At 39.6% G+C, this 288,358-nt stretch overlaps 5 protein-coding genes and 1 pseudogene across 19 annotated transcripts; 1 reads left to right on the top strand and 5 right to left on the bottom strand.

The window, feature by feature from the left end:
• Positions 1–35,685: 35,685 nt before the first annotated feature.
• On the top strand, positions 35,686–79,336 carry HPS3 (HPS3 biogenesis of lysosomal organelles complex 2 subunit 1). Of its 10 annotated transcripts, none has more exons than XR_008624906.2 (18): positions 35,723–36,027; positions 46,406–46,900; positions 47,419–47,590; positions 47,696–47,781; positions 51,733–51,925; positions 56,981–57,062; positions 59,862–60,016; positions 61,475–61,577; positions 63,714–63,895; positions 65,030–65,210; positions 66,412–66,645; positions 68,527–68,712; positions 69,064–69,252; positions 70,216–70,323; positions 73,409–73,615; positions 74,266–74,360; positions 76,856–76,958; positions 78,475–78,590. XR_008624906.2 is itself a non-coding variant. In XM_003826485.6 (17 exons), the coding sequence occupies exons 1-17, from the start codon at positions 35,811–35,813 to the stop codon at positions 78,600–78,602; spliced, it is 3,009 nt and encodes a 1,002-aa protein (XP_003826533.2). In that variant the 5' UTR covers positions 35,686–35,810; the 3' UTR covers positions 78,603–79,336. The 10 variants fall into 10 exon arrangements, 3 of the variants coding, with proteins under 3 accessions (XP_003826533.2, XP_034813473.2, XP_003826534.2); XR_004670766.3 differs by having other exon boundaries at positions 35,731–36,027; positions 74,270–74,360; XM_003826485.6 differs by lacking the exon at positions 76,856–76,958 and having other exon boundaries at positions 35,686–36,027; positions 74,270–74,360; positions 78,475–79,336.
• Positions 68,809–128,320, bottom strand: CP (ceruloplasmin). Of its 4 annotated transcripts, XM_034957579.3 has the most exons (20): positions 128,020–128,320; positions 118,826–119,073; positions 116,555–116,767; positions 115,603–115,776; positions 113,753–114,007; positions 112,559–112,730; positions 108,491–108,630; positions 106,085–106,237; positions 104,739–104,950; positions 94,447–94,597; positions 92,915–93,127; positions 91,627–91,834; positions 89,848–89,987; positions 88,367–88,495; positions 85,928–86,034; positions 84,789–85,005; positions 84,214–84,353; positions 82,623–82,785; positions 72,320–72,424; positions 68,809–69,249 (listed from the first exon to the last, which is right to left on the bottom strand). In XM_034957579.3, exons 1-19 carry the CDS (start codon positions 128,163–128,165, stop codon positions 72,333–72,335), a joined length of 3,273 nt encoding a protein of 1,090 aa, XP_034813470.1. In that variant the 5' UTR covers positions 128,166–128,320; the 3' UTR covers positions 68,809–69,249; positions 72,320–72,332. The 4 variants fall into 4 exon arrangements, with proteins under 4 accessions (XP_034813470.1, XP_008950127.1, XP_003826532.1 ...); XM_008951879.4 differs by lacking the exons at positions 68,809–69,249; positions 72,320–72,424 and adding an exon at positions 79,481–80,105 and having other exon boundaries at positions 82,611–82,785; XM_003826484.5 differs by lacking the exons at positions 68,809–69,249; positions 72,320–72,424 and adding an exon at positions 79,481–80,105 and having other exon boundaries at positions 128,020–128,317.
• Positions 128,321–135,851: 7,531 nt separating this feature from the next.
• Positions 135,852–184,907, bottom strand: LOC100990106 (ceruloplasmin-like). Its single transcript, XM_055110873.1, is given in 22 exon segments — positions 135,852–135,904; positions 137,162–137,324; positions 147,134–147,273; positions 152,269–152,470; positions 153,700–153,806; positions 155,405–155,533; positions 157,072–157,211; positions 158,009–158,216; positions 160,869–161,081; positions 162,146–162,296; positions 163,953–164,164; positions 164,420–164,560; positions 165,490–165,571; positions 165,573–165,621; positions 174,924–174,948; positions 174,951–175,094; positions 178,061–178,303; positions 178,991–179,161; positions 181,747–181,959; positions 183,706–183,874; positions 183,876–183,945; positions 184,753–184,907. Coding segments are annotated over 22 exon segments (3,180 nt in total).
• Positions 184,908–225,436: 40,529 nt separating this feature from the next.
• TM4SF18 (transmembrane 4 L six family member 18) lies at positions 225,437–241,962 on the bottom strand. Of its 2 annotated transcripts, XM_003826483.4 has the most exons (6): positions 241,658–241,958; positions 241,358–241,551; positions 238,486–238,575; positions 233,037–233,179; positions 230,317–230,497; positions 225,437–229,553 (listed from the first exon to the last, which is right to left on the bottom strand). In XM_003826483.4, exons 2-6 carry the CDS (start codon positions 241,532–241,534, stop codon positions 229,539–229,541), a joined length of 606 nt encoding a protein of 201 aa, XP_003826531.1. In that variant the 5' UTR covers positions 241,535–241,551; positions 241,658–241,958; the 3' UTR covers positions 225,437–229,538. The 2 variants fall into 2 exon arrangements, with proteins under 2 accessions (XP_003826531.1, XP_034813477.1); XM_034957586.3 differs by having other exon boundaries at positions 241,358–241,962.
• Positions 241,963–260,561: 18,599 nt separating this feature from the next.
• Positions 260,562–265,512, bottom strand: LOC100977077 (small ribosomal subunit protein eS25-like; annotated as a pseudogene).
• An 11,402-nt stretch (positions 265,513–276,914) lies between these two features.
• On the bottom strand, positions 276,915–285,680 carry TM4SF1 (transmembrane 4 L six family member 1). 2 transcript variants are annotated; one of them, XM_008951874.6, is made up of 5 exons: positions 285,286–285,680; positions 283,599–283,688; positions 283,362–283,507; positions 279,602–279,782; positions 276,915–277,773 (listed from the first exon to the last, which is right to left on the bottom strand). In XM_008951874.6, the coding sequence occupies exons 1-5, from the start codon at positions 285,460–285,462 to the stop codon at positions 277,759–277,761; spliced, it is 609 nt and encodes a 202-aa protein (XP_008950122.1). In that variant the 5' UTR covers positions 285,463–285,680; the 3' UTR covers positions 276,915–277,758. The 2 variants fall into 2 exon arrangements, with proteins under 2 accessions (XP_008950122.1, XP_008950123.1); XM_008951875.6 differs by having other exon boundaries at positions 279,582–279,782; positions 285,286–285,608.
• Positions 285,681–288,358: the final 2,678 nt, after the last annotated feature.

A 288,358-nucleotide genomic window follows, 5' to 3' on the forward strand; every position in this document is an offset into this window, starting at 1 on the left:
CACGTAATAGGGCCTTATACTAAAGGAGCTCCACGGTTTACGAGACCTGGAGCTACCGGCGAGATACTTTACTTCATTCCCTGTGGTGAACCGTGGGGACTTTCGCTCCAAATTTTCATGTTAAGCCTCAGCGTATGCATGAGACACAACGAGTTTGGAAAATCTTAAATGGAACTTAGAGTCCCCTCCCCACCTCTTTTTGTTATTTTTAAGGAAAATTTTCCTTTCTTGGTGCAGGAAACCCATCACATGTTTATTACAGCTATGGGGGCGTATGCCTGAAATGGTGGACGGGACCATTTTCCCCGTGGGCACTTGGCTGCTCCAGCCAAGAAGGGGAGGCCCTTGTTTTCCTCAAGGAACTGCAGAGGGGCGCTCTGAGGCCCTCCATGGCTCTCTTTCCAGAGTCTGAGGTGACTGGAAGGAGAATGCGGCCCTGGGACCGTCAACCTTGGACCAGCTGCAGCCGACGCCTGGCAGGGCTGGTCGCTTTGCGTGGAGGAGGCTGCTGTCCCCGAAGCTGGCCTTTTAATCGCACAGGGCAGGAAGCTGGTGGTGGCGCCAAGCTGCACAGGCGGCACCATGTAACTGCCAGATAATACTTGCGCGTCACAGAGAGGTCCATGTTACACGCCTGTCAGCACAATAATATTAGGTGGTCAGCTTTTCTTTTCTTTTTTCTTTTTTTTGTTTTTTTTTTCTTTTTTATTGAGATGGAGTCTCGCTCTGTCCCCCAGGCTGGAGTGCAATGGGGTGATCTTGGCTCACTGCAACCTCCGCCTCCCGGGTTCAAGCGATTCTCCTGCCTCAGCCTCCGGAGTAGCCGGGATTGCAGGAGCCCGCCACCACGCCCAGCTAATTTTTGTATTTTTAGTAGAGACGGGGTTTCACCATATTGGCCAGGCTGGTCTTGAACTCCTGACCTCAGGTGATCCGCCCGCCTCGGCCTCCCAGAGTGCTGGGATTACAGGCATGAGCCACCGTGCCAGGCCGGTAGTCAGCTTTTCAAGACACATTTGTTCATTATCGTAAATAAACTGTAGTGATCTCTAATCATGAACCATGGATGAGCAATAGAATTTGAAACAATGTATTATTTCATTTCACCAAAGTTGATGAGGAAGATAAAGACAATGGCATTTCAAATTATTTTAATTGTTGTATGTTCTTCTTGAAGTGTGTTGAGGCAAATGGCAATACAGTTCAGCTTTTAGTATGCCAGATTTTAAATAAATTCTTGGAAAATATGCCAGAAATTGCTCAAATTGATGTTTTGTAAGAGTAAGAAAGTCATGCTCACTAGACAAAAAATTCCAAATATGAGAACATAGCTCTTTCAGACTTAAGACTGGCCAGGCGCAATGGCTCACACCTATAATCCCAGCACTTTGGGAGGCCGAGTTGGGTGGATCACCTGAGGTCAGGAGTTCAAGACCAGCCTGGCCAACATGGTGAAAGCCTGACTCTACTAAGAAAATACAAAAATTAAGCAGACGTGGTGGCACACACCTGTAGTCCCAGCTACTTGGGAGGCTGAGGCAGGAGAATCGCTTGAACCAGGGAGACATGGGTTGCAGTGAGCCGAGATCAAGCCACTGCACTCCAGCCTGAGCAACAGAGCGAGACTCCATCTCAAAAAAATAAAAAGACTTAAGATCTATGAATAATGACTGTCCCATGGTTAAAGAATGTGCTTTGAATGAACTAAAATTTGCTATTTAAAGGAATGGTATGGAAAGGAAAGGAATCCAAAATTTCTCCATCCAGCCACTTCCCAGTCACAAACACACTTCTGATCTGCACCCCCAGCCACACACACACATGCCCACACACACACACACACACACACAGAACCTTTATGCAAATTAATCATGTCATGTCACTCCCCTGTTTGATTCAGTGAGCCTGAAATCCAAGAATGGCATATGTGGCTCTTCCTCCCACAGTATGTTTTCTCTATGTTATCAATATTTCACATCCCAGAACCAGGAGTAAAACATTCTTTCCCTTAATCATTCTTTGTTTTATATTTAAAGATCAAGTACAATTTGTACTAGTTTGATTAAAATGTTACAGCAATTACAATTTCAAAACTATTATACTAAATAATGTTTTCTGAAAAATTAACTTCTTTGGTTTTTTCTTGATTTATTCTGATAACAGCATCACAAGTAGATATGAAAAATGAACACTTGTAACTGGAAAATGAACTGTAGGGTGGCTTGTGGGGTTTGGCTGGTGAGTAAGGAGGAAAGTGGCACTAAAAGGACGGTGGGGAAGATAAGGGCCAGATTACATAGGAACTGAAGAGTCTCCAGTAAAATTTGTGTTTTAACTGCAATGGAAAGCCATTGAATGTTTCAAGCAGGAGGATAACGACTTGATTTAGGCTTTTAAAAATGCTGGCAGCTCTGTGGAGAATTACAGGAAACAAGGATAGAAGCAACTGATAGAAAATTATTGTGTTCAGATAAGAGATGGTGGTGGCTTGGAAAGGGAAGGTGATGAAGCCAAGAGAACCAAAATGTTCACTGATAAATTTAGGTAGGAATGGTATGGAAAGGAAAGGAATCCAAAATTTCTCCAGCCAGCCACTTCCCAGTCACAAACACACTTCTCATCTGCACCCCTAGCCACACACACACATGCCCGCACGTGCGCGCGCGCACACACACACACACACACAGGACCTTTATGCAAATTAATCATGTCATGTCACTCCCGTTTGATTCAGTGAGCCTGAAATCCAAGAATGGCATATGTGGCTCTTCCTCCCACAGTAGCTTCATTTCTCGGGTCACTTCCCAATCCACCCTGCCTATAATGGCCTTCACTAATTTCTCTAAAAACCATGGACCTGGCAAAATTAATAACAAATCACTTCTTAGTATCTTCTAATAACTAGTTCATAATCAAATGTTCACAATTGTCTCAAAAAAAAATTTTTTTTTTTTTCTTGAGACAGGGTCTCACTCCAGTAGCCCAGGCTGGAGTGCAGTGGCGTGATTCGACCTCCTGGGCTCAAGCGATTCTCCAGCCTCAGCCCCCAAGTAGCTGCGATTACAGGCATGGCACCACCACCCCCAGGCTAATTTTTGTATTTCTTGTAGAGAGGGGGTTTTGCCACATTGGCCAGGCTGGTCTCGAACTCCTGAGCTCAAGCAATCTGCCCGCCTTGGCCTCCCAAAGTGCTGGGATTACAGGCGTGAGCCACTTTTTCTAGGCCTTTTCTAGGCTGGGTGTGGTGGCTTACGCCTGTAACCCTGGTATTTTGGGAGGCCAAGGTGGGAAGATCACTTGAGGCCAGGAGTTCAAGACCAGCCTGGCCAACATTGTGAAACCCTGTCTCTACTACAAATACAGAAATTAGCAGGGGGTGATGGTGCCATACCTGTAGTCCCAGCTACTTGGGAGGCTGAGGCAGGAGAACCACTTGAACCCAAGAGGCGGAGATGGCAGCGAGCCGAGATCGTTCCACTGCACTCCAGCCTGGGTGACACAGCGAGACTCCCTCTCAAAAAAAAAATGTTTTTTACACTTTGCAAAATAGAATTTTAAAGCCATTGGTGTGGGGGCAGGGACCAGGCAGCAGGGAGGGGCTTTAAGAGAAGAATCTGAATATCTAGAAATCTGGCTTCAATACAGAAACTTTTAAGCTTATATCATAACTCATAGACTGAAGAAAGTAGGATGATGTAAGAGCTTGCTTGTTTGTTCGCTTCTTTCACTCCAAAGGAGATAAAAGTTCAATTGAGGAGAATTTTCAAGAATGTCAGGCAGGAGGGTTTGCAGAGTAAATCCCTTAAGTGGGTCTTAGAGAGAAGACCTGGAATACCATCACACTGGGCCAATCTGCACAAAGGGAGAATGCTAGAAAGTCTAGCAAAGTTTCTGTAGGTTACACAAGAAAAGGAAGCTATGCCACATTTCCCAGAGAGTGGCCTCAGTATTCTGCAGATCTCAGAGAGAACCTCAGAGACTAGAAATGTGCCAAGGCAGTAAAGGAGTAAAGGTGACTGAGGTGGCTCTGTTAAGGGGACCCGGGGCAGCCTTGTGAGCCTCTAGCCCTGTGAAGGCTGGAGGGCATCATCAGGATTATGGTTCTAGCAAACAAAAGCAGGATGCTGGTCCCCAACGGTGAGGTGAGATGAGTTACATCTGCAATGGGTGACTGCATTAGATGAATGGAGTCCAAATATAACCTCCCTGGTGGGTAAGACGAAGGGAACTAAATCTGAAAGCTGAATTTAAATGACTTTAAATCTTAAAATGACTGAACTATTCAGAAGTGACTAAATTAGGTTACCTGCCATTAGGCAGAATGAAGGTTTAACAAAAATTAAGTTCAATAAAGAAATATAAAGTTTTACATTTGCAAATATAGTCAGTGATTGAAATTCATACATGCTATATGTCCATATGCACACATCTTGATGAAGATATACCTAGATATTTATAGTAAATACCTCTAGCTGGTTAAATTAGGGAATTTTCATTTTCTTCTTTTTACTTATATGTATATAAAATATTTGCTACATTAAACATGTATTTCTTTTTGCCATAATAAAATAAAATGAGTAATTTATTAAAGAAATGATGAACTATTATTCAGCTTTATTTTTATCTAATTGTAGACTTACAGAAAATTACAAATTTAGTACAAATTGTTGCCTCATATCCTTTATGCCACTTATTTTAATACCGTACATAACTATAGTACAATGACCAAAATGAGGACATGAACATTGGTACAATACTATTTCTGAACCATTTTTTAAAATAACCAAGACAATGCAGTGGAAAAGAAAATATAATATTTTGTGACTTATTAAATTTTCTTACAGTTAATCAGGTTTCTCTAGATTTTGGACAAAATCCTGAGTAAAACCACAGCTGACAGGGCCAAAGTGATATTAAATTAATGCCAAGTAAAAATCTTCTTAATTAAATAATACGATGAATATGAAGTGCTGCCCTGGAGTAAGCACTCAGTAAGTGCTCTTATTGTTGTAATAGAGTTATTGTCTAACGAGTCCTCTAGCACTTAAGAAATATGGTTGATTGAGGCCTATTTTCCTTATTGAGGCTCAATCAGCAGGGTTGTTCCTAAATAGCAGAATAACACTGTTTCCAGAAGCCAGTCATTTTTCCAGGTGCATGTCCTTGAAGTAGACTGAATTGTTTCATCAAGCGGTAGGAGACACTCTAATCTCAACTCCGCGTCTGAGAAATCTGTGGTGTTCCAGATTATATAGCCCTTTCCCAGGAGATAATTGTTCCCTCCTCCTTTAGGCCTTGACTCACTAAATGCTCTTATGTGGCTCAAGCCCAAGGTTGCAAGGCATCAGGCCAGCCAGGGATCTGCCCCCTCCTTTGCTTTCTGCCCAGGGTCCTTTCCCCAGCTTCAGGGAAGTACCACTCTAGGCCCTGGAATGATTTAGGGTTTCTGTCATGGCCATACCAAAGTAATCTTTTTATTTTAATGAAAACTGCAAGGATTAATAAACATTTTTTCTGCCTCCTTTTTTTTTTTTCCTCTTTTAAGACAGGGTCTTGCTCTGATGCCCAGGCTGGAGTGCAGTGGCACAAACAAGCTCACTGCAGCCTCAACTTCTGGGCTCAATTGATCCTCCTACCTGTGTCCCAAGTAGCTGGGCCTACAGGCATAAACCACCATGCCCAGCTAATTTTGTTTGTTCGTTTTTTTTTTGGAGAGACAGGTTGCCCAGGCTGGTCTTGAACTCCTGGGCTCAAGTGATCCTCCTACGCTCCTACCTCGGCCTCCCAAAGTGCTAGGATTACAGGCATGAGCCACACGCCCAGCCTTTCTGCCTCCTTTATGGCTAGAACATTAAAACTTCAACTCTAAATGCCCTTTTGATATAATAAAGAAATACTACCTTTTTTTTTTTGACAAGAGTCTTGCTCTGTTGCCCAGACTGGAGTGCAGTGGCGCGTTTAGCTCACTACAACCTCCGCCTCCTGGGTTCAAGCAATTCTCGTGCCTCAGCCTCCCGAGTAGCTGGGACTACAGGTGCACGCCACTACACCTGGCTAACTTTTGTATTTTTTGTAGAGATGGGGTTTTGCCATGTTGCCCAGGCTGTTCTCAAACTCGTGCACTCAAGCAGTCTGCCTGCCTCAGCTTCCCAAAGTGCTGGGGTTACGGGCATGAGCCACTGCACCCAGCCTAGAAAGTGAGCAATTACATCGTAGTAGTAATTCACTGGTTTTCTTTTTTCTTAGAAAATAGGTTTCACTATGTTGCCCAAACTAGACTCAACTCAGGCTGCCCTACCAACTCAGCCTCCCAAGGAGCTGGGACTACAGGCATGGGCCATCTCACCTGGCTGTAAATGACTTTTTAAAATTATTATCACAATTCACCAAACTATTGCATTGTATAGCAATACTTATGCTAACCCTAAAATTAAGGTTTAACTTGCTAACTTGCTATTTCAAATAGCCTTTTAGAAAGTTAAGAAAAAAACCTCACAAAAAAACACATTTCTCAAATTTGAAGAAGAAAAGTAGGGTGCTGTGGCTCAAACTTGTAATCCAAGCATTTTGGGAGGCCAAGGTGGGAGGATCATTTGAGCCCAGGAGTTTGAGACCAGCCTGGGTAACACTGCAAGACCCCATCTCTATAAAAAAAACACAAAAATTAGCCAGGCGTGGTGGCACACACCTGAAATCCCAGCCACTTGGGAGGCTAGGGAGAAAGGATGGCCTGAGCTCAGGAGGTAGAGGCTGCAGTGAACTGTGTTTATGCCACTGCACTCAGCCTGGATAACAGAGTGAGGCCCTGTCTCAAAAAATAAAAAAAATAAAGCATTCCAATAGATTTTTAGAGGAACTTAATCTGATCCAATAGAATTAGAAATTCTAAGAGACTCAAATTAATGAACTGATGAAGTTTTAGGGTTAGACTATATTGATATACTATGCTATAATTAATATATATATTAAATTAGCAAATACATGTTAATTATCTCAATTAATATTGAATTGCTAACTTTGTAACATTTACAAGTAAAATTTCTAGCCGGGTGTGGTGGCTCATACCTGTAATCCTAGCACTTTGGGAAGCTAAGGTGGGAGAATCGCTTCAGGCCAGGAGTTCAAGGCTGCAGGGAGCTATGACCACTGCACTCCAGCCAGGGCAATGGAGAGACTCTATTGCCAATAAATAAATAAATAAAATTTCCATTTCTCAAACATTTTTAGCTAAAGCATTGGGTTAAAGAGGAATAAAGTGGGATGCCCCCCAAGAGAAACATTAAAGCACCGATGACCTAGGTTAATGTATTGAAGTCTGTACAGCTGGCCGTAAATATTCGGAAAATTCAGCTTATCAGGAAACATCAATAGTTGGCTAAATTAGCAATCTATGAAAAAGAAGGATAATCAAAAAAGGACAAGACATATTTTTACTCATAAAATTAGTTCAGATTTTTTTTAATTGCTGCAGTGAGAAGGGGGGAAAGAGTAGAACAAGGAGTTCGATCTGTAACTGACTGTAAACAATCAATTGAGATAACTCACTAACTTCGGACCAGCCAACTTTAGATTTTTTAAAAGAATTAGAAACACAGCTAGCCTGATATTTTAAGAAGACTTCTTCAAGATGTTTCTGGTAGAAAAGAAATGACTATGCACTTGTTTAAAATTTGCTATTTATTTGAACAAAAATTTGGATTTAGAAAAGAAACGGCAAAATTGGGATACAGGCCAGGTGTGATGGCTCATGCCTGAAATCCTAGCACTTTGGGAGGTGAGGCAGGAGGATCACTTGAGCCCAGGAGCTTGAGACCAGCCTTGGCAACATGGCCAAACCCTGTATCTATTTTTAAAAAAATAGAATATTTAGCTGGGTGTGGTGGCATGCACCTATAGTGTAGTCCCAGCAACTCATGAGGCTGAGGTGGGAAGATCGCTTGAGCCTGGCAGGTCAAGGCTGCAGTGACCTGTGATCATGTGATTTTACTACAGCCTGGGCAACAGAGCAAGATCCTGTCTAAAAAACAAACCCTGGTACCTATATTTTTTTTAACTAGATACCAAATATAATTGTTCCCAATCTTTTCACCAAGTACCCCTTTATTGTAGAAAGATCATTTGATCAGTTTGTTCGGTTTTTAATCAAGAAATTTTAAAAGCCAATCAAAGCTTCTAATTAGCACTAACAAACTTGAAATAATTTGAGTAAAAACAATTTTAAAGGCTTTGTTTAACCTATACATTCTAATTAATGAGGTATAGTTAATCATATTTAACATCAAAAATAGGTAATGAATATTTTGCCAGGGGTTCCTGGCCTTAGGCTGGGAATTACAGATGATGCTATATATACACACAAACAAAGATACATGGCCATTAAGTATAAAAGGTAAGTAATGAGGCCCAGCATGGTGGCTCATGCCTGTAATCCCAGCAATTTGGGAGGCTGAGTGGATCCCTTGAGGTCAGGAGATCGAGACCAGCCTGGCCAACATGGTGAAATCCCATCTCTACTAAAAATACAAAAATTAGCCAGGCATGGTGAGACACGCCTATAATTCCAGTTACTTGGGAGACTGAGGCAGGAGAATCGCTTGAACCTGGGAGACGGTGGTTACAGTGAGCCAAACTCGTGCCACTGCACTCCAGCTTGGGCGACAGGCTGGATAAATAAATAAATAAATAAATAAATGGTAAGTAATGAATCATCCCTAAATACACAAAGGGAAGTAATGCTTGTCTTTCATGAGCTTACAAAACAGAAAGGGGAACAAAAAGAGACAAAAATTACTAAACTACAAGGGAGATTAACAAAGTACAGTAATAAAGATAAAAAATATTGTGCTCTGGGAACAAGGCTTTGCCTTGGGTATTCTGAGCTTCAAGGACTAGGTGACAGCCAAGGGGAACCAGGAATGATGAGTGGATTTCAATCTTGTGTTGCAAATGGGTCTTCAAAGCCAAGTCACAGAGCCCACAGAAAAAATGATGGGTGGATGGAGTGTTTGTTTTGAGTTGAAGGACGTCTAATGAGAAACTATATAAAACAGTGAAATGAAAACTCCATCCAACTAAAGCCAGAAATAGTGCAGTTTTGTATTCCTCAATATCAATTCAGAATAGGATCTGAGGTGGCTAATGAAAATAAAAAGGGTAAATATTTTCCTAAGCAGTAAGGCTTAACATGCTTTTTCGTGTGGTTAATTTGCTGAGTGGCCGTCCTGATGGCCACCACCCACCCCAGCAGCCCCTTCGAATCAATATTGCCTATTAGCAAAAATCTTCCTTAATGAAAATTTATTTCAGAAACAAAATAAAACAAAAACAAAACAAATGGAGAGACTATAAGGAGTTAAAACAAACTTTAACTCCTTATAATTGGCCTATGTCCCCAACATATTTCCTCTCTTACCATCCCCCAAATCATTAAACATCACCAAAAGAATAAAATAAAGGTCCACATAAATCTAAGGATCCTACTGTAATACTACTACATAATTAGGATCTTGTTATCCTCCTTCTACCTATTTACAAAATATCCTCATTTGGAGAGCTAGGGAATCATTACAAATACTGCTGCTTTAGGGCCGGGTGTGGTGGCTCATGCCTGTAATCCCAAGCTGAGATGGGCGAATCACGAGGTCAAGAGATTGAGACCATCCTGGCCAACATGGTGAAACCCTGCCTCTACTAAAAATACAAAAATTAGCTGGGCATGGTGGCACGCGCCTGTAGTCCCAGCGACTCAGGAGGCTGAGACAGGAGAATTGCCTGAACCCGGGAGGTGGAGGTTGCAGTGAGCCGAGATCACGCCACTGCACTCCAGCCTGGAGATAGAGCCAGACTCCGTCTCAAAAATAAATAAATAAATAAAAATTGTTGCTTTAGATTTCTATATTTGAGATAGTTCAAAGTCCTGAAATAAACACAGCAAAATAACATATTTTTCTATACCACTGTGTCCGGAATTGGTGGGTTCTTGGTCTCGCTGACTTCAAGAATGAAGCCGCGGACCCTTGCTGTGAGTGTTACAGTTCTTAAAGGCGGCGTGTCCACAGTTTGTTCCTTCTGATGTTCAGATGTGTTCGGAGTTTCTTCCTTCTCGTGGGGTTCATGGTCTCGCTGGCTCAGGAGTGAAGCTGCGGACCTTCACGGTGAGTGTTACAGCTCTTAAGGTGGCGCGTCTGGAGTTGTTTGTTCCTCCCGGTGGGTTCGTGGTCTCGCTGGCTTCAGGAGTGAAGCTGCAGACCTTCGCTGGTGAGTGTTACAGCTCATAAAGGCAGTGTGGACCCAAAGAGTGAGCAGCAGCGAGATTTATTGCAAAGAGCAAAAGAACAAAGCTTCCACAGTGTGGAAGGGGACCTGAGCGGGTTGCCACTGCTGGCTCGGGCAGCCTGCTTTTATTCTCTTATCTGGCCCCACCCACATCCTGCTGATTGGTAGAGCCCAGTGGTCTGTTTTGACAGGGTGCTGATTGGTGCATTTACAATCCCTGAGCTAGACACAAAGGTTCTCCACATCCCCACTAGATTAGCTAGATACAGAGTGCAGACACAAAGGTTCTCCAAGTCCTCACCAGAGTAGCTAGATACAGAGTGTCTATTGGTGCATTCACAAACCCTGAGCTAGACACAGGGTGCTGATTGGTGTGTTTACAAACCTTGAGCTAGATACAGAGTGCCGATTGGTGTATTTATAATCCCTTAGCTAGACATAAAAATTCTCCAAGTCCCCACCAGACTCAGGAGCCCAGCTGGCTTCACCCAGTGGATCCTGCACCCGAGCTGCAGGTGCAGCTGCCTGCCAGTCCCCTGCCATGCACCTGCACTCCTCAGCCCTTGGGTGGTCAATGGGACTGCGCGCCCTGGAGCAGGGGCGGCGCTTGTTGGGGAGGCTCCAGCAGCACAGGATGGGGGGGTGGGGGGAGAGGTGGGGGGAGGGGGGAGAGGTGGGGGAGGGGGAGAGGTGGGGGGAGGGGAGAGGTGGGGAGGGGGAGAGGTGGGGAGGGGGAGAGGTGGGGAGGGGGAGAGGTGGGGGAGGGGGAGAGGTGGGGGGAGGGGAGAGGTGGGGGGAGGGGAGAGGTGGGGGAGGGGAGAGGTGGGGGAGGGGAGAGGTGGGGGGAGGGGAGAGGTGGGGGAGGGGAGAGGTGGGGGAGGGGGGAGAGGTGGGGGGAGGGAGGGGAGGAGGGGGAGGGAGGAGGGGGAGGGGGGGTGCTCATGCATGGCTGGCTGCAGGTCCTGAGCCCTGCCCCACAGGAAGGCAGCTAAGGCCGGCGAGAAATTGAGCACAGCAGCTGCTGGCCCAGGTGCTAAGCCCCTCACTGCCCGGGGTTGGTGGGGCCAACCAGCTGCTCCAAGTGCAGGGTCTGCCGAGCCCATGCCCACCCGGAACTCGCGCTGGCCCGCAAGCACCACGCACAGCCCCGGTTCCCACCCGCACCTCTCCCTCCACCCTCCTCACAAGCTGAGGGAGCTGGCTCCGGCCTTGGCCAGCCCAGAAAGGGGCTCCCACAGTGCAGCGGCGGGCTGAAGGGCTCCTCAAGTGCTGCCAAAGTGGGAGCCCAGGCAGAGGAGGTGCCGAGAGCGAGCAAGGGCTGTGAGGACTGCCAGCACGCTGTCACCTCTCACCACCACTGAAGAGTAATTATCCCCAAAGGCCTACCACCAAAGTCCTCATTTCCTCACACCGAGGCCAGTAGAATGCTTTTCCTCCAGTCATGCAATTTAATCTATCAACTGAATATATACACAGAGATTAAAAGTTACACAAAAATCACAAGTTAAATAAAAAGCAAAAAAAAAAATTCCACAAAAAAAATCTGTAAGTGGCACCATATTAACAGACTAACAAAAGATCCAAAACTTACCTTTTTTTTTTTGAGACGGAGTCTTGCTCTGTCACCCAGGCTGGAGTGCAGTAGCAGGATCTCGGCTCACTGCAAGCTCTGCCTCCCACGTTCATGCTACTCTCCTGCCTCAGCCTCCCAAGTAGCTAGGACTACAGGTGCCCACCACCAGGCTCAGCTAATTTTTTTTGTATTTTTAGTAGAGACAGGGTTTCACTGTGTTAGCCAGGATGGTCTCAATCTCCTGATCTCATAATCTGCCCGCCTTGGCCTCCCAAAGTGCTAGGATTACAGGCGTGAGCCACCACGCCCAGCCACTTACCTTTTTTTTAAACTAAAGCTATAGTATTTTAGAAAGTACTTGATAAATTAAGTTTATAAAAATAGGGTAAGGCTGGGCACGGTGGCTCACACCTATAATCCCAGCACTTTGGGAGTCCAAGGCGGGCGGATCACCTGAGGTTAGGAGTTCGAGACCAGCCTGGCCAACATGGTGAAAACCTGTCTCTACTAAAAATACAAAAATTAGATGGGCATGGTGATGGGCGCCTGTAATCCCAGCTATTCAGGAGGCTGAGGCAGGAGAATCGCTTGAACCCAGGAGCCAGAGGTTGCAGTGAGCTGAGATTGTGCCACTGCACTCCAGCCTGGGCAATAGAGACTCCGTCTCAAAAAACAAACAAAAGAAAAATAGGGTAAAAATGTGCTGAAAACTAAAACTGTCTCACACTTTGGTAGAGTCTTCCTGCAAAATGTTTAGTCTGCAAAAATTAATGTCTTATGAAACTCTCTTCTTAGGCTGAATCACACACAACATAATTTTCAAGCCAATTCACTTTGTATTTTTCTTCATGCTTGCTTCACAGGTGCAGGGATATTAGCAGAAGCCTTTTCCAAGTACATCAAGTTCTCTTGAGGAATTTCTGAAGGCTTTTGTGCTCCCTGTTGATGTTGTCTAGCACCTACCTTTGTTTTATCAAATGTTTCTTGACCAGAGCATCTTTCCATTATAATTTATTCCTTATTGCCAACATATCCTTTTGGATGCCTTGCTCTGGTTTTCTGAAAGATAACTGCAATATTTTTGGTAGGAAAATAAGTTCTGTCTTGCAATACCCAGAAACTTCTGGATACACTTCTCAACACCAGTTTGAATTTCTCCCTAATTAGTGCCATTAACAGTCATAAAAAATTAGTCCAAGACAAGTGATATCATCTTAAGCAAATGACAGGGAAGTTGCACACCTCACTGATGTTTCATATTCCATTGAAAAAAGTTTAGTCAGTGGAGTAGCCACTCCTGCAGCAAGGGAGGCTAGGTAGTGATGTGCCTAGCTAGAAGTTTATTATCATGGAAGAGAGAACAGATTTAGGGGTACAACTAGTGATCTTCTATAAATCCTAATGTTCAATAACATAACTTTTGACAAGTATACAAGATGAAATGCAAAAGTTTTTTATGGTAAAATGCCTATGTTACTGAATCAAAGTAAAAGAAAAGATGCAAAATTAGAATCAGGAGTAGAGACTTTCTCTCTCTCTCTCTCTCCTCTTCTGCACATACAGCAGAAAGTCTATGTGAGCACACAGCAAGGTAGCTAGCTGCACACCAGGAGGAGAACCCTCACAGAACCCAACCATGGTACCCTGATCTCAGACTTCCAGCCTCCAGAATAGTGAGAAAGTACATTTATGTTGTTTCAGCCACCCAGTGTATTTTGTTATACAGCCAAACCTGACAAATATGGGTTTGTCTCTATATTTTCTTCTGTAGATTTTAACTACCATTTTTAAAAGCAGAAGTGTATTAGTAGAAGCTAGATAGTATTTACCATGTAGAAGAGATATTATGCAGAAAAACTTCATACAAACATATTTGAAAGTCTTAATGCTGTTATATAAAACAAATTAAATTTCTACACAAATACAAGAAATCAAAAGAAATGTAATTCCACATTAACTGTTATCCAAATATCTAGAACAGCATTGTCCAAAAGAACTTTCTACAATTATAGACATATTCTGTATCTATGCTTTCAATAGGGTAGTCACAAACTATGTGTGGTGGCTGAGTTCTTGCAATGTGGTTAGTGCAGCTATAGAACGAATTTTTTTTGAGAGTCTGGCTCTGTTGCTCAGGCTGGAGTGCAGTGGTGTGATTTCAGCTCACTGCAACCACTGCCTCCCAGGCTCATGTGATCCTCTCACCTCAGCCTCCCAAGTAGCTGGGACCACAGGTGCACACCACTACACCCAGCTAATTTGTTGTAGTTTTGGTAGAGATGGGGCTTCACCATGTTGCCCAGGCTGGTCTCAAACTCCTGACCTCAAGCAATCTGACCATTTTGGTCCCCCCCCAAGCGCTGGGATTACAGGCGTGAGCCACCACACCCAGCTGAAACCGATTTTTAAATTTAAGTTTAAATATAATTAAACACATGTAGCTAGTGACTACCACATTGGATGGCACAGATATAGAAGATACAACTTTGTACAATTTTTTCCAGCACCAGATCCAGTCAAAAATTCGCAAGTTTTACTGCAGTATATCAGCTCATCCGTTCAATGATCTTTAGGAAAAATGGAGGAGGGAATATATAACCCACTGAAACTTCAGCAGTACATGTCCATGTTTCTCTAACATAAAACATCCATACCCTTCATGAGGATTTCCCAAACTGGACACTATTGAAGTTTTATTTATTTATTTATTTATTTATTTATTTATTATTTTTTAGAGATAGGGTTTTTCTTTGTTACCCAGGCAGGAGTGCAGTGGGGCAATCACGCATCTCAACTCCTGCAGCCTTAAACTCCTAGGCTCGAGGGATCTTCCCACCTCAGCCTCCCAAGTAGCTGGGACTATAGGTGCACACCACCATGCCCAGCTAATTTTTAAAAATATTATGTAGAGACAACGTCATCACATTGCCCAGGCTGGTCTCGAACTCCTGAGCTCAAGCAATCCTCCTGCCTTGACCTCCCAAAGTGCTGGGACAGGCATAAGCCACAACACTCTGCCACTATTGAAATTTTAGACTGGATCATTCTTTGTTGTGAAGGGGAAATATCTGTCCTGTGCATTGTTGAGGGTTTAGCAGTATCCCTGGCCTCTATACGCTAGATACTAGTAGCACTCCTCCTGACCACTTGACAGTCAAAAATGTTTTTGGACATTGTCAAATGACCCGGTAAGAGGGGAGAAAAATCACTCTCCATTAAGAAACACTGCCTTACATGATCTCACTCACACATGACTTCCTTTTTTATTTAAAATAACACCACCTTCCAAACCTAACACGATTGTAAATACCATCTATATGCTGATCACTCCCAAATATATATCTCTCCAACCCTGACTTTTTTTTTTCTTTTTTCTTTTTTTTTTAAACTTTTAAGTTCAGGGGTACATGTGCAGGATTTGCAGATTTGTTATATAGGTAAACATGTGTCATGGGGTTTCATTGTACAGATTATTTCATCACCCAGGTATTAAGCCTAGTATCCATTAGTTCTGTTGTTCCTGATCCTCTGCCTCTTCCCACCTTCCTCTCTCCATTAGGCCCCAGTGTACGCTGTTCCCCTCTATGTGTCCATGTATTCTCATCATTTAACTCTCACTTAGGAGGACATGCCGTATTTGGTTTTCTGTTCCTGTGTTAGTTTGCTAAGGATAACAGCCTCCAGCTCCATCTGTTTCCCTGCAAAGGACATGATCTCATTCTTTTTTATGGTTGCATAGTATTCTATGGTTTATATGTACCACATTTTTTTTATCCAGTCTATTAGGTTGATTCCATGTCTTTGCTATTGTGAATAGTGCTGCAATGAACATACGCGTGCATGTGTCTTTATGATAGAATGATTTATATTCCTTTGGTTATATATCCAGTAATGGGATTGCTGCATCAAACGGTATTTCTGTCTTTAGGTCTTTGAGGAATCACCACAGTCTTCCACAATGATTGAACTAATTTATACTCCAACCAGCAGTGTATAAGCATTCCTTTTTCTCTACAACCTTGCCAGCCACCTGTTTCCTTCTCCTAGATAAACTCCACCAAAGCAAGAACTTATATTGTTCACAGCTGATCCTATAGCACCTAGAAGAGGATCTAGTAAATATTAAATATTTGTTGATTAAATAAAGTAAATCACTTTTCCTTGCATCTAAGCATAATTTAGGAAAGTAATAACTTAAAAAATCAAATTCTATCCTACCATGAAACATGCTTTCTCCTGTAGATTCTTCTGTTATTATAGAAGTTTAGTATTCCTTACCCAAAATCTTAGGACAAGAAGTGTTTCAGGTTTTGGATTTATTTTTTTTATTTTTTTTATTTTGGTATATCTGTGGCCAGGTGCAGTGGTTCACGCCTGTAATCCCACCACTTGCGGAGGCCAAGGAGGGAGGATCGCTTGAGCCCAGGAGTTTGATACCAGCCTGGGCAAGATGGTGAGACCCTGTAATTCCAGCTACTCAGGAGGCTGAGGTGGAAGGATCACTTGAGCCTAGGAGTTCGAGGCAGCAGTGAACTATGATCAACTCTACTGTAATCCAGCCTAGGTGACAGAAAGAGACCCTGTCTCTATTTTTTTAAAGGAATATTTGCATATACATAATGATATATTTTGAGGATGGGCTCCAAGTCTATATGTGAAATACATTTATGTTTCTTATATACTTGATACACATAGCCTGAAGGTAACTTCATACAATATTTAAAAGTATTTTGTGCATGAAACAAAATCTGTGTACACTAAACTATCAGAAAGCAAAGATGTCATTCTATCAGTCACCCATGTGGACAATCTGTTTTTGATTGGCATCACTGTCATTCCTGATTCTGAATTTATATGCTACTGATAAGCAACCATTTTCTTACACTTATTTGCACGTAAGTACTTAACAGTAAAAAAAAAAAAAAAAAAAAAAAAAAAAGGACATATCATTAAGATACTGAAAAAGGCCGGGTGTGGTGGCTCACGCCTGTAATTCCAGCACTTTGGGAGGCCGAGGTGGGCAGATCACAAGGTCAGGAGATCGAAACCATCCTGGCTAACACAGTGAAACCCCATCTCTACTAAAAAAAAAATACAAAAAAATTAGCCGGCTGTGGTGGCGGGCGCCTGTAGTCCCAGCTACTCAGGAGGCTTCTGGAGGCTGAGGCAGGAGAATGGTGTGAATCCTGGAGGCGGAGCTTGCAGTGAGCCGAGATCGCGCCATTGCACTCCAGACTGGGAGAGACAGTGAGACTCCGTCTCAAAAAAAAAAAGACACTGAAAAAAACAATGTGTTGGAGGTAAGTAAGCAGCACAGTAGCATCACCAGAATGCCTATATCATCCATTAAACAACAACATCAACAAACAATGGCAGGCTTTCAGTCTCCACTTACAATGCTGTACAGGTGAGCCTTGAAAAAAAAACACAGATTTAAACTGTGCGGGTCCACTTATATGCAGATTTTCTTCTTTATTTATGCCACCCCTGAGATAGCAAGAACAATCTTTCCTCTTCCTCTTCCTCATTCTTTGCCCACTTAATATGAAGATGACAAGGATGAAGACCTTAATGATGATCCACTTTCACTTAATAAGTAGTAAATATATTTTCTCTTCCTTATGATTTTCTTTATAAAATTTTCTTCGCTCTAGCTTACTTTATTGTAAGAACACAGCATATAATACATATGACATGTAAAATATATGTTAATCGACTGTTTTTGTTATTGGCAGTGGTTCCAGTCAACGGTAGGCTATTAGTATATAAATTCTGGGGGAGTCAGTTATATGTGGATTTTTTTTTTAATTGTGTAGGAGGTCAGTGCCCCAACCCCTGCGTTGCTCAAGAGTCAACTCTATTTTGATTAAAAGGTTGCTGTACACTGTATTTTATATTTTTAGATGGGAAGAAACATCAGAAACTGCTGAGGGACCAGGAAATGAGTTCTCAAGGGATAAGAAGGCATTCTGCTGGATGACTTTTTAAAATATTTCCTCCGGAGTCATCTGACTCATTAACAATAGTTTTTGTCTTAAAAGTCTCTGATTTTATAAACTGATATGATTATTGTTCTGTGATGAATGCATGCTACTCTAGTCCTTTTTTGTTTGTTTATTTGTTTTGTTGTTGTTTGTTTTGAGACACAGTCTTGCTCTCTTGCCCAGGCTGGAGTGCAGTGGTGCGAGTTTGGCTCACTGCAACCACTGTCTCCCAAGTTTAAGTGATTCTCCTGCCTTAGCCTCCCAAGTAACTGGAATTACAAGCGTGTGCCATCATGCCCAGATAATTTTTGTATTTTTAGTGGAGACGGAGTTTCACCATGTTGGCCAGGCTGGTCTTGAACTCCTGACCTAAATGATTCACCCACCTCTGCCTCCCAAAGTGCTAGGACTACAGACGTAAGCCACCATGCCCAGCCTTGCTCTAGTCTTTTGATAAGTCCATCACACATTTTCACCATGTTATCTATAGGCAGTTTTTCTGCAGTATAACAACGTCATCTTCATTGTCATGTTGGAGCTCAAAAAGATTTGGATTTTGGAGCATTTTGGAATTCAGATTTTTTGATTAGGGATTTTCTGATTAGGGATGCTCAATCTGTAATTGAAAAAAGACAACTGATAATCCCTCAAAACTTCTCAGAAAGCAATTTCTTATCCAACATTTTATTTTAGATATTTTAGACATTTTATCCAAATCACTGCTGTTTCCAGTGAGAACTTTTGCTGTAAATTACACAGAATACATCTAACATGTTTACTTTTAAGTAGAATAAAGTCATACAAATCTGACTATCTTGATAAAAATTACAAACCTAGAGGAGGTCCCCTTCACTGGAATACATACAAAATGAATCATATTGTTACCAAAACACCATGGGTTCAGTCTAGGTCCTGCTGTTCACCACACAGAAAGCCAATCGCTGAGACAACAATTATTGCCAAGGAAGAAAGCTTTCATCCAGTGCTGCAGTGGAAGAGATGGGAGATCAGTCTCAAATCCATCTCCCTTACCAATACAATTAGGAGTTTATATAGCAGTAAATAAATGTAACAGTGTGTTAGAAAACAGAAACTAGAAAGGGGTAAAGATACAAAATGAAGGGTCTGGCTTCTCACTGTCTGCATGTGGGGATCTGGTTTCAGTTCTTCGATACTTTTTGAGAGACCTGGGGGTCTTTCCTGAGGAAGGAACTCAGAGAAAAACAAATACATGTTTCAAGCTTTAAGACCAGAAGGACCAGTTTCTACATTTATCCAAAAAAAAAATCTATTGGGCTATTGGATTGGTCTCAATCCCTGCATTCTATTTATCAGTTCCTTTATTATGGGGAATCTGGTCATTGATCTTTCTAGCTGCTGAGGAGGGGAACTGTGGCTCCATATCTTGGGTGACCACATGGCCAGCTAGGAATCCAAGGTTAATCTAATACTATAGTTTTTTTCTGAAACACAATCTTTCTCTCTCCAGTTCCCCACTTCCACCAAAAACAAGTCACAGCAATACCAACCTACTTGCAAAATAAGCTTCTGTTACTATACTTGGCCTGATTACCCCCAAAAATACAGCGAGAATCATTGTCCATATAGGGCCTCCTAAACTGGCTTTGCTGGAACCTCTCACAAGGCCATTTCAGTCAAAATTCTGGGAAAATAACAAGTTCCTCCACCTGTGCGTCATTAGAAAAGAAAACAGGTTCTTATTAACCACATGCAAACAACCACATTGCCATGAATTAAGAATATTCACAAACAGTTTACAAATTCTGGAGAAATTAGGCAGAAAGAGAAATATGCCTCAAAGTCTGTTTACAAAAGTATATTCTACTCAGTATATTTAGGCTATAAATAGCTCAAAAGAAAAAAACTTCTCCAGACTCTGAAAAAAACAAAAAGAATCAGCAATATTTCAAACAAAAAAAGCCATAAAAATTATTTCAGTCCTCCATTAGTTCAGTCCATACAATTAACTCTTGCTCTGCTTCATAATGGGTTAGCAATCTTTATGAACATACCAGCCTTTCAATTAGTGCCCTGGAAGTTTTCTTTCTAATGTAATGGCACAATCTCCAAAGTTATCAGAAACCTGCACTCAGAGTCCTTTCATTAACTCCCCCAAAGAAGCAAGCCCTGGACTGTAGCTAATTATAAGTCACTTTTTGAGAAGGATCAAAGGTTTAATTGGACTTACAGTTTCACATGGTTGGGGAGGCCTCACAATCACGGCAGGAGGCAAAAAGCACTTCTTACATGGCAGTGGCAAGAGAAAATGAGGCAGATGCAGAAACGGAAAGCCCCGATAAAACCATCAGATCTCATGAGACTTATTCACTATCATGAGCACAGTATGGGGGAAACTGCCCCCATGATTCAAATTATCTCCCACCAGGTCCCTCACACAACATGTGGGAATTATGGGAGTAAAATTCAAGATGAGATTTGGGTGGGGACACAGCGAAGCCATGTCATCCAGTGAACACTGTGAACCAAAATTTTGGGTAAAGCAGTTTCCATGGCAGTTTGATTTTTAAAGGCCAAAACTCCCAGACTCCAAGGAACACTGAGGCCAAACAGCAGCACCACAGGACAACACCACATACTAACCAGGCCAGACCCGGCTTAGAACAGCAGCACAAAAACCTGAATATATGGAACTCCATTTCACTTGCCCATTCAACAGCAAACTCCAGATTCCAAACAATATTAGGGCCAAACAATATTATAAAAGGATATTAGTTTATCAAATTCAAAATTCCCATGACTATATTGACACACACACAAAAGAATCAACAAAACACAATCCAACCGCTGCAGCCACAAACTAGCTCCAACAGTGTCGTCTCTCAATAGGATGGGTTTGGTCAACCTGCAAATAAAAATTCCTTTGGAATTTCTCAAATTAAGAGGAGCCAGTCCCTCTGTCTCACATCCACAAAAGACACTCACACAACAATTGTGACATACACAACAGTTACAAACAAGCCTGGACGCACACACAACAATTACAAAAAAGCCCCCTAGAGGGTCCAAACTGAAACAAGGTGCTTCACTCTCTTACGCAATTGGGCTTCTTCAACCTGCAAATGGAAATTCCTTTAAAAATTTCCCAAATTGAGAGGAGCAGATCCTGCTGTCTGGGCCCACAAAGGACACTCACCTATTCATATGCATATGTCAAATTTCAAAGACTGTTCTTTGTAGGCAATCAGGCACATACTTGGGGCTGGCAGCCACAAGGCCATAGACAGACCAGAACTTAAACTCCAGCCAAAATTGGGCGGTCAGCTGATTAGGAGGTTTTCCAAGACTTCCTGGCCCCATAGCAGCTGAGCAATGCATTCCAGGTCAGGGAATGAAATCTGTTATTGGACAGGGGTTCAATCTAGGTCCTGATGCTCACCTCACAGAAAGCCAGTCACTGAGATGATTATTGCCAAGGTTCAAGAAGGCTTTCCCAAGGAAGAAAGCTTTCAGCAGTCACTGTCCAGGGAGATGGGAGATCAGTCTCAAATCTATATTCCTGACCCACTAAAATTAGGGCTTTATATAGCAGGGAAGAAATGTAACAATGTGTTGGAAAACAGAAACTAGGGAGGGGTAATGAAACAAAATGAGGGGTCTGGATTCTAATCGCCTGCATGAGGTGATCTGGTGAGTTTCATTTCTTTGATACTTTTTAAGTGGCCTGGAGATCTTCTCGGGAGGAAGGAACTCAGACAAACGAAATATAACTTTCAAGTTTTAAGACCAGAGGGTCAGTTTCTATGTTTATCCAAAAGAACTATTTATGGCAGAAGTCCCCAGCCCTGGAGTGGCAGGCTGGTACTGGTCCGTGGCCTCTTAGGAATTGGGCCTATGCACAGCAGGAGGTGAGCTGCAAGCAAGTGAGCATTATTACCACCTGAGCTCCGTCTCCTGTCAGATCTGTGGCAGCACTGGATTCTCACAGGAGCCCGATCCCTATTGTGAACTGTGCATGTGAGGGATCTAGGTTGCGTGCTCCTTATGAGAATGTAACAGTGCAATGCCTGATGATCTGAGGTGGAACAGTTTCATCCCAAAACCATGCCCCTCCCCAGCCTCCTGCCCTAGTCTGTGGAAAAACTGTTTTCCACGAAGCCGGTCCCTGGTGCCAAAAAGGTTGGAGACCGCTGGTCTATGGGACTACTGGATCAGTTTCAATATCCCCCTCTCATCCCACCTCCATTTGCTCTCCCAATTTGTGTCCCTTCTTTTCTTACCTTCTTTGTGCCATTCCTTAGGCTTTTCCACTTAGAATTTGTGCTTTTACAAGAAACATAAAAATATCATTAGCACCCATTGTGGGTATTTTTAGACCTCCTTAAAATATTTCTGGAATTAAACCACTTAAATAACTTTTTTTTTTTTTTTTTAAACAGAGTCTCACTCTGTTGCCCAGGCTGGAGTGCAGTGGCATGATCTTGGCTCACTGCAACCTCCACCGCCTCCTGGGCTCAAGTGATCCTCCCACCTCAGCCTCCCGAGTAGCTGGCACTGCTGGTACGTACCACCACACCTGGCTAATTTTTTGTATTTTTAAAAGAGACGGGGTTTCACTATGTTGGCCAGGCTTGTCTCGAACTCCTGACTTCAAGTGATCCACCTGCCTCGGCCTCCCAAAGTGCTGGGATTACAGGCGTGATCCACCGTGCCTGGCTAAAAATATTTGTTATTTAGATAACAAATATTTTGAAAAGAAGATCACTGTAATTAGTATTTCACTGTAATAAGTTTTCATATCTTTTGGCTAAAGGAAGTTGTGAGGTGTTTTTTGGAATTTAAATCTAAAATTTTTTCTACTTGCCTTCCAATTCAAAATTTATTCATCTCTGAAAATGAACCCTAAATAATACTGTAATGTATTCTCTGAAGCTGGAGGTGGGAAAACCCAAGAATACCAGCTAAAGGACGAACTAATAAAAAATGAGGCCTATACTTGGCCTATCTAAAAAAGATTAAGCCAGAGGCATGATAAATGGTTAAAGTAAGACCCTCTAGGACTTAGCAAAATTAGGGAGTTCTTTTCTCTCCAGGGTAGACCACCCTTACATTTTTTTCCACCAAGACTATTTTATTGCAATATCTAAGATAGTACTGAATTTTTTGTATTCAATTTTTCATTTAGTTATTTGAAAAGTATTTATTGGTCAGCTCCTATGTGACACAGCCTTTTCTACTAAACACTGGAGTTACAGAGGTGACAAGTAGCTGACAATCTAGCTTATTTGGGTAGGTCTTAGTACAGACTGATTCAGTTCCAGGCTGTCATTGGAAAATAGATTGGACTACCCCATTGAGAGTCACCTGGAAGAATACTTCAGAAGAATAAATGTTCTGGAGCTATAAGGTTCTCTCAAGGGTTAGTTGCATAGGAGAGTTCTGCTGAGTGGTAGCCTCCTTTCCTCCACTGCCCAATGCACGTCTATCTGTCTTTCCCCCTGACACCCCTGATACTTGTAAGGAAACAGCTTGGACCTCCAAGATATCTCTGGGAACGTACTGCAGTAACAGAGACCTTTTCTATTTAGAAAGGTTTCCTCCATGTGTGGATATTCCTCAGGGACCCAAAGCCTCATACAATCCCCAGAGAAAACCATTCCTGAGATTTATTGTGCTATAGGCCCCCCTAGAATTACCACATACCTAGGAGCTGGCCCAGAAGGAGTTGTGTTACTGAAGACTTAAGTTGCTTCTAAAAGGAAGGTCACCTCTTCTCTGCTCCATCTGGGGTCTCCTCTATACTCTTCTCCACTTTTGATTGTAATAAAACCATTGGTACAGTTGTGCCAATTATTAGTTTTTTCCTGGAGGTACTTCCCCATCACCCAGAAAGGAGAGAGCCTGATTTTTACTTCTCTCTCCCTGTGGGGATCCCAGGGAGATCCAGGACATCTAACCTCCTATCAAGGATGTGTGCTACAGACCCCGTGGAGCCTCTCATCAGCTTGGCCAACGAGAATCTGGCATTTACTGGGGAAGAAACCTACCTTCCTTTGCTCAGCCTGGCATTGGTTATGGCCTACTTCTGCCTCTGGGTCAGCCCCAGAAGAAAACAGGTTTTTGGTTTCTCTGCCATTTCCCAGTCCACCCTTCAGCAACATGAGTATGTATGTTGACAGTTCTATGGTCAGAAGGAGGCTGTGAATGCTTGTTAATTTTTACACCATAATCTCCATTTCGACAGATGTTCCCGAAGTTCCATGTTTGCATTTTTAAAGCCTGGAAGATATATTTATTTCAACCCTTCTTTTTGCTTGCCTTTGTACAGTCATCCTGGGTTCCTCTTTTGTAAGTGGGCATCTCTTCTACAGATGCCATTATCAATAAACACAGTAGGATTCCTTTAGTACTTAAGGCTCATTCTTAAATTCCACATGCTCATAACAATTGACTGGTCCATTTGTAAGGAGTTGCCTTTTAGAAATTAAGCCAAAAGAGGCTAAGCAGCTTGCACAAGAGCTCACCATGAAGAGGAACGGACCCTGAGGTGTATAAAGGGAGGAGTGAGGGGGCAAGGACCTAGTCTGTCATTCCAAGTCTAACACAACCTCTGCATTTATGTCTATCAGTGCATTGCATATTATGTGTGTTCACATGCATATGTTGTGCAAATGGCTAGAAATCTCCTTCAATTTATTTATTCAAACGAGATAGTTTATAAATAAGGGCATTCTGTGTAAGAAAAATGGGCAACACGTGTGTGAATTTCTCTATCCAATGAGTGGCACCCACCCTACCCCCAGGGAGGCCCAAAGTAATCTACCATCCCCCACCCAATCGATGACCATTTTTTTCCCCGGCCTATCTCCTAAATACATCTCGTTACCATAATATCGTCTCCTCTCCATCTCCACTGGTTCTACTCTAGCCAAGATCACTATCATTTCTTCCCAAGAATTCCTGACCCCAATGTCAGTCATTCCAATCTACCCTCCGCAATGGAAATGGATTGTTTTAAAATCCAATTTTGAGTAGGTAAGACCTCTGCCTAGAGTTCTAATGTCTCCATACTGTCCTAGGCACACAGTCCAAGTTGCTCAATCTGGCTTTGGGTGGCCCTTCTCCCTACTCCCACCTCTCTCCCTGTTATCCCTTTACTCTCCCCCACAAAGGTTTGTTCTGTTAACTCCTCTCTGGTCCCTCGGCCTGTGATACCTCTCCCAGAGGCCTTGGGCCTGCTTGTACGCCTTGCCAGCTTCCACCTTACAGGTGCCCCAGATTTCTGCTCGAACTTCAGTGCCTCTGGACAACTTTCCCACCCATGTGCTTCTGCCCAAGGCAGCAATTGTAACATGATGTGTTGTTGGTTTGCCTGTTAGCCCTTTCCAGATTGTGAGCTCTGGATACACTAAGTCCCATGCCACAGTAAAGCCTTAACGACCCTCGACAGAGAGGCAAACGGAAGGGTAACAGTCGCACCCACCCCACCCCTGGTGGCACCAGGCCAGCCTTGGGGGATGGCCACATGTGCCCACGTGGCACAAGATCAGGCCCCAGCCTTGAGCACAGTGCAGATGCCAAGCAGGTCATGCGCATCCGGAGCATAAAAACTACTATTTCCAGGGAGCTTCCAAAATGCACCCTCTTCATTCGGGACTACACTTCCCTGAAAGCTCCACAGGGCTTTGCTCTGGGTTTCAAAGCTTTTCTTTCATCCAGACTACAGAGGCCAGAATTAATCCATATCTTTCCCTTTGCCGAGGGAACCAAGGCAGCCCCCGCCGGCTTTCTCCTGGCAAGGTTGTCTGCGAAGCCTCTCTTAGACTTGACAGTTTGGCACCTCATGGTGTCAATAAAGTTCCAAGAAATTGAGACTTTGGATGGAGTGGAAAAGGTAGGACTCTCCACTGCTGCTGCTGGATTCTCCTGTGTCAAGCAGAGGCAGGTGAATAGAAAGGGATAGGAGACCCTACCTATCCCCCAGGTCTTTGCCTGCTCACAGTGGCTTGAAAGGTCTCTTGTTCTTTAGGGGTCCCAGTGCCCTGGGAGCCACACCTTAGGCACCTGCTACACCAAATAAGGTAGGAGCAGTGCAGCCACTGGCTATTCTCTGTCTCTAGGGAGAACACCTATATAGGGCCCCAGCCTTCCCTTTTCTCTTGCTCCTGGATCTTCAGTCCTCAAATTCCACTCAGTTCCTGCTTCAGGAACTGTTTCTCCCAGTCTAGGTTCAAAGATCCCTTCCCACCAGCCTGAATCTTCAGCCTCTGCCCTCCAACTCTGATACCCTAGCTTCTTTCAGACTACTTTTCCTTTGGACTCTGGCATCATCCATTGTTACTTCATATTGAGAATGTCACACCTCTGGTGTCCCATTAGTGTTAGTGCTACAAGTCAGCCAGGGGCTTTCAGAAGCCTACCTGGAAAGCATAGTTCTGTACTTGGGTCTCAGTTTCCCCACTTGGTATGAAGGCCCTTGGATTCAGGACAGAGAGAAAGAATGTGTGGAGATAAATGGTCTTGGCAATTACCTTCATTGAGCCTTAGTCCTCAAATTCGTTAAATGGGAACCATTATCCTTAACCAGAAAAATCAGCCTATATTTTGTCCCCATCCATCAGATTTTCCTACCTAACAGTGCAACTTTTTCCTTCTACCAGGGGGGAAATCAAAATCCTAGGGTATATAGGAGAGGAACCACCATTACTATCCAGATACTCTGGCTAAGGTTAGTCATGCAGCTGTGTTTGGCAGTTGCAGGTATCAACCAGGGTCATGCTTGGGAGCTAGAAAAAAAACCCTGGAAGCTATTAGTGAATGGTGGTGTTCCTTATAATGGGAAGATGTGAAGATGAGGCCACTCTGGGGGAGGATGCCCTTGAGAGGAAGTGGAGGTAGGTGGACCAGTCAGGTTCCAGTTCCACAGCTATCAATTACTCTCTGGGTCTCCGTTTCGCCTTCTGTATGATATGTGTATGTAGGGGAGGGGTGTTTTGGGGAGGGGAGTGGTCATTGGCACCTTTTTCCTGCGTTAAGAGTGGTCCTACACCAAGAAAATTAGATTATTTGTTTAGGTTCTCATCAGACCGCCAGATGTCGCTATTGACTAACGGTACTCGTCTGAAGAGCTATTTAGTCTGTTTAGAACTTGAGGACGTACTTACATAGTTTTATACACATGAGTTAGAAAAGTGAAACAGCATCTTAGAGTAAGGGCTTCGATTTAGTCAGTGCTCTAAGCACAGAAAAAAGGGGTCTATAAACTCAGTGGTTCCTAAACTTTGTTGCAAATTGGAATCTTTAAAAAATACTGACTTCTGTGTCTAGAAATTCTGAGAGGGGTTCTGTGTCAAGGATGCAATGAAAGATAGTGGTAGGAAAGCTTGGTTGGAGGTTGGAGAGAGACACAGGCCAGATAACACAGGGCCTCACAGGTCAACCTAAGAAATTTTACCTTTAATCTCAGTATCATGGGAAGCCACTGGGATGTTCTGAGTAGGCAAGTGGCACTATCTCTTTCTCCTGCTCTCTCACATTTTAAATTCTTGAACAAATATTTATTAACTATCTACTATGTAGTTAGGTACATATAGTGAGCTTTACCTTTAAGTAGCAGTATAACTTGGAATAATTTTCTTAGTCATATGTCTTGTGGTCTTTTAAAAAAATTCCACATATTTTAAGTATATAAATTTATCCTTATAGGTATATGCATGTAATGTTCAACATATGCGTATACCTATAAACCCATCACCGAAATCAAGATACTGAACATATCCATCACTCCCAAAAGTTTATTTGTGCTCTTTTGTAATCTCTCCCCCTCTCTCACACCTCTGTCCCCCATTCGGACCCAGGCAGACTACTGCTTTCTGTTACTATAGATTAGTTTATATTTTCTAGAATTTCATATAAATGGAATTATATGGGATGAACTATTTTTTGTCTGGCTTCTTTCACTCAGCATAATTATTTTGGGATCCATTTATGTTGTTGTGTATATCAATAGTTCATTCCTTTTTATTGCTGAGTAGTATTTCATCATATGGATAAAACACAATTTGTTTATCCATTCATCTGTTGATGAACATTTGGGTTGTTTCTGGTTTTTTACTATTACACATAAAGCTCCTATGAATATGTGTTCACAAGTCTTCTTAAAGACAAATGTTTTTACTTCTCTTGGGTAAATACCTAGGAGATGGAATGGTTGGATCATGTGGTAGGTGTATGGTATGTTTAATGTTGTAATAAACTACCAAATAGTTTTTACAAGTTGTTGTACCTTTTGGATACCTACCAGTAGTGTATGAGAGCTCCAGTTGCTCCCCATACTCATCTACACTTATGATAGTTAGTCCTTTTCATTTTAGTCATTATAAGTTTGTAGTGGTTTCTAATGGTGGTGTTGACTTGCATTTCTTAAATAATTAATGATGCTGAGCATCCATCCTTTCATGTACTGATTTGCCACTATGTATCTTCTTTAGTGAAATATGTTTAAATCCTTTGCCCATTAAAAATTTTTTTTTCCATTGTAGTGTTTCAAGACAGTTCTATGTATTTCTGGAAACAAGCAAATATTTTCTTCTGGTCTTGTCTTTTCATTCCCTTAGCAGTGTCTTTCAAGAAACAGAAATGTTCAATTTTAATGAAATCCAATACATATTATCCCATATATATATATATATATATATATATATATATATATATATATATTTGGAGACGGAGTCTTGCTCTGTCACCCAGGTTGGAGTGCAGTGGCATGATCTCGGCTCACTGCAACCTTCACCTCCCAGGTTCAGGCAATTCTCCTGCCTCAGCCTCCCAAGTAGCTGGCATTACAGGCGCACACCGCCACGCCTGGGTAATTTTTTGTATTTTAGTAGAGACAAGGTTTCACCGTGTTGCCCATATTGGTCTTGGAACTTCTGAGCTCAGGCAATCCCCCTGCCTCGGCCTCCCAAAATGCTAGGATTACAGGCATGAGCCACCGCGCCTGGCCTATAATATGTATCAATTTTTTTCTTCTCTGCATTGTATTTTTGGTGTTGTATCTAAGAAATTTTTGTCTTACTCAAAGTCACAAAGATTTTCTTTTATGTTTTCTTCTAAGAAGTTTTAGGTTTTACACTGTCTACTACCTATTTTGAGTTAATCTTTATATGGTGCAAAGTTTCAAAGTTTACTTTTTGCATATTGATTTTTAATTGTTTTCATGAACTACATGAAAAGACTATCCTTATTACACTGAATTGCCTTTGTACCTTTGTCAAAAATAATGTCAATATATTTTTTATTAAATATAGTGAATTATATTGATTGATTTTTTCCAGATGTTAAGCTAACCTTGCATTTCTGGGGTAAACTCTTCTTTGTTAATATATTATTCTTCCTATATATTGTTAGATTCAATTTGATAACATTTATTTAGAATTTTTGCATCTGTTGAGGTACATTGGTTTATAGTTCTCTTTTCTTGTGATGACTTTGTTTGGCTTAGTCATCAGAGTAATGCTGGCCTCACAGAATAAGTTGGGAAGTATTTTCTTTTTTAACATTTCCTGAAAGATTCAGTAGAATTGGTATTTTTTTTCTTCCTTAAATATTTGGTAAATGGATACATGAAATCGTCTGTAGGTATTAGTTTTCTTTTTGAGAAGGTTCTTAGCTACAAATACAATTTTTTAAATAGATACAGCTATTCAGATTATTTCTTTCTGAGTGAGCTTTGGTAGCTTGTGCTTTCAAGAGTTTTTGTCCATTTCATCTACTTTGTTCACTATATTAGCATAAAATTATTTATAATATTCCCTTATTATTGTTTTAATATCTGAAGAATCTTTAATGATGTCACCCTTCTCATTCCTGATACTTGTAATATGTATTTTTATTCTCTCTTTTTTTCCCTGATAAGTCTAGCTAGAGTTGTACCAATTTTATTGATCTTTTCAAAGAAACAGCTTTTGGTTTTATTGATTTTCTCCAATGTTTTTCTGTATTTGGTTTCGCTGAACTCTGCTCTGAACTTTATTTCCTTTCTTTTGATTACATTGGGTTTAATTTAGTCTTCTTTATTCTAGTTTCTGGTTTTTAAATTTTTTCTTTTTAAAAATCATCTTCCCCCATTCTGAGATCAGTTTCTTAAGGTAGAAGCTGAGGTAATTAATTTGAAGTCATTCATCTTTTCTAACGTAGGTGTTATGTTTTTTTGTTTTAATTTTCATTCAGTTCAAAATATTTTCTAATTTTCCATTTGGTTAATTCTTTGACCTATGGCTTCTTTAGAAGTATGCTATTTAGTTCTTACAGATTTGGAGATTTTCCAGACATCTTTCTGTCATTAATTTGTAATTTCATTCATCATAGCATCTTCCTCAAATTGCATTGGTCTGGCCAGGTGCGGTGGCTCATGCCTGTAATCCCAGCACTTTGGGAGGCCGAGGCGGGTGGATCACCTGAGGTCAGGAGTTTGAGACCAGCCTGACCAACATGGAGAAACCCCGTCTCTACTAAAAATACAAAACAGGGTGTGGTGGCGCATGCCTGTAATCCCAGCTACTCGGGAGCCTGAGGCAGGAGAATTGCTTGAACCCAGGAGATGGAGATTGCGGTGAGCTGAGATTGTGCCATTGCACTCCATCCTGGACAACAAGAGCAAAACTCTGTCTCAAACAAACAAACAAAAAAATTGCATTGGTCTGATGTTTTCCTCATTATTAAATTCAGTTTATGCAATTTTAATAAAAGTATCTCAGAAATGATGCTGTATTCTTATTCCTTCCCATCACATGATACACAATTTCACTTTTTCCTATTGACTAATTCTGATTTTCTCCTTTTGGTAATTATACTGTCCTTTCCTTTGCCGGCAGTGAGAAACTTGCCTTCCACTCTTCTTAATATACTGTATTTACTGAACAGATCAACCCTCCATGCCAGGCTGCCCCTCTCACATGAACACCCTCCTCACCCTGCGCTGGCTCTGACATTCCATCCTGGGCCACTCCTTCCCCCTGCAGGGACACTCTCTGCACCCTGCTCAGGCTCTAACACCTCAAACCAGCCCACCCCACGTATGGATGCCCTCCTCGTCCTGCATGAGTGCTCTCCTCACTAATCAGGCTCTGACACACCATAGCAATACCCTCTTCACCCACTGTGGCCTCTGACTCCCCACACTAGGCCATACCACCCCATCATGGATGCCCTTTTCATTACATTTGGCTCTGCCTCTTCACTTGCATGGCTTCCTCCTCCCCCAACTATGGTGATCTTACTTTACTCCACCTATTAGTTTTAAGATGAATTTTTTGGGTGATAGAGAAAAGAAGGAGACGGAAGAGAAGGTGCAGTACTTTTTAAAAAGGTCTCTGGCTATTCTATGGAGAATAGACTAGAGGGGGGCAAAGAGTACAGCAGAGAAACCAGTTAGAAGGCATTTGCTTAGGTAAGAAACGATGGTGACAGGGACTGGGATGGTAGTGGTGATAAGGTGAAAAGTGGTCAGATTCTAAAGGCAGAACAGACAGGACTTGCTGATGGATTGGATGTAGGGTGTGAGAGAAAAAGATGGGTCAGCCAGGCACGGTGGCTCACGCCTGTAATCCCAGCACTTTGGGAGGCTGAGGTGGGCAGATCACCTGAGGTCAGGAGTTTTGAGACTAGCCTGGCCAACATGGTGAAACCCCGTCTCTACTAAAAATACAAAAATTAGCTGGGCGTGATGGCAGATGCCTATAATCTCAGCTACTCGAGAGGCTGAGGCAGGAGAATTGCTTGAACCCAGGAGGCGGAGGTTGCAGTGAACCAAGATCGCACCATTGCACTCCAGCCTGGGGGACAAGAGTAAGACTGTCTCAAAAAAAAAAAAAAAAAAAAACAAAAGTAAACAGGAAAAGGTGGGCCAATGACATTCCTGGGCTTTTGGCCTAAGTGACTGGTGCTAGTTACCTAGTTAGGGAAGATAAGAGGTGGATGCAGGGCATGAAGGAATCAGAAGTTTAGTTTTGGACATCTTAAGTCTGAAAATGACAGAGAATAGAGATGTTAAATTGGTGACATAGTATGGATGTGTGCCCCCACCTAAATCTCATCTTGAATTGCAATCTTCAATGTTAGAGGTGGAGTCTGGTAGGAGATGATTGGACCACGGGGATGGATTTCTCATGCATGGTTTAGTACCCTCCCCTTGGTACTGTCCTCGTGATAGGGAGTGACTTCTTGAGAGATCTGGCTGTTTAAAAGTGTGTGGCACCTCTCTCCTCTCTCTCTTTTTTTCTGCTTGGGCCATGTGATGTGCCTGCTCCCCCTTCACCTTCTACAATGATTGTAAGTTTCTTGAGACTTCCCCAGAAGCTGAGCAGATGCCAGCATCATGCTTCCCACGCAGCCTGCAAAATCGTGAGCCAATTAAACTTATTTTCTTTATAAATTACCCAGTCTTGGGTGTTTCTTTATAGCAATGTGAGAACAGCCTAACACAACTGGATATTCCAGGTCAGAGCTCAAGGAAGCTGAGAGCTAGAGATATAAATTCAGGGGTTCTTAGTATTTAGATAATTTTTAAAGTGATGGGATTGGTTGATTTCACTGAAAGAGTGAGTATAGATGGAGAGAACATATTCATCTAATTTTAGAGTTCAGAGAAAGGAGGGATAGGATCCAGTAAAGGAGACAGAGAAGGAAAATCCAAAGCGGACTATCAGAAGCCCAGTGAAGAGAATGATTTAAGAAGAGAGAGTGATACAATGCTGCTGACGGGTCAAGATGAGAGCATTAGTTTTGGCAATGTGGGAGATCTTAAAGGCAAGGATACCCTCTAAATGCAGCAAGCCAGGAAAACTATAGAAGTGGCCTGCCTGTGCCACTTTGGCAAAGAAAACTAGGGACGAGAGGGGAGAGAAGAGGAGGCTAGGGAAGAGAGAAAGAGGGCCATTTGGAGCTGTCGTTTCCACCTCCTTACACCCCACCAACTGCTCTATCTGAAGGCTGAGGGCTGGACACCTCAATGCTGGCGCTTGATTTCCCCAAGTGCCTTGGGCTTCTCTGACAGTAGTGATGGTGTTGTTTAGGGATGCAGAAACCAATTCATCCACTGCTCTGAGAGAGTCACGTTCTATTCTTCAGGAAGCATGCTTACAACACCAACCTAATTTTTAACAAATCTTTCAGAGGCCCCTTTTTTAAGATGCAAAAATAATGGAGCCACCTATGCAAATAGTGGTCAGCTACCTTTTGGGAATTCCTATACACTTTCCTTGTTTGATTTTTGTGACTTTTCCAGAAAGAACTCTGAGGAAATATAGAAATAAAAAATGAGAAGTAAATGGTATTTTGTGAGTGACTTTCTCAACACATTCTCTAAGACCAATGCAGATATCCCGAGGTACCTCACAGATGGGATAGGGAATCAGTGCTCCAGAGATCCAGAATCCTTCTTTTCTAGGCTGGTTGAGTAGAGCTCTTTGTCCATGTTGTTGCAGAACCATTTTTGTAGCCATCCCCAGTGGTGTTGTCACCTAGAAGAAACTTGGGGGAGCTTTTTACCCACATAGTACCCTCAATCTCCCCAGCAAATACAGCTTAAAGAAGTTCTAGGGCCAGGTGCAGTGGCTCATGCCTGTAATCCTAGCACTTTGGGAGGCTGAGGTGAGAGTATCGCTTGAGTCCAGGAGTTCAAGATCAGCCTGGGCAATATAGTGAGACCCTATCTCTACAAAAAATTTTAAAAATTAGCCAGGCATGGTGGTATGTGCCTATAGTTCCTGCTAATCTGGAGGCTGGGATGGGAGGATTGCTCGGGCTCAGGTGGTCAAGGGTACAGTGAGCCATGATCACACCGCTGCACTCCAGCCTGGGTGACACAGCGAAACCCCATCTCTTTAAATAAGAAAGAAAAGAAAGAAAGAGAGAGAAAGGAGGGAAGGAAGGAAGAAAGTTCTCAAGACAACCCTTTTCAACAGAGTGCTACCCTAAGTGCGTGTGCTATGGGCTAAATTGTGTCTTCCCCCGAAATTCATATGTTGAATCTGTAACCTCCAATACCTCAGAATGTGACTGTATATAGAGATAGGGCCTTTAAGAAATAATTAAGGTTAAATAAGATCATAAGGGTGGGTCCTAATCTAATATGGCTGGTATCTTTATAAGATGAGGGAGGGACACCAGGGATGCAGGCACACGGAGGAAAGACCACAGGAACACATAATAAAAAGGTAGTCATCTTCAAGCCAAGGAGAAGGGGCTTCAGGAGAAACCATACCTGCTGACATCTTATCTTGGACTTCTAGCCTCCAGACCTGTGAAAATGAAATATCTATTGTGTAAGCCACCCAGTCTGTGGTGTTTTGTTATGGCAGCCCTTGCAAACAAATGCAACCTCCCGCAAGGAATTGATGGTGTGCCATTGCTGCCCCTGCATTCGTAACAGGAATACAAGTGGGCAGCTCCTGCTCACAGCTCCTGACAAACGTGGAAACCAGACACATGCCCCACCTTCCCTTGGGTAGCATGTCTCTTCCCAAAGAATCTTAGATGAGTCAGGTGCAGTGACTACAGCAAGGAAGAAGACACTATCTCTAGGAAGGAATGGGGTTCCAGGTTTTGAGCAAATCTCACTTCTTTCTCCAAAACAGACATTCTTTTTATGCAGGTGAAATTACACTAAAGTTAATATCAGTCTTCATTAGGAGAAAATTGAATTAGGATAATTAAGTCTTGAAGAAGAAAATTAAGCCAAAAAGAATAATATGGCAGATACTTGTGGAAAGGAATCTTTTTTACTATTGATTTTGATATTTGCTCTTAAGTTTTGTATCTACAACAAATAACTTGTGGACTATTAGTCTGGTTGTTTTCCATAGGAGTCTTCTGTGATTTTTTGCAGCCCTAGTTCCTGACCTGAGCTACCTCCATGTTTACTTCTGACTCACTGAGTTTGACGAACCTGTTGTTTCCCATTACTTAGAGGTACTTTATTCATCTGAAGGGCCTAGGAAAGGGAGGCAAGTTTAACTTCAATCCAATTGCATCTAATTTACAAATTCTGAACTGGAAACTGACTGAAGAAAATGTTGCACTTTCATTTATGTCCCTGTGTGCCTAAATAAAACAGCATCCCTCAATCCATGCTAACACATATATTTTCTAGGTGAACTGGACAAAGTTATACTACTTGTTTTATCTAAATCTGATTTTTTTAGAAAAGGGAAAGTGTTGCGATCGTGAACTCCACGTTGAGATGTCAGGAATAGATAATTTACTGCATAGTTTTAGGAGCACTGGACTGAAAGCCAGGGGATTTCCCTCCTAGTTCTTCTATCCTCTGGGGTTCAAACTAGTCTTCTGTCAAATGCCTACAAGATGAAGTCCATGGATTCTTTCATTCAACAAATATCTTTTTGCCAAGCACGTTCAAGGCTTTGCTCTTTCCAGCTGAACTATTCTAGAATTTCCATTATTTTAAAGCAACTCTTCAGAGTGTTTAGCCCCGAATTGCACCCCATTTCAGTTTTTGCAACCCCATCCTCCAGAAGCTCAGGGACTACTGAAGAGACATGAATAACGCTCCTCAAAGTAAGTACAAAATGTTACAAGATAGATGATGAATTGTCAGAACGTACTCAAAAGCCAAAACATACCGCCTGGTCCGAAGCAGTAAAAGACGAAAGGCAGGGACCCAGCGGTCCCCGCACCCACCGGCCACTGAGCGTAGAGCAGTGGCAAGCTCGCGCGGCGGAGTGGGAGGCGCAGAAACCGAAAGCACTGCAGCGCGAGAGCGCGGGCTGACCAGGCTGGCGTGACCGCTTTCCCGACGCCTGCCACGCCCCGCGGCGGCCTCTTTAAGTAGCGGAGCCGCGGGCGGGGCCGGCTGGCGTTCACGTGACCCGGCGTCACTGGCTCGCTCGCGGAAGTAGTCCTACATTCGCGGTCAGCGAGGGGTCTCCGGGCGCCCTGCAGGGCGGGCAGGCTGTGCCATCCCGCAGCCGGACGTCGGGATGGTGCAGCTGTACAACCTGCACCCGTTCGGGTCGCAGCAGGTGGTGCCCTGCAAGCTGGAGCCGGACCGGTTCTGTGGCGGGGGGCGTGACGCGCTTTTCGTGGCGGCGGGCTGCAAGGTGGAGGCGTTCGCGGTGGCCGGCCAGGAGCTGTGCCAGCCGCGGTGCGCCTTCTCCACGCTGGGCCGGGTGTTGCGCCTGGCCTACAGCGAGGCTGGTGAGTAATCTGGAGAGCCAGGGGCCGCCTGGGGTCCAGCTTGAGGCCTCCTAGCTAGCAGACCGAACGTCTGGGCTGTAGCTCTAGCTAGGGATGGGACTTCTTGCTTCCCGGAATTTGCCGGATGGTCTCCCTGGGTCTGGCCGCTGATTGCTTGAAGTCGCATTGAGCTATGCGGTTGTCGCGGCAAGCATAGGTATGAGCTTGCTTCTGTCGGGGCGGAGACGCTGACATCTCTTCGTCTTGGTTTTCTGCAGAAAGGCCTCTGGCTGGATTCCACTCATCTCGGATACTTAAGCAAACAACAACAAAAAACTCTTTAGTGCCTCAGATTTCAAAGACTTACCAAAAAAACAAGTAGGAATAAGGAGACTAGTACTGTATCCTGGAACCTCCAAGTACTCCCAGCTTTAACAATTATTCCAACTCTTGGCAGTTCTTTCACATCTGTACCTCCATCCACTTCCGGTCGGTTTTTGAAAGTTCACATTATGTGTTGATTTTTATATGTGTGTAAGTAGAACTCAGACTGCCCCCCTCCCTTCTCTTAAACATCTGTGGCCGGGCGCAGTGGCTCACGCCTGTAATCCCAACACTTTGGGAGGCTGAGGCAGGCGGATCACGAGGTTAGGAGTTCGAGACCAGTCCGGTCATTTTATTGAAACCCCGTCTGTACTGAAAATACAAAAATTAGCCGGACGTGGTGGTGGGCGCCTGTAGTCTCAGCTACTTGGGAGGCTGAGGCAGGAGAATCGCTTGAACCGGGGAGGCGGAGATTGCCCCATTGCACTCCAGTTTAGGCGACAGAGTGAGACTCCGTCCCAAAACAAACAAAAACAAACAGTTGTAAGAGCAGCCGTTACTCTTTCACACCAGAAATGTGAAGCAATACCAAGGAAATACTGTGTGGGTGAATCCTATTTTAGAAAAATCCAACATTTAAAACTAGATCCCTTTTAGATTACAGAAGAATTTACCATATAATTCCTTTAATACACTTACCTTCGATTCATACTTTACAAGATGGGTGTAAAGTTCAGTATTTACGGTGCAAAAGCTGGTGGCTATGGTATTAATGAAGTGGAGAACTTGAACCTGGAAGATTGGAGATCTGTCTATAATCCCTACCCCGCAGCTGGTTCGGTGTGAGTTTATAGAAACCTTGGGGTCTGAGTTTATGTTAAAAAAAAAAAAAAAAGTTGAATAAATAGATCAGTGATATCCAGACCCTGGGGTTTCGTGGCTCAATTAAAAACTGTGGGGTTACCATACATAGTATCTGACTGCTTATTTTGTCAAGTAAAGACATATACAGGCATACCTTGTTTTTTTTGCATTTCACTTTGTTGTACTTTGCCGATACTGCGTGGTTTTTTTTCCCCAATTGAAAGTTTGTGGCAACTCTGTGTGGAGCAAATCTACCGGTTCCATTTTTCACACTGCATGTGCTCACTACATGTCTCTTGAGTCACATTTTGATAGTTCTTGGCAATATTTCAAACTTTATCATAATTATTTGTTATGGTGATCAGCAATCTTTGATGTTACTATTGTAGTAGTTTTGGGGTGCCATGAACTGTGCCCATGTGAGATGGTGAACTTAATTGATGTGTGTCGTGTGTGTTCTGATTACTGCTCTGATCGTCTCTGCCTCCTCAGGCTGCCCTAGGCCCTGAGACACAATAATATTGAAATCAGGCCAATTAATAACCCTACAATGTCTTCTAAATGTTCAAGTGACACTTGAATGTCTCTCACTTTAAATCAAAAGCTAGAAATGATTAAGCTTAGTGAGGAAGGCAGGCGTGTCAGAAGCTGAGATAGGCTGCACGGTAGGCCTCTTGGACCAAACACTTAGCCAAGTTGTGACTGCAAAGGAAAAGTTCTTGAAATTAAGTGTTACTCCAGTGAACACAAATGATTAGAAAGCCTTATTGCTGATAGGAAAAAAACTTTGCTCTAGGTAGAAGATCAAGCCAGCCAAAATACTCCCTTAAGCCCGGGCTTAATACAGAGCAAGGCCCTCTGTTCAACTCTGTGAATGCTGAGAGAGGTGAGGAAGCAGCAGAAGAAAAGTTTAAAGCTAGCAGAGTTCAGCTCATGAGGTTTAAGGGAAGAAGCTGTCTCCATAATATAAAAGTGCGAGGTGAAGCAGCAAGTGATGATGTAGAATCTGCAGCAAGTTATCCAGAAGTCCAGAAGATATAGCTAAGATGAGTTTATGGAGGCAGCTGTGCTAAACAACAGATTTTTTCAGTGTAGACAAAACAGTCTTAAATTGGAAGAAGATGCCATCTAGGACTTTCTTGGCTAGAGAGGAGAAGATAATGCCTGGCTTCAAAGAACAGGCTGACTCTTGTTAGGGGGTGATGCAGCTGGTGACTAAATTGAGGCCAGTTCTCATTTACCATTCTGAAAATCACAGGGCCCTTTTAAAAATTATGCTAAATCTACTCTGCCTGTGCTTTAGAATGAAAAAAGCCTGGGTGACAGCACAGCTGTTACAACATTGTTTACTGAATATTTTAAGCCCACTGTTTTGATCTACTGCTGAGAAAACAATATTCTTTTCAAAAGATTACTGCACATTGACAATGCACCTAGTCCTCAAGACCTCTGATGGAGATGTAGAAGGAGATTGATGTTGTTTTTATGCCTGCTAACACAGCATCCATTCTGCAGCCCATGGATCAAGTAGTAATTTTGACTTTCAAGTCTCATTATTAAAGAAATACATTTGGTAAGGCTATAACTGCCACAGATAGTGATTCTTCTGATGGATCTGGGCAAAATAAATTGAAAATCATCTGGAAAGAATTCACCCTTTCTAGATGCCATTAAAAACATTCAGGATTCATGGAAGGATATCAGATACCAACATTAACAGGAGTTTGGAAGTAGTTGATTCCAACCCTCATGGATGACTTGGAGGGGTTCAAGACTTAGGTGGATGAAATAACAGTAGATGTAGTGGAAATAGCAAGAAAGCTAGAATTAGAAGTGGAGCCTGAAGATGTGTTGGAATTCCTGCAATCTTATGATCAAACTTGAATGGATGAGGAGTTGCTCCTCATGGATGAACAAAGAAAGTGGTTTCTTGAGATGGAATCTGTTTCTATTGAAGATGCTGGGAACATTGTTCAAAAGACAACGAAGATTTAGAATAATTCATAAACTTAGTTGATAAAGCAATGACAAGGTTTGAAAAGATTAACTCCAATTTTGAAGTTCTGCTGTGGGTAAAATGCTATCAAATAGCATTGCATGCTCCAGAGAAATCTTTTGTGAAAGGAAGAGTCAATTGATGGAGCAAACTTAATTGTTTTATTTTTTATTTTATTTTATTTTATTTTTTTGAGACAGAGCTTCACTCTTGTTGGCCAGGCTGGAGTGCAGTGGCATGAACTCGGCTCACCACAACCTCCACCTCCCAGGTTTAAGCAATTCCCAGCCTCAGCCTCCCAAGTAGCCGGGATTACAGGCATGCGCTACCACTTGTGGCGAATTTTGTATTTTTAGTAGAGATGGGGTTTCTCCATGGTTGGTCAGGCTGGTCTCAAACTCCCGACCTCAGGTGATCCACCTGCCTTGGCCTCGCAAAGTGCTGGCATTACAGGTGTGAGCCACTGCGCCTGGCCCATTGTTGTCTTATTTTAAGGATTTGCCACAGCCACCCCAGCCTCCAGTGACCACCACCGTGATCAGTCAGCAGCCATCAGCATCGGGGCAAGACCCTTCACCAGTGAAAAGATATGTCTCGTTAAAGGCTTGGATGATCGTTAGCATTTTTTTTAGCAATAAAATATTTTTAGTTAAGGTATGTACATTGCTTTGTTTTTTTGTTTGTTTTTTAGGTATAATGCAATTTCACACCTAATAGACTATAATCTAGTACAAACATAACTTTTTTATGCACTGGGAAACCAAAAAATTTATGTGACTCTTTTTATTGCATTATTTGCTTTATTGCGGTGGTCTGGAAGCAAACCTCCAATATCTCTGGGATATGCCTGTGTTTTTTTTAAAAAAAAATGAAAAGCCTTACTATTTACTGTCATTATTTATAAAAGAAAAAACACTTAGCATCAAACATTGGATATCTTTAGCTTTGTGAACAACTTACTCTGCTGTCATTGGTTTTTTGTTTTTGTTTTTGCCTAATGACAACATTAGCAGGGGCCTGCACTGGGCCACGGACCTGTTTGAAAAACCTCTCATTAACTCTTTAAGTTCCCTTTCAGCAGGAATATTCCAATTTTGGTATTTCTTATAAAATCTGTCTTTAATGGTCATACCTGTTACAATATTGGTAGTTTTCTCTACGTCACTCCTTTTAAGGCATAAGAGTTCTCACTTTCAAGAGTTCTACTGAGTAACAAACTCACCTCTTTCAACTTTTATATGTGTGTGTGTGTGAGAGAGAGAAAGAAAGACAGGGACAGACAGGCATACACACAGACAAATAATATGTTTACATGATTTACTTCATTCTTCCAAGTGGATGTTTATTTTAGAATTTGGAGTGGCAGTCATTATGTAAACTTCTAGCTTTCTTACCTGTGGGATCCTTGGATGGCCACTACCTATGCATACGAATCACTTGGGGAGTTTTTAAAAATCTCTATGCCTGGGCCAAACCCTCAGAGATACAGTAGTAGTTTCCCTGGAGTGAGGACAGCATTGGGGTGAGTCAGATATTTAATCAGGATTGAGAACCACTGATCTAGAGCAGTACTGGCTGCAGGAGGCCATGAGTAGCATTGTAACCTTATTAATGAGGCCTTGAACAATAAAGATGTTTTTATAATCCAGTTGGCTGCCTTAAAGCAGGTTCAAGAGTCATGTGGGATGGAATTAGCATCACGGGTCATGTAGCTCAAGGGTAAGTTTCAGTCCACAGCTTGAACTTCAACCCCTGGGTACAGCTCCTATTAATCCACCCATAAATGAACATAAATAGAGCTGACTCTGGCTATGATGGTATCCAGATAACTTGTTTTCCACTTCACAGCTTTTCCCTTTTGGCCCCTTCCTTCCATTCACAATAACTGGGACATGAGGATTCCGGCTCAATGCCCAGTGTCCTCCTCTGTAGCAAGTCTCCTCATCAAAAATGGAAAGAATCTTACATCAGCCATCTATGTTTACTAAAAATGCTTTTCAGGTCTCTACTCAAGCAGAAAACATTTTCAGGTTAAAAAAAATCTCAAATTAGCTGAAAGTTTTTAAAATAAAATTTGGGGGTATTAGGGAGAAAGTAGGTAGAAATTTTGAAGGATGGGGACCTCTGACATCGTCATCAGTAAGGGAAAATAAATTTAGGCTTTGTGTGTGATAGGGTTTGGCTGTGTCCTCACCTAAAATCTCATCTTGAATTGTAGTCCCCATAACCCCCACGTGTCAAGGGCGGGACCAGGTGGAGGTAATTGGATCATGGGGACAGTTTCCCCCATGCTGTTTCTCATGATAGTGAATTCTCATGAGATCTGATGGTTTTTAAGTGTCTGGCATTTCCCCTACCCACACTTATTTTCTGTCCTGCCGCCCTGTGAAGAGGTGCCTTCCACCATGATTATAAGTTTTCTGAGGTCCCCCCAGCCATGCGGAACTGTGAGTCAATTAAACCTTTTTTCTTTATTACCCAGTCTCAGGTATTTGCTTGTAGCAGTAATGTGAAAATGGACTAATACAGTGTGTAAAGCAAAGAAGAGGGGAGACCTGAGAACTCCCCACTCCTGAAAGAGAAAGACCTGGTGGCCAGGGTCGAGTGCTGTGTGGGGACCTTTGGTGGTAGACACTTGTTTATGGGGTGTCTAGGGGTGGTGGGGCATGGAGGATGCAGACCACAAGGCTGTAATTTCCTAGCCATTAGCACAAGTGTACTAAACCAGCCCCAGCCCATCTACCCCTCCCACAAGCCCTACTTTCTCTCAGTTTTCCTGAAGTCATAAAACATATTTAGATGCCTTATAAATTATTTCTGCCTTGTGATTCAATTTTGTCATAGGAGTACAGCCTTTGATCTGGTATTACTGTTAGCCATGTTTGTGATCTTGCTACATAAAAGGGAAAGTTTACTTATTTTTAAAAGTCAGTAACTCTAAGCTCAAGAGTAAAAATGAGAATGATTTTTCAATGTACTTAATAAAGACAGAAGCTGAGCCTGGGCTACATAGTGAAACCCTGTTTCTACATATGTGTGTGTGTGTATATATATATACACACACACATTATATATATAATATATGTATATGCATATATATACACACACACACAAATTAGCCAAGTGTGGTGGCTCACACCTGTAGTTCCAGCTACTTGAGAGGCTGAGGTGGAAGGATCACTTGAGTCCGGGAGATGGAGATTGCAGTGAGCCAAGACAACTTGGGCAACAGAGCAAGACACTTAAATTTAAAAAAGGTAAAATGAGGCACTGCACACATAAAGCTTAAAAAATTTAGTTCCCTTCTCTTGTAAAGGGTTATAGCCTCCACAGACTCCTGTAGACTTGTATTTCCCTTCTATCAGTTGGGGAAACAGCATTATTGGGCAAAGAACATAAACTTTTGAGCTAACCAGATCTAGGTTTGAGTCCCAGTTTCCTAATTTGTTCGTTGTGTTGCCTTGGACAAGTTACTTTGCTTGTCTGTGCTTCAGATTCCTGATGTATAAAATGAGGAGGGAGATTTATATCTTGAAGGGCTGTTGTGAGAGTTAATTGAAGGAACTCTAAAGCTCTGATCATAAGGATTGTCAGGCAGGCACATTTAGCAAGTGCTGGATCATCATTTAAAGACCAGGTCATTAATCTGAAAGCACACAATATAACATGGACACTATCTACAATTTGCATACTATAAACATTAGTTAATATATGAATTTTATAGATGAAATGGGCATGTATTTATAGGTATATGAATAAAAAGGTTTTATTGTAATTAAATATTCTTAGTTTTAAAATTTACTTACTACATTATGATACCAAAAGTATAGGCAACAGAAGAAAAATAGATAAACTGGATTTTATCAAAATTAATGACTGTTGTATATCAAAAGACTCATCAACAGATTGAAAAGACAACATGGAATGGGAGAAAATATTTCCAAATCATATATCTCATAAGGGATTAATATCTAGAATATATACAATAAAGAACCCTTACAACTCAACAACAACCAAAAAAACTTGATTAAAAAATGGGCTAAGGACTTGAATAGACATTTCTACAAAGAAGAAAATACATAAACAGCAAAAAACATAAGAAAAGATGCTCAAAATCACTGATAATTAGGGAAATGCAAATCCAAACCACAGTGAGATAGCACCTCACACCCATTAGTATGCCTGTTATTAAAAATACAGAAATTAACATGTTGGGGAGAATGTGGAGAAATTGGAACCCTTAAACGTTGCTGGTAGGAATGTAAAATAACACAGCCTATGTGGAAAACAATATGGCAGTTTCTCAAAACATTAAACATAGAATTACCATATGATCCAACAATTCCACTTCTGGGTGTATACCCAAAATAATTGAAAGCAGGGACTTGAATACATGCACACCAATGTTTGTAGCAAAATTATTCACAAGAGCCAAAAGGTAGAAACAGTCCAAGGATCCATTGACAAGTAAATAAGTAAATAAAATATATTGTATGAACATACAATAGAGTATTATTTGGCCTTAATGAAATTCTGATGCATGCCACAACCTGGATAAATCTTGGAGAAGTTACGCTAAGTGATACAAGCCTGATACAAAAGGAAAAATACTATATGGTTCAACTTACATGAGGTACCTAGAGTAGTCAAATTCATAGAGATAGTATAATGGTGGTCTCACCCTGGGGAGAGGGAGGAATAGGGAATTATTGTTTAATCAGTGCAGAGTTTTTTGGTAGATGAAAAAGTTAGTTATAGAGATGGTTGGTAGTGATGGTTGCATAGCAATGAGAAGATACCAGTGCCACTGATCTGTAGACTTAAAAATGGTGAAAATGTACATTTTATGTTGTGTGTATTGTACTACAATAAAAAAAATTTATTTATTTACTGGGGGAATTTTAGGAAGATGGAGGCCTCAACTTCATCCCAACTCTGTCCAAACTGCTTCCCTGGAAAAGTGAACAAACTTAGGGCACCTGCAGGATCTCTTTAGGCATTCTACGATCTCCAGGGAAAGAACAGGTTCAGGCTCCATCTCTGTGGCATAAAAAGAACCATCATCAGGACAAAGCTTGCTACCTGTAGAAGTCAGGATCATTTTGGAGGAGGGAGCCTGGTCAGCCCAGTGAATGTCTGCAGAAAGGGGCAGCACCTGCTTGCTTGCCTCATAAGTACATGGGAAGTCAATGTAATGGCAGCATTTCAATTTCAATTCATCGGAAAAGGGCCACTTTGCTTAATAGTGTTAATATAATAGAGTCTACATTTGGAAGAAGTGACATTAGATCCTCTGACTTATCTCCTTCTTTACCCGCAAAATTCTAAAGATTAAAAATGTATATTTTCTAAACCTCCACTAAAATAGAAGAAAATATGGGAGCATATTTATGTAATTTGGAGGACATGGATGGGAACTCAGAAGGCAAGGAGGAAAAGATACATATAGTATACTCTAAATAAAAAGGGTATGGTAAAAGATGCCATCAGCAAAGTCAAAATCAGAAAATAGACTCTAAAACCATTTACTATTTATAGACGACAAAAGGTTTATATCCCTTTTAAGTAGAGAGCTGCAGTGTCATGATAAGAAAAACAAATGAACAACTTAATAAAAATTGGACATCATGCAGAAGAGAAACTATACATGGCTGATAAACATAGGAAAAGATGGCCAGCTTTATAAAAAGGTCTAGGAAATGTAAATTTTAATAGCCATGAGAGTCCATGTTTCTCTCATTGTGTAGAGTCAGTGCTAGTGAGGATGTGGGGAAACAGGTGTGTTTAAGCACTGCTGCTGGTAACATGAATTTCTATTATCTAATTGATAGTAATTGGGCAATATTGAAATTTAAAATGCCCATGCCCTTTGGCCCAACATATCTCACTTTTGGGAATCTGTACCGTTAAAATAAATCCCCCAGTAAATAAAGATATAGATATAAGCCTATGTATTACTATGAAACATAGTGGCAAAAAACCCTGGAAATATATTTGAATGCTTATCAGGGAATTATTGAATAAATTATGCATATGTATGTACATATGGGATGTTGAACATATTGAAAAGGATGTTAGATATCCATGTATCAGCCTGGAGGGAGAGATTTATTAATAATTTTTAAAAGTTGCAGATTGTTAAATATATTTAATATGATTACATTTTAGTTTTTGTTTGTTTTTTTTGTTTTTTTTTTTTGTTGTTGTTTTGTTTTTGAGACGGAGTCTCGCTCTGTTGCCCAGGCTGGAGTGCAGTGGCGCGATCTCGGCTCACTGCAAGCTCCGCCTCCCGGGTTCACGCCATTCTCCTGCCTCAGCCTCCCGAGTAGCTGGGACTACAGGCGCCCGCTACCACGCCCGGCTAATTTTTTGTATTTTTTTTTTAGTAGAGACGAGGTTTCACCGTGTTAGCCAGGATGGTCTCGATCTCCTGACCTCGTGATCCGCCCGCCTCGGCCTCCCAAAGTGCTGGGATTACAGGCGTGAGCCACTGCGCCCGGCCTAGTTTTTGTTTGTTTTTAAAAAAGACAGAATACCGCTCTGTGATCTCTGTTTGTATGAGAGAAAGGTGTTGAAAGGCACATACCAGGCTGTGTGTTAACATTGGGTCCTCAAGGGGGAGATCATTATGCTTTTCATTTTGCATCTCTTTACCACGTTACCATTTTGACTTCCCACAACCAATATATGTTTATAAGTTAAAACTTATACAATCAACAATTTAGAGAAAATTAACTTGGATCTGTATTTTCTTTGCTATTTCCGACTTTATCCTGTTTCTCAGACTTGTGACTTGTGGGAAGGAGAGGGTTTGACATGTAAGTTCTGCTAGTCTGAGAATTCCTTAATGTATACCTAATTTTGGTGTCACCCTAATAGTGAATTCTGTGTCAGTAGAGCTTTGTTAGAACTGCAGATTTAGAGCTACAGTAAACACTTAATTTTACATTTTATTCCTTATATGAACTTTCTGTATGTTACATGGGCAATTAATAGGTTGTCTTAAGACACTCAGATGGGAGAGATTGCATTTCAGAACCTCAAAGCCTAATGTCAGTCAAAAATACACCTAAGATTTTGTTACTTAGGGTTTTATTCTATTCAGTCTTTAATTCGACCATTTGTGTTAGAATTCATTAATAGTACTCATGTCAGCAAGGGAGGTGGTTGTATTTCTAATTACAAATTCTCAGTATAATCTTCATTCCTTCTCAGGAGATTATTTGGTAGCAATTGAAGAGAAAAACAAAGCTACATTTCTACGTGCTTATGTGAACTGGAGAAATAAAAGGACTGAAAACTCTCGTGTGTGTATCCGAATGATTGGGCATAATGTGGAGGGACCATTCAGCAAAGCCTTCAGAGACCAGATGTACATTATTGAAATGCCGCTTTCGGAGGCCCCCTTGTGCATTTCCTGTTGCCCTGTGAAAGGAGACCTTCTCGTTGGCTGCACAAATAAATTAGTCTTATTTAGTTTGAAGTACCAGATCATTAATGAGGAATTCTCACTATTGGACTTTGAACGTTCTTTAATTATACACATAGATAATATCACTCCTGTTGAGATTTCTTTTTGTGTTGGATATGTTGCTGTCATGTCAGACTTAGAAGTCTTAATCGTAAAACTGGAGTCAGGCCCTAAAAATGGAGAGAGAGTTCACCACCATTCACATAAGACCAACAATCGAATAAGACGGACAGAAGAAGGTAAATAATGAATTTGACTTGCTTTCTTGTTTTAGGAATATAGAAAACCTTCATCTTTGGCAGTCTGAAGGTCTGTGGTATATATGGTGCCCGGCCATGTTATTTATAGATTTAGTTATTCCTATTTCATGGGATTTGGTTTTATGATCTGGCTGTCCATAGCTTACTCTGTAGCATGTGAATATATTTATCAGTAGAAGTAATGGAACAACCACTGCTAGATGAGAGGCTTCTAGTCCTAGTCCTCATAGTTACTAGTTGAATGACCTTGGGTTAATAATACCATCTCTGAGTTTCAATATCCTCATGTGTAAAATGGGGATGATAATACCTACCCTGTTGTACTTTATCAGTTGTGGAGATTAAATGAGCAAGCGCTAAGTCTTTTCACAACCACAGTGCCTTGTAAATGTGTGCATATTATAAATAAATAAAATTACTATATGTCTAATTGGTGAGAGGATGTTGTAAAATCTAATTTTCATTCAAGTAGGACTGTTACATTTTATTTTTTTAAGGCATCAGTAATGACATTTCACAGCTTGAGTCAGATGATTTTGTCATCTGCCAGAAGCCCCTGGAACTTCTTGGTGAAAAAAGTGAACAGTCTGGATTATCTGTTACACTGGAGTCTACGGGATTAGCTGATGAAAAAAGAAAATATTCCCACTTTCAGCACCTGCTCTATAGGTATTATAGTGCTTTTTTTTTTTTACCGGCATTTTATGTATATATGCCTGCTTAAAGTACATGGAAGTTATATTTTTCCCTTTCTCTGTCTTTTTAAACCCACAGACGTTTTGCTCCTGATATTTCGTCCTATGTCTTGTCTGATGACATCAAGCTACATTCCCTCCAGCTGCTACCCATTTACCAGACCGGTAAGCATGACAGTGCAGAAGTGTGACAGTGCAGCAAGGTGAAAATGCTCTGTCTGGGCTGGAAGTGAAGACCCATGTGGGTAATAGGTTTGGTGGTTTGGTTCTTCCACTGGAGTCTTCTTGTGGCCCTTTAACAAAGTTTTTTTTTTTTTGAGACTGAGTCTTGCTTTATTGCCAGTCTGGAGTGCAGTGGTGCGATCTCGGCTCACTGCAACTTCTACTTCCTGGGTTCAAGTGATTCTCCTGCCTCAGCCTCCCGAGTAGCTGGGACTACAGGCGCCTGCCACCAAGCCCGGCTAAATTTTTTCGTATTTTTAGCAGAGACGGGGTTTCACCATGTTGGGCAGGATGGTCTCGATCTCCTGACTTTGTGATCTGCCTGTGTTGGAGTCCCAAAGTGCTAGGATTACAGGCATGAGCCACCGCACCCGACCTTTATTTTATTATTATTTTTTATTTTTTTTCTTGAGACAGAGTTTTGCTCTTGTTGTCCAGGCTGGAGTGCAATGGTATGATCTTGGCTCACTGCAACCTCCACCTCCTGGGTTCAAGTGATTCTCCTGCCTCAGCCTCCCGAGTAGCTGGAATTACAGGCATGCCCCACCACGCCCAGCTAATTTTGTATTTTTAGTGGAGATGGGGTTTCTCCATGTTGGTCAGGCTGGTCTCGAACTCCCGACCTCATTGATCCGCCCACCTCGGCCTCCCAAAGTGCTGGGATTACAGGTGTGAGCCACCACACCCGGCCCAAAATCCTTAGCAAATACCTGTGAGTACTAGAAAGGGAAGTCATACCTGCTAGGAGAAGCCATGGAGAAGGCATGACAGACTGAACTCATTTCCCTTTTTGAAATGGCCTCTAGGCCCAAAAAGGAAATTGGAGACCTGTCAGAGCCAAGGTATGTCTGGGTTCTAGCTAGGTATTTGGCCAAGCTTCTTATGATTGGCTTGTGAATTAGGTGTAAAAATGTGGACTGAATGGAAAATAATTTAGAGCAGTGGTTTTCAACCCTGCCACACAATGGGCTTACCTGAATGCTTTTTAAGATATTGATACTCAGGCTCTACATGCAAGATTATCAGTTACAGGGCCTGGGCATTAGTATTTTTTAAAAGCTCCCCAAGAGTCTAATGGGCACCATGATTGAGAATCACTAATAGGCCCTGCACTCAGTTCTGGCCTGATTAACATCTTTAGATGTTATCTAGAGAAAGATACAAATATTATTCCGATTAAATGTGTTTCTAACCTTCATTTTTTTTTTCTTTCTTTTAGTAACTATTTATTGAGTACCTACTATGTTGAGCATTGTGCTGAATACTAGGGAACTAACAGTGAGTGAAGTGCTTGCTCTTACGGAGCTAATTGTCTAGTGGGGGAAGGGAGACGTTCGAATAACGGCAGATTCACAGTTGTACCCTGAAATGAGTGATCTGTGGTAAACCTCCCTGTGAGAGCCTATAACAAAAGACCCTGACCTCATCTTGAGGTCAGAGAAGGCTTCCTGAGAAAGAGGATCTGAAGGGCGAATTGGACTCACTTGGGAATAGGGTTGGGTTGGTGCAGGGGAGGGGAAGAGAGCCTTCCAGGCAGAAGCAGCAGCAAAGGCTCTGTCGCAGAGGGAGGATCACATTTGAGAAACTGAGAGAAGCAAAACTAAGGGGGCGGCAGTGAGACAGGGCTGGAGACCAGACAGGGTCAATAGCCATATTAGAGGGTCAGCTAAAGATCCAGTGAGCTTCCCATAGCACTTGGAATAAAAACTCCAAATCCATTCCATGGCGTATATGACCTTAACTCTAAGCCCATCTTGTTCCACTCTCACCCTGCTTACTATTCTTCATCCATAGTGGCCTTTCCCTCTTCCTTAGAGACGCCACAGGCACGCTTATCTAAGACCTATTATTTGCTCTTCTTGTGCGTAGTGTACTCCTCTCAGCCTTGTGTGACTGGTGCATTTAAGTCATTCAGTTCGCAGCTGAAGTGTAACTTCATCACAGAGGACTTCTCTGACCTCTCAATTTAAAATATCCCTTCTCCACTCACACTGGAGTTTACTTGTTTACTCTCCATCCCAATCCCCATCACTAGAATGAAGGCTCTGTGAAAGCAGTTACGTTGTTCTGAACACTGTTGTATCCCTAGAATCTGGAACAGCAGCACTTAGTAGGTACCTGATGAATACTGACTGAATAGACGAATGGATGGGTCATATGTATTTGAGCTGGGCCGTAATGGATGATAGAGATTTTGGTAAGATATTACATAATGGGAACCAACATTATATGAGGTGTAAAATTATGTGTATTTGGAGATTCGTGAGCAGTTCTCTTTGGCCAGAGCACAGATGTATGTTAAAAAAGAATAGGGAGAAAAATACTGGACAGTTGACTTTCAGCCAAATATGGAGAGTACAGAATTGGATTTCTGCTATTAATTGGTGTCCTTCAAGGGTGTCAGTCAGGGTACTTGTTAAACAACTTTGGTTATGAAAAATTACAGCCACATGTAGATAGAAAATAGTGCAGTGAACCCCCACGTACCCATCAAACAGCTTCAACAGTGTTGCTCCATGCTACGTTATTTTGATGCACATCCTGGAGTTCATACCATTGCATTCATAAATATTTCAACATATGTCTCTAAAAGTATTCTTTTACTTAAACCCAAAATGCTATTTCACATTATAAAAAATTTGTTGCCGGGTGCGGTGGTTCACGCCTGTAATCCCAGCACTTTGGGAGGCTGAGGCAGGTGGATCACAAGGTTGGGAGTTCGAGACCAGCCTGGCCAATATGGTGAAACCCCGTCTCTACTAGAAAAAAAAAATTAGCCAGGCATGGTGGTGGGTGCCTGTAGTCCCAGCTACTTGGGAGGCCGAGGCAGGAGAATCGTTTGAACCCGGGAGGTGGAGGTTGCAGTGAGCCGAGATCGTGCCACTGCACTCCAGCCTGGGTGACAGAGTGAGACTCCATCTCAAAAAATAAAAATAAAAAAAAATTTTGTTGATACCACCAGATATCCAGTAAGTGTTCACATTTCTCTAATTGACTAAAAAACTTCTGTAATTCATTTGTTTGAATCATATTCCAAATAAAGTTCATACATTGCAATTGATTGCTATGTCTTTTAAGGCTCTTTTAATATCTAGGCTTTCCTTCCTCTCTTTTCTTTGCATCTTATTTAACAAGAAATTAGACTCTTTACTGTAAAATTTCCAACAATCTGAATTTTGCTAATTGAATCCTTACATGTCATTTAACATGTTTCTCTGTCCACTGTATTTCCATGTGAGTTGGTAGATGGAAATCTATGCTGTTTAGTATGGTAGCCATTAGTCACATGCTGCTATTAAGCACTTGAAATATGACTAGTCTGAATTGAGATATGGCATAAGTATAAAATACACACTAGATTTTGAAGACTAAGTACAAAAATGTATATAATATTAATTTTTGTGTTTATTGCTTCTTGAAATGGTAATATTTTTGATATGTTGGGTTAATACAATATTATTAAAATTTTACTTGTTTCTTTTTACTTTTTAAAATGTGATTACTAGAAATCTAGTAATTGCAGATGTGGCTCACATATTTCTATCAACATTGCTGGTCTATACTCAGGCTTGCTCAGATTATTTATTATTCTTTTTATTATTTTGAAACACAAGTAGTGTTGAGCTCTGCCAGTGGACTCTTTTTGTGATGTTAACAGCCATTGATGATCATTACTTACATCTGTTAATTTAGTAGGAGTTGTACAATGCCGATATTCTAATTATATTACTCCTTTTTTATTTCTTACCAACATTCTTCTATAAAGAGCAACTTCCCCTTTGCAACTCTTTGGTTACCCGCTGATACAGTTTGCACAGCAAAGTCAATATATGATTATTTCCCCCTTTATTTACTGGTTTCATGGTGTTTTATTTCTTTCATTTTTGCATGCAGGTTCTCTTACGTCTGATGGAAAAAATTTGCCTCAGGAAAAAGAATTGCTGAGTCTCTTTTGCTTTTTCTCCTTACCTCATGTGGGCTATCTCTACATGGTTGTCAAATCTGTTGAATTGATGTCAGTCTACCAGTATCCTGAAAAGTCTCAGCAGGCAGTACTCACGCCACAATTTTTGCACGTCATTACAAGGTACTGTTAGAGGGTCACTTGCTGGCCTGTGAGTCACTTGTTTGTAAATTTTTGAGGTACTGCCTAAATCTGTGAGAATTGTGTGAACTAGCATAGAGTACTATAAATGCATGAGTTACATGTCATTGTAAGTCTGTCTTTTGATGACCCATACCTGCCTTTTCAATGTCAAAGATTTAGACTCTGGTTTTGTCTTTGTTTGTTTCCCTAGACTGGATAGGGGTCCCTGTAAGGAAGTATAAGGTTCTTCATAAAGGAAGACTTTCATAGGGAGTTTTAATGAAAAGTCAATGCAGCCAGTCAGAGCGTCTCTTTAAGTTTCTTTTTAGATTTCCTAAATTTTTTTTCTCACTGCTACCATATTTTTCTAGTATAAATTGAGTTATTTATAATAGTTTAGAACTGTGAAGGGGCCAGAGAGATGATCTGATTCTCTCCCTGATTGGCACAGATAGGGAAGTAGTTACAGAGAGGTTAGAATTGGCCAAAGTCATGTGCTAATTGGTGGCAGATGTGTTGAGTTGCCTTCCCCTATTATGCTGGCATGTAAACTGGGTTCACAAGCAGTAGCTTGATTTCATTTCCTTTTAATCTCAGCAGCATATGATGGTTTTGGTTCTATTTCCTGTTTTTTGAGCTTAGATTATGTTCAGGGCACTTCCTTGTGCCATCTGACCATGCAACTGTGAATAAGATACACCAACCACTTTCTAAAGCAACAATAGAAGAGAAGGTTAGAGAGACACACAAGAGTCACAGACACTAGGAGATTTGCAAAAAATGTCTTAAGACCTCATGAAAGTGCCATTGACATTGGGAGGAGGGAAGTTACTTCTGGCTAAGTTGTATGGGGAAGTTGTGGATAGCTGATTGTGTTTGAAGTGAAGCATGAAAGCTAGCTAGAATTTTGGTAGATGAAGATTGAAAGAGATGTGCATTATAGATTGAAGGAAGACTATAAACAAAAACTGTATCAAGTTTTTAGGAACATCCAAAAATTAATTGCCCAGGACAGAGATCCCCCCACCACTGAGTGGTAGTATCACAATCTCTAGCAGGTGCTGGAGATTCCAAACTGCATAGAACCAATCTGGAGATTCTGATATCCACTCTTAGTGGTTGCACTCCCTTCTCCACCTGATTTCTGGCTTAAGGAGAAATGCTGCTGATGGCAGTGTGTTTCTTAAGTGAACAATGTGGAGGTAGCTACTCTTTCCAGTGTCCAAAGTGTTGTGTAGTGATGTTCTTTAAATATGAAGAAGCTGAAAAGTAGACAGGTGGTGAAAACAGTGCTTGAAAGAGAGCTCAAGGATTTGAAAATTAAACTAAGGACTTTTTTTTAAAGTTTTAACCAGAGAAAGTAATATGATCAGAACATTGTTTTAGGAAAATTAATGGTGGCTGTTGTGGAAGATGGATTGAACATAGATAAATAAGCTATTGGAATAGTTCAGGCAAGGATATTAAGGGGCAGTATTCAGGCAGGGTAGTGTTAATGAAAGGAGAAGGGAGGATGGATGGGAGAGGCTTCAGTGGGAAAGTTAAAAGACTTGTCTGATGGGATAATGGGGATGTAGGAGGCATGAAAAATCCCACCAAGGTTTTGCCTGCTTTTATGAAACAATGGAGGCTGGTGAAATGTGGGGCAAAAGAGATGTTTGGTTTAGACATTTGAGTTTGAGATGCTTATAGATTATCAAGACATAATGCTAAGTAGGCTTTTGGACACATAGAACTGTAGATTAGGGTAAAGAGGAAAGCTTAGAAGTTTTACTACCGCCAAAAAAAAAGTTGATTATTAAAGTAGTGAGAGTATGTAGATAGTGAAAAGTTATTAAAGAATTAAACTCTGGTGAAGGTCTTGCTTAGTAAGCAAGAGGAGAAAGACAAAGATTTTTAAGGATGCAGAAGAATCTAGGAAACTATACCATCTCAGAAACAATGGAAAAAGGGAAAAGGAAGGAATATACTAATTTCTGTCCCATCATATAGATGTAAAAGACTATCCATCTTTTTCCCATCTGATTGCATATACTTGAAGTACACTGAGAATTTAGTGAGTGGACCCACTAAATCTATTGCCCCATCTCTCTTATTTATAAGTTATGTACATATTTGGAGTGTAGAGTCCTGAAAGCATCATATTATGGGTTTGAATGGACTTGTAATGCGTGGGTTTTGACTGCCTCCAGATAGGACATTTTTGAGCTTTTCTTATTATCAGCACTAAAGGAGACTGACATCATTAACTTCACTGTGAAACCATTAGACATTAGAATAGCAGTTGTTTTATGTAAATTCAGATTCTTAATAAGAATCTCCACTCCTGTTTTTCAAATCAAATCGGAGTTTCTCTTTTGTTGCCCAGGCTGGAGTGCAATGGCGCGGTCTCAGCTCACTGCAACCTCTGCCTCCCAGGTTTAAGCAATTCTCCTGCCTCAGCCTCCCAAGTCGCTGGGATTATAGGCACCTGCCGCCATGCCCGACTAATTTTTTTGTATTTTTAGTAGAGATGGGGTTTCACCGTGTTGGCCAAGCTGGTCTCCAACTCCTAACCTCAGATGATCCACCCGCCACGGCCTCCCAAAGTGCTGGGATTACAGATGTGAGCTACTGCGCCCAGCCCTTCTTTTTTATTTTACCCAATAGATAAATGTTTCAAAATCTCTTGTCCCATAAGGTGGTCTTGAAAAGTTTCTGGAAGATAGGTATATGCCTAAAGAAAGCAATACAGATTTTTTTAAGAAGCAAAGAACAAAATAAAATCATGTACAATGCCAACTTTATAGAAACGTATAAGTAGGAAAGCCCTCCATGAAATCCTATTCTCCCAGAGTTAAGCATATCAAGACTTTTTTTTTTTTTTTTTTGAGATGGAGTGTCTCTCTGTCACCCAGGTTGGAGTGCAGTGGCGTGATCTCAGCTCACTGCAACCTCCACCTCCCTGGTTCAAGCAATTCCCCTGCCTCAGCCTCCTGAGTAGCTGGGGTTACAGGTGCCCGTCACCATGCCCGGCTAATTTTTTTGTATTTTTAGTAGAGGCGGGGTTTCATCATGTTGGCCAGACTGGTCTGGAACTCCTGACCTCAGGCAATTCGCCCACCTCAGCCTCCCAAAGTGCTGGGATTACAGGCATGAGCCACCATGCCCGGCCATTTTTTTTGTTTTATTTTGTTTTTACAATGCATGTACTACTATGCCTTATTTATTACAGAAATTGATCATGCTCTGTCCACTGTTCAGCATCTTGCTATTTTACATAGCAGCATATCTTGGACATCTTTCAATGCCAGCACATTTCAGTTTATTCTTTCTCTAGTATACATTTCTGCTTAGAATTCCAACAGTAGCCAATAGACTGGATTCCTATAGGTGGAGGTAAGTCAGGGAACCCTGCCTTTCTTTTTTTTTTTTTTTTTTTTTTTTGAGACAGAATCTCACTCTGTCACCCAGGCTGGAGTGCAGTGGCACGATCTTGGCTCACTGCAAGCTCCGCCTCCTGGCTTCATGCCATTCTCCTGCCTCAGCCTCCCGAGTAGCTGAGACTACAGGTGCCCACCACCACGCCCAGCTAATTTTTTTTTTTTTTTTTTTGTATTTTTAGTAGAGATGGGGTTTCACCGTGTTAGCCAGGGTGGTCTCGATCTCCTGATCTCATGATCCGCCTGTCTCGGCCTCCCCAAATGCTGGGATTACAGGCTTGAGCCACCACGCCTGGCCGAAACCCTGCCTTTTTATCTCTAGAATCTAAAGTTTATTTGTTTTTGCGGTCATAGCTATTCTTATCTGTCCTTCCGGTCCCACTGCAGGTGCTTTTTTGCTTCCCTCTCTCTCAGTTTACTTCCCAAGGTTGCTAACTCTACTCCAGATTTGTAAGTGGTAGTGCTACTGTCCTAGTTATTGTCATGACTCCAGAGGTCATTTCCTAGAACGTTGCAGAGATAGACAGAGATGGCTGAGGCTGAAGTGGAAGCACCAGCAGATGGAGAGAGGCCTGACTACCTCTTAAATTGTGCTAAGCCTCCTAACTGAAAATATCAGAATGCCTTTTTTTATGAGAACATTTTTTTAATTTAATATTACTGTTAGGTTTGCTTTAGTCCTTTTTTTTATTTTAAAGAGTTGGTTTTTACTTCTCCCACTTTCTAGTTTTTTTAAAAAGGGAGGGAGAAGGAAGGAATAAAAATATCAATTTCTGTCCCGTCACATAATGGAACAGAAATATACATCATTGTGTAGCAATTTCTAAGTTAATTAACTGTTTTTCATGTCAATATTCGAGGGTTGACCTAGATAACAACCACAGATGACAACCAGGCATCTATTGTGCACTTACAGTGGAGTCCCTAGGTCCTTTTTGTATGCAGAAGCAGCCTGGAGTTGTGGAAAGAGGTAGAGGAGTGTGAGGGGTCAGGAGACCTGGGATCTAATTGGCTCTACTCTCCAGAGAGACGGTGGACCAGTCACGAACCTTTCATGCCCCAATCTTTAAAACAAGCTGCTGGACTAGGTAATTCTGAAGATGCCTTCAGATGGTCTCTCATTTTCAATTCGACCATTGGATTTGAGTTTGCATAGTCTGTGTTGTCCAGCATAATCCAGGATGGATTTCATCATGAGGTGGTTGAGGAAGAACAACAGTTAAGAAGTGGGTTTTAATCTTGGTTTTGATAGACACCCATCTGTACCTTGGGCAGGTACTGGGGGCATCATTTGTCTGTAAAATGAAGATACTGGCCCAGATCCATGGTTCCTAACTAGGGATGCACATCAGAGTCACATATGGAGTTTTGTAGAAATATACACGTCCAGATTCAGCCCCTAGAGATTGCGATTCACTAGGGGTGTTATGGGGACCAGTTGTATATTTTTAAAAACACACCACAGGGATTCTGAGGCATTCCTCTTATTGAGAAGCAGTTTAACTTGGCAATATTTGACAAATACTTGACTGTCACCCCTGCCATTGCCCTGTTTGCCTGTGAAACCCTCCCTGCTGTGGGTATGTTGGTTCTTGGCCTCACTTTGCTCAGCAGCCTGTGTCTTCCTCCTCAGTAACAACCTGCAGTGTTTCACTGTGCGGTGCAGTGCGGCGGCAGCTCGTGAGGAGGACCCGTACATGGACACCACCCTGAAGGTAAGAACTGGCTTATGAAGATAGTGAAACCTTAAGATCACAAAGGAGCACATGAATACTCGTAGATTTGCTCTCAGACCTAAGCTAGGCAAGAACAAAAGAGCTTAAGGTTGTCTAATGTATTGAATTAGAACTTTTGGATGTAAAATAGTGAGGATTTTGTGATTCATGGCTTAGTTGACAGTTTTTAAGATTGCTTTGCAAACATTTCACTCCAAATTGATTTAGTGCATAGTTTTTAAAGTTTGGTAAAGAATATAAAAAGTGTGAACTGAGAGCAGTTCACAACTACTGTATGCTACAATTTTATTTTTTATTTTTTTAATTTTAACTTTTAATTTTTTCGAGGCAGGGTCTTGCTCTGTCACCCAGGCTGGAGGGCAGTGGCAAAGTCATAGATCACTGCAGCCTCGAACTCCTGGACTCAAGTGATCCTGCCACCTCAGCCCCTCAAGTAGCTGGGACTACAGGTGTGCACCACCATGCCCTGCTGATTCTTTTTGTATTATTATTATTATTTTTTTTTTTTTTTTGAAGAGACAGGTTTTGCCGTGTCGCCCAGGCTGGTCTTGAACTTCTGGGCCCAAGTGATCTGCCTGCCTCAGCCTCCCAAAATGGTGGGATTACAGGCATGAACCACCATGCCTTGCCCAGTTGTATTTTTCTAAATGGAAATACTGGTGGAAGTTTTACAGAGCTGTTAACAAAACAGTCCAGAAATCAATATACTTAAGAGCACAAAATTGAATACAATGCATTAAAATGATTTATTTATACTATTATCAGCTATGCCTGTAAGTCTGTATTTTATAAGCCTTTGATAACCTTCTATACTTAATCTAAGAGTTAATGGTTATGGTAGATCAATAATCTCATTTTTAGTGAGAAGTAAAGTGCTTGGTTTCTTAAAAAAAAAAAAAAAAAAAAAGCCTCTTGACCACAGAATAAATGTAGGCATTATTATGTTGAGATTCGGTGTTTTCTTTGAATTTCTGTTCTCAGAAATACACTGATCATTGACATTATATTGATCTATGTTATTTTACTTCTGAAGTATAAGCTATTTGAATTGGATATTTGTTAGGAATATACATGCTGCAAGAAGCTCCCAAATTATCATGCTCTGTGTTTCAAAAATTGGTTTATATCTGTCTGGAAACTGGAATACCTTTTTCCAGAAAGATAAGCCTTCAATAATGGTGGTTATCTTAACAAGCCAGCCCCGACTTAGTGCCTAATGTGTCTGAGATACTCTTTCACAGTCACTGTCACCCAAACTGTGTCATATGATAGTGTTTTATGGAAAGCATGGTCTCTGAGTTCCTAGTGACCCTTTTTAATGGCCTGCCTATGGTTTTCTGTTGCTGACCAGGCTTACTCCCTGCTGTCAGCCTCTTGGGAAACCAGAACCACAGATTTCCTGTGCCTTTGTTTGTATAAGATACACACATGGCCTTTTTGAGAGATTACTTTAAAATCAGGATTATTTCCTTTGTAAAAATAGAAAAGTAACAGATTAAAAAAATAAAACTTCCATTCTTTGTCCTCTTCTTTCCCCTCCTTGCGTGCAAACCTCAGAAAGACATAGGCTTATATAGGGGTGATGGTGTAATTTAAAGTACCTAATAGATTGAAGTAGGATCAATGTACCTTTGGAAAAAAAATAATTCCATGTATTTTCAGAGTCTTATAAAAGGCAGAATGAAGGAACAAGGAAGAGACAAAGGGGAGGGATAAGGAGAGGTGGGCATCTGGTGGAGGTATGCTGCCCTTGAGGCCAGTGGAGGTAGGAGGGGGAAGGCATAATCACACCTCACGGTTCCTCCTTTCCTGGGACTCCACCAGTTCTGAAGCCCTAGGTGCCAGTTAAACAAGCACACGTTTAGCCCACCTGCTGACTCAGGCTTTGGAGCTGTGATGTCTGAAAAAAGTTTCACAACCTCAAGAGTCTGGTTGAAAGTGCTTGTGGTCTGTCTCCTTTTCCTCTGAGATTCTGACTCCTCAGCACTAACCAAGCCACCTTAACTATTTTTACATGGAGGTAACAATGAAGATGACCTCAGAATCAAAACAGCATGCATGGACAAGAAGGCAGGGTCCTGGCAGCATCATTTTGTGAGCTCCCAGAATAGAGCTCTTCCATTAGTTTTCTTATTCATTCTACTTGAATTAATGGTCCTTTACAAGAGCAAAAGGCTGGCTCCTCTAGTTTACCTGACATGTCCCAGCCTGTCAGCCATTCCAGGCACTATTCGTACCTAACAGACTAACAGTCAGGGGCCATCGGAACATACAAGCATTTCTTTCACACACACATCCGCAAAGAAACCATTTTATGTACTCTACAAGCAGTAGAATGTCCTTTCATAGTGTCTGGTTTTTCCTAAAAACCCCATTTGGGCGTACCCCCAACCATCCTGCTAGTTGTGGGGGTTTCCCTGGGTGGCAGAGTACCAGCTTCATCTCCTGGAGGTATCTGTGGAGCCACTCTGTGGGGCACACACACAAGTTCCTGCAGCTGTGGGACCCTCTTTCCGCATTTATTCAAGCAATCAATAACTGAGTTTGTTGGCTGAGTAGCTCTATGGAATACACTATTGGTTACATAGGTTTAGATAACCTCTTCTGTTAAGAATAGGAATTTGGGTTGGTCTTTTTTTTGTTTGTTTGTTTTTTGGTGGTGGTGGGTATGGGATGGTGGCAGCAGAAGAGATTTGATCAAATAAACTGACTGATTTTTGAAGATTGAAGTGCATGTACCTTTATTTCTTGCTTAAATATGTGATTTTCCTTTACTAGGCTTGCCCACCTGTCAGTATGGATGTCTGTGCTTTAAGAATACAGCTTTTCATAGGCTTGAAAGCCATCTGTCACTTTAAAAACCACATCATACTTTTGACTAAAGCAGAACCTGAAGCCATTCCAGAGAGAAGACAGTCACCCAAGAGGCTTCTGTAAGCATCCCCTTGCCCCAGGCATTCCTGCCAGTTTCTGGAATGAGTTGTAACTGGTATATTTTGTGTTTATCTTTTTTCAAGTCATAACTTGGAATGATCAAATGGCTTTTTTATGGTGGTCTTTTTCCAGAGAAAGAAAAGAAGGTTCTAACAATCTCTGTAATACACTTTATAACTGACCTGGAAACTTTTAGGAGAAAATGGATTATAAAATAGTTTCAGTAAAAATCAAAGGTGTTTTAGATTAGTTAAAGGCCATGCTTTTCTGTGTAATTAATCAGAAAGACTGAGCCTATAATGCTAATTGAAACTATAGGACTTTTTACTGTCTTTCTTCTTTGACCCTTTCAGTTGTTACATTTTTATCTAAAATTATTTTCTGATATTATGAAAGAAATTAATAATGTATGTCTTACCTTAAAGCACATTTGTGATCTATAGATATGTGCTCATCTATCTGAAAATAAAGTTGTATTTTGATAACATTCATCTCTTGTTATTTATTAGGTTTCTGCTTTCCCATTGTTTAGAATAGAATGCTTAATTCCAGACTAGTTATGCTTCTATTTGACGTTTTCCTACTTAGTGGTAGAGAATGCAATCTAATTTCTCTAAGGAAAATTTAATCAAGAAAGAAATCTCTTCAGGGAGTGAAGCATATAGTGTATTTCATATCAAACATAGGTTATTTTTAACATAGATTTTTACTTTTTCAAATTGTTAGTGGCTGTGCTTTGTTGCATCAACAGGAATCAGAGGTTGACTTTGGTAACTGATCACTTTGAGTGTACACAGAGTGGTCTGGGGCTGACTGATCCTAAAAGCTTTCTGGCGAGAGGAAAAGCAGTTTGTAGTCTTGCACATTTGACATTCTAATAGTATAATTTTTTAAATGATCTTTTAAAAATTCTAATTCATTTGAAAATTCATTTGATAAACAATTTTAAAAGATTGTACACTAAAGAAAATGTATCACATAGTGAAAGCAAGAGATAAGATAGTGCTTTAAGCAGACTTAACAGTTTTATGTGTCTTCATCATATTCTCAGCAGCCATGATGTTGCTTCTGGTTAGATTTGTGGCTCAGGGCATGCTAGACTCATGAAAGTCAAATGCAGAAAAGAGCCTGGGTATAGGGACTTCCGCAGTCAAGGATCTTTTCCTCTTGATGGGACTTGCCTGTTCTTTGAACTTACTGCTCATTAGAGAATACTTGCAGAGTGAATTGGAAGCAGTTGGTTTATCATTACATGAAAATTACAGAATATTAAATGCAGTTAGCCTATGTAGTATTGTGAACTAATATTCCACAGAAATAGAGTGTACAGTTAATCACTGAGGAAAATAGTAAATGAAAATGATTTTATTGTTATTTTATATCCAATATTTACCATTTACAACTACCATTTATTAATAATGTGATTTTAAAATTCTTGTCCTTTGTTTTGCTTTTAGTTCGAGAAAAGATACCAGTGTTAAAATACCTCCTGTAGCTGAGGCTGGGTGGAATTTGTATATTGTGAATACGATCTCACCAATGCAACTGTACAAAGAGATGGTACTCTTTTCAAACTTCTGATTCTTGTTTGTAGATATTTAGAGTGAAATTAATGATCAGAAATTGATTCTAATTATCATACATTCAGGATGCCACAGCCATTCAGCTTCCTGGCTCTGTCTGACAGTGGAACGTATATCTCTCTCTGCCTCCTCATTGTTACAGCTTCTGACATCCGAGGAACCAGTAGAAATTCCCTTCACTAGCATAAGACTCCCTTATTCATACCCACTCTCCTAAGAAGATCGATTGGCCAATCTGAACATAGTCTTTGACCTTAATTTGAACTCTAGCAAAGATAGCTAAGAAATGGAGCAAATAAATAAATAAATAAATAAATCTAGGATTATGTATCCCTGTCCCACTCTTCTTATTTAGACATGTTAGCAGATTGTCCCAGGGCACCACAGCTACTGCAGCATTGTCCTCGGGGGAGGGACCCAGAGGGAGCATCCTTACTGATCTAAGAGTGACAGCTTCCTACTCATCCCTGGCAATTATTTTAACTCTTTATTTTGAAACAATTTCAAACTTACAGAAAAGTTGCAAGAATAAGTATATTCTTCCCAACCCTTTGGGAGGCTAAGGCAGGTGGGTTGCTTGAGGCCAGGAGTTCGAGACTAGCCTGGGTAACATAGTGAGATCCCATCTGTACAAAAAATAAAAAAATTAGCCAGTTGTGGCGGCACATACCTGTAGTCCTAGCTACTTGGGAAGCTAAGATGGGAAGATCACTTGAGCCCAGGAGTTCAAGGCCACAATGAGCTATGGTCGTACCACTGCACTCCAGCTTGGGTGACACGGCAAGACCCTGACTCTTTTGAGTCTTTTTTAAAAAAGAAGAATATTCTATATATTCCCATTCCCCACACAGATTTCTCCATAGTCAACATTTTACCCTATTTGCTTCTCTCTCTCTTTTATGCACTCTGTGCTTTCTGTGCACACAGATATACATACACTGTTTTCTGATTCTTCTTCGGGAGGTAAACTGCATACATCAGTCTTTTGCCCCTAAGTACTTCAGCGTATATTTTCTAAGAATAAGGATACTCTCTTGCATACCAGAATACAGTAGTATGCTTTAATAAATTTAACATTGACACAGTGCTTTATCTGGTTTATGGTTCGTAGTCTAATTTTGTCAACTGACCCAGTGGCTTGATAGCATTTCCCCTTCTCCAGTTCAAGACCCAGTCTAGGATCAGGTAGTGTGTTTAACTATGATGTCTCTTTAGCCTCCTTTGAATCTGGAATATTTCTATAGCCTTTCATTATATTTTATGACATGAGCATTTTTGAAAAATATAATTTTCCCCTCTACTTTTTTTTTTAGAGTATTCCTTATTTAGGGTTTGCTTTTTTTTTTTTTTAATGGTTAGATTCAGATTATGCATTTTCAGCCAGAATATTGCATAGGTGATTTTTGTGTTAAGGGTATCACATCTGGAGGCACATGCTGTTCATCTACCCCTCTTTGGTGATGTTAATTTTTGGTCATCAGGTCAAGGTGTTGCCTGATTTGTCCCTGCCAATAATTTAATGCCAATTATTATATTAGCTGTGCCCTGTCTTTTCAGTCTTGCTTAATTGAAAGTCTTCATTTAGGTGATTTGACTGCTAGAGTCTGAATATATTGATTGAGTCAGATTAGCTAGTGATAATTTTTATGAGCCCTCTATGAGTTATGGAAATAGATGTAGTAGAGCCTAAACTTACCAATCAAAACTAAAATAAGGGAAGAATACTCAGTCTAAATTTGAGAACGAATTAAATCACAATTTTTTTAAGTTTATTTCAAATATTAACATGTTCACTAGTCTTACTGAGATCAAATTGTTGCTAAGTTTACAGTATTATTAGTATTACAGTATTATTTGGACCTCTGTAATGATTAGAGCTGTTTAACACGGTATTATTTATAATCATGTATGTATTAAACTGGCTCGTAGATGGTGGGAAAAAAGCCCTACAGCTAAGCCCTTGTCAGAATGGTGAATAACCATTTTGTTTACTTTTAGGGTTTAATATGTCCAAATGTTAACTTTACTAACAAAATATATAAATGTTTTTAAGAACTCAGGAACTTTTGAGAGTCTCTCTTCAGCAACATTAGTGTTTGTCTTTTTTGTTTAGATAGACTATAGCAATACCTATAAGACTGTCAAAACCCAGAGCTGCATTCACCTTCTCAGTGAGGCTCATCTGTTAGTGCGAGCTGCCCTGATGGATGCCAGTCAGCTGGAACCTGGAGAGAAGGCAGAGCTTTTGGAAGCATTTAAGGAAAGCTGTGGGCACCTTGGGGACTGTTACAGCAGGTGGGTGACACCTCTTGGAACCTTGTTACAGAAGTCATCTTGAACTTTGGGTGCACTTGTTAGCTTTTCCATCTCTGGTAATTACCTGATAAATGGGAAGGTGGTTCATTTATTCCCTTCTTCCACAAGCATTTGTTGAGCACATACTGTGTTAGGTACTGTGCTAGGCTTAAACATACAAAAATGAATGTGACCCATTTCCTGCTCTCAAGGAGTCACAGTTTAGAAGATGAGCAGTAAGTCTCAAGTTTGTGATTTTCCCACCATTTAACTTAGGACTTTGACATTTTTCTCAAGCTTTGAAAATCCCTGACATTAAAAACATATATTTTGTTAGTAAAGTTAACACTTGGACATATTAAACCCTAAAAGTAAACAAAGTGGTTGTTTTCCATTCTGACAAGGGCTCAGCTGAAGGGCTTTTTTCCCACCATCTATGAGCCAGTTTAATACATACATGATTATAAATAATACCTTGTTAAACAGCTCTAATCATTAGAGAGGTATGACTAGTTTATCGTCTGCTACCTTAAGGGAGAGCTGCCAGTTGGACAGTCTGTGATTTTGATCTTAGTAGTCAGTGCTTTTATGATGTCAGAAAGGGACACTGGTATGAATAATGTTTTTATTTTTGAGAGTAATGTTTACAAATTTTTTTGCATATGATTGTTTTCAGACTTACTTGATCCACATGAATGGTTAAAAATTAATAAAACAGACTTTTCCTCCTATAAACACCATTATTTTAGAGTCCGATCATGAATATTAGAATTAACTTAAGTTGTTGTTTTTGTTTCTATTATGAGCAGGCAAAAAGAAACTGCATTAATTAGAAGTTTGTAAGATAAAACTTAGGAGTTTGTTTCAGTTACTAATGGCAGTAGAAAAGCATTTTGGAATTTCTGTCTTCTGGAAAGCATGATATATTCTGTTATAGAATGTGTTAGATATCCAGGTTTAAAAATTCCAAATTTGACTAGGCATGGTGGCTTACACCTGGAATCCCAGCACTTTGGGAGGCTGAGGTAGGATAATCACTTGAGGTCAGGAGTTTGAAATCAGTCTGGGCAACATAGTGAGACCCCGTCTTTAAAAAAGTGACAAATTTGAGGTTTTTCATTTCCTTCCCTTTAGGCTTGACTCCCAGCATTCTCATCTCACCTTGCCATACTATAAGATGTCTGGTTTGTCTATGGCTGAAGTTCTGGCCCGCACGGACTGGACAGTAGAGGATGGATTACAGAAATACGAGAGAGGATTAATCTTTTACATTAATCATTCACTTTATGAAAACCTGGATGAAGAATTAAATGAAGTGATTATAGTTTTCTGTTTTCTATCTAATATTTTTAACATTTCATTTTAATGGTTTATTTTATGTAGTACTGTTTAGAAATCAGATTCCAAATATTTTTCTTCTTTGATACTCTTTTTCTAAAAAAGTAATGTGAACTTTTCTTCATTAATGAAGATAGAATTATAGCTTGGAAAAGAACTTATGGGTAATCTTCTCATACTTTCTCATTATACAGACAGGGACATGTGGTCTGTTGTAGTCTCAACACCTGCCCAGTGACAGTAGCATGTCCTCAGTAGAGCTACACAGAATGCGGGCCTTGCCTTCCATCTTCTCATCTGCAGTCCTTCCCGCAACCCTAATTGTCCCTTACTCCTTGTGTCCTAAACTTCACTTATAAAACTCTGACCTTAGGCCAGTGACCTAAAGACATTATTAAGGATTATTTTTAGGGCTGGGCACAGTGGCTAGTATCTGTAATTCCAACACTTCGGGAGGTTGAGGTGGGAGGATCACTTGAAGCCAGAAGTTTGAGACCAGCCTAGGCAATATAGCAAGATCCCATCTCTACAGAAAATTAAAAAATTAGCTAGGCTTGGTGGCATACACCTGTAGTTCCAGCTACTCAGGAGGCTGAGGCAGGAGGATCGCTTGAGCCCAGGAGTTTGAGGCTACAGTGAGCCACAATTACACCACTGCATTCCAGGCTGGGCAATACAGAAAAACCCTGTCTTAGAGAGAGAGAAAAAAGAAAAGATAACCCCTCATGTATTTTATACATAGTTGGATGCAAATACGCCACATTAGAAATTGTGGTATCAAATGTTTTAAGGTTTTGAAATGAAATTTTCTCATACAAATTACTTAATTGGGTATATTTTGAACTAAATAGTAGTTTTTATGATGGATTTTTATTGTCATTCAGTCAAATGTTTATTTTCTTCTTCTGAAGTGTTAAAATTAGAAACGCTGGTCATAACCTGGTACATATTTTCATTGCTTTTTCTTCCTTATAATCAGCAAAGATCACTTCAGGTTATCTCAGGCCTCCCATGTATTAGTATCAGTTTTTGTCTTTTTAAAATTAAAACATAATACTATAATTTTATCTTACTTGGAATGTTTATGTCTTGGCTTTTTGCACATATGTTTGCTGATTTTGTTGCTTTCTTCTGGCTGACTGACTTTTATTCCTTTTATTCCTTCGTGCTCACCAAAGGAATTAGCAGCAAAAGTGGTTCAGATGTTTTATGTGGCTGAGCCAAAGCAAGTGCCCCATATTCTCTGTAGTCCTTCTATGAAGAATATTAATCCTTTAACTGCCATGAGCTATCTAAGGAAGCTGGATACTTCTGGGTTTTCATCGATCTTAGTGACATTGACCAAGGCAGCAGTGGCTCTGAAAATGGGAGATCTTGACATGCACAGAAATGAAATGAAAAGCCATTCAGAGGTATGGAGCCCTGCCCGGTGCTAACATAAGGCTGAAATAGGACCTGGTAATCCTGAAGTGCTTAGCTGTCTTCTGGCTTCTTTCTAGCTTATATGTTCTTGGTTGTAATGGAAAACAGACAATATTAGAAACAAAGTGATCCAAATGGGACTTCAGATCTGGCAAATGAAAAATAAATAAGACTGATAAATGACAGCAGTGGATATACAAAGACTTCAACTTAGTGTCAAGTGCGTTCAGAGCACTGAGCTTGGTACTAAAGAACAGGCTCTGCTCCGAGGGGACGATGTGATCTGGCATGAGGGATATGGTGTGTGCACTGGAAAAGCACAGAGTAATATGTATTTAAGAACAGCAAAGAGGATATTAGCCATGAGCTTTAGGAGTCTAGTAGTTGCAGAAATAGCCCCCACTTGGGAAAATCACAGATTAAGAGGATTGGACATTTGAATGGTATACCAAGAAACACAGGCTTTCCCTTGGAAAAGAGGTCATTTAGGGACACTACCAAAGGTGTTAATCATTTAAGGGAAGAAAATAAGAGGTAGTGTAATTGAACACTTATTATTTACCAGGCCTATTCTAAGCTCCTTGCATATATCATTTAATTCTTAATAATGCTATAGGGTAGGAGTATTATACAAATGAGGAAATTAAGACACAGAGAGGTTAAGTGACTCATCAGGATCACACAGCAGTTAAGTTGTAGAGCCAGAATTGAATCGGGCAGCCTGATTTCAGAATCTGTGCTCCTGCACTGTTTTCTTGCCAGACTGGCCAAAGCCCACAGTGTGACTTGGGTTGCTAAAAAAGGAAGAACGTAAGTGCTTTATCACTATACAAATGACATGCTTTGTTATGATGAGGAGAGCAAGTCAACATCGGAATGTCTTCTGTTTTGAAGAGTAGAATTCTAGAAAAATGAATTTTATCTTCATAATTTTGAAAAAACTTAAGATATATTAGTCATCACTTGGTATTTATGGGAGATTGGTTTCAGAACCTTCTACAGTTACCAACATCCACAGAAGCTAAAGTTGCTTATATAAAGTGGCATAGTATTTGCATATAACATATCTACTTTCTCCAATATACTTCAAATCATCTCTATATTACTTATAATACCTAATATAATGTCAACTGCTATGCACATAGTTGTTAATACTGCATTGTTTAGGGAATAATAATAAAAAAAAATCTGTACATATTCAGAACAGAGGCAGTTCCCCCACACCCTTTTTTTTTTTTTTTTTTTTTTTTTTGAGAGCCTCATTCTGTGGCCCAGGCTGGAGTGCAGTGGTGCAATCTCAGCTTACTGCAACCTCCACCTCCCAGGTTCAAGTGATTCTCCTGCCTCAGCCTCCCAAGTAGCTGGGATTACAGGTGTGTACCACCATGCTTGGCTAATTTTTGTATTTTTAGTAGAGATGGGGTTTTACCATGTTGGCCAGGCTGGTCTCGAACTCCTGACCTCAAGTGATCTGCCCTCCTCGGCCTTCCAAAGTGCTGGGATTACAGGTGTGAGCTACTGCACTCAGCCATCCCGAATATTTTTGATCTGTGGTTGGTTGAATCCATGGGTGTGGAACCCACGAATACAGAAAATTGACTGCATTTTCAAATCAAGTAGACCTAAATATAAAGCTCTCTACAAAAAATAGGACACCTTGATTCTTAGCTAAATGTTAGTAACTTCTGTAAAACAGTCAGTGGTGTCCTTCTTTGGGTAAGAACTAGCCTTTATAGTCAAAGAAAAAATTGTGATTAAATTATTAATAACTTAACCATGCATTGTGAATGCACTAGCATGTTTAGTATTTCTAAGATGGACAATCTAAATACAATGTACCTTTTGTTCCTAAATTTCTTTCTTATCTGAAGATGAAGTTGGTATGTGGCTTCATTCTGGAACCTCGGCTGTTGATTCAACAGAGAAAGGGACAGATTGTTCCAACCGAGCTTGCACTTCACTTGAAGGAGACTCAGCCTGGATTGCTTGTGGCTTCAGTTCTGGGCTTGCAGAAGAACAACAAAATTGGAATTGAAGAAGCAGATTCCTTTTTTAAGGTTTGTCACTTTGAAAATGTGATTTTTCTGGATGGCCTCATTAAATTGGTGGTGGGGAGGGACAGAATAAGAGAAGTGAGTTTTTCATTTGTTTGTTTATTGAAAAAACAGACATACATAATCAGTTTATAAAAGTACTAATTAAAAGACTGTATCTGTAGAAACTTTATTTGTACATCCTAGAATCTGTTTCCTTTTAAAAATGTCTAAATTTACTTTTGCCATGGCGCTAATGCTGATGGTAACTTATTAATTGCATGGCCTATGTGATGCTGTGATATTCAGCCCAGCTGTCGCTTTATCAGTGCTATATTTATCTGGAATATAGAGGCTTCTTTTACTGTTTTCAAGGTGCTTTGTGCTAAGGATGAAGATACAATTCCTCAGCTCTTGGTAGACTTTTGGGAAGCTCAGCTAGTGGCATGTCTTCCAGATGTGGTACTTCAGGAACTCTTTTTCAAACTCACATCACAGTACATCTGGAGATTGTCTAAGAGGCAGCCTCCTGACACCACACCATTGCGAACATCGGAGGATCTGGTAAGATAATGGAATAATACCTTAAATTTAACTCATGCATTGCCCATTACAAAAACATACCTTATTTTTAATAACTTATTATAAAATCTAACCTAGTTTTCTATTACCAGGTATCTTATTTATGCAGGAGTTAAAAATACACTTAAAATTTGTCTTTAACTGAAGTGGCCTACATTTTAAATAATTTTGTACTCTAAAGAATGTCCTCTACTTATTAATGTCCCTCACTTAATTGCAGTGGTAGCTCAGTTGCCAAAGCATGGAGAAAGGGACTTCTTCCAGAACATCACCTCATCTGTCCTTCCTCAGCAGAGGATCATTAAGTGGAACATAAGAGAGAATACATCTGCAGACCTCCTTGGTGGGAGAGGAACTGCAGAAGGCTGTGGGAGGGAGACTTCCTTAGTGGGCCCCCATTTCCTGTCTGTTGCACATACAGGAGCTGTTCTGTGGCACTTGAGGCAGCCAGTAACAACTCTTTCTACCCTTCTTGCTACCGTTCTTGCTCCTAGCCCATTTCTGTCCCAGCTCATTAGCCATGGCTAATGGAGGGTTAAGTGGAAAAGTTACCAGCTTCTTGAATAAGCAGGGCTTCTTGGGCATTGTCTTGAGAATTTATGAAAGATATTTTGCCTTCTAAAGAAAGTAGTATTAATAAAAATTATTTCCAATATTCTTTTTAGGTATAATTGGCTTAAATGCAGTATTGCTCTTTTTGCTAGAAAGTGCCTCTTTGGAGTATTTACATTTTAAAATATAAGGAAATATTTAGTGTAGAAGCAAGCAAGACTGAAATATTTTCCAGGGAAAAAATTCTTAAAAACTTTCCTTCCCATTCCCAGGAAAGTGTATACCTAATTCTGTGACATGGCAGAGAATTAATTATTGCTTTGCTCTTTGTGGAATGGATAAGCAAGCTTTTGTTGTTATATTTTGTTTATGAGAAATTCTTTTGTGTTTTAGATAAATGCCTGTAGTCATTATGGCTTAATTTATCCATGGGTTCACGTCGTAATATCATCTGATTCTTTAGCTGATAAAAATTATACAGAAGATCTTTCAAAATTACAGGTAAGTAAAAATACCTCCTTTTCTTATGAAAATGCATATTACAATATAGTGTAAGATTAAATTTGCTGAGACCCCAGGTGTCCTGTTAATCTAGAATGTAGAATTTTGAGGGACAAAATCCATAGTTAGGCATACTCAGGAGACTTGGAGGGAACGCCTGCCTCTGCCTGAAACTGATGATGGATGGAACACCTGTGCTGAGCGGCTAGTTTTGTTGTAGGTGGATGAACGAACTTCACCAAGTCTCCTGGCTGATTTCCTCATTTTCAGGATGGGCTTGAAAACACTTTGTGAAATGAAAGTGTGGCAAATGTTTAGTGGTGTTTTTATCGATGTAGTTTGTTTTTGTTAGTGTTGACTTACACATTTTAGGTCTCTAACCCAAGCCAGGCACTGCTATTTCTCTTATAAGAAACAGGTCAAAGTAGTTAGTTTATCCAGCTCCTGACAAGGATTTTTCAGAAATGAGGGGGATGATTAGAGAATGTGGATCATCCTTTAATAATTCTGACTGCAACAGTTTTGGCTGGCAGTGAGAATTAAAGTCCACATTTGACTTGGTGGATCAGGCTGGGCCACATGAGCATATGATTTTATTTAATGTAGTTCAGTGGCCCAAAGAACGAATATAATTCCCACATCTGTTTTCTTTGGCCTTCCCAGTGTAGGTGCTAACATACAAAACTTAAGATTTCCTATTAAGAATTCTGAGTTTCAAGTCACTCTTGAAAAATTTAGCAGCTCCGTTAACCCAAGGCCCTCATTGCTTCTGACCTGAGGGTTGGGGCTGACCCGCAGCCCCTCCTTGGGCAGTGCTCACACTGTCCTCCCGCACAGTTATCATCTTTGTGGCATCCTGACCCAAATGCTGAGTGTCTGTTTTCCTTATCCTAGCTGCCCTCATGCATCTTCATCATTTGATTGGCCTCTTTAGGCTTTTGAATTTGCAATACCTCATTTACACTATGGGAACTACACTATAAGTGTAGTTGTTACTTAGTGTCAAATTGGGAATGGGGCTTAGAGGAGGGAAGCTGAAGAGGCCATATTGCTTAGACTCAGCCTTCAGGTGGGGCTGTGGTGTTCCCAGAGATGGCATTATTTATGTGCTTCTTTAAAAAATAACCAAAGAAGATTCTTCTTGTCTCTTGTCTCTAGTACTATTGTGATACAAAGGCTTCTGAGGGGCTAGCCTCAGATTTTGTTCATTTCACGAATATTGCTTGAGCATGTGCTGTAGATGTATGGAGAGCATTGGACAAGACAGATGGAGCTTTGCCTTCCTAGATCATACACACTAATTACATATTTAAAATTGTAATTGGAATAAGTGCTATTAAATTTTTCCTGATAAAGCTTTAAAGCATATTTATAATCATTGCTTGAAAAAGTATAATTCAGTGATCTTTTAAAATTTGTTTTAAAATATTTTAAAAGGAAAATCTTTGCTATCAAAGGAGGAAAATCTTTGCTATTAAAGGAGCAAAATCTTTGCTGTTGAAGGAGAAACATAGTCTGCCTAAACTTTTATAATTTTTTTTTTTTAAGAGACAGAGTCTCACTCTATTGCCCAGATTGGAGTGCAGTGGCAATCATGGCTCACTGTAACCTCCAACTCCTGGGCTCAAGCAAGCCTCCCACCTCGGGTTCCCAAAGTTCTGGGATTACAGGTGTGAGTCACTGCACCTGACCTTACTTTCAAACTTCTTGATTACATGGATAAAACTAAGTAAAAGTTCATGGGTAGTTGAAGTTATGACTACTTTCATTTCAGTCATAATTTGGTACACATGCCCTGCTCCTTCCTACTGCCCCCACTCCCTTCCCCGTTATCTGGATTAGTCAAGAGTTAAATATAGAGGTAATCTATTTTCTTCCATGTTGGGAGACCCTTTGAGTGAGAGATTATCAACCTTATTTCATCTCTGCCATCTGATTGTCAGGAAATTATTCACATGAATAATTTATTAAACTTGCAGGAAGAAAAGGTACCAACCTTATTCTCCTGGTCATTCCTTGGTAGATATTTGGAATAAAATAATCACACTGACTGTGATTGGGTAGATCACATTCCATATTCTCCTGTGAGTCTCAGAAGATGCTGTAGCAAAAAGGGTACAGGGACAAGAAAATTAGGACATGACCATCTCATCTTTATCCTGGAGAAAGGGAAAGTGGAGATTATTTTGGTGGTAGAATCAAAAGTAGTATTTATAGTTTAATTGCTTGAAGTAAATATTGGTAAAGTTGTAAATTCTGAGATAATACTGCTCCCTGTTATTCATCTTGTGACAAAGTGGTATTGATAACAATGATTAGTTCTAAACAATCACTTTAGTCTTATTAAGTGTTAAATTTTATTTTTGCATATGTATGTAGCACATGCTTATAGAAAATTTGGAAACTACAGGAAGGGGTGTAAAGAAAACAAAGAGTAGGCTTTGTTGTCCCATCCTGTGTGCTGTTTCAAATTGCCATGTTCTTCCGACAGTATTTCTGTATGTGCATTTACCTATGTAGATTTTATAAAACTGATCATATTCAGAATATAATTTTGTATTGAAATTTTTTTACTCATTTTATCATAAACTTTTTTTTATTAACTAGCCTTTGAAAACATAGTTTTGATGGCTGTGTAATGTTCCATTATCTGAGTGTGCCATATGTATTTACTCATCCTTCGTTGTTAAACATGTAGATTACTTCTAAATTTTCAATATTGCGAATACTCTTGCGGTGAACATCATTGGACATAAATCTTTAACCACAATGTTGATTATTCTCTTAGGATAGAGTCCTAAAGAATGCCCATTGGTTTTAATTTGCAGTCCACACAAAGCAAATAAAATCATGTTATTTAAAAATGATTGCTTTCTATTAAAGAGATCTTTAAACTAGAGGTAGTTTCAAGATTATATTATATTTAGATTTATTAAATAAGGACCACATGCATGTGCTCTAATATGGCATTCTTTCCATTTTATTTTTGGCAAGTGAGGTTTAGTCTTAAGAAATTGAATTCTGCATGTTGTGTTTTAGTTTTTGAGGTGCCTCATTTCGTAACATTTCACTTTTCTGTTCATAGTCTCTTATATGTGGTCCTTCATTTGACATAGCTTCCATTATTCCGTTCTTGGAGCCACTTTCAGAAGACACTATTGCCGGCCTCAGTGTCCATGTTCTGTGTCGTACACGCTTGAAAGAGTATGAACAGTGCATAGACATACTGTTAGAGAGATGCCCGGAGGCAGTCATTCCATATGCTAATCATGAACTGAAAGAAGAGAACCGGGTATGCTTTTTCAGATTATGTTTTTAGGCTTGATCAGTGATAATCAGATTTGATAACCTCATTTCCTTTCCTGCAAAATGGGGACAATTTATGCTAATCCAACATCATAAGGCTGTGTGGGTCCATTGAGCATATATGTTTAATATGTTACGTGTTTTGAGTACTATTAAATGCTATTAAAATATGTGGAGATGGTATATTATCATCATTAAACATCTTTTGTTTGGAGATGAAGTAGTTGATTACCTGAAGATTTGGGAACAGTGTATGATGGGAAAATATTTTCTCTGCCATGCGGTTTTTAGTTTAGAAATTAGAAGAATTTTGGACCTTAGTTCTTTTTTTTTTCTTCATTCCTTCCTTCTTGCCACATAGGAGATGATAGCAGGATATGTCTGTTACTTCTTGAAAATAGCCATGTACATATGTACAATATATGTATTACTGGGTTTTCAAGTTACAAACCTGACTTTTATGTTATAGTTAAGGCAGAAGACTGGCTGCTGATATAACTTATGTTATAACAAAGTTAGCTGCCTTAGACAAAATGATGTATTTTTGCTCCGTGCTTTCCTGCACAATCTTCTTATTCTCCTTTGAAATCTGAGAATAAAATGCATCAAACTAAAATTTATTCATTTTTTCCTAAGATAGACTCTGTGGTGGAAAAAACTGCTGCCTGAACTTTGTCAGAGAATAAAATGTGGTGGAGAGAAATATCAACTCTACCTGTCATCATTAAAAGGTAAAATGATTTTTTTTTTCTTGATTATAAACTTAAGTTTCAGTTTTAAATTTGGTGAAGCCTTCTTAAGTATTTTCATATGATTCTCAAGTGAGACCGAGGGCCTTTCAGAACCATCTGGGGAGCTTATTTTCAGCATTCACGTACCCTCCCCCTGACATTTGATATTGATTTATCTCCTAGTCACAGAACTGATGTTCTTTTAACTTAATCCTTTCAAACACTTAACAAATTATCACAGTCATAGAAAATGACAGCATCAGTGTTTTAAAATGTGAGTAGTCATTAAGGCAATTACATCTTTTATCAATGATCAGAGTACTTAATTTACTTCATGTAGGAAGTTAAGATCATTACTATTAAACATAATTATAAGCAAGTATTGATGAATAACAACCTCAAGGATTTAAAAGTTGAGTATCTAAATTGTACCGTATTTTACAGCATAGTAGTTATTTGAATTTTCATAATTCATAATCATAAATCTTGGTAGATATGTAATCTGTTTCTATACTGCTGTGTGTTAATATAATTAGTTGTTTTCCCAATGACAAAGGGTATGGGTATATCAATTGCAGAGCACATAAAATATTAGAAATTGACAGTGTTGAAATTGTGTTTTCCAGCCAAGACAGTTGATTTTTAAAATGTAAGGCCGAGTCAGTGGCCACTGGAGATTATTTTTCTGAAGATCCCCCTTTAATTAAAGCTGTATGCTTGTGATTGGGAAGGGAAAGGGGGGACTTTATTCTCTGTCCTACCCATCTCCCTGATTGCTTTAGGTTTTCAGAAGATGGAAGTGTCAGATGTCTGATTGCTTTGCCCCACTTGCATACACTTTACATAATTTATCACTGACTGTTTGTGTTAGTGGAGCACTTTCCAGTACAGACATCCCACATCTTTACACCTCAGCATCACCATTATCTTCATCAGAAGACTCTTTCTTCATCCTTTTCTGATCCACATCCACACACTCCACCCCAACTCACCCATAATCATTCCTCCAAATGTTGCATTTTTCTCTGTCTTCAAAATATATTTGTGTGCATACGTGTGTGTGTGTGTGTGTGTGTGTGTGTGTATGGCTAATGAGACTAAGTGCCATGTGTGATTTACCTTTATTAGACTGTAATACCTCAAGAGCTGGCATAGTGTTTTATTCATTTTTCAAGCTACACATTCCTCACCAGCAATATGCCTCTCCTATAGGAAGCATTCTGTAACTGTTCATTGATTAGAAAGGGAGACAGCTGAAGAACTTTAGGTTCGTTTCACAGAAGGGTGTTTTCTTAACAGTTGTACACTGAAAAGAGCCCTGTACTGGGATCTGGAGAATTGGAACTGAGTTCCAGGTTTGCTACTTACTAAGTGTCCGAGAGCAACCCAGTTTTCTAATGTCGTGAGACTAAATGAGAAGTTCAGGACTGAATCAAAAGTTAAATGTTAGGCAAAATTGCAAGAGGGTGAGGTTGGAGATGAAGCTCAGGGACTTACATGCTTAGGAGTTTGGATTTCTTATCTCTCTAATACAGCATTTTTCAACCTTGGTAATTGTCCGTGTGCGTGGGGGTTTCCCCTGTGCATTTTAGGATATTAAACAGTATCCCTGGTCTCTACTCATTAGATGCCAATACTACTGCCTCAGTTATAACAAACAAAAATGTCTCCAGATGTTGCCAGATGTCCCCTGTGGGACAAAATTTTCCTGGTTGACAACTGCCACACTAATGCAGAACCATTAAAATGGGTTAGTGGATGGGTTGTTTATTTTAGGGAAATATTCAGTACTGTTTTTGTAATGAACCAGGCTTATTTTTTAAAATTCTGGTACTGTGGTAAATTACAAAAATTAAATTTAAAAATCATTTAAAATCCCACCATCCAGAAATTTTCAACCTTTGACAAATATTTTCTAGACATGCTGGAGGATTTTAAGGGTACAGGTTTACATTTAGATATATCATTTATATGTAACTTGTAGATTTAGGTAGCTGGTGAGTGGAGTAGAACAAGTAATTTTAACCTTCTCTTAGCCTCAATTTTCCCAACCCTAAATCAGGCCTAATACCCATTAGTTTACCCTATTTGGGATGGGGCTTGGATTAAATAAATAAAAACCTCAAAGGATTCTAGAAGGAATTAAAGAGAAGTTATACATGAAAGTACTTTATTAATTTTTAAAGTACTCTGTGAATTTAAGATATTGACCTTCTTGGAGTGATAACCTGTATTAGCCCCTCCTTATTTGGGAGAAGAGGAGAATTGGGAAGTGGTGAGATTTTTGTTGACTCTATAACAACTCCACACTAGCTCTCCAACTCAGTTTTTTTGTTTCTGAGATGCTACTTACAGGCTCCACATTTAGGTAAGTAAACTGCTTTGATAGGAAAACATCAATAATTCATATTTTTCACATATATTTTGCAAGCTAGTTAGTAGTTGCTGTTTATTGAGGTCTGATTTTATGTCAGATGTGCATCATTGTATTTTAGCTTAATTTTCACGGAAACTGTGGAAGCTAGCAGACAGTACCACTACATTATAAATGAGGAACCTAGGACTTGGAAGATTAAGTGACTTTCTTAAAGCCACTCGGTGAGTTGGTGGAAGAGTCTGGATCTCTTCCCAAGTCTGTCTGGATTCCAGAACTAGGAATCTTTTCTATAAACCATTGCTGCTTTATTCATTAACTCTTTAGCAACAAAGGCAGTTCATTGTTTTGTGTAAAGAAAAATTTAGTTTGCTGTATGTTGGACAGATGACTTTGGAATGGATTTTATATTTCACTTACTCTGCAAATAGAGTAAGTGATGGGCATGCAACGATCACACAGGGAATGGCACTGACATGTGGATAGAAGATGTAAGACCAAGTGGATGTTTATTGGGAACATTGTTCATAACTGTCACCCTTCTATTCCAGGAGAGGACAGCATGTATCTGTTAAGAAGCTGTAGAATCATAAAGTTGCATTTTTTTTTAACGTATGTTACATTCCTTAATATTTAAAATGTTCATTGGGGCCAGGTGCGGTGACTCACGCCAGTAATCCCAGTGCTTTGGGAGGCCAAGGCGGGCGGATCATGAGGTCAAGAGATCGAGACCATCCTGGCCGACATGGTGAAACCCTGTCTCTACTAAAAATACAAAAATTAGCTGGGCATGGTGGTGCGCACCTGTAGTCCCAGCTATTTGGGAGGCTGAAGCAGGAGAATCTCTTGGACCCAGGAGGCAGAGGTTGCAGTGAGCTGAGATCGCACCACTGCACTCCAGCGTGGTGACAGAGCAAGACTCCGTCTCAAAAAAAAAAAAAAAATGTTCATTAGAACACCATTGCAGTTTGGGGGAAAAGGAAGTAAATGGTCGTGAAAACAGATTTGTGCTTATTAACAACATGAAATGTTACATTAGGAACTAATACGGGAAAACATTGGTGTTTCTTATCCTATCAAACAATCTTTATAAATTAGCTTTAGTATAGACGTAGCATTAAAAAGAATATTCAAATGATTGTACTTTTCTTTAGAGGATAGTAGAAATTGATTGCAAAATAATATAGTAATTCAGCAATGAAATAATAAATCCAAATTTCATGTGGCTGATATAAAATAAACTTCAAAGGATTCTAGTAAGGAAAAATAAGTTACAACCATAAAGAAGCCTATGGATTTAAGAGACTGATTTTTTTCTTTGAAGTTATAACATTTTGTTACCTGAACTGGCTTCTTTTTTTTTTTCCTGAGATGGAGTCTTGCTCTGTCACCTAGGCTGGAGTGCAGTGGCGCAATCTCAACTCACTGCAACTTCTGCCTCACGGATTCAAGCAATTCTCCCGCCTCAGCCTCCTGAGTAGCTAGGATTACAGGTGTGCGCCACCATGCCCGGCTAATTTTTTTGTATTTGTAGTAGGGACAGGGTTTCACCATGTTGGCCAGACTGGTCTTGAACTCCTGACCTCATGATCTGCCCACCTCGGCCTCCCAAAGTGCTGGGATTACAGGCGTGAGCCACCACACCTGGCCTGAACTGGCTTCTAATTGGTTGGTTAAGTAAGAAGAGATTGAATGAAAGACAGACTTTCAGTTCTAATTCAGATATTCTTTTCTACACAGAAACATTGTCAATTGTTGCTGTGGAACTAGAACTGAAGGATTTCATGAATGTTCTCCCAGAAGATGGTACTGCAACATTTTTCTTGCCATATCTTCTCTATTGCAGTCGAAAGAAATCATTGACTTAAAGGTATCATTTGAAAAATACCATAATGGCATTTGAGACTGAATTTCTAAAAATTGAATGCCAAAGTACAAGTAGAGGAGTTTTTTATTTTATATAACACACACACACACACACACACACACACACACACACACGATACAAATGCTTTCAGGCTGCTTACCTTACCGTGTAGTGGTAACTATTCACTTCTTAATTTATGACCTCAATCAATTTAATTGTCTAGAATGTAAAAAGTCTTTAAGACATAAGAATTCCTCAAAGAAGCCATACATTTTTTAAGGTGGGGATTGACTTTTATTCCAAGGAACAACATCAGTTCACTGTTGTTGGAGACATGACAATCATTTTCATCCCAAGAACACTTTAAGGAAACATTTTACAAGTATGCTTGAAAGAATGTCACTAACTGGTCCAGAATTTTATCTTCTTGATTTTTCCAGATTTCTCTATGTTTTTGAGAAAGATATTAATGTTTTGCCATGGTAAAAGATTTCAAACCTCATTTTTTTTGTTCCTTTTCTTGTTACTTTTAAGAAAACTCATGCTCTGTTTCTCTGAATCAAATGAAGTAGAAGTTTACAAAGCTAACTTTCTTCTTGTCTAGCTATTAACATGATTTGTCAAATGCATGTTTTTTTCAGCCAAAGCCTTGTTTCCATTTTTTGTTGATGTGTACTCTTGCTCTTTTAGCTAGAGTGTATGTGAAAATAAAGAAATATATCATTGTATTCACAACCATGTGTCTTCATTTATAACTTTTTGTTTAAAAAATTTTTAGTTCAAGTTTAGTTCATTGATATTATCCTCTGAATGCAGTTAAGGCTGGGCAGAAATTCTACTCATGTGACATCTGCCACAGGTCTATTTTGAAGCTTTTCTTCTAATGGCAATGTTTGTCCTTACCAGGATTTAATCTATAGAATTGTCTCTCAACTCTGCTTTTCTCCAGTTCCAGATAACGTCCTTAAGACCATCTGTTCAGGGGTTCACAAAACTCAAATTTGTGTCATTCTATTTTATTTATTTTATTTTTTATTTCCTTCCCTCATACCTTGCCCATTCCCTCTGAATATTAGGTGTGATGTCAACAGCACGTTAGAAGGATCAATGGGAAGGCAATGATTGAAAACATTTCAATGAACCTTAATAGTGTTCCTTTGAGGAGCACCCAGGAGAATATCTGGTCATAGATCTTTTTTTAAATGCAGTTTTATAAAACCCTAACAGCGGTGATATCATTAGACTGTATGAATCAGTTTTATTACCTAGTGTACAAGTGTCAGTCATGTATCATTATATAGTCTGTTGATCTTTCCATTTGCAAAAAATTAATAGTTTTCCCCCACAAATGCACAAAGTTGTATGCTTCCAGTCTTCTTTTAATGTTTATAGTCATTCCAAAGTAACATTCTATTTTACACTTTCACATACATTGTTATGAATCATTGGTTTTTCTCTTTTTTCCACTTATCACCAATTTATTTCATTCAGCCAGATTTGGTGTCTATAGAAAAAGAAATTTTAAGACCATTATTAAAAATAATATATGGTTAGAAATTAGTAGATGGTTCTTTAAATGTATTCCGATTTTTAATGTTACTTTACTCCTGATTCATTTATATTTTTCTGCTTTTTATATGTTTAAAAATCTCTCATTCTATTGCTGCTTTATTTAAAGAAAGATTACTTTCTTCCCTACAAGATCTTTATTAATTGTAAAGGGAAAATGAATAACTTTACAATGGAGACACCTGGCAGACACCATCTTAACCAAAGCTTGAAGTTAACATAACCAGTAATAGAACCGATCAATATCTTGTGCCTCCTGATATGGTATACTAAGAAAAACACAACATCATGCCATGATAGTCTTGCCAAAAGTGCATAACCTAAATCTAATCATGAGGAAACATTAGACAAACTCAAATTGAAGGACATTCTACAAAGTGCCCTGTATTAAGGAATTATTCAGAGTAAGGGAGACTTAAAAGACATGGCAACAATGCAGTACATGATCCGGGATTTTCTTTTTCTGTAAAGAACATGATTAGGATTATTAGCGAAATTTGAAGATCTCTAGTTTTTAAATCATTGTTGCTTTTCTGATTTCGATCATTGTATTGTGGTCATGTACAAGAATATTCTTGTTTTTAGGAAAGATAGTTGTATGTGTATCTATACACGTCTGTGTGTGTACATACAGAGGGTGAGCATGAGAGGGAGATAGGGAAAAGAATGAGAAAGCCAATGTGGCTACGCAGATCATTAATATTTGGGGAATCTGGGGGAAAGGTATATGGGAATCTGAAATTATGTCAAAAAAGTTTCAAAAGTTTCTCTTCATTGAATTAATATGTTGTTATACATTCAGTAAGGAAACTATTGTATTGGATTTGGGTACTTAGCTAGAAATACAGAATATATAGTCCCTGCCTGTAAGAAATTTAAAGCTAAGCAGGCTTTTCTAAGACTCATAATTAATGTAAACTTGCTCAAAGTTTTATTGGACTTATTTAAAGATGATTCAGACTGATAAACATGGCCACTGATTTTATGGGCCAAAGATAGTTCAAACTATCTTTTTTTATTCAGTCTGCTGCTTTCAGTCTCATGCAATACCTTTTCTCTTTGCAAAAGTCAAATTTCTCTTTAATTTTTTATCTAGTGTTGATTTTTACTTCATATTTGCTATTTGTTCTGTAATTTTTACTATAGCTTTAAAAACTATCTCGCCTTTCTTAACCAAGCAGTAATCTCCCTCTTCTTTCACGGTTGTTACACAGGAGGAATCTTCTCTGTGGCTGTGTGTGTAGGGTTACCCTGTAGTGCCATACTCTGCATGCCAGGCATTTGCACACATGAATTCCCCAAATGCCTCCATGTTACTTACTCACCATTATTTTTTTGAGCAAGACCATCCTTTTGTGTGGTTTACATGCAACCACATGTAACCACATGGTTGCAAGTGTTATTTAAAGACTAAAGTTTTCTTTCTCATATTTGGCCCTCTTCACCTTGTTCAAGTTATTGGCATTAAATTTAGTGGCTTGTCTGTTAGAGTCTTTGATATTCTAGTGTTATCAGTGACTGCTCTAATAAAAAGGGCATTAATGGAAATAGTTTTTCATGATGTAAGTTGTTTGTGTAAGACCCAGGAGCAGAAATTAAAACTTTCCATTTGCACTAAAGGTTAACCTTTCAGGGCTTTTTAAATCTTCAAATATATTTACATTTATATTTTCTTCATTTGTATGTTCCCTTTTTCCCCATTTTAGGGAGGAAAGACATAGATTGGTTTTCTTTACATAATTTCCTCCCTTTGAATTTACCATTTCTAATTACAACAATCCTCAACTCGAAAGACCCAGGAAAGACCAAAGCCTGCGGCCACAGTGCAGGAATCTTACCAAAAAAACTGTTCATTTTTCTCCATTTTAAGTGTGTGTGTGTGTGTGTGTGTCTACCTACACATGGGGAGGGTTATTGCAGGGGTTGGGGAGCAGTGCATTTAAATTTTGTTTCTTCCCTGCATCTTTCACAAACAATTATCGGTAAGGTTCCTCCTTCCCCTTGGAAGCACAGAAAAGACACTGCCTATTTGAAATTATATTATTTGGGGTTGTCTTGGGCTTCTCTTACATGGAGGTGCCACCTAGAAAAAAAATTGTTTTTTGTTAAGAAAGAAATTAGATTCTAAATGTGTCTTATGTAAATAATGGTTTGTTTCTTGGTAAATAACATGACTACTCCCTTATATCAGCTTTAAGTATAATTACACATTTGTATTAACTTAGAAATGACTGGTGCTATTACAAGTACTGGCTGTCAGGAAATGAGCAGTATCCCTCACCATTTAGCAGGAAAAAAATCCTGTTTGGATGTAGAGAAGGAAGAAATCAGGGCAGCAGATTCACAAATGCTTCATATTGATGCATCATATTGGGGGAAGTATTTAGGCAAAGTAGTTCCTTTAGTTATATATTTTATATATGGCTTCTAGAATTACTACCTGGATATTCACCTTCATTTTGTAGAACGGTGTAAGTGGTTTCCATTCCAGCATGAATGTGGTCGGTCACATGGCAGTGGAGTAACCAAATTCCAGGTGTCCTTGGAAACATTTCTAGGGTTTGGTATGTTCCAGGGAAAATGTCAAAGACATCAGAACTATAAACGCCCCTGTGCTTAATTAGAAAAATGACAAATAATGTATAATATTGTATATGAGAGTTCACTCATGTCATTTGTTAATGTTCAGCTCAGGGATATTGAAAAAATGGATAAATCTGTTTTTAAAAAATCGAGCTCGTTTCTGTGTTTAATACAAATGGTAAAATGTGGTTTTTGTATTCCTAATAAGTCTTTGGTATCCACATCAAGTGGGTGTGAAAGAAAGATGTGATGAGAATGAATTCATCAATCAGGACTACCTACAAACCTCCTGTACCTTGATTCTGGTTAGCCTGTTTGTCATAGCACTTTAGCTACACAAAAGGAACTCAGATGTGGCCCCATTTCAGCCCTAGCCTCACTTTTGCCTGAATCTGTCCTAGCTTGTCTGTGAAGCTTTAAGTCAAGGTAAATAATAAAGGAAGCAGAAAAGGAGGCTGATGAAAACGACAAAAACCAGAGGCACTTCAGGGAGTCTCGGCTGGAAACAGTAGTTGGGTGACAATAGTCTATTTCTGCAAGGATAGAATTGAAAGCCCACTAAGAATACAATATATCTATGTAAAACAAAATGCAGGTAACAAAACAGGCTTTCTGTAGTATGCTTTTTGATAACTTCTGCATTTTCTAAATTAGCCCAAAGCATAAGGAAAAAGCATTTCCAGGAGGGCCACTGGCTTCTGCTGAAATCAGTACTGAGAAAGAATAGAAGTAAGATTGAGATGTACAGACCAGTTGCTTGTCACCTAACTGATCTTGCTCACCATGGGCCATTTAAGATACAGAACTTAGAACAGGCAGGGCAAGGGTTATAATAAAGTCTTGTTGTGGTCTCTACTCTCATCCATCATTATGTGAACATTCCTACCCTCTTTGTTAGCAATTCCGCTCAGTTGCCTTAATCAGGAATCTGTGAGCAGAACTCCATGAAAATTCAGTTAAAAATGCAAATCCTAGGAAGAGCTCAATGTGTAACAAAGGCTAGTGTGTCAATTGAAATTGCTGTGCCTTATATAGGCATCCCTCAGTATCTATGGAGGATTGGTTTCAGGAATGCCCCCATACCAAAATCCATGGATGCCCAAGTCCCTTATATAAAATGGCATATTTCCATTTAACTTATGCACATCCTTCCATATACTTTAAATCATCTCTAGATTATTATACCTAATACAGTGCCTACATATCATTTCATTTGCATGGATTCAACATAGTACTCAGTGCAGCAGATCCAAGTTTTGCTTTTTGGAACTTAGTGGAATTATTTTTTCCTGAATATTTTCAATCCATGATTGAATCCTGGGTGGGGAATCCACGGATATGAAGCACCGGCTGTACTCTTTGCAGCTTTTTTTCATAAGTCTCTCTGAGGAAATATTTTCTTCACTTGTATTAAAACATTTTCAAACAGAGCAAGAGTAATTGCCATGGATAGCTCTTACCTTGTATTGGAAGCTATGGCCGTGAAAATGTACAGTGTGTAAGTCTATTTCATTGCCCATTCCCATCAGATACCAGTTGACTTCATCTCCCACGTGCATTGTGAGGCCTTGTAGGTTTCCAAACATTCTTCCATTAATAGCTAGGGAAAGTATATGGTTTTATGTTACTTTTCAGGATATTTTAAACCAATAGCTATTTCAAAGAAAATATGATTATTAGGTTAATGTAAAGAATCTTTTTGATGTAATAGGACTTATTTTACTACAAATGAGAGAAATGGATACTTTAAAGTCAATAATATCACACTGCTTTGCTAGGCACTTTGCACCAAAAGCCTTAATCTTAATTTTGGATTATTTCAAAGGAAATGAGATTTTGGAATTGGAAAATAAATTAGCAAATGATTTTGAACATAGTCCCCTTTTTGTTTTGAACAGAATTCTACCTGACATACAAAGTGAGGCAGAAGTGGTTTATTTTAAGACAAAACAAATGAATGGTCTCCAAAATAATTTTATTTGAAAGAGAAAATGATAAAAAAGTAGAAAAATTATTTTAGAATAATGTTACATACCATGCATTTTATTGCTTTCTATGAATTCCTCATCATCTTTGTTTACTTTCTCGGGGTGATCAGAGTATGTTTTGATGTTGTCATCTAAGTACCAAGATTCATTCTCATCAAAAACTAGAAACAGAAGGGCAAATTCCAGTTTCTTTCTGGGATTGAATACTTCCAAGTAAGGTCTTCGACAAACAATCAGGGGGCCAATTAATCCACTGTAGAGGTCCTGGAAACAAGGAAAATCTTCAGTAACCCTTGTGAATTAGGTCAGGATTTCAGAGAACTGAGACTTTGCACCCATGGCCTCAGGAATTTTGGAGAGACCAATTGAAGTAACAGACTTTGCCCAATGTGGTACTGCCAATTTAGTAACTTTTCACTTGAAGTAGTTAAATTGGAACAATGGTGAGTAGTAGGTAGGTCATGTGGGTGATGCTGACATAACAGAAATGTCTGCAGAGGCAAAAATTAGCTCAGCTAATGAGCAGTGATTTTAAAAGAATCCCAAATGAACAGTGTTGGTTTGTTCCATAAACTCATGAACTCTTGAGTGTGAGCCAAGCACTATGGCAGTCCCTAAAAATCCATAGATGAATGAAATGTGTAATAATAAATAGCACCACAAATACCAGATTTACTCATTTGTTTGAGCCAGAACTCTGAATTATCAAGGAGCTACTTCCCCCGGCTCACTCAGGCACTTCACCCACCTATCTATAACTGATCCGTTTCTTTTCTCCCTCCTTACAGTAGAGGTCCTTGAAATTTGCCTCACGTATTGCAACGGCCTCCCAACCTCCAGTCTCTTCCCCCTCCAAGCCTTCCTTCATTCCACCAGAATGAAGGATCTGAAATGCAAATATACTGCCATTCTTTGTCAATTTTTCAGTGGCTACCTGTGACCCACAAGAAAAAATCTAAACTTCCCAAATATCTTGAAAGGCCTTTGAGCTGTATCATATTAGGAAATGTTAGATTTTTGTCTTGTGTGTCATAGGTAGCAGCATAGTTGCTAAAGTAGATTGCAAACAGTTTATTTTCCTAGGATTTTAACATAGAATTGGACCACAGGAAAACACTAACCTTGTCTTCCTTCAATTGTGTGTCTATTTTGGGAAGTGTCACAAAACAAATGATTTGTATTTTACCTTAACTTGATCCACAGTTGAATAATAAGCCCATGGAATACAAGCAGAATCCTCTGTTCCAGCTCCAGATCTTTCTGGGATTTTCCATACGTAAGTGAGAGTTTCACCTAAATTCATCAAGTGTTAATGGATCTGGTTGTATTTGGTTTATATTGTACACACACACACACACACACACACACACACAGCCTTGATAACTAGGACCCAGGAACTGGAAATGTCAGTGTAATTAGTTTTTAAAAATTGTGGTACTCAAGATTGTTTTCAGGAATTTAGTTTTAAGATGAACTGGAAGACAAAATTTTGTCATTTTTTGGGTTAATTTTAAATTAGCTATAACCCACTTGCCATACCACAAAGCTAGGAGGTGTGTACTTCAATATTACAATTTGAAAAAACTTTGCAACCAATCTCTTCTTAGCTTGAAGTGTGTTTTCCTAATATACTTTTTTCTCTTCAGATACCAAGTGATTTTTCCCCAGTGGCTGGCACCTTTCCTGTAATCTCTGCATGTGTGTATCTGGACTATTTTGTGTAATTCCCTCAGCTTCAGCATTGGCTTCCTTTCCTTGTCCTCTCTCATGATCATCCTTAGTGAGCTCATGATTCCTGGCGAGGAGCCGTTAGACCTCTTGATCTCATGAGTCACCGACTTGACACAGTTATGTTTACCTCCCCCTCCAGTCCATCTCATTCTATCACACCATGTGCTGTTTTGTCACTACTCCCACATACAGGACATAACCACACCCTCGGCCTTGGCATTTTGAAGACGACCAGTTGCTTCACCCTCCTGCTTTGCCAAGGCTCTTACCCTTTTCCCATGTGCTCTAGGCTTTTCTCCAGTCTGATCTGCGTTTCCATTCACCTCAGGGCTTCCTGTGCAACTGCTCACAGACCTCAACTTTTGGCCATGTCCACTCACCAATCCCAGCCACACTCATTTTCCATCCCATTTATTTAGACCACACCATTACATATTCATGCTATCACACTAACCTGCCAGAGTCCAACAGACATTCACTAGAGAATCAAGCAAGACAACAGAGATGGTCTCAAGTGATGTGGTAGACGTCTTACTTTTTCTTCAAGCCTCAGTCTGAACTGTTCCTATGTCCTCACCCTTTTTCTAAGCAGAAAATTTCACTGGAATATAAAGTATTGATTCACCACCTGCACATATTACTGTCTGGCCATCTCTGCTTTTACTTATTCTCATAAGCTGCAAAATAACATTTTCTTCTCTTTTCCACACCCCTGTACAACCTGCTCTTCCACCAGTGGTCAGTGCCCAAAACCTTGGGGTCATGCTTGACTCCTCTCTTCCCTAACACTCCCTAGTGCCCATTTTCCAGCAGGTCCTTTTAGCACCACCTTTGAAATAGAACCAGAATATGATAATATCTCACCACTTCAGCCACTTCCACCATATTCCAAATCTCGATGATGATGATGATGATGATGATTTTACCCAGATTATTGCAATGGTCCTTAACTGACCCCAGATTCTGTCCTTGCCCCCTTATGGTCACTTAACCACACATCACCAACAGCCCCTTAAAAAGTGTCCATCAGAACATCAGTCTTAAATCTCAAGTCTGAGGTCCTCCCTACTCCCTCTGGCCCCTGCTCTCCCTGGATCTCTTCTCTAGCATTCTGTCCCTTGTGTGCTTTTCTTTAGCCTCTGGCTGCCTTGCTGCTGCTCAAACACACCAGGCATTGCTCCTGTCTTCGGGGCCCAGAATCAATTCATGCACAATTACCTGAATTTCATTACTTCTCAAACTTTAGGTGTTTTCAGCAATGCCACCTCCTCAAGGAAGCCCTCCTGACCACTCTACCTAAAATAGCACCCTTGCTACACCCTGCTAAGTTATTGAGAAATAGTCTTTTCCTGGAAGCCAACTTTACAACTAATAGAAGAAAAATATGGTTCTTATTAAAGAAAATGCTCACCTATGTATATAATCTGTTTAAGATTTTACTCTATGTTTATTAAAGAAACATTTGATGATCTCCTAATATATGCCAGATACTGGACTAGATAGGGGGAATTTAGAGTTCCAAGTGGCAGCCTCTGGCCCTTAGAACCACATGTGCTAGAGACAGGTGTGGGAACATCCAGCCACATATGGTGTGGTAGATGCCATTTGAGCTGTGTTCTAGCTGAGCGAGGAGACAGCATCTCTCTGATTCACGCTTGAGGATTCATAGATGTCCACTACCTTCAGGTTTTTCTCTTAAGCTCTCCTGTGGACTTTTTTTTAGTACAAGCATGTGCATGTACTTGCATACACACAGACACCTTCTTGCATCCCCTCTTCACAACCACCTCCCTTTTCACTTTCTTGGTCCAGACTCTCTATGATGAGAGTAATCTGTGGAAAGGCTGTACAGCCTGTTAAAATGCACCAACCCCACCCCCGCCCCCGTGAGTACCTGGTAATGTTGGAGTAACTGTAGAACTCTCTGTTTGTACCCCATGGGCATGTATTGAGTAGGGCCTTGTGGCCATGTTTTTAAAGATAATTTTGACTTTGTCTCCAACATCTGCATGAAGTTGTGGACCTGGCAAAAGTGAAGAGGAAGAGTGTCCAATCAGAAGGTCTAACTTAGTAATAAAAGCAAAGATCAGCAAAGATAACTTGTTTTCTCTCCCCCATGGGTTTGTGGTATAATACTCTTGGATTTATACTGCGTCCCAGGGAATTTGGAATCAATACACTGGAAATAAAAATGGAGACCATTTGTTTATCTCTTAAGAGTTCTAGGGGAGGTTTGGCCTGAAAGTCCTTTGCAGAGTACCGGTCTAATCATGGTGGGTTGGATATCTGGCCAGGAGTCATTTTGCAGCCGTTGCTGTGGGGATACCCGTCCCATTTCTACCCTTTATCCAATCTTAGCTTGTCTCTTGTCTGGTAGGATTTTTGTGCTCCAGCAACAATGCCATTTTGCCTTGGTGTCTTAGTCTAGGGGTTGAGGATAACCAAGCCTCAGGGGAATGCTGACAGTATGGGAACACAGTGGGGTGGGGATGGGAGTGGGGGTCCCTGCAATTGATAGTTTTAAAGAAATGTCTCAAGACCAGTGTTGCTCGAGTTCTAGACATTCTGTCTTAAAGTGAGTCCTAAAAAATTGAAGGCAGCTTTGCCCCTGCTTTGTGCGTGGTATCATTTTTTCTTTTATTTCCTGTTGTAATTAATTTCCTTTTGTATATTTCTTCTTGTAATTAATCATTTATATTTTAATTTTAAAAGTAAATAGCTATAATTTGAGAGGAATGGGTAGGATAATGGGGATAAATTGGTTAAGAATTTTATTAGGGCCAGGTGTAGTGCCTCACGCCTGTAATCCCAGCACTTTGGAAGGCTGAGGTGGGCGGATCACTTGAGGCCAGGAGTTTGAGACCAGCCTGGCCAACATGGTGAAACCTCACCTCTACTAAAAATACAAAAATTAGCCAGGCCTGATGACCCATCCCTGTAGTCCCAGCTACTTGGGAGGCTAAGGTGGGAGACTCACTTGAGCCCAGAAGCAGCAGGTTGCAGTGAGCTGAAATCACACCACTACACACCATCCTGGGCGACAGAGTGAGACTCTGTCAAAAAACAGAATTTCATTAGAAAATAGTTTCTGGGAACTTCACTAAAACTACAGGCATCAATTTGATAAAATATATATAATTTCATCAGTATATGGGACAATACATAGTTTCCAAGAGAAATAAGTAATATTTTACTATGTCATATTATTTAATAAACATCAATTTTATTTCATTAGATAACTAATTTTTAAATTTTTATTTGAACAACTTTGATATATGAACCAAGAAAATGAAACCCATAGACATGAATTGACGGTTACTGCAGGTAGCATCACATCATTAACCCACACCTGATAAACTGAAGATATTAACATACCTAGAATTCCCAGATGTTCTTCTTCAGCTTTTCTCTCTGCTGGAACACGGAATGTGCTATCAGTATACTGCCGATACACAACTTTCTTGTACTTTGAGCCTATGTAAAACTCTCCCTTATCTAAAAATGCATTTGAAACACTTAAAAAAAAAAAAAAAACTAAGGTTAGTATTTGTCTTAATGAAAATGTAACTTAAGTTTTAAACTTTAAATTTTGAATAAAAATATAGTTTTTATTAGAGTAATTATAGTAGTTTTTAATCATCACTCTTCTATCCAAGTAGGAATGAATAATAAGACTTTAAAAGTATGTGTGGTAGAAAGCATACCTAGCCATCTGAGTGCAGCCATCTGAGTCCTGGCCTCTACCCTGCCACTAGCGAAAATTTCCTCCAGCTAGTCACTGCCTATTGGAACCTCAGTTTTTTCATCCCTAAAATGAGATATTTGAACAGATCATCTCTAAGATTACTTTATAGCTCTAAAATTTTATGAGTCCAATATTTCTGATTTATAGGAACTGAAATGGACATCTTTTCCCAGGCATTCCCTTTTCACTTACTTCTTTTTTTTTTTTTTTTTTTTTGAGGAGTCTTGCTCTGTCACCCAGGCTGGAGTGCAGTGGCATGATCTCCACTCACTGCAAGCTCTGCCTCCCAGGTTCACGCCATTCTCCTGCTTCAGCCTCCGAGTAGCTGGGACTACAAGTGCCCGCCACCATGCCCAGCTAATTTTTTGTATTTTTTAGTAGAGACGGGGTTTCAACATGTTAGCCAGGATGGTCTCTATCCCCTGACCTCGTGATCCACCCGCCTCGGCCTCCCAAGGTGCTGGGATTACAGACGTGAGCCACCGCGCCCGGCCAGTTTTCACTTACTTCTAATGGCAGCTGTAGCCTTTTAACCATTTTACCCCAATTACAAAATAAAAGTTTACTCCTTTACACTGCAAACTATACTCACTACTGCTGTCAAACAGGTAACCACTGCCTAGCCACAGGTCACCAGTTGTGCTATGCACCCTGGATCTGAACACCTGCCCACCTCAATCCCTCAGATCATCTCCATGTGGTCAGTGCATGATGTAAGTGGGATGATGGAGAGGAAAGTGCTTGGAAAAGTATGAAGAAAGGGCTAACTAGAAGTAATGAGAGATGCTGCTCTAAATTAATGTTTCTGAAGCTCTAATAATCATCCTCTACTGATACCTATTCATACAGAATTTATTTTATACTTTTCCATGATGGACATGTTACTGGTAATTTTGTGCCATATTTTCCTGTAAGTTCTTAGAGGATAGAGACTATATCTGTCATCTTCAAGCATTTAAAATATTCCATACGTAACAGTTTTAAGGATGTGAAATGACCGATTGTTAGACTAACAATGAAAACTCTGAAGGAAAAATAAGCAACAAACAGTTGCTAAGGGGAGTAATATTTCTGCTCTGAATTTGGGCATTAACTTTTGTTAAGTTTGAATATAAATGACAACATGAGGGCACATGAATGTGAGAAGACACTCTAGTAGAAAAGAAAGCAAGACTCCAAAGGATCAAAGAAGATAAATGGAAATTTTCCCTTAAGGAAATTGAGAGAAGCAGAAATGAATGAGGACAAGTTCCTAGGAAGTGTTTTGTTGTTGTTGTTGTTGTTGTTGTTGTTGTTGTTATTGTTTAATGCAACTTTTTTTTTTTCTAAAATTTGGTGTAATTCTTACTTCTCTGAAAAGGAAACCTAAAATTACTGCTGAAATTGGGAATCAGAGTCTGGAGAATTACTTCTGCTCTTGTAAATGATGCAGCTCCTTTTCCCACTCCCTTTGTGGGGAATAATCCCATTCCACCTCCACTGCTGCGATATGGTATGTCCTCTCTCCCAGGTAGAAGGTGGAATCCTCAGACTGCCGCCTGCATTGGTTCACAGTATATTTCTGCTTCATGCCGCCTGTGTAATGATCAGTTGTAAGGCATTCAACATTAAAAGTCCCTGGAGTGGTAAATAAGAAAACATGTCACTTCTTTGCTAGTGCCCTCTGGGGCTCTCCACCTTCCTCAGAATTAATGCTGAAGTCCTTATCATGGTCTCAGGTGATCTAGCTTTCCACACCTTCTGCTCACCCTGCTCCATCCACATAGGCCTTTTGCTGTTCTTAGAACAGATCAAGTGTGTGCCTGCCTTGGGACCTTTGCACTTGCTGTTTCCTCTGCCTTCTCCCCAAAATATCCTCATGGTTCACACCCTCATTTTATTCTGGTCTCTCCTTAAGTAGCACCTCCTGAGAGAATCTTGACCCTTTCCCCTCTCAGTCACCATCCCCTTCCTCTGCCTTATTTTTCTCTATGTACTTATAATCACTTGACATATATGTATTAATATACTTGCTTGTTGTCTGTCTCCCTGCATTAGAATTTCAGCAGCATGAGACATCTTATCTCTTTTGTTCATTGTTGTATTTACATTTGTTGAAGGAAGGAAAGCGTGACACTGGGGTGGTCTTAAGTTTCAATGGCATATGATAAACCAAATGAAGCCTGAAACAAGCTAGCGTATTTTCACATTTTGATTAAAATTCTTTCTCTTCAGTTTTAGTTTGTTTTACTCATTCAGAGCCAGGTCTGTAGATGTCTCTGAATTTGCATGGCTACAATGCTAGCATATAGAATATTCACTTGCAACCAACAAGCCAACACTACATCTAGGCTACAGAGACATGATGAAAAGTTTAGGTGCAGAATATTTATGGGAGTCATTCCCCTTCTAGTCTGATTTTCCAGCTATCTTTAAAAGGACCATAATCTAAAAAGGGATCATCTTGAGGAGCCTATGGAAATGGAGAAAACCACACCATGTTCTTTTACTCCACATTGTCCTCAGTAACTAGGAAACAGACCTATCTGGTACATACTTCAGCTGATAGTGGCCTAGACTTGCTCTTTCAAAGGTAGGAAGGGCACTTCGGAGGCTTGGGGAAGGGATAAGTTTATCACCCAACACATTCTGCTACAGGATTTTAAACCAAAACTACACAAATCCATCCAATAGAGACTTGGCTTTAAGTAAATATACCCTCTGTGTCAGGCCACATGTGGAGCGTAAGACTTGTTTGAGGGAAGAGGTTTGCTGTGTCTCTCCGTTCTCCTCTCCACAGATATGTGTTTCCTGAAAAGTATATTCCATGTACATCGGCCTCATTTCCGGCGCTGAATAAGTACCACACGACCGAATCTCCTTTGCACATAGTGAGACCCGGCTGATTCCCATACATGAATCCATTCATGGCTGTAAAAGTTGGGAAATAACATTTTGGAAGTGGTTTAGATTCTACTACATGACAACCTCACAGACTTTCCAGGACCAGCTTTGTTTTTTTAATTTTTAAAAGACCTATTCAGGCTTGTCCACGCTTTATGTATCAGGAGTATCCTTGCAACTCCTTTTGGTTCCTGGCATTTCAGAGCAGCCACTGGCTGAAAGGAGCAGAGCTGAATGCATGGTTCTTTTTCTATGCTAGTGTCCCTAGCAACCTGGGAATCCCACTGCTCTTCCTGGCTAAAACAATGATTCTGTTATTTCCAGTTCTTTAAGTGATTATATTTGTGAGCACCCAAATCTGCAAATTATAACAGCTTTTCCTGTGCACCATATACTGGGAGTGTGTTGCTGTTCTAGATTAAAAAAAAAAAAAGTCTCTAATTCATCTTGAATAACAGGAAAGGTCATATGTAGGAGGTTTTTTCTTTATCTTGTGTATTTAATTATTTTTGATGAATAATATTCTCAATGCTTCCAAATATACAAAAATGCAGAATCAAAAGAAATATTTTAAAGATTGTGGGTAGCGTGACTAGTACTTAGCTTAAAAAAAATCAGTTTGTAACACAATTTTACATGTTTTTCTTCTGTTAGCTACAATAATTTTTACTGATGTCCATTAGTGGTGTGGGCCTTTTGAATAATGAACTCACTGTCTCTGAGCTCTAACCACTTTTTAGAATTACACTAGGTATTTTAAAAAATCTGGTATTAGACTTAAATAAAAATCTCGGGGGGTATTCCAGGGCACTGGTCATTTTTTAAAAGCTCCCAGTTGATTCTAATGTGCAGTCAAGGGTTAGAATCATTGAGGGCTGAGATCATATCTTTCTGCATATTGAGTAATCAAATGAGCCTGTCATTTTTGAGCCAAAATGAGAAAAGCATCTGATCCAGTAGTTTTCAAACTGTAGCGTTCATCAGAATCATCTGCAGAGTTTGTTGAAAACAGATTGCCGGGATCCATCTCCAAAGTTTCGGACTTTGTAGGTCAGGGTAGGGGTCTAAGAATTTGCATTTCTAATAAGTCCCTCAGTGATGCTGAGGCTGCTGATATAGGGACCACACTTTAAGGACCATTCATGTAATTGACATATCTTGAATTAAGTGAAATAATGGATAACTGACTGACACATCAAATAACCAATGAGATTACCTTCAGGATACTATTGTAATCGTTTATTGAAAAAATAATGAGCAAAGCTCTTCACATTTTGTTTAGTTAAAAGCATTACATATGCAGTACTAAAATAACTTGGTAGATTGGGGGATGATGCAGTACTTACAGTGCATTTTATTAGATTCCTGGAAGTCTTCATCTTCCTTATCCACCTGATCAGGTGCAGTTGTAAACATTCTAATATTATCTTCCAGGAGTAAACTCTCATTCTCATCAAATACTGTAGGAAACAAATAGAATTCCTTGTCTACATCTTTCTGTAAATCAAAACAAAATGAGATGGAGACAGAATGAGTAAAGCAGAAGACTTCCATGTGCACAATACTATTTATGCACAAACACACCTAAAGGAAAGAATGAGAACAGAAGTTTCTGTTGCTCTTTGTAAACTAGGGTTCATGAAATATTTCAGTTCACCACCAGAGCTTTCTTTGGTATCTGTTTAGTGGATTTGTGGTTCAATATGGTAATCTGAGTCTCTCTCTGCATCTAAAAGTTCTAACTCTACCTTCCTGCCCACATTGTGCATACCAGTTGAAGCCTCCAAAAAAAAAAAAAAAAAAAAAAAAAAAAGTTAAAATAGGAAAGAATATGGGTCTGTGCTGGAAATCAGGGAAGATTTCACATTCATGAAAACCGGAAGAATTCCTGTAAGGCAGAGCAGGATGGAAGCAGATTTGAGGAAGAAATCATCCCAGATGAAGAAATAACCTCCCAATGAATTCGAACAGAGATTCAAACAATCTCCAGCCAGCTGTTCAAACATTATCACCTCCTCCCACTTCTCCCAGTGGAAAAAACAAAAAAAAAAAGGAGCAGAAGTGCATCTGGTCTATGAAATGATTCAGTAGTTCAGAAGAAGGCAGTCAAAGGAATCAAAGCAAATGAGCCCCTGAGAATAAGTGACTCTCAAAGGAGAGAATACTTTAGAGATTATTGCCTGTCTTTCCCTTAAGATCAGTCCTTCAGATACATGATAAGGTGATTATCAAATTGAAAAAAATCAAACTAAAGCAAAGACCTGAAGGTTAGATCCTGCAGAGAACTGAATCTATGATGAAGGGGATCTAAAGAAAGCTCCCATAAATCAGAGGAGAGCATTTGAAGATGAAAAATATACACATTGTAATAATTTTAGAAAGAAGTTATAAAAGGAGGAGGCACAATCATAAGAAATACTAGTGGAAGTGTTTGCCACCACAAAGGGAAAAGACTAGAGGATTCAGATTCAAAAGCTTCCTGAAAACAAGACAAAATTACAAAATTAGTAATGGAGATCTGTACTAAAAATGTCCTGGTAAATGTTCCATTTTAAAAATGTTATGAAAGGCCAGGCGTGGTAGCTCACGCCTGTAATCCCAGCACTTTGGGAGGCTGAGGCATGTGGATCACAAGGTCAGGAGATCGAGACTATCCTGGCTAACATGTGAAACCCCGTCTCTACTAAAAATACAAAAAAAATTAGCTGGGTGTGGTGGCAGGTTCCTGTAGCCCCAGCTACTTGGCAGGCTGAGGCAGGAGAATGGCGTGAACCCAGGAGGTGGAGCTTGCAGTGAGCCGAGATCGAGCCACTGCACTCCAGCCTGGGTGACAGAGCGAGACTCTATCTCAAAAAAAAAAAAAAAAGTTATGAAACGAAAAAATCAGGTTGACATTAAAATTATCAAGTATAATAAATGCCAGAAGAAGATGAAGTAGCATTTATCTTTTTGAGAAGAAAATACTATGATTCAAAAATGTAACACCAGGTAAAGAACAATAAAAGTCATTTTCAGATGTATAAGGATTCCAACAGGGACTGGTACAATCACCTGTATACTGATCGACAGAGAAAACGTCAATGAAATGTTTTCAGGTCATGTTTTCTGATCATAATGCAATAAAATTAAAAATTACTAGTCAAGGACAAAAAGTAAAAAAAGAATGTCATTTTTGATCCAAATAACTTAGATCGAAGAGAAAATAAAAATGAAATACTGAGATTTGGTAAGTAATGTCTGTGAGCATGCTGTAAAGAAAAATGTATAGAATATAACTACACATATAAACTAAGAATCTGAAAAGCTTTTTATCTTAAGACTAAATAAAAATAAATGTAAATATCTGAAAAAATTTTAAAATTAGAAAAATTAATAAAGACAAAAGCATAAATTAAGAAATTTAACACAGGTAAAATGATTAAATCCAAAAATATATTATGTGAAAAGACCAGAGAAATATATAAATCTCTGGCAAGTCTAATAAAAAAGGTGGAGAGAACCAAAAAAATACCACATTAGAAATGAGAAAGGAATATAACCACATATATAGGGGAGAAAAATGTAAGTCATTATATGCAATTAATGTGATCAACTGACTTAGAAAGAAGTGCCTGACTAGACTAGTACTCATGGATGAAATAAAATAGTGATTAAAAACATAAACAGGCTGGGTACGGTGGCTCACACTTGTAATCCCAGCACTTTGGGAGACCGAGGCAGGCAGATCAGTTGACGCCAGGAGGTCGCGACCAGCCTGGCCAACATGGTGAAACCCCATCTCTACTAAAAATACAAAAATTAGCCAGGCGTGGTGGCGGGCGCCTGTAGTCCCAGCTACTCGGGAGGCTGAGGCACGAGAATCGCTTGAACCCAGCAGGTGGAGGTTGCAGTGAGCTGAGATCACACCACTGCACTCCAGCCTGGGCGACAGAGCAAGACTCTGTCTAAAAAAAAAAAAAAAAGGAGGGGGGGAACCCCATAAACAACAAAACTACTCCTTTTTAAAAGTCAAAATAATTTTTAAGGCAGTTTCTTTCAACTCTCTAAGGAGCAGATGGTTCCCAAATATTTAAACTATTCCTAGTTTATTTAATAAAGATAGTATAACCATGGATATTAATATCTGAAAAAGCAAGCAAAAGCTAAACGAATTTCATTTATAAGCTTAAATGAGAAATTCTAAATCAAACACGGTCAAATTCAGCCCACCAATATATTAAAGAAAAATTCACCATACTTAAGTGTTGTTCTCCCCCAGAGTGCAAGGATAGTTTAACATTAGAAAGTCCTTAATGTAGCTGGTCATATTTATTTGTAGTTGATCACATTACAGGAGAAAAACTATATAATAATTTCAAGAAAATCTAAAAAATTTTTATAAAATATGACATTCTGGCATTAGCTCTTCCCTTTGCTTTCCTCTCAGATCTTTGCAAGGCTGCCTCTTTGAAATTTAGGTATCACATTAAATATTATCTCCACATTATCTGAACTAGAATTTCTGTTCACTATCTCATTACCCTATTTTTTAATTTTTTTTTTTTGCAGAACTGCTCACTTTCTGAAGTTATCTATTTCATTTTCTTTTGTTTGCTTATCTTCATCTCCTTTCCTCCCATTCCCCTCCTTCCTCCCATATACACTAGAATAAAAACCTATCAGAGCAGGAAACTTATTTGTCTTATTTACCAGTGAATTCTGTGCCTAGCACAGGATGTTTTTGGAGCAGCTCAAGTGATTTGTTTTAAAAACACTCAGTGTAAAAGTAGAATAAAGCACAACCACTAGCCAATTCATACTTAGTGGTAAAATAAACAGAGATGTTCTCATTAAGATCAGACACAAACAAGGCTACTGGCTATTCCACTATTGTTTAATATTATTTTTAATATTCTACCCATCATAATAAGGCAAGAAAATAGACAAATTTGCTGGCGATGAGAATTAGCATTATTTATAGATAATATAGAACCTATATGAATCAGTTGGAAATTACTTGAACTAAGAAATGAATATTTAAGATGTCCAGCTCCAAAATAAATGTTAAGCAATTAACAGCTGTTTCTATAATGACAATATGCAATTAAAAAATACCATGTTATGCATAATATTAAGAAAAACAGGAATTCAATGAGAAACATGCAGGACGAATATGAAAAAGACTATAAGAATTTACTGAATAATTAAAAAGACAACTTGAATTAAAGGGCTCCTGAGTGAAAGACTAACTATAGCTAAGAGATGAATTCTCTCCAACTAAAGCTATTCATTTAATGTAATAATAATAAAAACTACCAATGGCGGTTTTTTAGTTTAACAAAATTATATTAAAATTGATCTAGAATAATGTATATGTGAGGATATCTAAGAATAAAAAGGGAAAATAATTCTTTTCAGTAATGGATGAACATGTTCTGTCATGTATTTAAAACTTTACAAGCTGCAATAATAAAAACAATGTGGTACAGGTACTGGCACAGATAGGTCACACGGTAAACTAGGAAACCTAGAAAAATGATCCAGATATATTTAAGATTTACAATATGTTAAAGGTGACACTTCAAATCAGTGAGTAAAGAATAGATTTGTTAATATATAATGCTTAGATAATCTAATAGTTGTTTAGAAAAGATAAAACTTAGAGCCTTAGAGCTCTACTCACCAAACTGAAAATGTGTTACAAGTAGCATTTTTAAGATACTGACTAAACTGTAGATGAATATTTACTTACCTATAGAATAGAAAATAATTTTCTAAGTATGATACAAAAGGCAAAAAAAAAAGAATTGATAATTTGGCTATGTAACACTGAAAACAGCTATATTGTCACAGGCAAACAAAAAAGTAAAAACACTCAACTGTAAGCAATAATGGAATATGAAAAAACACACACAAAAAAGAAAAAGACCTGCATTATACATAACAAAGATAATATGTATGTAGTATACACACACACATATATATATTATATGGCTTAATATATAGATATTTTATGGATTAATAATTGAAAATGAATATCTGCCATCACCAGGAAATTGACTGAAGAAGTACAAATGGCCAATAAACATTATTAATTAAACTATAAATTTAAATGAGAATGAGGTGCAGTAATTGACCTATGCTGTTTGTAAAAATTTAAAACTAAGTATTAGTAAAACGGCAGAGAACAGCCTCTCTCCTACACTTTACGCAGTGATTTTCAAACTTTTCTATTGCAACCACATAAGAAGCACATTTCATGTTGTGATCCTGTATACACACACACACACATATACACTCCAGAAAAGAAATTTCTTTAACCCTTACTTGTCCTTACTGTATGTGGTATACTCTGACATTGTCTCTTCTTTCCCACTTGATACTTCAAAAAATTCTAGTCGGTAGTTACAACTGACTAAATGGGTCATGATCTACAGTTTGAAAAATACTACTTTATGAAGAGCAGTTTGACAAGCACATAAGTTGTGCCTGGCCTGTGACCTAGAAATTTACGTCCCAAGATTTGTTCCCATGAAGTAAAAATGGGCATATCCTACTGTTTAGTTAAAACAAAAAATAGTATGTCAACTACACCCAGTTCATAATTGTAAAAAATTGCAAACCATCTAAATGTTTGACAGTAGGGAACTGACTGAATAAATTATGGTGCATTCATATCATGAAATACTTTGTAGTCATTCAGAATAAGGCTGAAGTTTTTTTAATGATATAGAAGGATAATCATAATATTTTTAAGTGTATAAAGCAAATTGCAAACAACATATGCAATTGTGATCCCTTTTTTGTGTTGAGACTATTTTCTTCTTTTACCTCCATATATTTTCATAATTTTCACAGTGTTCATGAAATATTTTCATATTAAAATGATATTTTTTTTAAAAGAATAGTTATAAAGGACAGGAACTTGCTTTGGAAATTGATTGACTTCACATTGTGTTGTATGCATTTAGACAAGATAACCATTCCTTGTCAGCTTAATATATTTTAGCTTACCCAGGGCTTTAACCTATATTCATTCCATTTGTTTCTTTCAAAAAGAAAGAATGCAACCCATCAAGATGCTTCAGCAGGGCAGGTATCATCTCCATTTTACTGATGATTCAGATGGGCATGAGAAATATTAAATAACTAATCTGTAGCCACATGGCTAGTAACTGAGAAAGCCAGGATGAGGACTTCTGATGCCTCTGTAGGCCTTCCTGTGCTGTGATTTCTTCATTTGCAAAATGAAGATAATGAAATATGCAGAAGGTAAATCTCATTTTAAATCTCAACTCATTGAGCATCAGTCCTTTGTCCACAAAATGGGCATAAAAATACATAGCCTCTCGTGTTGTTGCAAAGGTTAAATAAGGTTATATGTCTGACAGTACCTGGAGAGAGTTTAATAAACATTAGTCTTGTTTTATTCCTTCCAAAGTAAGCACAAGATCAAGAATAGGAATCTAAAAGTAGAAAACCTTTTTTTTTTCAATTACATATTTAAAATTTTTTATTTTTTATTTTTTTATTTTTTATTTGAGACAGAGTCTGGCTTTGTCCCCCAGGTTAGAGTGCAGTGATGCAATCTCTGCTCACACCAACCTCCGCCTCCCGGGTTCAAGCAATTCTTGTGCCTCAGCCTCCTGAGTAGCTGGGATTACAGACATGCACCAGCACACCTGGCTAATTTTTGTAATTTTAGTAGAGACGGGGTTTCACCATGTTGGCCAGTCTGGTCTGAAACTCTTGACCTCAAGTGATCCACTGACCTCAGCCTCTTAAAGTGCTGGGATTACAGGTATGAACCACCACACCCAGCCACATACTTAAAATGTTAAGTGATGGTATTACCATTTACAAAGGCCAAATAAAAATAAAACATCTCAGCATAATCTTAAAAAAAATCCAAGATGCATATAAGAGGAACTATAAAATACTCTTGAAAAACACAAAAGTAGACTTGAACAAATGGAAAGACATACGTTCTTATGTAGGATGACTCAACTTCGTGATTATGTCTGCACTCCCTACTTTAACTTATACATTTGAAACAATCCCAATAAACACTATCAAGCCTTTTTTCTGGATCTAGATAAGTTTTTCTAAGGTTCAGTAGAAAGAATAAGGAAGCAAAAATAGCCATTAAAATGATGGAAAAGAAGAGAAATGAGACATAGCTATAGCCATGAAACATATTAAAGGGCTCTCTTAATAAAGCAGTATGGTATTGGTGCAAGAATAAAGACCAGCAGAACAGCATAGAAAATCTAGAAATAGACTCACTTATATATAAATATTTTAGTAGATGATAAAGGCAGCATTTCAATCAATGCAGGAAAGTTTAGCTTTTTTGTGGGTAACTAGATAGCCATACAGAAAAAAGATAAATATGATCCACTCCTCAACTGTATAATTTATTTCCTATCAGATTTGTGAAAATCCCCAAATTTGACAATATAGTTTGTAATAACGCTGTGGAAACACAGATAATCTCATGTATACCTTCTGGAAATACAAACTGGCACAACTACAGAGGGGGATTTGGCAATATTTCACAAAACTGTATAAGCATTTAGCTTTTGTCCCAACAATACAATTTCTAGGAATTTATCACAAAGGTATGCTGGCAAAATACAAAGAGACATGAACAAGGCTAACAAAGCTGTACATTGTTTTGTATTTGTGAAGGCAAAGACTAGAAACAACCCAAACACTTGTCAAATAAGGGACTGATTGTATAAACTGTAGCATGTCCGCACATCATAGTAATATATCCTATGCAAAGAAATGAGGAATGAGCAATATTTCCAAACAATACTATGAAGACATGTTCAGATTCTATTGTGAAGTGAAAAAAGCAAAGATATGAATACACAGACGTTTGTTTATTTAAAAATGGAAGAATAGGCAGAGGCAGGCGGATCACGAGGTCAGGAGATCAAGACCATCCTGGCTAACACGGTGAAACCCGTCTCTACTAAAAATACAAAACAAAATTATCTGGGCGTGGTGGCGGGTGCCTGTAGTCCCAGCTACTCAGGAGGCTGAGGCAGGAGAATGGCGTGAACCCAGGAGGCGGGGCTTGCAGTGAGCTGAGATCATGCCACTGCACTCCAGCCTGGTTGACAGAGCGAGACGCCGTCTCAAAAAAAAAAAAAAAAAAGAATAAACTATAAAGCCAAAAAAAAAAAGGTAACTATGTGAGGTATGAGTATTTTACATAAAATAATATTACAGTTTTAAAAGCAATTTCTGAAACACAGAAGTACAATTAATTAACCCGTATATCCAGTGATGGCAAAACTATGTGGAGAAGAACTAGTCCAAGTGATTTTAGATATGTAATTTGGCTAAAAATCTCTAGTGGGGTCTACCCTAATGACAAAAAGAGTGGCAAAAAAATCTTAAACTGTTTTCAGTAATCATATTGTTGATTGTAGTGTTGTAATTGTGATTCTGAGACTGTTGTATGTATATTGTCGGATGAATCAAATGAATATGTTGGTGTCATGAAAAAAATAAGATTTTTCAGTGCAGTTTAAGGCAGATACAAATATAAGATTGATGCAGTTAATAACAAACCAAAAAATCTGTAGACTCAAATTTGAATAGAAAGTATTAGTATGAAATCATGATGAATTTATCTGAAAAGTTTTTTCCCATTTTCTTCCACTGAAAAGGCCCAGAAACAATTGTTTGCCCAATAGCAACAAGCAACTCTAGTGCCCACATTGTGGTTCCAAATCCTCACCAAAAAAAACAAAAAACTAAAAACAGGGCTTTTGGGAACAAATGGTTAGTTTCAGTTCTGGCTCCGAAAATGTGCAAAATGAGCCTGGTGTCTCGTTATACTAGAAAGCAAAGAATCTTCAAAGATTACTATGATGTAAAAATAAAGGAGTCAACCTGAACAAGTCCTTCAGTGTCAGAAAGGATACTTTGAACATCAGTAGGAATAACGGCAGTGAATTGTAACACACCACATATGCTTAAATCCACGAGTGCACAATGCTACTTAAAAGTAAAAAAAAAATTGAGAAGCCTTTGATTAATTTGAAAACTTATAAATATAGGGAATGAATCAAGTATTTGTCATTGTCAGGCCTCTGAGCCCAAGCCAAGCCATCGCATCCCCTGTGACTTGCACGTATATGCCCAGATGGCCTGAAGTAACTGAAGAATCACAAAAGAAGTGAATATGCCCTGCCCCACCTTAACTGATGACATTCCACCACAAAAGAAATGTAAATGGCCGGTCTTTGCCTTAACTGATGACATTACCTTGTGAAAGTCCTTTTCCTGGCTCATCCTGGCTCAAAAAGCACCCCTACTGAGCACCTTGCGACCCCCACTCCTGCCTGCCAGAGAACAAACCCCCTTTGACTGTAATTTTCCTTTACCTACCCAAATCCTATAAAACGGCCCCACCCTTATCTGCCTTCGCTGACTCTCTTTTCGGACTCAGTCCGCCTGCACCCGGGTGAAATAAACAGCCATGTTGCTCACACAAAGCCTGTTTGGTGGTCTCTTCACATGGACGCGCATGAAAGTCATACTCTTTCTATATACTGTGTACCTCAGGGTAACCAAATAAATCATTAAGAAGTTCCTGTTTATAGAGAAGTATGCCAGCTAATAAAGAAAGGAAGATGGAATTAGAATATTACTATTATGCAACACTGATTAGTTTATGAATCTAGGAAACCATCATCAGTAGCTGATAACATCCCCAGTTAAGGGACAACTATAAATTATGTACTCCCTGACAGAAGTGCCCAGTACCACATTTGAAGCAGTCTTGAAAAAAAAAAATCTGAATTAGATCAAACTTTTAGATGTAACTACTACTTATAATAAGGAAATAAAAGCAGAGAGAAAGAAACATGTTTTAGCGATCCCCAACATTTTTGGCACCAGGGACCGGTTTCACGGAAGACAATTTTTCTACAAAAACTTGGGAAAGGGGGGTGGTTTCTGGATGAAACTATTCTACCTCAGATCATCAGGCATAGATTCTGATAAGGAGCGTGCAACCTAGACCCCTCACATGCACAGTTCACAATAGGGTTTGCGCTCGTATGAGAATCTAATGCCGCCACTGATCTGACAGGAGGCAGAGCTCAGGCGATAATGCTTGCTTGCCTGCTGCTCACTTCCTGCTGTGCAGCCCAGTTCCTGACAGACCACCTAACAGGCTCACCTCCTGCTGTGTGGCCCATGGGTGTGTGTCTGGGGGATGTTGGGGACCCCTGTGTTAAATGATACCATACGATAAAAAGTAAAATGAAGACATGGGAAATTTCTACGGGACCAATGACTCTTGCAACAGAAAAATTGCAAGTAAACAATCTTAGGAAACATATAAATTGATTGTAATATGTGTAATTGTTTGGATACTGATCCAAGCAACAGACCTAAAAAGTCAGTTGGGGAAATGTGAACATTGATTGGCTATTTGATAACTTTAAAGCGTTATGATGTGTGTTGTTATTATTTTAAGGTGTGATAATTGTGGGCATTTTTAAAGAAGTCCTTATCTTTTAAAGGTATATACTAAAGTATTTTTGGAGATAATGATGAGGTTAGATATTTCTATTTCTGTCAAATGATCATTTTCAAAGAGATTGAACAATTTTTTTTCCCCAGTTGGACTTACCTGTCTCCCATTTGCATGTAAACTTCCTTTCTTGCATATTTTCATTGGCCCAATAAGCCCAGTGAATATATCTTTAGTGGGATCCACAGCAGAATAATACATCTTAGCTAGACACACAGGATCTGCATTAGTGGGTCCTACTTCTTTGGGGACAGTCCATTCATAGGTGAATGTTTCTGTGGGTGCCACATGGGAGGCTGAAGGAGGCACACCTGTGAGAAAGGTCACATTAGAGAGGTGAAGTGTGCTTTCTAACGTGGTCATTTGAGCCACAAAGTAGACTAAGTTTAGTCTAGAATAGCCCACTTCTGAGTTCTTTGTTATAAATTAGAATGGAATCCCATTTATGCTGTGGTGTCAGATAACAGACCGATGTGATTGCATCCAGATAGACTCTTCTAAACCTCCTCCTGGGAGTGGTGCCCCTCTTTGTGCTCACACATCTTCCGGGAATGTCCCTAGCACCTTTCATGTTGTATTGCATGTATTTCTCTCGAACAGAGCTTAACTTTCTTGAAGGCAAGCACTGTCTCTACATTTCTATCAGCTAGAACAATGCCGGCAATACAGTGTAATCGATGCATTTTCTATTGAATAAAATGGAACTGAAAATTACATTCCATTCCATAATTGTAGAACTGAAAGGAACTTTGCAGGTGATCCTATTTAAATCTCTCAAATTTACATTTGAATAACCTGTTCACAGTCACACTGCAAGTGGTAGCAAAGTCACTAGTCTTCACTGGTCCTTCTTGATATGTAAAAATAGTCAAAAAATCCACATAATGAAATATTTTATATCATTAAAATTATGTTTATAAAACCCTTGTAATGCTAAGAGAACAAACTCTGATTAGGAAATTAAAATAACATTTATTTGCTATGATCTCAACCGTATTTAAAATATATATTATATGTATACAGATGAAAATGGAAGAATTATATAAAAATATAAGAGCGATTGTTTATAGAACTATGGATAATTAGTATTTTTTGCTACCTTTCTATATTTTTCAAATATTCTAAAGTGAACATCGAACATTCTTATAAGAACTTTTTTAAAAATTAAAAATCACCCAAGGTACTCCAGAAATGTATAATTGATACAACCCAACTAAATTACTATCAGGATTGTCAATAATCATCCAATTAAGGCAGGACAAAATTCCGTAAACCAATTGGAGGTAGGAGAAGGGGTTTATTTGTTTCCTGGCATGATGCCTAGAAATGATATATGAGCGGTTTCCTTGGGAGTTCCTGCCTTCAGTTTTTGCAGCACACTGTCAGTGACCAGTACAGTGGGTTATTAAACATTGTTGATTTGTTACACAGTGCTGTATACTCACTTCTGCTCTGGGGGTTGTAATTTGGGGAATAGTATGTGCCCTCGTTGTTCTTATTGAATCTCACCCCAATCGGCTCAATACTGAGGGGATATGCTCCTTTGTTATGGAAGGTTACTCTGATGGTGTCTCCCACCTCTGCCCAAATGACAGGACCTGGGAACAAAGAGAGAATTATTATCCTTCCTTGGTATGTAACATGCAGAATGTATAAGATAGTTATCTTCTTTGACTGTGTTCTCTGGCAAGAACTACTAGGAGCAACATGCTATTTGTGGTGAATGGAAAGCTTGGTTTTTGAAAAGTCCATAATCAATCTGATATGTCGGGGTTGGAAGGAGAGAAGGGCTTTTTAATTCAACTTCAGATTAATGAAATGGATTATCATTTTTGTACAAGTCAGTTAGTAAGCTTTACACATCTACAAAAACTATTCAGAATGTTGAGACTCCTCAGCCTAATCTTCTGTTGGCTGGAGGTGTGTCATTTGTCCCAAGAGTTAGGTGCTATAAACTCTGACCACCCAAAGCAGGTAAGTTGAATTGTTTTGGATGTGAAGGATAACACTGTTTTGGATTTTCCATGACCAAAATTAATGATTACCAATTATAGAATAAAAATATATATTTTACATAAATATTTTATGTAATATACAAAATGACATTTATAGAGAGTTTCCTATCTGTTCTTCTGAGTGTATGTCTATTAACTGATTTAATCCCTATACCAACTTTAATAACTATTGTTCCCATTTTACAGAAGGGAGCAGGGACAGACAGTGAGTACTTTTCTTTTTTTCTTTTTTCTTTTTTTGAGATGGAGTCTCATTCTGTTGCCTAGGCTGGAGTGCAGTGGCATGATCTTGGCTAACTGCAACCTCTGCCTCCCAGGTTCAAGTGATTCTTCTGTCGCAGCCTCCCAGTAGCTGGGATTACAGGAACTCGCCACCACGCCATTCTAATTTTTGTACTTTTTTTTTTTTTTTAGTAGAGATGGGGTTTCGCCATGTTGGCCAGGCTAGTCTCGAACTCCTGACCTAAGTGATCTGCCTGCCTCGGCCTCCCAAAATGCTGGGAATACAGGCATGAGCCACCGCGCCCAGCCAAATTGAGTAACTTTCAAAGGTCACACAGCTAATGTATGCACTGTGTACTCACAAAAAAAAAACAGCTTTTTATAAGGGCCTCCAATTCTTGTAATACCTTGTTCAAAAAGTATTATACCTCTGAGTCACCGCCAGGAAAAAAAAAAAAGTGAAGAACCAGGACAATCTGAATCCATACTCTGTTTGCTCACCCACTGTTATTCTGCCTGCGTGCCTTGGCGAGAATAGGTCTCTGGACTCTGGCTGGGGGCAGCCTGCGGAGGGCTCTAGGATAGATCCTGCTTGTTTCATTAGTAGCCTGGGATTGATTGATTGATTGATTGATTGATTGATTTTGAGACGGAGTCTCGCTCTGTCACCCAGGCTGGAGTGCAGTGGCATGATCTCAGCTCACTGCAAGCTCCGCCTCCCGAGTTCACGCCATTCTCCTGCCTCAGCCTCCAGAGTAACTGGGACAGGCACCCGCCACCACGCCCGGCTAATTTTTTTTGTATTTTTAGTAGAGACTGGTTTCACCTTGTTAGCCAGGATGGTCTCGATCTCCTGACCTCGTGATCCGCCCGCCTCGGCCTCCCAAAGTGCTGAGATTACAGGCGTGAGCCACCACGCCTGGCCCTAGCCTGGGTTTTATTTCTAAGGGAACACATCTTTAACTAAGTGCAGAGGCTCACAACTTAGTTATCTATTTAAACCAAGTCACATAAACACACAACACACAATTCCCCTTACCTCTTTGAAGAAAAAAATAACCATTTGAAGTCAGGTCAGCATGGGTTTTTGTTTGTTTGTTTGTTTGTTTGTTTTGTTTTTTGAGATGTAGTCTCGCTCTGTCTCCCAGGCTGGAGTGCAGTGGCACAATCTTGACTCACTGCAACCTCCGCCTCCCGGGTTCAAGCGATTCTCATGCCTCAGCATCGAGGCACAAGAAACTGGGATTACAGGTACGTGCCACCACGCCCTGCTAATTTTTGTATTTTTAGTAAAGATGGGGTTTCACCATGTTGTCCAAGCTGGTCTCAAACTCCTTACCCAAGTGATCTGCCCGCCTCAGCCTCCCAAAGTGCTGAGATTACAGGGGTGAGCTACCACTCCCGGCCGTCAGCAGGGCTTTTAATGATGAAAATTTACCATTGGTAATTTACATTTGGAAAAGTACTTAGCTGCTGCATTTTATTGTTTTATCTTCCACACGCCTACTTAACACATAGAAATCATGCAGTAGGTCCTGAAGTTACTATTCTTTCTGAGATTGATGTAGCCCATGGGAAGAGTAAACCAGCCATATATATTCTGCAAGAACTCACCCAGGATGCCAAGATGCTCTTCTTCAGGGCCTCTCTCCTTTCGATTTGTGAAGGAGGCATCTGTGTACTCACGATAAACCAGCTTTTTATAAGAGCCTCCAATTCTTGTGGTACCTTGTTCAAAAAACACCGCTGAGTCACTGCAGGGGGAAAAAAGTGTTTAATGCTGGGGTTGAAGTAGAACAGAAAGCAGGTATTCACTTAAGGTGCTAATTGAAGAGAAAAATTCTGACCAGTGCTTAGAGATGAATATTATCCATGATTTACAGCAATCCGTACCAGTTACTCAAACAAAGCAGACAGTTCCAGTCCACTCACAGAAGGATGGTCAGTTAAGAAGTAGAGAATCATGGAGGATGTTTATTTTTTCAAGTGAAGAGAAAATTTTCAGAAGGGCCCCTTCAACCCCTTGACAAAGGATTCTACCATAGAATCTTTTTATCAAATTGTGAAATGTTTAAAAACACAGTGGCTAGTTTTTTGTTGTTGTTGTTGTTGTTGTTTGTCTTTTTTTTTTTTTTTTTTTTGACATGGAGTCTCGCTCTGTCGCCCAGGCTGGAGTGCAGTGGCACATGTCAGCTCACTGCAAGCTTTGCCTCCTGGGTTCACACCATTCTCCTGCCTCAGCCTCCCGAGTAGCTGGGACTACAGGTGCCTGCCACCATGCCCAGCTAATTTTTTGTATTTCTTTAGTAGAGACAGGGTTTCACCATGTTAGCCAGGATGGTCTCGATCTCCCGACCTCATGATCTGCCCGCTTCAGCCTCCCAAAGTGCTGGGATTACAGGCATGAGCCACCATGCCTGGCCGTTTTTTGTTTTTTTTTGAGATGGAGTCTCGCTCTGTTGCCCAGGCTGGAGTGCAGTGGTGCCATCTCAGCTCACTGCAACCTCCACCTCCCAGGTTCAAGCAATTCTCCTGCCTCAGCCTCCCGAGCAGCTGGGACTACAGGCGCCCGCCACAACGCCTGGCTAATTTTTTGTATTTTTAGTAGAGACAGGGTTTCACCATGTTAGCCAGGATGGTCTCGATCTCCTGACCTCAGTGATCCGCCCGCCTCGGCGTTGCAAAGTACTGGGATTACAGGCGTAAGCCACTGCGCCCGGCCCCAGTGGCTACTCTTTATTGTGTATTAGCACTGGCCAGCTGCTCAGGAGCTTTTATTTATTTATTTTTTGTTTTTGGAGCAGAGTCTCGCTCTCTTGCCCAAGCTGGAGTGCCGTGGTGTGATCTTGGCTCACTGCAACCTCTGCCTCTCTGGTTCAAGTGATTCTCATACCTCAGCCTCCTGAATAACTGGGATTACAGGCATATGCCACCATGCTCAGCTAATTTTTTGGTTTTTAATAGAGACGGGGCTTTGGTATGTTGGCCAGGCTGGTCTCGCACTCCTGGCCTCAAGTGATCCACCCACTTTGGCCTCCCAAAGTGCTGGGATTACAGGCATGAGCCACGGCACCTGGCCAGAAGCTTTTGTTTATTAGCTGAAACTCACATGACATCGCAACAAAGTTGGTATTATTCTCCCTATTTTGCAAATGAAGAAATTAAATTTCAGAAAGCTAATTATTTGACTTGCGCAAAGCCACCTCATTCATCATTTCTTTCACTTGACAAATGCATCAAACACCTGCTCTTTGCTGGGAATCCTGCTATGTGTTGATGACTTAACCATAAGCAAGGTGGACTCTTCCTTGTCCACGTGGACCTTACATCTGGCAGAGAAGACAGGCCATGAACCCATCAATATAATACAGTGTAATAAGCACAGGGTATTATGGAGCATTTCTTTGAGGTTGGGGAAAGTGCAGCGAAGAGGCCACAAAGACATTCCAGAGGAAGTGATTACTTAAAACTACCTAAAGGGGAAGTAGAGTTAGCAAGATGAAGTGTGTGTGTAGCGCAGAGACTAGGGCAGGTATATACAAAGAGGAAACTGCTTATGAGCAGGCTTAGAGAAAAGAGCGAGCATGCCATGTTCTAGAAAATATGGCAGAAGCATAGCATGCAAGACAGGGCAGAGGAGTGAAGAATGAGGCTTAGATAGATGGGAGATAAGCAGTAGGACCTAGTTAAGGTTTCAGCCTTCCATCCCAGGGCAGTGAGAAGCATTTGAAAGATTTAAACATTCAGGATTCGCATTTTAGGAGGATCCCTCTGGCGGATGTTTGGAGAATGTGTTGGAAAATACAAGACTGCAGTAGGGAGACCAGTCAGGAGCCTGCTTTTCTAATCTCAGTGAGAGGCAGAGATGAGTTCATAGGTATTGGCGAAGAAGATGGAGAGAAGTAGACAGCCTTCAGAGATAGTTTCTATAAAATAAGGCAGTAGTTGATGAGGAGAGGAGTTTGAATAGCCTCATCCATGTGGGGGTGTCACTAAGAAGTTTGAAATGCAATCTGAAATTCACTAGATCCTCCTGAGTTGGAGATGCAGCGTTGGGAGTAATCACATGTAGGTGTCAGTGTAGCATGGGACTTAAATCTCTGCTTCAGGAGTCACAGGTCTGGTCTGAGCAAGTCCTAGCTATCCATTTATTGTGTGATGTTGGATGAATTACTTAACCTTTCCAAGGAGGGTATTTTTAATATGGATGGCAAACAGGGCTTCTCTGAGGAAGTGATATATGAGTAAAGACTTGGAGCAGGGGAGTGGCATCATCTCATTGACATTTTTGAAAGATCACAGTACTGCTTTGTAAAAAATCGATAGTAGGAAAGGAAGACAAACAGAAAGAATGACTGGGAGGCTGTGGAAGTCATTCAGACATGTACAAAGAGTAGCTTGTGTACATCAAAGGACACTATCAAGAAAGTGAAAGACAACCTATAGAATGCCAGAAAACATTTGCAAATAACTGATAAGGAATTAATATCCTGAATATATAAAGAACTCCTACAGGTCAACAACAACAACAACAACACAAATCCCACTTCAAAAATGGCTGAAGGACTTAAATAGACATTTATCTGAAGAAGATACACAAATGACCAAAAAGTACATGAAAAGATCCTCAACATTACTAGTCATTAAGAAAATGCAAATCAAAACCACTATGAAATATCACTTATGCTCATTAGGATGGTTATTATTAAAAAAAAAAAACAGAAAATAACAAGTGTTGATGAGAATGTGAAGAAATTGAAACCCCTGTACATTGCTGATGAGCCTGTAAAATGGTGCAGTTGCTATGGAAAACAGAAAAGTGGTTCCTCAAAAAATTAAAAATAGAATTACCATTTCTATTAATTATTTTGCATATCCAGCTAGAAGCGGAATCGCTTCTAGCTGGATATGCAAAATAATTAAAAGCAGAGATTTGAACAGTGATATTTGTATAACAATTGTTCATAGCAACATTAGTCACAATAGCCAAAAGGTGGAAACGACCCAAATGTTTATCAACAGATGAATGAATAAACAAAATATGGTATATACATACAATGAAGCATTATTCAGCCTTAAAGAGGAATGAAATTCTGATGCATGCTACAACATGAACAAATCTTAAAACATTATGCTAAGTGATATAAAAGACACAAAAGAACCAATATTGTATGATTCCACTTGTATGAGTTGCCTAGAATAGGAAAACTCATAGAGACAGAAAGTAGAATCAAGCTTATCAGGGGGTGGAGAAAGAGTGGAAGAAGGTTGTTATTGTTTAAAGGGTTCAGAGTTTTCATTTGGGATGATAAAAAAAAAGTTCTGGAAATGGATAGTGGTGACGGCTATACAATACTGTAACTGTACTTAATGCTGCTGAATCGTACAGTGCCATGTTTTCTGAAATGGAGAGCAAATTAATTGATTTATCTAATAGTATTCAGTGTTTTCTTAGGACTTTGTCAAGCATTTGATAACTTTTGAACCCATCTTTTTTCATGGACTCAAAACTCATAGTTCTCAAGCTCAGACTCTTACATCAAATACCTTAATAAATATTTAGCAGTCTAGTTACTCAATTTCAGATACCAATTAAAATTTTAATTGCTGAATTAGCCTTTTGTAGTTCCTTTGTGAGGGGGAGAGCATATTTTGAAATAGTACTCTTTTTTTGTGAATTACCTTCCAGGTGCTGTTAAGTTTTCTTTAGTGAAGATGTCTATACCAGAGGGAGCATAGTTCCAGATGATTTCCTCAGCGGCAATGTAGTAGTGTCTAACATGCTTCCCACGGATATTATCCTTTGATGAAGACTTGTTACACTCCTGGACCTGGAAAAAGGCTTGCAAACCGGCTGAAATGAAACAGAAAGAGGCATTGATTAATGAAGACAATGTTTCTCTCTCCTATTGCCCTGTAAACACTGCTCGGGTGATGACAAGTAGAAATTGAAGAAATAGACAGATAGAAACAGTACTATAAACTAGGGCAGACAGCTGTAAATAAATTAATGATGGAAAACTCAAGTTTAAAACAGACATACTTTGTTTTTTATGTACATACAGCATAGAGATATTAAGCATATATGTTTTCAAAATATGGTACCAGTTTCTGTGGGGTTTCACTTGGTAGTTGTTTCGATGAGAGAAAAAGAACAAATCTGTAGATAAGCAGAGAAGAGAGGCTTTGACATATTTTAAGGGGTTGCATTGGGTGGAGGAGGAGGTACAAGGAGGAGGTACCAAATGAGCTTATATTATTGCTGTCTTGTACAAGATGGTTGTGCATCTGCTGTGCTGGGCCTTCTGTGGCCCAGAGCATATTTGATAAAAGCAATTATATTTGCAGGTCAAAGTAAAATATCTGAACTCCTATGTTAAACTTAATTTATTCAGTAGACCAATATTAAAAACTAATATTTTTCAAGAACAAGGAATGTTTTTATTGCCTAAGTTAAAGAGATAAAGGAAGGATTTATCGAGTTAAACTAAGGGATGGCCAGGCTCAAATAAAGAACAAAGTTAATTATACTTGACAGAAATAAGTCGAAAAACAGGGTGCTTTCCAGTGCAACATACAATTTTTCTGGATGTTACAACACTGGTATATTTTACAAAGCTGAGTAAGTATATATAGTACTATACTTTCAGGGCCAGTTGTTCTTTCCAAAAACTAATATATTTTCAGATTTCATTACTTTATAATATTCCTGTCTTACAGTCTTTTTTTATTACATTATTATATATACCATCATAGGGATAAAACTAAGATGCCAGTTCAAAGCTCAGATTATTTCAAAGATATTTAGCTTTTAGATTCTGATTCCCAGTAACCACCTTTTTCAGCTGACTGCTAATTTCAGGAAAGATGTCCTACCTTTCAGATGGTTTAGATTCTGACAGCTGAGCATCCATTCTCCAGGGTTCTGGGCCACCATATAAGCATCAAACAGGGTAGCAGGAAAGAGGTTGATTGTATCAATACGGTAGTTCTTGTTAGTCAATGCTTGCCCGTGAAAGAAAGCTGCGTGCACATCAACTTCATTACCCATACCAAAAAGGTACCATTTTACTCTGTCTTCAGCACACATGGAGAGTCCTGGGAGACTTCCAAAAGTGTATCCATTCACAGCTGTAAGTCAAGAGCAGAGTTTGTGACTAAGAGTCATTAATGCTTGAGATAGTGAGAGTTACCTCTATATAAATAGAATCAATTTGGAATGGCAAATATCTGGCACATATGGTGGTATTCCTGCCCCCTATACTCATGTCAGACATTGCTAATCAATCACAGCACTCTTTCATTTTGGAACTGAATTCAGCCTGAGGATTCTTATCAATACCATATTAACAGATGAACACAATACTGAAGATAAAACCTATTTGCTGTCTTTGTTATAAACTGTACACATTGTGTGTGTGTGTGTAAATACAGAGGTGTGCATATATACATACATATAAACAAAGCACACACATAGAATTAATAGAAAAAAGATTGAATATTAGTATTCAATCAGTTATTCATCATGTTGGTAGTATGGATGTTTTTGCTTGTCAGAAAATTTCCAATTTTCTACCATAAATTTATTTTGTAAAAAGTACATAAGAATAGCTTTTTTTAAAGATTGCAAGACAAAATTTTTAAGATTGGAAGAGATATGAAGGAGGGAAAAAATGTAGAAGGGCAGCAGGGACAGAGCCACAAAGACCTAAAAGTTCATATGCAAGGTGGCCTGAAACCCTCAGAAGAAACTTATGGTCACTGTTCAAACTGGGTGGCCCTAAAAATTTCCCAAGTGGAAATTAGTTCTGGGAAGAATCCTGAGTGCACCACATGTAACACTGGTACCAAACCAAACCTGCTCAGGCTAGAATTTTGAGTATCTTTTTATAACAACTATTTTTGTTAGTACACAACAGAGACAGGATTAAAGTATGGAAAGAGGACCTTCCACCCAGATATAAGTAAAAGTTGGAAACAAAATCTGTACTTTGTTAACTAGTTTATTTTTCTACTTTGGTAGTATCGTTATTTTTGTGCTCTCGGTTTCTGAGTACAGGTTATTTTGAAGAAGTTAAACACAAACAAATAAACGAAAATATCTACTTATTGGTCTAGTTGTTGTTAAGGGACTCTGTTTTTCATGCAAATTATGAGAAATAGATAATCTTACTAAGCTCATTATTTTGTGTCTGAGAATTAAGAAAAAGTCTAAACTGTAAAATAGCATTTCTAGAAAAGTAAAGTGAACTGAAATGTAGAAAAGAATGATGCAGACTAAGGGGCCCAATGAGGGCAACATAGTATGTAAAACGAATACCTTTCAGAACTCGTGGTTTGAACTATTTTCTTAAATATAGTTAGATGCTTTAAAATATAATATGGTTTTAAGCATTTAGTTTAATAATTTGGAGCTGCCTCAAATAATTTTTAGAATGAGTCTAGTGGATAAATAAATATATTAATGTCACATACATATGCATTAAACCATAATTGATGCTTTATCCTTACCAGTTGGGGAACAAGTTTGGTGTATCTGGCTTTACCTGGCTTAGAGTTTTTATTTTGACTTACTTAGCTGAATATCAAATTGCACACCCAATATGCTTTGTTATAAGGACCACAGACTAGACACACAGTACTTATTTATGTGAGGGAATAAGCTTAGCAGAATTAATGGATCAAGGGAAAAGAAAGTAAAGTTAACATGTCTGCTGTAATCTTACAATACATTCTGTTACTCTCCTGGAAGTCTTCATTGTCTTTGTCAACTTTCTCTGGTTCTGAGCAGTAGGTTTTAATGTTGTCTTCTAGGTACCAGCTGAAATTTTCATCCACCACAGAAAACATCACCACAAATTCTCGGTCAATATGTTTTTCTTTTTCTTTATCTAGAGAATCTGGAGTTAAAGTTACTATTTTAGCAAGACTAAACTTTTAGCATGTATTTTGATTTATGTTTTCAGGTGATTTATAGTTTTTAAAAATTTTAGTATTTATTTTTTCAAATAAATCACAAGTCTGGACCAGTCACTCCTGTTTTACAGACAGAAACACTCAGGGAATTTTTATGATCAGTATCTGGTGCTTGGAAGACACTCCTGTATCTGGATATCCACTGACCACATAACTATTAAATGCTTTTTGGCAAATGGGAAGATTGGAATTCAAAGTTGTGCGTCTATTTTCTGGTGCATATAGCCACAAACAGAGACAAGTCTTTACAGGTAATGATTGTTCAAGTTAGAATTGTATTTCAGGCTCTTGAGCTCCATTGTCTTTTTCATGATGTTAGAAATAAATACTATGATATTATGTTTACCAATATAGTATGAGTAACTACAGATCTATCACCGTGGAGTGCCCTTTTGGTAGTCACATTTGGTAATGTCATATGTCTCTTCAGCACCACTGTTGGAAGTTACATACAGCAAACTGATCCCTGAGAGAATATATTTCTTTCACATTACTTTGGCATTTTCCCCGTAGGAATGCTTGTTCTATTTATCCCTTCTTCTCCTAGTCCTGCCTGGCTCTTCCCTTCCTTTTTTTCTACTTACCACCTCTCTACCTTACCTGCTCAATCTCAGCACAGAAGACTTGATTTCTTTTTAAAAGACAAACTGCCCTGCCCCTGTCTTTTGGTCATATAGCGTGTGCAATATGGAGAAGATGTACCTTTTTTACAGATTATTAAAGGTCCGATGAGTCCTGAGGCAATATCTTTTGGAGCATCAATGTGGGAATGGTAAATCCTAGTCACGCAATTGCCATCTCCTTCCCCAGGACTTTGTTCTTCAGTGGCAAGCAACATGTATGTATACTGCTCTCCTGGATATACTTTGTCATCTGCTCTTTGAAAATCTGTGGTGTTATCAGGGTAGATGGCCCCTAGGAAGCAACACGCAATGAAGGTGCAAAGTGAATATGTTTGAACTTAAATGAGAGAATAGATATAGTCCATTAATTCATTCAGCAAACATTTATTAAACATCTACTATGTGATCCTTGGGGATGTGATATCCTATTTGGACACAGGAAAATGAAAGGCTAAGGACTAGGGTGTTTAGAAGCTTCACAGACATTTTTATTATTTTTTATATTTGATTGGGTTTTCAGAGAGCATAATGACTTTTTGTTTGCAATGTAAAGAACTCGGGTCATGGTATGGGAGTCTGAGCAAGAAGGCTACCCTCTTCTAAATTCAAAACTTCTTATATGATCTCAGATTTTTCCCATGAAGTAACCATAAAATTAAAAACATTTCTACTCTCAATTTTGGAAATTTCCAAACACACACAAAGGTTGAGAGAAGAAAATGCTGAACCTCCGTGTACCCATCAAACCAGCTTTAACAATGATCGACTCAAGGCCAACCTTGTTTCATCTGTACCCCCACACACTCTTATCCCCAGTATCATCAAATTATTTTAAAGCACGTCTCAGACATCATATTCCATTCATAAATACTTGAGTATGTATCTCTAAAAGATAGGAACACTTTTTTTCTTCTAACAAAACCACAGTACCATTACCATACCTTTAAAATGAATGGTAATTCCCTAGTAAGCCATGAAATCATTAAAAAGAAATAGGATGGCAGTCAGCCTTTTATGCTATGAATGTAATTTATCCCTAAACAACAACAAAAACAAAAAAAGTCAACACATTCACCTTCTAAACCAATATCTCTTTTAATAAGACAACTAACAATGAATCAAATCAAATTTTAAATTAATTTCCCTATTCGATCATTATAATTTCAATGAACTGTAGCATGACTTCAGCATTTTTGCTTATGATAGCAGCTGATAGTTATTGAGGTATTACTATGTATTCTTATTGTCTCTATTTTATAGATGAGGAAACTGAAGCTGAAAGAACTTAAGTAATTTGTCCAAGGTCACTCAAACAGTGAAAGGCAAGGCTGGGGCTCAGACCTTTGTCTATTAATTTCAAAGCCCTTGCTTTTCATCACTACAAAATACCACCTTTTTTACCATCATTGTTAAGGACTAAGAATGAGATCACAGGCACCAAACCTTATCTTTGTTTTTCAGATACTATTTTCAAGGCTTCCAAGTCCTACATTCAAATGACTTTTTCAGTTAATTGTGTCTCATATGTGACTACAGTCATCCAGGCATATGTACCATTTGACTGACATATGAGACTCCTTATGCCACCTTAGCTGGGGCAGAGTTTATATAAAGTTAGGATGGGAGGTAACAACAGCACAGTATGTTTACATGTAGGAACTTCAAAGATAAGGCAATCCACATCTTGAGTCCTTCTTTCTCTTCCCTCTGGATTTTGCCTCTTCTAGGCTCTGATGCACTTTGTCCATTTCTCTTATTCTATTTGGCCAGAAAGGACTGGGCTCTGGGAAAGAAGCTCCAGCTCTCTCTGACTCTCACTGAGTCCACCTAGAAATTCTCTCACATTCACACTTTCCACGAACGAGCACAACCAAGAGAAACATGCCATTATTATATGGAAACAAAGTACCTATTAATAAAATAGTTGGCTGGGTGCGGTGACTCACGCCTGTAATCCCAGCACTTTGGGAGGCTGAGGCGGGCAGATCAGGAGGTCAGGAGATCAAGACCATCCTGGCTAACACGGTTAAACCCCGTCTCTACTAAAAATGCAAAAAAAAAAATTAGCCAGGCATGGTGATGGGCACCTGTAGTCCCAGCTACTTGAGAGGCTGAGGCAGGAGAATGGCTTAAACCCCGGATGTGGAGCTTGCAGTGATCCGAGGTCGCGCCACTGCACTGCAGCCTGGGTGACAGAAGTCAAAAAAAATAAAAAAAAATTAAAAAAAATAGTTAAGAGCTGAATGGCAGTTATAGGTCTTATCCAGGAGATAAGTCCACAATTTTAGAAGCTAAAAGGCACTTCTACTGAAAAGTAAGAGGAAATTCCAGCTACATGAGCTGAACTTACCCTCATGTTCCTTATAATAAGTTATTCCATGTGAATGAAAGGTGTAGGGCCTAGAGGCAAGGTTTTTTAAGTGTACATAAACTTTATCTCCAGTTTCAGCTTTGATAATAGGGCCTAAAAACCCAAGCCAGACCGGTTTTTCTATAGTTGTCCTAAAGGTTTCATCTGTGTACTGAAGATAAAGGGCCTTCTTATATAGTCTCCCAATTCTATCTGGGCCATTTTGAAGATAGATATTGGAATGTTCCCTGCAAAGAGAAACAAGACAACTCTATCAGAAGCCATCATTTCTAGGGATGACATTATCATTATAATTTAATAACATTATAATTAGAGAAATTAATGAGCACATCACATTGAATGTTTGCCTGTTGTAGGGATGCCTCCAAAATTGAAGTGGAGGGCTGGTAGTTAGCCCTGTTATTTTAATGATGTGAGGCTTTCCATATCAGGTATATGTCAGAGAACCATCTGCGAAGGCATCATAGAAATGTAGTGCATCTTACTGAAGTATTTTCTCCATGATTTTTATATTAAAACACAGGCATATTATGTAATGGAATAGAATACAAAATTAAATTGAAATATTAAAATAAAGCAGTTAATTAAGACATTTTTTCACTTCTACCTCTCTTAGCTACTGGAAAAATTTGAGTTTATAATTAATCAATCCAGATATTTGAGACTTCAAAGTATGTGTGTGTATATTTATATATTTTTTCTTAAAGTAAGATTAATAAAGCTAAATTAATTCTTTTTAATTTATTTTAACAGCACTAAATCAAAGCTAGAGTTGTTGATGCATGCAATGTGTGCGGTTTTTAAATTACTTTTGAATTTAAATAATCCCTGTGTTTTTTAATCCCTCACTAGTACAGATACTTAACATTGAATGTTTGTATTCTAGTGACTGTCCATTAATAGTTGCTTAAAACTTTCTTTAAAATATCAGTGAGGTAAATAGTAATCTGGAAAAGAAAAGATGGAAAGAAAGTAAATTTGGTTTGAATTAATTTCTTGTGTTATCAACCTTAACTGAAGGCTTATATAGCCCAGTGGGATGTATTCATGGGCAACATCATGTTGCCATTTGGCAGGACCCACTTAGATTCTGGCCTTTGGCAAGCCCCTCCACAACCAAGTCTCTTCCATTTGAATAAAAACTGCTCATCATCATGGGTGTGTGTGTGTGTGTGTGTGTGTGTGTGTTGCCTTCTTTCATCTTATTGATCTTTGATACTTTACCAATTTCTACTCAACATTTGTGGGGCCGAGGAACCTGACTGAGGAATAAGTTTTGTCTTGTTTCCTCAGTTGTAAGCTCATTGGTAAAAGTGAGATATATTTTTCTTTCCCTTCTTTAAGACAAGAGCAGAGCTTGTGTGAGAGCTCTGGACTTTCACTGCTACAGAATTTAAAGATGTGGTTTTTCAAAAGTCTAAGGCCTGATGTTTCTTAAGTCTGAATATGCACAGGAATCTACTGATGAACTTAGTGAAATGCAAACTCCTGGGACACAACTCCATTGATTCTGATTCTGTGGGTCTGGGGCAGGGCCCAGGCATCTGCATTATTAACCAACACACTGGTGTGTTTTGATGAGATAGGCTGCTCTGGGGCCCTGGGTAACCTGTGTTGAAGAGGCTCTAAGGTTGAAGATTAAGAGAGCTGCCCAATCCCAGAAGCAGTGGGATTCCTGATACCATGAGACAGAAAGGTAGAAAACTCAGTTTCCAGGTCATACCTGGAAGTGGCAGGACCTCTGCGGTGGTGGCTATATAGATTAAGCCTGAGTGCTGGGGCCAGGTACCACGGCCACTTGGCAATGGTCCTGGTGGCTGAGTTTGGGCAGAGTGAGCAGGTGTTGAAAATAAGAGTCACCATTCTCTGGATTGATCAAGGAGTTTCTATGATGAGCGTTTCCTCCTAGTCACTACCATATACCAATACACTGGGAATGCCAATTTTCCTGAATTATATAAACCCGAATTCCCAAAGAAGATAAAATTATTCACTAAAAAAATGACTGAGATGATGTTTCCCTGTCCATCCCCTGTCCTGGTGGGAGGGCTAAGCTAGAAGTTAGAAAAATAAAGTGTCATTATTTGCAGCCTGTGTGGAGCAGCAAAACTGTGAGTATACCCTCATTTTTTCTGTTTGTTTTCACTTTCTAATTGTTTGTTGCCATTTCCCAATTTGTTAAAGCAAAATAGGAAAAGATTGGGAGAGACTTCATGGACACAGGTAGGCATGGGAAAAGGGCAAGACACTGGTGTGAACTCTGTCCCTAAACCCATAGCAAGGAATGCACAGAAAGAGTCTTAATAAATATATGCCTTAACAACAGCAAAATTGTTGCATCAAAGACCACTGAGTTTAAAAGAAGAGAGTCATTCAGTCCATATGACTGAGAGGAGGTCAACAAGGGTGCAATTTCAGTTAGGTACACAACTGCAGCTGCAAAGTCTACAGTACAAAGGTACAATTCCACTCTGGTCCCACCAGAAGCCTGGACCAATCAATCCCACAGAGACTTGTCTAAGCCCCAGGGTAAATTTTCTTAAGAGTCTGAACACACTTTTATTTCTGAGAGATTGATTTGATAATATTTGGAGACTTTACTCCACGCTTTACCACGTCCTATTGGTACACATCTTACATAGGCCAAAGTTAAAAGTTAGCCCTCAAATTCTTAAGGCTTCATTTAAATAAAATGTTTATTTATATTTTCTGAATGTAAATACACTTTGGCATACATCATGTCCTATTGTGATAAACTATAGCAGGCTTTGTCAAAATGATTTTATTGCATTGAAATGCTCCTGTATTAATCATTTCCTAAAATAGGAAGAGCATTGCCATAAACAAATACCTAAGACCAAGACCAAGACCTATATTGCCTAGGCTTTGTAACTAATTTTTCTAGGCAAAGTTTTTTGGGGGGGTTAAAATTGCTTTTAAAATTATTGATCTGAAGGTATAACATATCTAGGCATTTTAACATCTGAAATTCCTTTTATACACATTGCAATATGCAAACTGCTTTTTGCATCTTGCCTTTTATTGTGAAAAAAACTGTCTTAACCAAACTGGAAAATATTTTACACTGTGTGACACTTTGGGAGAAGTCTATTTGTTTATGCTTTGTCTCCAAATAAACATTAAAAGGTCATTAGGGGCTCTCTATTTAATTTCGACAGCACAGCTTGAGGACAAAGGGTCAGTTACTGGAAGCTTGCAGGAAGTTTGCCAGTTAGATATTCAGCCACAAGAATCTATTATAGCTGTTCTTTTAACCAAATAATTCACATTTAATTGTAGTTCTTCCTGTTGACAACTGCAGTATGTTCCTTTCTACTCATTACTATAGACATATCTCCCTTCAAGTAATCAATCACATTCTCTCTTTTTAGCCCCTTATTTAAAAAAAGAAAAGCCCGCTCCTATAATTTCTGGTAGTCTTAGACCCAGAAATGAGTTTTTAATAGTAGCATAACTATTTTTTAGTATTGCTTTGGTAAGATATTAATAATGCTATTCCCTCCCATAAATTTAGAATTCACTCAAGTGATCTTGGTTTATGCTTAGACGTGGTTCCCAAAACTTGGGTATTATAGGTGAAAAGTTTCTGGATTTTTGACTTCATTAATTGAGACATGTTTTTTATTGCTGCATAACAAATTATCACAAAGTAGGTTAAAACAACACCCATTTATAATCTCACTATTCTATGGGTCAGAGTCTGGCATGGTGTGGCTGGGTTCACTGCCTCAGGCATCACCAAGCTGAAATCAAGGGGCTGCTGAGCTGAGTGCTTATCTGAGGCTCTGGAGAAATCTGCCTAGCTCATTTGGGTTATTGCCAAAATTCAGTTCAATGGGGTCATAGAATTAAAATCCCTGTTTGCTTGCTGGCTATGGGCCGAGAGCCTCTCCCAGTTTCTTAAGGTCACCTGTATGCCCTCCTAGGTGGCCCCTTTCGTCTTCAAGTCAGCTTCAGTGTGTGGACTCTTCAGATAATCTCACTGACTAAAACATAAATCATGAGAGTGATGTCTCATCCTGTTCACAGGTTCTGGAGATTTAGGATAAGATTTCTTCTGGGAGCCACTTTGGAAATGCTGCCTACCATAAACAAGAATCATAAGGAAAACAGTCAAAAATTAACTGCTGCAAGAATATGGCAGAGACTCAACCTAGGTATATACAACACAAATTCAAGTGATTTGTCGGTTCTAACCAGCCTTCCTCCACTGGCGCAGCATGAATGCAGTACCTAGTGAATTTTCTTTTGTCTGTGTTCTCAGGAGAAATAGGAACTTGATAATAAATGGAATTTGGTCAGTGTGAAATGTTAGTCACTTAATTAGCGCTTCCATACAAGCTGTCTTGTGTGAAGTGTTTGGAAGTGTTTGTACTGCACTAGCTATTGCTTTTTTTTTTTTTTTTTTTTTTTTTTGAGATGGAATCTTGCTCTGTCGCCCAGGCTATAATGTAACGGCGTGATCTCGGCTCACTGCAACCTCCACCTCCTGGGTTCAAGCAACTCTCCTGCCTTGGCCTCCTGAGTAGCTGGGACTACAGGCGCACGCCACCATGCCTAGCTAATTTTTGTATTTTTAGTAGAGATGGGATTTCACCATGTTGGCCAGGCTGGTCTCAAACTCCTGACCTTGTGATCCACCTGCCTTGGCCTCCCAAAGTACTGGGATTACAGGTGTGAGCCACCACGCCCAGCCCTATTGCTTGCTATTTTTTATTTGGCAACCTTGGAGAATGAGTCATTTAAAGTAAATTTTCCAGAAAATTTTAGCTAGTAATTGTACCTATTTAAGAATCATTTAAAAATTTAAAAATCATTTTTGAAGGGATGCTATATAACTTGGGAGGCCACTAGGCTGAGACAATGTCAGTGCCTTGGGTTCCTACCTAAGCAAACCAAAACCCAATTCAATGTAGTAAACAGTAAAATGAAACTTCTAATCTGTAACTAGAGACTTTACCAATCAGAAGCCGCCAACTAACATCTAACTAGGGAGTCTCCACTTTAACCAGTCTAATATCTATTTCTTAGTCTGAGAATACATTATAAAAGTTTCCTCCCTGCCCAGAGGAGCATTGACAGAACTGCTTGTGGTCTTAGGGCACCCAATTGCTGTGGCTGAATGCTTGAATAAACTTGTTAAACTTTCAATATGCCCAAGTTTATCTTTTAATAGGGGTAAAATGAATGCCGTTAGTGCAAGCTTTTACTTTAAAAATATTTTATTTGCTTCCCTGTTTTCCTAAACAGGGGACATAATGGAAAAAAAAGTAACTTTTTTGATAATAATAGTGAAATGAACACTTATTGAGTACTTATTATATCCTGATCACTCAAGATCATAATTATAGTAATTATGATTACCGTAGGGTGGAATGTTCTTTGTTGTCTAGTTTTTTGGTCAGGATTTGAGCTGTTATTTCTCCTTGGTCATTAGGCCTGCTTATAGTGACATCTTCACTGTACCATTTGTTTTGGAAACCTCTAATGGAATGAAAAACCCGGTAATAATGTTTGTAAGAACTGTATGTTAAGAAAGTCGCCACGCCTGAGTGAGAGCCTATGAAGTCAAGTATAAAAGAGTTTTGTGATGGCCGTTCGTATGCTTAAAAATTTTTTCACTTATTTCCAGCTTCCTAGAGGTCATCAGAAAAAAAAGTAATCTGAAGATAAGAGAATTACTATAATTTTTGCTATTATATAGTCAGTTAATTCAGCAAATAATTAACTAATGACTACTATGGACCCAGAACACACTATTGTGTTTACTAATTGTTTTTATATGTATGTCATTTATTTTAATTTGAATATATATAACTTAGGATCAGGAATTATCTCTTATAAAGTCTTTAACTACTTACTGATGTGTTGAAGTGACAGATAAGGCACTGATCCAAGTAAATGGCAGTACTGAGTATAAGTAAATTATTTTCCACTTCACTCTTTTAGAAATAAATATTATTGGCATTAATACCAGAGAAGTAAACTTTATATTTTTAGTCCCCCCCAAAACCTATACATTTTTCTCTTTTAATATCTGCCAGTGTTTTCAGTTGCACTAACCCTGCATGTAATCCTCTAAGGTGACTTTTCTATTTTATTCTGTTGCCTGATTTGTTCTATAGCATGAATCTCTCCACATGAGGAGCAAGGAAAAGTTTTTACAATACAGTCTATGATTTTTCCTATCTTCCTATGTATCTTTTATTTAGTCATTTAAACTTTTTCAGAAATATTTATTTAGTGTCTCCTATATTCTAGGTACTAGTGACCAAGCACTAGTACTTGCATATGCATATACTAGTACTCTCAATGCATATTTTCCTGTTCATCATCCCAGACCTTCAAGATCAACATTCAGCTTAAACTCGATTCTTTACCTAAAATTCATATTACACTCTTTCACATCTTATTCTTCAGCCCATTTATTTCCACTCCTTTTTAGTCATCATACGATAAGGAGTTCCAACCATGTCTTGTGATACTCCATCATCCTTCACTTACTGGGCTAAACATGCTGCAAATCTGGGACAAAGAAGGGACCAAAATGTTGCTATCTGCACACATCTCTGCAAAAAGTTTAGCATAGTATTGGCAAAATTGCTGAAGCTGTATTCAAAATTCACTGGTAAGATATATGGGGAAAAAAAATCACAGAGAAAGCAGTCCCACCTAGAGTTTGCAAAACTGTAGCATATTGTTGAAGCCAAAGGAGATGTTAAAGTCACAGGACAATAAAAAAAAGAGAGGTGGACTTTGCAACTAGAAGATGCTCCATTTTTCCTTTTAAGGAGCCTTAAGTATCTCTATTAAGTATACTTTTTAAGTAACTGATATGGTTTGGCTGTGTCCCCACCCAAATCTCACCTTGAATTGTAATAATCCCCACATGTCAAGGGAGGGGGCCAGGTGGAGATAACTGAATCATGGATGTGGTTTCCCCCATATTGTTCTCATGGTAGTGAATAAGTCTCATGAGATCTGATGGTTTTATAAATGAGAGTTCCCCTGCACAAGCTCTTTCTTGGCTGCTGCCATGTAAGACGTGCCTTTGCTCCTCCTTTGCCTTCTGCCATGATTGTGAGGCCTTCCCAGCCATGTGGAACTGTAAGTCCATTAAACCTCTTTTTCTTTATAAATTACCCAGTCTTGAGTATGTCTTTATTAGCAGTGTAAGAACAGACTAATACAGTAAATTGGTACCTGGAGTGGGGCACTACTGTAAAGGTACCCAAAAATGTGAAAGTGACTTTGGAATTGGGTAGCAGGCAGAGGCTGGAATAGTTTGGAGGGCTCAGAAGAAGATAGCAAAATGTGGGAAAGTTTGGAACTTCCTAGAGACTTGGAGGGCTCAGATGACAGGAAGGTATGGGAAAGTTTGCAATGTAAGACATGCCTTTGCTCCTCCTTTGCCTTCCACCATGATTGTGAGGCATCCCCAGTCATGTGGAACTGTGAGTCCATTAAACCTCTTTTTCTTTATAAATTACTCAGTCTTGAGTATGTCTCTATTAGCAGCATAAGAAGAGACTAATATAGTCACAATGGGGTAAACAAGCTTATACTCATTGGGTAGCTTCCCTGGCACAGACAGGCCACAGGAGTAATTAAAAACGAAGGAATTTCCTCCACCCCCATTCACCAAATTCTAAACAAACTCCTTCACTCTTCTACTCCCTGATTTTTAGAATTAAAGATTTTTTTTTTTTTTTGAAGCATAGTCAGGGCAATGTCTTGCACTTAGTTTATGCCTGATAAAGCTGATTTGATTTTTGATCATGAACAATGGCAGAGTGGTGTTGAGTGGGGGCATGGAGAAGGATAGTATTTTTATTTTTTTAATGTGTCTGACTTTTTCCTTGGAAATAAAAACCACATATAATTTATATTATATTTAATCAAGAAAATACTGAATCCATGCAAAATAATGTTTCTGGTGAAGCTGTAAAAATATGTCATATTCCTTAGAAGATAATACCACCTTAAAACCAGGTTAAAAAAAGAAATAATTACAAGATGTATTAGTTTTATTTACAACCACTTATCTTCAGGTCAGAAACTGTCCTTACTGTATATTATTAAATTCATAATATAATAATTGGATATTAGTATCAGTTATGTATTTATTTTTATGGTGAAAAATTTCAACTTTACATAATGTTAAAGAAAATAGTATATACTCATCAATAAGATTCAATAATTACAAACTTTGGCGTCCTTATTTAGCTATTTTTTAAAGATATAATCTTGGCAGCTGATGGTCATTGGGCTTGTTTGTGTTTTATTACCACTGAAATACATTTTAATGTAGTGAATATTGATTTTGAATTCCAAGTTCCCATTTGGTGGTTAATGTTTAATTAACATCATTAAAAGTGAAGACCTCGGTATAGATAAACTTCTGTACAAAAAACTTCAAGGAGAACTAAACTTTTTGTTTTACTGTGTAGTGAATATTGCTTTCAATAAGGGGATTTTCCAACTGAAAAATGAAGACATTTAAGTTACATGGAGCTTTTTGAGGACCATCCTAATAAGTACCTGACATTTTTTTATGCACATATGTGCCAAGCATTGTACTAAGAGCTTTACATGCACCCGCTCTTTAAATAACCCTATGAGCTATGCTTATTATCCTCATTTTACAAATTAGGACCCTGAAGCTGTGAAAGATTAACCTACTTAGCTGTCTGGAGTCTCTCAATAAATATCAGGCAGGATCTTATTTGCTAAAATTGTATTTTATTTCTATAAGTGATGTTTTGAAAGATATAAACAAATTTTATGAATATCATGAATAACCATTAAATAGTGTAATAAACATAACATTGCATACAGTAATTGTTTAAATTAAAGAACTTCTGCATAAACAGATAAAAAGACAGATTCCTAATCGGAGATGCAGTTATGACCATGGGAGGTAGTAAGATGTGAACACAGATCCCCAGGAACAACAGGAAAGAAGCAGGGTAGTCCACCAAATAAAAAATATACAGGAATATAAAGGAGATTGATTCAAGTGTCCTGGGTTTCAAGCCCACATTTTGCAGTTTCTGTATATAAGAAATTTTAAAAATATTTCATCTTATTGGCTCTATTCTTTAAAAATAATTTAAAATTTTGGTCCATAAACAATAAAAATAGTGACTTACGTGTCAACAGAAATAAGTTTCTTTTCCCCATGGTCAGAGGCATAATCCCAAGTCGTTTCAATAATTCCAATGTAATAATGCTTTTCTTTCGCCCAGGCTGGGGTACTACATAAAAACAGAAAAATACCAAGTATCAAAATCTTCATTTTTTTCCCCTTCTTGGAGCCTGAGAAGAAATGAAGTAAAATCAGGAGCAGGCAATTTTATAAATAAGACTTTCTTCCTTATTTGCTTGATTGACACAATTTAGTGTTGCACAAGAGTAAATTGTTTCATTAAAGCAAATATTTTCCAATTCAGTTAAGTTCTCGTAAACCACCAAAAAAACAGTTCTTGGTTGCCAGGCTTCTCTGACTGAAAATAAAAAGTCAACAGTTATTGTTGGAGGCATTAGGGTGTGCATAACTCTGCGCCTTTTTCCATTCATCGTGTAAATTCCAGGAGGGCAGAGAACGTGTCTAAATGCTCCCTTTGTTCCTCTGACAATATGTCACAGCACAGTGTCCTGCAAACAGTGCACTTTTAGTAAATCAGGATAAGAATTATGTAAAATGAATCAAAACATGTAGCTTTTTACTACAGTCGTTCTTAATGACAGGGATACGTTCTGAGAAATGCATTGTTAGGCTATTTTGTCATTGTGTGACTATCATAGAGTGTACTTACACAAACTTAGATGATACAGCCTACTATACATCTAGATAGGCTGTATGGTATACCTATTGCTCCTAGGCTACAAACCTCTATATAACTATGTATATAGTTATATACTATATAACTATGTATATAGTTATATAGTATATAACTATGCTGAATGCTATAGACAATTGTAACACAATGATATTTGTGTATCTATACATATGTAAACATAGAAAAGGTACAGTAAAAGTATGTTATTATAATCTTATGGGACCACCATCACATATGCAGTTTGTCATTGACTCAAACATTATTATGTGGTGCATGACTATTTCTAAAAGTCTGACAAATGATTAATTGCAGCTTTATGATATGAAACATGATATCTAGCATGCCAAATTTAAGTAAACAAAAATAAGAATTTAATTTGGAAGAATTTATCTATTTTATGAGCTTGGACCACATCTGCATAAAAACTTTACCAGATCATTCTGTATTGCTATATGCAAATAACTAGCAGAGCCTAACAGGGGCTAATAACTCTGTTTTAATCATCAAATAAACAAACCATAACTAAACCTGTCTTCAGAGGCAAAGATTAGTCTTAGTAAATAGAAAGTACCCCAGTTTATCATTAGACTGAAATTTCTCTCTTTGAAGTGGATATGAATTTTAAGGTGGAAGACTTTTTCTTAAAACCCTGTTTTTAGTCAGGAAGGATATGTCTAAAAGTATGAAATGGCTTTTTTTTTTTAGCTGAAGAAAATCCTGATAACAGATGACACTTTGTGTTAGTACAATTTTTTTTTTCTCTCAAATACCTCAAAACATTGTATATTTGCTGAAGGCCACTTGTTGAAATAGATTGGTATAGAAGAAAGCATGCGATATTTGAACAATTCCTTCGTTTAGGAAATATTATTGAATGAGCCAAGTTCTGTTCTACTCACTGGGAATACAGCAGTGTGTGCCAAGTTCTGTTCTACTCACTGGGAATACAGCAGAGAACAAAACACCTACCATCATGCAACTTACATTCTACTTGGGGAAACTGAAAATATAAAAATGAAAAATGAAATACACAATATTAGTGGTGAATGCTATGGAGAAAAATAAAGCAGAGAAGGAGAATAAGGAGTGCTAGGGAAAAATCTGATGCTACCAAATGACCTCAAGTAAGATACTTCAGCCCAGCTTCAGTTTCCTCATCTGAAAATCTCAGGTTAATTGAAATGACCTATGTTAAGGCAGACAGTGGAGGAGCTTCTCTCACCAGCTGGTAATAATCTTAACTAAATGGCTTGGTACAGAAAACTGAATCACGTTGCCCAGGATGCCCCAAGGCCTCCTTCTAGGACTGCCTTGAGCAGTTGTGCCGTCATGTCCACTGAGAGGACTGACGAAGGACTAAAATCTTGCTCAGATGCCACCGGCCATACCCTGTGCCTTGCAAGAAGCTGCTTTTCCCCTAATGGTCCACACAGACGGGGGGCATCTTTCAGTCGTTTGTCCTCCCCAGGGCATGGGGAAGGGGGACAGTTCTTTTTCTAATTGGCATGAAGCCACGATGTGAACCAGCAACTGTCTCAGCCATTTGCTTTTCATTTTTCACTCAGTGCTCAAACTCAGCCCCAATCTTGTGCATGGAAAGATGTTGATCAGAGCACAGTAACCATGCCCAGAGTCACTTGTTTCAGCAAATTGTACCAACCAACCATCCAACAAACAAACCTGTTCAAATAGTTGCTGAGGGTTCCAGAATGTATGCATAGCACACCCCTCATATTGGTGGTGAAATGAAATGGTTAAACAGTAACACTGTGACCAGTGCCCTTGTGAACGTTTTATGGTGTAATGCAAAAAAGGTCATGCAATCCATGTTTCTGTTCTGTTTTGTGGTAGTTACTCTTCTCATCAAAAGGCATGTGGCAGGAAGAGGGGAGAATTCTCTGAGCCTTAGGACTATTTAAATAGGAGGGAGAGGGGCCGGGCGGAGTGGCTCACGCCTGTAATCCCAGCACTTTGGGAGGCCGAGGCAGGTGGATCACGAGGTCAGGAGATGGAGACCATCCTGGCTAACACGGTGAGACCCCATCTCTACTAAAAATACAAAAAAAAAAAAAAAAAAAAAATTAGCCGGGCGTGGTGGCGGGCACCTGTATTCCCAGCTACTCGGGAGGCTGAGGCAGGAGAATGGCGTGAACCCGGAAGGTGGAACTTGCGGTGAGCCGAGATCGCGCCATTGCACTCTAGCCTGGGCGACAGAACAAGACTCTGTCTCAAAAAATAAAAAATAAATAAATAATAAATAAATAAACAGTAAAAATAAACAGGAGGGAGAAGGCACTGGGAGCTAATAAGCTCAGCCATTGGCAGAGTCATTTTGCACTGCAAACTTCATTACAGTGATTCCAGAGATAGTACTTAAAAATGAACTTTGAATAATGTTCCAATTGAGAGTTTTCTGTACTCAAGAAATGTACCACAACAGCACAGACTGGGGTTAGACAAGAAGGAGCAGAGGGGCACCAGAAGAAGCCTAGGAAACTTAGAGCATTGCAAGAAAGAGAGGAATCTAGACTGCCAAACAGCCTGTCCTCTTAGCTGTGCTTGTCAAAAGGTTTTTACCTCAGAATCCCAGGGTATATCTTGGTTATAAACAACTAGTATATGTCTAAGTTAACAGCTTAGTAACCTGAGTACAGTTATGTAGCAGAAGTTTTAATCATTTTCCACATTTTCTTTTTTTGTCGTCTTAAGGATTTCTGGACTGGGTGAATCTTATCTGCATTTGGCAATCATGATTCTGAGACTGTGAGTGGCTAACGTCAAGGAAGCAGCCTCCTTTACAGAATAACCCTTCTGTTTATTTCTGTCTGGCAGGATGCAATCTCTCTTTACTGCCACTATTCCTGTATATACCTTCTAGTTTCATTTTTTGCTGACCCTTGAGAACTGGCTGTTAACCCCTACTCCATGCCAACAGAATTATTAGGAAATCATCGAGAACTGTCCTTCACTTTGTGACAGCAGGAGACTCTAAGTACAAAATAGCAGGTCACTCTGACTATGACCAATCGGACAGATAACCACGCTGCTTTCTTTTTCACAGGAAATTGTGTAACTCTGGAATTGTAGAGGTGAGTGTGGTCACGTACAGACTTTGCTAATGAGTACACCGACTTGCCCTAGCACAGTGTGAGCATTGCTGATCCTATTCTCCCCTATCAGTCAGGTCATGACTGTTTAGGAAATGATCTCTCAGATAGGTCTTCAGTCATGCCACCATCCCCCTTTGGCTGCCCATTAATGGGTCATGGCCCTATTCATCAGCTCCTGGGATGTAAAATGGTCTCAGGCAAGGGAAGAGAGAAAGCCCAGACTCTAACATACAGAAAGCCTTAACATACAGTTGTACTATGGGAAAGAGACTTTAAAAAAAATGGCATAAGTATTTAGCTGAATCCTTCATGCTTGTTCTCTCACTACCTTGACTGTTATAGAAATCAAAGCATGTGATTTATCAAAAATGAAATAGAACCACAATAATATAATTATAATTTTTAAGAAGATTAAAGAACAACCCTTTTTAAAAGAATAACTGAATTCACTACTTTGACTACATAGAAATTTAATGCATGACTTTCTTGAAACGCTCTTCTCTCATAACACCCCTGGCCCATTTTCTCCTGTTCTGACACCATGTGAGGGTTATATACACTGCATAGCTCTCAACACTCTGATTTGTGTCCTGGTCTTAATTTACAAAAGGTGACTGAGTGACAATTCTGAGAGGCCAATGCCAATGAGAGAAAAGTTTACTGCTACTCATGATGGCGCCCCTGGAAGCAGAAGACACAGCACGCTATAGAGGGCCATGTGGGAAAGCACTGGAGTAGCTCCAGGCCGGGCTTGCCAGTCTCTCTGCACTCTGGAAGGAGTTTGCCTGGGTTGGGGTTGTCCCTTGGTAGATTCCAAACCTTCATTTTGTCAATTTACTTAAAGGTGACTGGGTTTAAAGGGGCTGACTGATTGTAAATAACTTGGAGAATAAGTCAATATTCATTAATAAAGTTAAATAATTCACGTAAAATTAAAGTATAATAGGCATAATTTATATTATTGGTTTTTTTCAATTTAGGGGCATTCGCTCCTTCTTTATAGATTCACTCAGAAAATTGTATTATGGAACACAGTTTCATTCATAAGTATAGAGTTTGAGCGAAAGGGTAGATATTCTTTTCTGTAAATTAATTTTAATTTGTACTTTAAGTTCTAGGGTACATGTGCAGGATGTGCAGGTTTGTTACATAGGTAAACGTGTGCCATGGTGGTTTGCTGCACCTATCAACCCATCATCTAGGTATTAAGCCTAGCATGCATTAGCTATCTTTCCCAATGCTCTCCCTCCCCATCACCCCACCCCGCGACAGGCCCCAGTATGTGTTGTTCCCCTCCCTGTGCCCATGTGTTTTCTTGTTCAGCTCCCACTTATAAGTGAGAGCATGCGGTGCTTGTTTTTCTACTCCTGCATTAGTTTGCTGAGGATAATGGCTTCCAGTTCCATCCATGTCCCTGCAGAGGACATGATCTCGTACGCAAAAGGGAAGATACTGTTAAAGCATGTTTCTTTTCTTTTTTCTTTGACATTTTAAAAATTAACATGATTTCTGTCTAAATACTGGGTACTCATTATTAGAATAAGAGGACCTTCCAACAGCTGTGCAGGGGACATTCCACTGACACATTCTTAGTCTTTGACTCTCTTCTGTTAAGAATTCATACAGATTACTACCCTTCCATTCAAATCCATTTACTAAATCATACTTTGCCCACCTGATAAGTCAAAGTTTGGAACTGTGTTCTTAAATGAATGAATGAATTAATTAAACATTATTCTTGGTGAAATTTGGGCAATATCTTTTGCTGTTTCTTAAAAAATGTTCTAGTTTTATCAGCACCTTTGAAAGTCTCAGACTTGAATGTTTCTATGGAAGGAGTTAGCTGCACCCATATTTCATAAGTTCTTCATAGTTTTAATATCAAATAATGAGGTATTATTGCTAATGTTGTCTGATGTTATAATAGCATTATTACTATATTAGTATTATTATTTTTTTTTGAGACAGAGTCTTGCTCTGTTGCCAGGCTGGAGTGCAGTGGCATGATCTCAGTTCACTGCAGCCTCTGCCTCCTGGGTTCAAGTGATTCTCCTGCCTCAGCCTCCTGAGTAGCTGGGACTACAGGCATGTGCTACCACGCCTGGCTAAATTTTGTATTTTTAGTAGAGACGAGGTTTCACCATGTTGGCCAGGATGATCTCCATCTCTTGACCTCGTGATCCTCCTGCCTCAGCCTCCCAAAGTGCTGGAGTTACACCTGGCCACTATATTACTTTTTTAAAGTTTTTTATGCCGGAGATACATATCGGAGTATTTTGGAGTGAAATGATATAATGTCAGGAATTTGCTTGATTACACTCCAGGTTTTCATGTACCACTCACACAGCTAAGAAGCTAGAAAGTAAAAACATGAACTCTTTTGTTTAACCAAGCTCTGATTTCAAGTATTCTTACTTACTGTCTAAAGCAAAGGCTGTTAGCCAACCCACAAGACATTTCTAACCCAGTCTCCGTTGTTCCTTTCATGATAGAGGCTACAAAAGTTCTTTTCCAGTCTCCTTTGCAGTTAGGAGTAGCCAGATAATAATGGTTTTGACCAATAAGAAAAAGGCAGAAATTGGCTGTTGTCTCTTCAGATGTGACTGATGCTCCCCCTTTTTCCATCTTCTCTGCCTTCAATGTGGATGTAACATGTGGAGCTGCAGCAACCATTTTGCAACCGTGAGGCAACAATTATGGGGAAAAGGCCAAGAGAGTTAAAGACACTGGCCCTCATGTCATCAAATTGCTAAGCCAGGCTGGGTACAGTGGCTCATGCCTGTAACCCCAGCACTTTGGGAGGCCAAGGTGGGTGGATCACTTGAGGCCAGGAGTTCAAGACCAGCCTGGCCAACAAGGTGAAACCCTGTCTCTACTAAAAATACAAAAATCAGCCAGATGTGGTGGTGCAGGCCTGTAGTCCCAGCTATTGGGGAGGCTAAGGCAGGAGAATTGCTTGAACCAGGGAGGTGGAGGTTACAGTGAGGCAAGATCGTGCCAATGCACTCCAGCCTGGGCAACAGAGTGAGATTCTGTCTTAAAATATTGCTAAACCAATCCTAGCAGCCACTTATCTCCAAACTTTTTTTATGATATAAGACAAATAGCACTGATAATTCTCTCTTAGCTGGGTTTTCTGTTGCTTATAGAACACATCCTAACTGGTTAGTACTGCCAGATACAAGCTCAGAGCTTGAGTGCCCCCTCCTTTTTTTTTTTTTTGTTCTGGAAAACTGAAAATTATATATTCTGTAATCTATCATCTTCCAATCCTAAGGCACAATATAATATATAGATTTACATTTCAAAGATTGATTTAAATGGTTACCCATGCTATAAGAATTTCATTTCTTAAAGTTTTACAAATGTTGCAGTCTATGGTAAAGTCTTGGGTTGCATACATTTGGTACTTTTTATAACTGAGCAAGACTTTGCTGTTGCTGTCTTTGTCTCTCCTACCTACCCCCACTGCATTTGTTAAAAGCCTTATTACATCACTCACAGGCACAATACAGACACCACTTCAGAGTCAATTTATGAAAATAAGAAGCAGCTCTCACACAAAATTTACTAAGAAAACTTTTATTTCAAACTAGTTTTCCTGGTACATTGTCATGAAAGTCTTTAGCTGGTTCCTCCCAGACTCCTTGGTCCCTGGAGTTTTTCTTCTTTGGCAGGTTTACCTTGACTTGTAAGCTTGTCAATATTCATATCATATCAAATATTTATGCTGTAGAAAAGGAAGTTTCAAAAATAGGTAATATTATATAATAGCATGCAGTTCTAAGTTAAAATACTAAGCTAAAATGATTACATACATTTAAGGAATAAATACAAAATCTATATTAGTCTTAGGAACATCCTTAAAATAACTACCATCACTTTTGCCACAAAAAGTTTACTTATAAACAGCAACATCAATATCACCCTTCTGTGGGAACAGATGACCTGTAAATCCAATCAAATTTGACTTTATATTCTTTGAAATGCAAAATCTACTTTCCCAAAGAAAGAATGTTAGCAATGGGGGATTTATTTCATGGACAGTGCACCGAAGTCTCTTTTACTAAGAATGTACATGAACACTGATAGGAATAAGGGTAATGATTATTAGAATTGTATCAATAATGATATTATTGACATTAATAGGATGTTGTAGGTAAAAACTATATTGGTGGCTAATCAGTTTTTGGTTTTGTTGACAAATGTAGTCCTGATATTGAGAGAAGATTCTGAGAAACTGTTCATGCAGACTTTCCTTTGTCTGCTTCAGAGGTTCTGCTCCATCAGCCCTGCAAGAAGCCCCACAGAGAAAATATTCACATAACTTGAGAGCTGCATGGTATGTTTTAAATAGTGTATGATATATATGTTCAATAATTTTCCTAATTTTGAAAGTAATTTAAACTTTACAGAAACCTTGGAAGAAACAGATTACTAGTGAGATTTATTATTTCTTAATAAATATCTTCTTATTATTTTCTTAATAAATCTCACGAATAATTTCACTACCTAGAGAGAGTCATCAGTAACATCTCATAAATTTCTATTCAGTCTTCATATACATATTTCAGATACTATTTTGTAGACTGCATTTTTTGCCACCCAATATGATATTATAAGCATTTACTCATTAAAAATTTTAAGACATGATTTTTAAAGTTGGATATTTTAGATGATATGTTGCAGTTTTTTACACACATTACAGTATATCATTTGCTTGTTTTCCGTTTTCCATTAGCATAAAATAATGTGGTGATACATATTTTTCTGCCTTATTGATAATTTTCTGAGATCAAATGCCAGGCGGAAATACTGAGTCAAAATATGGGGATCATGATTTAGGTTCCTGCAAGATCTGCAGAACCAATTTACACATCCACCAAAGTATATGCAATGCACCCTATCTCACCACACTGCTATTGATGCTATCATTAAAAATAGATAAATATTTGCCAACATATACTCAAAAAGGTATTTTATTGTTGCTTAAATGTGATTTTGAAGTGATTTGATTATTGGCAAGTTTGGATATTTTTATAGGTTCAAAAGATATTTGTTTTTGATCTTCTATGAATTGTCTGTTTATACCTTATATGTATATCTTATGTGAATCTGGAAATTACATTTAACTCAAGAGTATATTTTATCAGATCATGAAAAGTTATCTGAGTTTTACAAAGAAAATAAAACTAGAGTATCTCAGTCATCTCAAAATAGTAATCTTTGAATGAATGAATGGCACATCACATTATATGAATGTTCAATGCATTAAATATCCTTACATAAACACTGCGTTTGTTTAAATATCACTTCTAATTAATTTAGCCAATGGATCTTACCTTTTCTCTCAAGTACAGTGTAAGTGCTTTCCATTCCAGCATCAATGTGCTCAAAAACATGGCAATGAAATAACCAGGTTCCAACAGCTCTTGGATACATTTTTACAGTTTGATAGACCCCAGGAGGAAGGTCATAAACATCAGATCGATACACTCCCCAATTCTTAACAAGGAGATTAAACATCATTACATGGCTTATAAAAGATATCACTTACCACTTGCTATAATTCCCAAATTCTAATATACCTAATTAGGTGACAATTAGAAAGCATTAGGTGCTGGGCTGGGCATGGTGGCTTATGTCTGTAATCTGCTACTTGGGAGGCTGGGGCGGCAGGGGAGGATGACTTGAGCTCAGGAGTTCAAGACCAGCCTGAGCTCCTCATCTCTAAAAAAATAGATTTTAAAAATTAGCCAGGCAGTGGTGTGTGCCAGTAGTCCCAGCTACCTGGGAGGCTGAGGTGGAAGGATTGCTTGAGCCCAGTTCAAGGCTGCAGTAAACTGTGATCATGCCACTGCACTCCAGTATTCCAGCCTGGGTGACAGAGCAAGATCCCATCTGAAAAGGGAAAGGAAAGGGAAAGGGAGGGGAAGGGAGTGGAGGGCAAGAGAAAGGAGGGGAGGGGAGGGGAGGGGAGGGAGAAAAAAAGGGAAGGGAGGAGGGAAAGGAAAGGAAAGCATTAAGCTATTAAAGCTATTTTGTTCTCTTCTCTGAGTACACTTGAGGCTTTGGAAGAGAACTAAGACCCAGGACATTCTGGTGTTAGAGAGAATGCAAAGAAAATGTTTCACTCTACAACGGTACCTGTAGTTTCGTATTGGTGTTAGAAACTTGCCAATGTCTCACATGACCGAGCGCTCTAGATTTCAGAGACCTTCTAGTCTCAAATCCCAAAGGTTTTAACTGACATATTGCTAACTTGGGATGTTATGCTGATGTGACATAACATGTTGATGTGAAGGATTGTCATTTCTTGAGATGCAGCTAATCAGAAAAACTCATTGTTACAGGAAAGAGAAGGGGAGAGGGAGGAGAAGGGAGGAGGAGCTCCCTTGGCATCTGCAGCCAAGTTTGCCTTCTGGAGATTGGGCCTGAGGGCTGAGGGCTGAGGGCACTTTTTAGCTAATTTCTCTCCTAAGCAGAGAACCCAATGTTTAGGAAACTACCTCTGTAGGCTGCTTAGAATTTTAGATATGAAGTCCCAGGGCCTAGTCCGGGTGGATTGGAAGAGACTAAAAGGAAGGTGAATTGCTCTACAAAATAAAATGGGAAGTATTTGGAGGATGGTGGTGGGGGTGGATTGGGGGAACTGCAGCTCAAGAGTTCTGAATAATTTCAGGAGAGAAGGGATGTCAGAGAGTCTAGAGAGGAAAAATGTGGAGAAACAAGTCCTGAGGGTGAGAGTAAAAGGCAAACGAGCTAGAGGCTCTCAGTGATGCATGGTGAAAAGGTAATTGGGGGTGGGGCATCTAATGTCAAATGGTAAGTGCTTTCATTATGTAATACTGAAAAAAAAACTTCGTTTATCCCCACTCTTTCACTAAAAGTCTGTAACTCACAATGGCCTTGATTTTGTGGTTGCTTAAGAGTACCAAAGGAAATGGGATGTGCTCCATGTTTGGAATTGCACACAGATATGAAAAAACACCAGCTACAGGAGTTGAGAGGCAAGGGAGATGAGCAGAAGCAGGAAGTTAGAGTTGGGGTGAATAGAAGACATTTAAGCTCTCAAGACTCCCTGCAGATATCGGAAGGCAGACAGGAGGAAGACTGAGCTGTTTCTTACTAGAGACAGTTGGAGCTCAAGCCATTGTTATTTAGGAACATTAATTTTACAACTAAAGTGAAAATAATACAGATGACATAGGATACAGTTTTTGGACGTCAGAAAAATGTAGAGAACAGTATGAAAAAAATTTAACCACAAACTGACAATGTCCAAAGCACCAGTAAATGTGGAAAATATACCTAGAGCCCTGGCACCCAGGAAGCCTGTAGCTTTAGGGAACAAGCTGTGACTGGCTGGCTTGTCCCAGAACTAGGTTAGTAACCACAGAAGGCTGCTTCGCTGCCCCCAGGAGTTTCAGGTTGTGGAGCCCAGTGTCTGCATAGATGCTGGTGTGATAACATTCTGCCTCAAGGTGGGAGGCTAGATATCTCCTGCAATCCATTTAGAGTGAGTGGTTAAAGCTGAGAGCCGGTGATACTAGGCTCTGTGGTATAAATAGGATTATACTTAAGGGAGGCGGTTTTGTGAAGCACTAAAGAGTTCAGACTCTAGAGTGAGAGCCAGGGTTTAAATCCAACTTCTATCACTTCCTTCCTGTAGGAAAGTTCCTTATTTTGTTAATGCTTCATATAATTTCCCTGCAATTATCCCTGAAAAACAACTCTGATTTCCTTTCAGCTCCATGCAACACTTAGCATGGTTCTAGGCATGTTAGAGGCATTTGCTGGACTGAACCATTATATTTGACAACATCAGATAAACTGTAAAACATGATGACCAGATTTTGGCCCTTTTTTTTTTTTTTTTGACAGAATCTCGCTCTATCACCCAGGCTGGAGTGCAGTGGCGTGATCTTGGCTCACTGCAACTTCCACCTCCTGGGTTTAAGCGATTTTCCTGCCTCAGCCTCCCAAGTAATTGGGACTACAGGCACCTGCCACCATGCCCGGCTAATTTTTTGTATTTTTAGTAGAGATGGGGTTTCACTGTGTTAGCCAGGATGGTCTTGATATCCTGACCTTGTGATCTGCCCGCCTTGGCCTCCCAAAGTGCTGGGATTACAGGAGTGAGCCACCGCTCCCGGCCCTCTTTTGGCTTAATTTTAAAAGTCTTTAATACAAACAGTTATGAAGTGAATAACCCTAATATGTAGGCTTTTGCTTTAAAAAAAAAATGCGGAGTGTAGATGAAAGTGTAGTGGGGTCACAGTGGTTAGATTTGGGTAATAGGGGTTTGTTACATTATTCTGTTTATTATATAAAATTCTCAATAATAAAGAGTTTTTATGCCAAAAAATAAATTTAACAGGAATAAATTTGTTCATTAAATGGTGGGAAATAAAGCAGCACACCAATAAGGCTCTGTGAAAACCAAGAGGTGCATGCTTATATAATTTATTTCTACAATGGACACTGCATTAAAGAAGGTATTAACATAATACATCTGGAATTCAGGAAAGCTTTATCTGAAACTTTTATCCATGTGGAAAAGGTGAACTGTACTAATGCCTAGTGGTTGGATTAAATGTCTAAGGTGTGAAACACAGAGAATATAATTGATCCTAAATTATACATTAATGTTTATATAAGGAATTAGGATGAAGAAACAGAAAGCTCTTTAAATAAACATTAATGAATGATACAAACTTGGAAACTGAAAGAGGAAGGATAAAATTTAAAATACTTATCATAAAGAAATGAGTCAAAAGTGGTCATGATAACAATTGTAAAGAAGTATGGGGGAGGGGCCAAGATGGCCGATTAGAAGCAGCTGTAGTCTGCAGCACTCATGGAGAGGAATGAAAGAAACAAGTGAATTCAGCAACTTCAACTGAAATATCCAGGTTCTCACATTGGGACTGACTAGGCAAACCACTCGGATCCGTGGAAAATGAAGAAAAGCAGGGTGTGGCTACAGCCCATGTGGGAGTGGCAAGGAGCCAAAGGAACTCCCAACCCCAGCTAAAGAAAGTGGTGAGTGATTGTGTGACCCCACCCAGGAAACCATGCTTCTCCCATGGATCTTTGCAACCTGAGGATTAGGAGATCCCCTCATGAGCCCATGCCACCAGGGCCTTGGGCACCATACACAAAGCTGTATGGACTCAGCAGAGCAGCCGTGGAGTCACACACTGAGACCCACAAGTTTTACATACTCCGGCCCCAGGAATCCTGGCAAGTCAGGAGATCCATCCATGCATTCCCCTAGAAAGGGGGCTGAATCCAAGGAGCCAAGCAGCATTGTTCTGCAAGCCCCACTTCCACGACACCTCACAAGTTAAGACCCACTGGCTTGGAATTCCAGCCAGCCAATGGCAACAGGTTGGAAACTGCCTGAGACAGCACAAAATTCCTGGGGGGAAGGACAGCCACCATCTCTGTGGTTCAGTCAACTCAGCTGTTTCAGCCTGCCAGCTCTGGAAAGCACAGGCAGTCCAGATGAGGAGGGGTCCCCTACAACACAGCACAGTTGCTGTGCCAGATCATGTATGGCCAGACTGCTTCTTTAAGTGGAACCCTGATCCATTCCTCCTGCTGGGCAAGGCCTCCCTGCTGGGGTTTCAGCAACTCTAGCTGGGGTTATACAGACAGAACTCTGATCTCTCCCTGAGGCAGAACTCCCAGGAAAAGGGGCAGCTGCCATCTCTGCAGTTCAGTCGACTCAGCCATTCCACCCTGCTGGCTCTGAAGAGTTCAGGAAGGGTCCCCTGCAATGCAGCACTCCTGCCCTACCAAAATGGAGCCAGACTACTGCTTTTATGAGGTCCCTGATCCTGTTCCTCCTGGCTGGGCAAGACCTCCCAACAGGGGTCTCCAGACACCTCCTACAGGAGCATTCGGGCCAGCAGCAGGTGTAGTACCCCTCTGAGATGGAGCTTCCAAAGGAAGTATCAAGTTGCCATCTTTGCTGTTTTGCAGCCTTCACGGCTGATACCTCCAGGTACAGGAAAAACTAAGGCAACTAGGGTCTGGAGCAGACCCCCAGCAAACCACAGCAGCCCTATGGAAAAGTGGCCCGACTGTTAAAAATAAACAAACAGAAAACAACAACAACAAGAGACCCCTTGAAAGCCCCATTCAAAGGTCAGCAACCTCAAAGATCAAAGGTAAATAAGCCCACAAAGATAAGAAAAAAATCAATATGAAAATGCTGAACACTCAAAAAGCCAGAGTGCCTCTTCTACTCCAAATGACCACAACACCTCTCCAGAAAGGGCACAGAACTGGGCTGAGGCTGAGATGGCTGAATTGACAAAAGTAGGCTTCAGAAGGTGGGTAATAACAAACTTCACTGAGCTAAAGGTGCATGTTGTAACCCAGTGCAAAGAAGCTAAGAATCATGATAAGAATCATGATAAAATACAGGAGCTGATAACCAGAATAGCCAGTTTAGAGAGGAACATAACTGACCTGATGGAGCTGAAAAACAACACGAGAACTTCACAATGCAATCACAAGTAACAATAGCAGAATAGACCAAGTGGAGGAAAGAATCTCAGAGCTTGAAGACTATCTTTCTGAAATAAGACAGGCAGACAAGAAGAGAGAAAAAAGAATAAAAAGGAATGAACAAAACTTTTGAGAAATATGGGATTATGTAAAAAGACTGAACCTATGACTGATTGGGGTACCTGAAAGAGATGGGGAGAATGGAAACAAATTGGAAAACATACTTCAGGATATCATCCAGGAGAAGTTCCCCAACCTAGCAAGACATGCCAACATTCAAATTCTGGAAATGCAGAGAACCCCAGTAAGATACTCCATGAGAAGATCAACCCCAAGGCACATAATCATCAAATTCTCCAAGATTGAAATGAAAGAAAAAATGTTAAGGGCAGCTAGAGACAAAGGCCAGGTCACCTACAAAGGGAAGCCCGTCAGACTAACAGTGGACTTCTCAGTGGAAACCCTACAAGCCAGAAGAGATTAGGGGCCAATATTCAACATTCTTAAAGAAAAGAATTTCCAACCCAGAATTTCATATCTGGCCAAACTAAGCTTCTTCGTAAGTGAAGGAAAAATAAGATTCTTTTCGGACAAGCAAATGCAGAAGGAATTTGTCACCATCACCCTGCTTTGCAAGAGCTCCTGAAGGAAGCACTAAATATGGAAAGACAAAAACATTACCAGCTACTATAAAAACACAGTGAAGTACAGAGACCAGTGACACTATGAAGCAACCATATAGTGGTTTATGAAGAAGCCACATAAACAAGTCTGCAAAGTAACCAGCTAGCATTATGATGACAGGATCAAATTCACACATAACAATACTAATCTTAAATGTAGATGGGCTAAATGGCCCAGTTAAGAGACACAGAATAGCAAGCTCAATAAAGAACCGATACCCATCCGTATGCTGTCTTCAAGAGACCCATCTCACATGCAGTGACACCCATAGGCTTGAGATAAAAGGATGGAGGAAAATTTACCAAGCAAATGGAAAACAGAAAAAAGCAATCCTAGTTTCTGACAAAACAGATTTTAAACCAGCAAAGATAAAAAAAGACAAAGCAGGGGATTACATAATAGTAAAAGGTTCAATTCAACAAGAAGCACTAACTATCCTAAATACATTTGCACCCAATACAGAGCACCCAGATTGATCATGCAAGTTCTCAGAGACCTACAAAAAGACTTAGACTTCCACACAATAATAGTGGGAGACTTTAACAACCCCTCCTGACAATGTTAGACAGACCATCAAGACAGAAACTTAACAAAGATATTCAGGACCTGAACTCAGCTCTGGATCAAGTGGACCTGATAGATATCTACAGAACTCTCCACCCAACAAGAAAAGAATATTCATTCTTCTCATTGCCACATGGTACTTACTCTAAAATTGATCACATAATCAGAAGTAAAACACTCCTTAGCAAAGGCAAAAATAATTAAAACCACAATAAACAGTCACTCAGACCACAGCACAATCAAATTAGAAATCCATTTTAAGAAATTCATTCAAAACCGGCCGGGTGCAGTGGCTCACGCCTGTAATCCCAGCACTTTGGGAGGCTGAGGCAGGCAGATCACGAGGTCAGGAGATCGACACCATCCTGGCTAACACAGTGAAATCCCGTCTCTATTAAAAATACAAAAATTTAGCTGGGCATGGTGGCGGGCGCCTGTAGTCCCAGCTACTCGAGAGGCTGAGGCAGCAGAATGGCATGAACCCAGGAGGCGGAGCTTGTAGTGAGCTGAGATCGCACCATTGCACTCTAGCCTGGGCGACAGAATGAGACTCTGTCTCAAAAAAAAAAAAATGAAATTCACTCAAAACCACACAACTACATGGAAATTGAACAACCTGCTCCTGAATGACTCCTAGGTAAATAATGAAATGAAGGCAGAAATCAATAAATTCTTTGAAACTAATGAGAACAAAGAGACAGTGTACCAGAATATCTGGGATATACAGACAGGTCCCAGTCAATGTGGAAATTTATTTTGCCAAGCTTAAGGACATGCCCATGATACAGTCTCAGGAAGTCCTGAAAACTTGTTCCTAAGGTGGTTGGGCTACAGCTTGGTTTTTGTATGTTTTAGGGAGAAATAGGACATCAATCCATACACATAAGATGTACACTGGTTCAGTCTGGAAAGGTGGGACAACTGGAGGAGGTGAGGCTTCCAGGTCATAGGTAGATTCAAAGGTTTCCTGATTGGCAATTGATTAAAAGAGTTTATTTAAAGACCTGTAATCAATAGAAGGGAATGTCTGGGTTAAGATAAGGGGTTGTGGAGACCAAGGTTTGTATACTGCAGATGAAGCCTCCACCTAGCAGGCTTCAGAGAGAATAGATTGTAAATGTTTCTTATCAGATTTAAAAAGTGTCAGGCTGGGAGTGGTGGCTCACACCTGTAATCCTAGCACTTTGGGAGGCTGAGGTGGGCAGATTATGAGGTCAGGAGATTAAGAACATCCTGGCTAACATGGTGAAACCCCGTCTCCACTAAAAATACAAAAAATTACCCAGGTGTGGTGGCAGGCACCTGTAGTCCCAGCTACTTGGGAAGCTGAGGCAGGAGAATGGCATGAACCCTGGAGGCAGAGCTTGCAGTGAGCCGAGATCGTGCCACTGCACTCCAGCCTGGGTGACAGAGCGAGGCTCTGTTTCAAAAAAAGAAAACAAAAAAAGTGCTAGACTCTTTTAAGTTCATTCTCTCCTGGATCAGGAAAAAGACCTGGAAAGGGAAGAGGATTCTCTACAGAATGCAGATTTTCCCCATAAGAGTTAGATTTGCAGGGCCATTCCAAAAAATGTCAAAGAAATATATTTTGGGGTAAAATACTTTGATTTCCTTTAGGGCCTGCTATCTGTCATGTTGGTATCTTATTACTACAAAGAGTCTGTTCTATCAGTCCTAAGGTCTTCATTTTAATGTTAATGCTGATCAGCTGTGCCTGAATTCCAAAGGGTGGAGAGTATAATGAGGCATATCCAACCCTCACTTCCCATCATGGCCTGAATTAGTTTTTCAGGTTAACTTAGGAATGCACTTGGTCTAGAGGGGACTTAGAATTTTATTCAATTTTTCAATTGTTTGAGGGGCTTAGAATTTTATTTTTGGTTTACAATGAGGATTGGTCACCAGAAAGACCAGGGCAGGATTAGAGGATTGGGACTTTCAGCCCCATCCCCTAACCTCTGGGGAGGAAAGAGAGGCCGAAGGCTAAGTTGATCACCAATGGCCAATCATCCAATCAATAATGCCTATGTAAAGAACCCTCCATAAAAACCCACATGGACAGGATTCAGAGACACTCCAGATAGCCAAACGTGGTTCCTGGAGGGTAGCTCACCTGGAGAGGGGATAGAAGCTCCATGTGATTCTCCCGTACCTTACCCTAGCATCTCTTCATCTGGTATTCATTAATACACTTTCTAATATCCTTTTTGATAAACCAGTGAATGTAAGCAAGTGTTTCCCTTCATTCTATAAGTCATTCTAGGGAATTAATTGAATTCAAGGTGGGGGTCATAGGAATCCCAATTTATAGCCTGCTGCACAGAAGCAAATGAAAACAACCTGGAGTTTGTGATTGGCATTGGAAGTGGGGGGCAGCCTTGTAGAACTGAGCTCTCAACCTGTGGGATCTGACACTGTATCCAGGTAGATAGTGTCAAAATTGAATTGGAGGACACCTAGGTGGTGTCCAATGCAGAACTGATTGATTGGTTGCGGATAGAGGGAAATCTCCACACATTTATTTGTGACCAGAGATCAAAGAAGTCTTCTGTGTAACTGATTGTGAGTGACAGAACCAGAAAATCACTTTGATATGGTTTTTATTCCTATATTCTCAGAATCACCTTAATCAAGTTCTCAAACTTAGCCTCAGCAATATGAGGACCTATTGCCATCATGTACCTCTTGATGCAATGTGTGGGGAGCATACAACATCACCTTTGTGGTGTTCTTGGCAAATTTGTTAAACATGGATCCAATCATGAGGAAACTATCAGGCCAATGCAGAATATGGAACATTCTACGAAACAACTGGCCTGGACCCTTCAAAAATGAAATGTTATGAGGGAGGAATTCTTTTTAAAGGCAAAGGGATCTCTTCAGATTTTAGGAAAGCTATGGCAATGGCAACCAAATGCTATGTATGCATCTTGATCAGATCCTAGATTTAAAAAAAAACAGCTATAGGGAGTATTTTTAGGACAACTTGGGATATTTGAATGGATTGTAAATTAGACTATATTATTGAATTAATGTTAATTTGGGGGTGTGATAATTTTATTGTAGTTGGGGTGGAGACTGTCCTTATTCTTAGGGATGTTTCAGTATTTAGGGGTAAAGAGTCATAATGTTTGCAATGCACTTTGAATTGCATTCAGAAAAAAACATAGAAGAGAAAGCTAATGTGGCAAAATGCATATGAGCATTCAGAGTATTTTTCTTTATGTTACTGAGGGCATGAAAAAATTTTTTTAAGTTGAGATAGAAAGTACAAAACTAGAAATGACTATAAATGTCTTATTTACCTATTAACTAACAATAAATTAGAGTGAGAAATGCACTTCATTCTTTGGTCGGCATTTATCAAATGTCCACGGGATATAAAGAGCTAAATTATAATTATTTACTTGCACCTGATATATTACAGATGATATGGATCAAATTTCTGACTTGGTCATTTTCTTTCCAGCCCTGTTATCTTGCCATGCTACCCGATAACTGGTTTACAAGACATCACAGGATATGGACCTGTCAAAGGCTCTTACCTTGTATTCAAAGCTATGGCCATGAAAGTGAACTGTGTGCAGGTCAGCTTCATTCCCTATGCCAATCAGATACCAATTCACTACATCCCCAACATGGAATGTTAGACCTTGGTTATTTCCAAACAGTCTTCCGTTAATTGATGTGGGAGGCAGGGAAAGGCACAGTTTATTATATTCAACAAGGATTTAAAATAATGTGGGCTTTTAAAAAATCACCACTTTAAAAAAGTATTATCATCCTTATAGAAAATATCATGCATGTTTTCAGAAGCAGTGGGGATTTTAAAGCCAGACTAAGGAAGTTGTTAAATGTGACCAAGCCATCCATTCATGGATGTGTCTAATTCTAAGGAGTTTTTCTTGCCCAAGGAAATGAGGCACTGACTTTGTGTTAACACAATCAGGTTGGATTTGACTGTTTCACAACTAAGCATACTTATATTGGTGAATTGTGTATTTAAAATTATCACAAGAGACTTAGAATATTAGGAATGGCCAGGCATGGTGGCTTATGATTGTAATCTTAGCACATTGGGAGGCTGAGGCGGGAGGATCACTTGAGTTCAGGAGTTCGAGAACAGCCTGGGCAACATAGTGAGACCCTGTCTCCATAAAAGACAAAGAAGAATATTAGGAATGTGCATTCTTATTTAACTGCCCTAAGTCAAACCTTTGTGATCTGCCACTTGTATGTCTGGAATGGCCATTTGTGAGGTCCAGGCCCCCTCTTCTCCTCTACAGGTGTGGTTTCCAAAGGGTAATGTAAATAAAATATGAAGATTTTATATACACACACACACACACACACACACACACACACACACACACACATATCCTCTTTTTACTTTGTTGTTTTGTGTGCATCTTTAAAATGTATAAAATGCATTGGTACAGTGGTGCAAGTATATAATCTATAACTATATAACTATATATCTATGGAGGCTGAGTTCTAATGCTTTCAGCTGATGGAGGGATGTAATAGAAGAAACTAGAAGACACTGCTCTAGACTAGTGCTTCTCACACTTTAATGTGAATATGGCCTGGGGATTTTGTTAAAATTCAGATTCTGACTTAGGTCTTTGAAGCCTGAAATTCTGCATTTCTAACAAGCTCCCAAGTGATGCTGATGCTGCTGGTCCTTGGGCCATACTTGGAGTACAAGTGCCCAGATGAGTGCCAGAGTTATTCCTAAAATCTATCCCACCACGCCCTAGCTCAGTGTACTTGGTGCTTTAGTACAGTGGTTCTCTACAGGAGGTGATTTTGTTCCCCAGGGGTCATTTGGCAATGCCTAGAAATATTTTTGGTTGTCATAACTTGTGGGGAGATGCTACTGGCATCTAGTAGGTGGAGGATATAGATGTCGATAAACATCTACAATGCACTGGATAGCTCCATACAACAAAGAGTTATCTAACCTAAAAGGTCAGGAAGTTAAGAAACCCTGGTTTAGATCAAGTCTAAATTCTTTTTTTTTTTTTTTTTTCTTTTTTATTGATCATTCTCGGGTGTTTCTCGCAGAGGGGGATTTGGCAGGGTCACAGGACAATAGTGGAGGGAAGGTCAGCAGATAAACAAGTGAACAAAGTTCTCTGGTTTTCCTAGGCAGAGGACCCTGCGGCCTTCCGCAGTGTTTGTGTCCCTGGGTACTTGAGATTAGGGAGTGGTGATGACTCTTAACGAACATGCTGCCTTCAAGCATCTGTTTAACAAAGCACATCTTGCACCGCCCTTAATCCATTCAACCCTGAGTGGATACAGCACATGTTTCAGAGAGCACAGGGTTGGGGGTAAGGTCACAGATCAACAGGATCCCAAGGCAGAAGAATTTTTCTTAGTACAGAACAAAATGAAAAGTCTCCCATGTCTACCTCTTTCTACACAGACACAGCAACCATCCGATTTCTCAATCTTTTCCCCACCTTTCCCCCCTTTCTATTCCACAAAACCGCCATTGTCTTCATGGCCCGTTCTCAATGAGCTGTTGAGTACACCTCCCAGATGGGGTGGTGGCTGGGCAGAGGAGCTCCTCACTTCCCAGTAGGGGCGGCTGGGCAGAAGCGCCCCTCACCTCCCGGACGGGGCGGCTGGCCGGGCGGGGGGCTGACCCCCCCCACCTCCCTCCCGGACGGGGCGGCTGGCCGGGCGGGGGGCTGACCCCCCACCTCCCTCCCAGACAGGGCGGCTGGCCGGGCAGAGGGGCTCCTCACTTCCCGGTAGGGGCAGCCGGGCAGAGGCGCCCCTCACCTCCCGGACAGGGCGGCTGACCGGGCGGGGGGCTGACCCCCCCCACCTCCCTCCCGGACGGGGCGGCTGACCAGGCGGGGGGGCTGACCCCCCCACCTCCCTCCCGGACGGGGCGGCTGGCCGGGCGGGGGGCTGACCCCCCCACCTCCCTCCCGGACGGGGCGGCTGGCCGGGCGGGGGGCTGACCCCCCCACCTCCCTCCCGGACGGGGCGGCTGGCCGGGCCGGGGGCTGACGCCCCCACCTCCCTCCCAGACAGAGTGGCTGGCCGGGCAGAGGGGCTCCTCACTTCCCAGTAGGGGCGGCCGGGCAGAGGCGCCCCCCCACCTCCTGGACAGGGCGGCTGGCCGGGCGGGGGGCTGATCCCCCCACCTCCCTCCCGGACGGGGCGGCTGGCCAGGCGGGGGGCTGATCCCCCCACCTCCCTCCCGGACGGGGCGGCTGGCCGGGCGGGGGGCTGATCCCCCCACCTCCCTCCCGGACGGGGCGGCTGGCCGGGCAGAGGGGCTCCTCACTTCCCAGTAGGGGCGGCCGGGCAGAGGCACCCCTCGCCTCCCGGACGGGGCGGCTGGCCGGGCGGGGGGCTGACCCCCCCACCTCCCTCCCGGACGAGGAGGGAGGACGCTCCTCACTTCTCAGACGGGGTGGCTGCCGGGCGGAGGGGCTCCTCACTTCTCAGACGGGGCGGTTGCCAGGTAGAGGGTCTCCTCACTTCTCAGACAGGGCGGCCGGGCAGAGACGCTCCTCACATCCCAGACGGGGCGGCAGGGCAGAGACGCTCCTCACTTCCCAGATGTGATGGCGGCCGGGAAGAGGCGCTCCTCACTTCCTAGATGGGATGGCGGCCGGGCAGAGACGCTCCTCACTTTCCAGACTGGGCAGCCAGGCAGAGGGGCTCCTCACATCCCAGACGATGGGCGGTCAGGCGGAGACGCTCCTCACTTCCCAGACGGGGTGGCTGCCAGGCAGAGGCTGCAATCTCGGCACTTAGGGAGGCCAAGGCAGGCGGCTGGGAGGTGGTTGTAGTGAGCCGAGATCACGCCACTGCACTCCAACCTGGGCGCCATTGAGCACTGAGTTAATGAGACTCTGTCTGCAATCCCGGCACCTCGGGAGGCCGAGGCTGGCAGATCACTCGCAGTTAGGAGCTGGAGACCAGCCCAGCCGACACATCGAAACCCCGTCTCCACCAAAAAAATACGAAAACCAGTCAGGCGTGGCGGCGCGCGCCTGCAATCGCAGGCACTCGGCAGGCTGAGGCAGGAGAATCGGGCAGGGAGGTTGCAGTGAGCTGAGATGGCAGCAGTACCGTCCAGCTTTGGCTCGGCATCAGAGGGAGACCGTGGAAAGAGGGGAGAGGGGAGAGGGGAGAGGGGAGAGGGGGGAGGGGAGAGGGGAGAGGGGGGAGGGGAGAGGGGAGAGGGGAGAGGGAGCTCTATCTACCACCCTTTTTTTTTTTTTTTAAGACCAAGTCTAAATTCTTAACAAGGTGTTTGAGGTCTTCCACAATTCTGTTGGCTCTTTCTTCCCAAGTGCTATGTGACTTAGATCACATTCTTCCATCTACTTGGAATGTCATTTCCCTCCTTTTCTAACTGGACAGACTCCTATGCAACCTTAAAAAATCAACTTGAATGTCTCTTCCCTATCATGAAGCCTTTCCAAATCTTCCAAATAAGAATTTAAAGCACTGCGCTGTGTTTAAATTTCCATGACAGCATCCCACCCCGCGTCATCCTCCTTGGATTGCAGCAATGCGCAAGTCTGGCGTCCCTTAGACTGTAAAAAACATGAGGGCAGATGACCCATATTATGGGCCTTTGTATCTCTTTAGGGCCTCGCAAGGTGCTTTGTGCCCTCTATGACACTTATTAAAAAGACTATTGGTAAAATGGATGTCACCCTTGAATTAACTTTAAATTTACATATATTTCTAAAAAAGAGAAAAAACAACCTTAGAAGTGGGAGATTACTATATTTGAATTTGCCTTAGTTAAGGATCTTTTACCCAGTCATATCTCTGACCCCTCTCAGCTGACTGGCTTAAGACGAGAAGTTTCCCTGGCTAAGAAAGTAAGTGAGATTGTTTATGTGCTTTCTATTGGAATAATTGTCTTGTTACTGTGATTCTAGAGGCGGGGAGGTCATCTAGATGTACCTAGATGCACCTAGTCACAGTCAACCTATAAAATAATTTTGGTTGATGAGCATGAAGTTTTCAAAAGTTCTGCCTGTGAAGGTAATGTGATGGGGAAGGGTGGGTGGACCATGTTCACTTTGGTTTGCCCCAAGCCCCACCTCTGTCTGTGTTCATCCAAGCAAAATACTTAGAAAATTATGGTAGTAAGTCCCTCCTGAAATGACAGCTGATGTTCCTGTTTTTACATTGTCTACACAGCTCTAGAAAGCATGAGAATTTGCTGTGCTTGCTAAATCAGTAGTCTGCGGCATATGGGCAAGGTCCAGCACACTGCCTCTGTTACTGCAGCCCATGAGCTAAGAATGGTTTTAAAATTTCTAAATAGTTGAAAAAAAATTTAATAACATTATTTCTTGACATGTTATATGAGATACAAATTTCAGCATCCATAAATGAAGTTTTTGGCTCTCAGCCACTTTCATTTGTTTTCCTATTGTCTATGACCACTTTCATTCTACAGTGGCAGAGTAGAGTATGGCTTATGACAGAGACCACGTGGCCTGCAAGCCTAACTTCTTTGCTATCTGGCCCTTTGCAGAAGAAATTTGCTGACCCCTGGTCTACATGATCTATACCAGTTCTATGTAGTTGAATTCTATAAACAGTGTGGAGCGAGGCCCTTTCATCTGTTTCATTTGTGCAGAGCAACCTGTGGGTTACCGTTGGTGAGTCAGTGAGTGAATGTTACCGTGCATTTGGTTGCTGAGTTGAAAATTATCATTTTCCTTGTCCACTTTGTTTGGTTTTGAAGCATAGGTGTTGATACTGTCTTCAAAGTACCAGGATTCGTTCTCATCAAATATCATGAAGTGGAGAACACGGTGAACTATGTTGGGGTTGATGTCTTTGCGGCATATAATCAGAGGGCCTACCAGTCCACTGTGAAGGTCCTGAGGAGGCAAAGCAAGATCATTCACTGTGGCCACAACTAACATTTTCCCTCACAAAATAAAAGAGGTAGAATCCAGTTTTAGTTTTTAATGAGGTCAAATCCTGAGTTTTTAATTATCAGGATTCTGAGAGTGAGGAACAAAATATTTGACATGCTCAATGCTTGACTGAAGAAAAATTGTAACCTCATTCATTAGAGTTGAAGTCTAAAGAGAACACCAAACTTCTGAAAGGGATTTTAGATACATTTTTCAGTGGATTTAGCTCTATTTTTGACATTTTAATAAAAAAAAGAATTTTGGTTTTAATTAGAATTCCTGGCATTGAAGTTGGTTGGCAGGAAGTCTAAAGGAGTTAGTCCCTTCACCTTTGTGCTTTTGCCCCTGCAGCAGCTTTTAGTTGAGAGTCTTGGTTTGTTTGTCTTCATTTTGTTTTTGAATTAAATCTCTGTGTAGATTCTTGTTCCAGGCAGAGTGGGCCAAGATAAGAGTTCAAATAGAATACTTGCACTGTTTTTTTTTTTTTTTTAGTGCAAATAAACTTGAACCCTATAGTTGAGGGTTTTAAATATAAACACACACACACATACACCCCCCTACACACACACACACACACACACACAATATGTATATATATATTTTTTTCTTATTAATCATAGAATTATACCATTCTTTATTTATTATTACTATTGTTACTATTATTATTATTTAGAGACCAAGTCTTGCTGTGTCACCTAGGCAATGGAGTGACCATAGCTCAGCATAATCTTGAACTCCTGGACTCAAGCAATCCTCCTACCTCAGCCTCCCATAGCTAGGACTATAGGCATGTGCCACTGTGCCTGGCTAATTTTAAAATTTTTTGTATAGACCTCAGCCACCACATCCAACTGAATTTTAAAATTCTTTAGTGTATGTTGTTTTCTGTAATTCGAATACTATTCAGTGGAACAAAGTATAGTCTATTATTGTATAATTAGATATATTTTTCAATTCCCAGTGAGATTATGCAAAGAATTATAAACCTAAGTAATCATAAGGTAATAATTTATTTTGCTCTTGAAAAATGCAGACCAATGTAGGAATAAAAGCTGAACAGTAGTTAAGTTACTTAATAGAAAGTTTACATAGAACTAAGATTCTTAAGAGCAATGATAAATACCTTCTTCCTTCCATTATAATTTCTGGGAGGAGATAGGATAAGAACTGTTATTTGATTTAAAATTTACCTTAGCCACAGATACAGTTGAATAGTAAAACCAAGGTATGCACTCAAAGTCCAGTGAGGTAGGACCAGTTCTATCAGGTATCTGCCAAGTATATATTTGAATCTCTCCTGAAATAGACAAATGAAGTGTATTTAAATAGAGTTTTTAAAATCAGACTTCTTTATGGAGAACCAGACAATGAGCAAACACTAAAGCTATAAAAATAGTAGGCAGCATAGTCCTAGCTTTCACTTCTGGTTTCACTTCTTGCTTTGTGATCTTAGTCAATGTGGCAATTACTCAATGTGACAAAGCCTTGAATCCCTGCTCTGAACATTCCAATGTGTGGATCACATGTACCTCCTCCCTGCCCTCAAGCCTGTGCATATTAGTCCTATTGGATCTTAATTCTATAGTCTATATTGCAGTGAAGTTCTTTTGCTCCCTCCCCACCATAATTCTGTATCTCCCACTTCCACAGATCCATGGGAGTTATAGTCCTATGACATTAACCAACCCCACCCCCAGCTCCCAAATCTGTAACAATCTACTTAGCACTAACCCTTGCCTTCCAGTACATCACACAATGCCTGGCATACAGCAGGTAGAGTACTCAGAAGTGTTTGTGGAATGCATGTAGTAGATCCTTTCTTAACTAATCAGAGCAGTGGACTGACTTGCAAACTTCCTTGATATGAGACTTAACAGACCACAGGACTGTTTTTAAAAACAAAAAGAAACATCTCGCCCACCATCAAAGTCTATTGTCAGTCCCTCTGCTTTACAAATCTTTTCTTTCTGAATTTGGCTTTCATTGATACTCTTAATTTCCAAAACTACTTGTTTTGGTGAGCAACTATAGTGGCCATTCTGATGCCACCCCTAGATCCCCAATCAAGAATGAAGAACATTTCACTCCAGCAGGTGTCAGCCTCCTTTAGAGAGAGCCTTGGCTGAAGAAAGCCACCTTGCTCAAGATTGCATCTAATGACTGCTTCAGGGACATAACAGCCCAGCTCTCTCACTCCAGCTTAGGAAAGCTGAAGGTCACCCTATCTTCAGAACTGTGTTGGCTGTGACTTCTGTTGAGGCTGCATCTCTGCTTAACCTCACTCCCTGTCCAATCCTACTCATTTCTCATTCTTTCCATATTACTTGATTCCAAGAGCACTATCTACACACAAATCCTCATATCAGAGTCTGCTTACTGGGCATTTTTAATTAAAATATATTAATGTTCTTCTGAGTTAATTACGTTGAATGGCATGCTGTATAGCAGTGATTCCATTCCACGGAAATGTTAATACATGGGGTCCATCATTTCCTCTTATTGGCTCAATCCTCCCCTACTTTCTCACATATTGCATCTTGTACTCAACTCCTACTTTAGCACTTTAGTTGGAGAGATTGTATATAGTATAAGAATACCTGGCAGCTGGACAGGTACAGAGGTGGGAGGGAGGGTGGACCTAGAGGAGAAATTCATACACTGGGGAGGTAGGCCCTGAAGACCAAACCTTCACTTCACAGTTTTGCTCATGGTGCCCCAACCTGGAAGTAAACTTGACTTGCAGAAGGAACTCCCCCGCCAAATGCTTTCTTCAGGCTCATCTTACTCGTCCACTCGTCTCTCTCATCTGGAACTGCACCCATATATTTAAAAGAACATTAGCCTCGTAGTCCTGCATAAAAGCTTTGGGGATTTTTTTTCTCCCAAAGTAGTTACCTGGCTGAGTTGGAACAACAGTGGAATTATTTGTTTTCACTCCATGAGCATGAATAGAATACGGTCTTGAGGCTTTATTTGTAAAGATAATTTGAATTTTTTGACCAGGGTTGAGCAATATTAATGGACCTAGGGAATGTAAAAAGAAATATGTCTGAGTAATTGTTATTTATTTTAAATTATGAGTCATCTCTCTTCTTAAGTATTTACACAGTGACTTATTCTTATCCTTTTACTTAACATGCAGCCAAATGAAATAAAAACATTTAACAAGTAGATCATTGCTGATTTATGAAACATGATTTTTGCCTGAAATTTTTAAATCATTTAGAATTTCATGAGGTTTTTTTTTTTGTTTGTTTTTGTTTTTTGCCAGAAAACTTATTTTAATGAACAACAGTTTATGCCTAGGAAAACATACAATTTAAAAATGAAACCCTTTCTTTTCTTTCTTGACCAATCTCAACTTTCAAGCCTTTTATTCTCTTGCTCCTTATTCTACTGGAGGATTGCAAGGAGCTGCAAGGCCTGTTTATTGACCCAAAGTGATTTTCTCTCTTACAGACTAAAAACCTTCATTTTACTCTCTCTCCCTTTCATCCTAAGCCAAAAACTACAGGTATAAAATTCATTTTAAATCTTCTTTCTATTTGGAAGCAGGTTGAATTAGTGGCTCTGAAAAATTCTGAAACACAGGTGGTTTTGAGATGAGATAAGCAGCAAGAACTTTCTGCAAACTTGTGCTACAATTACTAAAATTAGAGCCCTGAAGATGCCTGCTGGAGGCTAAATGCTAGCTAAAGACAGGGCCTCTTTGCTCCCTGTGACCATTTCACCTCCCCAAACAATATGCATGTTTTTTCTTTTTAATAAAGTGTTTTCCTTTTTGCGTAAATAATAATAAAACCTTGAGGGTCAGATTGCGTTATTTATCTTCATGCATTCAGCCACAATCCTAGAGAAAACAAACATCCTGTGGTTACTAAAGATAGGGGCCCACTCAAAAGCAGCAGCAACAGGATAGCACAGGCTTCCCTCCAGGGCTCACAAAGAGACAAGCTCTAGAGGCTGACGGAGAGCAAAAAAGAGCAAAAATTCCTCTTCATCAGCATGTAAATCCATCTCCTCAGGATCCCACATCATAAAATAACCTCTAATATACACATAGATATTAAGACTGAAACAGGAGTTGGGCGTGTGGAAATGTCGCATGTGGGCACCTGGGATGACTCAGAGGTTTCCTACTTGATCTATCAAGGGTGGAAGAAAGAGTTGTACTTTTCCTCACTCAGACAGAAGACACTTAAATTTACATAAAGAAGTTCCTTTCCTCACTATACTAGGGTCCCCTGGGCTTTGTTTTAATTGTATTGAAATGATCCCTGCATGCTACTTCTAAACTCCTTTCTAGAATTTTTTAATTCTGAGAGCAAGAATCCAGGTATCTGAAACTGAGCACATTACTTTTCTACATTCTCCTTATTTTTTAGGAAACAACACTTGAATCATTTTTTCCACCAATGAAAATGCCTATCAGCAAACAAATCAGAATTACAGGTACTTTCCTCTGTCGAAGTGGAGGTTGACAATGGCCTCCATGTGTACAACAATCTCTAATGGCTGAGGACAAGAAAAACTCAAAAACCAATCTTATGGCATACCAATACCTAGTATATCAAGATGTTTTTCATCTTCATTCCTTTTTGTTTGATTTGTGAACGTGTTATCATCATATTGACGATATAAGACTTTCTTGTATTTGGACCCAAGAAGTGTTCCACTTCTGTCCACATACATGCTCATTTGGCTTTAAGAAAATAAAAACAAAAACAAAAAAACCCCACAAAGTTAGTTAATTTAACCATTAATTTAGACAAAGAACTCATATGGAAGAACTTCTTATATCTAGAAGCTGTTTTACCTAAAAATGTAAGTCATCTTTTTAAAAATATATATTAATTCTAGCAAGATAGTTAGATATTCATTCTACATTTCAAAGCTTATTTTCAGGATAAAATTTAGTTTTTATAAATAAATATACAGTAAGAGAGAAAACCAGAGAGAGAAATCAAATTGTACAAAAAGAGAAAAACAGGTGTCTTTAATTTGAAGTTCTCAGAAGAATAAAGGTAGAAGAAAATGAAGACAAAAGAAACACCTGACTGTAGATACTGAATGTAGCTGAAGTTATGTTACTATTCCTGTGGTGAGATCAGACAGTAACATATGTCCAGGAAGGATGCAAGAAGTGAAAACACAGGCAGGAAGAAATAAAGCCCATAAGTAAGTTATATAGATATTTAGAAAGATTTGAAGCCCTTTGCAATTGAATATGTCACACACACACACACACACAAATTTTGAAGTGATTTATAATTGAGAATATCCTAAACACACAAATACCACATCCACATATCCATTATGCACACGTACACCATAACAAACACAAATAAATATACCACACACACCCACCATACCAAACACAAATAAATACAACACACACACAGACACAGACACACACAGAGAGACTGAAAGGAAAGAGAGGAAGACTCAGAAAGAACCCTTAGAACCCTTCCCATTTAGAGACTGGAGCTATCATGGTACTTCTCTCTTCGTAGGTGGTGGAGTTCATTCTCCCACTTTCTACTAGGAGAATAATCCCATTCCATTTCCTCGGCTGCAATGGTAATAATTTTCTCCTCCTGGTATTGTGTTTGATCAGGGTTTGGCTTCCCACATTGCCTCACGTGATATTTATGTTTCATGCCTCCTAGATTGTGCTTTATTGTCATGCAAACCAAATCAAAAGTTCCTACAGACGAATAAGAAAGGAATGGTTAAAGCTTTGCCTTCAGATTTCTTTCCTCTGTAAAATTATTAATAAGCTGCAACCCTCAAAAGAAATATAGTAAAATCATTCATTCATTCTTTCATTAATTCAACAAATATTTATTGATGACCTTCTTTGTGTCAGACGTATTTCTAGGCATTCGGGAAACATCAGAGAACAAAATAGTTAAAAATTCTTGCTCTCAGAGTTCATACTGCAAGGTGTTGTGGAGACAGACAATAAACATGTTAAGCAACTTGTATGTATGCTGGAAGGTGATAAGAGCTATGATTAAAGAAAAAAAGTAAAACAGTGTAAGGAGGACTGAGAATTCTGGGTGTGTGTTGGGAAGGGCTCAAGAGAGCAGTGAGCAATATCATAGGGTAAGCAGGGTAGGCCTTGATGAGAGGGTGATACCTGGGCAAAAATTTATAAGAGATGAGGTGGGTCTGGAGGAAAAGTGTGTTCTCTCTAGGCAGAATAAACAGGTGGCAAAGGCCCCAGGCCAGGATCCTGTTTGGTGTGTGTGAAGACCACCCAAGAGGCCTGTGTGTCTGGAGGGAGGGAGCAAGGGTGAAAGTACTAGGGAGCAGAGGGCTAGGTGATGGAGCCCTTGTGGGCCACTGAATACATGATAGCATTCACTAAGTGAAATGGAGAGCCACTGTGGGTTTTTAAGTCAATGAAGGGTATAAGGACACTCTAGCAGCTGTGCTGAGAATAGACTGGCGTGTACAATGGTGAAAGAAACGGGATCTGTTGAGAGGCTATTAAAAATAATCGATGAGAGATGATGGCTTTGATCAGAGTGGCAGGTAGCAGAGGAGGGAGTGAAAAAAAGTTCAATACATTAAAAATACATTAAAAATCCAAAACAATGACAAAAACAAAAACAAACCACCATAACAAAAAAACTCTAGCCTGATTCTGACCAGAACATTCCACCTGAATTCCAGTTTTCTTTCTTTTACCTTGGTAATTTTAGGCCCACCACGTGCTGACACTGCTTCTTGACGAAAGCTCTCTTTCAACTCTACGTATTTCTGTTGTTGCTGTGACTTTTGTGGAGGGTAAGGTTTAGGAAGATGTACACGGAAGCAAAACCTTCAGACTCAGAGGGTTTGAGAAAAGGAATTTGTTTAAAATGAAATAATCCCTGTATAAGCTCTAGCACCGTGTTTAACACATAATGTACCTGTCTCCACTTGTTTGCTACAATTGATATGCTTTGGAAAAGAGAATGAGACAAGGTAGTTTTTAAATCCAGAAAAACACCTGCAGGGGAAAGGAGAGGAAGGACTGGGGCAGGAAAAAGAAATAACTTGTCCCTGAATGAGCATGCAGGTACATCCTCTAAAAAAGAGGAGGAAAAAAAAAAGCACCAGAGAAAGATCTCTCTTTTTTTGTGTGAGACCGAGTCTTGCTCTGTCGCCCAGGCTGGAGTGCAGTGGCACGATCTCGGCTCACTGCAAGCTCCGCCTCCCGAGTTCATGCCGTTCTCCAGCCTCAGCCTCCCAACTAGCTGGGACTACAGGCGCCTGCCACCATGCCCGGCTAATTTTTTTGTATTTTTAATAGACACAAGGTTTCACCATGTTAGCCAGGATGGTCTCAATCTCCTGACTTCATGATCCGCCCGTCTCGGCCTCCCAAAGTGCTGGGATTACAGGTGTGAGCCACCGCGCTGGGCCAAAGATCTCTTTCTTTTCCCCTCCAATTACTCTGAATCACAACTTTTGTTTGTTTGAAAAGTAAAATTTTAAATTTTGAAATGAAGAAAATGTAGTCAAATGAATATTTGGCATCACAAAGGGTCAAGATACCAATTCATAGTATTTACAGAGTAGTTTGTTTATCATATAGCCAGATTTTGGTTGATATGAGTCATTTTTGACCAAGATAGATGTATTTTCGGGCGGGGGGCAGGTATATGGGACAAGGGTGGATCTACTGGATTGAAGCAGGAACTAGCATTTATTGAAAGTCTAACATATGCCAGGCAGTTTACTGTACTTTACCTATCTCATTGATCACTGCCTGTTCCTTTTTGCAAATTACAAGTTTTTGCAATTCCTATTTTACAAATGAGGAAACGAGGCTCAGAAGGAAGGCTGGTTTCCTTTGATCCCCACACAGTTCTTTGATATGGGGTGCCTTCTTTAAAAAAAAAAAATGTTGCCAGCAAGGATCAACCTCACTGAAGCTAAAACATTTATCTAGAGAGCAAAGCTAGTAAGGAGGATAGAAAGAGGAAGTCTCAAGGCAGTAGGGTAAGGTCGAAGCAGCAGGAAGGCCTGGGAAACAAATGGACAGAAGAGTAAGAAATGCAGAAGACAACAGAATGAAAATGAGTTTAAAGGGTTTAAAACATCTTCATCATTTTTGAAGAGCATTGGGATGGTTTGGAGCCTAAAGGACTAGGAAGAGGACCTGAAAAAACTGAGGTGATTTATGTGTATAGGAAAATGAAATACTAAGGCTCTTATAAATGAAGTAAAGCAGGGCAAAGGTTTCTCAAGCATTGTTTGTATCAGTTCAATTTTTTTTTTCCTGTACAGAATATTCAGTGCATATAAAGATAGTGCTTCTGCATACTTTAATGTTTCAGGCTGAATGAGAAGACCCACTGCTCACCTATAGAATCAGGTGTCATCAAAAGCGTCTGAGAAGTATAAGGAAACATAGGTATTGTGTCCCTTCTTGCTCCTAAAGAAGTGAAGGTATTTCCTGAAAAATATATCCCATGTAAATCTTCCACTGATCCTACACTAAAAACGTGCCACAAAACGTTGTCTCCTAAGCACATGTCCAATCCAGGCAGATTTCCATACATGTATCCATTTAGGGCTGCAAGGTATTTGTAACAAAGGAAAGAGTATTTAATTCACTGGTACTTGATATCTTTTGAAACCCAACAAAGCGTTAATCATGAAGCAGCTCATTCACGTAAAAAAAAGCAAAGCAATTTTTTCAACTTTCCTTTCCTCTATTGTTATTTAATCACTTCATGGGGGCTAAAAATGACATTATAGAATTAGAGAATGACAGAATTCCATGATACCCTCATTGGGTTATTCCAGTCAAGCCCTTCCTTTTAGAGTTGAGGAAACTAAGGCCAGAGAAATAGTTTCTTGTCCAATGTCATACGGCTAACAAATGAAAATGTTAAGACCAAAGTCCAAGTCTCCAGATTCTGGATCAACCCTTTTCCCAATGCACTGTACAGTCTTCAAAAACCAACAACCAACCAACCAGCCACCCACCAACCCACCCAACCAGCTCAACAAACACCCTACTCCACCCACTCTACGAATTTGGCAGTAGAGAAGTACGTGACTTTTCACATTTAGCTATAGATAAAATATATTGCACCAAGAAGGTGTTGGTAAATATTTGGTAAGTTAAATTCAAAATAATCACCCTAGTAGACAATATTCTTCTTGGGAAATGATACTTATTTATTATTTATATATTTACTTATTTTTTGGTATGGAGTTCTGCTCTTGTTACTCAGGCTGGAGGGCAATGGCGCGATCTCAGCTCACTGCAACCTCCACTTCCCAGGTTCAAGCGATTCTCCTGCCTCAGCCTCCCAAGTAGCTGAGATTACAGGCACCTGCCACCACTCCCGTCTAATTTTTGTATTTTTAGTAGAGATGGGGTTTCACCATGTTGGCCAGGCTTGTCTCAAACTCCTGACCTTGGATGATTCACCTACCTCGGCCTCCCAAAGTGCTGGGATTACAGGCGGGAGCCATCGCATGTGGCCAGGAAATGATATTTAAAGGAAACATAAATGTATTAGCCAACCGTTATGGGGAAAACCTAAGTCTCTTTTAATCCCTAATTCTTTAGGCAAAATAAAATTAAGTGTTTAATGCATTTATCTTATAAGTTAAATTGTTTCTTACAGTACATCTTATTTGAGGCTTGGCAGTCTGGATCCTCTTTATCTACGTTTTCAGGCTCTGTGATAAATGTTCTGATATTTTCATCCAACAGATTACTTTCATTTTCATCAAATATTGTGGCAAGTAGGTAAAACTCTTTGTCTACTCCTTTCTGTGGATGAGAACAGAAAAAGGAATAGACATGAAGTATAGACGGTCCATATTCAAATCTAGCCAAATGGTTGATCTGCATACAGTGTTTTCCACATAAGGAGATTGTGTACTTGTGAAAAATTTGATCAATTGACTTCCTGATTTTGGATAGTCCGTAGAAAGGCACAAGTCCCAGTGAATGAATTATCACAGAACTAAGAAGTTGGGAGAAATCTCTATGGCCTTTTTCATATAAAGTGTTTCCTCCAGGGATTCCTATATCTAAACTTCATAAACTAAACCATAAGATGTTTATAGTGGCTTTTAACATAATGTACTCTATGGAAAGTAAGTTAAATAAATAGTTTTCAATTCTAGAAAGTCTGAATTTTTAGGGTTTTTGAGCAAATTTAATATAAATATATCACTAGATTAAATGTAAAAATTATATGTATTATAAGAATTATGACACTATAAATATGACTCATTATATAGATAAATATAAATATATATAATTTTGAATAAGATATACATTGTTATATATGTATGGATTTATAAAGCTTTGTTACCTATACTTTTTTATATAAATGTCGAAAAGAACTAGATATTCACTTCTGAGTGAGAAAAAAGAGAAACTCATTTAACTAACATTTATTGAGCACCTATTATATGCCCAAGAGGAGCGGTGGTTATTATAAAAAATTAATAAAATCTTGTGTACACTTTCTAGAAACTTTCTAGAAAATCTTGTGTATACTTCCACTAGAAGCAGTCTAGTGGAAGAAGCAGGCCAATGAAAACAATTGCATGGATAAATATTCTAATAGAAACGTACCTAAGGGACTATGGTAACCTGCAGGAGCTTCAACTAACTTTAGTTAGTGAACATTGTCCAAAGGAAGGTACTCTCAGTCTGAGTTTCAAAGATGTCTCCCACTTTTGGCAGATAAAACACTGAGGAAAGGCCATTCCAGTTGGAGAGAAGAGGGGAAAATCAGAGATGTCAAATAGCCTTCCTTACTCAGGGCCTAATGAGCTAATTCCACCATAATGCAGAATTCTACTTTGCCATTTAGAAGAAGCTAATTCTGCAGTGTAGGGGTGGGAGGGGAGATAAATCTGAAGGAACTGTCAAGATCTGATGTGTTGGCTTCTGAGCCAACAAATTGTGGGGAGATCTTTATTGCAGGGAGTGCTATAACCAGATTCCTTAGGGAGGGATGTGGACTAGCTCTATTAAAGCAAGATAAGAATGGAGACAGAAGCTAAGAATGAAAGGAATTCAGAAAGAGATGATAGTGCCTAAAATAATGCAGAGGTATTGGAGACTTAGTGATAAATGTGTAGGTGAGACAGAAGGAGTTGTTGATACAAGTCCAAGGTTTGGTGATATTATTAACTAAGGGATAGAACGGAGGAAGAAGAGGCTGATTGAGGAAAGGGAGGGATGGTAAAGGTCTGTCCAAAAGGATGAGATGTCTGTGGGACATGCCAGGGTGCATGTTTAATGGGCAGATACAGGTGTTTCGTTGAGGTAAGAATAGAATTGGGAGACATCAGTACACAGAAGTTGAAGCTGCTGATTCCTCTGGCCCTGAGACATTGTCATTCCTCTGCAGTTCTGTCTCAAGCACCTCTCACCAAGGGTTACCTGGTGATACGCTTCAGGACTCACCTGTTTGCCATCGTCTCCAAGACTTCCATTTCTACATATAAGGAGAGGCCCCAGGAGGCCACTGTTGATGTCTTTTTTCCCATTTACTGAAGAGTAATAGAACCAGGTCAAGCAGTTGGGATCTGTGGAGGTGGGACCCACATCTTTTGGAACTTCCCATGTATAGACAAATGTTGTGCCAGGACTTACATGTGAAGAGGGTGGAGGGGTACCTAGCAAGAAATAAACATTTATAGAATAGAACCTAAGACCGTAAGTACACTAGTCTAGACTGGGAGATCTCTGAGATCAAGAACAGATCTTTCTCTTTGGGTGACAGTTGAATAGGAACTAAAGTAATAACTCTGCCACAATAAGTATACAGAGCTGTTACACTGTGACAGGTAGGCTGCACAAAAGGAGTTATATTTCTTGCTGGCATTATATGGAGGTATGGCTCACTTGGACCTCCCTTGAGCTCTACTTACTTCCTCCAGGTGTTTCGTAGAATAAGCCCTCTTTGCTCTTGTTGTAATGCAGTCCATGAGGCTGAATGCTGAGTGGCAGGGAAGCATTGTTATAGAAAGTGATTTTGATGGTCTGTCCCACCTCTGCCTTAATAACAGGGCCTAGAAACCAACAGAGTTAGTAGTTATCCTTGGTTTTCATAAAGGTAATTGTCAGGTTGTGTTACTTGAGTAAAGTTCTTTTAGGAAGAAATTAAAGGGATGATGCCATGAACCCAGAAAGGGGTGCAACTGCAAGAAGTCTAGATGATTCAAGGTCTTATAAAGTCACTTTGGATCAAAGATATTAGATATTAGATGAAGATTAGTCTCTTTGGATTTATAGGAATAAAGAATGTAGTTAAAATCACTGGGTGGGCTGGGCTCGGTGGCTCATGCCTGTAATCCCAGCACTTTGGGAGGCCGAGATGGGCAGATGGCTTGAGCTCAGGAGTTCAAGACCAGCCTGGGCAACATGGTGAAACCCGGTATCTACAAAAATTACAAAAATTAGCCAGGTGTGGTGGTGTGTGTCTGTGGTCCCAGCTACTTGGGAGGATGAGGCATGAGAATTGCTTGAATCTGAGAGGCGGAGGTTGCAGTGAGCTGAGATCATGCCATTGCATTCCAGCCTGGGCAAAAGAGTGAGACCCTGTCTCAAACAAAACAAAACAAAACAAGCAAAACAAAAACATCACAAAAATTAGCTGAGTATGATGGTGCATTCCTGTAGTCCCAGCTATTCCAGAGGCTGAGATGAGAGGATCACTTGAGCCTGAGAGGCAAAGGTTGCAGTAAACAGAGGTCACACCACTGCACTCCAGCCTGGGCAACAGAGCAAGACTGTCTCAAATAATAAAATAAAATAAAATGAAATAAAATAAAATAAAATAAGTAAAATAAAATAAAGTCATTGGGTGAATGGACGTATTATTTTCATAAGGCTATAATACTACAGCTAAAATCTCTAACTGGGTTGATGAATACTGTTTTTATTGCAGAATATTTATAAATAATGTTTATAACCCTACAAGCTATGAATAGAATTTTACCAAGGATTCCAAGGTGTTCTTCTCTTGCCTTCTGTGTTTGGAAGGAAGCATCTGTGTATTCACGGTAGACCAGTTTTTTGTTAAGTTCCTCCAATTCTGGTTGGACTTCGTTCAAAAAATAACTGGGATTTACTATGCAGAGAAGGTAGATACACAAAGAACTTTTATATTCACAGTTATCACGTGAAAAGAAAGAAAGAATCCAAACACATCTGTTTAAAATATTTGTAATTTATTTCTGATTATAAATCTAAAATTTTGAAAAGAAAGAAAAATACAACAAAGAAAATGGAAATCTCCATAATCCCACCATCTATATATTACCACAGTCAGTATTTTCTGTAAATATCCTTTCAGTCTTTTATCTATGCACATATATATAATTATCTATATGTATCTACCTAGTTATTTGTCTGCTAACTTTCTTTTGGAATAAAAATTAAAAGATATTATATCTGACTTTTTCAGGTGGGTAATAACAAATATTGCTATTAAAACAACTATTTGCAGAGATGCTATAATATTAAAAAGATAGACGTTATTTTTTTTTAAATTGTTATAATAAAAAGGAGCCTCTGAGAAGAAGTTTCCTAACAATAAGAAGAATATTTCCTAACAATGAAGTGGTAACTTGCTGTGCCAAAACATCATCGAATTTTACAGCCAGGGGGATCAAGCAAAATGAATCTATTAATTCATACTTATTTTAGTCGATATAAAATGAGAGTAAGCCCTAAATCTAAATCTAGTTTTTTGCTCTAAGCCCAGTTATCTTTCTGACATTTAATACAAAATTTCCATTACACAGATTGAGTAATTTATTGATGAGCTTAAAATGTAAGAAAAGGAGTAAAGGCACCCGGCACTCACATTCACAAAGAAGGACCAAAACACTGAGTAGATAATCACAAGTTGGATACAGCATCGAAGAGAGAACACTGGAATTCGGCAGGAAAGTGTCAAAGAACATCTGAGACACAGAAGGAAAGGGAAGCAAGGCAGCTGTCACTGCTCAGATTGGCTGGGAGCCAGGGAAGGCTCCCCAGTGTGGGAAAAAGATAAGTGAGAGATCTTCAGCAGTCCATACTTCTACCATGGATTCCCGCTAATCCTAGCCACAGGAGAGCCCCTTAGCCCTTGCAGGCCCTGAGACTAGTAGAGAGAGTGGCTTGGAGTTGATACAATGGCATCATTCCAGGGAGGGAGTTCATGCTGGGTCCCATAAAACCCCCGAGACCCAAGTAGCTGTAGCATGGCACCATTTTGGGAGCCCAGCCCCAACCAGACTGTATCCTGCCCCAGGGCCCAACAGCCCTTGTATCTCCACATCCCTAGAACCCCACCGACATTCTCCTGTGTCCACTCAGAGGGCTGAAGCACTGTGATACTGAAGCCGGATCCAGTAGAGTGGCCGGGTCCCCACCACTCTAGCCCATACCATGTTCTACACTGTGGGGGATGGGCTGTGCCGTGCACCAGGGAGGCTACCCCAGAACAAAGGGAGCTGTGCATGCCCTCTCCAGAGCCTGAGAGCTACCTGCCTGGAGCGACTGCCACTGATAGCAAACACTGCCCTTTCATCAGCAGGGCTACCACACACCAGAATGCACCTTTGGTGGACATGAGACCAGCCCATCGAGATGCTGTCCTGGAGTCTGAGGACAGGCATACCTGCCCACTGCTGCTTCCACTCCAGTGTGCCATCTTGGGTACTGGGGATCGACTTGCCCTGCATGCCACAGCTGTTCCTCATGTGCACTATCAGGGGACCTGAAGATAGTCTTGCCCCACCTGCTGTTGGCACCCAGGCATGCCATCTAGGGGCCTGAGGGTGAGTCTGCCCACTCTGCTGGTGCCCACACACATTAACTGGGAACCTAGGGATTGACCCACTGTATCCACCACAGTCTGCACTCATGCACACCATCGAGGGCCTGAGAACAGGTCCACTCTGCCTGATGCCACCTCTGCCATTGCCCACATGTGCTGTCCAGGGACCTGGGGATCAATCTGCCCTGCCTGCCATCACCAGCATCTATGCACTCCTCCTCCCCAGGAGTCTCAGGGGGTGTGCCTGGCTTGCCAGAGCCCACAAGTGTTATTGAAGCCTGAGGATCAACCTTCTCCACCAACCACTGCTGAATTTGTACAATACTTCCAGGGTATGAGGACAGGTCTGCCCAACCTGCTGCCATCACCACTGCTGGCACCCACCTGCATGTACCACCTGGGGGTCTGGGGAATGGCCTGCTCAGACTGTTGCTTCCACCACTGGCACTTATGCATGTCACTTGGGGGCCTGAGGGTTGGCCTGCTACCACTCCTGCCTTCACCACCATACATGCCACCCAGGGACCCAAAAATACGCCCAACTCACCATTGCCACTGCTGACACCTGAGAAAGCCACTTGGAGGCCCAATAATTAGCCTGTCTGGATCCTCTAACACCAGTGCCCATGTATGCTGCTGGGCCCCAAGGATGGGAAGACTCAGCCTGCTGCCACCACCACTGGGGCCCAAGGACTGTCCCATCTGGCATCCCCATCCCCAGCAAAACCTCCACTAACAACCACAGGATAAGCCACCAAGGAACTCACAGGCACCACTGATGCTGATTACAGCTGAGGAAATTGTACAGAAACCACATGACTGCACGCAGCAAGAATCAAAGTTAAAGCATCCTACCCAATCCACACTATAAATACATCTATAGAAAATGTCTGTTTTCCTACTAAAGCCACCGCCCCACAAAAAATGGGAAGAAGTGCAGATATCAATGTAAAACACAAGAAGCATGAAAAAGCAAGGAAACATGACACTTCCAAAACAACACAATGATTCTCCAGTGACAGATTCCAATGAAAAAGAAACCTGTGACATGCCAAAAAAAGTCAAAATAACAATATTGAAGCTCAGTGTGATACAACAGAACACAGATAAGCAACACAAAGAAATCAGAAAAAAATTCATGATCTGAATAAGAAATTCAACAGATATACAATAAACCCCAAAAAGACATCCTAGAACTGAAGACCTTTTTAAAAATTAAAAATATGATCTAGAGCTTCAACAACAGACTTGAAAAAATAATTTTTGAACTTGAGGTCTGGTATTTTGAAACAACCCAGTCAGACAAAAAAAAAAAAAAAAAAAAAAAGAGAGAGAGAAAGAAATGAAGAATTAAAAAGAATGAAAAAAGCATATATGACATATGAGTGACATAAAGCTACCAAATATTCAAATGTTGGGTATTCCAGAAGGAGAAGAAATGGACAAAGACATAGAAAACCTATTCAACAAAATAATAGCTGAGGGCTGGGCATAGTAGCTCATGTCTATAATCCCAGCACTTTGGGAGGCTGGGAAAATTGATTGAGGCCAGGAGTTTGAGACTAGGCAAGGCAACATAGTAAGACTCTATTTCTACAGAACATTTAAAAAATTAGCTGGGTGTGGTGGCACGTGCCTATAGACCTAGCTACTTGGGAGACTGAGGTGGAAGGATCGCTTGAGCCAAAGAGTTTGAGGGAACAGTGAGCTGTGATCATGCAATTGCCTTCCAACTTGGGTGACAAAGCAGGACTCTGTCTAAAAAAAAAAAAGTTTGTTTTCATTCCTTGTTAAAAAAACAAACAAACACTGTTAATGCAAAAGAATAATAATAATAAACTGAAAAGTTTAAAAGTCTTGCAAGAGATATAGACATTCAGATACAGGAAACTCAAGGATCCCCAAATAGATCAACCTGAAAAGGCCTTCTCTAAGACACATTAGAGTCAAGAGTCAAAAACAAAGAAAGAGAAAAGAGAATTCTAAAAACAGCAAGAGAAAAGCAACTAGTCTCGTGTAAAGAAATCCCCATCAGACTAACAGCAGATTTCTCAGCAGAACTCTTACAGGCCAAAACAGCACGAGATGATACATTCAAAACACTGAAAATTTAAAAAAAGAGTCAACCAAGAGTACTATACTTAGCAAAGCTATTTTTCAAAACTGAAGGAGAAATAAAATCTTTCCCAGACAAGCAAAAACTTAGGAAATTCATCACCATTAGATAGGCCCTATAAGAAATGCTTAAAGGAGTCCTATATCTGGAAGCAATAGGATAATATCTACCATCCTGAAAACACACAAAAACATAAAACTCATTGGCATGGCAGACACACAAATGAGAAAGACAAAGGACTCAAGGACTACAGAAAACCACCAAACTGCAATTATAAGCAATAAGAGAGAAACAGAAGGGAAAAGGATATATGAAATAACCAGAAAACAATTACCAAAATGACAGGAATAAGTTCTTACCTATCAATAATAACCTTGAATATAAATAAATTAGATTCCCCAATTAAAAGATATAGACTGGCTGAATGAAATTTTTAAAATGACCCAAATATATGCTACCTACAAGAAACTCACTTCGCCTGTAAAGACACATAAAGACTAAACATGAAGGGATGAAAAAAGATATTCCACAGAAACAAAAACCAAAAGTTAGTAGGAATAGCTATCGTTACATCAGATAAAACAGACTTTAAGTCAAAAATGTAAAAAGAGACAAGGTCATTTTATAATGATAACGGGATCAACTCAGTGAGGGACTGTAACAATTCTAAATATATATGCCCAACACCAAAGCACCCAGATACATAAAGTAAATATTATTGAGCTAAAGGGAGAGATAGACTCTAATACAATAATGGTTGAGGACTTCAACGCCCCACTCTCAGCATTGGACCAATCATCTAGACAGAAAATCAACAAAGAAACATTGGATTTAAACTATACTTTAGACCAAATGGACCTAACAGATATTTACAAAACATTTTAACCACTAGCTGCAGAACACACATTCTTTTCATCAGCACATGGAAAATTCTCAAGGATAGACCATATGTGAGGCCACAAAATATTTCGACAAATTTTAAAACATTGAAATCATATCACTGTATAATGGAATAAAGCTAGAATTCAAGAGGAACTTTAGAAACTGTACGAATACATTAAAATTAAACAACATGATCCTGAGTGACCACTGGGTCAATGAAGAAATTAAGAAAGAAATTTAAAAATTTATTGAAACAAATGAATATGGAAACCCAACAAATCCTTTAAGATTCAGCAAAAGCAGTGCGAGAGTATTTTATAGCAATAAATGCCTACCTTAAAAAAGCTGAAAAAGGCCAGGTGTGGTGGCTCACACCTGTAATCCCAGTACTTTGCGGGACCAAGGCAGGAGGATCGCTTGAGGTCAGGAGCTTGAGACCAGCCTGGCCAACATGGTGAAACCCTGTCTCTACTAAAAATACAAAAATTAGCCGGGTGTGGTGGTGTGTGCCTGTAATCCCAGATGCTTGGGAGGCTGAGGCAGGAGAATCACTTGAACCAGGGAGGTGAAGGTTAGAGTGAGCTGAGATCATGCCACTGCACTGTAGCCTGAATGATAGTGCGAGACTCTGTCTCAAAAAACAAAACAAAAAAAAGTAGAAAGATTTCAAGTAAATATCCTAATGATGCACCTCAAGGAACTAGAAAAGCAAGATAAACCAAACCCCAAATTAGTAGAAGGAAAGAAATAATAAAGGTCAGATCAGAACTCAGTTAAAAAGAGACTAAAAAAAATACGAAGGCTCAACGAAATGAAAAGTCAGTTTAAAAAAAAATAAACAAAATAGATAAACCACTAGCTAGACTAACCAAGAGAAAAGAGAAGACACAAATAAACAGAATTAGAAATACAAAAGGAGACATTACAACTGATACCATAGAAATACAGAGGATCATTAGAGATTATTATGAACAACTGTACAATAACAAACAGAAAAACCTAGAGGAAATGGATAAGTTCCTGGACACAGATAACCTACTAAGATTGAACCAGGAAGAAACAGAAAACTTGAACACTCCAATATTGAGTGATGAGATTGAATCAGTAAAAAAACATCCCCCAAGAAAGAAAAGCCCAGGACTGGATGGCTTTACTGACAAATTCCACCGAACTTACAAAGAAGAATTAATACCAATTCTTCTCAAACTATTCCAGAAAATTGAAGAAGAGGGAATTCTTCCTAACTCATTCTGCAAGGTCACCATTACCTTAATACCAAAACTAGACAAGAACACAACATAAAAAGAAAACTACACATCTCTGATGAACATAGATGAAAGCATCCTCAACAAGATACTTGCAAACCAAATCCAACAAATATCAAAAAGATAATACACCATGATCAAGTGGGTTTTTTTCCCAGGGATGCAAGGATGTTTCAACATATGCAAACCAATCAATGTGATATATTACATTAACAGAATAAAGGACAAAAACCATAAGATTATATCAGTAGGTACAGAAAAATTGTTTGATAAAGTTCAACATCATTTCGTGACAAAAACTCTCAACAAATCAGGCATAGGAGTTACACTCTCAACATAATAAAGGCTATCTATATATGACAATCCCACAGCTAACATACTGAATGGAGAAAACCAGAAAGCCTTTCCTCCAAGAACTGGAACAAGACAAGGATGCCCACTTTCACCATTCCTATTTGACATAGTATTGGAAGTCCTAGCCAGAGCAGTCAAGCAAGAGAAAGAAATAAAAGGCATTCAAATTAGAAAAGGGGAAGTCAAATTGTTCCTTTTTGCAGATGACATGATCTTATATATAGAAAAATTTAAAGACACTACGAAATAACTCTTACAATAAATGAATTCAATAAAGTTGCAGGATACAAATCAACATACAAAAATCAGTAGTGTTTCTATATACCAATGACACAGTAGCTGAAGAAGAAATCAAGAGAACAATCCCATTCACAATAGCTACAAAACAAAAACCAAACCAAACAAAAAACCTAAGAATAAATTTAACCAAAGAGATGAAAGATGTTTACAAGGAAAGCCACAAAACACTGATGAAAGAAATTGAAGAGGATACAAAAAGTGGAAAGACACCCCATGCTCATGGATCAAAATTAATATTGTTAAAATGACCATTCTACCAAAAGCAATCTACAGATTTAAGGCAACCCTATAAAATACCAATAACGTTCTTCACAAAAATAGAAAAAAAAAATCCTATAGGCCAATGACATATAGGCCAACGAAAAAGAATAGAGAACCCAATGACATACAGGCCAATGAAAAAGAATAGAGAACCCAGAAAGAAATAAGTCCATATATTTACAGCCAACTAACCTTCCAAACAAAAAAAAAGTGACAAGAACATAGAATATACACTCGGGAAAGGATACCTTCTTCAATAAATGGTGCTGGGAAAACAGGACATCCATATGCAGAGGAATGAAATTAGAGGCCATATCTCATCATATGCAAAAATCAACTCAAAGTGGATTAAATGCTTACATGTAAGACCCAAATATAAAAACTGACTAGAAAAAAACATGGGAGAAACACTCCAGGACATTGATCTAACTATTTTATAGCTAATACCTCAAAAGCACAGACAACAAAAATAAAAATAGACAATTTCGATTATGTTAAACTAAAATACTTCTGCACAGCAAAGGAAACAATTAACAGAGTGGAAAGAAAACCTGTTGAATGAGAGAAAATATTTGCAAACTATTCATGTGATGAAGGATGAATATCCAGAGTATATAAGGAATTCAAACAGCTTAACAGTAATAATAATAATAACAATAATAATATTCCCATTAAAAAGCAGGCAAAGGGTCAAATGAAGAGACATTTCTCTACAAAAGATACACAAGTGGCCAACAGATATATGAAAAAATGCTCAGCATTACTCTTCATCAGGGAAATGCAAATCAAAATCACAATGAGATATCATCTCTCCCCAGTTAAGATGGCTATTATCAAAAATACAAAAAGCAGCAAAAGCTGCTGAGGTTGTAGAGAAGGAACTCTTACACACTGTTGGTGAGAATGTAAATTAGTACAGCCATTATGGAACGCAGTATGGAGTTTCATCAAAAAACTAAAATTAGAACTATCATACAATCCACTACTGGGTATTTATCCAAAGGAAAAGAAACCAGTGTATCAAAGGGATACACCTTTGATACTACACCTCCACGTTTATTGCAGCATTATCCCCCAAAGCCAAGATATGGAATCCAACCCAAGTGTGCATTAACAGGTGAATAGTAAAGAAAATGTACTATATATACACAATGGAATGCTATTCAGCCATAAAAAAGACTGAGACCATGTTATTTGCAGCAACATGGATGCAACTGGGGTGCATTATATTAAGCAAAATAAACCAGGCGCAGAAAGACAAATGTCATATGCCCTCATACATGGGAGCTAGAAAAGTCGATCTTATGGAGGTAGAAAATAGAATGATGGTTACCAGAGGCTTGGAAGAATGTGTGGGGGTGGGGGTGGGGGAGTAATGGATGATGAAGAGAGGTTGGTTAATAGGTACAAACATACAATTAGATAGAAGAAATATGCCCCAGGGTTCAATAGCTCAGTGGGGTGACTATGGTTAATAATACTATATCGTATATTTCAAAATAGCCACAAGAAAAAAATTGAAGTTTCCACCACAAAGAAATGATAGATGTTTGAGGCAATGGATATCCTAAATGCTCTGATTTCGTTATCACATATTGTATGCGCATATCAAAATATCATATGTACCCCCTAAATCTGTACAAATATCATGTATCATTAAAAAATAATTAAAAATAAAGACGGGAAAATGTCTACTTGACATAATATTCTTTGCTTTCTCAAATTCCTGTGAGTGCATTAGAGAAAAATAAGTATCATAAAGAACATTATTTTCTGGTGGTTTTAGGACTTTGTCTGTTCTAACATGTGTCTTCACTCAGTAGGCCAGAAGAATTAAATCTCCTGTTGTCCTCAATATGGTAAATATACTTGGCAGTTGGACTATCAGAAAAACTTTTTGCCCACTTTTAAATGCTAATGAATGCCAGAGTAATGTATTTTAGTGTTAGTTTTTGGTTATTAAGACAACAATTGGTAATATAGTCTTAGGTGTTACTGAGTACATATTATTTATAGAATATAGTTTAAGGGTATCACATTCAATAATTTAACTGTGCCTTCAGATCTTAGCAGGAGTGTATAAGTTACACACAAAGAATGTTTTAAAATTTTAATAAAATGTTAGATGACATTGTCTGCTATATTGTTAAATGTTTCATAAGTATAAAGTAAATCCATTTTAAAGTTTTGTGCTAGGAAAAAGATGAATAGTATATTTTCCTTTACATTGTCGGCCAGCGCATTTAGAGAAGAATTTTGTCTAGCAATGCTCCTTGGCTTCAAAATTTTCCAATTATTTTCTTATATTTATTTTATCAGTATATTTTAATTAGATGCCTAAATCTTTTTTAGAAGTAACTAGATTATGAAATTTTTCAATTATCTTAATTATTTAACTATAAATATTTTAACCAGTGAATCATTACCTTCCAGCTGCTGTTAAATTTTTTTAGTGAAGAAATCTATACCAGATGGAGCATAGTTCCAAAGAATTTCCTTAGCAGCAATATAGTAATGTATAACATGTGTCCCAGTAACGAAGGCTTCTGTTGAAGGTTTCTGGCAATTACTTACTTTGAAAAATGCCTGCATACTCTCTGAAAAACAGTAAACCCAGATAGAGAATGTTATTAAAACATTAAGACAATTTTCTTGGTCAATACATATTTTCAATTTTAGCCAACAATATTGAGACTTTCTATTTCTTTGAGAAATGTGATGTATGAAATCAATGGAAAAATTTAAGATGTATGAAATAAGTACATAAGTCAGGATGCAAAAATGAATATTAAAGGCATATATATTATTAGAGAATAATAACCAGCTTTGGACCAACTCTGATGTGAAGATGGTACCTACATACTGAGAAGAATTTGAGAGTCCAAGAACATCTTCCCTCATGAATATGAAATTACTACTACTAGTCATTCATGAGTTAGTTGGTTTATTCAATTAACTAGTTGGCTGGAAGAAAGAAACTCAAGGCATGAGAAGATCAGTCCCCCGTTTTAATTTCAGAGCACCGTTGGTGGGAATGTAAATTAATATAGACTTTATGGAAGACAATTTGGCAAAATTTGTTAAAATTAAAAGCCCTGGCAGGCAGTGGGTCACATGTGTAATCTCAGCACTTTTGGAGGCCAAGGCAAGCGGCCTCACTTGAGCCCAGGAGTTTGAGACCGGCCTGGGCAACATGACAAAACCCCATCTCTACAAAAAAAAAAAAAAAAAAAAAAAAAAAATCAGCTGGGTGTGATGGTGTATGCCTGTAACGCCAACTACTCCGGAGGCTAAGGTGGGAAGACTGCTTGAGCCCAGAAGATCGAGGTTGCAGTGAGCCATGACTGCACCACTGAACTCCAGCCTGAGCAACAGAGCATGACTCAAAAAAAAAAAAAAAAAAAACTCTCTGCCATTATATAGTTTCACTTCTTGAGAGTCATGAGAAATATTTTCACATACATGAAGAGACATATAAAAAGGTATTAAATAAGGTCAGGCACGGTGGCTCATGACTGTAATCCCAGCACTCTGGGAGGCCGAGGCGGGCGGATCACCTGAGGTCGGGAGTTCAAGACCAGCCTGACCAATATGGAGAAACCCTGTCTCTACTAAAAATACAAAATTATCTGGGCGTGGTGGCGCATGCCTGTAATCCCAGCTACTCAGGAGACTGAGGCAGGAGAATCGCTTGAACTTGGGAGGCAGAGGTTGCCGTGAGCTGAGATCGCGCCACTGCACTCCAGCCTGGGCAACAAGAGGGAAACTGCATCTCAAAAAAAAAAAAAAAAGGTATTAACTATAACATTGTTAATAAACCAAAAAGGCAGTAGCAACTTAAACATCTGTTTGTAGGCAAATGGTTAAATAAATTACAGTACAACCAAAATATGGAAAACTATGCAACAGTTAAAAAAAATAAGTTAAATGTATAGAGAATGCATGGAAAGAGACTTCAAGACTTTGATATGAGTGATGAAAACAACAGAATATTATACGCAGTATGATCTACTTACATAAAACAAAACACAAAATATAGCTATTTATTTTTATTTCTACATGTTCATGTTTATGTTGTGTGAAAGTGCATGGTGAACAGGTTTTCAAATACTTGCACAAATTGATTACAGTGGCTAAGATGGTGGTGGGGTGGAATTGGACTGATGGTGTGTCCTTAAAGCAGCTCTCCAAAACTAAACACAAACTCTGATTTATGTGCTAATTTTGTTCTAGTGTAAGCACTTCCCATTGCAACCAATCTGAAGCTACCAATAATTTAACGGCTGGATTATTTAACTCTCAGCTCTTTTGAGCTGAAGGCTAATGTATACTGCATTAGACTTCTTTCACTTTTTCTGCCTGCTTTCCTCCACCTATTTTTCTGCCTCTTTTCCTCCTTCTCTTCTTCCATTTCTCCCACTTTTTTTCCTCCTTTCTTTCCTTCCTACCTTTCTTTCCAACAAAGGTCTATTCATATATTCTTGTAATTACTTAAAAAAAATGGAGTAAATTAAAGCGCAGAAGAGCTTCAGAAGGACACAGAAAGAGAAGACACACAGGAGAAAGTGATGGGATCCCATCAGCCAACTAGGCTTTAAGGCGTTTTTTCACTTGGTCTAGAGCTGACACTAGTCTTTCTGCAGGGTTGAGGTAGAAAGACTGGCTTGAGGGTATGATCTGAGAATAAGGTAGATAGGAGGTATTGGTGGAGCTGAGTATATTTTAATCTGAAAATGATCATCTTTTCTAAGTGACAACTTTTTATCACTAAATTCCGTCCTTGAGTTATAATAGCCGTGAGTGGTTCTTCTTTTTCTCACACTCCCGGGAGGGATGCAGCACATAGAAAATCCTGATAAATACTTGTCATCTAGTTGTTGGAATAATTAATTGAAACATGATACTAACCAAAGTTCGGGACTTACAAAAAGAAAGGTTTTCATCAGAGAAGTAAACTCCATTTTTCTACCAAAAAAATAAAGTTAAATTCTGTAATTCTAATGAAAATTATGTTTTTTTCTGATTGAAAAACAATACAGAACATTTACGTGATCATATATAGAGTTTTGTCACATTCAAGAATAAAAAAGATAAATAACATCATAACTGACCATTCTGTTATTAAATGGCAAATGTGATTGGAGAGGGAAATAAACAAAAATAAGGAGGTTTACTTGAGTAATCAATTAGAATTATTGGGTTCTGCATAATTTCTTGCTCTGCTTCCCATAGGATTTTGATTCTTGTTTCCTCAGTTAAAGAAAAAACTGTAATAATATCTGCTCTGTCTGACACTCAGGGTTCTCACTCAGGTTTTATATTCTCACAATGAATATAAAAGTTTTTGTAAAAACAGCAACCCAATCCTATATACTTAAAAGGATTTAAAGTAATCGAATGAAAAGCTGTTAGGGACCTGGGCTCCATCACTGACTGTTTCCAAAAGGAATCATATCGCCTTCTTGGATATCGGTTTCTTCATTTGTAAGGTAAGGCATTTGTAATGGGCTATGACCTTGGAAGTTCTCTGACTCTGTATCACGCAAAAGTAATAGATCCCTACCATGTATCTGGCATCCCAGCATCCACACTCCGGGGGCCTTGGCCACCATGAAGGCATCTTCCAGTAATGAGGGGAACAGCATAATGGTGTCCTTTCTGTGATTCCGAGAGATCAGAGTTTGTCTACGGAGGTAGACGGGGTGTATGTCAGCCACGCCACCCATGCCAACAAAATACCACTTGACCCTATCTTCAGCACACATGGTGAGATTGGGCAGATTTCCATAGATGTATCCCTTTATTGCTGAAAATAAATGTATATTAATCAATCAGGCATGATAGATCAGTGCCACCTGGTAAAAATTCTGTGTATTTCCTCATCATATTAATATAAACCTCACAATGTCAACATTGTTCTCACACATAATCTATAACATCTGATTTGTGTTTCATGGGAAAGGAGTCCATATGCATTGTGTATGATGAGAAGTGAGGGGAGCACAAAGCTTTAAAGGCAAGAGGAGAAAAAGTTCCTGAAAGGCAGGAAGCAGTGAAAAGGGGGAAAAAATAGAAACTAAGCTCATGAGAGAAGAAACCAAGGATAAGGGTGACGGATTATGACGACATCATTTCTGAAAAATTCTATGTTGGATAAAAACACATATTCATAAAATATTTGGTCAATTATGTCTTTGTTATTCCATATTTTATTACTTAAAGTTACATCTTTCTTAGGTTTTTACTGTCTATTTTAAATCAATATCAGACTTCAGAAAACAAATATTGACCAAACTTTACTTGCTATTGGACTTAGGAAATGAGCAGGCTTTACTAGTGATTTGCATTTGCATGTCAACCCAGTATACTCTGAGTGAAACACTGAAAAATATAAACTCAACTAAATAAACTTGAACAAAGGGAAATGACTGAATACAATCATAGAAGTTAGAATTATAAGATATTATGTATGAGAAAGTTCTTTTAATCGTACATTGCATGCTCATGCTCTCCTCAAAACGGGGATCACTAGTATTAATCTTGCCAGATTCAGTAAATGCACGAATATTTTCAACACTATACCAGCTTCTGCTTTCATCAGTTGTAGAAAACATCAGAAAATAAGACCTGTCAATATCTTTTTCAGTGTCTCCATTCAGTGTCCCTGAAACAAAAAACACATTTCTTACTTTTCATGTAGACATTAATTAGAACCATTGTTACAGATACAACTACTTTTACGATCTACAGTTTTGTTAATTGTTAGGGCACGTGAAAAAGGTAAATGTTTGCAATGTGGGATGTCGGTTTTTGTAAAGTTTACAACAAACTTTAAAAAGCATATTATCTATATGAAGCCATATTTAAAGAATCCATACTCATCTTTACATCAAATCAGTAACTTTCTGCAGTGTCTGCATCTGATGACCATTATCGCGTGAGATTGTTCAAAGTCTAAAAATTTGTGCTTCCTCAAATGAAGGATAACTTTAGTTCATACCAATTTATTTATTCTTCTATGCTTATATTCAACAAATATTTATTGAATATTTGTAATGTGTTAGGTACTATGGCAAGTGTTGGGTTCATAAAAGTGAACAAGACAGTTATCTACCCTTGCAGGGCATACAATCAAGGGTGGATGCCATCAATTAATAAGATACTATAGTGTGTAAAGTTCTGTAGTAGGGAAGAGCTCAGTGTTTGGGAGCTGGTTAATTTAATTTTGGGTATGGAAATCTTTTCTGAAGGCAGTGACACCTCAGTTGATATTTAAAGGATGAGGAGTTTGCTGGGGTGTACCTGTAGAGAAGATTCCAGGCAGCAATTAGGATAAAAGGAATTTGGACTTTATCGTCAGAACAATCAGCAGTCGTTGAAGGATTTTAAGCAAAGGAGTGACAGACTCAGACTCATCCTCCAACCTTCACCCCCCAGACAGAAAGCCAAGTGGAGATGAATTGAAAGGGGAAGCACTAGAGACTGGTGGGGCAGCTAAGAGGCTGTTGTGGGTATCCTAGCAAAAAGATGGCAGTGGCCTGAACTAGGTTAGAGTTCGTGGAGCTGAAGAGAAGTGAGCTGACCTTGTGATATGTACGAAGTAGAGCTGGCGGGACTTGACTGGTGTATTTAGCAAGTGTTGAGGGAGAGGGCAGTATCAAGAATGTTACCCAGGGTTTTGTCTCCAGTGACTAATTGGAGCATACTGGGGCCATTCCCCAAGGCAGGGAACACAGAAAGAAGGGAGAGATTCAGGGCAGGAACAAATGACGGGTTTTGGAATATGACGTATTTAGGTACGAATGAAACACCCAAGTAGAGACGCCAAGTTGCCAGGCCTGACCATCAGTAAAGGAGTTTGAACCAAAGTTACAGATTTCAGACTCATTAACCCACAGATGGAAACAAATGACTCAAAATGGATAAGATCCCTCTGTGCGCTTAGATTGAACAAAAGAGAAAAGTGCTTAGGACAGTGGGAATAAAATAGTTATAATATTAAAAAAGTATATAAAAATATAATATTCTATAAAATTATTATCAGTCCCAAATATTTTATATCAGCCTTATATTTAAAACCTTAGGGCATAAATCAACATAACTGTAAGTGAGAAAGTCTTTTTCTTTTTCTTTCTTTTTTTTGTAGAGACACGGTTTCACTATGTTGCCCAGGCTGGTCTCAAACTCCTGGCCTTAAGTGATCCTCCCAGCCTGGCCTCCCAAAGTGCTGGGATTACAGACATGAGCCACTGTACCCAACCAAGGAAGGCTTGATGGCAGTTCACATACTTGCCTTTGAGAATGCAAAGCATTAAGTTATCTTACTGTTTAAAAAGAAAAGGGAGAAAGTTTGGAAATGTTCAGACTAGATAGCTAATGTTTAAGTTAAATATAATAAACACATATTCTTTATCTTGCCATTATGCAGTTGAGTTCCTTGCAATTTTGAGAAGGGCAAAAAGCTCTTCCAAAGTTGGTTTAAAAAGTTATCTCCCGGCTGGGCACGGTGGCTCACACCTTTAATCCCAGCACTTTGGGAGGCCGAGACGGGCGGATCACAAGGTCAGGAGTTCAAGACCAGCCTGGCTAATATGGTGAAACTCCGCCTCTACTAAAAATACAAAAAAAAAAAAAAAAAGTTATCTCCCAAGGAATGTAATTTGTAATCATGAGACTATGTGCGTTTGCCATAGGAAACTGCAATTATTAAAATATTTATTGTGGAGAGATGTTTGTTCACCTAAAATTTAAACTTTGATTGTCATAGGAAGTTAAATTTGCTCATTAACTTCTTAATTAATCTAGTGCTGTCGCTTTGTTGATCTTGTTTTAACGAACCAAATCAGAATTTTCAAAACTCTATATTCCCTTGCAAGTTAGAAACATATCAGCAAAACTTCCTCCTTGCAAGAATTATTAATAAACTGATGATTCTAACTGATTCACCTTAAAACATAAACACAAAAAGGTGGCAGTAATTTTGAAGGAAGATGGCTGAAGTGAAGTTTATTGGGTTAGACTACCATCTAGTGACCAACCTGCATTATTGGTTGAACTGAGGGTTGGATTTGAGATTGCCATCTAGTGCTCAGAGTCCAAGATGGCAAGTTTCCATTCTTGACTGGAAAACCAAGGTTAAGGCAGGAAAATGGAGTGCCTTGGATAGTAAAATTCCTCTAGGAGAGCAGAGGACAGCCTACCCATTCTGGTTTACTCTTTTACTGCAATGAGATTTTTTTTTAAAGTTACCTCTTTTACAAGTCAGTATTGGTCCAATAAGTCCGGAAGCTACATCTCTTGCAGTGTCTATATGGGAATGGTAAATCCTTGTCACACAATTACTGTCATTGGGGCCAGGTCCCTGATGTTCTTCTACCTACCACTTGTAGGCATATTGTTTCCCTGGCTCCAGATATTCATCTTCCTTTTGCAGGCCTGTCATATTATCAGGATAGATAGCACCTAGAAAACATATTCTGCACTGTGGTTACAGTAAATATTGGATAACACTATTTTGAATGTGACTCGGGCTTCCTCCATTAAGCTATTTTGTATTTCTCAAAAAGTGTGCATTTCTCCCCACCGTTTCCCAGATTCCTACCTCCCTAAATCCCCTTTAGTTGGCTTCTACCTGAATGCTCAGCTTGGCTGCAGTTTTTAGACTAAATTGGAATGAGGCAGGCAGTATATTAATAGGCTATCATCACTCTTACTGATGGATTCAACAAATATTTATTTTGCACCTACCATGTGCCTAGATCTCAGATGCAGAGGTAACCTCTGGACTCCCGAGTTGCCCTCCATATTTTCTTCATTGCCAGTCAGACTTGGGACCCAGGGCATCCAAGGGTGTCCCTGTTACTTCCAAGTAGCCCACTGCAGTCCGAAGGTGGCCCATGCCGTTACTCTGAACTATTACCTCAGTTCTGACTTTGGACCCTTGCTCTCCTTTCTTTCTTCTTCTCTGGCTAAAATGTTGCCTCAGATCCTTACCCCTCGTGGCTGGATCCTGCTAACTATGAATAAAATTCCTTTATTCAATAAAAGACTTTGAAACATGAGCAGCCTCTGATTCTCTATTCTTCTTTTGGGACCCTCCTGTTCCACACTGAACATGAAGAAATTATGACTGACTGTTTTGTACTTTCTTCCTGCCCAGTGGCCCAGCTGGAACTGGCTCCAGTCATGGTCCAGTTTCCTGAGTCTGTTTCAGTCCAGAGGATTAATTCAAGGCCTGTTTTCTAGTTCTTCTTCATGCTTCCCTGAAGGAATCATCAAACCTCAGTCCAAGTTTAGAGAGTTGATTAAAAAATAAAAAAATAAAGCAAACTCTTGTTAACATTTTTCACATTATATGTCTATAATATGGACTATTTTTCTTTTTTTTTTCATAGACTATATTTAAAGGGCAATAATCATTGCAAGATGGTCATGTAACATGGCAAAATAATGATGACAGATGAAAGGAATGGCATATGGGATTTCCGCTGCCCTGTATTATCATAGAGCCTCTGTTGGAAGGAGCACGTATGCTATAGGTGGTACTCTTATCAAGTTGGCCTAAAATTCCAGTTTTCTAAAGATTTATGCCAGGCCTTTTAAAAACCATATTTCAAACACTGGGAAAAAATATCCGTGTTCTACTAAAGACAATTCCAAACTCTCTTTTCCTAGCTTTCCTTGTTGTCTCCCAAAAACTCACAAAATCCTATTTGTTGGCTTTCTCTTCCCTTCCTATTTTTTTTCAAAATCATGATGTATCTGTGACTGTAGTTGTGTAGGAGAGAAGATTCTGCCTGGAAAGTAGTGATTTCTCTTGATACTGATATCTTCCCAGAGGGTGATCCTCATCTACTAGGAAATGGAAATGAGGTGGGGGCAGAACAGGATTTCTGCCAACCTAACATTTAACTCATGAGTGTTTCCTACAAAATGAAACAAAAAAACACCTTTTTTTTCTTTTCTGGTGAGTAAGGGAAAAGTGTTTTATTTCCTAGGAATTGCATAAGGGCTGTCACTCAATTAAGATGAGAAACTGAAAAAGGACTGTCTTGGGTATAAACGTTAAATACATCAGAAGTAGAGTCTGCATCCACTCTAAACTCCATGTAGCTCATAATGCTGACCAGTCCATGATTACCTGGCTTTTTCTAATGCAATATGCTCATACTCTCCATAAGCAAAACTCAGGAAAGAAGATCTGCTTACCTTCATTTTCTTTGGAGTAGGTGAGCCCATGAGGATGATAACTATAAGCTCTTGAAGCATTATTTTTTACATGTACATAAATGAAGTCTCCAGTCTCTGCTTCAATCATTGGACCTAAAAATCCCAACCAGGATGGTTTTTCACTGATCCTTTGAAATGTGTTATCAGTATCAATATTGAAAATACAAAGCCTTTTTAAAAACAAAGCTCTTCCTCGCTTGACCTCCTTGTAGAAATTCTCTATAAACAAACAAAAAAGACAGAACTTTAACAAATGTTGACTGGAAAGAAACAAAGTGTTAAATAAGCTAAATGAAAAGTCAGAAGCTCTACAGCCTAATTTTGGCAGATAAAACCCAGAGGCTGGAGAAAATGTGATGGGAGTCAAAAACAGGTGTAATTGGTGAGAAGAGTGTTGAAATACTGAATGAAGAAATAAAATACAAATGTAGTAAGTAAAACATGTGGCATTTTGGTTTAAAATACATGCCAAATTCTTTAAACTGAACTGTGTCTATGTTTCTAACCCCACTTTAAGGTTACTTTAGCATTCAAGTAGTCGATCAGTTCCCATGATTTAGGACTGTTTACACATTTAAATGGATTTGTGGATTTGTTGGTAGCATTAAGGTGTTTTGCTCTTAAACCGTGGTAAATCAGAACCCCACTCATGTCCTCTATATTTCCCTCTCTCAATTATCTGAAGAGAAAAATCGAGAAAACAGCTATACACATATCAAAAGGAAAGTGTTGTTTTATACCTTATCACGTGAACAAAATTAATGATAAACAGAATTAGCTGTGATCTGCAAAATAACGTGTCAGGAAGACAAGAGTGGCGATCATTCCAGGAAAGAGCAATTTTGGATTTGTATTACTACCTCTTTTCCATACCATGTTGGAACTAAACAAACGAAGTGGTTCTAATGGCATATGTGCCCTGCAAGTGTCAATCATGAGAAAGTCTTCATCAGCATTTCATCAATGATCAACAATTACCAACTTTTGCTTCGGATAGTAACTTTTTAAATGCAAAGGATTACTTACAGGTCTTCAGAAAAAGGCTTTCCATTGAGCATATTTTTACCAGAAGGAGCATAGTTCCAAATGCTTTCTTCAATGCCTATGTAGTATTGCCTATCTATTGCCCAACCTGGAGAACTAATAAAAAACAGAAAGGTCAATGGTAAAAGTGCCTTCATTTTCAAATTCTGAGCCTGGAGAAGTTAACTGAGTAGGGCTTGCCTACCTTTTATAATCCAGACTTTCTTCTTTCATTTGTGTCTATTTACATACATTATCTGTCTTCATTAACATATATGTCATTTGCATTCCAAGTGGTTTTGGATTTCATTGTCAGGTGAGGTGAAATGTTGCACAACACACTGGATCGTTAGGTTGCCCATCATCCACTGTCCCTTGATAATGATTATCTATTCCTAAAATATAGGAATATTCTCCTGTCTAGTCTCCGGCCTCCACTTTCTTACTATTTAGTCCATTCTACGTACCATTCCCAGAAAATTATTGAAATGCTACCTTTATCAAGTTTTTCTACTAGATGATAATTTAAAATTTCTTGTCATTTAAGACTTTCATTGAGTTATTCTCAAATTTCTTAGCATTTAAGACTATCCATGTAATCTAGGCCCCAATCTTGTATCTCTGATATTCCAGATTTGTCCCCAAAATTCACTTACAGGATCCCTTCCCTTTGGGGAGTTTTCTTACTAGGAACACAGTGTGAGGTGGGAGAGAATGCAGAAAACCTGGAATCAGACAGCATGTGTTTGACTCTTAGCACTGTCGGTTATCAGCAATGTGTAATTATGTAACTTCATTTCTTCATTTATAAAATGATAATATTACCTACCCAGTTAGGAAGTTGTGTAAATTCAATGACAGCCATCTTACAGAGGAGCTTGCGGACACACAAGGAAGCTGATGCATAGTCAACATTTAACAAGTGTTATTTACAGTACTTCCTGTTCCTTCGTTGTTATAATGTGCTTTCTGAATTTATCTCATCTTATTTGTGCCCATTTCCCAGTCTGATTTTGCCTCCCTCAGCCTCTCTTTTTCTCGGCTAATCCAAATTTTTCCCATTCTTCAAGGCTCAACTGAAACTTCACCTTCTCAGTGAAGACTTCCCTGACCATTTCAGCTTAGAAACATGCCCCTCTCTGAATTTACAAGCTGTGACACAGACTGTCAACAAACCACATCCTGCTTCAGACTGTTGCTTAAATTTCCATGTGGTGTTTACTTTACTCCAGTAGGTTATAACTCCTATAGATTAGGATAGGAAGATTAGATAGGAAGCATTTATTCTTTCTCTTTCCCGGAGATACCAAGAAATGTTAGATTTAAATGTCAAATTTATTGAACAAATAGAGTGCCTTGGCTGAGAATACAATAAGTAAGGAAAGGAGAAGGAATGTTTATAAGCCATTGATCTGATCTGGGTATCATCATGTATTGTAATGTCTATTACTATTAGGTATTGTTTGAGATTTTAGAATTGGAAAGCCACAGTGTGTTTCAAAAGTTAGACTCTAATTTAGGTTTAGAAACCCATGGTTAGAAATATTAAGACAACACAATCATATGATATATGAGTAAGACCTAGTATTTGATAACACAACAGGGTGACTATAGTCAATAATAACAAATATACATAAAATAACAAAGAATGTAATTGGATTGTTTGAAACTCAATGGATAAATGCTTGGAGGGTATGGATATCCCGTTCTTCATGATATGCTTATTTCACATTGCATGCCTGTATCAAAACATCTCATGTACCCCATAAATATAGACACCTACTATATACCCACCAAAATTTTTAAAAAATTAAAAGAACATGGTGTGTATAATTTTGTAGCTTGCTTTTATTCCTCAACTATGTATCTTAGATGTCTTTTATGTCAGTACCTAGAAGTCTAGTTCTTTCATTTTAACCTCAGCATAGCTTTTCCTACCTATTTTGGATATACTATTAATATACAAATATACTATAATTTCTTTTTTCTTTCTTATTTTTTTTGAGACAGAGTTTCACTCTGTCGCTCAGGCTGGAGTGCCGTAGCCCAATCTCAGCTTACTGCAACCTCTCCCTCCTGGGTTCAAGTGATTCTTGCGCCTCAGACTCTGAGTAGCTGGGATTACAGGTGTGTGCAACCACACCAGGCTAATTTTTGTGTTTTTAGTAGAGATGGGGTTTCACCATGTTGGCTAGGCTGGTCTCAAACTCCTGGCCTCAAGTGATCTGCCTACCTAGGCCTTCCAAAGTGGCAGGATTACTGGCATCAGCCACGACACCCAGCCTATTTTTCAAAACACACAAAATCAAAGTGTATTTTTCCCAAGTGTACATATAGATATCAATACATATTTAAGAAAATGCCACATACTCCAAATGTCAATACTCCAAAAAGTGTTGGAGTTTTGGATGAAGAGATCAAATATAAATGTAGCAAGTAATATATGTGGCATTTTGGTTTAAAAGACATACCAAATTCTTTGGGCTGAACCATCTATATGTTTCTAGCCTCACTTTAAGGTTACTTTAGCTCTTAAGGAGTAGATCACGTTCCATGACTTTGGATTGTTTACACAATCCTTGCCTGAGCCACCGAGTGCTTTGGCAGATTTAAAGTCACCAGCAGATCTTGGAAGGAATTCAGAAAAGCTGGTTCTCCTGGAGGGACCTTGGCAATGGGAGAAACCACCCACAGGAGAACCAAGAGAAGAGATTCACATCCCACACCTTTTGGGAAACAGTTGAAAGGGCTGGCAAGAAGACCCCAGTCAAACACAGTGTGTCACAAGAGAAAAGGATTATACATGGGCTCTCTGCCTCAAGGAAGAAACTCAACTGGATTCAAATAGTTGGAAGCTATAGGCCCATAAATTTAGCTCTGTATATGGAAGAACTTTAAAACCTATCCTGTCACTGTGGCCTGGACCAGCAGCTGTAAAAGGACCCACCCACCAGGTGGGAATGGGATTCTTTAAATGAGCTTTCAAAGGCCCCTTCTTCCCAACATTCTATGACTTCTTCCTCATTCTCATAGGAACATTAATTTTACCCTGGAATATGGATAGCAAAGGAGTGATTCAGCTGGCATTTTTTTTTCTACACAAGGTGCCCCAAAAAGTGCAAAAAAATCTCCTATATTCAATTCAAGCAGATCTACCTCCAGTTCAACTCCACCATTTACTACCTGTGTAATGTGGGACGAGCTGCATAATCATTCTAACCCAGAGTCCTGTTATTGGTAATATAAGGGTAATAATAATTAAAGTTCATGGCTCCTGTGAGGACCTGGCCTCTACTTTGACACAGAGCAGGCACATGGAAAAAGTTAACTCTCAGCCCACTGAGAGCTACAACGAAAATGGTAGAGCATGGTATTGGTAAATATTTGTTGTTTTGGTTCTTCTCAACAGGTGACTAGGAAAATTGGCTTCTATTTTTTTTTTTCTTGTTGAAGGGTGAAGGGTCAAGCACTTTTTCCTAGGTCATGTTACATACTATTGTTTGTCAGTATGAAAATAATTGTTCCAGTCCTTTCTGTTCCTCCCTGAATAGCCCTCAGTAGATCAGCCTTTTGGTACAGCAGTGTTTAAAGTTGGTCACTATCATTTGATTATATTCTTGGTTACAGCTCAAGAACATAACTCACTTTATTTAAGTTTACTTAGCTAAACTTTGTTGAATTTAGCCTGAAGGTGTGAGGCTAAATACCTTGGAGGAAGTTTAGATTCCTTCCTGGTTTTTCCATTCCAGAACTGTAAATAAGTTTAAGAAATAAATACAGCAAATAAAAATGTGCATAAGGGACTAGTGATAATAACATCTTATGTTTGTAAAAAACTCTGCTATATAGAAAATATTTTATAAATGAAAATTATTACCCTATGTAATTTTCCCAACAGTCTCTCCCTTACCCCTGCCCCTTCCTTACATCTGATTTGTAGATAAGAGATCAAAAACTCAAAAGGTCAAGTAACTTGCTGTAGAATGCACATTTCCAAATTGTAGTGCCAGTAGTCAGCTATAGATTACTGAATTCCAAATAAAATTTTCTGTTCTTTTCATACTACCTGTAATAGCAGTGGCTTTAATAGTTTAAGTGTGTAGACTTCTATATTACCTACAAATGCTCAGTTTTTCTCAGAGTATATGGCTCTAATTATATCTTCCAACAAAGCTGATAAATTAGATATAAATGATATTGGGGCAAGATGGGGAGTTTAAAGACACCATGGAGGATGTCAGTCACTGTTAGATCCATTTCTATTCTTTGTATTACTTCTACCAATAACCACCATTTGTTGAAAGTCAGCTCTTCCTTAGCCCTTTTGTAAATATTAGCTCTAATTGTGCCACCAACTCTGAAAGGGAAGCTTATTAAGTTCTCTTTTATAGATAAGGAAACTGGAACTTGGAGATTTTAAACAACTAGCCAAAACAACTAAATGTTATTGCCAGAATTTAAATCCAGGACTTAAAGCCTGGTGGATGCCCTACCATTAAACTCCTTGCCTTATAATCAAGGTTATTCTATGGGAAACTATATACTAGATTAGAAAAATTTGAATAAGTAGAGCAGCTAGCAGCTGGGGCAGAGAGAGTTCCACTTGGGCTGGAGCTCTGAGTCCTTCGCAGTTTAAGGCTATGCAAATTACAAGCTTTCGCAGTATGGGGTAGACTACATAAGACACTGGAGGCCTACAAAGCAAGGCACAGAAGGGAATAGTGGGAAGATACTGAAGAACAGTAAGAAAGAGAAAAGCAGCCCCCCAACATCCAGGAGCTGTCCTGGTACTAGTGGCTAAGCTTTGCCCAACTAGGAGCTGGCCTGGCACTCACAGCTAGGCCCTGGTGTCCTCCTCCTTGGCATAAACAATCTCCCAGAACACCAACATCAGACAGCACCACTCTGTGACCCTAATGGAGCCAGAAAAAAAACAATACCACTCCAGAAAATGTCTGAATATTGTTGATGAAAAGAGTCAAACTCCGTAAAATATTTGAAGACATTTATTCTGAACCAAATATGAGTAACCATGGCCTGTGACACAGCCCTTAGGAGGTCCTGAGAACATGTGCCCAAGGTGGTTGGGGTGCAGCTTGGTTTTATACCATTTTACGGAGGCATGAGACATCAATCAAATATATTTAAGAAATACATTGGTTTGGTCAGAAAGGCGGGACAATGCCGAGTGGGGGCTTCCAGGCTATAAGTAAATTTAAACATTTTCTGGTTGACAATTGGTTGAATTTGTCTAAGGACCTTGGATCAACAGAAAGTCATGTCTGGGTTAAGATAAAGAATTGTGGAGACCCAGGTTATTTACAGAGGAAGCTTTTAGGTGGTAGGCTTCAGAGACAATAGGTTGTAAAAATGTTTCTTATCAGACTTAAAGTCCGTGTTGGTGTTAATGTTGAGAGGTGTAATGAGGCATGTCCAACCCCCGCTGCCCTTCAAGGCCTGAAACAGTCTCCAGGTAAAATTTTAAAAGAGCCCTGGCTGGGGAGGAAGTCCTTTCAGATGGTTGGGGGGCCTTAGAATTTTATTTTTGGTTTACAGTATACATGAGAAACATGAACATTCTCCAAATCTCAAAAATAACCACACATTCCCTGACTATATTTTATGGCTCTAGCTTTGTTTTACTTTTTACCAATTATAGCTTTAGCTTTATTTCATTCTTCTTTTCTTGTAGATTACATTTATTAAGATACCCAATCATAAATTTCCCCCACTTTCTCACTGCCTCTGATCCAGAGCAAAGCCCTGCTTCCTTAAACATCCCCCACAAATCACCTAACACAAACCCCAATCATACAATAAGTTCTTTTTAACATTGCTTTTTTTTTCTGAGATACCCCAAGGTTCTGTATCATGTGTGTTCTCTCTCAATGCGTTAAGCAACAAACACAACTTGTTCATCTACAGATGTGTTCCTGTGGTTTAGTTGGAGTGCACTGATACTAAAGTCCTTGATGTAGGTCAGGGAATCTGTTTCATGGCTTAAAGTAGTGCCAACATGACAAAAACTCAGAAATGTGTGTCTCTGGCTTGAACCTCTCTGCCTAACAGTATATAGAATAATCTATGCCACATTTCCACTTAGATGGTTAATATAGTAACTTCTTAAATGTTTATGCACAGAAAAATCATCTGGAGATTTTTTTAAAAGGAAAAATCTGTATTCTATACGTCTGGGTGGGTCTGAAATTCTGCATTTCCTCACTGGCTCTCAGATGATGCCAGGGCTGCAGGTCCATGAACCACACTTTGAGAAGCAAGAGTCTAATGAACTCGTCAAACTCAACATGCCCAAATACGAACCCCTAAGACTTCCAGTTTCAGCTCCAGCATGTAAAGAGCATGGAAGTCATCATCCTTACAACAAGAGAAACTGGACAAAGAAAATCAACAGCTTTTCTTAAACCCATCAGATAATGGAGTTTGTAGGAGAAATCCCCATATCTGAAGAGACAGACAATCTAGAGTCACAGAAGAAATATGCTTACCTAGAGCAGAAGCCACTGGCACAATAAACTGGTAATTTTAACAATTGCTGGAGGCTGAGTTTGGACTGGATAAAAGTCAGCTTAATTAAAAGGCTAACATCCAAGATGTGTGTGTGTGTGTATGTGTGCATGTTTGAAAGGCCTTCATGTTTTTGGTTTTGTTTGTTGGTTTGTTTTTCTCTCCTAAGACCTTGTCTTTTTGAGCAAAAGTTTATTTTTTTCTTTTTTTTTCTCAGTTGACTGAATTCTGTTTTCACCTGATTTTTTTTTTTTTTTTTTTTTTTTGACTAAACTAGTTATTGCAACAGAATCTACTCTTAGGATTTTAAGGAAAAGTGTATTTTAATTTTATGTTTAATTTGGCTCAAAGAAAAATAAAAGTGTCTCCTTCTAGCACTGCCAGGTTTTTTCTCTTTCTATTTTATAACGTAAATTTTGCTATTTGATTTTCACCTGAGTTGTTTCCTTTAATGTGGAAATTTTAGACCATTTAGCTGACAACTGCCTAGGGCTATGAAACAGGTTATCGAGAAACCGAAAGTCTAAGATAGGAAAAAAAAGGAGGGAGTCTTTGTAAATCTATAAAATGTACTGTAAACAACCAATGGGTTCACCTTGCCAAGACAGACTGATTTATCAAGATGGGAGAATTGCAATGGAGAAAGAGTAATTCACGCAGAGCCATTGTGCGGGAGACTGGAGTTTTATTATTACTCAAATCGATCTCCCTGAGCCTTTGGGGATCAGAGTTTTTAAATATAATTTGGCAGGTAGGGGCTTGGAAAGTAGGGAGTGTTGATTGGTCAAGTTGGAGATGGTGAGAGGTGACAGCGTGCTGGCAGTCCTCGCAGCCCTCACTCGCTCTTAGCGCCTCCTCTGCCTGGGTTCCCACTTTGGCGGCACTTGAGGAGTCATTCAGCCCGCCGCTGCACTGTGGTAGCCCCTTTCTGGGCTGGCCAAGGCCAGAGCCGGCTCCCTCAGCTTGCAGGGAGGTGTGGAGAGAGAGGCGCGGGTGGGAACCCGGGCTGTGTGTGGTGCTTGTGGGCCAGCACGAGTTCCCGGTGGGTATGGGCTCGGTGGGCCCCACACTGGGAGCAGCCGGCAGGCCCCACCGGTCCCGGGCAGTGAGGGGTCTTAGCACTTGGGCCAGCAGCTGCTGTGCTCAATTTCTCACCGGGCCTTAGCTGCCTTCCCTCGGGGCAGGGCTCCGGACCTGCAGCCCGCCCTGCCTGAGCTCCCCCCGCCCCCCTGCGCCCCGTGGGCTCCTGTGCCGCCCCAGCCTCCCGACGAGTGCCACCCCCTGCTCCACAGCACCCAGTCCCATCGACCACCCAAGGGCTGAGGAGTGTGGGCGCAGGGCACAGGACTGGCAGGCAGCTCCACCTGCGGCCCTGGTGCGGGATCCACTGGGTGAAGCCAGCTGGGCTCCTGAGTCTGGTGGGGACTTGGAGAACCTTTATGTCTAGCTAGGGGATTGTAAATACACCAATCAGCACCCTGTGTCTAACTCAGGGTTTGTGAATGCACCAATGGACACTCTGTATCTAGCTACTCTGGTGGGGACTTGGAGAACCTTTATGTCTAGCTCAGGGATTGTAAACTCACCAATCAGTGCCCTGTCAAAACAGACCACTTGGCTCTCTGTAAAATGGACCAATCAGCAGGATGTGGGTGGGGCCAGATAAGAAAATAAAAGCAGGCTGCCGGAGCCAGCAGTGGCAACCTGCTTGGGTCTCCCTCCACACTGCTGAAGCTTTGTTCTTTTGCTCTTTGCGATAAATCTTGCTGCTGCTCACTCTTTGGGTCCACACTGCCTTTATGAGCTGTAACACCACGAAGGTCCACAGCTTCACTCCTGAGCCAGCGAGACCACGAACCCCACCAGAAGGAAGAAACTGTGAACACATCCGAACATCAGAAGGAACAAACTCCGGACATGCCGCCTTTAAGAACTGCAACACTCACTGCCAGGGTCCGCGGCTTCATTCCTGAAGTCAGTGAGACCAAGAACCCACCAATTCCAGACACATTTTGGCGACCCAGATGGGACAATCGCCTATCGCCGAGCGGTGAGACCATCGCCTATAGCTGAGTGGCAAGACAATCACCTATCGCCAAGCAGTGAGTACCATTGGATCCCTTTCGCTTGCTATTCTGTCCTATCTTTGCCTAGAATTCGGGGGCTAAATACCGGGCACCTGTCGGCCAGTTAAAAGTGACTAGCGCGGCTGCCAGACTAAAGACACGGGTGTCAGGCTTTCTGGGAAAGGGCTTTCTAACAACCCCCGAGTCATCGGTGTTGAGACCATTGGTTTGCCTAGAACCAGCTTTCGCTTTTCCTGTACTTGTGGGCTGAGCCGAGGGTCGACAGAGAGGAAAGCCATGCACCTCCGGGGTCCCGACAACAAGTTGGTTGACCCTGCGGCCATGAGCGGAACTCTCAAAGGCATGTTGCCCAAGCGAGACTCGCCGATCTATCCTATTTATCCTAAGCCTTGCCCCCTGGTTCCTAATGCCTGCCAGACAAACTTCCTCTCTCCTCTCTTCTCTGAGGTTAGTCCCGCTTCTAAAAATTGCTACCTGTCTCTGGTGCTTTTCTAGTTTCTCCTATAAGAATGATTTCTAGTATAAACTCCGGACGCACTGCCTTTAAGAACTGTTAACACTCACCACGAGGGTCCGTGGCTTCATTCTTGAAGTCAGTGAGACCAAGAACCCACCAATTCCAGACACAATGGAATCATAGGGGGTCAAAGTTAGGTTTTCTTAATGTCTTCTGTTACTGCGTGCGATGGCAGAACTGGTTGGGCCAGATTACCGATCTGAGTGGTGTCCACTGATCCATCAAGTGCACTGATCTTAGGTTTTACAATAGTGATGTTACCCCCAGGAGCAATTTGGTGAGGTTTAGACTCTTGGAGAGGGAGGCTGCATTATCCCTAAACTGTTATTTCCAATCTCGTAGCTAATTGGTTAGTCCTAGAAAGGCAGACTGGACCCCAGGTAAGAAGTGGGGTCTTTTTGGGAAAGGGCTGTTACCAATTTTGTTTCAGAGTCAAACCTTGAGCTGAATTCCTTCCCAAAGTTAGCTCGGCCTACGCCCAGGAATGAACAAGGACAGCTTAGAGGTTATGAGCAAGATGGAGCCAGTTAGGGCAAATCTTTTTTCAGTGTCTTAGTTATAATTTTGCAATGGTGGTTTCACAACTTTAAATCACGTCTATCATAGTTTTCATAAATAATCTAGGTATACAATTAAAATAAAATAATTAGGTAAATGTAATGGGATAAATACTTGTAGACAAACTGGTCATAATTTAGAATATAAAGTTAAATTAAATAATAGATATTTTACTATTTGGGCATTTTCCAATAAATATATATTGTAGGAAAACATTCTTGCTAAAAAAAAGTGTGTCTTTAAAAAAAAGGTGAACAAGTTTTGTCTAATTCAAAGCTTAAAGGTTATGTGTAAAACAAGGTAAAAGGAACCAGGAAATAAAAAAATATGCATAGAAAGTTATAAAAATAAAAGAGTTTTTTTAGGTAAAGAAGCTTAAAGAAAAGTAATTTTAAGTAAGAAAGAATCTTGCATGGTAAATATAGTCCTAAAATAAAATAACTGGTTGTTTAAAAAGAATGTTGAGAACAAATTAGAAAGTCTGACCATGTCATGAGCAGTCAGTATAAGTCACAATAAGAGGAGATATATATATATATATATACACACATATATACATATCTTTTATATAATCAGGTTGTCATATTATTATTGTTTTGGTTTGCCTAGAAATATATATATATATAAACCTTGGGCACTTGTCAGGACTTCCTGAGGCTGTGTCATGGGCGTGTCCTCAACCTTGGCAAAATAAACTTTCTAAATTAACTGAGACATGTCTTAAATTTTGGGAGTTCACAAGGGAAACAAGGGTAAGAATTATTAAACTTAACTAATATTAAACTTAACTAATATTTCTCACCCTCCAAAGCGACTTCAACCACTGCCTTTCTCATTTCAGTTAATAGCAACTCCAATCTTCCAGCAGTTTAGGCTGCAAAACCTTAGCTCCTCTCTGTCTTACACTTCACATCCAATCTGTCACCTATTCAAAGTATCCCCCAAATCGAGCAATTTCTCACCATCTCTTACTAATACACCTCAGGTCCAAACCACCAGTATACCTCCCTAGAGTACTCCAATAGTCTCCTAAATAGTTTTCTTGCTTCTATCTCCCTTCAGTTTATTCTTAACAAAGCAGCCTGAGTGGCCATTTAAAAATATAAATCCAATCAGGTAATTCCTCTGCTCATTGCCTTATAACGGGCCATATTTTGATATGGACAGGAGACAGGGAAATACTGGATAGAAGAGGGCAGTTCCCTGGCAAAGGCCCCACCCTCAAGCTTGGAGACCCATGGCCTTAAATGGGAACAGCCATTTCTGTTTTCGCACCCCAAAAGTTGCCTTTTGTCCTGCCATGCTCCCCTATCCTGTACCCATATAAACCCCAAACCTCAGGCTCCAGAAGCAGATGAGCAGATGAGGAGACGCCTCTATTCCGTGTCGTTTAGAATGAGCAAACAGCTGTCTTCACCGTCCCAGACAAGCAGATGAATGGTGAAACGATACAGCAGAGAAAGAGAGAAGAGGAACATTTGAACGCCAAGAGGAGTTCAGCCGAGGGTGGTCAGAGAGGAGTTTGGCCGCCCAGCAGGAAGATTATCTTCCCACGCCATCCCCGCTTCCAGCTCTGCATCCATCCTTCAGAGAACCACCTCCACCACTCAATAAAACCCTGCATTCAACCTTCAAGCCCATGTGTGGCCTGATTCTTCCAGGATGCTGGGCAAGAGCTTGGGATACAAAAAGTGGTCACACTGGCCCTCTGCCCTTGTGAAAAGGCAGAGTGTCCATTGAGCTGATTAACATTCAAGCCATCCATGGACAGCAGGGCTAAAAGGGCACACTGTAACACACCCCCACTTAGGCTCCTGCACCTGTCCATCTGCATGCTCCCCTCCCCTCAGGGGTTTGAGCGTGTAGCAACAGAACAGGCGAGCCACACCCTGTAAAGCCCTGGGGCAACTGAAGGTGTTTTTTTGCTGCAAGGCCCCAGGACTGAAGTCTGTTGGCTAAAACCCCCAGATTTTGCTTGATGTCTTCTCTTCTCTCACAGTTTGAAATGGCTCTCATCTCTTCCTTTATAATGTTACGGGTTTTGGTTCAGGCTGCGCAATATTAAATAGAATGAGCATTTGGCTCAGCCATCAAAAGTGCTTTTGTCAAAAGCCATCAAAAGTGTGGTGGCTCACACCTGTAATCCCAGCACTTTGGGAGGCTGAGGCAGGCAGATCATGAGGTCAAGACATCGAGACCAGCCTGGCCAACATGGTGAAACCCTGTCTCTTCTAAAAGTACAAAAATTAGGTGGGTGTGGTGGCACGCACCTGTAGTCCCAGCTACTCCGGAGGCTGAGGCAGGAGAATCGCTTGAACCTGGGAGGTGGAGGTTGCAGTGAACCGAGATTTCACCACTGCACTCCAGCCTGGTGACACAGTGAAACTCCATCTCAAAAAAAAAGAAAAAGGAAAAAAGAAAAAAAAAGTGCAATTCAGAACAATGTGATTTCTGTTTATTCTTAGAGGTATCATCACCACCCCCACCCCAACAGTCTCAGGTGCACATGGCACCTCCTTTTCTTACCCCCCAACTCCTAGCTCGGGCACCTGGGCATATCCACAGCATGCAAAAGCCACACCCAATGGCCACAAGGGGCAGGAGAAAACTGCAGCTGCCACCAGGACCCTGCGCAGCCGGCTGGCTGGTGCTTCCTGCCTGCAGCATCAGTGGAACTTTTCTTCTCCTGGCCAAGGAGTTCAGCTCAGTTCAAACTGGGGGAAGGACCCATTAGCAGTGAGCAAGGGCTTCTTCCCTCAGGACCTCCCCGTTTTGACCCTTTAACTGTTTTCTCTTTTCTCCTTTTCTAGATTAGAGGGTTCCTATCCCCCTGATAACTGCAAATTCATCAGGGCTCATTTGAGGTTTAATCTAAACAGATACATGCAGCCCTCTAAAATGCTTTTTAGTCTCAAACTTGACTCCAAGCTTGAGGCTGAGGCCATAGAAAGAAAAACCAAATCTGAGGGGTCCAAAGCCAGGCAACAGGCACAATGTAAATGGGCAGGACCAATTCTTGCTGACTAAACCCCCCACCTCATGGAAGGAGGCCATGCTCCATGGAATAAATGAAGCCCAGGGAACCCAAGGGTTGCTGGCAGTAGGAAAAATGGAGGCAAAGTTAAGGGCAAATAATTCCTATTCTCTAGGCCTTCCCTGCTTCATGGGTGCATGCCGGATCAGTAACCATGGGTGGCGACTGCCAAGGTTGCCGAGACTCAGGGACAAAAAGATGGAAGAAAAAGAAAGGACACTTGCTTCCTCTCTCCATCACACCCCAAGTTTTCGCTGCAGTAAGGAAGGGAAATGAGGGACACCTCTATTCCCTGTCTTTCATAATGGGCAACCAGTTCTCTTCACCACTGCCAGCCTATAGTCCTCTGGAGTGTATCCTGAACCACTGGGACTGCTTTGACCCTCAGAATTCGGAGGAAAAATGCCTCATAGCCCTGTGCACAAAGGTTTGTCCAAATTATGAAGGACTATGATGGCCTCAGGAATGAACCATTCATTTTGATACCATCTGGCAGTTGGACCATTTCTGTAGACATGAGTACTGATGGTCTGAGACCCCATATATGCAGGCTTTCTACACCTTGCAAGGCAATCCAGACTTTTGCTGACAGCGTAAGATTGGTCCAGGCCTGCTGTTTGCCATCTCAGGAAAGGCTGCAAGGGGCAAGCCGAGGGAACTAAAGATACAAATCCTAGAGCAGGGGAGCCAGCTCCCTCCAGCCCTGCTCCTCTGGGTCCACCCAACCTCCCTATCCAGCTTCAGCTTCTCACTTGCTCCCTCCTAGAAATCCTCACCCTAGACAAGCCCCAGTCTCAATCTTGCCCCTCCAACAGATGCCTGTTGAATCTGACCTCAGTAAGGTTCAGGTCCCCTTCTCTCTACTGGACTTAAAGCAAATTAAGGGGGGATCTTGGCAAGTTTTCAGATAACCCTGGCAGATATATAGAGGCTTTCCAGAATTTCACCCAAGTATTTGAATTCTCCTGGAGAGACGTTATTTTACTTTTGAATCAGGCCCTAATGGACACTGAGAAGCAGGCCACTCTGCAAGCAGCAGAGAGATCTGGGGATGAGCTTTGTGTCATATATAGTGTCGGAAAGGGGATGAACATTATCCAACTGGAAGAGAAGCAGTACCAATGGATGACACTGGATGGGATCCCAATGATGAAATGGGAGACTAGAAGAAGAGGCACTTTCAGGTGTGTATAATGGAGGGCTTGTAAGACTAGGAGCAAGCCTCTCAATTATACTAAGTAATCCATGATTGACCAGAGATTTGATGAAATTCCCACTGCCTTCCTGGAAAGACTAAGAGAGGCCTTGGTAAAGCACACCTCTCTATCTCCTGATTCTGTTGAGGGACAACTAATCCTAAGGGATAAATTTATTATCCAGGCAGCTCCTGATATCAGGAAGAAGTTGCAGAAATGGGCCCTGGGACCAGATAGTACTTTGGAGACCCTTGGTAGATAGTACTTTAGTAGCCACCCCGGTCTCTTATGATAGAGATAGGGAGGCCCAGGAGAGACAGAGGAATTACAGGAAAGATACAGAGGCTTCAATAGCCACCATGCAAGCCCACAAACCCCAGAATTCCCAGGGTGCACCTGTTAACTGCTACAGATGTGGCAAGCCAGGGCATTTCAAGAAGGATTACCCAGGCAGCACGAGGAAGCCACCTCAACCCTGTCCAATCTGCAATGGGGACCATTGGAGGGTGGACTGTCCCTGGGGATGCTGGTCACCAGGTTCAGAATCAATCTCTACATGATCCAGCAGCAGGACTGATGGGTCCTGGGTCTCCTTTCCCTGGCTCCAGTGGTCCAGACCATCATTACCATCCAGGAGCCCCAGGTAATTCTGGAAATTGAAGGGAGGAAATTTTTGGACACCAGGGCTGGTCTCTTGAGTTCTCCCCTCCAGTCCTGGGCCCTTCTGCTCTCTTAGCACAATCATGAAGTGTGTCTCAGGGAGGACTTTAACCCGATATTATCCCCAACCCCTTAGTTGTAGCTGGGGAGACATTTTGTTCACCCATGCTTTTCTAATTATGCCTGAAAACCAAACTCCTCTGTTGGGCAGGGATATTCTGGCCTGTATAGGGACCACCATCCTGATGGCCCCTGGGCAAACTCGTTGTCTCCCCCTAGTGGAGACTGATATTAACTCAGAAGTTTGGGCAACTTGAAGGAAGATTGGCTGAGCCACACGTGACATATTGGTCTGGGTTCATCTTAAAGATCCCACCTCCTTTCCTAACCAGAAACAATATTCCCTGAAACCAGAAGTTAAGAAAGGACTAGAAGCCATCATTGATAACTTGAAGATGTAGAGCCTCCTCAAACCCTGCAACAGCTCTTGTAATACCCCAATATTGGGGGTACAAAAACCCAACAAGGATGAAGACTAGTTCAGGACCTCCACCTTGTTAATGAGGCTGCGGTTCCAATACATCCAGTGGTTACCAATCCATATACCCTGCTAATTCAAATACCTGAGGGGACTAAATGATTCACAGTTCTGGAACTAAAGGATACCTTCTTCTGCACACCTTTACACACTGACTCCTAGTGTTTGTTTGCATTTAAGCATCCCTCTAACCAAACCACCCAGAACACTGTTACCTCAGGGGTTCCGAGACAGCCCCACCTTGTTTGGCCAGGCATTATTGAGAGACCTCTCTGAATTCCTTTATCCTCAGGTTAAAGTTTTACAATGCATGGATGACCTTCTCTGCGCTCCAACTGAGGAAATCTCTTAGGAGGGCAGTAAGGCCCTTCTTAACTTTCTGACTAACAGAGGATATAAGGTTTCAAAATCTAATGCTCAGGTATCTCAGACTTCAGTGAAATACCCAGGTCTGGCCTTGTCAGAGAGGGCCAGGGCATTGGACAAAGAGAGGATTAAGCCCATCTCCTCCTTTCCCTTCCCTAAAACCCTCAAGAAACTGAGGGAATTCTTACACATTACAGGATTCTGCAGACCATGGATACCTGGGTACAGTGAAATAGCTTGTCCCTATTTCACCTAATAAAGGAGACTCAGACAGCTAAATCTCACTGTCTAATTTGGGAACCAGAGGCTAAAAAGGCCTTTGACCAACTAAAACAAGCCTTGCTTAAGGCACCAGCCCTAAGTCTCCCCATAGGGAAAACATTTAAGCTTTATGTATCAGAGAAAAGTAATGGCACTGGGAGTTCTAACACAGACCTGGAGTTCAGCCCAGCAGCATGTAGGCTACCTGAGTAAGGAGCTTGATTTGGTAGCCACATGATGGCTAGCCTGACTCTGGGCATTCACAGCAATAGCCTTGCTGGTACCAGAGGCTAATAAGTTAACCATGGGGAATAACTTAACCGTTTATATCCCACATAATGTGGCAGGACTACTGTCTTCTAAGGGGAGTCTCTGGCTAACAGAAAACCACCTCCTCAGATACCAAGCTCTGTTATTAGAAAGTTCTGCAGTCCTTCTAATTAAGAACTTGTCCCTAAATCCAGCCACCTTCCTCCAAGAGGAATCCAGGGAACTTGAACATGACTGCTAGCAAATAGTAGTACAAACCTATGCAGCCAGAGAGAACCTCAAGGAAACCCCCTTAGATAACCCAGACTGGATTCCGTTTATGGACGGAAGTTTTTTTTGTAGAAAAAGGAACTCACAGAGCAGGGTATGCAATAGTTACTCTGAATGATATTGTTGAGAGTGCACCTCTCTCCTTGGGCACGAATGGTCAGCTAGTTGAACTAATCACCCTCACGAGGGTGCTCGAATTAAGCAAAGGAAAAACATTAACTTTTATATTGATTCTAAGTATGCTTTCCTGGTCCTCGATGCCCATACCACTATCTGGAAAGAGGAACTTCCTCATAGCTAATGGGTCTCCCATTAAATATAATCAGAAAATTAATAGACTATTATCCTCAGTTTTCCTCCCACAGGAAGTGGCAATAATACATTGTAAAGACTACCAAAGAGGGACAGATGAAATAGTTGAGGGAAATAGGCTGGCAGACCAAGCAGTTTAATCAGCAGCAAGTGGGCCCCAGGTCTCTGGCCCATTTGAAGTCCCACTGATCTGGGAGTGCCCCGTGATAGAAATAAAACCTCAATATTCTCTTGTGGAAATAGAATGGGCCACCTCTTAGGGATACATCCTTCAGTCCTCAGGATGGCTATAATCAGTGGATGGTAAGCTTCATCCACCAGCTGCCAACCCATGGAAAGTTCTTAAAAGCCTTCACCAGGCCTTCCACCTAGGTAAGGATAAAACCTATCAACTGGCCCAGAGATTATTCTCAGGTAAAAACCTGATACAAATGGTTCAACAGGTCATTAATACTTGCAAGACCTGCCTTGAAAACAATCCCCTTAATTGACAGCTTATTCTCCCAGGAGCCCAAAGGATAGGAGGCTACGCAGGGGAAAACTGGCAAATGGATTCACCCATATGCCAAAGGAAAGGTACATGCAGTACCTCCTAGTATGAATAGATACTTTCACTAACTGGGTAGAAACATTTCCATGTCAGACAAAGAAAGCCTCTGAGGTAATAAAAGTACTGATCAGTGAGATAATTCCTTGTTTTGGACTTCCTAAATGCCTCCAGAGCAATGATAGCCCCTCATTCAAGGCAGCTGTCACTCAGGGGGTCTCAAAAGCACTAGGTATACAGTACCATCTTCATTGTGCCTGGAGACCACAATCCTCAGGAAAGATAGAAAAGACAACTGATATTATCAAAAGGTACCTCAGGAAACTGTCTCAGGAGACTCATCTCCCCTGGCCTACCCTTTTCCCCATAGCCCCTGTTGAGTATTAGAAATACTCCTTCAAAGCTAAGTTTCAGTCCCTTTGAAATGATGTATGGTTGGTCTTTTCTCACCAATGATTCTTGTTAGACCAAGTAACCTCTGATTTAATTAGGCACATAATATATTTGGTCCATTTCCAATAGGAACTGAAACAACTGTCGGAGGCCCAGTTCTGTGTACCAGGGCCACCTCTATGCAACCCAGGGGACCTAGTGCTAGTAAAGGTACTTCCGTCCCTTTCTCCTTCTAAAGGCCCAGGTTAGGAGGGACCCTACATTGTACTTCTTTCTATTCCTACGGCAGTGAAGGTCACTGGAATAGACTCTTGGATTCATTACACCCGAGTAAAGGCCTGGGAAGCCAGTGGAGTCACCTCTGTTGACCCAGGAGGGCACTCAAAGTACCAATGTGAAGAGATCGGGGGCCTCAAGCTAAAAATCACAAAAGATAAATGGTAATAACTAACCTTCCATGGATATCCTCCTTACAGTCTTGTCTATGCCTGCTGTTCTTACCCTTGTTCTGTTCTATACTATGGGGCACAATAGTGTTTTCAGAATAAATAGTATATCTTACTTCTTATTTCTGTAATCTTTGGCACTAGATTCTTTCCTTGTATAATACACATGTTTAATCCATGCACACTTAACCTTATAAAACTTTTTTTTTTTCTGTCTCATTTAGAGGTCATCAAAATCCAAATGGTCAGGCAATTGGAGCTTCAGACAATGGCTCCCTTTTGCTGGGGACCCTTAGACCTCTGGGAGAAATCTGACTGACTTTTTCCCCAAACAACACCCCCTGTCAGCAGGAAGTAGCTAAGATTGGTCATGGTCCATATTCTAATGGCAGTTAGATGTGCCTCTTCAGAGTGGGGATGATATGGACAGGAGACAGGAAGAGGGCAGTTCCCTGGCAAAGGCCTCACCCTCAAGCCTGGAGACCTGTGGCCCTAAGTGGGAACAGGCATTTCTGTTTTTGTGCCCAAAAAGTTGCCTTTTGGCCCGCCATGGCTCCCTATTCTGTACCCATATAAACCCTGAACCCCAGGCTCCAGAAGCAGATGAGTAGACAAGGAGACGAGACAAGCAGATGAATGGCAGAATGATGCAGCAGAAAAAGAGAGAAGAGGAACGTTTGAATGCCAGGAGGAGTTCGGCTGGGGGCAGTCAGAGAGGAGTTCAGCTGCTGGGCGGCCAAACTTCAGGGGAAGATAATTTCCCACTCCATCCCCTTTCCAGCTCCCCAGCCATCCTGGTGAGAGCCACCTCCACCACTGAATAAAACCTCACATTCATCCTTCAAGCCCATATGTGACCTGATAGTTCCAGGATGCTGGGCAAGAACTTGGGAAACAGAAAGCTGTCATGCTGGCCCTCTGCCCTTGCAAAAAGGCAAAGGGTCCATTGAGCCAGCTAACACTGAAACCATCTGCAGATGGCAGTGCTAAAAGGGCACACTGTAACACATGCCCACTTGGCCTCCTGCACCTGTCTGTCTGTGTGCTCTGCCTCCCCTCAAGGGTTTGAGCAGCTGTGGCGACTGAACAGGTGAGCCACACTCCTGTCACACATCTGCAAGGGGGATCAGGAATCTCTATTTCTATTTCATACAGAATAAAAGCTATAGTTCTTTCTATAGCTTTCAAAGCTCCTTAGGGATCTCACCTCCCATTATGTGTTTTCTCTTATCTCCTACTCCTCTCTCTTGCTCACATTACTCCAGCTAGTCTTTCCTTCCTGCTGCTCCTTGTGCATACCAGTCATGTTTACACCTTAAGGCCCTTGCACTAACTCTTTCTCTTGCCTAGAATCCTCTTCCCTCAAATATCTTCATGACTACCTTCTTCCCCTTCAGGTCTACATTTAACTCAAATGTCACCCTCTCAATGAAGTCTACTCTATTTTGTATCCTCTGCCCTACCCCTCACTGAGGGTCCCCAGTGTTTAGTTTCCTGTCTCTCCACCCTCATAGTTATCCTTTTCTCCATTGTGATAGTCATCTTCTGATTTACTGAAAATTTCTCTTAGTTATCAGGTTTATAATTGATCTGTCTCTCCTTACTAAAATGGAAGCTCTCCAAGGGCAGGAATCTGTTGTTTTTGTTTGTTAATATATCCCCAGTGCACAGAACAGTGTTTGGCAACAAGTAGGTGCCTAATAAATATTTGTTGAATATAAGTATTGTGAGATACCTTGAAACTGGCTATGTGACCTAGGAAAATAAGAGCAGCAACAATAATGATACTAATAATAAATGATACCATTTTGAAGGCACTTTCTATGTGTTAAGTGCTTATTGAGCTTAATTCATTTTGAGAAATGAAAGTAAAATTCTCAGCACCCCAACCAACAGAACCGACCCCCACCTTGGCCAAGGGGACCCCAGAGAAACCTTGGAAACTGAGTTCTGGGCAATGATAGGATGTGAGGTCTGTAATGCCTCATTTTAATATCTCCCTGGCTCACTGCCATTAAGTTTTCTTTCCTAAAGGATAAGCAGACACCAGCCTTTTCCAAAAACCATCACTGCTTTCAACCAACTGCCTGACGCTGTCCCTCCCTTTAGTGGTTTTGACACAACCGACCAGCCTTCCTTCCTGATAAGAGACAACCAACTATGGAGTGGTTCTTGCCCATCTAGGGATGATGCACTGAAGGTTTTTGTGTTCTCTGCTTCATCTTTTGATGTCACAGAGCTGAAAACTTTACCCTCAGATCATGCTAATGCCACCAGTTTTTGAACATCGGTCCCATGGAGAAACAAGAAGCTCAAGTATATGTTTCTCCTTTCATAAATACTCACGACTTCTCCTATAGTTTATTGAATACATATGCTTGGCCACCCCATTCAGCATCAATCCCTGTCTTATTCTTCCGACCCTCAAAGTGTTGGTTGCTGGCTTCTGGCCTATCAGAATGGCCACCCTGCCAGCTGCAACTCTTTATGAGAAATAAAGCTCTCCTTTCCAAATTTTTGAACCTCATCATTCATTAGTTGACAATTCAATTCTTACAACCCCAAGTGCAAGGCAACTAAAGCAGAAGAAATGTAAGATTCCTATCCAGGGTCACATAGCTGGCTAGAGGAAGAGCCATGCTTTGGTTCCAAAGCCATGTCCTTAACCAACGTGCTGTGTGGGAAAGAGGATTATCCTTTCTGCACCGCAGGCATTTTCTCCTTTATTACAAGTTGTTGTGCCAGATTATTTTTAGAGATCCTTTCAGATCCACAAATAATATATCACTCTGTTTCACCATTTTACCCACTTCACCAATAAATTGCAGACAAAATTATCAGATAATGACCTGATTGAACTAGGAACTAGTTGTTTTGTGGACCTCACATTGTAGATCCTTCACAATGTTCCACTCCTTTTTCCAAATGCAAATGACACAAGTATGTATGAGAAAACTTTTTTTTTCCCTTTGGCATGATGATAAAATTACAACCATTTCCGCCTATCCATGGTCCTAGTATTCTTAAGGATAAGCAAACAGTCATTTTATTCTTCAAAGAAAACAGAACAATTTTAAATAGGTTGGTTAATCAAAACTAGACAAAGCCCCAACTCCTGCAGTTAGGAGTAGATCAGGACTTCTGTGGGAAAGAGACCAGGGGAATCTGGCACAGCTTAGAGATATTCAACAAGCAAAAAATACTGGAATGGAATAAAGTGGCAGGATGGATAAAGGAAATTGTATTGGGAAAAAAACTATGTTTTACTTTCTTTGTTCCCTAACTATGAGCTATTCCTACTTCACTATATATGTGAATGATGGTTCTAAAGAGGGAATCAGATCATTCATGTATTCAACATTCAGCAAATATTTGAGACTTCCTGTGCCCCTAGCCTTTTGGCCAATTGCTATTGGCTATATATATGGCCAATATATATTAAAAAGGGGGCCAGTATAATGAGTACAGAGGGTCTGCAATCATGGTGTATCCACAAGTAAAATATGAACAGTATTTATGCTTTTCTACACTTTCATATGTATTGCCCAGCTTATTTACTTATTTACCTGTTTACTTATTAAAACCAACCCCCACCTTCAGTGGATGAATATTTGCCAACTCAAATGACAGTAAAAAACAGGGTGCGGTGGCTCACGCCTGTAATCCCAGCACTTTGGGAGGCTGAGACAGGCAGATGGCTTAAGGCCAGGAGTTTGCGACCAGCCTGGCCAACATGGTGAAAACCAGTCTCTACTGAAATTACAAAAAGAAGCCGGGCATGGTGCCACATGCCTGTAATCCCAGCTACCTCGGAAGGCTGAGGCATGAGAATTGCTTAAACCCAGGAGGCGGAGGTTGCAATGAGCTGAGATTGTACCACTGCACTCCAGCCTGGGTGACAGAGTATGACTCTGCCAAAAAAAAAAAAAGAGTAGAAAGAATTATAGCCACAGAATTTTCCAGGGCAATTCCAGAGGAGACCCAACAACTGTTAGGGACTATGCCCCTATTGTTAAAATGTCTATATAACCTCTGAGGCTGATGACTTTGAGAATACCTACACTGACTTGAAAATTCACATTCTGGTGTGTTTCTTTCTTTCTTTGAGACAGTGTTAGTTTTACTCTGTCACTTAGGCGAGAGTGCAGTGGAGCGATCATGACTCATTGCAGCCTTGAAATCCTGGTTTCAAGCAATCCTCCCACCTCAGCCTCCCAAGTAGCTGAGAATACAAACATGCATCACCACACCCGGTTAACTTTTCAAATTTTTTTTGTAGAGACAAGGTCTTGCTGTGTCGCCCAGGCTGGTCGAGAACTCCTCACCTCAAGTGAACCTCCTGCCTTGGCCTCTCAAAGTGCTGAGTGTGTTTCTATTGAAAACATTTACAGTATGTCATAATCACAACTTTTTAGCATACTGTTAGCTAAAAAAGAAAATATAGGCTGACTGCAAAAATTTACTTGCAATTCATCGTTTGGACCTCACAATGACTTTTCTCCATTGAAGCAATGTTGCAAGTGGTTGGTAGATTTCATTTTTGCCTTCCCAATGCCTTTGTAAACCCAAATGTAGATAAAATAACCAAGGATAATTGCTACTAAAAAATATCCATTGGAAACTGGAAACAAACCAAAATATTGTATTAGGATTTTATCATGAAAAATGAAACCAATCAAGAAAATAAGCTTATTTTATCTTATATTATGTTAAACCCTACTGTTTAAAATTTATTAAAAATGGCAGTTATTGTGGCTCAAACCAATATTTAAAACAAATTTGATTACATTTGTAAGTCTTTACCAAATCTTAGAATGAACCAGGAATAAATCAAATGTTTGGATTTGAATGTTACGATTTTTGTTGGCAAAGCTGTAAGAGGGGCACAATATCAAGTCCTTTATTTCACTGTTGATTTTTGCAGTACCTTCACAAATAGGGTTATTTTGCCTAAATATTAGAGGGCACTTCACTTTTTCGAAGGGCATCTCTTAATCTATGCTATTCAAACCATTCTTTTGAGACGCATAACCTATCATTACCCCCTTTGCTTTTCTTCAAACGTTTACTAGATTCTTATTTGTCAAATCTTTATGTGTGATTTAAGTAGTTCCTCATCACATCTAATCACTTTAAATCCTGCTATTTGCATTTAATTGGCATTCTGTTTGCTTCATGAGAGTAACAAATATACTGACACAATAAATATGGAAATATATTTGTATCACATGGGAAGAAATGTTTAAATGGAGACTAATATCATAAGTGGTCACTTCTAAGAAACACTCCATTCTCATGTAGTTATATTTATAGTAAAAATCATAGAAGACAATGCAGATACGAATCTGACAACTAAGAAAATTGTAAAAATTATGGAATAGTTTTAAAACTGTTTCCTTGAATGTTGGCTCTTTAAACAAAGAAGCCTTAATCAGAGAAATTTACGCATAAGCATGTGATTCTGAATGAGCCTTTTCAAGGACTTTATGTATGAATATTTGACTTTTGAGGTTAATAGAATCAATTCTTTAATATGGGTTGAGAAATAAAAATAAAGTCCTAAGCTTCTCCAACTGACTGAACACACCATCTCTTGGCCCAGGGGACTCCAGAGAAACCTTAGAAACTGAGTTCCTGGCCACGATGGGCTAGCAGGTCGAACATGCCTCAGTATGCCCCATTCCTTCTAACCTTTAACCAGAATTCTTTCCTAAGGTGTAAGTAAGCAGAAACCAGCTCTGGAAAATGAGAAATGGATGACTCATTACTTTGTCAACTTCAGCCAGTCCTCTGAGGCTGCCACAGGACTCCCTTTCCCACATTGCAGTTTCAACATGACAGCTCACCAGTTAAACCATAAATCCCTTCCTGATAAGAGACCAACAACCATGAAGTGGTTCTGGCCAATCTATGCAGGGTGCACAGCCAGGGCATTTGTGTCCTCCCCTTCATCTTTTGACATTAGGGGGCTGAAAACTCCACTCTCAGATCATGCTAATGCCACAACTTTTTGTACAGGGAATTCATGAAGAGGCATAAAGCTCAATTGTGAAGCACATGTTTCTCCTTTAATAAATATTCATGACTCCTCCTACAGCCTAATAAAAAGGTATTTTCAGCCACTCTGCTCAGCATAAATTCCCGTTTCTTTTAGCACTACCTTGAAGTGCCTGTTTCTGGCTTCTGGCCAGAGGTTACACTTCCCAGCGTGTCAGAATGGCCACCCTGCAGGTTGCAGCCTTTTCTGAGAAATAAAAGCTGTCCTTTCCAAATGTATGAACCTTGTGATTCTTCAGTTGACAGGGTAATTCATCTGAAAAACGTAGTTTTTCTTCTTGGAAGTGGACTTCCAATATCATGATGCTAAAAACATGTCATACTGTAATAAGAGCTGTTTTGTACTTTTACAGAAGGAATTTTTAAGAATTTATTTTTAATTTTTGTGGGTACATAGTAGGTGTATATATTTGTGGGGTACATGAGATATTTTGACACACGTATGCAATGCATAATAATCACATTAGGGTAAATGGGGTATCCATTACCTCAAGCATTTATCTTTTGTGTTATGAACAATCCAGTTGTACTCTTTTCATTATTTTAAAATGTACAATTAAATTATTATTGACTATAGTCACCCTGTTGTGCTATCAAATGGTAGGTCTTATTCATTCTTTCTAACCATTTTTTGTACCTATTAACCATCACCACTTGCTCTCCACTACCCCCGCCCCAATACCTTTCCCAGCTTCTGGTAACCATCCATCTACCCTCTATCCCTGTGAATTCAATTGTTTCACTTTTTAGCTCCCACAGATAAGTGAGAACATGTACAGTTTGTCTTTCTGTGCCTGGCTTAATTCACTTAACATGATGGCCTCTGGTTCCATCCATGTTGTTGCAAGTGACAGGATCTCATTCTTTTTAAAAATGTATGTAACATTTTCTTTATCCATTTGTTGTTTATGGACACTTAGGTTGGTTCCAAGTCCTGGCTATTGTGAACAATGCTGTAGGTAGCTCTTCGATATACTGATTTCCTTTCTTTTGGGTATATACCTAGAAGTGGGTTTGCTGGATCATATGGTGACTCTATTTTAGTTTTTGAGGACCCTCCAAACGGTTCTCCACAGTGCTTGTACTAATTTACATTCCCACCAACCGTGTATGAGGATTCCCTTTACTCCACATCCTTGCCATCATCTGTTACTGCCTGTCTTTTGAATAAAAACCATTTTAACTGGAATGAGATGATATCTCATTGTAGTTTTGATTTATGTTTCTCTGATGATCAATGATGTTGAGCATCTTTTTATATACCTGTTTGCAATTTGTATCTCTTCTTTTGAGAAATGTCTATTCAGACCTTTTGGCCATTTAAAACATTAGATTATTAGATTTTTTCCTATAGAGTTGTTTGAACTCCTTATATATTCTCGTTATTAATCTCTGTCAAATGGGTAATTTTCAAATGTTTTCTCCCATGCTGTGGGTTGTCTTTTCACCTCGTTGATTGTTTCCTTTGTTATGCAGCAGGTTTTTAACTTGATGTGATCCCACTTGCCCATTTTTGCTTTGGTTGCCTGTGCTTGTGGAATATTACACAAGAAATCTTTGCCCAGTCCAATATTCTGGAGGGAGAGTTTCCCCCAATATTTTTTAGTAGTTTCATAATTTTAGTTCTTAGATTTGTCTTTAATCCACTTTTATTTTATTTTTGTATATGGTGAGAGATATCACTCTAGTTTCACTCTTCTGCATATGCATATCCAGTTTTCCCAGCATCATTTATTGAAGAGATTGTCCTTTCCCCAATGTATGTTCTTGGTACTTTTGCTGAAACTGAGTTCACTGTAGATGTATCATTTTATTTCTGGGTTCTCTGTTCTGTTCCATTGGTCTATGTGTCTGTTTTTATGCTAGTACCGTGCTATTTTAGTTACTATAGCACTGTAGTATAATTTGAAGTCAGGTAATGTGATTCCTCCAGTTTTGTTCTTTTTTGCTCAGGATAGTTCTGGCTATTCTGAGTCTTTTGTGATTTATAAATTTTAAGTTTTTTTTTTGTCTATGTCTGTGAAGAATGTCATTGGTATTTTGATAGGGATTACACTGAATCTGTAGATTGCTTTGGGCAGTATGAACATTTTAACGATATTAGTTTTCCAGTCCATGAATGTGGAATATCTTTCCATTTTTTGATGTTCTCTTTAATTTCTTACATGCATGTTTTATAGTTTTCATTGTATAGCTCTTTCATATCTTCGGTTAAATTAATTTCTAGGTATTTTATTTTATTTGTAGCTATTGTAAATGGCTTGATTTCTTTTTTAGATTGTTCATTGAAATGTAACTTTACTGAATTTGATTATCAGTTCTAATAGTTTTTTTGTGGAGTTTTTAGGTTTTTACAAATATAAAATTATATCATCTGAAAACAGAATAATTTGACTTCTTCCTTTCCAATTCATATATGTTTTATTTCTTTTATTTCTTTCTCTTGCCTGATGGCTCTAGCTAGGATTTTCAGTACTATGCTGAATAACAGTGGTGAAAGTGGGCATACTTGTGTTTCAGGTCTTAGAGGAAAGGCTTTCAGTTTTTCCCCATTCAGTATAATACTAGCTGTAGGTCTGTTGTATATGGCTTTTATTATGTTGAGGTATGTTCCTGCTATACCCATTTTTTTTTATATTGGGTTGGTGCAAAAATAATTGAGGTTTCACAATTAAAAGTAATGGCAAAAACTGCAATTACTTTTGCACCAACCTAATGTCATGAAGGGATGTTGAATTTTATCAAATGCTTTTTCATTGTCAATTAAAATGATCATTTGGTTTTTGTCCTTCTTTCTGTTGATATTGTGTATTACATTGATTGATTTGCATGTGTTGAACCATCCTTCCATCCCAGGATATCCGCTTGGTCATGATGAATGATCTTGTTATAATAATGTGCTGTTGAATTCGGTTTGCTAGCATTTTGTTGGGGATTTTTGCATCAGTATTCTTCAGGGATATTGGCCTGTAGTTTTATTTTTATGATGCCTTTGTCTAGTTGGGTATCAGGGCCTTGTAAAATGAGTTTGGAAGTGTTCTCTCCTCCTCTATTTTTTTGGAATAGTTTGAGTAGGATTGGTATTAATTTTTCTTTAAATGTTTGATAGAATTCAGCAGTGAAATCATCAGGTCCCAGGCTTCTCTGCTGGGAAACATTTTATTACGGCTTTGGTCTTATTATTTGTTATTGGTCTGTTCAGGTTTTGGATTTCTTCATGATTCAATCTTGGGGGCAATTGTGTGTGTCTAGAAATGTATCCATTTCTTCTAGATTTTCCAATTTATTGGCTTATAGTTGCTCATAGTAGCCACTAATGGTCTTTTGAGTTTCTGTGGTATTGGTTGTAATGTCTCCTTTTTCATCCCTGATTTTATTTATTTGGGGCTTCTCTCTTTTTTCTTAGTTAGTTTGGCTAAACGTTTGTCAATTTTGTTTATCTTTTCAAAAAACCTACTTTTTGTTTTGTTGAGTTTTTGTACTGTTTTCTTCATTTCAATTTCTTTTATTTCTGCTCTGATCTTATTTTTTTGATTCTACTAATTTTGGATTTGGTTTGCTCTTGTTTTTCTAGTTAAGAAGCATCATTATGTTATTTACTTGAAGTTTTTCTTGTTTTTGATGTAGACTCTTATGGCTATGAACTTCCTTCTTAGTACTGCTTTTGCTATATCCAATAGGTTTCGGTATGTTCTGTTTCCTTTATCATTTGTTTCAAGAAACTTTTTAATTTCCTTCTTAATTTCTTTATTGACTCACTGGTCATTCAGGAGCATATTATTTAATTTCTATGTATTTGTGTAGTTTCCAAGATTCTTCTTGTTGTTGATTTCTAGTTTTATTCCACTGTGGTCAGAGAAGATGCCTTATATTATTCCAATGTTTTGAATGTTTTACAACTTGTTTTGCGACCTAATATATGGTCTATCCCTGAGAATGATCCATTTGCTGAGAAGAATGTATATTCTGTAGCTGTTGGATGAAATGTTCTATAAATGTCTGTTGGATCCATTTGGTCTATAGTGCAGATTAAGCCCAATGTTTCTTGGTTGATTTTTTTCCCTAGAAGACCTGTCCAAAGCTGAAAGTGGGGTGCTGAAATCCCTAGCTATTATTTTATTGGGGCCTATCTCTCTCTCTTTAGCTTTATATGTTGCTTTATGTATCTGGGTGTATAAATATATCTGGGTATATAAATACTCCAAAGTTGGGTGTCTATATATTTACAGTTGTTATATCATCTTGTTTAATTGACCGTTCTATTATTATATAATGACCTTCTTTGTCTCTTATAGTTTTTGACTTGAAATGTACTTTGTCAAATATAAGTATAGCTACTCCTCCTCTTTTTTGGTTTCATTGGCATGGAATATCTCTTTCCATCTCTTTATTTTCAATCTATGTGTGTCTTTATAGGTGAAGTGTGTTTCTTATAAAAAACAGATCATGGGGTCTTGTTTTTGTATCCATTCAGCCACTCTGTCTTTTGATTGGAGAGTTTAGTCCATTAATATTCAATTTTATTTGATAAGTAAGGACTTACTCCTGTCATTTTATTATTTGTTTTCTGGTTGTTTTGTGGTGTTCTTTCATTTCTTTCCTTCCTTCCTTGCTTCCTGTCTTCTGTGAAGGTGATTTTCTCTGATGGTGTGATTTGATTTTTTGCTTTTTATTTTGTGTGTATCTGTCATGTATTTTTTTGATTTGAGGTTACCACAAGGCCTGCAAATACTATCTTATAACCCATTATTTTAAACTGACAACAACTTAACACTGATTGCATAAACAAACAAACAAAAAGAAAAATAATAAAAACCCTATTGCTTTAACTTCATCTCCCCACTTTTTCACTTTTTCTTGTTTATCTTTATGTCTTATTGTGCTGTTTATGTCTTGAAAGGTTGTAGTCATTATTATTTTTGAGTGGTTCATCTTTTAGTCATTCTACTTAAGAGTAGTTTACGTGCTACAATTACAGTGTTGTAATATTCTGTGTCTTTCTGTGTACTTAATATTACCTATGAGTTTTGTACCTTAAGACTATTGCTTATTGCTATTAATGTTCCTTTCTTTCAGATTGAAGAACTCCCTTTAGTATTTCTTATAGGAAAGGGTCTAGTGTTGATGAAATCACTCAAGTTTTGTTTGTCTGGGAAAGTCTATTTCTAATTCATGTTTGAAGGATATTTTCACCAGATATGCTATTCTAGGGTAAAAGCTTTTTCTTCAGTACTTTAAATATGTCATGCCACTCTCTCTGATAAGATTTCCACTGAAAAGTCTGCTGCCAGATGTATTGGAGCTCCATTGTATGTTATTTGTTTCTTTTCTCTTGCTGCTTTTAGGATACTTTCTTTATCCTTGACCTTTCGGAGTTTGATTATTGAATGCACTGAGATAGTATTCTATAGATTAAATCTGCTTAGTGTTCTATAACCTTCTTGTACTTAAATATTGATATCTTTCTCTAGGTGTGGGAGGGTCTCTGTTACTATCCTTTCAGATAAATTTTCTACCCCTATCTCTTTCTCTTTATTGGCCTTTCAGGCCAATAACTCTCAGATTTGTTCTTTTGAGGCTATATCCTAGATCTTGTAGATGTGCTTTATTCTTTTTTATTCTTTTTTTGTTTGTCTCCCCTGACCATGTATTTTCAAATAGCCCACCATCAAGCTGACTAATTCTCTCTTCTGCTTGATGAATTCTGCTGGTGAGAGACTCTGATGCATCCTTCAGTATGTCAATTTCATTTTTCAACTCCAGAATTTCTGCTTGATTCTTTTAAATTGTTTCAATCTCTTTGTTGGCCAGGTGCAGTGGCTCGTGCCTGTAATCTCAGCACTTTGGGAGGCCAAGGCGGGCAGATCACTTGAGGTCAGGAGTTCAAGACCAGCCTGGTCAACATGATGAAACTCGGTCTCTACCAAAAAAATACAAAAATTAGTTGGACATGGTGATGCATTCCTGTAGTCTCAGCTACTTGGGAAGCTGAGGCACAAGAATTGCTTGAACCCTGGAGGCCAAGGCTTCAGGGAACTGAGATCATGCCACTGCACTTCAACCTGGGTGACAGAGTAAGACCCTGTCTCAAAAAATTTATTTCAATTTCTTTATTAAATTTATCTGATATAATTCTGAATTTATTCTCTGTGTTATCTTGAATTTTTTTGAGTTTCCCCAACACAGATATTTTGAATTCTCTGTCTGAAAGCTCACATATCTCTGTCTCTCCAGAAATGGTCCCTGGTGCCTTATTTAGATCATGTGGTTAGGTCATGTTTTCCTGAATAGACTTGATGTTTGTGGATGTTTTTCAGTGTCTGGGCTCTACAGAGTTAGATATTTATTGTAGTCTTTTGCAGTCTGGGCTTGTTTTACCTGTCCTTAGGAAAGCTTTTCAAGTATTTGAAGGGATTGGGTGTTGTGATCTAAACTGTATCAGCATTAGGGAGCACCCCAAGCTTTGTAATGCTGTAATTCTTGCAAACTTGTAGAGGAACTGCCTTGGTGGTCTTGAATAAGATGTGGAAAAATTCTCTTGATTACAAAGCAGAGACTCTTGGTCTCTTCCCTTACTTTCTCGCAAACATATGGAATGTCTCCCTGTACTGAGCTTCCTAGAGCTAGGGGTGGGGTGACACAAGGACCCCTGTGGCCACCAATACTGGGACTGTGCTGAGTCAGACCTGAAACCAGCACAGCACTGGGTCTCTCCCCAGGCCCACTTAAGAACCTTAGGGCTACTGCCTGTGTTCACTTAAGACCCTTAGGGCTCTACAATCAGCAGGTGGTGAAGCCAGCCAGGCTTGTGTCCTTCCCTTCAGAGTGGCAAGTTCCCCCAGGCCCTTGGTTGGTCCAGAGATCCTGTCTGAGAGGCAGGAACTCAAGTTAAAAACCTTAAAAATCTACCTGGTGCTTTTTCTGTTGCAGCTAAGCTGGAACTCAAACACTGAGACAAAGTCCTTTCCACACTTCCTTCCTCTTTCTACAGGCAGAGGAGCTTCTCCCCATGGCCACCACCATCACAAGCCCTTGGGGACTACTGCCAGGGTACTCATGATGTTCACTTAAAGCCCAAGGGCTCCTCTGTCAACTTATAGTGAACACTGCCAGGCCTGGCTCTCACCTTTCAACACAGTGGGCTCCCCTCTGGCCCAGGGCAGGTCCAGAAATGCCTAGAATTGGGGACCCCAAGAGCCTGCTTGGTGCTCTACATTACTGTCATTGAGCTGGTACCTAAGATGCAAGACAAAGTTCCCTTTAGTTTTCTTTCTGCTTTTCTCAAGCAGAATGGATCTTTCCTCTAAGCCACCATAGCTGGGAATGTGCTGGGTCTCACCTGAAGCCAGCACATCTCAGAATCTCACCCAAGGCCCATGGTGTCTTGCTGATGGTTATTCAGGGCCTGAGGGCTCTTTAGTCAGCAGGTGATGAATCCTGGCAGGACTGGGTCCTTACCTTTAAGGCAATGGGTTCCCTTTTTGCCCAAGGTGTGTCAAGAGACATCATCCTGGAGCTGGGGCCTGGAATGGGAGCCTCATGACTCTGCCTAGTGCCCTATCCTACTGTGGCTGAGCTGGTATCCAAGATGCAAGACAAAGTCCTCTTTACTCCTCTCTCCTCTCCTCAAGTAGAAGGAAAGAGTCATTTTCATTGCTACAAGCTGTGCTGCCTGGTTTGGGGGAGAGGTGGTACCATCATTCTCTTAGCCACCCTTATTGGTGTCTCACTAGGTTATGTGCTGCCCAAGTTCACTGGCTCCCAGCTCAGCACAGCACTAGTACTTGCCTAGGAGTTGCAATCCTTGTGGCCTAGACTGCCTTTCATTTATTTGGGATCCCAGAGCACTTTAGCCCATGGTGGCACTCAACTTGGTCACTTGAAGTAGGTGGTGTCTGCCAGAGCTCTTCATTATAAAGGTATCTTTACCTTTTTGTAATTTATAAGTAATATCAAAGGTAAGATTTTGATCAAATGGATATATTAATACCCAAGCACATTTTCACTTAATCTTAGTATTATGCATTCATAACTCCTTAACACAATGGATCAGATCCTAGTTCTGATCTCTGAGCCCCAAAAATGTGTAATTAATGAAGTTTAACCTCACCTGAGCTCCTGATGCCTTTGAATCTTCCCCTCTGGCTATCCTCTTAGGTCTTCCAGTTCAAAAGAACTCATCCCTAGAGTTTTTCTAGTGTTACAGAATCTGACCCAAGATGCCAGGAACTGCCTCCAGGATTCTTGCACATGTTTTTCTTTCAATCTCTCTGTCCCTATGCCTACAGCTGGGTCCATCTGCACTTTGCCAAACTAGATAAAAAGGAAAGGCCTAGAGCTCAGAGGCAGAACAAAGAGACTTACCCTCTCATATTCAAGAACACTAAGAGACTCTTAGGAACCTCATTTTTCAGCTCAAGAGAAGATGAAGGACTCCTCCATGGCAGGCAGTGTTTGTACTTACTAGAGTTCCCATCATGGTAGACTTGATGGATTCCCTAGAGCAGCAGGACTCAGCCAACATACTCTAGCCTGCCTTCTGAGGTAGAAGGTCCCATGTCCTATTCATTTCCCAGGCTTCTCATTTCTAGGGTCCTTTTTTCCCTAGATCCCTCAGGAATAGCTTCATGTGGATTCCCTCAGGCCAAGAAAGCTCTCAGTTCCCATTTAGCAGGGTTTTGTGTCCTTTGTCTGCAGAGGAAATTCCAGCTCCCAGCCCAAGCAAACCTATACAAGCTCCAACTACCAATGAGTGCCTTTTGTTATATCCCTACTAGGTATAGGGCTTCTGGAAGTGGAGAAACAGAACCACACTGAAGAAAAAAGGGGGATGGGGGAGCCCAGAAACTGTATTGAGTTTCTCTGTAAGGATTTCAGCCTCCAAAGTTTGTCTGTAGACCCAAGTGAGTTCCTCTCAACATGTTTAGAATCACTCAATATATGAGTCTTTGTGCCTAGAGTGGTAGGTTATGAGCTCTACCACAACTAGGGTTCTCAAAGGTACTTAAACATCTGAGGGCAGATGGAGCAGGACCAGATCTGGGTTATACAGAGGTTACTTAGAAATTTTGGAGAATATGATAAAGGCCCAAGACCTCAGTATTAATATCAGTTCTTGGGCTGCTGTGCTTGAGGCTTTTTGTAAACTTGAATTCCTCAAGATTCCTCCAATAAGACTTTCTGTATAAAATCCAGAACTTATTGTTAAAGACCCAGCAATAGCCAGAGTGACACTGGAATCTACCTTGGTGAACACAGCTCATTTCCTGGAAAATACTCTGCTCTCTCCTGTATCATGTATCACCTGTATTTCTAACCCTAAACAATATATTGTTTATTTTTGAAGAAAAAGGAATACCAAGTAATATGGTTTGGATCTATGTCCTGACCCAAATCTCATATTGAAATGTAATCTCCAATGTTAGAGGTGGGGCCTGGTGGGAGGTGATTGGATTGTGGGGGCAGATTTCTCATGAATGGTTTAGTACCATCTCCTTGGTACTGTCCTTGTGATAGTGAGTGAGTTCTTGCAATATCTTGTCATTTAAAAGTGTGCGGCACCTCCCTTCTCTCTCTTTTGCTCCTGGTCTTGCCATGTGAAATGACTGCTTCCCCTCTGCGTTCTGCCATGATTGTAAGTTTCCTGAGGCCTCCCCAGAAGCTGAGCAGATGTTGGCATCACGCTTCCTGTGCAACCTGCAGAAACATGAGACAATTAAACCACTTTTCTTTATAAATTACCCAGTCTCAGGTATTTCTTTATAGCAATGTGAGAATGTACTAATACAGCAAGTATAACCTAGTCTCAATCAATTTAGAAGTTTATTTTGCCAAGGTTGAGGTATGCCTGGGAAATCAGTCTGTGTTTTTCTCCAAAGATGATTTTGAGGGATTCAATATTTAAAGGGGAAAAGCAGGCTGGAGGCAAAAAAGGAAGGATATAGTCACAATACTGAATCCACATGTTGCAAGAGAAAATAAGCAGATAGGGGAATAGTCAATTGTGTATTCATCTCATACTCAGTAAATTGGGATTTTACATAAGATAAGGTGAACACAGAACAGCTACCTGTGAAGATATGTAACCTTTTATCTGTAGCTGTTTACTTAGGAACAAAAGGAAAGGCAGCTTCTTGCATGACTCAGCTTTCAGCTTAAATTTTCCTTTTGGCATAGTGAATTAGGCTCCCAAGTTTTTATTTTCCTTCCACAAAACTATTTGTGAGAAAAGGGCAACTGTGCTACTGTTAGATGAAGGTTCCTGGGAGAAGATCAGCTGAGATGTTTTTTAGTCACAGTTTGGTTTCAGCTACCTGAAGTTTTAAGAGTCTTGGAAAGTCAGGAGTGACTTCTGCTAAACACAGGGCTTGCCAGAGTCAGAGAAGCTAGCAAGCCTGTGGTTTGGACCAGGTACTAAATATTTGACAAGAGTATGCCAGGTGTAATGAGCTACTGTCTATTCCCCTTTAAAGCTTCCATGGCCTAACTCCAGCTCTCAGGAGTAGGCCAAGAGAAGCACTTCTATGTAGGAAAATGAGTGTTCTTAGCTGATCCAAACAGAAGAAAGTGGAAGGGAAAGCCGGAACATCTTCAGCACAAAGTTAAGTCAAGCCAAGTAAAGACGAGACTCTCACCCAGGCATGCTTTTCTGAAGTTAAAAGAACTGTACATTGGCAGCAGGGATCTTGCTGATGAGCACCCTTGGCATAGCTAACTCTCAGGTCACACAGCTCCCATGGACTGGTTGCTTTACACCTGCTGAACAGCTGTCATTCTGGGACACTCTTTACTGGGCATTCCTCTCACCTGTCTCCTGTGCCCTATCTTCTGTTTCCTGAATCCCATTTCTTCCTGTTCTTGGAAGAAGAGGAAATCTCTCATTTTGGTGGAGTGCATTCTCCAGTGGCTTCTTGCGAGGGAGAGTTTTTGAGAATTTGCTCATTTGAAAATGTGGAAATCATGGAAATAATTTTCTTCAGAATCTTAAAGGCATTGCTCCACAGTCTTAATCCAATTTAGCTATTCAGAAGTCTAAAGCTCATATAATTCCCTACACTTTCTTTGTGACCTTTGCTATTTCTCTTGGAGGCTTGTAACTATCCATATTACCTCAGGGTTTTAAAATAGTGAATTGTGCCTTCCAATCCTATGTTCTTTCTTTCAAGAAATTCCTATTACTTGGGATGGGACTACATAGACTTGACTGGCTTTCTAATTTTCTTAGCTTTTTTCTCCATTAAAAAAGACCTCTTATTCTTTTTGCTTTAGTCTCTGGATGATTCCTTGACTTCATTTTACAAATTTTTGATTGAGTTTTTCATTTATGCTATCTTATTTTTAAATCTCAAGAATTATTTTTGTGTTACTCTGTGAATGGGTTTTTATTAATAGCATTCTCATATTGCTTCCTGAACAGATAATCATTTTTTACCCCTCTAAGAATATTGATAACAGTTTTTTAAAAAGTTTTCTTCTCTCCAAGATTGTTTCATCCAAATTGATCTTTTAAAAAAATTGTTTGTTCTTTAAAAAAACAACATACGAAGGGTAAATAAAATAAAAAGTTGGTTTTTTGAAAGGATAAACAAGATTGATAGACCACTAGCTAGATTAACAAAGAAAAAAGAAAGAAGATCCAAACAAGCACAATTAGAAATTAATAAAGGTGACATCACAATAGATCCCACAGAAATACAAAAGATCCTCAGAAGCTACTATGAGCATATCTATTTACATAAACTAGAGGAAATGAATAAATTAATGGAAACACAAGGAATTGAACAAGGAAGACTGAACAAAGTTGAACAAGGAAGGAATAGAAATATTGAATAGAACAGAAGCAAGTAATGAAATTGAAGCAGTAATTAAAAACCTACCAGTCAAATAAGCCCTGAAATGAGAAAGAGGGACTCCTCCTTAACTCATTCTATAAAACCTGTATCATCCTGATACTAAAAATTTAGCAAAGAACAATAAAAAAAGAAAATGAGAGACCAATATCCATGATGAACATAGATGCAAAAATCTTCAACAAAATACTAGCAAACCAAATCCAGCAGCACATCAAAAAGTTATTTCAAGTGGGCTTTATTCCTGGGGTGTAAGGTTCAACATATACAAATCAATAAATGTAATTTACCACATACACAGAATTAAAAACAAAAACCATATGATCATCTCAATGATGCAGAAAAACATTCAATAAAGTCCAACATCCCTTCATGATAAAAACCCTCAACAAACTAGGTATCAAAAGAGCATGCCTTAAAGTAATAAGAGCCATCTATGACAAACACACAGCCGACATCATACTGAATGGGAAAAAGCTGGAAGCCTTCCCCCTAAGAACTGGAACAAGGTACCGACTCTCACTACTCCTGTTCAACATAGTAATGGAAGTCCTAACCAGAACAATCAGGCAAAATAAATAAAAGGCATCCAAATAGAAAATGAGGAAATTAAATGACCCCCCTCTTTGCTGAGATATGATCTATACCTAGAAAATCCAAAAGATTCCACCAAACAGCTCCTAGGCCTGGTAAACAAATCCAGGAAAGTCTGTGGACACAAAAATCAATGTGCAAAAATCAGTAGCATTTCTGTACACTGATAACATTCAAGCTGAGAACAAAATCAAGAATGCAATTCCATTCACAATAGCCACACACACACAAAATAATCTGGAAATACATCTAACCAAAGAGGTGAACTACGTCTATGAGGAAAACTACAAAACACTGCTGAAAGAAATAATAGATGACACAAAGAAATGGAAAATCATTCCATGCTCGTGGGTTGAGAGAATCAATATTGTTAAAATTTCCATACTGCCCAAAGCAATCTACAGATTCAACACTTTTCCTGTCAAATAACCAGTGTCATTTTTCACAAAATTAGAAAAACTATTTTAAAATTTGTATGTAACCCAAAAAGAGCCCAAATAGTCAAAGCAATCCTAGACAAAAATAACAAAGCCAGTTCAAACTGTAATACAAGGCTGCAGTAACTATTAATAAAACATCATGGTACTGGTACAAAAATAGACACGTAGACCAATGGACCAGAATAGCGACCCCTGAAATAAAGCCACACCCCTACAACCAACTGATCTTTGACAAAGTTGACAAAAATAAACAATCCAGAAGGGACACCCTATTCAATAAATGCTGCTGGGATAACTGGCTAACCATGTGCAGAAGAATAAAACTGGACCCTTATCTGTCACTACATACAAAAATTAACTCAAAATGGATTAAAGACTTAAATGTAAGACCTGAAACTATAAAAATTCTAAAATTAAACCTAGGAAATACTCTTTTAGACATTGGCCTACGCAAATAATTTATGATGAAGACCCTTAAAGCAAGTGCAACAAAATAAAAAATAGACAAATGGGACTTAATTAAATGAAGAGCTTCTGCACAGCAAAAGAAACTATCAACAGTGTAAACAGAGAACCTACAGAATGGGAGAAAATATTTTCAAACTACGCATCTGGCAAAGATCTAATATCCAGAATCTATAAGAAACTTAAATGAATCAACAAGAAAAAACCAAAAACCTCATTTAAAAGTGGTCAAAGAACATGATCAGACACTTCTCAAAATAAGACATACAAGTGGCCAACAAACATATGAAAAAATGCTCAACATCACTAATCATCAGAGAGATGCACATCAAAACCACAGTGAGATATCATCTCACACTAGTCAGAATGGCTATTATTAAAAAGTCAAAAAATAACGGATGTTGGTGAGGTTACAGAGAAAAGGGAATGCTTATACATTGTTGGTGGGAATGCAAATTAGTTCAGCCCTTGTGGAAAGCAGTTAGGAGATTTCTCAAAAAACCAAGAATAGAACTACCATTTGACCCAGCAATCCCGTTACTGAGTATATACCCAAAGGAAAATAAATTGTTCTGCAAAAAAGACATGTGCACATGTATATTCATTGCAGCACTATTTACAATAACAAAGACATGGAATTATCCTAAAAATTCATCAATGGGAGAGTGGATAAAGAAACTGTTGCACATATATACCATGAAATACTATGCAGCCATTAAAAAAATGATTTCATGTCATTTGCAGCAAAATGAATGCAACTGGAGGCCATTATCCTAAGCGAATTAATGCAGAAATAGAAAAACAAATATTGCATGTTCTCACTTATAAGTGAGAGCTAAATCTTTGGTTCACTCGGACATAAAGATGGAAACAGACACTGAGGACTCCAGAAGGAGGGAGGAAGGGAGTGGGGCAAGGGCTGCAAAACTTCCTATTGGGTACTATGTTCACTAACTGGGTAATGGAATCAATAGCAGCCTCACCCTCAGCATCATGCAATATACCCTTATAACAAACCTGCACATATACCCCCAATCTAAAACTCAAATGGAAAATAAATTTAAAAAATAAAAACATATTTGCTCTCTATCTTTCATGTAAGAGACTTTCATCAGATGTCTAGGACACTTGACTATTTACTTGTATTAATGAGTCAAGAAAAGTGCTGCTTGGAAACTCAGAGTGAGCTTTGAGCTTATTTCCTCTGAATTTCACTGTGTGTGAATTGGGTGAATCATTGACTGAGGAATTTCAAATGCCAAGATATTAGTTTCTTTCTGCTTCTGTGAAAAATAACCACAGACTTAGTGACCAAACAACACAACTTTATTATCTGCAGTATCTGCAGTTCTAAAGAGCAAAAATTCAGAATCAGTTTCACTGGACTAAAATAAAGGTGTTGGCAGGCTTGTGTTCTTCTGGCAGCTCCAGGGTGAGAATCTGTTTCCTTGTCTTTTCCAGTTACTAGAGGCCACGCACTCCCTGGTTAGTGCCCCTTCCTTCACGTTCAATGCCAGCAGTGTAGTAACTTCTGTCTTTTCTGATTCCTACTTCCGTCTTTACATCTTTTCTCTCTGAATCTAATACTGTTACCTCCCTCTATAAGGACTGTATGATTACACTGGGCTCCCCTGGAAAATCCAGGAACCCTCCCACCCCCCCATTTTAAGATCCTTAACTTAATCACAACTGCAAAATCCATTTCCATCCTTTCCTGTGTAACATATTCACAGGTCCCGTGGATTAGGATATGGCATTTTGTCGGGGCTATTATTTAGCCTACTACAGCCAATATCTAAAATTTTCCCCTCATACTGGCCAGACTTGCTAGAGAGTCTCCAGCTGGGAAGGTCAAACTCTGACTGGCCGCCAGCGTTCTGAGATCTGAGTGAGTTAAGAGGGCTTTGTGGGAGGAGTGCCTCAGCATTCATCCTTCAGGATTTACCAGTTACTTAATTCTTCTGATTTTGGGGTTTATATTCATATCTTTAGTGAATCTAGTTTCCTTCAACTCAGAGAAGACCGTCTATTTTACCCTGCCCAGAGAATTTTCAGATGCCAGTCACTTCCCAGTGGCATGGAGAGGAGAAAAGATGCAGGGAGTCACAGAATTCCTGTTTTAATGGTCTTCCTTCACTTCCAGGTCCAGAGGGCTCTGATACTATCAATTTGGGAGTCTCTGGAAAATTCTGAGGTATAAATCAGGTTAGTCTTCAGCTTCCCCCACTGACAGCTCAGGATTCTCATGTTTCTTGAGTTGGTTTGATCAGTTACCTGTCATCAATATGTTTTGTAGCTTCCAAAATTTTATTGCTTTTGACACCTCTCCTAATCTCCCCGTATTTGTGGTTTTATGTCTTAAAAAAAACTTTTATTGTAAATTTAGTGTGATTTTAGGCAGCAGTGAAATTTGTGTGTGTGTGTGTGTTTTCATCTTAACCCAGATAAAGCATTTTATCTGAATTGATTAAGTTCCTTGGACTGACTAGGCATGGGGTGATCTCTGACCTGGGTAGCCAGTCATTACATCCAGTGCTCTTTCTAAAGTAAAAAGATTTCAGTGGCCAGGTTTGTGTATCTTGGCCTGCCTGTCCAGTTGCACACACTCAAGCATGACTCCTTAACTTAATTTCCTGCCATATATCTCGGTTCTTCTAGAACTGGAATCTTGTCCTTAATTTTCAGCTTCATCTCACAAAGCAGGAAGGAGAGCTAGCAGGATTCTTTCTGAATACAAATAGTTATGATTTTCACAATAGTAACCATGGATTGCCCCTATTCCTTATAGCTTTCCAAAGGGATGGAAATGTATAGGCCAGAGGCAGGGGTTTTAGGAATCTGCATATGATGTCTGTTAAGCTCACAGTCTCCAAGCATGTGACAAAAGGTAAGGCAGTGCTGGCTTCTTGTGCACTTTGTCTAGCCTAACAATGCCTACCTACCTTCACCTTCTTTCTCTCCCAAAATGGCTGACCCTTTGCTGTCCCTGTAACCCTATGACCTTTCTCCATCCCCTTCCCCTTCTGTTGTTTTTGTGGCATTTCCATGTCCCCACCATCCCAAATCTGCTCCAACTGCACCTGGGTTCTGATTTAAGTCAACCAGGCACTAAGAACTTTACATGTTTGAACTCAATTAATCTTCACAACAACCCTATTATTATTCCTGTTTTACAGACTCAGAAACTGATGCACACAGAGGTTAAGTAAACTTGACCAAAGTCACACACCTAATAAGGCAGAGCCCAGATTTGAACCCAAGCAATTTGACTCCAAAGTACATCTTTATTCCACTGTGCTATAGGCCACTTATAAATCATATCCATGTGCCGAATACTGTTTTCTGATATGTATATCAATAAAAGTATAAAATTACTCTCTATATATATTCATTTAATCCTCACAGCAACCCTAAATCAAGCAAACAACCAAACAGAATATTGAAGACCTGGACAAAATTAACAACTTGACCTAATTTTAGTGCGCATATAGAATTCCGCCCTCAATATCTGGAGAAAACATATACTTTTACAGCACATAGAACATTTACAAAAAGTAATCATAAAATAAATCTTAAAAACTTTCAAATTTTCGGAATCACACAGACCACTTTCTACGATCATAATACAATTAAGTTCAAATCATAAAAACATAACATAAACTCATATGCTTGGAAAGTTTTTTGTTTGTTTGTTTGTTTGTTTGTTTTGAGATGGAGTCTCACACTGTCATCCGGGCTGGAGTACAGTGGCACAATCTTGGCTCACTGCAACCTCCGCCTCCAGGGTTCAAGTGATTCTCCCGCCTCAGCCTCCCGAGTAGCTGGGATTACAGGCGCCCACTACCATGCCCGGCTAATTTTTTTGTATTTTTGGTAGAGACAAGGTTTCACTATGTTGGCCAGGCTGGTCTCGAACTCCTGACCTTGTGATCTGCCCTCCTCGGCTTCCCAAAGTGCTAGGATTACAGGCATAAGCCACTGCGCCCAGCCATATACTTGGAAATTTTAAAGCACATTAAAAATCTCATGGATCAAAAAATAAATTATAAAGAAAACTAGAAAATATTTATAACCAAACAAGGAAAATGCAACATTTTAAAACTTGTGAGATTCAGCCAAAGTGGTAATTAAAGAATGTCTAGTCTTAAATGCTTATTTTAAGAAAAAAAGAAAGTTAGAAAATCAATAAGCTAGGTATTCAATTTAAGAAGTTAGGAAAATAACAATGAGATAGAAGCAAGGAGAACAGTAGATAAATAATAAGTGCAGAAATGCATAAAACAAATCATTCTCAATCAGGATTAGCTCATAATACTCTCAGAATTAAAAAGTGGAAAGATTATTTCTGGAAAGGGTAAGAGAAGGCCAGTCATATACATACCTATATATATTTTCTATTTTAACTCCTTAAATGAATTTTACAGAAAGAATTAGAGGACCATTGCTTTTTAAATGACATTTATTTTTTCTAATAATTCAAGTACATAACACATTTTCAAAGGGAAATTTGAAAATACTGAACAATGTAAAGAAAAGAGATAGAACTTATAGTCCTATCATTAGGAGATAATTATTAAGTATTAACTTGTGCATACTTATGCTTTCTTTTTTCAGCCTATAGCATCTGGTCTCCCATCCAAGTAATAACCTGGATCAACCCTGCTTAAGTTTCCAATATTAGGCATTTTCAGGGTGTTGTGACCACAGATGATGTAACTATTAACTTTTAAATATTTTTCTGGTCTTTACATATCTGAAGGTTTATACATGTCTACATGTAATTATATGGTTACTTAATTAAAAATTTGGGCTCAAACTGCATACATATATTTGGTTTTTGAGTTTTTTTCCTTTTTACTTTGAATTCACAAGGATATAAAACACATATTCAGCTTTTTTTTACTTAAAATTGCATGATTAGCATATACTCTTCAAATATAGAATATTTGGTGGCTGTGTTAAAATTTAATTTTCCTGATAGAGGTATCATGCTGCATTTGGCTGTACCCCTGATGTGTCCAATGCTGTGGTGGAGTCATTCAGCAAACATCTATTAACAGTCCATTCAATGTACGGTGCCATGCTGAATCTAAACAAGAGATAGACAGTCTGAAAGTATATAACAAACTGATGAAGTGGACCTTCCAGAAGTCTGTTTACAAGAGGGCTGAGGAGACTTTGAGAGAATTTTTAACAAGATGGTCCTGGATGTGACTAGCTTATGGACTTGATAGAGAAATCCTGGGCTGTCAGAGGGGAGAGGTCACTCTGAGTACAACCTGGTGTCTGTAGCTTGGGTTTGCTCTTGGTCCAAGTCCTTCAGACCTCATATTTAAGTTCTTTGGAAGGTAGAGTGTTATTGAATGAAGCTCTGTAAAACTCTGGAGCCTAAGCATCTTTGTCTTAGCATCCCTCCAACCCAACATCTAGAAAAGGGAGACTTCGGTTGGATCATTTTAGTTGCAATAAACAGAGCTGCACTGATTTAGTGGGGGGTTTACTGAAATGATCAGCACAGTGACAAAGAAGAAAGACTATCTAGGAATCCAACAACAGAAACCAGGCCTAGGGTATTCTGTTCATTATGGGCAAAGGCAGTTTTAGGAGCTTTTGGAGTAGAAGTTCATGTATCTTCCTTTTAATATGATACCATTATTAACATGAACCTGATACTCTCTGAATGTTGGCTTCCTTCTTCATCCTTTAATCATTTTTTGATGGTAATGCTCCGGTTGCTTCATTCTTGGCTTCCTAGTTCAAATTCTTATGCTTGAATAACCACCAGTCTTGTTTGGACTGTGTTTTACTCCAGGCTAAGTCAGAGGCCATTAGCAAGACAATAGGCTGCCCATGACTCTGGGGCCTGCCCCAGTTCAGTCAGCTGGGCCCAGAGCATGAAGGTCATGCAGTATATAACATGGCTTGCTTTCAAGATGCTTGTTTCAGCAAAGGCTGTGAACAAGGCTTAAAGGGGGCTGTTGGCACAGCAGGCATCAAGGAGAAAGATATTCTCTTCCGTATCCCCCCAGCCTACTCCCTGGCTTTGGCACAGAGCAGGTGTTGACAGACCATTGTTGACAATGTCCATGGAGGAGACAAATGGGGAAATGGCAGAAGTGTTGAGGCCCAGTGCACCTGTGATGGAAGCAGTGCTCAGCAGGGTAACTACAGGAAGCAGAAAACCTGGTATGAGCATTCAACACTGAGTGCCTGCCTACTGGCTTCACTGTGTGCTGGGTCCTATGGATGGTGGGAAATATATAAGATGTGGCTACTGTTCCCGAGGAAGACATGGCATGTATAGGTGGAAAATTTGTAAGTGTTCTACTTTTTAATTACTTTAAAAATAAATATAGGTACTGGTAACTCCCCCTGACACAGGTATTGACTGGTCAGTGGTCATTTTCTCTTGCCCATTGAGCATGTTCCCTAGCTGCTCACTTATTTTAAGGCTACCTCTTCTAGTCCATCACACTCACCCTCAGGAGTCAGAAAGGAAGAGCAAGAGTTTAGATTGTATAAGTTTATATAAAACTCTTTTTGGCTCATCTATATCACTACTTTCCTCATTGAATGTTGATGGAAGTGTCATTTCACGACGTTTGCAAATAATGTTGAGGAATGTGGAAAGAGCATATGCCTGAAAGTTTGGAAAAATAAAAAAATTTTAATAGTGAAAATATGAGTTTATAAAATATTTATAGTAAAACATATTCAATAAAGAAATCTTGGAAAATATAGAAAAGTGGGAAGAAGGGTCATCAATGCCCCAAACCAAGCATAATTGGCATTTTGTTATATTTCCTTTTAGATTTAGTTTTCATCCTAAACTTTGATTATTAGTGTTTCATTTGCTTTAAATAATTATATAGTAAACATGAATTTGTAACCTGCTTTTTGATGTAGCATTATTCATAATTTTAAAAACATCATTTGTAATGACTGTAATTTTACAACCATGTAGTACTCTTTATTTTTTATTTAATTTTTTTAATATCAGAAAACATTTACAGTGTGTACCCCTCTTTACTTAATCCTTTCTCTGAATTTAGAATTTTGGGGTGTTTCCAATTTTCCAGAATATTAAATAATGTTGCAATATACATATTTGCATAAAGTTTTCTCTCATATTCTTATTTACTTCCCTAGTACAGATTCTTGGAAATGGATTTGTTTGATCAAAGGGCAGAAGTATTTCTGAAGTTTCTGATGCATATTACTTAAAAAACATACTAAATGGAAGGGTGGTATACTTGCATGTGCAGTGAGGACTGCAAATTTTTCACAAATAAACACCAAATGCAGAAAGCACCATCATTTCAATATTGCCCTCAAGTCTACACAGTTGATATAATATTTAGATAGATGGCCATGTCTTGATAATGGAAAACATTTTGTCCTTATTCAAATGATTCCAGGCTATAGGAAAAAAGGAAAAACAAAGTGATTAAAGTTATAAACTTGGCTTGATTAGTAATCCGTAATCCAGGTAGCAACTTAAACTTATATTTCATATTCAAAATATGATAGAACAGAAAAAACATCTCTTAAAAATTGCTAGGAAAGGTATTACACATTCTGTTGTTAAACAAAATACAAGCCATCTCATTCATAATTTTTCTTCACTCTGGACTTCTTGATAGCAGTTTCAACCATAACTAAATTAACATTAGTATTTTAGCAGATGAAGTAGAAGTAGTTTCAATGGGATAAATACATATTTCCCTTCTTCTTCAAAAGCACTCACTATGCGCTCGAGATAAAGGTTTGTTAGTTGAATGTAGCAGCATTCAGAAGAGAAGTTATTTCAATGAGATAAGGTTCTGAGCCTTTGCTTAACTTATGAACAGGAAAATTCTTGATAAATGGTAAAATTTCATCATGCTTTGAGTTATCTCTATGTAGAATACTAAAACTTTGCTCATTCAAAACACTTATGAAGCCTTACCATACAACAAGAAATGCAGATTTTACAATTACTGAGTTGATTCAACCCTTATAGATAAGCCAAGACACATTGGGATATCAGAAAAAATTGAGATATTAGAGCTTGAATAAAGATGAGGGCAATAGAAATGGGGGGTAAGTGATGGAATTCTAGAGTCTTTTCAAAAAGCCTCATTGAATCCTGGGAAGTGGGGGAAATATGGATGAGCTACAGGTGCCCATGAGAATCTGTTACCTGGAAGATCACTGAATAGCTTCCACACAGTATCTTGGATAGTTGCATGACTACTCTGATGAGGCAGATGATCACTTGAAGCCCACTGAGGGTTATGAGAATGGAAAATAAAATGATGTTCCACTCCACAACATGTGCAGGTTCCAGGCACTGAATCCATATGCTAGAATCTGTAAGGAAACTGAGAGAGACCCATGGCCAAATCTACATACTGGGTCCAAGGAAGAAAGCTACAAGCATTTGTATGTTTGAGAAATTACTGTATAACTAAAATATATAGTTATTAGATATGAATTAATACATTTTAAAAACCATTCAGATACACATATTGGACATATCTTATGCATAGCACTGAGCTAGATACTTAGTGTGTTATAAATGTTGTGCTTGCCTTATCACCCCCATGGCCTCTTTGTTTTTCTTTCTCCCTCTTCCATTTCTTTCCTTTATTGTTTTTTACTCCTTCTTTTTTACTCTTTCCTTTTTACTTCCTTTTACTCTTTTTTTACTCTTTTCCTTTTTACTCCTTTTTACTTCCTTCTTTTTTACTCTTTCCCCACCTTTATTTATTTTCTACTTTCTAATGCTCCAGGAAATAGAGGCACTCTGAGAATTTCTTTATATTGTTAATGGCTCTTGTCTCCAATGGGAAAGAGCACTGAATATGAAGTCAGAATTCCTGTATCTGGATCGGCAGGATGTTGAGCAAAGAACTTTACCCCTCTGGCCTCCAGACTTTTTTTTTTTTTTTTTTTTGAGATGGAGTCTTGCTCTGTCACCCAGGCTGGAGTGCAGTGGCGCACCTTCGCTCACTGCAAGCTCTGCCTCCCTAGTTCATGCCATTCTCCTGCCTCAGCCTCCCAAGTAGCTGGGACTACAGGCACCTGCCACCACGCCCGGATAATTTTTTGTATTTTTTTAGTAGAGACGGGGTTTCACCGTGTGAGCCAGGATGGTCTCGATCTCCTGACCTCATGATCTGCCTGCCTCGCCCTCCCAAAGTGCTGGGATTACAGGCATGAGCCACCACGCCTGGCCCTCCAGACTCTTATCTTGATAATGGGGTTAAAATATCTAACCCCAGAGTTATTGTGAATATTTGGTAAGAATGTGTATACAAACAGTTTGGAACCTGTAAAGTACAATACAGATGTGGTTTTCTGTTAAATTTCCCTAAACCTATCTCATACCCCCATTTACCCCTATCTCCATCTCAGCTGCCAGGGAAATGAGTCCCTCCAGATCCCTCCTCTAGACTGTTCCTAGTACATGCTCTGCACAGATCATCTAGCAATTTAAAACAAGATGACTTGCAATGTTGCAGGAAGTCAGGGACCCCAAATGGTGGGACTGGCTGGAGCCGTGGCAGAGAAACATAAATTGTGAAGATTTCATGGACATTTATCAGTTCCCAAAGAATACTTTTATAATTTCTTATGCCTGTTCTTACTCTAATCTCTTAATCCTGTTATCTTCATAAGTTGAGGATGTACATCACCTCAGGACCACTGTGATAATTGTGTTAACTGTACAAATTGATTGTAAAACATGTGGTTTGAACAATATGAAATCAGTGCACCTTGAAAAAGAGCAGAATAACAGAGATTTTTAGGGAACAAGGGAAGACAACCATAAGGTCTGACTGCCTGCGGGGTCGGGCAAAAAGAGCCATATTTTTCTTCTTGCAGAGAGCCTATAAATGGATGTGCAAGTAGGAGAGACCTGAGGGAGAGTCATGTTTGCTAAGAAAGGTCATGGTATATGGCACCATGTAAAAATCTTTAGAATGAAGGCAGCTACAGTCACAGAAGCAGCTCTGCCGTGTAGGCCTAGATGCACATGTAAGACCTCAGATGAACATGGGCCTTGAACAATAAAGCTAATCATGGAGAGTTGAGAAGAAAATTTAACTTCCCCCAGTGAATGGTACAGACATTCCCTCATTTTACTCCATTAGAATTCTGGACCTCTTCTGTATTTCTTTCTGGGCCCTGCTACCTCCTAATCTGCATCCAGTGCTGGGAACCCAATAAGCCCAGCACAGTGCCAGTGTGAGGCATTCTGAGATCCGGGATTGGGTTGTGAGACTCCTGACTGAATTACTAGCCTTCTGAGCAAGGCTACCTCTTTAGACCCTTCTCCAGTATAAGCTGCATAAGCTCTGGCTCATTCCACAAACTACTGCACCTAATCATGTTCCTGGACCTCAGACTGCACTTTCCTGCTCATCCTGCCTTGTTCTATCTCTTTATCATCCCTCCTACTATAGCCCTGAGTGGCACCATCCAAGAGCACCATGGTTTCTCTCCTTCTCAAGCCCTTTCACACTTGTAACAGACCGTATGTCCAACCTGGCCATAAAACAAAACTGAGTTCCTGGATCCACCCAGGCCATAAGCTCCAGCTGTTACCAGACCAGACCATAGTAACCACACAACTTTAATCTGAGGTATGGGAGAAACACACCTTTCATTTGGATAGCTCCATCACAGCCTCAAGACATTCAATGAAAATGGCATTAAAAGACTGAAGAAAAAAATCTAAACAAAGATCTGTGCAAGAACAAATTGGTCTGGATATTAGTAAACTAACAGGAAAATTCTGCACTAAAACAGCCACATGGAACCCCAAAGTGATCATGGAAAATGAGCGTGAGCTTGAGCATGAGGCCAGGTGTTTCTGATTTTCCGACCTCCTTGGTTTGGGGAATTATTCCTTACCGTCCAGCAGTGCCTTCAAAAGCATACTCCCAGCCATCAAGGGTGCGGCAATATGGCCCTTGGACAAGACCCAAGGCAGAGATGACCAGGCAGTATCCAGAAAAAGCAATTCCAAGGGAAGAAAAGATAATTGACAGCAGTGTCTAAATTAAAACATAGAAGCAGGTTAGTACCATAGAATGCGACAAGGGGATATTGTGGATAAATTATCAGATAGCTACATTCCCCTATTCACCCAAGCTCATGCAGTCTATACAATACTAAATGCCCACATAGAAATAAAAAAAAAAGTAATCCAAACCTATTTGATCTTAAAAATAAGTTTTTAAATAACGTTTAGTTTGGCATCACATAGAGGTAACTAGGTAATTTACTAAATTTATTCTTTCCTTGTGGAATTTTGATATCAAAATAATGATCTCCTCTTATGAAAATGCAGTGAAGGATGTGATCAATCAACCCATAACTATCTATTGAAGACCTGTTATTTTCTAGGTAGAGTGGGTTCTCTAAGAATTATAAGCTATGACCTCTGCTTTCCTCTTATAAAGATATTAAAATATCTTTACAAGAATATAAAGGAAAATATCAGGTATAGTATTGATATTTATATTCATATTCAAGTGACGATAGGATTGATGGAGAGGGGGGTGTTTTCATTTGAGTAGAGAGAATGGGTGTTATTCACAGGCAGATCAGTGCAACCAGAGTTGTGAGAAAGTAGGTTTAATCTAAGAGGGGTTTATTCAGATGAGTGAGGAGAAAGGCTCTGAAGACAGATTGACATGGTACTAACGCTGGGAAAACAAGGTTGATAGGACACAATTCAGCCCTTGAGTAGCTTAAAAAGTGAGTACAGCTTGGTAGATCCAGGCCAGAGCTGGCCTTGAATGCCAGCTTAAGAAATCTGGACTTTATCCTTCAGGGCAAGGGACTTCCCTCCTCCCAACCTTAAAAAATGTCAAATCTACAAAAAAATTGAAAGTATAGTACAATAAACCCCTACATATCCTTTATCTAGAATCACCTACATGAATATTTTACCATATTTGTTTGTGCTTTCTCTCTTTCTCTGTGTGTATGTGTGTATATATTCATGCAAAGTATATATGTACACCTGTACATATATATGCATATGTATTTATTATGTGTTTTTGTTACTGAGCCATTAGGTTGCAGACATTATGATATTTCACCCCTAAATATTTCAGCATACATCTCCTAAGAATAAAAACATTCTTTTATTTTGTAACTTTTAAATTTTTTTTGTACAGGATCCAATAAAGGTTTATGTACAAGATTACATCTCTTTAGTTTCCTTTAATTTACACTAGTCTTTCTGCCTTTTTGTTTTTTGGGGTGTTAAACTGTTTTTAAGAATCCCAGACAGTTGTCTTGTAGATGTCTCACATTCTGGGCTTTTCTGATTATTTTCTCACAATTGAATTCAAACATTTTAGCGAGAATACTTAATGGGTGTGGTGTACGTTGTGGGCCTTTCATGCTAAGGGTGGTGCTAAGTTTGATCTCTTGGTTAAGAGTATCCTTCAGATCTCTTCCCTGGATAGGTACATTTTCCTCTTGGCAATTAGTAAATAACTGCCAAGGTGATGCTTTGAGACAGTGTCATATTCTGTTTCTTAATAACATTTCAACTGATGGATTTAGCATCCACTGATGATCCTCATATTCATTGATTACCAGCAATCACTGCGGTTCCAATGTGCTGCTTTCATAATGCTATAATTTCTCTGCATTTATGTTATCATTTTTTCTGCACAGAACAACTTCCATTTCCCATTCCTCTCTCCTTTGCCTCTGTCTATATTTTCTGGACTCTCGGATCTTCTAATTCATTGTGCTATAATCCATAAATGCGATTATTCTTTTAGATGCACAGATGGTCCAAATTCGGCCAATGTGAACATCCCTGTAGGTCAACTCCTATGCCCTTTGACAGACTCCTGTCATTCTTTGAACATTTTCTTGCTTTCTGGCACAAGATGTTCCAGGTTCATTTTGAGCTTACCCTGCCATAGACCCGGAAGAAGCTGGGGTTTTGTTGTTGTTGTTGTTTTGTTGTTGTTTTTGGGTTGTAGTCTCACTCTGTCACCCAGGCGGGAGTGCAGTGGCCTGTTCATGGCTCACTGCAACCTCCACCCCCTAGGTTCAAACGATTCTCCTGCCTCAGCCTCTTGAGTAGCTGGGACTACAGGCACGTGCCACCACGCCTAGCTAATTTTTGTATTTTTAGTAGATATGGGGTTTCACCATGTTGGCCAGGCTGCTCTCAAACTCCTGACCTCAGGGTATCCACCTGCCTTAGCCTCCCAAAGTGCTGAGATTACAGGCATGAGCCGCTGTGTCCGGCCAGAAACTATTTTTTAAACAAGTCTTGTAATTGGTTTTTGAGCAGGAAGTGATATGCCTAAAATGTGCTTTTGGAAGATTGCTCTGGCAGTGGTCACACAAGCTGGAAGTAAGAGACCTCAAAGATAAGGATCCAGCTTGGAGACAGATGCAAGTTGAGGTGACAAAGACACACATTGGAGGAAAACACATTAAGGAGGAAATGAGTAGCTGGAGATGAAAAAAAAAAAAATACAGAGTTGGGGCTTGGATAAAAAGGAGACAGAAATAAGGATACCAAGAAGGGTTATTTGGTTTGGGGGGAAAATTAGCTTTAGAAATGTTGATTGCAGGGTGAGAGTAGGCAGCAGAATAGTAACATGCAGTAACCAATTGATAATAAATTCAAAAGCTGAGACCAGAAAAAGTAAGACCAACAAACCTGTGATTTTAGGAATAAAAATCATCTCAATAACATTTCTTTGTTTAAAATTATTTCACTGAGTATGACATTAATATATCCTCTTTATGGAAAACTGGAAAAAATATTCACTGGGAAGATCAATGAAGAATTTCTTCATTGGGGGAAACTGGCAACCATAGCATACACACACACACAGGCACACGCACACACCACAATCTAATGAGCGGATACCATTGCACTATCAAGGTAAGCCTCAAAATAAAGTGGGAATAAGAATTTGAATCATAGTTTTCTTTTCTGTAAACTGTAGATGATGTAGACAGGAATGGTACCTATGTGACAGGGCGATTTCAAAAATAAAATATAATAAAATATTAGCTATTATTTCAAGTGCCCTTATTTGGCCAATATTTGCTTTCCAGGAATAATTGTCCAAGAATTTTGGCAGAAAACCAGACTCCATGTAGGAATGGATAGTGCCTTAGTTCCTGCTGCTATAACAAAAATACCTTAGACTGAGTAATTAATAACAGAAATTTATTATTCACACTTCTGGAGGCTGGAAAGTCCAAGATCACTGGCAGATTCAGTGTCTGGTGAGGGCTCATTCCTCATAAATGGCACCTTCTGTGTGTCCTCGCATGGTGCAAGGGAGGTAAGAGTACTCCCCTCAACCCCTTTTATAAGGGCACCACTCTCATTCCTGAGGGAAGAGCCATCATAACTTAGTCACTTCCAAAAAACATCCTACCTCTTAATATCGCCACAGTGAGAATTAGGTTTCCATGTGAATTTTGGAGGAACACATTCAGGCCATAGCAGATAACAACCAAGAAATGAATCAATTTTTATTACATTTTGGAAGTTACAAACTGATGCAGATTCAATTTTTCCCACAATATGTACTTTGTTTGGTTTAAATGAAGATTAATTGCCAATATTTTACAATTGAAAAGTTTTACATAAAAATCCATATTTTTACTTTCTACTGAAAACTGAGAATTATTGCCCTACTTCATCATGGCAACAACTGGCTGGACTTCAGTAGCAGATCCTTCTCCTCCTTAGATGGAAATTGTGCTCTGATGCCTACCAGGCTCATTTAATTCATTTATGTCACACACATGGCTTCTGGGGGCATTTGAATTGGGACTTCTCTTCTAGTACTTACCTTGAAAAGGCCAAAAAGGGAACCCGGAGAATCCTCTCTTTCTTTCTCCTGCTGTTCCCAATGAGATGTCAGTCATCTAATTTAATGCTGATTATAAGACCCTTTTCAGACTATTTCTAGCATCTATTTGTGCTAGAAGTGCTAATAGTGAGTTAAGGCAAATTGAACATGTTAATTTTTATTATACACTTAATATCACATATATTTGTTTTCTAGAAATTCTCTGAGTATCATAACTTGAATCTATACCTGAATTTATTATTTCCCCTAGGCAATTTTGAAATGTCTTCCATAAGTATATTACAAGTAGCTACTGGAGGATGACTGAGTCAACTGGTCACACACACACACACACACACACACACACACACACACAGAGTGTATTTTAAATTTTCAATTCTTCTCCATAAGGGACACAGTACTAAATAAAGCAACGAATTTAATTTTTAAAAGACATTGGTCAAAGAAAATTTGCCATACAATCTTGACTACGCATTGAAATATCCTGGGGAGATTTAAAACATATCCACGCCCAGGTTGTACCTCAGACTAACTAAATCAGGGACTCTGGGGATGGGATTTAGGCATTAGTGTTGTTCCAAGCTCCCAGGTGATTGCAATATGAAGCTAACAGGTAGAAGCACTGCTGCAAAAAATGCCTACCAGATATCATCATAAAACTCCTAGCTAATAATCACTTGTTCTCTTTGAGCCACAAGTGCTTCATCTATAAAATAGGAGCAATAATGACTTAATTCACTGAGTAAATGTGAAAGAACTATAAAGTGCTATGCAAGTGTGAATAAACGATGAAGAGGAGGAAGAGGATGAGAAGGAGAATGGTAGAAATGCAGGAGCACTGGCTTAGAAAATGCGGTTGTATTATTCACCCTGATACTATTTTAATTATTTTTCAAGTGCCAACTTAGAAAATGCACATCACATACACCCAACAATATGGATGAATCTAAAAATTATTATCCTGGATGAAAAAACCCAGATAAAAAAGACAAATATTGTATGATTCCACATATATAAAATACAAACTAATCTATAATGACAAAAAGTAAATCAAAGGTTAATCTCTGGGGGTTGGCAGAAATATTCTGTTATCTTGACTGCAATGGTGGTTTCATGAGTGTAGTCAACTGTTAAAACTCATGATATTGCATACTTTTAATGGATGCCACTTATTATATGTAATTTAGCCCTCAATAAAGTTTGTAAAGAAAAAATAGACTAATGGAAACTCAGTTAGGAAAAAAAAGTATTATTTCCTAATTTTAGGTATCTTTAAATGCTGATTTTCTGAAAGTGCATCAGTAGAACAAAAGTGGAGGAAAGACTAAGCAAAATGGAAGATGATCTTGGCAGTAAACTCTTGATCTCTGTACTGTACTCAACAGTAGTGAGGGTATAATACTGTCAATATTTTTGTGTTTCTGAGTGAGAGGAAAGAAAGCTGGAGCCCACTCAACCATCCTCAAAAAAACTGTTGCTCTTACCACATATTTTTTGCTGCAGTTTTCACTCTGGCAACATTTATAGTTGTTATTATTCTCCAGTACCAGAAGAACTGTTGTTACTATAAGCATCTATAGGAGGGAAGACATAAAATGTTAGCTATGAAATGCTAGTTTACATTTGTGCTTATAATCAGAGGACAGCGTCTTCAAGCGTAGAGTCTGGGGTCAGGTAGATATGGATTTGAATCCAAGCTCTGTCACTTTCTAGCTGTGTGAATTTGAGACACCTTCTGTATAAAATGGTATCAAGAGATTGTCACGAGTTAATATATGTGACATTTTGAGTATAGTGGTTGATTCATAGTGACTGATAAATGTTAGCTATTATTATCATGGTTAGCAACCATCAAAAGCTAATGATTAAGGAGAAGTAAATGGATGGACAGGAGAATACCGCCCTGGGCAGCAAAACCTGCCTTTCTCAATGACTCAGTTGTGGAGAACCAAGGAAAATCATTCAGCAGGCTTGGTAGTTTGCCAAACTCTCTTCATTTACTGTCCTCTGGGAATGGAGGTGAGAGGCTCAGTTAATCTGAAACCGTATCTCTTTAAAGTAACTTCAATTTCCCCATGCATTCAAACCATCTCAGGTTTAAATTGTTTCAATGTGTTTTGTCTGTATCAAGCCAACAAAGTGGGAGAATCAATGCATCTTATTTCCTTTTTTTAAATTTTATTTTAGGCAAAAGGCCAGAGCTCTGGAAAGAACATGTATTTCTTTACCATTATAATTTCATTATAATTTCTGGTTAGACTAGATACAGATCATGAATTGCTTATGGGAAATTCTCCACCCATTTTTTTACTCTCACTATTTAGGACTGAATCCCACAGCTGAGTTCACTGTTATTTTACTCTTCGTAGCCAATGTTTCTAGTTTCCAAATTTCTTCAGCTTTCATTAATTTTTTTGTTCATTTAATTATTTACCTATATTCTTCTCCTTTCTCCTAAAAGGATTTGATTCAGTTATAGTAATATATTTTAATAATTCCTGGAAGATGAAAAAAATAGAGAACAGGTTTCTTTTCCTAGTTTTAATTTTTACATGGAATATAAGCAAAAGAGTCCTATATTCCCCTCCTTTCCACATCGTTAGTTATGACAGATTGAAAGAAATTCTGGTCTAATCTTAGTTATGTCTTGCAACTCTTCCATCTATTGCAATTGCATATTGAGGGAAACAATGATGAGACAAGGCCAAAGCATAGTAACCAGCTTCATTACAATATTGATAGAGATAATTTGACCTAGAGCCTGTAGTCTTATTGCTCAGGCATCAACTGTTGAAAGAGACACTGCCTTCTTTTTTTGTTTTAAAATATAACTGCAATATAGAGGAGTCAAGAATAATGGAGGTAAAATACACATAATTCCACCACCCTCGTGAGTCTTCATGCATTTATTCCTGGTGTTTTCCCACATATGTCTATTTGACACAGCTGCAATAGTAATTTACCCACAACGTTATTGTGTCTTTTTTCACTTAACATGAAATAATGTGCATTTTCCATGTTGTTACATCTTCATAATTATAATTTTCACCACTGTATGAAGTGAATGTACCATAATTTATTTTGCTACTTCTCTGTAAGATGCTTCTTCTAGTTATTTACTATTATACCAATGCAGCCACAAACATCTGTACACATAGCTCTTCCCTTATTTTGGATGATTTCATCCGAAAAAATGATGAGATGTAGGATTACTGAGTCAAACGACATAAGCATTTTCATGGATCTTGATATATTATACCAGACTCTTCCCGAAAAGACTGACATTTATTTGTAGTGCAGCCAATATTAGTTATGTACTTATTTCATAGCAACATCAATAGCATTGGATATTAATATTTTAAAGTTTATTAATTTAATGTGCAAAATGAATAAATGAAAATTGCTTTACAACACAGCTATTCAAATATAATAATTAAAAACCCCTAAAAGATGTAGAAATAGATTATAATGAATTTTCTTCTACATTATTGGTGGTCTGATTAGCTTACAGTCCATAATGCACTATTTTTAGAAATGACTTAACCAGGAAATTGTCTTTTCCTCTGAGTTGCCAACATGATTTACTATCAGTTTGTTTATTTTTAAAGAGCACAAAGTCATCAGGAAAACGTTCATGGATTCTTGCCATTGATAATTCAATTTACTTTTCAAAAACTCCCTCTATTATTAGGGTTTAATGTAGGACTATTTTAATGATAACACAGCTCATTCTTTAATAATCATAATTACAACAGTCACTGGCTATCTACTACATGTCAGTCTCTCTCCTGGGCACTTTATATATATTTTATCTTTCAAAGTAAATGCCATTATTCACATTTTTCACATTAGAACACTGAGGCTCAAAGATACTGAGTAACTTGCTGAAGGTCTCATGGAACAAATGACAGAGCTTAGATTTACATGCAGGTTTGTCTGAATAGCCAAGTCTCTGCTTTTTTTTCATGCTGTCCTAATGCCCCTTCAAGCTAGAAAAACATGAGTGCAGACAGAAAATCTGTTCTAGAAAACAGTAATGCCACTGAAGATCAAATAGCTTAAATTGATATGCAGGGTTCATGAGAACATACTGTTTTTACAGGCCAGTGTCCCACAGACTTTCATTAGGACTAATTTCCTGCATTACTGAAGCTGCATTGCTGAGCAGCTTATTGAAAACAGAGCTATGTCCCAAATCCTAGCAGATTACCTGCCCCTTCACCCCCATCCCTCTTTCAAATCCTACACCCAAGATTAGCAGAATGATTTTTCCATTATTCATTACTTTTACTACTTACAAAGTAAGTCTCAATTACAACTCCCCCTTCTCTCCCAAGTCTCCAAATTCATACTTACCATGATGCCTGAGAAACAGATTCCTTCAAAATACCACACGTAGTTGGTGAGTTTATTGCTGGATGCATAGGAAGTTTGCCCATTCGGGAAATACAATAATATGTTCACGATTATACTCCAAAGTGCAAGCGGAATCAGCAAACAACTTAGGCAGCCTCCACACTTCCGAGACCCCATTTTGCCCTGCTTAGAACCTGCGGGAGATTTCAAGAGTATACAGTCACAGAAAGTCTATTTTTCTTCTTCCTACCTGAACTTTTCTCTCTCTCTCTCTTTTTTTTTTTTTTTGAGATTACCTACCACTTCCAGGGTCAGAGCCCTTCACTTCATATTCATGAGGAGACGGGGAATTGGAATATACCCGCAGCCGACAATCTCAGTGTGAAATACTGGTTTACTGTTTGGAGAACAATAGACAATGATCAACAACTGAAGAGCTGAGCTGGTCTTCATCCTGTGCCAAAGGAATGCGGTGTTTTTCACTGCTTTTTAAAATAAGTCATTTTCCTCTGGATTAAAGCACTGAAGGCTTAACCCTGACCCTGTGTTAAGAAGGAAGTTGGGGTGGGAACTGGAATTGAATGTAGCAAATTTCATCCAACAGTGGAGAGAGGGTTAAAGAGAAAACTACCAAGGAGGTTTATATTTAGAGCTTGATAGGTTTGTTAAAATGTCCTGACTTTACCCTCTTTATGTATCTGTCTTTCACCTAGTGTGCTTTTTGTGTGCACACTATTCACCAAGCTTTGTTCAAATTGCAAGGGATACAGAAAGGACTGAGAAAGTGACTGGTGGATGAGAAAAACAAAATATCTTGGTTAGATCAGTACAGCTTTCCTTCCAAGAGTTTGCATCTATTATCTCTACCTTTCTGTAAAATCATAACAGAAATAAAGGCATATTTTTCCTACTATTAAGAAAACAAAGGTAGGGCTGGCGCAATGGCTCAAGCCTGTAATCTCAACACTTTGAGAGGCTGAGGCGGGTGGATCATCTGAGGTCAGGAGTTCGAGACCAGCCTGGCCAACATGGTGAAACCCCATCTCTACTAAAAATACAAAAATTAGCTGGCATAGTGCTGGGCACCTGTAATCCCAGCTACTCTGGAGGCTGAGGAAGGAGAATCACTTGAACCTGGGAGACGGAGGTTGCAGTGAGCCGAGATCGTTCCACTGCACTCCAGCCTGGGTGACAAAGTGAGACTCTGTTTCAAAAAAAAAAAAAAAAGAAAGAAAGAAAGAAAGAAAGAAAGAAAGAAAGAAAGAAAGAAAGAAAGAAAGAAAGAAACTAGCAGTCCAGGTTCCAAAGAGGTTTCTTGGCACCCCCTTGTGGATATGGTTTTTTTTTCCCTCTAGTGCTTTTGATCTAAGTGCATCAAAAAATCTGGGCATTAGACGTTTTTTCCAGTCACATAGAAGCAGCATAAAATCATATTTACTAGAGTTCCTGGGATGACTGGGAAGAGAATAACATTGTTGGTTGAGCATTCATTGAGCATCTCTTATGTGGCAGGCACTGTGCTTGATGTTTTAAAAGGTTCACTCTGGCTGCTGTGTTGTAAATAGGTGGTAAAGGGTGTGGAGGAGATAGAGATGAGTTCTGAAGCCATTTCCACCATCCAGGTAAGAGATAATGATGACTCGGATCATGATGGTAGTAGCAGCAGAGGTGGTAAAAGGAAGCTGGATTTGGGATATATTTTGAAGCTTGTGCCAACAGGATTGGTGGCAGATTGGATGTGGGTATAAGAGAAAGAGAGAAGTCAAAGACGACATCATTTGGGCCCGAGAAACTGGGAGAATAAAATTGTCATTAACAGAAATGAGCAAGTCAGCTGAATGAGCAGGGTTGGGAGAAGAGGAATGATATGGTCAGTTTCGAATGTGCGAAGTTTTGAAATACCTTTTAGAAATCCAAGTGGAGATGTCAACTAGGCAGCTGGATATGCAAATATGAAGTTCAAGGAAGAGGTCTGGGTGACATATAAATGTGACAGTTGTCAGCATATAAATGGTATTTAAACCCATGAGACGCTAAGGAAATGCATGTTGATAGAAAAGAGACCCAAGGACTAAATCCTGGGCAGCCCAGGACTGAGTTTAGGGACATGAGAGGAAGGCAGAAAGGATACTGAGAAATGGCCAGTGAGCCCAAAATGAAGATCAGGAGCTTATTCTCAAAGGTGACTTTCTAAGAAGAAGAAGGCGTGATCAACAAAGTTAAATGCTGCCAAAGGGCACATCATACGAAAGAACTGAGAATCGGCTATTGGGTTGAGCAACGTGGAGGTCACTGGTGGCCTTCATAAGAGGATCTTTCTTGGTGAGTTAGAGATGAGATGAGAGTCCAGCTGCAGTGGATTCATGAGAGAATGGGAGGAGAGAAATTGGAAATAGATGAGGTAACTCTTTTGGAGAGTTTTGCTGTAAAGGAGGGCAGAGAAATGGGGCAGCAGCTAGAGGAAAAGTAGAAGTCAAGGGACAAAAATTAATGGAAAAAATGGTAGCATATTTGTATACTGTTGTGGGAAGGGCTATGAGGGAGGGTAGGTAGGTATTTACCATAAAGGAGATAAAGGAGAGAATTGCTGGCACAGGCTCCTTGAGTAGGTGAGAAAGGGTGGGAGTGTGTGCACAGATGGAGGAGCTTACCTTAGATGGCAGCAGGGCAGGTCAGTGTCAGCAACAGAACAGAAGGAGAACATAGCAATGGGCTTGGAGGTGGTTAGTGGGAACTTCTGTTTATTATACTTCTGTTTTCTCAGTGAAACAGGAGGCAATTTTATCAGCTGAGAATGAGGATGGGCAGAGGGTGTTAAAGGTTTAAAGGAAGAGAGGAGAAGTTCAAACACTTGGCTTGGAAAGTGGGAGAATGAACAGACTAGAGAAATGTGGCAGGTGCTGAGGGACCACTTGAGTCTGTGACCGTGAATGGATAGTGAGACTGGACAGGAGACTTGGGTATTTTTCCTAGTAAGGTTCAGTGGCAGAGATGTAGCCAGCAAGTAGGAAGAAAGCTGGAGTCAACCAGGATTGGGACTTTGCTAGGCAGATACCATGAAGAGAGGGATGGGCAAAGGATTCAAGAATGTATGCAAGTGAATGGTTATAATGATGGACTGTGGAACTTAAGCTGAGTAAAGAGGGAAGTAAGGACGTGAGGGAGTGTGAGAAATAGTAAAGAGGCACTGGATTTGTAAATTGTGTGTTCCAGTGTGGCTGAAAAATTACTGGTTTTAGGTAACACACAGAGTGAGCTAGAAAGAGAGGAAGTAGTGATTGAGAAGTGTGATGCTGGAATTTGAGATTTTAGAGATGTTTCAGGAATAGGCGAAGAAAATGTCTGGAGGTGTGTTATGGGCTGATCATGTCTCTCCTAAATGCATATGTTGAAGCTCTAACCCCCCATAATCTCAAACGTGACTGTATTTGGATAGGGCCTTTAAAGTGGTGATGAAGTTAAAATGAGGACAGCATGGTGGGGATAATCCAATCAGATTGTAAAAAGAGGGAATTTGGACACACAAAGAGATTCCAGGGGTGCAAAGAGAAAAGACTGTGTGAGGACACAGTGAGAAGTGGCTATCTGCAAGCCAAAGAGAGAAAGGCCCCAGGAGAAACCAATCTGCCAACACAGATTTGGCACATAATTTACAAATCTGCTTTGAGATTTGGCTCATAACTTACAAATCTGCTTTGACCTTGGAATTCTGGCCTCCAGAACTGTGAGAAAATAAATGTCTTTTGTTCAAGTCACCCAGTCTGTGGTGTTTTGTTATGTCAGTCCTAGCAGACTGACACAAGTTGTGATCCTAGGAGTGAGTAGCGTAGGGATGTGGAGGACAAGATGACTGGTGAAAAGGAATGGAAAGGGCAGTGTATTGGAATTATCATTTATAATGAATACTAAAATAAAAAATTAGACAATGTCAGTTTGGGAGAGAATGACTACATTTAGAAAGCCAGGTGCTAGACTCTTCAAGGAATGAAAGAAAGTAAGCTTGAGGGAGGATTTAGAACTAGAAATACCATTTGACCCATCCATCCCATTACTGAGTATATACCCAAAGGATTATAAATCATGCTGCTATAAAGACACATGCACATGTATGTTTATTGCGGCACTATTCACAATAGCAAAGACTTGGAACCAACCCAAATGCCCATCAATGATAGACTGGATTAAGAAAATGTGGCACATATACACCATGGAATACTATGCAGCCATAAAAAAGGATGAGTTCATGTCCTTTGTAAGGACATGGATGAAGCTGGAAACCATAATTCTCAGCAAACTATAGCAAGGACAGAAAACCAAACACTGCATGTTCTCACTCATAGGTGGGAACTGAACAATGAGAACACTTGGACACAGGAAGGGGAACATCACACACCGGGGCCTGTCGTGGGGTGGGGGACGGGGGGAGGGATAGCATTAGGAGATATACCTAATGTTAAATGACGAGTTAATGGGTGCAGCACACCAACATGGCACATGTATACATATGTAACAAACCTGCACGTTGTGCACATGTACCCTAGAACTGAAAGTATAATAATAAAAAATAAACTAATTACTTAATAAATTTTTAAAAAAAGAAAGTAACCTTGAGGGGGACTGAACTGCAGGTGGGAGACGGAAATATCATCTAGCATTGAAATTTACAGTTTCTTAAACCAATAGTCACCACTCCCCTTCCCAGTGATTTTTAAGCAGAATTTTAAAAAAAATGAAAATGTTTAATTTGGCTCTTCGTTTTCCTCGATGTGAAACCTTCTCTCATAGAGGTTCTAACAGGCACCGAAACGAGAATTAAGAAGGGGTGGGAGCAGAATAATCGCTGAAGGGGGTCATTGGCTACCAGGAAACCCAGAAGTAGCTGTGTTCTACTAGACATACTTGCAAGGTTCTAAGGAGGTTTAACTTAATTGAGATTTGACTTTAAAAAAAACTTTTTATTGTCAATATTTTGCTCTTTGGAGAGCAGTGACTAAGATTACATTTTGTTAATGTTTGTGGGGAGCAGAATCATTGAGCATTGTCTGCTTTGTAAAAATGCTGTGGCTCCCAGGAATCTTCAGTGTCAGTGAAGTGAGCTGTCACTCTCAGTCAGGGTCTCCTTCCAATTAACTATGATAAATTGACATCTATTGAGTATCTTCTATGTGGAGGCGCTGTGCTAGAAGTTTTCACATGTATGAAAAACAAAAAGCTGAAAAATGAATTCTTACAATAACACTAAGGTAAAGGCATTATTAACCCTATTTTGCATGTATAAAAAAATGGATGTAAGAAAAAAACCATCCTTTTTACTTTATTTTATTTAAAAAATAACTTTGACTTTTATTTTAGATTCAGAAGGTACATGTGCAGGTTTTTTACATGGGTATGTTGCAGGATGCTGAAGTTTTGGACCATTAGGCCCCAAACCCATCACCCAGGTAGTGAGTATAGTACTCAATAGGTAGTTTTAAAGTCCATCCTTTCCTCCTTCTTCACTCTGGTGGTCCCCAGTGTCTATTATTGCTATCTTTATGTCCATGAGTGCCTAATACTTAGTTTCCACTTATAAGTGAGAACATGAGGCATTTGGTTTTCTGTTCCTGCATTAATTCACTTAGAATAATGGCCTCCAGATGCATCCATGTTGCCACAAACAACATGATTTCATTCCTTTTTATGGCTGCCTAGTATTCCATGGTGTATATCTACCACACTTTCTTTATCCTATCTACCACTGATGGGCACCTAGGTTGATTGTATGTCTTTGCTATTGTGAATGGTGCTGTGATAAGCATATGTGGATCTTTTGGGTAGAACATGGATTTTTCTACAAAAGAAATTTAAAAACTTGCTCAGAAACTAGAAGTTAAGTCTGACTTTCACATTCTTTATGCTATTCCACCATGTTCACCCTTGCCTGATCACATTGTTGTGCATTACCCCTCTCTTCTTCATTGTAAATTGGTTTCAAATTTGGAGGTTCTAATTCCTTGGTAGTAGCTTCCTACAGTGCTATTTTGAAGGCACACTGGTTTCGGTGGGAGAGATATACAGATCAGCTAGATAGATTAATGATGTCTGCAGTGGAGATGGGGTCAGAGAAGAACAACATGCATGGCTAGTATTCCCTAGTCTTTGTCCAGCCCCAAACGATGATGTCTCTACTGATGGTATCATGTCACAGGTTGTTATGAAGACTTGGTGAGGAAGTACATGATCAATTGTTATTTGGAAGATGGTTCCAGAAGAATGACAGAAGTGAATGAAGAGGATATTCCTGGCTGGAAAACTTGATAAAATTGTTGAAAAGGGAGTTGAGTAATTTCTTTGTCCTTGGTTACCCTATTAGTGAAAACAGCTAATGAAGTCTCCCCAGATAACTCAACATTTTACTTAATTTCATCTCTAAGAAAACACTTTTAACCTGCCTCTGGAAAAAAATATGTTTGCTCATAAATAACATTCTTGAAGCCATTTGCCTCCGGTAAACTCTCAAATTTTTTTGCCAAAGAATTCTTACTAAATCAGGATTTTCTTGCTGGTCCTCCAGTAACTGGGAGGAGCCACTGGGATGCCGTGCTTGTTGGCTGCTTCTGGCCTTGGCTTCCTGTTCTCCGCAGCAGAGCTGAGGAAATCCGCAGGATGCCTGCTACCAGGGGACAGGGTGACTCAGGAGGAAAGACTCCACCTAAAATAGTCATGGTATGCAGTCTCTGAGTCACTTCACTTTGAAATCAGTTAATATAAGATCCTGGAATTAGCCCCACAGGTGACGGGAAGTGGGGAAGAAGGAAATATCTGAAAAAAAGTTTATCCAAAGGAGAAATTGTCCATGAATATGACTTTTTAACAGCAGAAAAGGCTAATATTCAGGGAGAAATTTCACCTTGAGAGTTTAAAGTAGATAAACTGTGATTTCTTCCATGGAGCATGGGCATAAAGCACTGGTCTGGGTCCAATTTAGGGACCCACTGGGAATGAATGTTTGCTTAAAAACACGTTAGACAAGCAGTAGCAGGGCAGCTGTGTAAACAGAAGTGTGCTGTTTTGATGCAGTTTTCCTGAATGTTGTATTTATAATCCTTTCTCTAGAATTATCTGGCCAAAATGTCCATAGTGCCAATAAATTCCAGGTTTATCTCTAACTAATGATAAACATTAAGCTCTTTCCCTACTGAGACAGGGAGAAGAGTATTCCTGTTTCTATTCAAAGTTCCCCAAAGCAGCTTTCTGTATTTGAAATGTCCTCTCAGACCATTGTTGAACCTCCCTTTACTCCCTTCTGACTGGCTCCCAGCCTCCTAGAATTAATTTATTTATTCAAGCTCTTCATAGTAGGGGAGGAAGGAACTGTATTCAGTCATTTATTCTTAAAACGTGTATTGAACATTTACATGATGACACATGATGACTGAGGCAAAGAACACCCATTCCTTCAAAATGCTCAGAGTCTAGTTGAGGAAATAAAAAAGTTAAACAACAAATTTGTAATACAAAATGTTGAATATCCAGTAGATTTAACCATAGGCTTTTTGAAAGACACAGGAACCTTGAATGGAGCTGGAGTTCAAATGAGATTTCTTGGAAGTCTGGAGGACAAAACTGAGTCTTGAAGGTTAAGATGCAAGTATCTAGGTAAACTGAGCCTCAATCAAAGCTAAATGTTGCCAGGTGTGGTGGCTCATTCCTGTAATCTCAACACTTCGGGAGACTGAGGCAGGAGGATCACTTGAGCCCAGGAGTTAGAGACCAGCCTCAACAACATAGCGAGACCTCGTCTCTGCATAAAATTTTTTAAAAATTAGCCAGGCGTGGTGGCACATGTCTGTAGTCCCAACTATTTGGGAGGCTGAGGTGAGAAGATCGCTTGAGCCTGGGAGAATGAGGCTGCAGTGAGCCATGATTGTGCCACTGTATTTCAACCAGGGTGACAGAGTGAGATCCTGTTACAAAAAAAAAAAGCTAGATATTCACTGGTAAATAAATGCAGTGTGAAGCTTGATTGGATATTGGTTTGGCAAAACATGGTGAGACACATTTTGGGGATGATTGGAAAAATATGAATGTATGAATGTAGACCGTATTAGACAATATTAGAAGGTTGTTATTAACTTGGATGTAATGATGGTGTTATGAAGGAGTTGCTCTAAATTTTTGGAGATGCATATGTCTTCCTCCCTGAAATGGTTTAGCAAAAGAATAAGGAGAAGGAGGAGGAAGAGGAGGAGAAGAATGGTAGACAGATAAATGAAGCAAATGTGACAAAATATTAACAATTATTGGACTTAAATCTGAATGTTCATTGTACTAGTTTTTCCACTTTCCTGAAATTTTTGTAAAAAGTAGTTGCAAAAGAATACCCTAGTAGACACTCAGTTACATGCTCAGACTCTAGAATTGTGAGAAATAAATTTTTGTTGTTTGTAAATTAGTGGGTTTGAAATATTTCATTATAGCAATTTGAATGGAGGCAGAGGCTAATTTGGCACAAATATCAACTTTAAATGTGTACAACTTTAAAAAGTGTGTAAAGGATTCTCAATAAAAAATTTGTGTTCCAGGATCACACAGAGTTAAGTTTCTCTGTGTCTATATAGGCATGGGCATGCCTGTCTCGAAGCACTTCCTTGGGATATATTTTTCATTGATTTTATATGTTCTTTAAACAATTAAAATGTATAAAAATGATTTCTTAATTCTAATCAATAAAAAATACTAGACATCCATCTTTTATAAATGAGGAACACCTATAATATGGTGGTGGCACTGAACGCGGAGATAATTTAAGAGTAGAATCTTTTCCAGGAATAATTTTTCAGATAAGATATGTTTGCACATGGGCATACAAACCTATCAAATAAGAATTCTACTGTGGAAAGAAAGGACTGGAAATCTATCTCTCTATCCATAGAAAACTGGTGAAATAGATTATGGAATTATTTATGCAATGAATTACTATACGATTGTTAAAAATGAGATAAATATATTTTTGCTGATATGCAATGATGGCTAAGTTTAAAAAGAAACAAACAAACATGTGACTGGGCACAGTGGCTGACACCTGTAATCCTAGCACTTTGGGAGACCGAAGCGGGAGGATCACTTGAGCCCAAAAGTTTGAGACCAGCCTGGGCAACATAACCAGACCCTGGCTCTACAAAAGATTTAAAAATTAGCTGTCCATGGTGGCACACACCTGTAGTCCCAGCTACTCAGAAGACTGAGGCAAGAGGATGGCTTGAGTCCAGGAGTTCGAGGTTATAATGACACAAAGAGACCCTATTTTCAAAAAAAAGAAAAAGACTGTGTATAAAGTGTTCCCATTACATAACAAAAGCATGTGTATACACACATACACTTGCATAAGCATAAAAGGTCTCTGGAAGACTATAACAGGAAGCTGCTGCATTAGTCAGGAGCCATTCAGGGGACAGAAACCACAAGTAATTTGAATACAGAAGGTTTAATATGAAGAATGATTATTTGCAGGGAATTACTAAAGAGGAACACTAAGAGAACTCTGAAGAACACCCTTGGGCTGACAAAGAGTACCCAAGAAGAAATGTGCTTGGAAGGGGTGCCCCTCAAGGTTGGATCCAGACTTCCTGGGAGAGGGTGCAGCCCTCTGGATGTGCATTTTGCTGGATTGCTCCAGGTCAGAGCTGATCCACAGTTGACAGGTTGGGAGTCATAAGCCAGGGCTGGCAAGGTGGAAATTCCCCCAGTGGGAAACCAGCAGGCTGAGGCTGGCAGGCAAGAAATCAATGGCTGAGGGGTGCTGACAAAATTAATGGGGAAACTGCCCATGGGGAGTGCTGTTGAACTTGTGGGAAACTGGTTGGGCCATGGTGGGGACACACTGGAAAGCTTCCAGGATGCTGCTGCAGGACCGTTGAGGAACTGGCCGCAGGGAAACCAGCCGGGGCACCCACGAAACTTGTTGGCGTGAGCTCCATCACTGCGTCGCTCACATACCAGCCCAGCATCACAGGAGCAAGAGCAGAAAGTCTACCAGAATCAGGAAGGAAGATAATCCCCTTTTTCTTCCAGAGTCCCTCCAGGCCTTCTACTGGCAAAACTTAACACTGTCAGCTGGCAAAGGAAAGATGTTTCAGTATCTCAAGCAGAGAAAGGAAGGGTGCATTTGGCACAGAAAGGCGATAGGTTCATAAATGCCACAGCTGGTAACAGTCGTATCTAGGGAGAAAAACTGGATGATGAGGCTCAGATGTGAGACAGAAACTTACTTTTCACTGTACATCTTTGTACTGCTTGATTCGTGGGAAAAACATTGAGAAATTTCCTTACTGCATCAAGTATGAGTTTCATACTTCAGAATAATAATGATGCTGCTGATAGTAAATGACAGCCATTGTTAAATGCTTTTGCTGTATTAACTTACCAGATCTTCTTTGTGAGTTACGACTATTAGACCTAATTTTTACGCAGGAAGAAATCGAGGCACAAAGAGGTGAAATAACTTGCCAAAGGTTCGCTAGCAAGCGGCTGAGCTGTAACTATGATAATCTGGCTGCAGAATCTGTGCTCTTGACCACTACACTGTACTAACTTACTGTATCTATCAGGGTTTACTGCGGCATAAAACACAACAAATGAATGGAGTGATAGTCATTAACACTATTCATCAGATATTTCCAAATCATTGACTCCCCCTAGGGGTGAATTGGGTCATGTGATTAATGAGCTGTATGTTGTCATTTCCAGTCAAGCATTTTAATTGCGAGAGACTCTCCATGGCTGCTTTTTTCGTCTTGCATGGAGAATGGCAATGTTAGAGATGACTCTAGAATTGTAGTATGATGAACAGACTTTCTATATTGACTGTAATGGGCATATCACATGAGAAAGAAGTAAACCTCTGATTTTCTAAGCCCTTGCTATTTTGATGCTGCTGCTTACTGAAGCATAATCTAGCTCATTTTACCGATATAAATGATGTGTTCCTGATTAGAGTTAAAGAGAAAAACACATGTTTTTAAAAATTCCAAAAGAGTAAATATAGTACTTTATTCTAAAATGTTTCTCCTAAAAATTTTGAACTTAGAAAAACTGAAGGAATACAATGATCACTGTTTATCTTTCAACTAGATTCATCAATTGCTCATTTTTTATCCTCTTTATCTTTCTCACATAATTTCTTTCTGAACCATTTGAAAGTTGGAGACATCATGAAACTTCCCTGAAAAAAACTTCATAAGCACCTTCTAAGACCAAGAACATTCTTCTGCTTGACCACATTGAAAATGGAAAATCTTGATTCCTTATAAAAATTCTACAACATACATAAAATAGCTTTAGAATACCCATATAACTATAAATTATACATCTATGAAGTAAAGTTTAGATTTCTTGTGGTCCCTTTTTTTCTTTAGAATATAAAGACACCAAGCATGTGTCATCAGGGTATTGTGTTTGGTATGGAAAAGAGTAATTCAAGTAACCTTTGGGTTTATTTTCACTTTTCAGATATTAAAAATGGAATCTCATTATGTTGCCCAGGCTGGTCTCAAATTCCTGGTCTCGAGTAATCCTCCCTTCTCAGCCTCCTGAGTAGCTGGGACTACAGGCATGAGCCACCATGTCCAGCTCTCAAGTAACTTTGAAAACGGTACTCTGACTGTGTGTTCTTAGTAAGATGTGTACTAAGGACAAAAGGGTCTTGCAAAGAAATCTTGATAATAATTTGATATAGACATTAATTTGTTTTCTTTTATATTCTCCTTTAGGGTTTGCTTTTTAAAATCTTTTAATTAGATGAATCACTTTTACTTGGTTCGACAGTCAGAACAATATAAAAACGTGTATTTAAAGAAGTGCCACTCCCATCCTTTGCTTCCATTCTGTTCCCACCCTCCTCCATAAGTAGATATTTTCATTAGTCTCTGTTTTATCCCTTTTGTTTCTTTTTTTTTTTTTTTTTTTGCAAAATAAGCACACACACACACACACACACACAACACACACACACATTTCTTCTTATTTTCCACACGGTAGTGTCCTATATATGTTCTCTTTTTTTTTTCACTTAATACCATTTCCTAGAAGTCACTGCATATTAGTTTATAGAAATCTTGTTGTTGGCCAGGTGTGGTGGCTCATGCCTGTAATCCCAGCACTTTGGGAGGCCAAGGCAGGTGGATTACTTGAGGTCAGGAGTTCAAGACCAGCCTGGCCAACATGGTGAAATCCCGTCTCTACTAAAATACAAAAATTAGCCGGATGTGGTGGCATGCGCTTGTAATCCCAGCTGCTTGGGAGGCTGAGGCAGGAGAATGGCTTGAACCCTGGAGGCGGAGGTTGCAGTGAGCCGAGATTGCGCCACTGCACTCCAGCCTGGGCAATAGAGTGAAACTCTGTCTCAAAAAAAAAAAAAAATGTTGTTATTGTTATTATGTCTGCATAGTACTCCCTCATGTAGGTGTGCCACAGTTTAATTTATTAGTGGCAGCTTGGGTTGTTTCCAGTATTTTACTGTTATAAATGATATTGTGATGAAAAACTTTGTATGCGTGTTCTTTCATATTTGTGGAGATGTACCTTCAAGGTAGTTTCCCAGAAGTGCATTTTCTGGGTGGAAAGGTAAATAACATAATCATAATTGTTAGGTATTTCCCAGTTTCCTCCATCAGGGGTTGTATCATTCTGCATTTCCACCAGCATTGTATGACAGTGCTTGGATCCCCCCAGCCTCAACCAACGAAGTGCGTTCTCAAGTGTTTGAATTATTGCCAGTCTAGTAAATAAGAAATTATATCTCTATGTACTTTTAATTTACATTTTTCTTATTATCAGTAAAGTTGAACATCTTTTTATATGGTTAAGGGCCATTTATATATCTCTTTCTATGAACTGTTTACGATTGTGTCAATTTTTCCATCAGGTTTTTAAATTTTATTCTTTTTGATTTTTAGCCACTCTTTATATATTAAAGAGATTAGTCCTTTGCAATATGTTACAAGTATTTTTACTAGTATTTATTTGTCTTTGACTTTGCTTATGATGTCGTATGCCTTGCCAAAAAAAAAAAACCCTTTATTTTCATGTAGTCAAATTTATCAAGATTTTCTATTATTGCTTTGGGATCTCATTTTATAGCTTTGAAAATAATTATCTCCAAATCCAGTTATAAAAATTTATTCATGCTTTCTTCTAGTACTTTTTTGCTTTACTTTTTTTTTTTACATTTACATTGCTGATCCACTTGAAATTTATTCTGGTATATGCTGTGAGATAGGGATCTGAATTTATCTTTTTGAAATGTCTATTGTAGTTATCACTACACCATTTTTAAAAGTTATTATTTTCTTTAGTGATCATTTTTGTTATTTACTAATTTTTATATGCCAAAAACAAAATCAGATCAAGTTAGAAAATTTTAAACAATGTATTGTACTTACAAAAGAACAGTTTTCCAACCAGGAGACTTTGAATAAATGTAAGAAGGTAATAATAGTAAGAAGCTCACCTTACAGCAGTTATAGCACAGTGTAAAAAGCATAAAGGAGAAATTATTTGGACCTTCTTCGTGATTGGCTATTATGCATTAACATTCTTTTTAGGATACATAGTGTTGTTCAAGCTAATTTATCTATAGCTGATTGGCTTAATTTCACTGAATTATACTGACAAAGACATAAAGTTATGTTTTGTGTTTTGTTTATGATTAGAAATTAGCATTTCAGAAAATCGAGATGAATAAAGTTTTGGTTATATGGCTAAAGATGGTTAGCCTTGGGGTATATCTAAACTGTAGCCTCCATTTGTATTTTTCTTTAACACGTAAATACTTGGGTCTATTTGGAAATGTCTAGTCTGTTCCATTTTTCTGTCTCTCTATTCATGCTGTATACTTTTTAATCATATGCAAGTGTTACTCTCCTATTTCTCTTGAAACATAATTATAAGGAATAAGTGCTGTGCCCATGGGACTTGGTGACTAATTGAATGTGGAGTTTGGAATAGAGGAAAGTGTCCAGGCTAACTCCCATACTTCTTTCCCAGATAACTGGGTTGGAAAGTAAGGCTGTTGGCCAAGATATGGCATGGAGACAGTATAAGGGGAGAGTATTAACAAAGGATGGAAACTTTGTATTGCACTAGGAGTATGCCTAGGAAGAGGAAACCAGAAAAAGGACTGAGAACAAAGAGTTAAAGAGATGTGTAGTCGTTTTGCTACCTACCATGGGGGTCTTGGGCTCTCAGTGCAATAAAAATTGAGGCCAAGTTTGGTGGCTCATGCTTGTAGTCTTAGCACTTTGGGAGGCTGAGGCAGCAGGATCCCTCAAGGCCAGGAGTTTGAAACCAGCCTGGACAGGATAGTGAGACTCTGTCTCTTAAAGAAAAAGAAAAAGAAATTGACATGAGATCAAGAGTTTTCTCAGACAAGGTTCAAGCATAAGGGAGGTAGCACAAGAAAGAGATTCTCTGGCTGGCCTCCTTGGTAGGTGATAGAAAGGTAGTTTTAAAGGAGTGAGGTTTAGGCATACGGAGGCAGGGAACTTTTAGCACCTGCACAGTTTGATTTCTTGCTCCTTCAAATATCACACGTCTTATTAGCATATTAACTCTCTACCTCTGGATGTGATTTTTAGTATTCTAATGAAGCTAACGTTAAGGATTGGTCACTCTCCCGGCCTTGTACGCATGCGGGAGATAGGGTTAACTTCCTTGAGTAAGATTTGTGGTGGGAGCTGCTTATTTCAGCTTCCTTAAGGTCCTGCAATCAGTGGGTATAGCACCTTGAGCAAGATTTATGTTGCAAGGTCTGGATGGTCTGGTTGGGGTCTGGTCCATGCTTGCCCCCAACAGCTTGCAGTAGAGGTCCTCAGTTGTCACAGGGCAAGTAGGCAGTGAGTTCATTTCAGATCTGTCGCAGCCTCTTATAGCTGGCATAACAAATTACCACAAACTAGGTGGCTTAAAACAAAAGAATTGTCTGTATTGTATTGTCTCCCAGTTCAGGTGACTAAAGGTCTGAAATTAAGCTGCTGGCAGGGTTGGTTTCTTCTGGAAGTTTTGAGAGACAATCTGTTCCATGCCCATGTCCTAGCTTTGGTGGTTGCCAGCAATCCTTGATGTTCCTTAGTTAAGCAGCAACACTTCATCTCTGCACTTTGCACAGAGTAGATTCTTTATAACTGTTTGCTGAATGAATGAACTAATGAATGTATTTTAAAGTAAATGACAATACAAAGCATATTATTCTATAAATTGCTTTTTTGTTGTCATAATTTCCTTTTTTTCCTCTTAACAGTAAATTAATTTACCTGGTAACCTCTCATACAGATTTATATAGCAATATTTGAAACTCTTCTCTAACCACTCCTGGACTCCTGGAGTGAGGACTCTCAAATTGGGTATTTCAGTGTTAGTTTCTCACCACTAAGATGTAGATTAATTTAAAGTCCCATATGGTCTGTTTATACTGATGCATCTTGGAGTAAATTACAGATGATATAAAACTGAGTTAAAAAGTATATTTTATTTAGCACTTACATGGTGCTTACTATCTTCCAGCTACTGTTTTAAGTGTTCTACCAATACTAGCTCATTTAATCCTCACAACAATCCAATGAAGTGGGTACCATTACTATCTTCAGGAAATTAAGGCACAGCGAGGTGAAATTACTTGCCTGCATTCATACTGCTGGTAAGAGTTAAGCTGAGATTCAAACTGAGTAATGTGGCTTTGCATGGAGTCTATGCTCTAGGCTGTCTCTTGAGAAAGTGCCTTTAACATTTTGTTAGGTTGGCAGTTGCCTTTTTCTGCGATGTGGGTTGAAGAGATCAGCCTGCATGTTTCTCCTGTGATCCCCATCTACAAGCACCACACCTGCATCCAGCTGCTCACAACACAACACACACAATTCTGTAAAAACACACAATCATGTACACACACACACTAGGCAGTCCAAATCAGAGAACAAGAAGCCATTTTCCAAAGTCACCACAACACAGAAGGCATCTTTCTGCTTAAAAAGCATCCTTCCACCCCCAAATTGACATGACTAATTAAAATCCTTAATTCGAATTCTGGTTACTTTTTATCTTTCTCTATAAAATTTCATGAATTTTGGTGCTCTATATTTGCATAACAAAAAATATAGTAATTATTTTTCCATAACAAAGGAATCATTAGGCAGAGCCTGCTGGGTAAATGGGTGTTTTTAGATGAATTTTAGATTTGTCACGATAGGTCATTGATTAGGATAGAAAATAGAGCGCACTGCAGTATTGTTTTTGTGAAACCCTGTATACAGATTTTCTGTTTTATATATAACAATTCCCTATACAAGGTAATTCTGTATACAAGATTTTATATGCCTGAATTAACACAGCTCTGCTACAAGGTGGTAGAAAAGTTAGCACTGGACAGCAAAAGCTATGACTTATGAAACAGCAGTTTTCACAGTTTCAAAAAGTATAATGTCTAATCTCCACTGGGTACTTAATTCCATACATATATCATGGTTTACAATGTACTTTACTGACACAGTCTCATGGACCTAATAACTACTCTGCTAGGTTGTAGGAAGGACACTGTCATCTCCATTAACACGCAAAGAGATAAGAAAGCCAAGATGGGAGAGGTGGGAGAGGCAGTCTCTTGGCTGTGCTAGGATGGAGCTGCCCCTGGAATCCACCTTTCTAGGCATTCCACAGTTGCTGGTTGAGGAACCTGCCCTGATACTGATAGGGTCACAAAGGCCTCAAGGGGTTAACAGGATGGGAGATACAGTTAATTTTGAGCACCAGTTGTTAGAGGTGACTCCCTTTCCCAGTGGTGTTTCCAAGATCACTTCTAGCTCAGAATGTGGGTGTATAAGGGGAAAGTCCTCATCAGCAACTGCTCTGGTTGCCTGTGACCCAAGCGTAGATCTGCTCAACCTCCATAGTCAGTTAAACCAGTGGGTCCCGACCCTGGCTGCACATTAATTCCTGATTAAAAATCCTAAACCCCAAAGCATACTGCAGACCAATTGTATCACACTATTTGGGGTTGAGGTCTGGGCGACAGTATTTTTAAAACTCCCCAGGTGATAGTATTTGTAAAACTCCCCAGGTGATTTTAATGTGTAGCTGAGGTCAAGATTCATAGAATTAGAGAAATATGGTGTTCAGTTAAGTTCAGCCTAAAGCTGCCTGCTTACATATTTTAAATCTGGCCTAAAGTTTTCTTCATGCATAATGAACTATTACCTAACTGGATGTCTAAACAGGCTGTTACCTACTCTTTTACTCTTTTACCAGTCACTGAGTTTTGGCCACTAAAGGTGGCCAACTATTCAAACCATGTTCAAATAATGCAAATGCCAAGTTGTAACCAAGCCAACTATTTCTGTTCATCACTTCTGTTTTCTGTATGCCACTTTCCTTTTTCTGTCCATAAATTTTCTTCCATCACACGACAGTGCCAGAGTCTCTCTGAACCTATTTTGGTTCAGGAGGCTGCCCAATTCGTGAATCCTTTTTTGCTCAATTAAACTCTGTTAAATTTAAATTGTCTAAATTTTTGTAAAGAGATAGGGTCTCACTCTACCACCCAGGGTGAAGTACAGTGGCATGATCATAGGTCACTGCAGCCTCAAACTTCTGGGCTCAAGCCTCCTGCCTCAGCCTCCTAAGTATCTGGGACTACAGGTGTGGGCCACTACACTTGGCTATTTTTTTTTTATTTTTTAAAGATGGGGTCTTGATATGTTGACCAAGCTTGTCTCAAAATCTTGGCCTTAAGTGGTCCTCCCACCTCAGCCTCCTATGTATCTGGGACTACAGGTGTAGGCCACTATACTTGGCTATTTTTTTTTTTTAATTTTTAAAGATGGGGTCTTGATATGTTGACCAAGCTTGTCTCAAAATCTTGGCCTTAAGTGGTCCTCCCACCTCAGCCTCCTGGGTTGATGGGACTAAAGGCATAAGCCACTGTGCCCAGCTAGAAAGTTTTTCTTTTAACAATGGTGAATCTCATCTGGTCTAAACCTGTAGCTCTTTATTAAATGGATTCAACTCTTGATTTGAACGTAAGAAAAGTGCATCGATGATCTGATTGATCTACAAATTTTTGTTTCAATTTCATGATTATAATAAAGCTCAATTTATAAAGCAATCCTGCTCAGTATTTCACTTTGCCAGTATTATCTAATTTAAACCTCTTTTAAGGTAGATGTATATTCTTTCTAAATCACAGATGAGAAGGCTGAGGCACATAGGGTGATGTGCTCAGATCACACATTTAGTAAATGTGGAACTGGGATTCAAAACCAAGTATCCTTGACTCCAACACCTGACAATTTCTGAGCAGCATTCCCTCCCATGTAAATTATTGATTTCATGAACTGGTTCTACTTTTGGTTTTCGGTATTTGTACACGCCTTTATGTCTCTCAAAGTTAGTGGCAGCAACTGAAATTAGCTCGGATCTTCCTCCTCTCTGCTCCTAAAACTGTCCTGTGCTTCTCTCCAGCCAAGTAGATTCCTTGAGTGGAGAGGTTGTGTTCTGGTCTATACTGCTGTCTGTTCCATGCCCAGAACAATGCCTGACACTTACTGGGGCTAACACTCTAAACCACATGAACTATAGACATTGACTGATTCACACAGTCATATTCCTATATATTAAAAAATGCCATAAGAAACAGACTGCGGTGTTCAACTAGAAATAAAATCAAACATTCCAACTATAAGACCATAGTGAGTGGCATGAATAACTTTCCCAGGAGATTCTTTAAAAATTAAACAGTTCCATATAAAATTGTAGACATTTCAACTGAAAGATACGTTAGAGAAAAACCTAATAATTCAGTGTAGTGTTATTTGAAATTCAAAAATTGGGTCATCCCACTCTTCCCTCTTCCTTTTTAAAAACAACAACAACAATAACAAAAAAACAAGTTTGCATACCATGAAGTGAAACAAGAAATGAAATGAAGCTGTGTTCAGTGGCCTGGAGTATGATGCTCAAGGGCTCCCAAGAACTTGCAAAAGTCAATATTATGTAGTTATGAATTTTCAGAAATATAAGTAAAGTCAACTTGTAACATTTGATTTAACCAATAGGAACTGCTCCAACAACTCAATGTATCAACTCTGAAAACAAATTACTGTATCCCCTGCCTACCCTAGTATTTAGAAGGTCAGTGCCTCCCTCCTGAAGTGTACCTCTCAACGGCCCAAGTTTGGGTTTAGGCTAGCCAGGCATCTTCAGCCCAAGGGGAGAGATCATTGGTCCGGGCTGTCTTTACTGCTCTAGACCACACGGTGTCACTATTGAAGACCAGTTGGTTCACCAAACATCTCTGCTGTGAGGAGCCGGGGGTGGGGCGGTGGTGCCAGTCCCTGCTGGGGCCACATGGCCCTTTTTGGAGGACAATGGCCTCCCACAACATGTAGCTCTGCCCGGGGCCCCAGTGTGGCAGCCCTTTAAATTCATAAAATCAGTTTAGGTACACCAGAGCTGGCCCCAGAAGCTTTGAGTCAAATGGATTCCACTGTTTACAGAACTGCCTCCCATTGTTTCTTTCTAATCATGGCCAAGGGGTAGGTGGCAGTGTTATTTCCAACACAACTCTGCAACTCAGAAAACATAAAGGGTCTCTCTAATACCACCTTTTTCTAGACAATCTAGGTTACTCACCCTTTACTTACCTCTCTTCTGTGGTTTAAATGATATGTATCCCCTTAAGAAAAAACTCCTCCTGGGAGTTCATAAGGCTATTTTTCATCCTGGCCCATAAGAAAAAGTTGCTTGCAGTTCTCTTACTAAAAACTGAAGAGCCACAAGAGAAGATTAGCTTCTCTTATAGGGCTAAGATAAAATAATACCAAATATATTTTCATTCATTTTTATATTTTAGTAAAGTTATAGATCTGTGATATAATACCTTTGTGATTTTAAATACATCTAATCCCTCAGGGGTATTTTATCCTTTTATTTTCCCCACCCTCAGACCTGCCCACATTTCCACCATACTCTGCTTAAATATTGTCTGGCCTAATGCCATGTTTATTGAGAAGGAAGTGAACTTGATCAAGTCAGGGGCAAATGTGAGACTGAGGGCCCTGACTACTAGTACATGCTCTTTCCACAGCATGATCCTGTGTCTCCATTTCTGGAGGTATTATTAGGTTTGGAAGGCTGAAGAATTACGTACAGACTGGATGGAAGCTGGAAGTGAGTCGAGGTGGGTGGTTAAGTTAGGTCTGTCAGCATCTGCACTGGTTTTCTACTTTCCACCACTGAATACACAAGCATTTGACCAGGGGCCACTGAGTTCCAATTGCAACTGGTCATTGGAGCCACCTCACTCTGCTCTCTATTTTCCATGTCCCTCTCTCCACCCCGGGTACTTGTGACGTTCCCACCATGTCCACTCATAGCAACCATGTATTATTGTTTTGACCACCTGGAATCTCCTTTTTCTCGCCTTTTGAGAACTACCCTCTAGCATTCATGTGATCCTGTTCAGTTGGCCAATCACAGTGGTCTGTTCCAGCTACCCACTGAATTAGGTAGATAGACTTTGCATGGACTGTCAAAATATCTCAACTCCGGGGCCACAGTGAGTTGTTCTTGTGACCTATCTTAACCCTTTTGTACTGCTATAACAAAATACTACGCTCTGGGTCATTTATAAACAATAGAAATTTATTTCTCACAGTGCCTGGAAGCTGAGCTGTCCAAGGTCAAGCCAGTGGAATTTGGTGTCTGATGAGGGCCTTTTTGTTGTGTCCTCATATGACAGAAGCCAGAAGGACAAAAAAGGGCCTAAGCTAGCTTTCTTCAGCATTTCTTTCAAAACAGATATCAGTAAAATTCTAAGATTTTCCAACTTGATACAAGATAGGTGAAAGCTCTTCATCTGTCACCAACAATACCAACTAGTCAAACACAAAATACGCTCTTCAGCATCTTTCTCTCATTCCAGTTGCCACTCCAGATATACAACTGGAGTTGATATAGACTGAAGTTATTGAGTTTGATGATAATACAAATTCAAGTGTAGACTCAATCTCTTTCAACAGCATCCACATGAGGTAAAAAGGAAAGAAACTAACACTTATTTCTTATTTTATTTTCATCATTCAGTGTGTTGAGTTCTACGATGGCCAGTCTCCAAGGTGGTTCCCAGTGATTCCTGCCTCCTCTGTAGTCCCTTCCCATCTTGTTGCCCAGTGTGACCAATAGGATATGAAAGAAGGAATAATAGGTAACTTCCAAGATTAGGTATAAAAGACTGCAGCTTCCATCTTGGGCTCTCTTTCTTATCACTCACTGTAGAAGAAGCCAGTTGCCTTATTGTAAGAAGCTCTGTGGAGAGGCTCACAGTGTGGAGAACTGAAGCCTTCTACCAACAGCTGTGTGGGTGATTTTGGAAGTGGATCCTCCACTAGCAAGCCATAGATGGCAGCAGACCCAGCTGACACCTTGACTGTAACCTCTTCAGAGACCCTGAGGCAGAACCTGAGCTAATCTGCTCCTGGATTCCTGGCCCGCAGAAACTGTCAGAAAAAAACTGTTGTTTTAAATTCTTATGTTTTGAAGTAATCTGCTATGTAGCAGTAAATAATGAATAAGTGCTTTTCCAAGGTTACCCCCTGAACAATCCTGAGAGATAGTTACTGCCATATTTAACTTAATCTAAGATGCCTCAATTTGAAGATGACCCATCTATGAGCCCTTCTGTCCATGAGCTAGTCTATGAAATAGTTAAAAGGGCAAAAAATGCTGCTAATGAATCTATGACCTGCCCTCAATTGTAAGATACACGCAAATTTCAGGTATGTTATCGGGTGACAAAAATGTGCATCTTATAATTGATGAAACGTATTATCTGCATTTTGTAACAGGGATTTCTTCTCATACACTGGGAAAATAAAAGCTTTCTTTTCATCCTCATTATTCGGCTTGATGAGGAGTAGCCAGTCAGTATATGTTTGTTGAAAGGTTTTGTTCTTAATAGAGATGGATATAACATGACTTCTAGGATAAAGCAGGACTCAGCAGAGAGTTTTTTGTTTGTTTGTTTGTTTTTGAGATGGAGTCTTGCTCTGTCGCCCAGGCTGGAGTGTAGTGGCGTGATCTTGGCTCACTGTAAGCTCCGCCTCCCGGGTTCACGCCATTCTCCTGCCTCAGCCTCCCGAGTAGCTGGGACTACATGCATCCGCAACCACACCCAGCTAACTTTTTGTATTTTTAGTAGAGACGGTCTGCTAAAAATACAAAAAGTAGAGGATGGTTTCAATCTCCTGACCTCGTGATCCGCCCGCCTCGGCCTCTCAGAGTGAACACAGATCTTGTTCTTAACTATTGATCCGCATGGGAAGTGTTTTGAAGACATAAATTCTTCTCATTCTCATGTTAATCAAAGGAAGGCTCTTTTCCAGATTCTTAATCAGCACTGTCCTCTACATTTTATTCTGCTTAATTGAGAATGTATTGCCTATGTGGCCCTTTAAAATCAGCCTAAGGCAGTTCCCAGCTCCTTAGAATAACTGACACTGAATGTCTACTCCATGCCAGCATTCTCACTTACGTTACCTGAGCCAGACATTATCATTCCCGTCGGACATATGAGGGAAGAGAAGCTGAAGGATGCTATGAAACTTGCTTAAGATCACAAAACTAAAAAATCATAGAAGCTGGAGTTCTACCAGGCTGTTCTCACTGCTCCCCTTCCCATGTCACTGCACCTTCTCTAAAGAATGGTGGTGTGGCCCATCCCTTGGCCTTAAAGGATTTTCACCGCAAAGCAAAAAAGGCAGCCAAGTTGGGCGAGAGTTTTCAGAGACCTCTCAATGTGCCTTTTACGTGAATAACATGCTGTCTCTCATCTTGGGAACACAGAGTGTTTCATAAACATTATCTCATTAGACCTCACAACGCCAGACATTTTCAAACAAACGAGTTAATGTTTGCAGAAAGTCCTTGAGATATGAAGATTGTAGGCACAGTATGAATGTACAGCATTGTCCTAAAGCCTGAACAGCTATCAAAAGGTCACAGCCTTGGAGAGCTTTCCTATGAAAATGTCAGATTTTTCAAGTCATGGAGATGGAGGCAGGAATGGAGCTGGTCAGGTCCAACAAAGCCATCTCTGGTTGGGGGATGGAATAGATGTATAATTCAGAGATGCCAAAGGGAATTCCACTGGCAACTCAGATCAATTATTGATCCTGCTCGACAGGCTGAGGAGAGGTGGATTTCAAAGCCTAGGCTCACTGGCAAGCAGAATGAGTAGCGATGTTTGCCATGGGGGTAGAACTGAGCGTTGGAAGCATATGTTCTAGGAATTTACCATTCTTGAGATCAGTGATTCTCAATCATGGCTTTATACTAGAATCATCCGAAGAGCTTTTAAAAATACTAATACCCAGGCGTTGCTCCAGATCAAATGAGTCAGAATTTCAGCAAGTGGGGCTTGGTCATCTATATATATATTTTAAAGTGCCTGGGTAATTCTAACTGGCAGTTCTAATCTAACTCTAAGTGAGATTCAAGTGGTGAGTCTAACCTAACTCTAATTGAGTAGCATTCTCTAGGGCAGTAGTTCTCAGCCTTGGCAGTACTTTGAGATTCATGGGCTCTATTAAAAACTTACTGATGTCTAGGTCGCACCTCATATATCCTGAGGTAATTGATTTGGGGTTTGGCCTAGGCTTTGGGAATTTTGAAAGCTATTGGGTGATATTTTTAATGCAGACCTTATTTAATTTTATTTGGTTTTATTTTTCCAAGTACGCAATTTGTTGGACCTGTTCCTGCATCTTCACCAGAAGCTGGAGCACCTCCGCGCTAGGTGTTTCTGGTATAAATTATTTGAGCTCTGTGCACTGAAACTAGTTTGATAAGTCTGTTACTAAACAGCTCCTGAAAGGCTGCCCTGGACAGACAACTTTTAATCTTCAGTCTCTCAGAGACCTCAGTTGGGGTTATAAGCTTACTGTTGGGACTTTCTTACTGAGTACGTCATATGTAGCTTTGTCAAACAAGACTAGGTTATTGAGCTTGTCCCAAACTTTGCCTTTGGACCACTTCTTCTTTCTGTCCTTGCCACCAGATTTGTTCTTTGGGTCTCTGTCTTTCTTGTCTGACTTCCCAGTGTCTTTCTTCTTCCTGTTGTCCTTGGGCAGCATCGCGATGCCCAGGGGACAGCAGCAACCACTTTAACCTCGCTAAGATGTCAGACAAAAATCTATTTAGTTTTAAGATCACTTTTAAGTTCACAGCAACATTGAACTGAAAGCAAAGAGGGGTCAGCTCATATATACCTTCTTTCCCCACCCCCAACCCTGCAGCCATCTCCATACACACAAAATCTCCCATACTTCCAACATCCTGCATCAGAGCAGTAAATTAGTTGTGATTGACGAACTTCCACTGACACATCATTATCACTAAAAGTCCATAATGTACGTTAGAGTTCACTTGCTGTTGTATATTCTATCGACTTGGACAAATGAGTAATGACATATATCCACCATTATAATGTCATACAGAGTAGTTTCACTCTCTTAAAATTCCTTTATGCTCCACCTATTCCTCCCTCCCTACTCACTAACATTTGGCAACCACTGATCTAGTTACTGTCTCCATAGTGTTGCCTTTTCCGTGGCATTTATAGTTGGAATCATACCATATGTAGTATTTTCAGATTGGCTTCTTTCACTTCATAATATACATTTAAGGTTTCTCCATGTCTTTTCATCATTTTATAGATCATTTCTTTTTAGTGCTAGATAATATCCCACAGTGCAGAAGTCCAGATGTATCACAGTTTATTTATTCATTCACCTACTGAAGGACATCTTGGTTGCTTCCAAGTGTTTTGGCAACTATAAATAAAGCTGCTATAAGCAGCCTTGCATAGATTTTTGTGTGAACATAAGATTTCTACTTATTTGGGTAAATACCAAGGAGTGTAATTATTGGATTGTATGGTAAGGGTATATTTAGTTTTGTAAAAAACTGTCAAACTGTCTTCTAAAACTGCATTCCCATCAGCAACGGATGAGAGCTCTTCTTACTCCACATCCTCACCTGTATTTGGTGTTGTCAATGTTAAGGACCTTGACCATTCTAATAGGATTATAATGGTATCTTGTTTTAATTTGAAATCTCTAATGATATCTGATGTTGAGCATCTTTTAATATGCCTATTTGTCTTCTGAGTATATTTTTTGATGATGTGTCTGGTCGGGTCTTTCATCCATTTTTTAATCAGGTTGTTTGTTTTCTTATGTTGAGTTTTGAGAGTTCTTTGTATATTTTGCGTAACAGTCCTTTAACAGATATGTATTTTGCAAATATTCTCTTCCAATCTGTTATTTGTCTTCTGATTCCTTTTGATAGTGTCTTTCATAGAGCAGAAGATTTTAATTTTAGTGAAGTCCAATTTGTCAATTATTTCTTTTATAGATTGTGCCTTGGGTGTTATATCTTAGAAAGTCATCTCCATAGGTCATCTATGCTTTCTACAATGTTATCTTCTGGGAGTTTTATAATTTTACATTTCATTTAGGTCAATGATCCATTTTGAGTTAATTTTTGTGAAAGGTATAAGTTCTGTGTCTGGATTATTTTTTCTGGCATGTGACATTCAGTTGTTTCAACATCATTTATTGAAAAAAACTGTCTTTATTATATTGACTTTGCTCCTTTGTCAAAGATCACTTGACTATATTTATGTGGGTCGATTTCTGGGCTCTATTCTGTTTCATTGATCTATTGTTCTATTCTTTCACCAATACCATATTGTCTTGATGACTGTAGCTTTTATAGTAAGTCCTGAAGTCAGACAGTGTCAGTGCTGTAATGCTGCTCTTCTCCTGCAACATCATGTTGGCTACTGTGGATCTTTTGCCTCTCCATATAAACTTTAAAATCAGTCTTGACACCCATAAAATGACTTGCTGGGATTGCATCAAACTAAAAAGCTTCTGCACAGCAAAGGAAACAATTGACAAAATGAGAAGGCAACCTATGAAATGGTAGAAAATATTTGCAAATCATATATCTGATAAGTGGTTAAGGTCCACAATATATAGGGAACTTAATAGCAACAAACAAACAAACAAACAAACCCAAATAGACATTTTTCCAAAGAAGACATACAAGTGGCCAACAGGTTTATGAAAAGGTGCTCAGCATCACTAATCATCAGGAAAATGCAAATCAAGACCACAATGCCATATCACCTCACACCTGTTAGGATGACTATTATAAAAAAGACAAGAGATAACAAACATTGTCAAGGGTGTGGAGAAAAGGGAACCCTTGCACACTGTTGGTGGGAATGCCTTTAACATTAGTACAGCCATTATAGAAAACAGTATGAAGCTTCCTCAAAAAAATAAAATTTGAACTAATATATAATCTAGCAATCTCAATTCTGGGTTTAATACATTCAAAGGAAATGAAATCAGTACCTTGATGAGATATCTATACTTCCATGTTAATTTCAGTATTAAGTGTCCATTGACAGATGAATAAAGAAAATATATATGTGAAATATTTTAAGTCATAAAAAAATAAGTAAATTATTCAACTTTCAACAACATGGGTGAACTTGGAGGACATTGTGCTAAGTGAAATAAGCCAGATATAGAAAGAAAAAAATACTGCAGGATCTCACTTATATGTAAAATCTTAAGAAGTTGAACTTATAGAAGCAGAGGATAGAATGATGGTTGTCAGGGGCCTGATGGTGGGGAAAATCAGGAGATGTTGGCAAAAGATACAGACTTTCTGATATAAGATAAGTAAATTCTGAGGATTTATTGTACATTAGTACAGCATGCTGCTTATAGTTTATAATACTGTATTGTATACTTGAAATTTGCCAAGAGGGTAGATTGTAAGTGTTCTCACTGCACGCATACACACACACACACACACACACAGAGAAATGGTAACTATGCGGAGTGATGGATGTGTTAATTAACTTAATTGTGGTAATCAATTCACAATGTATATGTATATCAAATCATCACATTCTACATCTTGAATATATAAAATTTTTATTTATTCAGTTATACTTCAATAAAGCTGGGAAGAAGAATCCCAAAGTCCTGGGAGGAAGGGGAAAATGGGGCAAGAACTAAGGAGGCAATTGTATAATAGAACTACAGTTCTAATTTTTTATGGCCAAAATAATCATATCTGACACATAACTTTATAGTTTATGATGAATTTTCATATGGGGTCTAATTGAACCATCCCAATCTTGGTATTCAGGTAGAGGTAATATTATAATCTCTATTTTACAGATTAGGAAACCGAGGCTCAGAGAGAAAAAGTGACTTGTCCAAGATCAGCAACCACGACCCAAACAAAAGATTCTTGAGTGAAGCCCAGCACCCTGTTTCTTCAGTTATTCAAATCATATGGTTGCTCAGCTACTTAAAGCTACTTTCTATGTACTTCACAGTTGTTATTTAATTCCCTGTGACATTAAGAACACAGTTGTCATTTAATTCTCTGTGACATTAAAGAGAGACTAATTTCCAAAGAAAAAAATTAATATTCACAAAGCCAAATGGGAAAAAAAAATGCCTACTTCTGGTCTATGGGAACTGCTTAGTTTGCTGTACCTTCAAACCTGTTTCTGAGTGTTGCCAATGAAAGAGTGGAAGATGGGGAACCATGGAAAGGGTGGTGGTTAAGGAGGACCCAGGGAGCCTCTGCAGCCCTCCTCATTCTTTTTCTCTGTACCTGAGCCCAGTTCTCCCACCTGGCATGGCTCTACAACCATGAAACCCTGATGCCCTCACATGCAAAAGAAGCCCTGACAATGTGGATGTGGATATTTCTCTCACTCTGCAAAATGAGACTCACGATGACCTGCAGTGTGATGCTTCTTTGGGCCAAAAAAAAAACCAAAAAAACACCCGATTGCTTTCAGGTTGCCTGACTCACAGGGCACCTTGATGCTCTGGCCAGGGACACTGAAGACTGAATCACCTAGCTTGCCTTTGCAGAAACTGTTTACTAATATGTCATTTCATTTCTGTCTTTTTCCAACCTTAAGCTTTGTGTGCCCCTCATCCACAGCATGTCCTTGCCCCCCATACCTCTACTCCCATGCATAAAAGGATACGTAGGCAAATGTACATGGAAGTCTCTTTTCAACCTCTGCAGGGGATTGTAGGCGAAATATACTATTGCCCACACTTATGTACAAGGATACCCTATGCATTATTGGGATTAAGAAATATTGAGTGGTATTTCTGTCTCTGAAATTCTATTGTCTCTCCCACTTAGAGAAGCCTATTACAAGTCAGCTACAATAGGACTTTCTTTCTCCAAAGTTGTGACATTGGAAATCAGGACTCCTCTTACAAACCCAGGTAGTTGATTTGTTTAAAGGACACATAGTATTTTCCTAGAGAATTGGAGCAAGAACAACAGGGTAGAAGCCCTGCAGACCTGTTTGAGTGCAGAAGACACGGACAAAGCATATCCGTGTTCCCATCCATCGAACAGGCAGCAGCTAATAATGTAATGAATTCTGTTCTCTCATCCTAAGCTTTTGGTTGTCGTTGAAGTACTCTTCTGAATTCCACCTATTATCATTTAATGAGCGTTTGCTATGTTGCCAGCTCTGTGCTTTTTGTTACATCTGCTATTCATTCTCTTTCCAAAGCTGTAGCCCCACGGTCTCATAGTTAAATAATTCAGATGTTTTGAGTTAAATAGGTTTTTACAACAAGACTTTTCAGAGCTAATGGAAGGTCCATGTGTGTAGTGAATCTTTGGGAAGATTTATTTGGTATACATTATTTCCCAGATTTTTTCAAGGGCATCTCATAAGACATGTTTAGTTCAGAAGATGCTACTGAGGTCTCAGAGGCTGCTATCTCTTTCTCTGTTATGAGTTGAGTTGTGTCTTCTTAAAAAAGACATGTTGAGGCCCATACACTTTAGAATGTGACCTTTTTTGGAAATACAGGCTTCACAGAGGTAATCAAGTTAAAACGAAGTCATTAGACTGAGCCTTAATCCAACATGACTGGTGTCCTTATAAAAAGGAAGAAATTTGGACAGAGAGGCAGACACGAGGGATGACAATGTGAGGAGACACAGGGAGAAGATGGCCATCTACAAGCCAAGGAATGTCTGACGTTTCCTGGAGCTAGGAGAGAGGTCTGTAACTGATCCTTTCCCAGTGCCTTCAGAGGGAGCATGAGCCTGCTGACACGATTTCAGACTTCTGGCCTCCAGAAACATGAGACAATATATTTCTGTTTTTCTAAGCTACCTACCAGTTTGTCGGACTTTGTTTTGGCAGCCCTAGGAAACTCATATGTTCTTCTAGCTGGGTGGTGGGTAAATCAGGCTCAGTTTCTCCCCTCTTTACTTCTTTATTTTAAAAAATATATTGGAAAACTTCTATCATAAGTATAAAATTAACAAAAATACACATTTATCTCCTTTTCCATTGTAATAGAAGTATCCATTTTTATCTAGGCAAATAGCCAGCTACATTAGAAACAAACTTTTCCCACAAAAGACCACAGAATAAATATTTCAGGCTTTGTGTGACATGTAGTCTCTGTCAACTGTTCAGCTCTGCCATTATAGGGGAAAAGCAACCATACACAACATGTAAACAAATCAGTGTTGCTGTATTCCCATAAAATTCCATTGACAAAGCAGGCAGCAGATCAGATTTGTCCCGTGGGCCATGGTTTGCTGACCCCGGATTACTGAGCACCTGCTATATGCCAGGCATTATTTTAGAAGTTGGCAATGCAATAGTGAGCAACACAGTCAAAGTCTCTGCTCTCACAGAGCCTGGAAAATCTTGTTCACAGCTGTGTCCTCAGCACCTTGTGCAGTGCATGACATGCAATGAGCAATCCATAAATACTGAATCAGTGAGTGACTGGAAGTCCCCCAGGCAGGAAGAGATGAGCCAAACCTTGAGAGTGCTAGGCTAGAGGAAAACTCTGGGAACCCTGGGATGCTAACTAACGCAAAACAGAAGAAGCTCCACTAGCAGTTTGATTCCTTGACAACAAACAAACAAACAAACAAAAATCAATGAGTTCTCATATGCACCGAATGCACCAAAAGACATGTACAAAAATGATCACAGCAGCATATTTCCTAAGATCCCTGAAAACAGCTAAGATCCCTGAAAGCAACTCAAATGTCCATCAATAGAATGATGGATATTATTCTACCCCATTGAAACATTTCACACACAAGTTTTGTGTTTTATTTTTATTTATTTATTTATTTATTTTTCATGTCAATGAATTCAAAGGAATCACACATAGGTTTTTGTATAGAAACAGCACTACATTTCTGTAAGAGGTGCTTTTTCAAGATATCTATGTTCACTAGTTGTAGCCTACAACTAGAAGGCTCTGTGTCAAACATTCCACTTGCTACTAATTCCTACCATACCCCTCTTTGTTCCCAGAACATTGTACCCCACATGTACCCCAGAACTTAAAAGTATAACAAAAAAATAAAAAATAAAAATAATAATGAAAAAACTTAAAAAAGAAGAAACGAAAAGAAAAAGAAAAGGAATGGTGAGAGGAGATAACTTTGCTTTGTACACAGTCTTAGTGGGAAAGTTTCTAGTTCCTCACCTTTAAGTATTACGTTAGCTACTTTTTCATAGATGTTCTTCATCAAGTTGAGGAAGTTCTCCTCTATTTCCAGCTTGCTGGGAGTTTTTATCATTAATGAGTGTTGAATTTTGTCAAATACTTTTTCTATATCTAGTGATATAATCCTGTGATTTTTCCTCTATACCCTGTTGGTGTGATGGATTACATTACTCGATTTTCAAATGTTGAACCAGATTTTGATACCTGAAATAAATACTATTTGGTCATGGTGTTAAAAAAAAAAAAAACCCCAAAGACAGGAAGCCTTCAGTAAAGATTATGATATGATTGTTTAAGACTGGGGGAAACAGCAAGGCAGGACTTTGAGGTAGGGGGTTCAAAGGCTCTTGAGATATAAACTGTTGATGTTTTCTATTGAGGAGATGGTGGATCTTTCAGAGGTCCCAATAATAAATAATAAAGTTATTTGCTTAGGAAAGAGTCTCCTGGAATAGTTAAACTGTGCTCAAGAAGAGTATGGAATAATACAACCATGAGAATGTTAACAGTAAGCTGTGGAGCAGTTTATGGTTTCGATTCTCCTTGCCCAAGTTATGTGAGTCTTGGTGGAGGAGGGAGTAGATGGTTTGGGTTCTTAATATTTGTGGGATTCTTTCATGTATTGAATATATGACAGTTTATTATATGGATATCATCTATCATCTGAGACAGTAGTGGCCATTTCAATTGGCCCTTAGTCTTGCACACGAATCAAGGATATCTGTACACATGTAACAAAGAGGGGTGTGGTGAGAATTAGTAGCTAGTGTAATGCTTGACACAGAGCTTTCTAGTTGCAGGCTGCAACGACTGATCACAGGTACTTGAAATGGCACCTCTTGGGAAACTATTATTGCTCCTATACGAAAATCTGTGTGTGAAATGTTCATAAGAGATCTAATGTCTCTGTCTCAAGGAGTTAGCTACATTAGCTGAGATTACATCCAGAACTGGGGGGCAGGGAGGGAGGAGAGATTGTTTTGATTCTATTTATTTATTTATTTAAGACAGATTCTCGCTCTGTTACCCAGGCTGGACTGCAGTGGTGCCATCTTGGCTCACTATAACCTTGACCTCCTGGGTACAAGCGATTCTCCTGTTTCAGCCTTCCCAGTAGCTGAGATTATAGACATGCACCACCATGCCCGGCTAATTTTTGTATTTTTAGTTGAGATGGGGTTTCGCTATGTTGGCCAGGCTTGTCTTGAACTCCTGACTTCAGGTGATCCGCCTGTCTTGGCCTCCTGAAGTGCTGGGATTACAGGCCTGAGCCACAGCGCCTGGCCTTGATTCTCATTATTTACAAGATTCATCCACCTTGTCTCATGCAGCAGTAGTTTGTTCTTTTTAATTGCTGTATATTAGGAAAGTGTGTGTGTGTGTGTGTGTGTGTGTTTGTGTGTGTGTGTGTGTGAGAAAGAGAGAGAGAGAGAGAAAGAGAGAAAAAGAGAGAGAGAGAAATGAGAGCAAATAATTGATTCTAGGAAGTAACATGAAATCTAGCTCCAGAAAAACCTAGTAGACTTCTTTAACTATAATAATTAAAATATGTGTCTAAATTGGCCAGGACTTGCGTACACAAACTATTTAATGTTAAGAGAAGGAGGGCCGGGTAGGGTGGCTCACACCTGTAATCCCAGCACGTTGGGAGGCTGAGGTGGGAGGATCGAGACCAGCCTGGCCAACATGGTGAAACCCTGTCTCTATTAAAAATACAAAAATTAGCCAGGCATGGTGGCATGAGCCTGTAATCCCAGCCACTTGGGAGGCTGAGACAGGAGACTCGCTTGAACTCAGGGGGCAGAGGTTGCAGTGAGCAGAGAAAATTAAAATAAGGAAAATCCAAGCTGTAGTACACAAAGCCCTGATAAAAAGCCAATGTTCAAAGTAAAGGTATGCCATTTCGTTTTAAAATACAGAAAACAGATACATGGTTGATATTTGTAAAAATCTTACTTAGTGGCTAGTCTAAGAAACTGTGCACTTAACATTTCCCAAACATGCAATTGTAATTATAGGCTCCCCCTTATATTTTTAGCCTATGGTTACTGCCAGCCTCACCTGGCCCATCCCTTCACCTAATTGCAGGCATAATTATTCCCCTGTATTTACTGTAGGATGACTCCTCTGTCCAAGCACAAGAACAATGGTTTTCTTACATACCTGGGGAGTTTCCCTTAAAGACTGCGGGCTCCTCCCTGAATTATTTTAGGACTGAATCTTTCTTCTCATCTGATTTTTGTTTTATTTCTAAAAGTAATATGTGCTTATGGTAGAAATTTCAGAAAGTATAGATAAGCAAAATGAATCAAGACAAAAATCACATTGAATCTGATTGAAATTCCTTTTCAGTAATATATTTAAATGGTATTTATAATATACATATACCTAGTAGAGAAAGACATAGAACCCTTCTTTTCTATATTTTCGAAACTTTCTCTTTCATGTAATGTTGTGCGGTTCATACATTTACCCTGATTTAACAGCGACTGACTACATTTATCAAACCAATTCCTTGTTATCAGAGATTTAGGCTCTTGCCATTTTTCCTGGTGTTACAAACAATACTCCCATAATTATTACTGGAAACTGAACTATTGTGAACATCCTTGATGATTTTCTTAAAATAAATTTCTACAAGTAAAAATACTTGGCTAAAGGATGTGTAGGCTTTATATATTGTTGACACAGATCACCAAATGGCTTTTCTGAAAAGTTGCATCAAATCCCATACCTGTTCTCACCATGGGTAAGCGTCAGAGAAAACAATAAAAAAGATCTCACACACATACAAGAAACTCATACTGTGGTAAAGGTAGCATTCTATCAATTGTCTGAGATTCAGTGCATGAGATTTCCTTTATGTAGGAATGTATTTGTAAATTTGATCACTATGGTAAATTGACAGTCAGAGGCCACGTGTACTATTCAAGTGATTCAGATTCTACAGTAATTTTTATTGTTTTAATGTTGTCAGGTAAGAATGAGCTGTTTTAGTACAACCCCTGAGGGAGTTTCCAGCCAAATTGAAAGGCCTAGAATATTACAAACCAGGAGCGTAGGCTATAAACAGAACTTGAGGGTGTAAGGTAATTTGTGTAAGCTATTTCCTTCAGGTGATGACAATGTCTACTATTAAAAGATTCACAAACAAGGGGAAATGTTGAGTCACTCAAACTTAGGCTCTAGGATAGGGATGACTAAGGCTCTCAGGGGCCTGTCAAAGTCCCCATTAGGTGGGTGGAGTATCTGAGTGCCAGTGTAGGATAGGAGGAAGACTCTAGCCCCTGGGCCCTGGTGGCAGAGCAGGTAGATGAGGCAGAGGAGAGGAGCAGGGAAAACACCGTGTTCATGTTACACCGACTTGGAGTCAAATCAGTGTTTTTCATTTGCTAAAGATGTGGCCTTGGACAGATTACTTAACCTCACTGAGCTTTGAGTCTATAAAATAGAGAGAAGTAATACCTTCTAGGGCTGCTGAAAGATTTCAGTGGAATAGTATGTGTAAAACTAATTACAATAAGTGACATACTGAAGGGACTCAAGAAATTGTTGCTGTTATTATGATAATGGTTGATAATTATTATTGCCATGTCCTTTGAGGATAGATTTAGGAAAAAATGATGCTTATGACTGATTATTATGCCTTTTATCTTGGATCCTGTATTGCAGGGGTTTTTAATCTGGTGTCCAAGAATTCCCAAAAGACCCCATGGATAAATAACTGGGGGAGTGGGGTGTTAAACTTAGATGGGAAAAAAGTGTCAGTTTTTACTAACTTATAACAAAAATTTAATATTTCCTTTAATTATGACTATGCAACAAACCAAAGTAGCATCAGTAATACTGATCATACTTTGATCTACAATAAAAATTTGCATATGTTTTCATATCACATTAAATTTGCTGCAGGTATCTCGAAATATCATTTTAATTGAAATTGTATTTCAAAAGTACGATAGGGGGCTGGGGGGCAAGGGGAGGGAGGGCAAATACCTAATGCGTGTGGTTGATGATGGGTTGATGGGTGCAGCAAACCACCATGGCACCTGTATACCTATGTAACAAACCTGCACGTTCCGTCCCAGAACTTAAAGAAAATAAAAAATAATAAAAATAAAAATAAATAAATAATAAAAGTGCTTAGCATATTGGCTAACTCTGCTCAGTGAAAAAAAAAAAGGATAGTTCTTAGACCCACTCCTTAAAAGGCTGTTAGGACACACGTTATTGCTATCCACAGGTGTTGACGTGACAGAGCTGGCTGTCAAGACAACTACACTATACGTTTAAAAAAACATTTTCATAGAATATTCTAGTGTATTGGTTTTCTTCATAATTCTATGCATTTTATGAATTTATAAACATTATTCTTCGAAGGTGTCTGTAGGTTTCACCAGCCTGCCAGAAGGACTATGGTACAGAATAGGCTGAAACCTTCAGTCAGGAGCCGCCCACTGCAGGGCAGCTTGCCCATAGGAGGAGCTCTGCTGTCTAATAGCTGGTTATGCTTCTTTATAAATTTGCTTGTCTGTTGTCCAGACCAATGAACACCAAAAACGGAACATTTCTATAGAAAATTCCCAATAAGTCCAGGAATCCTGTCACTTGAAAGAGCCTAACCCTGTACAGTAAGGAGAAAAATGCCTGTTACCCTTCCAGGGAGGCTGATACTTGCAGCACCTGGTAGAAAGGACCACTGCCTAACTGGGGTGATGATCCCACAGGTACAGCAATGGCAATTTACAGACAGCAGAGAAAGAAGAGGAGAAAGAGGATGAGAGAGTAGGATAAAGAAACAAAAAGACAGGAAGCCGTTAGCAATAGGGGCCACATAACTTGCAAACTGGAAAAAAAAAGGGGGGGAGAAAAAAGAGAGCTTTTAAGGATAATGAAACTAAACAACAACAACATGGTAGTGAATACTTTATTTTGTTGTAAACAAGTTAGTTTTGAGGGTATTTCCTCGTGGTCCTCCTGCCGTCACTCGTCCCCGTGTTCCAATGATGCTGATCAACTGCTTTATTCAGTTTCCCATCTTTCTTCTTGCCCAGTCATCGTAGCCTTTCTTTTTTTAAACACATGATCCCTAGTACTCATCTTTGGAGGACAAAAGGCTTTCCATATGTTAGAAAAATTTGAATCTCATAGTACTCACAACAACGAGCAGCATTGTAAGTTGTGATACATTCATTTGGATTGGAACATTCTCAATCAGTCCTTCCACTCTAAGTAAATATTTGTTTCTCACAGAACACAAGGCAGTTCAAAGGGCCTCTTGTTAGAGATTTATAGGTGTATGAATGGGAAACATCATACAAGCAGTGAAAACAAAAATCTTTCCAGGTTGTCGTATTTTCTCCTTCTTGGTCTTATAAAAAGCAACTAGACATCTTTAATTTAAAAAATACATGCACATATATACAATAGTGATTGGAATGTTATTTTTATCCAAAACATTATAGAGTTTATCTCAGATATACTGAGGACTGTCACTCAGTCTGTAAATTACCCCCAGAGGGTGGTTTGTTTCCTCATTCCTTAAAAAAAAACAAAAACAAATAAACAAACAAAAAAGAAGTTTACTAAATTTAAACACTGACATCCTGTGAAGATGCCAGTCTTTACAGGCGTTTGTAAAAGTAGACTGTGGGGAGTATGTTACACTAATACAAAGTTTTACGAATGAATACAAGTGAAATATATAAATTACAATGAAACAGAGGAAGATTGTGGCTCTGTCCTGGGGTGGTTCTTTTAGCAGTCATATTGCTGTAAAGAAAATAAAATACCATTAGGCTATAATCAGGATAAATAATGATGACATTTTAGTCCTTTAAGTTCCTATTTTAAGCAAACATAAACAGACTGATCTCAGCTTCAGCAAAGCTTAGGCCAACCATACTTAGGGCTTGGACAATGCTCACAAAATGTTTCCTAAACAAACCCAGATCCCTTGTCTTCCACGAGTAAAGGCTGCAGAAAGGGCCCATAGAAACTGCAGGATACTGATGTTGGGTTGCTTTGAGTGCATTTGTGTGGGGTTTTAATCTTAGGGATTTAAAAGATAATGCCATGGAAGTTTCACACTGGTATGAGCTCAATGTGGGTAACCTTTCAAATTAAATGCTACCGAGTTATGGACCTGACTCTTCTACATGAAAAGGCCTGCCTTTTGAAAGTGTCTTTTGTCTTATAAACAAAGGTAACAGATCTTCCCTGTAGTATCTGGGAAGAAGCCATCCCTACAGTGACTCAGCTGGGAAACCTGGTGTATTTACTACCCCAAATCAGAGGAGAGTATCATTCCCTGCCAAATCACTTCAGCCATTTTGGTCATTGGCTCTTTATGCCTGTCCCCAAAATGTACTAAGTGTACTAAGTGAGTACATTTAGTACAAGTAATCACTTACTTTGAACTCTGCCTTGTATGAAATTCAAGGCTAAAGGTAAGCTGCATGACAGCAATCCCTAGAGGATACTTCTCTGCCCTTCCCCAACCATACTGCTTGAAAGAAGCTCCATATTGAAGGTTTCCCATTCCCTTATTTTCTTGGAAATTTGCCAAAGAAATTATTAATCTTGCTATACTTGCCTGATAAGGAAAACTAGATTTTCATTTTAACCTTCCCCCAAAATTACAGAAAGTTTCCTTTTATTTTCAGCAAAGTTTTTCATGGTAGCAATGGGCTTTCAGTTTTCATTAGGTTTTTGTCTTATTTTTAAAAGAAAGTTAACAGATCTGGCACCAGAGGAGTAAATGGTTTGAAAAATATAAGACATAAAATAACCCTCTCAAAGATAGGATCAAAGCTGGACTTTCATCAATTCAATAATATATATATTTTAGGAGATATAGAAACAAGAACTTTCACTGCTACAAACAAATGCATTTTTTTCTCCTAAATCATATCCCCAGGAAACAAGTGCTTCCTGGTTTTCTTTCACAACGAAAGGCTTTTCATGAGCTGCTGTTCAAAGATTGCTAGTGATTCTCCATACTTACTGCTTAAGCATTTTTATGACTCCTTATTAGGAAGGAATTGCAGAAAATCCAACCAAACAGCAAGTGTGGAATACAGGTTAAAAGTAGGAGCCTTTGCACAAAGCGACTCAAGGTTTGAAGCCTGGTATTTCCTGAGTAGGTGATCTTAAGCCTATTGCTTAATATTTGAGTCATAGTCTCATCTGAAAAATGGGTTTAGCATAGTGCCTGATGCATTGAATGGTTGGCTATTACTTATGTATACTAGTTGGGAATATAACAGCAAACAAAGAGCAGACATCTCTTTTTTTCTGTCTCTGCAGTGATAGCAGAGGCAGTGGATTAGATCCTGAAGGGAGCGCTGTGTCTATGGGCAGCGTGTTCTTGTGTACATAGAGCCAACTGCAAAGAACTAAGACAATCCTGTGACTGTGAGACTCGAGGAAGCTTGTTACTGACAGCTAAAGTGAATGCTATAATTGTGTTGCTACAAAGATGATATCAGAATAAATGCTGGTAGGTCGAGCATGTTTGGTTTTGCCTTTTTCTTTATGATGAAAACAATGGTATATTAACACCAGGGCCAGACTACGACATTTTCATGCAGGTTCTTACCTGTTGGCGAGAGCAGCAAAAGCCACATATGCCTCCAAGCACTCCATTTATTACTTGAATAAGACACAAGATGAATTCAATTCCACCAAGAGCCAAGAGGATAGAAAACAGAGATACATTCCATTCCACAATGTGCTTGGGTTCAGTGCACTCGGACCATGTGGAGGTATCCAGAAGGTACCTGTGGGTAAAAAGAGAAACTTCTGACACACGGTCATACTTGAGGGGATACTTCATAAACTACTTTTGTTTGGTGGCTTTTCATTCAGAAAAAAGGAATGAATTATTCAATATCCTGTGTAAGTTTCTTCCACTGCATGTCATTCCACAAAATGGAGGAATTTAGCCCAGATCCTACTGTAATGATAAACATAAAATTATAATTTATAATTTTTGACCCCAATCTAGGATTACATGGTCAGAAATTCTCACCTTATAATGATGTTTATATTCCCTAACAGGCATCTGAATTCTTATAAACAAAAATAAAAATGCAGAACTGTATTTGTGCTGTGTTTAAAGCTAGGTAAGATTCATGTATGTATATGGAAGCAAACTACGAGCAAATGTGGAAAAATGAAAATAATTCATGTGCTAAAGTAGAGTACGTGTAGGTGTTTTTTAAAACTGTTTTCCAATTTTATTGTTGTTATTGGTATAAAAGATAGCTATTTGTATTCAATATTGAGTGAATATTTAGAAAATACAATCTCTTTAGGCTAGTTTTTTTTTGAACTTTAAAATATTAATTTAGATCATTTTATTACATCTCAATTTGTTACTGCTGAAAATTATCCAAATTCTGGCAAGTTTGGATATTTAATATGCTGGAATTTTTCAACTGAGACCTTTGGAACAAAGCTATTTTTTGTTTTTAAGGAATAAATTAATTTGCAACATGAAGCAAATTCATGGGATTAAACCCAACTAATTTGATAGCTCTTTACTTTTTTCTGAGACAGAGTCTGGCTCTGTTGCCCAGGCTGGAGTGCAATGGCTCAATCTTGGCTCATTGCAACCTCTACGTCCCGGGTTCAAGCCATTCTCCTGCCTCAGCCTCCCAAAGTGCTGGGATTACAGGCGTGAACCACCACGCCCGGCTGATAGCTCTTCACTTTCATGATGCTGTGCCCAAGAGTTGATAATAGCATGTAGCGCACTGCATTCGCTCATTCAACAAAGATTATTGAGCACTCAGTGTGAGTCTGACACTAAGCCAGAGCTGGGGATATAATGGAGCACAGGGCACGGGCTCTGTCCTGAAAGAGCATAGCTTCTAAAGGAAGAGACAAGTCACAAGTAATCTCAATGCAACAGATATGCTGATCGGTAAACAAAGTATGGAAGAGCCACAGAGGAAGGGCACCTAACCTAGTCCAGGGAGAACACCTGCTTATGTATCTATTCAATAAGGCTGAGCTCCATGAAGGTAGGAGCCAGACCTATTCATCATTGTATATCCAGCCGCTAGAACAGTATCTGACACACAATAGCCACTCAACACATTTTAAAAGCAGTTGAATGATAAATAACAATATGAAGTTCCTTTGTGAAATGTCAGCAAACCATACTGAGGTGATATCTGACTATAGATTCTAGGATTTAGTCGATTTTATAAATACCTGGATATTCTTCCAGTCTGAAAAATTCTACTTCTGATAGCTCTCCTAGAATTTCAGCCTTTGCTACAGAGTATTTGGATTCTTAACAAAATATAATACAATCATGTGGGAAATCAAGGTTTGACTTAATTCCACAAAGAGGCCTGGTATAATTCTTTTCTTATCACGACTTCCTTCCACAACAGAACAAAGGGGCTTGGAATTTGAGACCTAACTTTAGAATAGTTCATTGAGCCAATCAGAGATTATAGTTGTTCATTTCAAAAAAAGTTCTGTTTTTGTGGCCCTGTCTTTCTGCATGTCAGCAGAACAAAAATCTATATTTTCAGGTCTCAATGTAAAAAAAATTTTTTGGCTCCACCTGGCTCCCAGGCAACTAACCTGTGGCTTGTGACTGTTAGTTATTTCCCATATTGAAATCCTTGGACAGTTTTAAATGAAGAATGACATAGAAGAGGAGGAAGGTTTCTTGTAGAATCCAGAGTGGATAATGGGAGGGGCAAACAGTCAAATAGCTATAAAAACCATTTAGCGATACTACCACCTCTCCCTGCATTCTGGCTGCATAAGTCATGACTTTTCTTAGAAGTCTGTTTGTGCAATAGTTTTGTATGTTTGTACATATGTGAATAGCCATTTTCTACTAGTACATCCAGTATGTTCTGATAAAAGCTGAGTCATGATTGATCACAGTTTTGAACACCAAAATTTCAAACTTCTGTAAGTATCAATTTTCCTTCAAAGGCTACCATTGGGTTATGTTTATTGTAAGGTAGTAGCTAATATTAACAGCTAACAGTGGCAGTTGCACACAATGTGGCAGCCTCTGTGGGGAACATTTTACATATTATTTCATTAATTCTCATGACAATTGCCATTGATTTTATTTTACCAGTGGAGTAACTGAGATGCAGAGAGCTCATTTCACCTTTTCCTACAGATAGGTGCAGAGCTGTGATTGAACCCAGCTAATTCAAATTCATGATCTCATAACTGTGCTAAATTTGTGAGATTCATATATCCTCACTACATGCTTTAAATTCATGGGGTCAAACATTCTTGATAATATAATTCGTTATTAATATTATTTTTAATCATGAATCTCAAAACTAAACCTTTCAAAAATTCAACTTCAGAAAGTTGAGTAGGGAAAAGGGAAACTCAGAATCAACTCCTGCTCAAAGAAACATGTCATCCATTCATCACCACATACATCCGTTTCTATCAGCTGTGCTGTTTCTGTTCTTTTCTGGATAACTGATTAAAAAAATAAGTATCAACATCATAGAATGGTGGAACAGCACAAATTATCCTGATATTATGATTGTGAATAGGCCTTACTTATATAGCTTAATAACTAAAAAAGGGGGCATTTTACATAGTTTGTATGTTTTATATGAGTGTATGTGTGTGTATGTTTTATATGAGTGCATGTATACACAGGGGTAAGGGCATGGTTTGCCCTGGGCTTGGGTTAAATTCATATAGTTGCCATTCTTATTATATATGGATTCTATAATACTTTCTTATAAAGTAGTAAAATGTATTACACTTAATCAGGCAATTGTTCTGGTATAATGTATGAAGTAATTGAGATGCACTATATGAACACAAACTCTACATCTAGACTGCCTGGGTTCAAATGCTAACTGCCACTTTCTGGCAACGTGACCTTGGATGAATTACTCCATCTCTCTGTGATTTTGTTTCCTCATCTTTAAAATAGGAAGTCACTTCATAGGGTTATTATAAGGACTGAATTATTGAATCTATTCAAAAGCACTTTGTATTTGGGAAGCTGAGGAAGGGGTATTGCTTGAGCTCAGGAGTTAGAGGCTGCAGTAAGCTATGATTGTGCCACTGCATTCTAGCCTGGGTGACAGATCAAGACCCTGTCTCTGGGGGGGGAAAAAAAGAAAGAAAGAAAAGAAAAGAAGCATTTAGAATTTGTTTAGGTCAGGGACTGGGGATCCATCCTTGGATACCTATTGCCTAAACCATGCCTGAGTCAGTGAGAATAAACACTGGCTAGGTGGGTGGATGGATGGATAAGTGGATGCCTATCTGGTTTGATAGAGCTGCCACTATATACATGTGGTGGATAAAAATGTGTAGCCATGTAGAGAGTAATTACATACTGGCCCTCGGTGCTGGCAAAGGTGTAGTTCCACTGGCCGAGGGAATCAAGACATAGTGGTCCTTCTGCTAAGCCAAGGGCTGCCACAATGACACAGTAGCCAGATCCTGCAATTCCAATGAGAGCAGCCAGTACAGAAGAAAGCATCTAGGGAAAAGCAGACACACAGGAAGTGAGCCACAGAGTGCCACAGCTACATCTTAGGAGTCATTTTCACCACCAGGGCAGGAGGACCTACCGCACATCGTTTGCCACAGTTTTCATGGCCACAGCAGCCACAGCAGTCATCCTGTTCCAGCCCAATGAAGACAAATGCTGGCAGGAGCATCTGGTTAGGAAACAAACAAAGTCAGGCCATTGACTTGCTCAGGCTCATATGGGTCAGGTTAGGCATCTCTTGGTAAAATATATTTATTTCCAATGACGTTAACTGGCTTTGATTAGGTTGATCAGATATCTCAAAGAATGTAAACCTCTGAGGAGAAAAAGACCATTTAAATGTCATATCTGCTTGTTTTCATGTAATCTGTCAAAGCATTTTTTAGGGTGAGGGTGTAACATGGGAGGAGTAAAATAATAAACTGTAAATGTGTTTATTCCACAAGAGTTTATCACACGACCCCAGATAACAGACTCTGTTTTGGAAATATTAAACCCTTTCTTTAAATCTGATTTTTTCCACTTGTAAAATGCAGAATATACCAACAAATCTTTAATAGAATAACTGAAACTTTTTTGTAAATGGGAGACATGAAAGCTATATATAATAAATATTAACTGCTTCCTTGATTATACAAATGCATAGTTTTAACTTAACAATATTAAGCTCTTAAAATATAGTAAATATGAAATACTTCAGGTTCAAGATCGAAACTTAAGTGTGATGTTATGTTTAAGACAAATAATCATGTTAACATGATAATAATGCTTATATTTGAGACAGACGGGCACTGTGGCTCATGCCTGTAATCCCAGCACTTTGGGAGGCCAAGGTAGGAGGGTCACTTGGGCCCATGAGTTCAAGACCAGCCTGGGCAACATGGCGAAACCCCATCTCATTAAATAAAATAAAATTAAATAAAATCTCATTAAATAAATAATTTAGGGCAGATTTGCCACGCCATAATCAGTGTATTAGGTTTAAATGTTTTACTATCTTTTACTTGATTAAGAAAATTTATCACGTATGGTACCATTCCATAAAATTTCTCCTTAAAATTTTTAATCCCAGCACTTTAAAGTAGCAAACTTAAGTTTGTTCACATTCTTTCCATGCTGTGGTTGAAGCTAATGCTTTCAGCTCCCAGGTTGGCAGGGAAATTCCTCTCACTTCAATCAAAAACAATTCTTGGAAAAAATAACACATTCCACTATTAGCTTCAGACACCGACCTGCTGCTAACTGTAGGGTTTTTCCTAGACGCCACACCCCAGCCTTACATAAAGGAGAAAGCTTAGAGTTCTTTTAAAATAGCAATGCACTCACAATTCATTATTTTTCCCTATCACAGATGGCTGAAAATAAACAGCAGAGAATTTGGATTCAAAACTGTTGATTTAGGCAGAGAAGCAGCCAACCCCTTCCGGCTCCCCAGAGCAAATGTTAAATGACTACCCGTTCTAGTAGAAACTCTATAGTCTCTCAAATCTGATTTAAAAGCGAATATCTGTTTCCTACCTATAGAGTTTAGCAAAAAGGCAGTTCACTTTTAGTTGAAAGAGCGTTTTGTAAAACAACATCTAATAAAATTACTACGCTATACTGTACCAATCTCGCTTTTGTATAATCTGCTTTCAAAGGAATGAACAGCAACAAAAAAGTCACTTGATTTAGAAATATGCATTACAAAAAACTTTCCACGAAAATACATAATGAAAACATCTAGGAAACAGGAGAGAATTCAGTAATAATGCTGAATGACTTACCAGCAGGCCCCCTCCTACGATGCCAGAAAAGAACCACACGAAGCGGCTGAGGTGGTTTTCGGAGGCATACTTTGTTTCCCCATTGGGAAAGTAAAGCAAAATATTAGCCACAATGCACAGGAGGGCGAGCCCCACCAGAGAATGTCCGATGCATCGTGCACACTTCCCATAGCACATGGTGGTCTGCTAGGTTTTCTCCCCCTTCTCTTTGTCTTCAGCTCAGTGATACTCCAAATTAGATGAAAGTGTGCCCTTCTGGTGGAGAAAGCAAACACCACTCTCAGCCCATTCCTGCTACCTCTTAAATACTGCGATTCTTAGTCACTGAGTGGATGAGGTACTTTGCTTTCATTGGTCCTAATGGCAGGCTCTGGCTGTGGTGCGAAGAGGCAGGGGGAATGTCCCGCCCTTCAGACGAAATCCTTGGGACAGGCAAAACCAGGGGCAGGATGTGAGAAACAGCCTCAGTCATAGGCAACAGGGAAAATGATTAATCTTGAACAAGGCATTGACTGTGCAACTCCTCCACAAGATAAAGAATCAACAGGAAAGCCTAACATGACTTTCCAGTAACTGCCAAGTGTCCGAGATGCAACAGCCCTGGTTGAGGCTTTGAAAGACAGTGAGCTGTGCCCCTGCTCCATGCAGCTGTCTGGACAGCTTCCAATCTGAGAGCTCTGTGTTCATTTCTACCTTTGTGCTGATTTAATTTACAACCTGGGGCAAATCTCCTGAGCTCATTTCCTTGTCTATTAAATACAAGGTGTCTGAGACGTCTCCCATGGATTTGAGAAGGCTGTTGAGAAAACTACAGAGCAAACTTCTTTACTCTGCCTACAGCAAGCTCTGCAGGATGGATTTCAGTGTTCAGCGTCCCTGGACATCTGCCTCTAAAACAAATCTGCACCACCACAGAGGTGGCATCAGTCAACACAAAGGGCTCAGGTGCTTTTTAAAAATTATTGAGTGTTGCTGTCAGGAAAAGCAATGCCAGGAAGGGCCAAGGAAGGCCTAAAGCATGGGACAAAAATAAAAAGAGGAAGAAGAGAGGGGGAGGAAGAGAATGGGAGAGAAGGAAAGAGGAAAGGAGGAAGGAAGAGAGGAAGGAAAGAAGAGAGGGAGGGAGAGAAGGAGGGAGGGAGGGAAGAAGGGAGGAAGGAAGGAAGGAAAAAAGGAAGGAAGGATAGAGGTGGGGAGGGAAGGAAGGAGGGAGAGGGAGAAAAAAATAAGAGAAAGGGACTTGGCAAGCAGAGTGGAGAAACAAGGTTCAGAGAAACAGAACTGGCTAGGAGTGTCAGAACCCACACAGAGGTAAACAAATGGTTTACCCAGCCAGATCCTGAGACCAGCTTCCACAGGCTCCCCACACAGGGCAGAGAAAGGGTGTTAGACTAACTTTCTAGGTGGTTACCTTGCAGAAGGAGGGGCTGGGCACTGAATAAATTTATGCCTTGAACAGCAGATTGCACCAGCCAGTGGATGGTGGTGGGAGGTGGACAGGGTGGCCGGGTGGGGCCAGGCCTGGAGGGCCTTGTCACCAGGATAAGATAGAGAGTACAGAAAAGAGAAAAGGACCAAGGTAGGGAGGCATTAGCTTAGAAGAAGAAGGTGAATGAGGTTCATGAATCTAGAGTCTGAAGGATTTGGCCCGGAACTAGAGGGCGGGACACATACCAAATTTGAGAAGACCAGCTGTGGTTAGTGATGTGGCATGGATCCGGAGGAGGGCCCAAGAAGTGTGGCCTCAGCACACTAACAGGGGTGAAGCCAGAATCCAGGATGGCCTGAGGAAATAAATCAGTGGAGTTGGGAAGCGTGGAACCACCCACCTGCTCAGGCGGAGGCAGGCAAATCCTCATAAGAGTGTCATTGGGTCACCACTATGTGTCCAACAACAGGGAACGTGTGTTTGGCCCGACGGCTTGGAGACAGGATTCCACTGGTAACAGAGCCTATGGGTGAATGACGGCATCCTTTGTTGAAGCATAATCATTGCAACCCTCCTGTCTGCTGATCTATCCCACCTGGGGCCAAAATGGGGGAAAGTGATGCTTAAACCACTGATATGGTTAGGCTTTGTGTCCCCACCCAAATCTCATCTTGAATTGTAATCCCCATAATCCTCACGTGTCAAGTGAGAGACTAGGGGGAGGGAACTGAATCATGGCGGCAGTTTCCCCCATGCTGTTCTTGTGATAGTGAGTGAGTTCTCATGAGATCTGACAGTTTTATAAGGAGCTCTTCCCCCTTCTCTCGACGCTTGTCTTTCCTGCTGCCTTGTAAAGAAGGTGTCTTGCAGCCGGGCGCAGTGGCTCATGCCTGTAATCCCAGCACTTTGGGAGGCCGAGGCGGGTGGATCACAAGATCAGGAGATCGAGACCATCCTGGCTAACATGGTGAAACCCCATCTCTAGAAAAAAAATACAAAAAAATTAGCCAGGCGTGGTGGCGAGCACCTGTAGTCCCAGCTACTGGGGAGGCTGAGGCAGGAGAATGGTGTGAACCCGGGAGGCGGAGTTTGCGGTGAGCCGAGATAGCGCCACTACACTCCAGCCTGGGTGACAGAGCGAAACTCAGTTTCAAAAAAAAAAAAAAAAAAGAAGGTGTCTTACTTCTCCTTCACCTTCCGCTATAATGGAAAGTTTCCCAAGGCTTCCCCAACCATGCAGAACTGTGAGTCAATTAAATTTCTTTCCTTTATAAATTACCCAGTCTCAGGCAGTTCTTTATCGCAGTGTGAAAAAGGACTAATACAACGACTTCACCCTCAAGTGCTTAAATTTCCTTTTGTCTTCTTTCCCCCATCTCCAAGTCAGTAGGGCATGGAGAAGAGTGAGGGGCTTGGAAAGAGAAAGCCTGGAGTGAGACCCCCAACTCTGCTATATTCCAGCTGTGTGGACTCAGTCCAGTCACTTACATTCCAGGACTGTTTCCTAATCTATAAGACAAAAAGCAGGGCTAGAAGAGTGGTTCTTAGCAGGTTTTTGAGAATCTTAAAATAAAAAATAAAAGATTTTTTTGAAAATCTTATAATAAAACCCTCTCCCCAGAAAAAAGAAACATACATGCTGCA

The sequence above is a fragment of the Pan paniscus genome, chromosome 2, assembly GCF_029289425.2.
Source record: "Pan paniscus chromosome 2, NHGRI_mPanPan1-v2.0_pri, whole genome shotgun sequence".
Lineage (NCBI taxonomy): Eukaryota > Metazoa > Chordata > Mammalia > Primates > Hominidae > Pan > Pan paniscus.

Bases quoted from the DNA above. Each gene is read 5' to 3' on its own strand.
- TM4SF18 (XM_034957586.3), bottom strand. From the start codon at position 241,534: ATGGGGTCTCGGAAGTGTGGAGGCTGCCTAAGTTGTTTGCTGATTCCG. The intron at 233,180-238,485 runs GTAAGAGCAACA...GTTTTAATTTAG, and splicing joins ACTGCAGCAAAAAATATGTG to ACACTGCTGTCAATTATCTT. The intron at 230,498-233,036 runs GTAAGGAATAAT...GGTCTCTCTCAG, and splicing joins TTTGAAGGCACTGCTGGACG to TTTCCTTACAGATTCTAGCA.
- TM4SF1 (XM_008951875.6), bottom strand. From the start codon at position 285,462: ATGTGCTATGGGAAGTGTGCACGATGCATCGGACATTCTCTGGTGGGG. The intron at 283,689-285,285 runs GTAAGTCATTCA...TTTCCTAACCAG, and splicing joins TCGTAGGAGGGGGCCTGCTG to ATGCTCCTGCCAGCATTTGT. The intron at 283,508-283,598 runs GTAGGTCCTCCT...GCTTTTCCCTAG, and splicing joins ACTGTGGCAAACGATGTGCG to ATGCTTTCTTCTGTACTGGC.
- CP (XM_034957579.3), bottom strand. From the start codon at position 128,165: ATGAAGATTTTGATACTTGGTATTTTTCTGTTTTTATGTAGTACCCCA. The intron at 94,598-104,738 runs GTAAGTCCAACT...TTTGATTTACAG, and splicing joins TACATGCAAATGGGAGACAG to AAAGATGTAGACAAGGAATT. The intron at 89,988-91,626 runs GTAATTCTCCAG...TTTTTTTTTAAG, and splicing joins CATCATTTACAAGAGCAGAA to TGTTTCAAATGCATTTTTAG.
- HPS3 (XM_003826485.6), top strand. From the start codon at position 35,811: ATGGTGCAGCTGTACAACCTGCACCCGTTCGGGTCGCAGCAGGTGGTG. The intron at 61,578-63,713 runs GTACTCTTTTCA...TTTTTTGTTTAG, and splicing joins TGCAACTGTACAAAGAGATG to ATAGACTATAGCAATACCTA. The intron at 65,211-66,411 runs GTGATTATAGTT...TGCTCACCAAAG, and splicing joins TGGATGAAGAATTAAATGAA to GAATTAGCAGCAAAAGTGGT.